This window comes from Cryptomeria japonica, chromosome 9, assembly GCF_030272615.1.
Source record: "Cryptomeria japonica chromosome 9, Sugi_1.0, whole genome shotgun sequence".
NCBI classification, from domain to species: domain Eukaryota; kingdom Viridiplantae; phylum Streptophyta; class Pinopsida; order Cupressales; family Cupressaceae; genus Cryptomeria; species Cryptomeria japonica.
In genome coordinates this window covers 372,187,929-372,476,286 of record NC_081413.1, presented here as the reverse complement: position 1 = coordinate 372,476,286, position 288,358 = coordinate 372,187,929, and the positions used below count along the sequence as shown (strand labels likewise).

General features: G+C 36.8%; 3 protein-coding genes across 4 annotated transcripts; 2 read left to right on the top strand and 1 right to left on the bottom strand.

Annotated features, from left to right (window-relative positions):
* Positions 1 to 88,186: 88,186 nt before the first annotated feature.
* On the bottom strand, positions 88,187 to 214,001 carry LOC131072520 (uncharacterized). Its single transcript, XM_058008695.2, has 8 exons — positions 213,825 to 214,001; positions 163,213 to 163,286; positions 162,953 to 163,034; positions 130,441 to 130,494; positions 129,884 to 129,984; positions 113,087 to 113,240; positions 112,736 to 112,984; positions 88,187 to 88,810 (listed from the first exon to the last, which is right to left on the bottom strand). The coding sequence occupies exons 1-8, from the start codon at positions 213,957 to 213,959 to the stop codon at positions 88,700 to 88,702; spliced, it is 960 nt and encodes a 319-aa protein (XP_057864678.2). The 5' UTR covers positions 213,960 to 214,001; the 3' UTR covers positions 88,187 to 88,699.
* Positions 165,775 to 167,731, top strand: LOC131072529 (uncharacterized). 2 transcript variants are annotated; one of them, XR_009358912.1, is made up of 3 exons: positions 165,775 to 166,627; positions 166,744 to 167,229; positions 167,336 to 167,731. XR_009358912.1 is itself a non-coding variant. In XM_058008706.2 (2 exons), the coding sequence occupies exons 1-2, from the start codon at positions 166,086 to 166,088 to the stop codon at positions 166,982 to 166,984; spliced, it is 783 nt and encodes a 260-aa protein (XP_057864689.1). In that variant the 5' UTR covers positions 165,775 to 166,085; the 3' UTR covers positions 166,985 to 167,235. The 2 variants fall into 2 exon arrangements, 1 of the variants encoding a protein (XP_057864689.1); XM_058008706.2 differs by lacking the exon at positions 167,336 to 167,731 and having other exon boundaries at positions 166,744 to 167,235.
* On the top strand, positions 167,878 to 168,937 carry LOC131072539 (uncharacterized). Its single transcript, XM_058008715.2, has 2 exons — positions 167,878 to 168,253; positions 168,367 to 168,937. Exons 1-2 carry the CDS (start codon positions 167,899 to 167,901, stop codon positions 168,753 to 168,755), a joined length of 744 nt encoding a protein of 247 aa, XP_057864698.1. The 5' UTR covers positions 167,878 to 167,898; the 3' UTR covers positions 168,756 to 168,937.
* Positions 214,002 to 288,358: the final 74,357 nt, after the last annotated feature.

Sequence of the window (288,358 nt, the reverse complement as noted above, 5' to 3'; positions counted from 1 at the left end):
AAACATGTTCATCACCTCTATACACATATATGAGCTTAGTCCACATTTCTTTTGCATCATTGCAAACTTCTAGATCATTAAACTCTTAGTCGGTCAATGCTGATGTTATTTCAATCATAGCTTGAATATGTTCCTTCTTTGCCTTTATCTCTTCCAAGGTTATAGGGTTGGTGCTTGGTGCAATGTAATCATTCTCCAAATAATATGTTGCATATTCTCCAATTCCTGATAAATGCAACTTCATCCTTTTCTGCCATGTGGAGAAACTTGACTTGTTCAGCTTCGGTGCATCCCTTTTATACATCTTCGGATCTTTGCCTCAAGTACCTATAAACTTTTCTTCTGGAGTCCAAAGCTCTGATACCAATTGATAGTTCTGATACTTAATGTAAAGTACAGATGACAATAGCTAACAAGATGAGAGGGGGGGGGTGAATCATACAAAATTAATCTTCCATAAAAACAACAAATTCAACTTCAGTAACTTATACTTCAACAATATAACCAAAACTACTAAACATGCAAACTCATAAACACATAATCATCATAACACTCATAACACCAGATTTAACGTGGAAACCCAAATAGGGAAAAACCACTGTGGGATTTCGGACCCACTAAGAAATATACTCTTCTAGAGTATGCTCGGTTAAAAGCAAATCCTGTTAAAGATTACAAACACATTGCTAGATGTGACCCGGTTAAGGGATTTCCCTCAAATCTGTTAGGATCTTCACTTTGTTAGAAGTGACCTTGTTAAAGGATTTCAAACACTCAACTAGAATGTTACCTTGCTAGAGGGTTTACAAATAAGACTGTTAAGTCCACTCGTTTAAGAGATTTTCTGTCACTTACATAATAACAGTAATAAAAATCTATGTGCAACTTCACATCTAAAATGCTAAAGCAGATTCTTATTTGCTCAAAACAATCTAGTCATAGGACTTATCTTGTCCCTCTATTGGGCTCTTTACTCTGTTATTCAAATAGGTCTTCAAGCTTCTGTGCTCGGTAATCACTATGTAGTATCCCTTGTGCATACACTTGCCCGCATACATTGTTTATCAACAATTCCTTATTTATAAACAATTGCTAACCTCTTAATCTCCTTGATCACATTTCCCATGATCAATCTTAGCCATCAGATCATCAATCTTGACTAGGTTCAATGTATCCTTTTGATCTGAAAATGTTTTACCTTACCTCAGGACTTGCATTCCTTTCTTGGAACTTGCACAAGGTTATTGTGGTTCAATATGCACTATAGATCTTCCTGCTGATTTTCCTTTGCCATAGATCCTTAACAAACTTCATGCATGACATACCAATCATTTATACATCTCCAGTTAATCATTGTCCTTCATTAGATAATGATTTTATCCATCCAATGCGCACTATCATAACTTGGTTGCAACTCGGTAATTACTAAACTTTACTCGGTAGACATTCCGCCTTCATTAACCGATATCGATAACCTTAAGGTTTACCGACTAGGTTCATTAGGGTTTACCAACTAGGTTCTTTGCTCGGTGACATAGTGTAGTATTAACCTTACAATCAACAACATATGTAGGACATCAAAACAATCTAAACATCATGATCTCATCATTCTCTAACTCTATAATAGTTGCCCATTGAATAACTTATTCCTCCTCTTATTCATCACATTCTTTCTGTGTCTTTTATCGACATCTTAATTCTCTTCTAATCAATCTTCTCAAGATATGACAACATTATACCAAATCAGATAATCAATTTCTTGACATCAATGACAAAATAATGTTATAAAGATAGTTATCATCCTTCTTTAGTTATATCAATAATCTCCAACAACCTTCTCAATATCCTTAATGAATATCAACAATCTCCTGATATTGAAAGGCCAACAATCTTTCTTACTGTAATGCCAACATTGCCAACCATCTATCCAACACTCAAAAGATTATGCTTTAGATGTTTCACATACAATACATTATCATTATTGTGCTTACCATCAAGAGAAATAGAACGTCTTCCATGGATTATACTAGCTTTGCCATCTCCAAATTTCTCAAATCCACCTTTATACTTTTCCAAGATCACAAACTTACTCTTATCACCTGTCATATGATGAGAGCATCTGTTGTCCATCACCCATTCATCTTTCCCTTCAATCTATGTAGCCAAAGATATTTCCACATTCATGCAACTAGTAGAATCAGTAGGTATTGGATCATCTTCCTTGATAGCAATAAATATCCATTCATTATCACTTGAATTACCTTTGTTTGATTCATTATCTGAAACACCTTCATCAACAACATAATAACATCTCTTCTAAAATTTAGGCTTGTAGGTTTTCTTAGGAACTCTTTCCGGACATCTCGAGGCAAAGTGTTCTATCTTAGTACATGAAAAACATTTAAGAGACAACTTTCCTTCATGCTTACCAACTCCTTTAGGTAATCTCCTCGCAATCAATACTTCAAGCTCCTCAAGCTCTCGCTCTTCCTCTTCCGTCTCCTTCATCTCTTTCTCCTATCTTGACATCCTCCTAGATAACTTTCTCCCAGATCATATCTCTACTTATCCTTTCCAGAAACAATGGCTTTCAATGTAAATTCTAATTTAGGAAGACAATCACCAAACTCACTTAATTAAAAGGTTGATAGATTACTAATTAACATGTCTCTGGTCACATCTGTGACGAGCCAAATCTCCTCAATAGTGGCAACTTTGTGTTTGTAGGATGCAACTAAGGACCTAAGCACTTTAGCAACAATCTCTAATTCTTCCAACTTTCCACTGGCACATCTGATATTGCACACCAGTTCATTCAGTTTTTGCATACCAGTTCATTCAGTTTTTGCATAAAATAAGTAATGTTCTCATCTTCGCTCATCCTCAACATCTCATACTTTCCCTTTAAGCTCTACAACTTAGCAATCTTTACATAGCTATCACCTTCATACAAAGTTTCCAACTTCTTCCAGATCCCATGAGTAGTCTACAATTCTATAACATTAGTCATTTTAGAATCTATCAAAGCACTTAACAATAATTCATTAGGCTTAATATTACATTCATCTTCCTTTATCTCATTTGGAGTGGAAGGTCCATTTGCATAAATAGTATACTTTTTCTTTGTAATAGTCCATTAAGGTTCGCCAATACATCTCAGATGATACTCCATGTGACTCTTCCAAAGAGAGTAATTAGTTCCATAAAATCTTGGATTGTCCTTCTTATAAGAGGCCATCTTGGATTACCTCAATTGGTTAAGCTTCTCTGGAGGAACCCGCTCTGATACCAATTGATGAAATATAACTGATTCCAGGCAAACAATTGAGAGGAGGGGGTGAATTAGTTGTCTCACAAACTTGAACAAATTAAACTTATTCTCATATCTAATTATTAAGCATGAAAGCATAAATTAACAACACAACATGAACACACATAACACGAAGATTTTTGACGTAGAAAACCTGGTCAAGAGAAAAACCACGGTGGGAACCTACCCACAATATGATGGTACCATGTTATAAGTATATGAAATATTAAAATGGAGAATGCATATGCATTCAAGCACACTACCTAGAACTCACTACTCAAAAACAACAAAGGGCTATAACCCAGAGAAGACTCACTATCTTACAAATAGATTTAAATCACATTAGGAAGATCATGAACTAAAGAATAAAATATCCTCATGCTTGGTTATAGTTGCAGTTAAGCACAATTTCTTCTTCAATCCTCTCTGCCTCCAAAAGATTAATACATTATTTTCTCATACATTTGGTTCTCATCCATAAACATCACCTCTCCATACCTCACTTAATTACAAAAGATATTACACATATTTATACATAACATCAACCTTGAGAAGATCAACAAGGTCGACTCAACACACACCATTGAATTACAAAATATAACCATACACGCTATAAAATAATATGCAAACCAAGAAATATTGGCTAAGACATAGCACATACCCATATCGCACGCCTCAAATACGAAACACCTCCATGAATTATGCATCAAACATCCACACCATGCTACAAGCATCTGGTCAACCAAAACAATGAAGAACACCAACACATTGGAGAAAATCATCAATTACATGCACAACAATCAATGTGAACCACCAACACAAAAGGCACACGATCTAGAAACATCCACAAGCATAATGAATTACCACTACAATATCCACAACAACTCAAATTACAAGAATCACATCATCATTATACTGAACTTTAAGAACACTAACTGCAATGATTGTTAGCCTGAAAAAATTACTTGTGAAGCACTAAACCATGAACCACTTGAATTGAAGACACACACCAATGTCCCAAATATTCCTCTAAACCTGCAAATCAATATATTACAATGTGGAGTAATGCAGATCAAATTACAGACACTGACACAACTGAACAACTAAAAAACCAGCTACAACACAAATAACCATAACTCACTCAAATATTCATATAGACCACTGAAAATTATATGGAATCATCTATACACAATTCTCTACATACCCATTAATCCGCACTCTTATCATCAACATGTTGAACAAATCAACTCACTAACCTACACTACAGCACTGTCACAAACAAAGAAATATATTGACATGAATGGCAACACATCTCTTAGATATCATTATAGCACATATTTGTAGCATACTAACAACAATCTCACCAAACATCCAACACAATTCATAGACAATGTCTACAGGCATTTTAACACAATCACATAATATGAGAACATAAATAATGCATTCAGATAAAGAGGTAAGATACCTTACATAGAGTATTTGAATTGGAAAAGGGAAAGACAAACAATTTTATTGATGTAAAGGCAAGACTAAGTTTACTGTTACAAAAAAATGAAAATCTATAAGAGAAAGTGGGAGAGGACCCCAAGAAAGGGTTAGAAAATTGCCTTTATAGATCAGCCATAACTTAGATGATAGACTTGGTTCAGAAACCCTAACCAGCCAGGGTTAGGTTACAAAAGAAGGAAGATCAAATTTGAATAGATTGATCAGATGGTTGTGTTCTTTGTAGATCTTTGTTGGATTGGGAAGGAGCATCGATCCCTAAAATTAAGGGATCACTTACCTTGGGATGACATCTGAACATCCTTTGTCATACCCACAAGTCTTCAATATGCAATAAATGAGCATGAGTAGCCGAAGGAAACATCTATAGGAGCATGGAGGAATAATGGTTTTGTCTCTTGGCCCTCTGAAAGTAGTTGGAGTAGATTAGATTGATTTGGTTCACCAATGGGGTTATAAACTGATTTTTCACCCATTAAGTCAGCAACCCCACCGAGTAGTTATTTAAATTTCAACGATCACCTTCAGTTTAAATTTTGGCCACTGGATCTCTCTCATTTGTGTGTGGATGGATGGTTGAGATCATTCCACGAAATCCGGCCCCATCACTTAAACGATCTGACTACTATATCACAACCAAAGATAAAATGTATTCTTTGGCCATTGCGATACTGTAGTAAAAAATACTCTTGATTATTAAAGTTACTGCAACTCCACAGGAAGAAGGTAATGTTATCCCCAAATTGTCATGGTGGAGTAGTAACAAAACATTTATACCCCTGGCAGACTATCGCCATATTGAAGGGGTCAAGCAGTGGTTAGGGATAACCACTACGACCTCGCAATATCATTATTTCCTCCTTCCTTGGCTAGTCCTTGCAACACCATGAGGGCAAGGAACCATTGGGACCTAACTATTGTGATAGAGTGGTGAGAATTTCCTTCGAGCCCTACATCATCATCGTCATCGCCATACTGTTGGGGGGCACTTAACTTCCTTTCAAACTACCGCAATAATGCAATGAAGCTAAGTGGTCATCACAATATTGCCAAGGGGAACCCACCATGAGCTCTGACAATTGTGATAGAGCGTTAAATAAAAGAGTCATTGTAGTATCATAGGGAGACCCAAAAGTAAGTTCGAACCATTGCAACATTGCGATAAGATATATGATCCTATCGACCACCAATTGTGGGTAAACAGGGCCAGTCTCGAGATGAAACATAGACCCTCCAACCAATAAGTTTAAGTGAAGTGACCGCCTCAATCAGTCAATGAAAGAAAATACCAAGGCCAAAAAGGATTAAGGCATGAAGCCTTGAGGGGTTTAGGGTTTAAGCCTTGTGAAAATTAGGGCTTTAACCAATAGTATATCTCAGACCGATTATTTGCATGGCTAAGGTTTACACAAAAATGGTCAATAGATACATCGCTTCATGCCATATATATGATCAGAGTGATAATGCAATCCTTTTGTGAAAGAGACTAATACATTATAGACAAGGAATGCATCCATGATATGTTTTGAAAAATTGGATTGTATGTCAAAGGTCAAGGTATGTGCAATAGTCATAAAGTGACAAAACCAGCACATACACCCAAGAAATACACGTTTGAAAACATCATGAACAACATCCCGCAAATAGAAGATAATACCAAAAGAGGTCATGAACCATCCTAGCCACTCTCATCACTTGGTGATATTTTCAAGTAGAATAGGAAAATGACTCAAGATAAATCAAGAAAAGATAAGACTCACTAGGCCAAGCTATCCAACAAGCATTCAAATCTTGTTGTCAAAGTTGATCGTTTTTTTGTTTTTGTTTGATAGGACGATCATAATGTTTGGTTTTATTAATGGAATATCTTATATAAGACAAACATGGTCTGGTTTCAAGTATACTACAGTTTGTATAAGACACATGATGGTCTAACAAAGGACAATTTGATAAGCTGTTCAATTGATGCAACAAGTTTGATATGTCTAACTTGTTGATCCGATTGATAATGTGTATGTTAATGGATGATTTGATAAGCGCAGTGTTATGAGTTTTACGTTTGTGTCGCTCAAGTATCTACCCATTTTGTGAAGGACAAGTTTATTGATGAAATAATGATAATGATGATTATTGCTTGGATTTTTGATTATTTTAACATTTTTAGGTTTTGTGGTTATTTGATTTTTTTGTTTTGGAGATTTCTTTAGGATCATTTTTTGAATGTTTTTTGGATTGAGGTTTTTAGGACATTATTTGGATGTTTTGGATTTTTTCAAGATATTTAAGCTATGTAGATGCATCATTGTCCATTTACATAGCGAGAAGGACTCCATCTATTGATCATGATAAATAAGATGCCCCTAGTGTCTAGCAAGGCGGGGACATTATGGATGAATGAATGGACTAACATAATGGAAATGGATAGAGGAAAGATAATGGGAGCTTATGATGGTATCAAATATGAGTTGGCTTCCAAGGACTATCCAACGATGGGATAACATGTTTTCGCTAAGCTAAGGGATTGGACATGGCAAGATAAGATGATAGCATGGTGCGCTAGATGGCATACGGTCCACAAGAAGGGACAATTCAAGAGGTGTTTTGAAATTTATTTTTTTGTATTTTTGTATTTGTTGTCAGCTTTGATCAAGATCAAGGGTGGAATTGGGGGATAAAAATATGATATGGATATGATAAGAAAGATAAAAAAGGGATAAGATAAGGGATATAAACCGAAGGGTGTCGTAAGGTAAGTGACATGGAAAAAGGGGATATGGAAAAGGTGGAATAAATAGGACATGTGGTGCTTAGGAAGATCCTTAGCTTCATTAATATCAAAGATGGAAAATGGAATATGGATGCAGATACGAATGAAGGACAATGAAGGATAATAAGATAGGATGTGACAAGATAACTTGAATAGAATCTACCCCCAAGTATGGAATGCAAGAAGATGAAGGATTACACATGACGCCTGTTTTCCAGGTTTTCGTCATGGTACTTGCCCAAGGTGCCTGTTTGCCAAGTTTTCACCAGTGGACAAATTATTTTTCTTTACTAATTTTTTAGGATCTCTTTTCAATTTTTTTGTACTTTTTAAATTTATTTTGGAAGACAATGGATTCATCAAGGAAGGACTCAAACATCTTGTTGTTTGGATAGTACCCCTAAAACATGTATTGCAATAGACCATGACTATGAAAGTATACTCAAAGACATTGATATGATAATGAAATGGATGATTGGATGAAATGGGATAGGGATTTATGCAAAGGATTGGATAAGAGGGATGGAAGGGTGAAAAAGAGGTGTTTGATAATGGATGGGATGTTGGAAAAATTGTGCATGAGTGGAGGAAAATGTTAGAAAGATAAACATTGGAACGCACCTTGAGAGGTGGTGGAGTGAAGGAGGAAAAATGAAATTTGGATTTGGAGATTTGAATGGAGTAATCGCTATGGATTTTGGGATATAAGGACCCAAAATTGATTTGAAAGGTGGAAGGCGAATGAGGGATAGCAATTTTGGATGCCAAATTTGATTTTCCTTTGGGATGTGCTTTGAGAATCTGCTTGGGAATCCACATAGTTTTCAACTTTATTTATTTATTTTGTGGTTCCTTGGAGTGAATTTCTTGTTCAATGGAATTAGGAATCCATATGGCTTTTGAATTTTCTTTCTTTTTTGCAATGGGGGGCCTTTATGGCCTTCTGAATATTTCTTTTTCTTTTTTCTTTTTGGATCATGTTATGCTTTATTTTTACATGTCGATTAGATGGTACATGTTGATCCTTAAATATATATGGATTGTTGGACTTATGGATATTATTCTTAGCATCCAAATTTATTTTAAAGAGAATGGAATTTATGGGCCAATAGGGATGATATTAAATATTTTGGATGGGTTGATGTAAAAGTAGATGGTGGGAAGGTTCTTAGAGATGTGTGCCTTTTCTGATCTTGATCTATGATAGGATATGCATATCATGAGCTAGTGGATGGAGGAATGTATGGACCTAAGATGGATGGAAGGGATGAAGGCTTTGATTTTGGGATATGAGGACACAAAATGGATTTGGAGGATGAGGAATGTTTATGTTTGGACATGCATGGATAGATGTGGGATTTAATAAGGCTATCAACATCTTTAGAGTGAGCTATGTAGCCAAGGCCATGACCATTGAAATTTTCTTTGATATGGAGGAGTTCTAAAATGCATTGTTCATGTAGACATGGTCCTTTGTCTTGACAATGTATGTTTTGATAAATATTTTTACCAATGGGGTACTTTTTATTTTTGAAACAAGACATGAGTCTGTTTTGAGGGGGATATGGTATGAAAGAAATGATAGGTTCATCGAGTAAATTGGATCATATAAAAGTGGAGGAACCCACTTGATATGTAAGGTTTTCATGAAAAACTTGCGCAGAGGCATTGGGATCATGAGGGACACTAGGAGGATAGATGGAATCTTATGAGGGACATGGAGCATTATGAAATAGAGATGAAGGGATGGAGGGATCTTGATAAGTTTTTGTAGGAATAATGGGATCTTGTTTAGGACATGAAGGTGAAGGGATACTTTGATCTTGACTTAGAAAGGGATCATTGGAATCCATTGTAAGGGTGATTTTCTCTTGATTTTGAATGGAATCATTAGGAAGGATGTAAGGGACATCATGATCTAGCTTAGGAAGAAGAGTGCCAATAGGACTTGGAAAGACAATGTGTTCTTGAGGAAAAAATGGGTCATCTTGGATAGGACAGGCAGGGACAATGGATTCATCAAAGGAAATAAGATCTTGGTTGAATGTTGGATGAAATGGGAAGATTTAGGATCTTGATCTTGATCTATTTCAAGACTTATTTTTTCATTTTCTAGATCATTCTCTTGACATGGGGTAGTATATTGAATATGTGTGGGAGATTTTTGAAAGTAATCAAAGTTTTGACATGAGGGTGGCAGAAGTTGCATGAGACTCTAGAATTGGAGAATATGGTGTGATTGGGTCTCATACTTTTGAAGCATGGAAAGGACTAGAATCATGAATTGGATTATTTTGGAAACCTACTATGGATAGCCCTTGGGAGGTTGTGTCATTGGATAGAGATGGTGTGGATGACTCTTGGGAAACTTTAGAGGATGAGGAAATGGTGGGAGATATGGAGGCTATTTGAGCTCAAAATTCTTAATGGGAAGATACATTGATAAAATTGGGTAGATGATCATGTTATAAAATAGTCTCCTATTTCCAACCTAGTTGTTGAAGCAAATTATCGAGAAATTTAGGTTGGCATTTTCATTGTTTTGGTGATCATGTTTGTGATATTGTTGCAACATTTAAATTTTGCAGGGTAGTTTTTGATTGACCTTGTTGTACAATAGGTGACACATTGACCATGTTAGAGTGATGTCCAAAGGGTGACGTGATGTGACTAAAGGAAAATTTTTTTGTATAATTGTGTATGACCTTGGAAGAGGTTGGCTTGTTTTCACAATTTGTGTTGTTGGGAGTTGTGTAGTTTCTTGAGGAACACTTTATTGCATTAAAAGAAAATTCAGTTCATTATTGGGTGGTGGCCCTTGTTGAAGTATACCAAACCCTAGCGATGTTGAATGGAACAAGTTTTGATTCGAGATATGGTTGAAAGAAGTTTGATAGGAGAGTTGGCCCAATGAAGTTTGATTTGGGAATTGATTGAATGAGGTTTGATTTGAAATTTGATCAAATGAGATTTGATTTGGAAATTTATTGTATGAGATTTGATTTGAAATCTGATCATATGAGACTTGATTTAGAACTTGATTGTATGAGGTTTGATTTGTAATTTGGTCAAATGAGACTTGATTTGGGTTCATCATTTGAGATTTGTTTTTCATGTTTATTTGTGAGAGGAGATATGGTATTTTTTATTTTGGAATGAGAACTTGTATGTCTACTAGCTCTAAGTTTGTATTGGGACCTCTAAATTTTAGAAATAGCTTGTCCATTTAGGATCTACTCTTTTCACTTCATTTTTTGTTCCAAGATCTCTATTTCTCGAGCTATTTTTACTTCAAGTGATGGATAAATAGGCATGATACTTGTTTTTTCCTAATAAGTTTGATTCATGTCTTGGGACATGTTTATGTTAGATTTACATGATTGATTGTTTGGTTGCAATGACATGATCCCATGAGAGTTGGAAGTATGGTACAGATAATTTTCTCTCCTAGAATCCTGAGAGCTTGTTTCAACCATTGCACTATATGGCATATTTTTGAATTTTTTAAGTTTAGGGATGAAATGCAATGCAACTAAGAAATGGAAAATACAACCCTATTTTTTTTAGATTTCAAGAATTTTAAAAATGGACAAATATAGCTAAGAATAACAAATGAAAGCTATCTTTTTGAATTTTTTGATAAATTGGATAAGGAATGACAAGATGCAATCTTAAAGAGTGACAATGCAACCTATGTTTTTGAAGATTTATGAAAAACCTTAGGAGGGCAAGTCTAAAGAGATACCTTAGGGGATTGAAATGGAATCAAGACCTTTAAAATTTAAAAGGACAATTGATTAAAGGAAAAATTGACAAATTCTCATCTATTGCTTGGATTCTAAGCTAGGTTTGATAATATATTGTTGATAAAAGGACAAGAGTTAATCAAGGTCAAGACTGCATAACAATGACTTTGGATATGATCTAAAGATTTGATTCTTCGTGTTTGACAAATTTATTTTTAGAGACTAAATGCAAATGTGAAGATTGATACTAAGGAAATAATTTTGACAAAGGTGATGATATATATGCTAAAGGAAAATGATAATGAAGCTAAGATGAGGACAACAACAATAACAATGAAAACAAGGTAAGGAAAATAACAATGATATGGAAATAAAAATGACAATGATAAATGAACTAGAGATAAGGATAATGATAAGTGAAATTAGGATAAGCACGATGGCAATGATAATGAAGCTAGGATAAGGATAATGATAAGGAGAAGTGGTGCTAAGATAAGGGTGATGATAATGATATGGATCTAGGACTAGGGACAATGACAATAATAAGGAAACATTTGATGTTTTTGAACAAGTGTTTAGATTTTGGGAAAAGATTTGTCTCTGTTTTGAAGCGATCAACAAACACAACATACAAAATGACCACTTGATTTTGACTAGGAAATGAACACATTCAAGTACAAACCTAGGTTAGGCAAAGATAATAATTTTGGAATCCCCTTGCCTAGATTACTACATTTAGTTGGATAGATAGAAGCTTGGTATCACTGGCTCCCCTACACAACACACACTTCTCAGGCATACCCAACTTTAAATTTCTAAAGACCCGAAGATATTAAGTAATTTTCTATCTCAAGTTGAAGGGTACATGAGGGGTTTCTTCAACATGCACATATCACAATGCCTGAGTCAACAAGTAGAAAGTTTTTGGCAATTTAAAATAGTTAGTTTGTAGTAGTTTTGTGATGGGTCTAGTCCAACAATGGATTCTTGAAGAAAACCACTTAAGGCTTTAATTGAGATTATTGGTGTAGAAAAGTCCTCCACATATGTCAAATTCACTCAACACTTCAGCCACCTAACCAGGGTTTTAAATATAGCGGCTCGAAAAACACCACTCGAGATCCCGCTGGGAGAGTGGTGCTGGAGCACCTAGTTGGCCAGGTGTTTCTATTTGGCCACCATGAGATATTTTTATTGGCATTATGCAGAAATTAATTATATGTTGTCATTGATGTCAACACTGGTCCGGTTGGTTACTGACTTGTTCCAGATTGACTTGGTTTTGGTTGAGCTTTTTTAGAGATTCTGATCCAGTACGATCAGATTGATTCATTTTTGGATTATTGTTTGGGATGGTTATATGCTTGTCATATTCCGTTGATTCATGATTTGGTGCTCTGAAAGCTATCATTTATGTTCTAGTTTGCCGGTTAATATTCTTGGTACCGGTTGGTGATATTTGATGAAATGGCTAAGTGACTTTGATCCAGCTTCTAGAAATGGTTCATAACATGCTGAAGGAGTTCTTGACCGTGTCCTAATTGTTAGGTGACTTCGCATTGGCTAGCATGATTATTTGGTGATCCCATTTGGATCCGATTGGTTATTCTGTGTTATTGACACTAAGGGTTTCTACCGGTTAGCATAATGTGTTGCATTTGGTCTTGGCAGAATTTTCGGTGGATATAATTGTTTAGTAATTTGAATTAGGTCCATGCTATGTAATGTAAATCATAATATTGGTCCGGTGGTATGGTGTGATTTATTTTTTATAATTATGAGCTATGGGTTTAGGGTTTAGCCGACCTTGTTATCACGGTTGATAATCTAAATAAATATAGGTGATATATTTATGTAATTTGTATGGTATGGTAATGTCTACATTATCAGAGAGTGGTTTATGTGCGAACAAGGTTATATCATTCAATGAAGGTTTGAGGAGAGTTTGGTATTGCATGACAGACATATGTGCTTAACCGGAACTATATCAAGCATTAGGAGATGCTATTTCCAAAGTTCATTTCCTTAAGATTGTAGTCCGATGTTTATGTAAGTCAATGAGACTTCCCTTTTGTGATGAGTAGTGAGCTCTAGGAAGTTGGCCTGATTGCAAGTGCAATCCCCATTGTAATATTTTGCATACTACTGCAGAAGTATTATTTGACTATGGGTAGGGTTTCCCACTGTGGTTTTTCCCTTAACTGGGTTTTCCATGTCAAAATTATTGGTGTTATGTGTTATGTGTTGTGTGATTTAATGCTTTATCTTTCTCCGTGCTATTGTTATATTTCTTTGGTAGAAAGTTTATAATTTGCAATAATTGTTTAACTTGTGGAAAACTGATTCCTCCCTCCCTCTCAGTTTTCCTCCGGTTCATTCTAACAATTGAAATAAGAACTTGTTAACAATTGGTATTAGAGCGAGGTCCTCTCTTCATAAGCTTAACCGCTTGAGAAGATCTAATGGAATCAAGTTCTTCATTTAATCCCTATCAGAAGGAGAGTCCTAGATTTGATGGTATAAATTACAAATTATGGAAGGAGCGAATGAAGATTCATCTAAGACGTCTTGGAGATGAAGTTTGGGAGATAGTAAAAATAGGATATACACCTCATGATCATAATTCTGGAACTATGGCACCTCCTGATGAACAGAAGAGAGCTGATAATGATGTCAGAGCAAAAGAAGCATTGTTAATTGCCTTATCTTATGAGAAACCGTTGAATATCATAAAGCTGGAAATGTAAAGCAGCTCTGGTTGAAGCTTGAAACTCTATATGAAGGCGACCATGTTGGCATTACATTAAGTTTGTTGGTATGATGATATTGAGAAGGTTGTTGGAGATTGATGATATAATTGATAAAGGATGATTACTGTCTTAATAATATTATTTTGTCATTGATGTCAAGCAATTGATTTTCTAATTCAGTATGATGTTGTCATATCTTAAAGAGTATGTTTTGATGAGTATAAAGATGTCGGTAAGTGACACAGAAAGAATGTGAAAATGAAGGGGAGTAATAAGTTATTCAATGGGAAACTATTACCAAGTTAGACAGTGATGAGATTATGTTATTTTTATTATTTTGATATCCTATATATGTGTATTCGAAGACTGAATAAGAAGGAGAAAAGATTTCATGTAACAGAATGAGTAAAGGTTTGATACTGTTCTATTTTACCGAGCAAGGAACCAGTTGGTAAACACCAAGGTTATCAGTGTCGGTTAAAGAAGGAAGAAGTTACCGAGTAAAGTTTTGTATTTACCGAGTATCAACCAAGCAATAACAGAATGCATTGGATGAATAAATACACTATTAAATGAAGGATGCCAATGAGCTAGAGACTTATAGAAGATTGGAATGCCATGCAAGAATTTTGTTAAGGATCAACGACAATGAAAATTCAAGAGTTGGATCTACAACATAGATTGAACGGTCATAACTGAGCACAAGTACCAAGGAAGGTATACAAGTTTCAAGGCAAGGTAAAATGTTTTTCAGTTCGAAAGATTCAATGAACCTAGTCAAGTTTGAAGATCTGATGGCTAAGATTAATCATCGGAAATGTGATTAAGGAGATTAAGCAGTTAGGAATTGCTTATAAATAAGGAATAGTTGATGAACAATGTATGCGGGCAAATAGAAAAGCAGTGATACTGCAGAGGTGATTACTGTGTACAGAAGATTGAAGATTTGATTGAAGAACAGATTGAGAAGCCCAACAAGGAGGAAGATAAGTCTTTTGACAAGATTATTTTGAGCACATAGAGTCTACTTTAACATTTCAAATGTGAAGTTGCAGATATATTTTATTAGTGTTATTTATTTTTGTAAGTGACAGGAAATCTTTTAACCGAGTGGACCTAACAGTCTTATTTGTAAATCCTCTAGCAAGGTAACATTTTGAATGAGTGTTTGAAATCCTTTGACAAGGTCACTTCTAAAAAAGTGCAAGATTCTGATAGATCTAAGGGAAATCCCTTGACTGGGTCACATCTAGCAAATGTGTTTATGTAATCTTTAACAGAATTGGCTTTTAACCAAGCATACTCTAGAAGAGTATATTTTCTTAGTGGGTCCGAAATCCCATAGTGGTTTTTCCCTATTTGGGTTTCCACGTTAAATCTGGTGTTAAATGTGTTTTGTTGTTTCAAGTTTATCAGTTTATGAGTTTGAATGATTTACAGTCATAGTTGCATATCAAGTAAGTTCTACCGAGGTTGAATCTGATGAATATTTGGTATTGTGAGTTTTTTTGATTCACCCCCCCCTCTCATCTAACTAACAATTGGTATTAGAGCTAGAACTCTGAAAGAAAATTTTAAAGGAACTTGAGGCAAGATCCGAAGATGTATAAAAGGGATGCACCAAAGTTGAACAAGTCAAGTTTCTCCACATGGCAGAAAAGGATGAAGCTGCACTTATCAGGAATTGGAGAATATGCAACATATTATCTGGAGAATGATTACACTGCACCTAGCACCTACTCGATGACAATGGAAGAGATAAAGACAAAGCAAGAACATATTCAAGCAATGATTGAAATAACATTAGCATTGACCGACTCAAAGTTTAATGATCTAGAAGGTTGTAATGATACCAAAGCTATGTGGAATAAGCTTATATCTGTGTATGGTGGTGATGAACATGTTCAAAGAGAAAAAGTAGACAGTCTAAGAGGACAACTTAAATCCATGATAATGAATGAAGGTGAGAACATAATCCAATACAACACAAGGTTAAAGGAAATTGTTAATCAAATCAAAGGAGCAAGAGGAACTATTGAAGAAAAAGATGTAACAACTAAGTTGCTCAGAACAATTCTACCTGCTTATGCCATTCGAGCCTCTACAATTAATGAATTAAGGTCTGTACCAAACATGCCAGTTTCTTTGGATGCTACTATCGGTAAGCTACATGCTTTTGAGTTGAGTAATTTTGATAATAGTGGGTCTTTGGTTAACAAAGTTGAATCTGCATTCAGTTCTTTTCATCTTGGTGAATCTAATGATTACATTGATAGAATGTATAAGTATGCTGAAGGAAATCACAGTGGAGCAAGTGAGAGATTTTGCAAAAACATGGAAGAAGTACACAAACTACATGAGGATATCAGAAAGCAAGAAGAGTTTGAAGCATTATTGGCCAGAAGGTTACCAAGAGGCAAAGGTAAGTATAAAGGAAAGTTACCTTTGAAATGTTTTAACTGTGATAAAATTGGACATATGGCTTCAAACTGTCCTGACAAAGAATCTAGTGAAAAGAGAGAATACTGAGATGACAGACAGAAAGACAACCAATACAGAGGGCACCGAGACTTCAAAAGGAGAGATAGAAAGACATGCCTAGTAGCTGATGAGGAATCCAATGATGATGAATCTGATGGGAATGAGACTGAGGAAGTTATATATGTGGCTATCAAAGATGGATCAGATGAAGAAAGGTATGAAGAAAAAGCCTTAATATCACACATAAATAATAATGATTCTTGGATCATAGATAGTGGATGCTCACATCACATGACAGGTGATAAACACAAGTTTGTTAAATTAGAAGACTATGATGGAGGTTATGTAAGATTTGGTAATGATGCACCATGTCCTGTGAAAGGTAAAGGATCTCTCACACTTCTTGACAATACTAAATGTGATGATGTATATTGGGTTGAAAGTCTGAAATACAATTTGTTGAGTGTAGCACAACTAAACAATACTGGATACCGAATAGAATTTCAGAAAGGAATTGTCAAAGTTCATGACAAACATGGAAAGTTGGCTGCTACCGGGACTCAAACAAGAGGTAATACATTTCATCTTGACTCAACTCGGAACAATTGTTTGTATGCAAAAATAGAAGATACTTGGTTATGGCATAAAAGGTTTTGTCATGTAAATTTTGATAACCTGATCAAAATAAGTAAGAAGCACCGAGTAAGAGGTCTACTAAGCTTGGAAAAACCTAAGAATGCAATATGTCGAGGATGCCAGATGGGTAAGATGACAAAATCAATCTTTACAAGTAAGTCTTACACTTCTAAAGGAATTTTAGATCTTGTACACACTGATCTTTGTGGTCCTATGAAAGTTCAAAGTTATTATGGTGATAAATACTTCATATTATTTGTGGATGATTACTCAAGGATGATGTCAATTATGTTTTTAAAAGAGAAATCAGAAGCCTTTCAAATGTTCAAATGGTATAAGGCAAGAGTTGAAAATGAAACAGGAAGACAGTTGAAATGTCTAAGATCTGATAGAGGAGGAGAGTTCATTTTAGATGAATTTAACTTATTTTGCAATGATCATGGTATAAAGAGACAAGTGTCTACACCGAGAACACCACAACAAAATGGGATAGCCGAAAGAAGAAACAGAATTGTGCCAGAACCTTGATGATAGGATAGAAAGTACCTCAAATATTTTGGAGAGAAGCAATAAGCACTGCAGTTTACACCCTGAATCGAGTACAACTGAAGAAAGGAACTATGAAGACATCGTATGAAATCTGGTATGACAAGAAACTAAATGTAAGTTATTTTAAAATATTTGGAAGTAGACGTTATGTTCACAAAGATGAGAGAAATGGAAAATTTGATCAGAAAAGCGAGGAAGGAACATTTCTTGGTTATTCCTCTAGGAGTAAAGTATTTAAATGTCTGATCAAATCATCTACCAAAATAGTGGAAAGTGCAAATGTGAAAATTGATGAATTTGCAGAAAGGAATGATGAAGGAAACTCCAAAGAACCAGAAGATTATGAAGATTTTGTATATGTACAACCGAGAAGTCTAACCGAGAAAACCGATGAAGAAAATACTCAGTTACCAAGTGATGAAGAAGATCATATAGAGCCTACCAAGCCTATATTAGCAAAATATGTCAGAAGAAATCATGAATCAAGTCAAATTGTAGGAGATAAGGATGCTCCCGTGATGACAAGGAACAAACTGAGACAGAACACATGTCTGATATCCGAGTTTGAATCGAGGATAGTAAAAGAGGAATTAATCAATGAAGATTGGGTGAATGCTATGATAGAAGAGATTGAACAAATCAAGAAAAATGAAACATGGACACTGGTCCCAAGACCAAAAGAGAAAAATGTAATTGGTACAAAGTGGATTTTCAGAAATAAGCTAAATGAAAAAGGTGAGGTCATTCGGAATAAAGCAAGGCTAGTTTGTAAAGGTTATGCTCAAGAAGAAGGAATAGACTATGGTGAGACTTTTGCACCTGTGGCAAGACTTGAAGGAGTGAGAACATTGTTGGCATATGCTTCTTACAAAAATTTCAAGGTATATCAAATGGATGTTAAATCTACATTTTTGAATGGTATGCTAGAAGAAGAAGTCTATATTGAACAACCTGAAGGATTTATTGAAGAGAAGAATAAAGATCAGGTATGTAAGTTGAACAAAGCCTTATAAAGCAAGCACCTAGAGCATGGTATGAAAGGTTGCACTCTTACTTAATCAAGATTGGATTTATGAGGACTAGTGAAAATAACAACATGTATATTTGATAGTTCTGATACTTAATGTAAAGTACAGATGCCAATAGCTAACAAGATGATAGGCGAGTGAATCATACAAACTTAATCTTCCATTGAAACAACAGATTCAACCTCGGTAACTTAAACTTCGGCAATATAACCAAAATTACTAAACATGCAAACTCATAAACACATAATCATCATAACACTCATAACACCAGATTTAATGTGGAAACCCAAATAGGGAAAAACCATTGTGGGATTTCGGACCCACTAAGAAATATACTCTTCTAGAGTATGCTTGGTTAAAAGCAAATCCTGTTAAAGATTACAAACACATTGCTAGATGTGACCTGGTTAAGGGATTTCCCTCAGATCTGTTAGGATCTTCACTTTGTTAGAAGTGACCTTGTCAAAGGATTTCAAACACTCATTTAGAATGTTACCTTGCTAGAGGGTTTACAAATAAGACTATTAAGTCCACTCGGTTAAGAGATTTTCTGTCACTTACAAAATAACAGTAATAAAAATCTATCTACAACTTCACATCTAAAAATGCTAAAGCAGATTCTTATTTGCTCAAAACAATGTAGTCATAGGACTTATCTGTCCCTCTGCTGGGCTTTCTACTCTGTTATTCAAACAGGTCTTCAAGCTTCTATGCTCGGTAATCACTATGTAGCATCCCTGTGTATACACTTGCCCACATACATTGTTTATCAACAATTCCTTATTTATAAACAATTGCTAACTGCTGAATCTCCTTGATCACATTTCCCATGATCAATCTTAGCCATTAGATATTCAAACTTGACTAGGTTCAATGTATCCTTCCGATCTGAAAACATTTTACCTTGCCTCGGGACTTGCAGTCCTTTCTTGGAACTTGCACAAGGTTATTGCGGTTAAATTTGCACTGTAGATCTTCCTGCCGATTTTCCTTTTCCATAGATCCTTAACAAACTTCATGCCCGGCATACCAATCATTTATACATTTCCAGCTAATCATTGTCCTTCATTAAATAATGCTTTTATCCATCCAATGCGCACTATCATAACTCGGTTGCAACTCAGTAAATACTAAACTTTACTCGATAGACATTTCGCCTTCATTAACCAATATCGATAACCTTAGGGTTTACCGACTAGGTTCTTTGCTCAGTTGCATAGTATAGTATTAACCTTACAATCAACAACATATGTAGGACATCAAAACAATATAAACATCATGATCTCATCATTGTCTAACTCGGTAATAGTTGCCCATTGAATAACTTATTTCTCCCCTTATTCATCACATTTTTTCTGTGTCTTTTACCGACATCTTAATTCTCTTCAAATCAATCTTCTCAAGATATGGCAACATCATACTGAATCAGATAATCAATCTCTTGACATCAATGACAAAATAATGTTATAAAGATAGTTATCATCCTTCTTCAGTTATATCAATAATCTTCAACAACCTTCTCAATATCCTTATTGAATATCAACAATCTCCTGATATTGAAATGCCAACAATCTCCCCCTTTGGCATTGATGGAAGAACCAACAATTAAATGGTAATACCAACAAGATATTCAAATTGATTCGGATTCATATTATTGTTAGACTTCTCCTGTTATCCTTGAGCTATTAAAAATCTTTTGAAGTTTTCTCTGATTTTCCAAACTTCTCCCCTTGTCATTAGTCTTCTATTATTTCCATCATTCAGAGCTTTACCATGTAGTTAACCATTTAGTCTTCTCCCTCTTTGACAACAATGCCAAAAAGTAAAAGAACTAAATCATGATTTCTTCCTCTATGAAGTGATTTGCCTTGCTGTGTAACATCTCAGTCTCAGTCAAATCAACTTGTCTCAATTCACTTTTTCTTGCACACCTTTAGGTGACCTCCTAAAGTGCATAAATCAACATCAATCCACACATAATATTGTGTAGATTCACCGAATTGATGCTTTCACCGAACTCGGTCAGTGAGTAGAAGATAGGGGTAGGACCCCTAACTTGCTTCTGAGATACTCAAAAGTTGCCCTTGGCAATGGCTTTGTGAAGATATATGCTAATTGCTCCTTTGAACTGATATATTCTAGCATAATTTTCTTCTCTTGAACTTCTTCTCTAAGATAATGATACTTTATAGATATATGCTTTGTCTTAGAGTGCATTACTAGATTCTTTCAAATGTTAATGGCACTAGTATTATCATAGAATATAGTTACTGGCTGGGTAACTTTCTCATTTATACCTTCCAATAGTTGTTTGATCCATGCTATATTGGTACAATTCAATGTTGTAGCAACATATTCAGCTTCTGTTGTAGACTGAGAAATACATTATTGTTTCTTGCTAAGCCAACTTACTAGTCTTTCTCCCAAAAAGAAAAGCTCCACCACTTGTGCTTTTCCTGTCATCTATGTTGCCTGCCCAATCAGCATCAGTATAAACTTTTAAATCAAAATCATTTCTCTTTTCATATACTAAGCCATAATCTTCAGTGCCTCTCAGGTATCTGAAAATTCTCTTGATTGTTGTCATATGTGTCTCCTTGGGATCTGCAGAGAATCTTGCTACAATACCTACTGCATGTGCTATATCCGGTCTACTATGCACAATGTATTGCAATTTTCCAATCATAGATCGGTAAAGTGGCTCATCAATAGATGTAGATTCATCATTCTTTGAAAATTTACAGTTTGTAGTCATAGGAGTACTTATTGGTTTAGAATCTTCCATTCCAAATTTCTTCAAGATTTCCTTTATGTCCTTGGATTGACTAATGAAAATCTCATCTTTCATTTGCAGTATCCGTAAACCTATAAAATACTTTATCTCATTGATTAGTGACATCTCAAATTCTTTGCACATTTCATTACCAAAATTCTTGCATAGAGAATCATTTCCACAAAATATAATGTCATCAACAAATATGGCTGAGATCAGTATTCCATTGTACTCATCTTTATTCATGTACATGTTGATGTTTTCACTTGTCCTTATAAAACCAATCTTGATTAAGTAAGAGTGCAGTCTTTCATACCATGCTCTAGGTGCTTGTTTCAGACCATATAAAGCTTTGTTCAATTTGCATACCTAATCTTTACTCTCGTCTTCAACAAATCCTTCAGGTTGTTCAATGTAAACTTCTTCTTCTAATATACCATTCAAAAATGCAGATTTAACATCCATTTGATATACCTTGAAATTTTTGAAAGCAGCATATGCCAACAATGTTCTTACTCCCTCAAGTCTAGCCACAGGTACAAAGTCTCACCATAATGTATTCCTTCTTCTTGAGCATAACCTTTTCAAACTAGTCTTGCTTTTTTGTGAATGACTTCACCTTTCTCATTCAGCTTGTTTCTGAAAATCCTCTAAGTACCGACTACATTTTTGTCCTTCAGTCTTGGGATCAATGTCCATGTGTCATTCTTCTTGATTTGATCAATCTCTTCTGTCATAGCATTTACTCAATCTTCACTGTTAAATGCCTCTTTCACTATTCTCGGTTCAAATTCAGATATCAAACATGTGTTATGTCTCAGTTTGTTCCTTGTCATCACTGGATCATCCTTATCTCTTATAATTTGACTTGATGCATGATGTCTTATGACATATTTGGCTAATATAGGCTCGGTAGGTTCTATATGATCTTCTTCATCACTCGGTAACTGGACATTATCTTCATTTTCTTTAGTAGCTTTCTCGATAGGACTTCTCGATTGAACATAAACAAATTCTTCATAATCTTCTGGTTCTTTGGAATTTCCTTCATTATTTCTTTCTACAAATTCATCAATTTTCACATTTGCACTTTCCACTATTTTGTTAGATGATTTGACCAGACATTTAAATGCATTACTTCTAGAAGAATAACCAAGAAATGTTCCTTCTTCACTTTTCTGATCAAACTTTCCATTTCTGTCATCTTTGTGAGCATAGCATCTACTTCAAAAGATTTTAAAATAACTTACATTAGGTTTCTTGTCATACCAGATCTCATATGGTGTCTTCATAGTTCCCTTCTTCAATTGAACTCGGTTCAGGGTGTAAACTGTAGTGTTGATTGCTTCTCTCCAAAATGTTTGAGGTGCCCTCTTTTCTATCATCAGGGTTCTGGCACAATCCACAATTGATCTATTTCTTCTTTTGGCTATCCCATTTTGCTGAGGTGTTCTCGGTGCAAATACTTGCCTCTTTATACCATGATCATTGCAGTATAAGTTAAATTCATCAGAAGTGAATTCTCCTCCTCTATCAGATCTAAAACATTTCAGCTGTCTTCCTGTTTCATTTTCAACTCTTACCTTGTACCATTTGAACATTTGAAAAGCTTCTGATTTTTCTTCTAAAAACATGACTGACATCATCCTTGAGTAATCATCCACAAATAATATGAAATATTTATCACCATAATAACTTTGAACTTTCATAGGACCACAAAGATCAGTATGTACTAGATCTAAAATTCCTTTAGAAGTGTAGGACTTACTTGTAAAGCTTGATCTTGTCATCTTACCCATCTGGCATCGTCGGCACATAGCATTCTCTGGTTTTTCCAGACTCGGTAGACCTCTTACTCAGTGCTTCTTACTTATTTTGATCAGATTATCAAAATTTACATGACAAAAACTTTTATGCCATAACTAGGTATCATCTATCTTTGCATAAAAACACTTGTTCCTAGTTGAGTCAAGATGAAATGTATTACCTTTTGTTTCTGTCCCGATAGCAACTAACTTTCCATGCTTGTCATGAACTTTCACAACTCCTTTCTGAAATTATATTCATTATCCTATATTGTTTAGCTGTGCTACACTCAACAAATTGTATTTCAAACCTTCAACCCAATATACATCATCACATTTAGCATTGTCAAGAAGTGTTATAGATCCTTTACCTTTCACCAGACATGGTGCATCATTACCAAATCTTACATAGCCTCCATCATAGTCTTCTAATTTAACAAACTTGTGTTTATCACCTGTCATATGATGTGAGCATCCACTATCTATGATCCAAGAATCATTATTATTTATGTGAGATATTAGAGCCTTTTCTTCATACCTCTCTTTATCAGATCCATCCTTAACAGCCACATAAACAACTTCCTCAGTATCAGTTTCATCAGATTTGTCATCGTTGGATTCCTCATCAGCTACTAGACATGCCTTCCTATCTCTCCTTCTGAAGTCTCGGTGTCCTCTGTATTGGTTGTCTTCCTACCTGTTATCTTGGTATTCTCTCTTTTCACTAGATTCTTTGTCAGGGCAGTTAGAAGCCATATGTCCTATCTTATCACAATTGAAACATTTTAAAGGTAGCTTCCCTTTATACTTACCTTTTCCTCTCAGTAACCTTCTGGCTAATAATGCTTCAAACTCTTCTTGCTTCTTGATTTCCTCATACAGTTTGTGCACTTCTTCCATGTTCTTACGAAATCTTTCACTTGCTCCACTGTGATTCCCTTCAAAGTACATACTCATTCTATCATTGTAATCATCAGATTCACTAATATGAAGAGAACTGAATGCAGATTCAACTTTATTTACCGAAGACCCACTGTTATCAAAATTACATAACTCAAATACATGTAGCTTACCAATAGTAGCATCTAAAGAAACTAGCATGTTAGGTACAAACCTCAATTCATTGATTGCAGAGACTCGAATATCATAGGCTGGTAGAAGGGTTCTTAACAAATTACTTATTACATCCTTTTCTTCAATAGTTCCACCTGCTCCTTTAATTTGATTGACAATCTCCTTTAGTCTTGTACTGTATTGGGCTATGTTCTCACCTTCATTCATTCTCATGGATTCAAGTTGTCCTCTTAGACTATCTACTTTTTCTCTTTGAACATGTTCATCACCTCCATACACAGATATGAGCTTAGTCCACATTCCTTTTGCATCATTACAGCCTTCTAGATCATTAAACTCTGAGTCGGTCACTGCTGATGTTATTTCAATCATAGCTTGAATATGTTCTTACTTTGCCTTTATCTCTTCCAAGGTCATAGGGTTGGTGCTTGGTGCAATATAATCATTCTCTAAATAATATGTTGCATATTCTACAATTCCTGATAAATGCAGCTTCATTCTTTTCTACCATGTGGAGAAACTTGACTTGTTCAGCTTCGGTGCATCCCTTTTATACATCTTCAGATCTTTGCCTCAAGTACCTTTAAACTTTTTCTTCCAGAGTCCAAAGCTCTGATACCAATTGATAGTTCTGATACTTAATGTTAAGTACAAATGCCAATAGCTAACAAGATGAGAGGGGGGGGTTGAATCATACAAACTTAATCTTCCATAAAAACAACAAATTCAACCTCGGTAACTTAAACTTCAGCAATATAACCAAAACTGCTAAACATGCAAACTCATAAACACATAATCATCATAACACTCATAACACCAGATTTAACGTGGAGACCCAAATAGGGAAAAACCACTATGGGATTTCGGACCCACTAAGAAATATACTCTTCTAGAGTATGCTCGGTTAAAAGCAAATCCTGTTAAAGATTACAAACACATTGCTAGATGTGACCCGGTTAAGGGATTTCCCTCAGATCTATTAGGATCTTCACTTTGTTAGAAGTGACATTGTCAAAGGATTTCAAACACTCATTTAGAATGTTATCCTTCTAGAGGGTTTACAAATAAGACTATTAAGTCCACTCAGGTAAGAGATTTTCTGTCACTTACAAAATAACAGTAATAAAAATCTATCTGCAACTTCACATCTAAAAATGCTAAAGCAGATTCTTATTTGCTCAAAACAATCTAGTCATAGGACTTATCTGTCGCTCTGCTGGGATTTCTACTCTCTTATTCAAACAGGTCTTCAAGCTTTTGTGCTCGGTAATCACTATGTATCATCCCTATGTATACACTTGTCTGCATACATTGTTTATCAACAATGCCTTATTTATAAACAATTGCTAACCGCTGAATCTCCTTGATCACATTTCCCATGATCAATTTTAGCCATCAGATCTTCAAACTTGACTAGGTTCAATGTATCCTTTCGATCTGAAAATGTTTTACCTTGCCTCGAGACTTGTAGTCCTTTCTTGGAACTTGCACAAGGTTATTGCAGTTCAATCTGCGCTGTAGATCTTCCTGCTGATTTTCCTTTGCCATAGATCCTTAACAAACTTCATGCTCGACATACCAATCATTTATACATTTCCAGCTAATCATTGTCCTTCATTAAATAATGATTTTATCCATCCAATGCGCACTGTCATAACTCAGTTGCAACTCGGTAATTACTAAATTTTACTTGGTAGACATTTCGCCTTCATTAACCGATATCGATAACCTTAGGGTTTACCGACTAGGTTCTTTGCTCGATTGCATAGTATAGTATTAACCTTACAATCAAAAACATATGTAGGACATCAAAACAATCTAAATATCATGATCTCATCATTGTCTAACTCGGTAATAGTTGCCCATTGAATAACTTATTTCTCCCCTTATTCATCGCATTCTTTTTGTGTCTTTTACCGACATCTTAATTCTCTTCAAATCAATCTTCTTAAGATATGGAAACATTATACTAAATCAGATAATCAATCTCTTGACATCAATGACAAAATAATGTTATAAAGATAGTTATCATCCTTCTTTAGTTATATCAATAATCTTCAACAACCTTCTCAATATCCTTATTGAATATCAACAATCTCCTGATATTGAAATGCCAACAATCTTTCTTACTGTAATGCCAACAATATGAAGAATGATGAGCATAATGGAATACTGATTTCAGCCATATTTGTTGATGATATTATTTTTTGTGGAAATGATTCTTTATGCAAGAACTTTGGAAATGAAATGTGCAAAGGATTTGAGATGTCATTAATCGGTGAAATAAAGTATTTTATAGGTTTATAGATACTACAAATGAAAATTGGGATTTTCATTACTCAATCCAAGTATATAAAGGAAATCTTGAAGAAATTTGGAATGGAGGATTCTAAACCTGTAAGTACTCCTATGGCTACTAATTGTAAACTATTAAAGAATGATGAATCTGCATCTGTTGATCAGACACTTTACCGATCTATGATTGGAAAGTTGCAATATGTAGTTCACAGCAAGCCTAATATAGCACATGCAGTAGATATAGCCTGAAGATTTTTTGCAGATCCCAAAGAAACCCATATGACAGCAATCAAGAGAATTTTCAGATACTTGAGAGGCACTGAAGATTATGGTTTACTATATAAAAAGAAGAATGATTTTGACCTAAAAGTCTATACTGATGCTGATTGGGTAGGAAATATTGATGACACGAAAAGAACAAGTGGTGAAGCTTTCTTTTTGGGAGAAAGACTAGTGAGTTGGCTTAGCAAGAAACAAGGATGCATTTCATAGTCAATAGTTGAAGCTGAATATGTCGCTGCAGCATTGAATTGTACCAATATAGCATGGATCAAACAATTGTTGGAAGGTATGAATGAGACAGTTACCGAGCCAGTAACTATATTTTGTGATAATACAAGTGTTATTAACATTTCAAAGAATCCGGTAATGAACTCTAAGACAAAGCATATCTCTATAAAGTATCATTATCTAAGAGAAGAAGTTCAAGAAAAGAAAGTTGTGTTGGAATATGTTAGCACAAAGGAACAATTAGCAAACATCTTCACAAAGCCACTGCCAAGGAACACTTTTGAGTATCTCAAAAGTAAGTTAGGGGTCCTACCCCTATCTAGTACTCACTGACAGAGTTCGGTGAAAGCATCAATTCTATGACTCTTCAGAATACTATTTGTGAGTTGAAGTTGATTTACACACTTTAGGAGGTTGCCTAAAGTTGTGCAGGGAACAATGAATGAAGACAAGATGCCCTGACCGAGACTAAGATGATACAACAAGCAAGGAAATTACTTCACAGGGGAAGTAATCATGAATTAAGTTTTACTTTTGGCATTGTTATCAAAGGGGGAGAAGACTAATGACAAGGGGAGAAGATTACAAGAGAAGTTTACAGATCAAGGATAACAGGAGACGAATTATAGCAGTCCGAATCAATTGGAATAAATCAAGTTGGTATTGCCATCAATGCCAAAGGGGGAGATTGTTGGCATTACATTAAGTTTGTTAGTATGATGACATTGAGAAGGTTGTTGGAGATTGATAATATATTTGATAAAGGATGGTTACTGTCTTAATAATATTATTTTGTCATTGATGTCAAGCAATTGATTTTCTGATTCAGTATGAAGTTGCCATATCTTAAAGAGTATGTTTTGATGAGTATAAAGATGTTGGTAAGTGACACAAAAAGAATGTGAAAATGAAGGGGAGTAATAAGTTATTCAATGGGCAACTATTATTGAGTTAGACAGTGATGAGATTATGTTATTTTGATTGTTTTGGTATCCTATATATGCATATTCGAAGACTGAATAAGAAGGAGAAAAGATTTCATGTAACAGAATGAACAGAATGAGTAAAAGTTTGATACTGTTCTATTTTACCGAGAAAGGAGCTAGTCGGTAAAAACCAAGGTTATCAGTGTCGGTTAAAGAAGGAAGAAGTTACCAAGTAAAGTTTTGTATTTACCGAGTATCAACTGAGTAGTAATAGAATGCATTGGATGAATAAATACACTATTAAATGAAGGATGTCAATGAGCTGGAGATTTATAGAAGATTGGAATGTTGTGCAAGAAGTTTGTTAAAGATCAACGGTAATGAAAATTCAAGAGTTGGATCTATATAGCACAGATTGAACAGTCATAACCGAGAACAAGTACCAAGGAAGGTATACAAGTTTCAAGGCAAGATAAAACATTTTTTCAGTTTGAAAGATTCAATGAACCTAGTCAAGTTTGAAGATCTGATGGCTAAGATTAATCATTGGAAATGTGATTAAGGAGATTAAGCGGTTAGGAATTACTTATAAATAAGGAATAGTTGATGAACAATGTATGCAGACAAATAGAAGAGCAGTGATACTGCAGAGGTGATTACCGAGTACAAAATATTGAAGATCTGATTGAAGAACAGATTGAGAAGCCCAGTAAGGAGGAAGATAAGTCTTTTGACAAGATTATTTTGAGCACATAGAGTCTGCTTTAACATTTCAGATGTGAAGTTGCAGATATATTTTATTAGTGTTATTTATTTTTGTAAGTGACAAGAAATCTCTTAACTGAGTGGACCTAACAGTCTTATTTGTAAATCCTCTAGCAAGGTAACATTCTGAATGAGTGTTTGAAATCCTTTGACAAGGTCACTTCTAACAAAGTGCAAGATTCTGATAGATCTGAGGGAAATCCCTTAACCGGGTCACATCTAGAAAATGTGTTTATGTAATCTTTAATGGGATTGGCTTTTAACCGAGCATACTCTAGAAGAGTATATTTTCTTAGTGGGTTCGAAATCCCATAGTGGTTTTTCCCTATTTGGGTTTCCAAGTTAAATCTGGTATTAAATGTGTTTTGTTGTTTCAAGTTTATCAGTTTATGAGTTTGAATGATTTACAGTCATAGTTGCATATCAAGTAAGTTCTACCAAGGTTGAATCTAATGAATATTTGGTATTGTGAGTTTATCTGATTCACCCCCCCTCTCATCTAACTAACAGACCAAGCAGTAAATATTGCAAAACTTGAAGGTTTCCGGGTGAGATATGAAAATTTGAAGATGGAAGAAGATGAGAAGATAAGTTATTTCATGGATAGAGTGAATAATATTGTCATGGGAATCAAATGTTGCGGTAATGAGGATGAGATTGTTTAAAAAATTCTAAGAGTTTTACCTCCAACTTACAAAATGAAGCTACTGCAATAAATAAACTCCGGACAATGTCAGATACCTCGGTTACCAGAGATACATTACTTGGGAAATTGACTGCTTTTGAACTTGAGGAACTTGGAGATCATAATGCTACTAACACAGAGACTGCATTTAAAGAATCTACCTCTGGTAAGCAAAAGATAGATTGTAAAGAGTTATATGATAAGGAGTTGGAAGACATTGAAAGAGAGGACAAAGAACTTGAAGAGTTGGAAGTCCTAATTGCCACAAGAATCCCTAAAGGATCAATTGGAAGTAAGTATGAAGGAAAAGTTCCCTTTAAATATTTTTCATGCAATAAGATTGGTCATTTTACTTCTATATGTCCTGAAAGAGCTACTAGGAATCATGAAATATTTATGAGGAATTATAAACCTAATCCGAAAAATCAAATCAAACCTAGATATAGAAGGAATAAGGACAGATCATGTTATTATGTTGGTGATGATGATTTTGGTATTACTGATGATTCTAATGATGATAAACTTGTAAGTGGATTTGGTAATGGAAGCTTGAGAAAAGATTGGGTTTTTATTGCTATCAAGGATGAATCTTTGGAACCTGTCATTGATACAACTCATACTGAGGAGAAATCTCTAGCTGCTAAAATTGAAGAGAAAGATGAATGGGTTATAGACAGTGGTTGCTCACATCACATTACCGGTGATTACAAGAATTTGATGGTGGACTAGTTATATTTTGGAGACAAAAAGGCATGTAGGATAAAAGGAAAATGAATACTATCCTTGGATGGTAAGACTAATACTGACAATGTTTATTATGTTGAAGGTTTGAAGCCTAATCTTTTGAGTGTAGGTCAGATGGTGGATACAGGATTTCATTTGCAATTCAAAGATATCTTTTATTTGAACTCCAGTGAGAAGGCTTGCTTGATTGCTCAAATTGATGAAAGTTGGCTTTGGCATAAGAGGATGTGTCATGTGAATATTGATTGAATAGTGAAGATCAATTCAACCCAAGTTGTTAGAGATTTGCTCATGATTATCAAACCTCATAATCTGGTATGTAGAGAATGTCAAATGGGTAAGCAAGTTAGAACTTCTTTCAAAAGCATACATGATAGATCTAATGGAATTCTTGATCTTATTCATACTGATCTATGTGGACCGACAAGGACTAAATTTTTTCAAGGTGATAGATACTTTATGTTGCTTATTGATGATTACTCTAGAATGATGGTTGCATTTTTGAAAGAAAAATCAAAAGCTCTTGAGAAATTAAAAAATTTCAAAGCTATGGTTGAGATAGAAATAGGATTGAAGATAAAATGCTTAAGATCATATCAAGGAAATGAATTTACATCCAGTGAGTTTAACAATTTTTGTGAGAAGCATGGAATCAGAAAGAAATTGTCTGCACCTAGAACTCCATAGCATATTGGAATAGTGGAAGGGAAGAACAAAACTATCTTACATGTTGCAAGGACAATGATGATGGAAGACAAATTGTCTGATATTTAAAAGAGAGAGGCTGTCAATACTGTAGTCTACACTTTCAAGAGAGTACACATAAAAGGTGATACTGGCAAGACTCCTTATGAATTATGGTTCGGTCATACTCCTATTGACAAGTATTTCAGAATTTTGGATGCAAATGTTATATTAGAAGAGATGATGCATTAGGGAAATTTGATCCTAGAAGTGATGAAGGAATATTTTTGGGTTATTCTACTAAGAGCAAGGCATATATACGTTATAACAAAAGATTGCAAATGATAATGAAAAGTATAAATGTCAAAGTGGATGAGCAAAACAATAGTCAGGTCAGATCATATGACTATGGACCAAAAGATGAAATTGTCAAATCAGAACCAGTTGTACAAGAATTAGATTCAAAAAATTGATCCAATTGCTCTAGTAACATCAAAAAATTCCACAGTGATTGCTGAAGAGCATAAAGAATCAGAAATTCAAGGTAATCCAAAGACTCCTAGGTATGTTAAGTTGAATCGTTTTGAAGATCAAATCATTGGAGATAAGAGGAAAGGTGTGATGACAAGAAGAAGGTTAGTTGTTGAAAGAGGTATGTTTAATTTCTCAAATTGAACTGGAATCATTTATTGAATCTTGTAAAGATGAGAATTGGATGAAAGTAATGGAAGAGGAATTAAATTAGATAGAAAAGAATAACACACGGGAATTGGTTCCTAGGCCTAAAGATAAAAATGTTGTTGGAACTAAATGGGTTTTCAGGAACAAATTAAATGAGGAAGGTCAGGTTGTAAGAAAAAAATATAGATTGGTTTGCAAAGGATACTCACAGCAAGAAGGAATTGATTATGATGAAACTTATGCTTTGGTTGCAAGAATTGAAGCGGTAAGACTATTTATTGCCTATGCACACAAGAACTACAAGGTATATCAGATGGATGTCAAATGTGCATTTCTAAATGAGAATCTTGAAGATGAAGTCTACATTGAGCAACCTGATGGATTTCCATTATCAGAGGACAAGGACATGGTTTGCAAATTGAAGAAATATTTATATGGATTGAAACAAGCCCTTAGAGTCTGGTATGCTAGATTGGATAAATATCTTTCAAAGCTCGATTTTAGCAAAGTTAATGCTGATAGTAACTTATATTATAAGATTGAGCATGATGATATACTGATCATAGAGGTTTTTGTCGATATCATTTTTGAAGGAGAAGAAATTCTATGCATGAGATTTGCTGATGACTTGAAGAATGAATTTTGAAATGTCTATGATTGGAGAGATGAAATTTTTCTTAGGTTTGCGGATCACTCAGACTAATAAAGGTATTTTCATTTGTCAAACTAAATATGTGAAAGAGTTTCTAAAAAAATTTGGACTTGAAAACTCAAAACCAGTTGGAACCCCTATGATAACTAGTTGCAAACTGTCAAAAGAAGATTAATCTCCTAGAGTGAACCCAAGTAGATACAAATCAATGATTGGTGGATTACTGTACTTAAGTCAAACCAAACCAGATATAATGAATGTTGTTTGTATTGCTTCTAGATTTCAGTCAGACCAAGAGAAAGTCATGTTATTATTGTTAAAAGGATATTCAAATATTTGGTGGAAACAACAAATTATGGGTTATGGTATCCAAAGGATGATGGTTTCAGATTATGTGCCTATATAGACTCTGATTGGGCAGGAGATGTTGATGAACAAAAGAGAACTACAGGTGGTGTATTATTTCTTGGGAAGAAATTGGTCTCATGGATTAGCAGGAAATAATCAGGCACTTCATTATCTACTACAGAAGTTGAATATGTAGCTACTGCAACTAATTGCACTCAGATCTTATGGATGAAGCAAATGTTGAAAGATATAAGGGTAAGTTATGATGAGCCTATTGTCATTCACTGTGATAATACAACTTCTATTGATATGTCAAAGAATCTAGTATTTCATTCCAAATCAAAACATATTTCTATAAGGTATAATTTCTTGAAGGAAAAGGTTGAAGAAAAGGAAGTCAGATTGGTTTATGTACCCACTAAGGAACATATTATAGATATTCTAACCAAACCATTTCCTAAAGATACTTTTGAATATCTCAAAGATCAATTGAGGGTCACCACCCCTCCAAAAGAGACTTAGTGATGTAGGGATGCATCAATCTGGTGATCTTACCAGAAATATCTTTTGATCCGAGTTGATGTTGTTGCTCAGGAGGAGTAGTAAGCTATTTGGTTTGGTGGTATCAACCCTTTGTCATTGATGTCAAAGGGGGAGAGGTGTTCCTATAAAAAATAAAAAATCTTAGGGGGAGAGATATTTCGGATCAGTTTTGGGAGATTATTGGCATTTCTTAGCACTTGGATGTTTTTCACATTCATTGTTTTCATCAATGCCAAAGGGGGAGATTGTTAGCATTATGCAAGAATTGATTATGTGTTGTCATTGATGTCAACACTGGTCTCGATTGGTTACTGACCTATTCCGATTTGACTTGGTTTTGGATAAGGTTTTTAGAGATTCTGATCCAGTATGATCAGACTGATTTGGTTTTGGATGGTTGTTCAGGATGATTATATGCTTGTCATATTTTGTTGATTCATGATTTGGTGCTCCAGAAGCTATCGTTTATGTTCTGGTTTTCTAGTTGTTATTCTTGGTACCAGTTGGTAATATTTGATGAAATGGTTGTGGTTTTGGTCTAGCTTCTATAAATGGTTCATAAAATGTTGAAGGTGTTCTTGATCGTGTCCTAATTGTTTGGTGGCTTCGCATTGGCTGGCATGATAATTTGGTGATCCTATTTGGATCCGGTTGGATATTTGTGTTATTAACACTGAGGGTTTCTACCGGTTGGAATAACGTGCTGCATTTGGTCTTGGTGGAATTTTCGGTGGATATAATTGTTTGGGAATTTGAATTAGGTCCATGCTATGTAATTTAAATCATAATATTGGTCTTGTGGTATCGTGTGATGTAATTTTTGTAATTATGAGTTAGGAGTTTAGGGTTTAGCCGACCTTGTTATCAAGGTTGATTATCTATATATATAGGTGATATATTCATGTAATTTGTATGGTATGGTTATGGCTACATTATTAGAGAGTGGTTTATGTGCGAACAAGGTTATTTCATTTAGTGAAGGTTTGAGGAGAGTTTGGTATTGCAAGGCAAACATCTGTGCTTAACCGAAACTGTATCAAGCATTGGGAGATGTTATTTCCATAGTTCATTTCCTCTGGATTGTAGTTCGATGTTTATGTAAGTCAATGAGACTTCCCTTTTGTTATGAGCAGTGAGCTCTAGGCAGTTGGCCTGATTGCAAGTGCAAACCCCATTCTAATATTTCACATACCGCTGCAAAAATATTATCTGACTGTGGGTAGGGTTTCCCACCATGGTTTTTCCCTTAACAGGGTTTTCCAAAGTCAAAATTATTGGTGTTATGTGTTGTTTGCTTTCATGATTTATCTTTCTCTGTGTTGTTGTTATATTGCTCAGGTAGAAAGTCTATAATTTGCAATAATTGTTTAACTTGTGGAGAACTGATTCCCACCCCCCCCCCCCCCCCGCCCTCTCAATTTTCCTCCAATTCAATCTAACAATTGGAATCAAAATTTAAAAAAAAATTAAAGTTCCATGACATATTTAGATGGAATAAGGTCTTGAAAGACCATTCTTTATGTAATAAGGTCCATGAGACCACTATGTCATGTTTAAGTTCAATTTGTTATGATGTCTCAATGTTGTCAAAATTGTCAATATTGGGTAAGCAGGTACCAAGGTGTCAAGTGAAGGGTTTCATTATGTAGGAGGGTCTATTGGACCTCCTTAATATTATATGTAGTGGTGTAGAGTCACGGGGATCTTAGTTTTGGTTCATAACTTGTTTTTATCAAAGTTGTCAATGCATTATTGTTGCAAAAAGTGTATTGAGGTTATTTTAATGGTAGATAACTTTAAAAAGTCAGTTATAGACATTGGGAGGATAGTGGAACTTATATATCTCTCTTTTTCATCGACCCACGAGTCGGTTGGACAATGTAATCAAGCACAATCAATACAATTTGAAGTTTTCCTTGCATTTTCTCAATTTTTCAGGCGTAACAGTCTGATCTTCTACACTTTTCATCATGGAATCTTATTCATTTTATTTGTAAAGGGAGATGAATCATATTTAGTTTGGTTTTTGTTTCATCAATTTTCATTGTGTTTTGGCTGAGATATCTTAGTTTTTATGAAAACTATCTTGTTTTTTTGTTTTGGCAAAAGTGGCAAGCCACAAAAATATATATATATATAAATAAGATAATTGATTCAAGAGCTCAATAGGGATAGAACCAGGAAGAAAACCCTATATCCTTTCTCAAATACAATGGAGAAAGAAAAAATAGAGCTATAAGGAACCCTTGCAAACCTCATAGAGGCCACAATTGAGACTAGTGGAACAGGATAAACTAAGAGAACTCCTAGAATCGGTCCCCACATCCGGTTATCATTGATCTTGATAAATATGTGTGAGGATGCCTCAGCACTATAGAACTGCCACCACCAGTGACCAGTGAGCATATGCATATACCGATAAAGAGCAAAAAAAGGAATGCAACCGGTTGAGTTATTCCAGAACTATAATACTGGTATGTTGTCCTTTTCACCGGTTCCAAAGAGGCTTCTTTACCGGTACAACATTATCACCACCACCAAAACTATTACCAGTTACCGAAGAGACTAGAACTTGCTACCGGTGAAGATGTGAAAACCGGAACACTGACGATACCAATTAGCAGATGTGAGTACCAGACCATAGAGGAAAAGCCAACAAAAAAAATGGTTATGTTACCGAAGCTTAAATACCAGAATGTTGATGTAACCAGTTATGTTATACCGGAGCTTAAAAACCGGCATGCAAACTAATTTATCAATTCATGAGAGTGCTCCCAAAACCGGTTATACAAAGTTGAAATACAAAATGACTCCCATACCGATACTGTAATGGCTTAATAAGCTGAACTGGTAGGCCCCAATCCTGAATAGATCGTCAAAATTACATCTCCATAAGCTGCGAACTCTAAGAACCCAACACCAACAATGCCCAGATGGTCCCTAAAACCAGAATGAGTATCGGTGAACAGTGGATTTCATTGATTTGGTCAAAGGAGAGCCGAGGAGGAGGAGAAATATTGTTCAACCACATAGAAACTTCATCACCCGCTATCACTACTAGAGAAAAAATAGATGGCTCTGATTTCCCATGGTCATGACCTTAAATTGCTAGGATGGCATGCATTTTAGAGAAAAATTTTCTTTTTAAATATGAATTTAAGCTTCTCGCAGCATTGCAGGCAACAATTTGGAAGGGTCTCACATTTTGTAGGGAAAGAGACCACTTTATACTATGAAATATTGTAGGAAATTCCTCATGTGTGAGGAGAAGCTGCTTGGAGAAAAGTCCACCAACTCTTGCTTGACCATTCCACAAATCATATCAACAGATGGCATCCAAGAGTTGATTATCAAGGGGCCTAAATCGCTATGGGTAGCTCACCTAGACCGTAGCGAAGGGCCCTTTCCCTGTTATACCTTTCCAATCGAAAGCTATTCCATGACTGGGCGATGGGTGTCCAACAAGCGCTTGGAATTGGGTCGTACCAATACCCCCTCAGCAAGGTTGGGGGAGAACAAAAGACAAGGGGTGGGGGATTATAGTGAATACAAGTCATGTTACGTATAGAATCTGTTTCAAGCTCTCCCCTCTCATGGGCTTTGGCTGGTAACATACCGATCTATCTCTCTATCTGGGCTGGGGTATTTCATTGGTAAGGTCCATAGGGGGTTAGGCCATTAATATATCATTGAATTTTATATTGAAAAGCAAAAGCATAAGAAGATTGTAAACCCCGCTAGGGCACGTGACTCACTAGTTTGTTTAGATATGTAGTGTCGTCACTTACGATAGAATTCAAGGGCATAAAGAATCCCAAACCCATCCCAACCAAGGGCACAAAAGCCTTCGCTAGTGCTTCGGCCGATCTTTCCCGATGAACCGGATGACCTTATAAGAAGCATTATAAGAAAAAACAGGGGTTGAAATCGAAGCAAAAGAGATATCTATATGGCACCGGATCCAGTTGTGGTTAGAGTATTTCTACCCCAATAATCTGCTTGATGCTTCGTATGCAATGTTGATAGGAAGTGTTGAAAACAATACCCAACTGATCTTCAATAATATGGTCCTCGAATGGCTTTTCCCAATCAGCAACTAACACAGACACTCTATAGTTTCGTGGGGAGTAGTTCATAATGCAATAAAACAGGACAAACTACAGAAGCAAGAACATGCGGTTATGAATGAAACCCGGTAAAAAATACTGCCTATCTTGAAATTCTCATACCCTACCAAAATTATTTAAAATTTTCGTCTGCTGTGAAATAATTAGCAGGAATGGGTAACATGCTTAATACTGAGATTATTAATTATTTTGCAAAATGACAGAGGATGTCGCATGTGTGAAATTAAACAAAGAAATGATTATGATCTCATGAGATTCACAGGGTAGGTCGCCACCGTACTTCCAACATGGAAGCTCAAAGAAAAAACCAATCATACCATAATTTTAATCCACTTGCTGCAAGTGTGGAAAACTTCATTAAATGCTCTCTCAACAAAGCCAGAGTAAAAACATTCAGACGAGAGGTTGATAGTAGGGTGAGTGTGTCAATTATTTCAATGTTTTTCCTTTCATCATTGATAATGCTTGCAAGATGAGGAAAATGTTCTATCTTGAAATTTGGACATGCAGAGTCCACTGCCAGCTTATCACAACCCAAATTTGCTAAAACATCTCCAACTCTATTACCTTCTCTGAATATGTGAGAAATGCATAATTCCTCAAATGAGTCTATTAATAACCATGCTTTCTTTAAAATGTAGGAAATTTTCCAGTTAAATGAACATCTAAAAATGCAAGCTTTCACTATAATAGAGGAATCTCCTTCAACATGTATCCTATGGAATCTTAATTTTTTTGTCAATGTTAGTCCATATAGTAAGGCAAGAGATTCTGCTAAATTATTTATTCCAGGAAGAATGGAAGAGGATTTAGCTGCCCAGAGAAAGCCTAAATGATCTCTAATACAAACACCAATTCCCAAATCACTAGGATCTCCCCTAGATGAACCATCAAAATTTAACTTGACAAAGCCAATTGAAGGAGGTTGTCATTTAGTTAATTTTTTGTTTATTGACTGGATTTCCCTACCAAATGTGGCACAAAAAGAAGGGATAGCAAGACCTTTCCAAATTTTTCTAATGCGGCCATCCCAAGATGAAAAATTAAAATTGCTACTTCTATTCTTGATATGAGCATTAACCTGTTCTGAAGCATATTTCTCAATTCCTTCTAAAACCAAATGAATTGGGGATTCAATCTGTCTAAAGATTCTTTTATTTCTTTCCCACCAAATTGACCAAATGACAGTTGTCAGAATACATTTCCAGATGCTAGCAAACAAAGATTTTGTGAAAATAGTAGGCCATGATTGAAAAAGTTCCCATAAAGTATAGGGCAATGGCATAGATATATTTAGTTTCCCCACAACATGGAGCCAACATTGCTGAGAAAAGGGGCACCTAAGGAGTAAATAATCCACAGTTTCAGTTTCAGCTTTGCATAGGACACAAGAAAAAGAGTTAGTAATGTGTAATCTTTTCAATTTATCACTTGTTAATATCCCTTTTCTTAAAGCTAGGCAGGCAAATCAGCCTGCTTTAGGAAGTACAACACTATTCCAAAAAAATGTATAAGCTTGACTCTTAACTTGTTGATTTTCCATATGTTGGGCAGCCACATAACCATCTCTGACTGAATATTTTCCATCATGAGCTAGAGCCCATAATAATTTGTCATCATGATTTGAGATATACACTCTTCTTGAAGACAATTTCCTGAAGACTTGACCTTTGATCATCTCTAATCAGAAGATCAAGAGAATCTTTCCAAATAGATTTCCCTGAAAAAATTTCCACCCCACTAACATAATCTATCAAAAGCAAACCCCAAGAATTTTTTATAATTGGAATGGCATCCAAAAAGAGTTCTAAAATTTTTAAAGGAAGCAAGCCATTCTAGGAATCCTCCAAAAATTGAATTCTCTCTCCATTATGGACTTCCTAGGATACATGTCTTGTAATAATCTACGTACAAGATATCATGAAGTTCCAAACAGCTAATCCTTTCAGGGGGTCAAGGGTTGAAATGATTCGAGAAGGATTTAAAGAGTCCAAGTATTTTTCTTGCATGATTCTGCACCACTTGGTGCCTGGTTTGGAGACCATTTGCCACACAAGTTTACCTCCAAAGGCGATGTTCCTTTTAGATAGGTCATGTAGACCAACACCCCCTCCCCTCTTATCATGTGCCATTTCCTGAATTGAAATACGTGGAATCTTCTTTTCTGCTGACATATTATCCCTCCATAAGAAACCTCTAATAAGTTTTTCAATCTGATGAATGAATCCAATAGGGGCTTTGAGGACATACATGAAATAATTGGGAATGGTAGACAAGACATATTTTATTAGAAGTAACCTCCTTGATAAAGACAACCCGCGGGCCTTCAATGTGGATATGGCATTCTTAATTCTATCTATAATAGCTTTCCAATAATCTGACTTATTGGCACCTACAAAAAATGGAATGCCAAGATATGTGGAAGGAAGACATTCTGGAGAAAAACCCAAAGAATCCACTATTCCTTGTGACTATATCATTTGTATTAAAAACATATATTTTAGATTTTTGAGCATTAATTATTTGACCTAAAACTGCCATGTAGAGGTCCAAAGTTTGTCTGATCTGCTTTGCCTCCTGAACATTTGATTTACCGAACAACAGTGTGTCATCAGCAAATAAAGAATGTGTAACTGACACAGATGTACCTTCAATATGTGCACCCCTCCAAAGCTCTTGATCATGTTTAGACTTAATAATTTTGCTAAAAGCTTCTGCCATAATTATAAACAGAGATGGGGATAGGGGTCACCTTGTCTCACACCTTGAGAAGCGGCAAAAAAATCAGTAGGAACTCCATTAATTAACACTGAGAAGTAAACTCCTAAGATGCAAGTCCTAGTCCACTTACACCATTTTTCAGCAAATCCAAATTTGCTCAAGACTTTAAACAAAAAAGACCAGTTAAGTTTGTCATAAGCTTTCATCATATCCAATTTGACTACAAAAGAAGATGTATTGTTGGAGTGGATGGATCGCAACACTTCATGAGCAACCAAGGCACCTTCCATGGTTTCTCTTCCTGGAACGAAGCCACCTTGTTCTGGGGATATGATTTAGATTATCAATTTCTACAACCTCAGATAAATGGCTTTGGTAATAATCTTGTATATTGTGTTACATAATGAAATGGGCCTAAAATCTGCAAAAGTTGTTGGTTCTTTTATTTTCGGAATAAGAGCAATATTTGTAGTGTTGAAGTTTCGAAGAATGGATGAGCTTTTTCTTGACTCCTCCATTACTGCCATTGCCAGAGTATCCAGTGGCATTTAAGTAATGTATTCTTGGTCATCCCATCATTAAAAACTCATGCAAATGGATGGGATGACCCTTGTAAATATAAACTTTCATTTTATTTTCCTTGCAGGGCCTTTTTATGTTCATGGCACGTGCTAGAAGTGACACAAAATCTGATTTTGTGTCTTAGTTTGTGATTGGCAGCAAGTTGATGGTGTATAGGGTTATCTAGGTGCAAGGTTAGACCTTGAAAGGATAAAGGAAGGTAGTGAGGGGTGAAGAGGATTAGTGAAAACCCTTCATAATCTATTAGGGGCCTTGGGTAGGCCAAATCAACAAGAATTTTATGACTGTATCTAGACAGTGTATGACAACTCCTAAATAACCAGTGAACCTAAAAGGCGTTGGGTTCCTAGAGCCAAGAGAGGAAGTTGCCTTGGATGGATGTTGGGAGAGGTGTGTGGGATTTTGAGAGAACTACCAAAAGGAGTTCCATCATTTTGAATTGACCATCCTAAAGGGGTTTTGACTATCACAATCATAGTCTACTAGTGATACTGTTTTTAGCCAAAGTTAGGTTTGTAATTCTAGGTGTGGACATGTAATGGAGTCATGAAATGTCTTGAGAGAAACCCTACACCAGTAGGCATGAACCTTGGTGTCTCAATGGTAGTGGTGTGGCCTTTAGCCAAAGATATTGACTACCATAACTAGGACAATGTCTCAGTCCTAAAGTTACTAGTCCTAAATGTGTTACAAGGAAAACTAACTGGATTTTGTCACCATTGTTAGTCCAAAGTGGGATTTTGGATGTTGTGCGGGGATCCTCCCAATAAGTGTTGAGTATTACCAATAGAGGGTATTTTGAGTTTGTAACTTTTGATCAATCCTAGGACAACCAAAAGTGTTGATGTCCACATTTTTTATAGTAAAAGTGAGTGGGATGTGTTGCAAACCTTGAGTTGAAATTGTTGTGATGGTCCAAGTCCTAAAGCATATTATTTCTTTGTGTTTAGTGTTGTTGATCAATACCTCCATGAAAATGCATCCCATGTGTAAGGGCTTAAGTCTTGTGGAGACAAATCAACTTGTGATATATTGTAGCATGGTGGCCTTGTGAAGGTATTTTGGAGTTTGAGAAGAGTGATGGTGGAGAAATGAGCCCATTGTGAAATATGTCGACATTGTATTGAGTTGAATACTTAACTCTGCATCAGAGAGATGATATCCCCAATGTATGTCAATTTGAAATACCCTTGTGAGGTGATCAAATCCCCAATCAAAGATATCGCATTACTACAAAAGAAAAAGTGGGTGTTGTTATCACCTTTCCCTCTCTCCCAAGACCCTAAGGGTGGGTGGAAAGGTAATTAATGCAATAGTGAGCCCACCCTATAAAATGAGCAAGCACTCAAGAGATGACAAACAAGAGTTCATTTCCTTTAAATATAGAAATCATGAGCTAGTCTAATCAGAAGGCATATCCATGTCCATTTTAAACCCAATTGAAAAGATAGAAATGGTGAGATATGCTATCACAATATCATTCACATAAGTTTGTTTGATTTTCAATCTCCGAAAAGCATTCTGCATCAAACAAATTAGTAGTTGTGTGAATTTCATTCTTCATCCCACAAATGCCACAATGCTGCAAAGAACTAATTAGTAACCCAAGAAATTGAAATGAAGCCCTAATTCAATTGATTAACAAAGTAAAAAATCTAGATGTTCCTACCAACTACCCAGGAAATGACCAACTGATCAACAAACTCAACCAACTATGCAGTGAATTGAGCCACCTACGCAGCAAATTGAACCACCTACACAACAAACTCAACCAACTGAGAAGAAAATTGAACCAACTGCATAGAAAATTGAACCACCTGCACAAAACTGGGTGCCACCTGCGCAGGGGATAAACAAAGCTTTCAATTTTATGAATTTTGCAAAATAAACCCTAATTCAAGCATAAAGATACAAAAGGAGAGTGAAAGAAGGTTTAATCTTGTTGTCAGGATGCAAGATTGATCTAATTTCGTCATTATTCAAGTATCCATTGTTGTTCTTGTTCTTGTTCTTGTTCTCATTTTTTGTGTAGGGCTTCTTCAAGATGTTGCGCTCATTCTTCTTCTCAGTCTAAGAAAAAATTTGTACACGTACTCTCTGGAGCTAGTTCTTGTGTTCCAAGCAAGGATATTTAATGCAATGATAAGGTCTTCTTGTTTTTCTTGAAAACCTAGATTGGGCTAAAGCACATGAAGATCGTCCTCACTAGGGAGAATCATTTTTATTTATTCTTGAAATTGAAACCTTCTTAATCTATGTGTGATTACAATCAAAATGAAGAGAGTAAATTTACCTCTTGATTAAGCTATGTGATTTGTAAACACGAATTGAAGGTTGATTAAACCCCTAATTAGAGATATGAAAAATTTATTGCATGAATTGAAAGGATTAATCCAAAGTCTCATGAGGTCCTAGATGAATTTTTTTTGCATGAAATTGAAAGGGTTAATCCAAGCTTAATTAAGACCCTAGATGAAAGTTGTTTGCATGAAATTGAAAGGGTTAATCCAATCTTAATTAAGATCCTAGATGAAAGTTGTTTATTCAATTTTAACCCTTAAGTCCTACAAATATGCACTTCAATCCTTTCAAAACATGCAAATTAACATCAAAGTGATCAAAACCCTAGAAATGACAAACTCATTAATCAAACCATGCATGTGAAACAAGGCAACTTAATTAAACAATGTGTCTGACCAACTATGTAGTGAATTGCACCAATTGCACATTAATCTTGACCAATTGTGTAGTAGATTGCACCAATTATGCAATATTCACAACCAACTACATAGGAAACTCAACCAGTTGTGCAAGGTTGGGTGCCACCTGCCTAGGACTAGTGTTGAGCATGAAAATCAAGATTTATCGGGTTTTTGGAACTTGTAATTGATCAAAAGATCATAAAAGATGTCAAAATTGCATGTGCTTCACGTTGGGTTCACTAGATGTAGACAAGGAAAAAGGTGGTTAGCTTTGAAAATCAAAACATGCATACAATCTACCTAAGCTAATCATAAAAAAACTTGAACTACATACTGCATTTCCTAATCCTACCAGTAGAGTAATTGAAACAAAACACAAAGTAAATGCAAACCATTCACTGTGATCCTTCAATTAGACCTTGTTGTGCTTCCTTTCAGCTCTACGGTTGATATGTCACTCTCGAAAAGTCAGGTGCATGAAACAACGAAAGTGAAGTGGATAGTGTGTGAGCCTTACTTTGAATGTGTGATTAATTGATGACTTATTGATGATTATCTTGACAAATTGACAAAATAATAATACTTAATGTAAATGACTACTTGAAATTAGGATAGAATGAAATTACTCAAAAAAGAGATTGTCAGGATAGAATGACAGAATAAGATTACTTGGAAATTAGATGATTTGATTGAAGGGGAGTCCTCAATTTATAGAAAATCAGAGATTTGATGGATGGACAAAGATCGAAAGGATTTTCGATTGCGTGGATGGATGAGCTTGAATGCATGACAAAGCTACCATGTAGGGAAGGATGAAGGAAATGAAGGAAAAAGCAATGAAAAAGTAAGAAACCAGATTTTTGTGGATGTATAGATCATTTTCGAATTAAAATTGATAAATAATGAGATATTAGGATTTTCAAAAATCAAAGATAATTCATGAGAAAAAGTTGCTATTTTCAAAAATTTGGAAGATATTATCAATTAAAAATTAAAAAAAAGTAGATATTATCTGCATTTGAGAAGAGAATTAGGAAAATTAAATAAATAAAGATATTTATTTAATACGAAGACATAATTAGATAATTGAATAATTGAATGAATTATTCAACTACAGGTTAAAATAAATGAATCTTTAATTAATCAATTAACATTGTTTAATTAAAGGGGATAAATCAAAATTAACCAAAATATGTGATATTATTTAATTAATTTTAAAAGGGGAAGAGGTTTGTATTGAATATCCAAGCAACTAAGAGGGGGGTAAATCAGTTGACAATAAATTTTTCTTTTATCCTTAATGCACAGATCCAAAATATTTAAACAAAATTAATAAAATTTGAAAATGCATACAAGAATCAGATTAGACACAAGAAAAACCATAATTTACGTGGAAAACCCAAGAAGGGAAAAACTACAGAGAATGTTAATTCTCAATATTTAAACATCGGTTCAGGTGACACCAATTAAGGTGATTTTTACAAAGGTTGGCTCCCTACCAATGTGCTTAGTATTGGTGGTCTCACTGCCAATATACTCACTACAGATGGGCTTATTGCCCTAAAAGGCTACCTGTCGAAGAAGAAAGAAAGACAAAGAGAATCCACCACAAGAAAAACACAGTCTGCACTGCCAGAATTGCTTCTAATAGTAATCAACAATACTATACTCACACAATCACTAGATTATTATAATATCACACATCTTCAAATCAAAAATCCATATATCAAGTCATCGAATCAAACTCCTATATATAATCTCTTCAAAAACGATTAATTCTCAATGTCAGCTCAGACAAAGATAAAAAATAGGTCTCCACTAAAAATTCGGTCTAAGGCCTTGAGCTCTGGACGAATCCTAGCCCAAAGATAATGCATAGAAACATTATATGAGATACCAAAACAGATATGGTGAAACCGTGAAACCTCCAACTGCACAACGTACCAAGATTAGATAATCTTGCTCACTATACTACATCCGAACTTAATCTGGAATAAAGGATTTGGCATCAATGGCCACACATAATGCAATGCTAACAATCTCCCCCTTTGTCATTGATGGAAACATCCATCAACAACAACAATATGATGAAAGATCATGTTTGTGCACAACCATCAACCATCTCTCTCTCTCTCTCTCTCTCTCTCTCTCTCTCTCTCTCTCTCCCTTTGATAGAAATGACAAAGTTGGACACAACTCCCCCTGATAAACACACTCCTACTCCCCCAGAGAGGAAGCACACCAACATTAGTCCAGAAAAGAATTTACATGTTGCTCATTGGACCAATGTAAACCTGAAATGCACATTAGTTAAAATTGGTCGAGGGTAATACCCCTAACTTTTGCTGGAGATACTTAAAAGTATCTTTGTACGATGCCTTAGTGAAAATGTCTACAATTTGTTCTTTTGTGGGAACATATTCAAGTTTGACCTCGTTGTCTAGAACTTTTTCCTTCAAAAAGTGATATCTGATAGATAAATGCTTTATTCTAGAATGTTGTACCAGATTCTTTGAAATATTTATTGCACTAGTATTATCACACATGATTGGAATGGGGTCATCAAATTTTACACCAATGTCCTTCAAAGTCTGCTTCATCCATAAAATTTGAGTACAACAGGAAGATGTTGCAATGTCCTTTGCTTCTGCTATAGATAAGGACACATATTCTTGCTTCATGCTTGAACAAGAAATTAACAGGGAGCCAAGAAAGAATGCCCCTCCACTTGTTATTTTTTCGTCACAACACTTCTAGCCCAGTCTACATATGTGTAAGCTATGAGGTTAAAAATTGAGTTCCTAGGATACTACAAACCAAAATCTTCAGTACCATTGAGATATCTGAAAAATCTTCTTTACTACAACAACATGTGATTCTTTCAGTTCTTGTTGAAACCTTGCTGCCAAACATACTGCATACATGATATTAGGTCTAGTAGTAGTTAGATATAGTGGTCCTTCAATCATTGACCTGTACTGACTTGCATTTGCCTTTGGTGATTTATCATCTTTAGTTAACTTGCATCTAGTAGTCATAGGTGTACATACCAGTTTGAAATTCTCCAACCCAAACTTCTTCAACAGTTCTTTGACATACTTAGACAAAGAAATGAAAATTGCTTTATCAATCCAATTAACTTGCAATCAAAGAAAAAAATTCAACTCATCGATCATGGATATTTCAAATCCTTTTTACATCTCAACAACAAATCTTCTACATGTATCTTCATTTCCTCCAAATATTATATCATCAACATATACTACAACGATTAAAATTTTACCTGAATATGTCTTGAAGTACAAGTTATTGCTTGTTGAACCCTTTTGAAGTCCTTAATCTGTTAGATATTTGTCTAACCTTCCATACAATCTCTAGGAGCTTGTTTTAGTCCATACAAAGCCTTATTCGATGTTTGGACCACCCTTCAACTTGAATCCTTCTAGTTGTTCAATGTAAACCTCTTCTTTCAATTATCCATTCCGAAATGATGATTTCACATCCATCTGATAAACATTGAAGTCCTTGAATGCTTCAAATGACAGGAACATCTAGATTGCCTCCATTCTTGCAATTGAGGCTTAAGTCTCATCAAAGTCAATTCCTTCAATTTGAGTGTATCCTTTGTAAACCAACCTTTCTTTATTCCATACAACCTTTCCATCTTCATCCAGCTTGTTCTGAAATATCCATTTAGTGTCAATCACATTCTTGTCTTTGGGTCTGCTAACTAGTTCCCATGTCTAGTTTTTCTAAATCTAAACTAGTTCCTCTTTCATAGCCTTCATGTAGTGTTGATCATTACAAGCTTCTTATACTCTCTTTGGCTCAGTTTTAGATAGAAAACATAGCAAGACCTGTTCTTGTGCTACTTTTCTCCTTGTGATAACACCTTTATTCTTATCTTCAATGATTTGTTCTTCTGAGTGATTCTTCTTGACATACCTTGGAGTCTTGGATGCAGATGCCAAAGAATCTCAATCATTCTTTTCTTAACTCCTAGTTTCTTCTTTCCTTTCCTTTTCTTCAGACTCATCCGAGTCATATTTTGATACTATCTTCGACTCCTTTGAAGTATTCTCATCAACTTTTACACTTGCACTTTCAACAATTTTATAAAATCTTTTGTTGAAACATCGATATTGTTGGCAAATTCACACTCCAATGAGAAATTGTAGGTGATTGTAGGTTTTGTCATTGATGGAAACCTTGCAATCATATGATACTGGGAACAACACCGATAGACAGACTCTACACTGGCACACAGAACACCGACAGTGAAAGGAAGGATATCAGCACCTTGGCCGACTTCAATTTTATTTAAAATGTATTTTGTAATTAATTAAAAAATCATTGTAAGCCGACACGGCGAGTTCTAATATGACTCATATATGTATGCGATCATTTTGTAATAGGAAGTGTGTGAAAATAGGATGCGAGATAAGCAGACCTAATATGCGAAATATTGATTAAGGATTTATGTTGTAGTAGAGCTTAAACCGGTATTGAATCTGGCATAACAAATGTTGATCTGAAGCAGTACAAGACATTGGATTAGTATAATCTATTTTTTGTAAGTCAGTGTGACTTCTTTTGTAATTGAGCAGTGAGCTCTAGGCACTTGGCCTTCCTGCATGTGCAAGCCCCTATTGTAAGAGTAATATTCCCTTATTGGCTAGTAAGCGAATATTGTGCGTCACAAATCCCACTAAGGTTTTTCCCACACCGGGTTTCCTCGTTGAAATAATGTGTTATGGTGTGTGTAATACCCTAAAAATGGTCATCTAAACCATGGGCCCCTAATCTCGACAACATCACCAAGGTCCTAACCAAAGGCAATTAAATCAATCTTGAGCACATTATTAATTCTTTAATCATCAAATATCACATGGCAAATCAATTACACAATATTAATCAAATATTCATTTAATTAATTGAATCATTTCCAAGAATATCATTTTGATCAATTATTATATTTTAATTTATCAAATATCCTTGCGTATTTAATTAATTAATGAAATTGCCATTTAATCATGCAAAAGGAATTAATTTATTACAAAAGAGGAATTAATTACAAAACAAGAGTTGAATTGAAATTAAAATAAAAGAATTGAATTGAGAGAGAAATCAAACTTGAGATATTATTTCTTTTTCTAAATTTAGAACTTGAAATCAGAAAAGCAATTAATTGAATTATTGAATTATTCTCTAAAATTGGAACTCAAAGCTTTTCAAAAAAAGAAGTTCAATTGCATTGAAAAGACTCTTTTCTTGAATAAATAAAAACATTATCTATTTTTATCACAAATGCATGGAATTAATTTATTATTATTTCCAATGCAACTTGGACTTCTAATAATGCATTTCAATTAAACTATAATTGGAATCTATCTCAAGGTTAACTAAACCCGATTTCTCAATTATTTTCAATTAATCCTAAATTGAGCTTTTCTCTTGGTAATTCTCTATAAATTCAGTCTTCAGCTCTCATTTCAATTTACCCCAGAGATTTTTGAGAACACACTTGGAGATTATTATCACGCTAATTTTGCTCTGGAGTCATTGAAGATTATTGTGCTTTTTAGATTATTTGCATCCATATTTAGTTTTACTCATCCATCATTGCTTACATCCATTATTGCTTGAATTGATTATTTGCTTGAATTATTCATCCATCTTGCATCCATATAGTTAATATCATATAGATTAAATCCTTCATCTTGGTGTAGTCTAGTCACTGGTATTGTTTATAAAAATCTGAGAGAAATCTTATACTCGCATCTTTTAGAAGGAAATTAGTCGCTTTGTTATGGTTTATTACTTATTGATTATTGATTACTAACCATGCATATAATTACTTAATTGAAGTGTTGTGCTTGCAACTACAGACCACTTTTTCACACACACAATGGGCTTCTCATGTTTTTGTTATTGTTCTTAGTTACAACATTATTTCTGGTTTACCGATACACAATTTTAATATGCTTTTCATGTTTTAAGTCAAGTAAATTAATATACCAGTTAGATACTGATTCACCCCCCCTCTTAGTATCTTTGGGAATCCTAACAATTGGTATCAAAGCTTGGTCCTCTATTTTCAGAAGCCTAACGGCTTGAGGAAGATCTTATCACTGGTAGAGATGGAAAACTTGAGAAAGCAATTGGAAACAACTCTTACAGACTATGATGCAAAAAAAGTGAAGAATATCAAACTTGAGGATGATTTGAAGGCTACTCAGGATATTATTCAAGCACTTCAAGAGAATTTTACTATTGCAAGGAACAAGAGGAGAGAACTGTGTGAAAAGATGCAGAATGAGGAAAATGAAAAGGAAACTCTTAATGATTTGGTAAACAAGCTAAGACAAGAAATCAGTACAACAAAGAATGAGATGCAAGATATGACTATGAGATTTTGTAAAGAAATTGAAGACAGAAAGAAGAATGAAGAAGACTTGGTTAGAAGACTAAATGATGCTGGAAATGAAAACACAAGACTTAGTCATGAAAATGATATGTTGAAGACAGATCTTCTGCACACACAAAATGACAGAACTGAACTCATAAGACAGAAAGGAATCTTGGAGAGTGAACTGACTGCTACAAATCAACACAAGGAGAAATTCAAGAAAAGTTCAGAAGAACTTGGTGACATGCTAAAGAATCAGAAACCTAATGGTGATACAAATGGCCTTGGCTTTGAAGTTGGTGAAAGCTCTGGGACTACAAACAATCATGATCATAGCAAACCGGTAAGACAACCCACTGCTTACAAATTTAATGGCAAGTGCTTTAACTGTAACAAGTATGGTCATAGAGAAAATTAGTGTAGATCTAGAAATTTTCAGAATACTAATACACCCACCGGTCAATGTTCTAAATGCAACAAAGTTGGTCATAATTCAAAGAATTGTAGAATGAATGTAAGATGTTATATTTGTGGAAGATTTGGACACTTATCTAATCAATGTAGAAGACATACCAGCATAGGATATGGGAAAGCTATTCAGAAGAACAATGTGACTTGTTATGCCTGTAACAAAATTGGACATATTGAAAATTTTTGTAGAAGTAAGGCATCACCAAAAAATAACAAAGGTCCTAGTTTGAAAGATAAAGAAAAGGTTGAAGAGGTAAAGTAAGAATTCTCAAAACAATGGATCAGAAAGTCAGATCTGAATGTTGATGGGAATACTACTCCACCAGTAGAACAGAGTAACACTCCACCGGCAAAAGACTCTTCATCTAACTGAAGAAAAATCCTTTGGGGGTTTAGCAACAAAATGATAAACTTGCTATTATTCCCTCGGTTGATGGTGAGAAGTTGAAATTGCTTCTATACCGGAAGATGACTTAAGTTGTGACTTAACCGGCAAGCACTAAATGTGGTAGTTGGCAAAAATAACATTATAAAGCAAGTGTTTTGGCTCCTTTTTTATTCACCAAGCATTCAAATCTTCGAGAGCGTGAAAATTCCCGAGCGAAGGCATTCTAAGCGAACAAGTGAAGCAATCCATCAAAGCATTCATCCCTAAGGCAGATTGAGGTATTTATAGCTATGGCATCTTCATCCACTTCTGAATTTATTGCAAACCCTACTATTGTTGAGGTTATTAAGTGCCCTAGACCCATTTTCAAACTGGTTTCCAAAATTGCAAAGAAAGATGATAGCATAGGTGCATTTTCTCAAATCCCTAAAGGAGTAGTATATGCTGAAGACCCTAGGATGTATATACATTGCCATATTGATGAACTAGATGATGATGAGATTAAAAATATGTATAAATCTATGATTTGTGATGAATCCGAAAATGTCAAGCCGGAACACAAAATAGTGGAAACCCTAGGTTTCACTGAAATTCTTAGTATCCCGGATTTTCCCAAGGATATCATAAGGATTGTGTTAAGTAGAGTACATAGTGAATTTTTCTAGTTAGACTCTATTCATAAAATCACAAAAGAAGCAGTAAAAGTTGTAACAGGGTTACCCTCCACCGGTAACAGACCGGACAAAACAAAGAAGGTCTCAAATGACACAGTGATAAACCTAACTGGTGCAACATTTGATAAAAGGTCTCTAAGGGTAAACGATGTGAAGGATATAAATATCAGATTTATCAGTATGATCTTAGGTTATAAGGCTACACATCCAAATAGGTTAAACTCAGTTTCTAGCCTATGTATCAAGAGCACCTATGATATGGTCAATGATAATGCAAGAATAGATATATGTGAATGGCTTAAAGATGAGCTGATAGACAATTTGGGAAAGATTAAAGGAGATAAGAAAGGAACATTCAGATTCAGAACTTACTTGTTTGTTTGATGTTGTACATAACCAAACAAGTACCTAGTATTGGTGCTAGAGAGTTTGGCTTTGACATCCCAGTAGGAAAACAACTATCAGATCTATTGAACAATATGGGAGAGAACAGGGAGAAAAACCTAAATGAGTATTTTCAAGCATTAAAGGCTCGAATGAAGACTAGAGGAAGATTGTCACAAGCTATTATGGATAAGTATCAGAAAGAAATTTGTTTTGTGATCAAGAAAGATGAAATCTGGATGGAGGTAGTTATCCCTGGAACTATTTGGGTAACTGAAATGGGCTATGAAACAGATGACAACATCATAGAAACTTATACAAAAGCCCTCCTTGAAGCTCCAAAGGAACCGGAAGAGAAAGTGTTTGGTAGAGATGAAACAATAGAAAGTACTATTCAATCTAGGAAAAGGGTTAAGAAAGTTGAAGCAACTGTAAGAAAAGGAACTTGGCAGGCAAAGGCAATCAAGGAAGATGTTTTGAGACAAACTGGTATAAGTGAAAGTGAGTTGGAAGCTCCTCAACCAGAAACTCATCTTTCACCAGTTGGAACTTCTTCTGAGAGTGATATACCGACAGTATTTAAAAGGGTGGAAAGGAAAATAAAACACTCACCGGTACCTTCTCCTACACCAAAAAGGACAAGACAGAAGCAACAAGCAGTAAGACCTCCAGCAAAGAAAATGACTCCTAAGAAGAAGAAGGTGAAATAGACTATTGCTCCTCTAGACAAACTTCTTAGAAAAATTACAGAGGATGGTAAACTGAAAAGCATAAACCTTTGTTTGTAGAAATGCAAACATAGAATGACCTACCAGAGGTCAAATCAAGTAAAGTAGTTACCACAACCAGTAGCATGGATATTGTAAAAATTGTTGGACAAACATCTGGCACAGCTATGGCAGAATTTAGACCTACTAATGTAACAAAGGTCCTATTAGATTCAATAAAGAAGATCACGGAATGCAATGCACAAGCCTATAAGGCTATTGATGATACAATACCAATTCTTAAATTGATTGCACCAAAGTGCATAGTTGATAATAAAGATTCTTTAGGACAACTAGACACATTGTCTAAATTCATCACCGGTAACTTACTAACTATTGATCAAATAAATGAGGATACATTTAAGGAAAGGATGATAAAGGAAAAAGAGAAATTCTTTGAGGATATTGTAAATAAAAACAAGGAGAAAATGGATACTCTTTTACCGGAACTTGGAGAAATAATTCTTGACTCCAAGAAACTGTACAGGGACACCTATAAAACAAACATTTTGATAGAGGATCTTGACAAGGAGATCAGCAAAGCACAAGATAAGATAAACAATATTGTTGACAATCTGATTGGTGCATCGGATTCATTTTTGGAGTTAGAGAAGAAGATTGCAGAGCAAGAAGAGAAAATCAAGAAGTTAGAAAATGACAAATAGGGAATAAAGGATAAAGCAAAGGACTTGAAATGCAGACTTAGTCCAAGACTTGAATACCTTATTTCTTTGAGAAAAGAAATATCTGAGGCTCTGGTTCCCGGTCTGAAGACACCAGAAGAGAAAATGCACATACTCACCGATACTCTTCAAAGAACTCGAGAGGCAATAAACAACAACAAAACATTCAGTAATGGTATAAATTTGATTTTGACAGATATCTTTCAGATTGTAACCCACCGGTTACAAGAATCCAGGCAGGACTCCACTGACAGCGAATGACAACCTTTGTCATTGATGTCAAAGGGGCAGTAGTGGGATGAGAAAAATGGTCAGAAGGAAGGGACTTCATCTCCTCAGGGGGAGCATACAGTTTTGAGCATACATTTTTTGAGCATATAATTTTGGAAAGACAAATTTTTGGCACTATTTTTGGATATCATTTTGGACACTTTTGATTTTTCTCATGAGTGTTTCCATCAATGCTAAAGGGGGAGATTGTTGGCAAATGCACACTCCAATGAGAAATTGTAGGTGATTGTAGGTTTTGTCATTGATGGCAACCTTGCAATCATATGATACCGGCACCAGCACTGACAGACAGACTCTACACTGGCACACAGAACACCGGCAGTGAAAGGAAGGATACCAGCACCTTGGACGACTTCAATTTTGTTTAAAATGTATTTTGTAATTAATTGTAAAATCATTGTAAGCCAACATGGTGAGTTGTAATATGACTCATATATGTATGAGATCATTTTGTAATAGAAAGTGTGTGAAAATAGGATGCGAGATAAGCAGACCTAATATGCGAAATATCGGTTAAGGATTTATGTTCTAGCAGAGCTTAAACCGGTACTGAATCTGGCATAGTAGATGTTGATCTGAAGCAGTACAAGACATTGGATTAGTATAATCCATTTTTTTTAAGTTAGTGTGATTTCTTTTGTAATTGAGCAATGAGCTCTAGGCACTTGGCCTTCCTGCATGTGCAGGTTCCTATTGTAAGAGTAATATTCCCTTATTGGCCAATAAGCGAATATTGTGGGTCACAAATCCCACCGAGGTTTTTCCCACACTGGGTTTCCTCGTTAAAATACTGTGTTATGGTGTGCTTCTCATGGTTTTGTTATTGTTCTTAGTTACAACATTATTTCTGGTTTACCGGTACACAGTTTTAATATGCTTTTTTAAGTCAAGTAAATTTATATACCAGTTAGATATTGATTCACCCCCCCCCTCTCAGTATCTTTGGGAATCCTAACAGATATTCCTTTCTCTTTATTGAATAACTCAAGAATATGCCTTCATCTTCTCTGCTATCAAACTTTCCAAGATTATTCTTCTCTCCAAATATAACAGTTGCTTCCAAAAACTTTGAAATATTTCATTGTCGGAGTTCTACCATACCACGGTTCATAAAAAGTCTTACCATACTTGCTCTGATATAGAATTTTGTTAAGTGTGTATACTGTTGTATGAATTGCTTCTTTCCAATAGACCTCTGGTAACTCTTCTCCTTTTATCATGGTTCTAACTACTTGTATAGTCTAGTTCATTCTTTCAACTACACTGTTTTATTGAGGTGTCTGGGGGGCAGATAACTATCTTTTGATGCCATGGTTTTTCACAGAAGTCATTTAACTCATCCAAGATGAATTCTCCTCCTTTTTCAGACCTTAAACACTTGATTTTCCTGCCAATTTCATTCTCATCTTTTTCCTTGAATATCTTGAACTTTTCTAATGCTTCAAAATTTTCCCTTAGAAATGCAACCCAAGTCATTCTAGAATAATCATCAATCGGTAACATAAAATATCTCTCACCTTGCAAGCTCCTTATTTGGGTGGGACCACAAAGATTTGTGTGAACCAAATCTAGTGTTCTGGTGGACGAGTACTTCTTTCCTCTAAATGTGCTTCTAGTTTTCTTTCCTATTTGACATTCCCTACAGATGTTGTTTTTTGGCTTAGTCAATCTGGGAAAATCTTTTACTGCACTCCTTGAATTGATCTGTGCCAAGTTATCAAAGTTGATGTGACACATCCTCCAGTACGATAGCCAGTTGTCATCAAGTTATGATATCAAGCAATGTTTTGTAACTCCTTCCAATTGGTACATACTTCCATTTGTCCTCCTTCTAGCTGCAATAACCATTTCAGAATCCTTCTAGATCTCACATCCATTTCCCTGAAAAATAACATTGTATCCATTTTTGCACATCTGTCCAACATTCAAGAGATTGTGATGCAAACCCTTCACATAATAAACATTGTCAGTTTATGTTTTCCATCAAAAGTAATTGAACCAATACCAACAATTTGTGCTATCTGATCATCTCCAAATCTAACTGAACCTCCATCATATCTTTCAAGTTTACTTTTATCACCGGTCATATGATTTGAACATCCACTATTAATTAAGAATTCATTCTTATCTCTTCTAGCATGAAATGAGTTAGCAACAGTCTTAGAGATATGAAACTTAGAAACATCCTTTTCTACCAAAAATAAGCAATCACCATCCTCATAGTCTGATTCATTATCTGAGATACCAACATCATCCTTAACATAATATGCTTTCTTATTGAACTTTCCCTTATTTTTCTTAATTTTTTGTCTATTTCCCTTTTCTGAACATCTAGTTGCAATATGACCAATCTTACCACATTTGAAACATTTAGAGGGTAACATACCTTTGTATTTGTCGGTGCCTTTCTTCAATTTTCTCACAAAGTTTGCATCTACCTCATCCAGGCTTTCTTCATCATTTGAATTGTCTTCAGATATCTTGAACACAATCTATGACTTGTCTTTGTCCTTTCCAAATTTCCTTACTTCAATTGCTTTCAAGATACCAAACAATTGCTCCCTGGTGAATTTCTTCTGATCATTAGTTTCTTCAATTGCTTAGATCTTGTCACTGTAGCTTATCAATAATGTCATCAAAATCTTGTCAATCACATCTTCATCACTCAGAGTACCTCTGAGTTCTCTAATCTTGTTCACCACGATATCAACCTTCTCAAAATATCTCACAATGTCTTCTCCTTTCTCCATCCTCAGATTTTTGTATCTTCTCTTAGTTGTTAGCCTCTTTCAACTTTTGTCAAACCTCATAAGTAGTATTCATAGAGATAACTTTAGTTAATTCAGTTTTTGATAATGTACTAAAAATAGCATACCTTGCCTTTTCATTTTATTCATAAGCTTGAATCTCATCCAAGGTAATGAGACCATTCTCCTGTAGAACATACTTAGTCTCCATAGCCTTCTAGATATTTTAACCCAGAGAAACCAAATAATCTCTCATCTTCACTTTCCAAACACTATAATCAGATCCTTCAAAGATAGCAATGGATAGCTTGTGTACCATCGGATCAAGATCTACCTCAAGTGGTTAATCTCTATAATAATGAACCACAACTCTGATACCAATTGTTGAATATCCAGGCAACTAAGGGTGAATCAGTTGAAACTAAATTTTTCTTTTATCCTTAATGCACAGATCTAGAATATTTAAACATAATTAATAGAATTTGAAAACACATGCAAGAATCAAATCAGACACAAGAAACACTAGAATTTATATGGAAAACCCAACAAGTGAAAAAACATAGAGAATGCTAACTGTCAATATTTAAACACCGGTTAAGGTGACACTAGTTAAGGTGATTTTTACAAAGGGTGGCTCATTGCCAATGTGCTCATTGTTGGTGGGCTCACTGCCCTAAAAGGCTCATTGCCAATATGCTCACTGTAGATGGGCTCAGTGCCCTAAAAGGCTCACTATCGAAGAAGAAAGAAAGACAAAGATAATCCACAACAAGAAAAACACAGTCTGCACTGTCAAAACTGCTTCTGGTAGTAATCCACAACACTATACTCACACAATCACTAGATTCTTTCAAACTCACATGGCTTGAACTTAAAAATTCATATATCAAATCATCAAATCAAACTCCTATATATACTGTCTTCGAAAAAATAAATTCTCAATGTTGACTGAGACTCATAAATAGGTCTCCACTAAACATTCTAGTGGTGCTAAGAAATGAGAAGTGGATCATATCACATCATTCCTCATTGAACATGTTGGTTCTAAATCAACAGATTATAAATCCCTAAGAGTGTTCTAAGCTCTATAATTAGGCTTAATAACTAATTTGGCCAATGAACAAGATTCCCTTAGAAAGAGAAATCTTTTGCTCTTTAGGTTCTACAGGACCTGGGTAGGTGCACCTTATGATTTTAGCAGACTTATGAATTTTCTTGATTCCTTGGTTCTAATTCACTTAGTACAACACAATTACTTGAAGTGAATATCTTGTGTTTTCCTACTCCTACTCCTATCTTTGTCAAAAGAAAATAAATGAACCAAAATTATAACTTCAAACAAAATAATGTGTCTGTGATCAATGCCTCATCCAGGGTTACAAAGTCATCTGATCCTGTTTCTGACTTCATTTGAATTATTTGGCATTAATAATATTTATACTTTGTATAATATGCAAGAATTTAGTATTGTATGATTCTTCTTATTTAACCATTTACTCCTTTCCAATTGTTGTAACTTAATCAAATGGATTTTTAATCTTGCCTTGTAGAACCCTAGTCAACTAAATTACACAAAATAGTAAGATCTTCTTTGATAAATAAAAAATATCCTTCATAATTGATTTAAATATGTAAGAAAGGAAAATAACTGGAGATAACCACACAATATTTTATCTTGAATAATCAAAAAATAATTGAATCAGAAATTTTATATTCTTGTATTATATCGCCACTGTAATGAGATACAAAATCTTTTGAAGTATTTTCTTCCTTTTTTGTCATATTTTTCTATGTTATTTTATATCTTTTATCGGTCTTGGTTTCTCCCTTATACAAAATGGGGAGAAGCAACAAGCTTTAGACCATTACAATATGTCTTCTCATAACTAATTTGTTTAAAGCTAATTGAAAGAAGAAAGTTTTTTTGAGCATCTTAAACAACATAAAGAAATGAAACATAATAAGGAAAGAAGAAAGGTCGGAGAGTATCAACAAGCCCACTGTCAGGATGATATGAGTGGGAACCCATGACCCATGGGTCTGGCAAGGTTCTACTTTTAACTAGGTAGTCTTCATGCTCACCAGCTTGTGTCCATATCTCTTCAATCTCCAACATCTTTTAAATATTTTGTTTCCCATTGATAAAATTCATAATCACTCAACCATTTGAAATCTTGGATAACAAGAATGTTGATGAGGTGATCCTTCCATTTTTTGTCAGTTAAGGATCTTACTTCTGTGACAAATTTTGCATATCCTCCATCCAGCGTTATGATCTGATCCAAAAAGATGTTTAAATTTTCAACACTTATCTCATTTTCTTCAATCATATGCACCATAATCGTAGGGACCATTTGACTAAAATCAATCCCACAACCTAAAAAGCTCCTTATATTTTGATGCTTATCTATGATTGGTGGGATTGTCCATTATCGGATGGTATGGAAAGCATCACTTTTAGCCCTAATCTTTTGTTCCTCTCCAACAATATATTTTAGTTCCTCAACAATGGTATGCATTTTTTGTTGGCAATATGCTAGATTTGGTTAAGTGTTGTCATTGATTTCAACACTGTATCTTGGTTGGATATGGTTCTGCTATCTCGGTTGGACCTATCCTGGTTAGACTTGGTATTTATCTTGGTTTTGGTTGTGATTCTGATCCGGTATGATCATATGCTTGGATTCAGTTTTGGATGGTTATTCAAGTTTTCTATACGCTTGTCATATTTAGTTGGTTCATGATTTGGTGCTCCGGAAGCTATCGCTTATGTTCCTGGTTGATATTTCTTGGTACTGGTTAGCTTTACTGGTTGGCGATACTTGATGATTTGGTTAAGTGATTTTGGTCCAGCTTATAGAAATGGTTTCTTATTATGCTGAAGGTGTTCTTGATCATGTCCTAATTGTTTTGTGGCCTCGCATTGGTTGGCATGCTGATTTGGTGGTCCTATTCGGATCCAGTCAATTATTCTATGTTATTGCACTAAGGGTTTCTACTGGTTGGTGAAACGTGTTGGAGATTGGTCTTAGCATGATTTTCGGAGGATGTAATTGTTTAGGAATTTAAATTAGGTCTGTGCTATGTAATGCAAATCATAATATTGGTCTGGTGGTATCGTGTGATGTATTTTTTGTAATTATGGGTTTATAGGTTTAGGGTTTAGCCGACCTTATCATTAAGGTTGATGAATTGTATTTATAGGTGACTTATTTATGTAATCTCAGGATCAATGGTTATGTCTACATTATTAGAGAACGGTTTATGTATGAATAGTGATATATCATTTAGTGGAAGGTTGTGAAGGATTTGATGTTGCAGGGCAGCCATCAGTGCTTAACCGGAACTATATCAAGCATTAGGAGATTCTACTTCCACAGATCATTCATTCTGGATTGTATTCCAAGATTTTTGTAAGTCAGTGAGACTTCCCTTTTGTGATGAGTACTACACTCTAGGCGGTTGGCCTGATTTAAAGTGAAATTCCCATTGTAATTATTTCACATACTGCTATAGAAGTATTATCTGATTGTGGGTAGGGTTTCCCACCATGGTTTTTCCCTTTACCGGGTTTTCCAATCAAAATATTGGTCTTGTGTGTACTGTGCTTTCATGCTTTATCTTTCATTGTGTTGTGCTTCAGTATAAAGTTTATAATCCACATTAACTGTTATACTTGTGTGAAAACTGATTCATCCCCCCCCTCACAATTTTCTCCCAGTATCAGAACATTCTAACACTTTTCTCTCAGTTTCCCTAACTCAACACAAGATCACCAAGGTGAGGTGTGTTGGTTGCCATCTTTTTTATAATGCTTCCAATTTGGGTTTATCCTCTGCAAACACTCTTGTCATTTCTACAAGAGCATCATAACCTTTATATACATCATCCATCTTTACCTTTACCAGTTTAACTCTGTGGGTCAATATTATCTCAAAGGTGCCACATAGCTATTTAGATACCCTCTACACAATTCCTTTATTTGTGACTTTTAAATATTAAATTTTTTTCTCATATTTTTCTTCTCCTCACAACCCTCATTGCTTCTTGCACTGTGAATTGGCTGAGAGGGTGTGCTTTTATCTAGGATGATGGCCTTACTTTGTATCTAGCCTATTTCTTCCACCTTCCTTTTCCACATATCCTTTTCAATATACAATTTATTTATTTCATCATTCATCTCCACCTGACCCTTTTCAAGTTAAATTATTCAATGTTTCATATGCTTCATAGCATCTCTTGTAAGTATGGCCAAGTGCATGGTCATAGTGGCAGCTTCCAATGGAGAAGTATCTTTCATAGTTTTTAAAATAGCTTTTCCTTTTTCTTTTTGTACCAAATCCACAAGCTTGGGCTTATTAGTTTTATTGGAACTTACCCATGCAGCCAACACTTGAATTTTGGGGTTATATCATATCCCAGTTTCCATTTTTTTGAATCAAATTCAGCTACTAGCATTGGGTCTTCCTATTGCCTCACTTGGTCTAACAAGAACATTTGTTTTACAGTTAGTCCAAGTACAATTAGTATGTTGCTTTTCAATACCATCTCCCTGGTATCATCAGGACTGACTTGCACTTCACCAATCTTCATTTCTTTAAAATTTTGAGCTACAATCTCCTCATGCTTGGATTCATCTACACCCATGAGGTTCATTTGCTTTTGCTCATCAAATTCTTTCATTTTCATTTTTTACCAAAAATATTTAAATTCTAGAGTATTGATGAATTCATCATCATATAAGTATCTCATGGATATTCTTGTCCTTTCATCAATAGTGTTCATAGCCTCATCTGTCACCTGGGTTTCATAGCCATGTCTTTCCTCACAATACTTGGAGGGATCAACTTGTGACTATTTTGTGTCATCTCGTTTCAAAGATTTTAAAGCACTAACAACTTATTTTGTATCACCCTCTCCTTTTGATGCATCATAAGACATTAAGGGGTCTGAATCATTCACCTATTGTTTCCTAGTGGAAGGGGAAGGAAGAGAAGCCTCTTCTATAGATTCATCATCTGACACTTCATGAATCATAACCCCTGAAGGTTTCTTCAATCGAACAATGGCCTTCTTTGGTGGAGATTCACCACCTACCAATTTACCATACATCTTCTCGAGATTATTTAGGCACAACTCAATTATCTTCAATTCATTAGTCTCTTCACTGTAAAGCCCGAGAAAACCTGGATCTTTCTTCATCTTTTCTTCTTCCACTCTCCTTATAATATCCCATTTTTTCCTTCTCTCCACAATCTCTCCATATGAGGTAAGATTTCTGATTAAGTCTTCTTCTATCAAGACTTCATGTGAAACTAATTTGATAATATAACCAATATGATTCTCAGGATCACACCTCCTTACCTTGTCAGATTTAAATAAGTAATTGGTTTTTATATAGTTCTGCAATTTTTCTAACGTATTAGATCCAATAGAAAATTATGCAAATGAAACAATATGAGGCAAAAATGTTCCCTTCCTTCTTTGTGCAATCAATTTCTTGTCCAACCAAAGCATTTGCCACATAGACTCCAATAAAACTAGTCTACTTGGTACAAAAATGGGTAGTAGATGGGGGTTTGAGGGAAACTGTACACCCTAATAATGGCGTTCTCTCCCATGTAGAACCAATCAGTAAAGTTATGAGTATGACCCTTTTTAGAGTCATAGGCCAATTGTGATCACCAAAGGCTGGTTGTTTATGCCCCTTTTCCTGTAAGATGGGAGCTCATCCTTTTTTAATGTTTTGTATAACCTATTATAGTTCATGACGAATTGCTTGAGGTCAACCACAGTGAGGGCCTATTTGGTCAACATAAAACAATCAACAATAGTTGATTTCAAGATGACCAACAAAGGGTTTTCGCTTGGCATCCTGACAGTTTTAGTGACAAGGTGGTAGTGATCTACCAACAGTTGAATCAATTCAACATCTACAAACACATTCAGCATGACTAACTTTCCAATGTCATAAGTCCAAGGATTTGAGATAGGAAACTTCTCAGTTTTGTTCTTGTAGAAATACTAGAATAGGTCTTTCCCTACAATAGGAATTACAATGTCCCTACAACCCTCCATTTTATCTTTAAAAACATTTTTGGCCCCCATGTCAATTGATCTAGGTAATGCATCTAGCAGTGATTTCTACATGGGTCTCTTAGTCGGGTTTACTATCCTAGGCTTTTTCTTCGTGCCCTCATCCTTCCTAGACCCTTCCCCTTCCTCAACTTCTTGTTTTCTTTTGGGCATTTTGTTTTTTACAAAAAAAACTCAAATGCTCCTGCAACTATGGGAATGTGAGTAGTAACTTGGTGCTTGCTTGTAGTTCGCAACGCTTGATTTTGGCTCATCCCTTCTCACCGCAGAGCTTAGCCCTCACAATTCTTCAGCTTGGCATGAAAATTATTTGCTAGATTTCATCCTTTAATGGTGACCTTCGGGGTCTTTTTTGCATTTAGTTCCTTCGTGCAATTTAGCAGTTCACCACCTTTTATTAAAATTATGATCATGTCACCGCCAACTTGGCTCGGCTTTAAGTTTTTCACCATTCTGCAAATCAGTGTCACCACCTTTGTTTCATTTCTGCAAAGGAGCGACAATACTTATCGCTATGTCATTATATTTTGACCTTTTACGAAACAATGAAACCATCTTATATTGTTATTGCTATATCACAATATGACTTTTCCTTTTCCGTGTTCTTTTAACGAATTAGCAATTTTTATTCAATTATCGCTAAATCACGCCCCTTCAAAAATCTTAATGTTCTTCTCTAGTGAAATAGCAATATTTTATAGACTTATCTTCCTTGTCATCATTTCATAACTTGCTAGATATGACAAATTATGGGCCCCCAAAATGGCGACGTTATAATACATTTTTCGTAGTTTCTCAGACCCCCAAGTATAATGAGAGATGTGGTTCGTGAAATAGCAAAAATCACATATGCCTTACTTCCTTCTTCACTATTTCGCAAGATACCTAACTTTGTGGGATTAAGTGTTAGCGAAATGACGATCTTTGATGTATCGTATGCCCCTTTTCACTGCTTTGCCAAATGAGTAGTGTATCATGATCTTAACCTTGTGAAATAGTGAAATTTAATTTATTTTGTTTCCTTTTCATTATTTTGCCAAATATTTGGTATAACAAAGGTGTGACTTTTTGAAATAGAGATAATATTGGTTTTGTCACTGTTTCTCGAGACACTTAACACAATAGTGAAAAAAAATTGTGAAATAGAGGAAGAGAATTTTGGCCTTGAGATGGTTCACAAAATAATAAATGGGCATTTTTAGAGCAGTGGGGTAATAAAAAGATTTTTCATAAGCCATATTGATATTTGAAGGTTGATTTATATCATGCTATGGGTTTTTTGGATAGAAAACACATTTAATTATGAATAATAGGGACTTTACTAGACAAAGTCATAGGGCTCAAGTGTGCTTGGCTTGACTGTCATTTTGGACAGTAGTGGCAAAATAATTTATAAATGTGGAAGTTTTAGGAGATCCAACAATGGCTCTAGTTGGGGATGAATGACTGTACTAGTCATTGCAAGAATCCAGGGAATCTTTGGGGTGCAAACTAAAAGTAAAAGGGGAAGGGGAAAGGAAAGGAAATCCCAAACTACTATGCATGGAAAATATCTCCTTTTTAATAAAATAAGTGTTTCAATAATTGTCCATGCATTGGTAATTCCTGATTCTCTGGAGACATATTTTGCAGATAATGAGAATCTTCCCCATACTTTTCTATGATGAAAAATGGTCCTATCCATATTGCTTCAAAATTCCCATGTTTTCCTTTATCCCGACTCTTGGAATTCCACTTGAGGACCATATCATCAACCTTAAACTTTCTCTCTTTTTCTCTTTTGTCATGTAAATATTTAGCCTGCAGCTGCATCTTAATGTTTTTCTTCTAAGCCTCTACCCTGATTTCATCCAGTTCTGTCAAATGCTCCATCCTTTCTTCCATTAGTGCATGTATATCAATATCCTCTCGCAAGATGAATTTATGGACTGGTAGTAGGTTATGTAATGACATTTTGTCTTGTGGTTCATATACCAATTCAAAGGGTAATTTACCGATTGCTTTCTTTACTGTTATCTTGTCTGCCCGAATAGCTAACCTCAACTTGGAATCCCATGCCTTCTTAATGTTTTCCAACATCCTCTTGATTATCTTTAATATGCTTTTGTTTCTTGACTCAACTTGTCCATTTCTTTGAGGATGTTAAGGTGATGAGTATGAGATAGAAATGCCATAGGACTCACAAAACTCCTCAAACTCTTCTGATCTGAAACACATCTTATTGTCCATGACAAGTTTGATAGGTACTCCAAAATGTGTAATGATATTATCCATCAGGAAATTTATAACCACTTTATTGGTAGCTTGCTTCGTGGGAATAACTTCTACCCATTTAGTGAAATAATTAGTAGCTACTATGATCCACCTATGTCCTCCCCTAGACTTGTCAGAGATTTCCCTAATGAAATCCATTCCCCGTTGATGAAAAACTACTTCTACTTGTATGGGTCTCATAGGCAATTCTCCCTAGTATTTTAGTTTACCAAAAAAATTATGACAAGATTCACATTTGCTCACATATTAGTAGGAATGTTTAAATACCGAGGGCTAGTGATACCCAACCCTTAATATTTTGTAGGCTATGGTTTTAGTTGAGAAATGTCCCCCACATACTCCCTCATGCATTTCTCTTAAAATAGCACTAGCCTTTCCTTCATCTAAGCATATTAATAAGACACCATCCTTATTCTTCCAAAATAAATCTCCTTCAACAATGACGTACTTTGAAGCTTGTAATTTCAAAGTTCTCTCCTGACTTTTAGTCATACCTTCTGGGCAGGTTATGTGTTCTAAGCAAGTATACTATATTAGTATACCATGGGATATGTTCTATACTATACATAGCACCATCCCAGGCTTCTACATTATTTACCTATACCACTTCATAATTTGATTCTGCCATCAACTTGGCTAGGCCTTGCCCCTTACCAACTTACTGATTTGGATGCCAAAACTAAACTCCTGAATTCTATTTATCCACCCACATCTTGTACTAGTCGCTTATGTCTGAGAAAACACATCCTTAACCACTACATTTGGGATGTATGCCACTACTTGTGCTCCTACTAAGTAGGACCTAATTTTTTTTACTGCCTTAACTAAAGCATAAGCTTGCTTCTCAGTAATATCATATTTTAATTCAGTTGCTTGTTATGATTTGATGAATAATAAAATGGGTTGCTCATATCCATCATTTTCTGCAACATGACAACTGCAATGGTATGAAATGAGGCAAATGAGAAGATATGGAATTATTTGCTGAAGTCTTGTGATATCAACACAGGGCTTCTTTGTAGCCTTTTTTATGGATGCAAACGCCTCTATCGCTTTAGCTGTCCAATCAAGATTTGCTCCATTTTTTAGCATTCTATATATAGGTTTGACAATTTTTGCAAAATTAGAAATGAACTTTCTAACAAAATTAATCAGCTCAAAGAAGGATTGAATAGATTTTACTATTTTAGGAATGGGAATCCTATCTATAGATTCCACTCTTTCAAGATCAATTCTAACTTCCTCCTTGGATACTATGTGTCCTAGCAACTTACCCTTTGTGACTAGAAAATGACATTTCTTAGGGTTTAGTGAAATGTCATATTTCAATGCTTTATTGAATTTTTTTTTCCAAGTGTAAGAAATGATATTCGACCTTCTTTGAGTATGCAATCAAGTCATCTTGATAAACCACCATGATTATATTAATCAAATTAGCAAAAGCTACATCCATTGCTCTTTGAAATATCGCACTAGCATTTGTGAGGCCAAAAGGCATCCTCACATAAACATATGCTCCCTAGGGAGTGGTGAATGTTATTTTGTATTTCTCAAACTCCTTAACCTTGACTTGATTATAGCTTGAGAACCTATCCATCATAGATAGTAGTTAACACCTTATCACCTTTTGTAATAGGGCCTCCATGTTTGGTAGAGGGTAATTATCCTTCAAGGACGATATGTTTAGATTCCTAAAATCTACGCACAACCTTATATCTCCATTTTTTTTCTTACATGGACTAGATTTGATACTCAAGATGAATGCCTAATAGGTTTTGTAATGCCACTATCCCTAAGTTTTTGTAGTTCTTCTTGAATGGGCCTTTTCTTTTTCTTGAACGGTTTAGCATCAAGTTTCAATGGTATTTCATGTTGAAAGAGATATTCTCTATAATATTTCAAATCATCATATGACCAGGAAAACACATGCTTATAGTTTCTCAGTAAGTCTATAATCATCTAACCTTCAAGATGATCTTTCTTCCAATATATACTTTCTTGGGGGCATTGTCTGTTCCCAAATTCACTTCTTCGAGGTCTCCATTATTAACAGGAACAACTTTTGCATTCATTTTATCATTCCCATCAAATGCTCTTTGTAAGGCTACTAGCCCCTTGGGTATATTTTTGTTTTTAATTGCACTACCTCATTCCCAAAAATAGTTTCTTTTCCATCTACTACATGAACCAGAGCATTGCAATCTATTACCTAGGACTCATATTGGTCCATGCACTGTAATATTCTTAATATATCATCATCATAATTAAACACTCACCAATTATACACATTATATGGTATCGAAGGTCTTTCCTTAATTTCTACCCCAGTAATACCAGCAAGAGTCATGTCATTTTGCCTCAGAGCAATATTAGCTAGGGAGTGCCATTATGTTCTTTGATCTATCTACCCACTCGATTGAGAATGCATCTAACATTTCTATTGAGTCCCATATTGCATGTTTATATTGTTTTAACCTCTTGTTTTTACAAGAGTACTTGGATCTAACTTGTGGTATTATAAGTTATGAATCTCCAAAAGCACTTAGCAATTTTATACCATGTTTGATGGCTAGATTTAGTCCTAACATTAGTGCTTCATACTTAGCTATGTTATTGGTACATTCAAATGATAATAAGAATGAGTATTTGAATGTCTTACCACTTGGGGCAATGAAGAATACACCTATTGTTGGCAAGAGACACTGCGTGTATGTAGTAATGTTTTCATTGATGACAACTTGTATCAATTTTGGCATCTACAGTTTATGTTTTCATCATTCCAGAAGATTCAGTGAAGATTACTTTAGTCTGGTAGGTCTAGTAAGATGAATAGGGTATCTGAAAGAGTGTATAGTTATTTTGTTGGCGGATTATTGTGGATTAGTATTTTTCTTTGTGGATCTGGGAGACGTGTTATGGATATTCAATTTATCTTATTTTCAGATTATAGCCTCCAGTAATTAGTTTTGTGCAAGTTAGAAGGTCTGGTAATTGTGTCTTTGGTTAGAACTGTGGTTATCTATGGTAACATGTGATTATTCATTTTGTGAATCTTGTGGATCGATTTTTGTCATTGATTGTGTTCAAGGTTGGTAAGAAAAATTGTGGGAAGTGTCTGGAGATTTTGTTTTGGACCACTTAGTTGATTTGAGCCGACTTGGACAACAAGTTTTATGTTCCGTGTTATATGTTTTTGGGCCGACGTGGAATTAATCTTAATTTGTATTGTGGATATAAATTAGAGATCAAAAAGTTCATTTTGGATATCAGAAAATATGCAATTTGTGTGTATGTGCGATTGTGTGAAGTTTCACGTGCGTCCTTGAAGGATTTTTGCTCCAGATTAAAGTAGTTCAATAGAACAAAGCAGTGAGCCAATTATATTTTATGCTTAAATTGAAACTATTCTAGGAATTTGTAGATGTTATTTCATAGTTCATTTTCATGTATACCTTTGTAACTCTTTTGTAAGGCAGCGAGAATTCCAAGGTTGTAGCCCCTATTGTATTTTGTGCAGTGAGCTCTAGGCAGTGAGCTTGAATGTATGTGCATTCCTATGTAATCTTTTCACATATTTTTAACAGAGTATTATCGTATTGTTGGTAGGATACCCACCGTGTTTTTTTCCTTGACCGGGTTTTCCACTTACAAATATATGTTATGGTGGTGGTTTTGTGTGTGTTTTTCTTATGCTTATCTTTCTTGTTCATTTGCATTAAGTGGATTAAGGATCAGTTAAAGAAGATAAAAAAATTTAGAACACTGATTCACACCCCCTCTCATTGTTCCTTGATTCCAACAATTGGTATTAGAGCCTAGTTCATTGGAGGAAGCCGTTAGCTTCAGAAAGTTTCAGGAAAGAAAATCCATGGATTCTAGTAGTCTAAGAAAGCAGCTGGTTGTTGTTCTTGAATATCTTGATCATGCACAAGTTGAGATCCAACAAGTAAAGGAAAATCTTGAGGATGCTGAGGAATACATTAAAACATTGAAAGATCAGTTGAACAAATCGAGGGATAAGAGAAAGGAACTTTTTGACAAGCTGAAGGAAAAAGAAAATCAAAGCATTGATGAAGATGCCGTGAAAGAGAAGACAAAATAATGTGAGAACTTGCTAGAGCCAATATAGTTCAGAAGAATGAGATGGAGGCCATTGTGATGAGATTGACAAAAGAGATTGAAGAAATAAAAAAGAATGAAGAGAAGCTTTCTCGGTCACTGAAAGACAAATCTGATGAATGTTGCAGACTTGAGAATAAGAATGGACAGTTGATAAGTGATCTACTAGATGCTAGAGATCATGGAGAAGATCTTGAAAAGCAAGTCCTTGTTCTTAAGGTTGATCTTGAAGTTGAAAATGAATGCAAATAGAAGTTTCAAATCAGCTCAGCCAAGCTTGATGATATGCTTGCCAGTCAAAAGAATCCAAATGACGCTCAAGGTCTTGGATATGAGAAAGGTGAAAGCTCCAAAATGGCACAATAGAAGAACAATTCAAGAAAGAATCTGGCAAGGCATCCTAATGCTAAAAAATTCAATGGTAACTATTTTTTTTGCAATAAATTTGGTCATATGGCTAGTCAATGCAAAAATAGGATGAACAATGTTGATCTATCTTTTACTGGCTAGTGTTTCAAATGCAATAAGTATGCTCATAAGGAAAATTTATGCATAAGTGTGATAAACAACTTTCAGAATAAGAGAAATGTTAGATGTTATGCATGTGGTATGTTTTGACATATTGCTAATCAATGCAAATCAGGGATAAATCAAAAGAATTTCAGACATAATCAGGGGAACAATGTTGTTTTCTAGGCTTGCAACAAATCCAGTCACATTAGTAGGTATTGTAGAAGAAAAAATGTTAACTGGAGAGATCCGGAAGACAAAAAACAAGGATGTGAAGCCATATGAGAAAGGAAAAGCAAAAATTGAACAGGTCAGAGAGCAAATGAAGAAGACTTGGGTAAAGAAGAAAAGTGATGATGCATGAAGTGGGTCTGCAACTAATTCTGGTGTTGGAACCTCATTCGGTAACTAAGCTAAGGCATCCGACCTTAGGGGGGGTTTTTCATGAAATTCTTACAAACCCCTTGTTGAGGATTTGTACTTGTTTTCGACAGGTTGCAGAAATGTGTGATGGCCACTAACGCATTTCTAGAAGATCTGAGTCGATCTGATGGTCTGCCAAAGAGGACTCTGTAAATGCAGGGTATCTAGAAGAGTTAGGGTTAAGAGAATTTATTATACCTAAAGGTTAGGTATGCAAGAGATAAAAGACAACTCAAATTCTCATTTATCACTTTGCAATTGAAGAGAAGAAGTATAGAGAGATCTGTGAAGAAGGCAATGAAGCGGAATTTTGGTGCTATTGATTTTCAAAGAGATTTGGCAAGTAAAACTAAGTTGGCATCAAAGGTATTTATCAGTGAAAACCCTCTTTCGATTGAAGTTTGAAAGTTGAAATCTGTAAAAATGGCAGCGTCTGGTATCGTAATCCATCTGGTTGTCAATATCACCGAGCGTGCTTGTCCCATCTTTAAGAATCATCCATTCATTTTGACAGAGGATGATCCGAAGAGTGCTTTCTTCTCCATACCCCACGAAGTGCTACACATTGTAGATATAAGGGTTTACACTCATGGTCTGATTAAAGAATTGGGAAGCTCCCAACTGCTGAATCTTTTCAACAACCAGTTATCCAATCATAGTTTCATGTTGGAACCTGAATTTCGAGAATTGGAAAGCAAGGGTTTTGTTTAATTTGTGAAGTTTCCAATGGTGTATGAGCAAGAGTGGATTCGGTTTATTCTGAGTCATGTTCACGATGAATTAATGTGGTTGGATAAGCCACACAAGATCACTAAAGGTGTTATTCAACTATTTACAAGATTGTGTGCATCCGATCTATTACCGTTTCTGAAAATAGTGAAGAATGATATTGTAACCAATGCAACTGGGTCAAAATTTGATAAGCGAGAAATGACTATTGATGACATCTTGGAGGATGACATCCAGTTTGCATCTATGATAATAGGCTATAAAATGTATAACTCTAGCTGAATCAACTCTGTATCTGGTACAACAGTATATGTTGCATATGAGATGTTGAAAGAAAACAAGAAATATGATCTTTGCAAGTTACTTTGAAGTGAGCTCATCAAGAATCTGAAGAAAATCAAAGAAAGCAAGAAGAACCTCTTTAAATATGGTGCCCTACTTCTGTGCATTTTTTCTATTTTTGAAAGGAGATTCTGAGAGTTGGTCTAATGCAATGGGCATTTGATAGGCCCGTGGGAATGCAGATCAGGGAGTATCTCTATAGCTCTGGTGACTCCAAAGCCCGAAACAAGAATCTATGGGGATATTTCAATAACTTTTAGGAGGAAATGCATGAGAGGGAGAGAATTCCTAAAGCTATTGTGGAGAAATATGATGACACCATATGTTTCATGGTTAACACCAATCAATCCCTGATGGAAGCCATAGAGCCCCGAACTTCATGGATTTTACCAATGGGCTATAAAGTTGATGAACATATTTTGGAACTGTATGCGCAACATTTGTTGATCCAATCGGTGGACTCTAATGAAGAAAGGTTCGGAACCTAGAAGGAGAAGAGTCTAAGAATTTATTAGAAATTTAAGAGGCCAATCATTCAAAAGAAGGTTTGGAAAGAGGTTGAAGCTTTTGCAGAAGTATGGGAATATCAAAAGAGGCAGTTTGAAAGCTAGAAAAGAAAATATTACCTTTGAAGAGCAATCGGTAAAAGTGAAGAAGGAACTGATAGTAGTCCCTAAGCCAAAAGCCATAACTAGAAGTACTGCTCCTAAACTCCCAAGCCCAAATCATTAGTTAATCCATCCAATGGAGTGCAGAAGAAGAAATTAGCCAGAATTGTGGTGATTGATGATGAAGAAACCGAATCAGATGAGGCAATAAGAGAAGTGAACACAAAAGCTCCGAAGGCCACCAAAGTTTCTAAGGAGAAGCCATCCAATAGAACAAGATCGAGAAAGAAGCCAAATCTGAGCTTGATGAGGCATTGAAGTTAGGAAAAATTCAAGGTAAATACCCTATTGTGCCTCCTATTACATTAGAGCATATTGTTGATTCAGTTGTCAAATATGGTAATTTGAAACCACTATCAGAGTGGTATGAAAGTTTTGATGAAAGTGGGAAAAAGTCATTAGAAGTTGTAGTTGAATACATGAATGTGTATAGTAAAGCCTTGATAGATTTATTATCAACAATTCCAAAGAGTTTGTATGACATTTTGGATGCTCAGAGATTAAAAACAACTGAAGAAGATGAGAAACTGAAGGAATATATATTAGTCATTTTGTGTTCAGTCATTTCCAAGGAAGAGATAGATAGATCACTCCGGTTAGCCAAGGATAAGTTCCAAAGTAAGCACAGAGTAAACAAGATCATGTTCGGAAATATTGATGAAGTAGCTAAGGAAACAGAGAAGATTTGGACAAAAGTTTTGCAAGAAAAGCAATATGAAGTCAATCCGGAAAAGGATCAAGATGACACTCATCTGGAGCCTGAGTAGACCAAGGTGGATATACCTTTAATTCCAGAAGAGTCTCTAGTTGGGCATGGAACGGGTGGTACTTCTATTTCGGAAGTTCAATCAGCAGATCATATAGAAGACAATATCCTGGAAGGTAGTAGAGTGGAGAATGATGCAGGTAGGAGTGAAGTAGACAAAGTTGAGATCTCACCGGTGCTTGGTAAAGAAGCAGTTGCAGAAGAGAATGTGGAGAAGACAAAGGTTAAAGTTGAAGTTGAAACTGTTACAAGAGACACTGCAAAGTCAGTGAAAGGTAAGTTGGTCATTGATAACCCATAATTTATACAAGGACCAATTAATCTTGCTTCCCTATCTCCCATTCAAAAACTTCAATTGGCTTCTTTTTCTCAAACCAAAGCCAATGAAGACTTGTTAAAATATCACACTGAAGGAAGCTTGTTGATGGACATGGCAGTCAATACTTTAGAAAAGTTAATGTCCTCTTTCCAAAAGGATTCATTTGGTACTTTATCCGGCCAATTGAAAAGTCTAATTGATTTTATTAATTCTTATTTTGAATATTTTGAGAAATCTACAAAGGTCAAGGTCAGGAAGGAATTTGATGCTAAAAGGCTCTACATATTGAAAAGAATGATATCAAATGGCAGACCCATACTGAGTAGTTGTGTGAAAAGCATGCAAGATGCAATAAATCATGCTTATCTTTGAAAAAGTTCATTGCAGATATTGAGAAGAAGTCTCAGGAGTATAACGATCAGTTGGAAAGTATATCTAAGTTAGTTGATCTGCTGTCAAATTCTTTAAGACATCATGAAACTCAAGTACTTTCATTCTTGAGAAGATTCGAAGTCTGAGTTATGATCAAGAAAGGATAATTGGCAGAGTTGGAGAACTTAGGAGTCATATTGTCCCTAAGTTGGATGTAATGCTAAATTTTGTTCGAGATGCTTAGAGTGCTCTCTAGGTAGGTGATCTAGATGATCTCCAAACTGCAAAAGCATAGTCTTATCTTCTCAGTGGGTTCACAAGAGTTTTTGAGAATTTGCAAAGGGGTTGGGATAGTCACTTGGACTCTTTGAAGAACCTGTATGCAGATATTTTCAAGTTTTTGTGAAGACTATACAACATTTTATGTTTCAATTCTTGATTTCCGGTGTCTTACCTTTGTCATTGATGTCAAAGGGGGAGGGATACAAGAGAGACAAATGTTGGTTTCTTTGAAATCTGTTGATCTGATTTTTGGTTGCAGTGTATATATTTTGGTTTTGATTCGATACTTAGTCATTTTTCACTATGTTGCCATCAATGCCAAAGAGGGAGATTGTTGGCAAGAGACATTGTGTGTACGTAGTAATGTTGTCATTGCTAAAAAATGTATCAATTTTGGTATCCACACTTTATGTTTTCATCATTCCAGAAGATTCAGTGAAGATTACTTTAGTCCGGTAGGTACGGTAAGATGAATAGTGTATCTAACAGACTGTATAGTATTTTTGTTGGCAAATCATTATGGATGAGTCTTTTTCTTTGGAAATCTGGGAAACGTGTTATGGATATTCAATTTATCTTATTTCAGGATTATAGCCTCGGTTAATTAGTTTTGTGCACGTTAGAAGGTCCGATAATCATGTCTTTGGTTAGAACTATGGTTATCTATGGTAATGTGTGATGATTCATTTTGCGGATCTCGTAGATTGATTTTTGTCGTTGATTATGTGTTCAAGGTTGGTAAGCAAAACTATGGGAAGCGTGTGGACTTTTTTTTTTTGGACTGCTTGGTTGATTTGAGCCGACTTGGACAACACGTTTCATGTTGCGTGTTATGCATTTTTGGGCCAACATGGAATTAATCTTAATTTGTGTTGCTGATATAAATTAGAGATTGGGAAGTTCATTTTGGATATCAGGAAGTATGCGAGTTGTGTGTATGTGCGATTGTGCACAGTTTCATGTGCACACTTGAAGGAGTTTTGCTCCAGATTAAAGTTGTTCAACAGAACAGAGCTGCGAGTGTCAGAGCAATGAGACAATTATATTTTGCGCTTAAACCAGAACTATTCCAGGCATTTGCAGATGCTATTTCATAGTTCATTTTCATGTATGTTACCTTTGTAACTCCTTTGTAAGGCAGTGAGCCTTCCAGGGTTGTAGCCCCTATCGTATTTTGAGTAGTGACCTCTAGGCAATGAGCCTGAATGCATGTGCATTCCTATGTAATCTTTTTACATATTTTTAATACAGTATCGTCTTACTGTGGGTGGGATTCACACCGTGATTTTTCCCTTAACCGGGTTTTCCACATACAAAATCTGTGTTATGGTGGTGGTTTTGTGTGTGTTTTTTTCTTATGCTTATCTTTCTTATTCATTTGCATTAAGTGGATCAAGGATCAGTTAAAGAAGATCAAAAATTATAGAACACTAATTCACCCCCTCTCTCAGTGTTCCTTGAATCCAACACCTGCTCAATTGACTTCTTTACTACAAACACCATCAAAATACATCAAATACACGCCTTCCTTATCCAGCTATAGTTCCTTATCAATTGGGTGAGTATTCTTAAGTTGTGGTTGTGAAGGTTCAATCCTGAAGCTTCCCTGATTAATATCACAAATAAATTCATCTGATTGGGATCAACATTTTCAATTACATGTTCAACCCTTGGTTCCCTATATAGTTTAATGTCCTTCCCATTTACTGGTATTGTTGCATAAGAAAGATCCAACTAGACATTTCCTCCAACTGATGTTTTCCTTTGCCTAGAAAGGAGATTTCCAAAATATGAGGGAGTGTCCACCATTATAATATTAGTTTTATATGAAGCCTCAAGATATGATGCTAGCCTGAGTTCTACATCCAACATCACACCAATGACTGGAACAAATCGATTGTCCATGGCATAGCATTTTCCATAAGTTGTATACACCCACAATCCTAATTCCTTCATTACTGCAAATGACATGATGTTTATTACAGCTCCTAAATCTATCATACAACTTTTTACCAATTTGTTATTTATCAACAGGGTAGCGTAAAAGGGGTCAATTTGTGCAAGGTCCCTTGTTAGAGTATCACCTAGATATACCTTTGGGGTTTTCATCAACTCTCTTTCATGTTTATTTATTTTTCTCTCCTTCTTGTTCACTATCTGCCTTATTTAGAGAAGTTTCACACTTATGGACATACTTGAAATTAGTTTAACAACATTGTTCCTATACTTATCAATCTTCATCATTTCTAGTAATGGGACTCACATTTTAATTTGGGATAGGGCTTGGGCTATATCAAATGAAGGTAGGCTTATGCGTTTAAACTTTCTTTGGCTCAATTGATTTTTATTTTATTATACTTTGCTACTTTTGTTGTTGATCTTGTGGTATTTTACTTATGTCTATTACTATGTCCTTTGGGACATATTTCTGGGGGACATTTTCATTTGGTTGCTTCCCTTCACCTTGTTTGGTATTCTGAAATTTTGATCCAGTAATGGCTTTATCCTTCATGAACATCCTAGCTGGTGTCCCTTGGTCAAAATTGATATTTATATTCTTGAGATTGTAGTTGCTCCTTCCTTGGGATACAACTGCAACTGTTAATGCCTTAATCTCCTCATATTTGGGCCTCCTCAAGTATGTTTGATCTTCTCGGTGCCTAACCATGTGCTCCTGGTTATCTTTTTTTTTTCATCTTCTTGATCAGAAAACACCCACTGATCAATATGCATGTTATGCCTTTGTTTGTCTACATCATATTCCGACCCACCATCTTTTGAAGAAGAATAGTCCATACCTATCCCATGTGGCCCAAACAATAATATGTTTACCATATGATCCCCCATGTCCTGATCATAAGTCATTTGATCTTCCACAGATTGGGCTATCACACAAAACTCAGGCTCATGAGGCAAATTGCATGGTACACATGACAGGTTGCTCTCTACCATGTTCGCTCTAGGCTTCTTTAATGGGTCGGGAGTTTCTTTGTTTATATTCCACTTTTCTTCAATAGGTTTACCATCCTTCCACTTAGTCGTGTAAGGCATATCATGCAATCTAGGCCTGTGAAAATAGGCCCATTATATGTTGCAGTCCTATCACCTTTTGCCACCTTAGTTGATAAATCCTTCACAACATTCCAAACCTTTTCCAACTTGTCCTCATCTTTTGCTTGTTTATTTTGATTATTTTTAGGGTTCTACAATATTATGATCCCTTCTCTTTTTCTTACTTTCCTCGAGTCTTTCCTAGTATTTTCTATCTTTGAGGCCCATCTACATGCTTCATTTAGGTCATTTGGAATTTTCATTCTCAATTCATACCCCATTTTGGGGTCAAATGCATTCATATAAAATTCTATGCTCATAGGATCAAGCCTCAAATGGGATGAGACCTTATTTAGAGATTTCAAAATTCTTAAGTTGAATTTTGCAACTGATTCATTTACATTTTTCTGGATGCTAGTGATTTCATGTAGAGAAAATTTTGGGTTTGAATGATCCCCATATTGTTCTTTGAAAATTATTTCAAACTCATTCCATGAACTTATGGCTGCATCAGGAAGATTATTGAACCAATCATGTGCATCTTTAACAAATGATTGCATGAATAATTTCATATATATATATATATATATATATATATATATATATATATATATATATATATCTTCACATTGCACATCAAAGTTGTCCATAATAGTTTGAAAAGCCCTAATATGATCCTCTACTAAAATGGCATGATTTCCCGAAAACTTAGGTACTACATTCCTCACTTCATTTTCAATAAGGTTGGGATACCTTGGAATTATGGAGAAATCCAACTGTCTGAACTTGTTTAGGTTGATGGGTCTTCATGCAAATAATTTTTTCTTTGATGCTAGGTTTGATAATTTTGCAGTTGAGGACCTTGTTGGCATTGGTACTACATGTTTTGCTGATGTGCAAAATTTGGAATGCTCTGCTAGTATTGATGAGCATTCGGCAAGTTTTGGTTCAGGCTAGTATTGTTGTATTGAGGAATTTGGTATCCATATGGGTTGTAACCATAGTTGAAGTAACCCAATCCTCCTTGAGTAGCATTAAATCTTGGTGGGGCAAATGTACCAATAGATACTTGCGAAGCACTTACTTGAGTAGCTCCTAACATTGAAATTGTATGGGCACTAGAAATTGGTGGGTTGGTGGTTTGGGTACTTATGCAAGATGAAGGGTGAGTTGTCATGGTGGATTGGAAACTAGGCCCTATGCTAGTCATGGGCATGCTTTTCTATATTTGGGTGGATGTGTGGGGCATAGATTGAGTGGTCATGCTGGCCATTTCTTGGGCTATTATGTCTCTTTGTTTAATTAGCATCAATCTCCTTCTCTCCTATTCGAGAATGTGAATTTCTGTTTGCAAGTCCTTCTCCAATGACCCCTATGTTTGACTGCTTGAAGAAGATGATATGTTCCTAGTATTTCCAGGTGATGAAAAATCTCGAGGGGGTACTAAAAGGTCCATGATGTATCAAAGCCCTTTGGGTGTGATTGGACATCATAGCCTCACATTGAATTTGGATATTTCTTTCTGCCTCTATATAGAAATTTTCTTCATTTGCTAGTGGGTTTATGTACTATCAGTAATATCCCCCATCTTTATCCTTTTGAGGATTCATTTCAATTTGATTAGTTTCCTTGTGATTTTGATTGTGGTTCTTTCTTTTATTATTTCTTTTTGGTCCTAACTCTATATGATTTATTTATTGATCTTTAAGCAATGAGCTTCGACCAAACATTTAGCGTAAATAAGAACCTGATATTTGACTTATATGTTCTTGATTTCAAAGTCGCCCCCTCTCTTAAGAGGAATACTTGTTTTTATTGTCAGTTCTTCCCTCAACAAAATCTTTTATAATAATATTCCTCGAACTCACCCAATGGTGTCTTTCAGAATTTTCTTAGCGGAGTCGCAATATGTTGGTTCCCAAATCAACAATTTATAAAACCCTAAGAGTGTGCTAAGCTCTATAATCATGCTTAATAACTGATTTGGCCAACAAACAAGATTCCCTTAGAAAGAGAAATCTTCTTCTCTTTAGGTTTCTGCAGGACCTAGGTGGGTGCACCTTATGATTTGAAAGACTTATGAATTTTCTCGATTCCTTGGTTTTGATTCACTTAGAACAACACAATTACTTGAAGTGAATATCTTGTGTTTTCCTACTCCTACTCCTATCTTACTTCTTCAAAAGGAAATAAATGAAAGTAAATTATAACTTCAAACAAAATTTTGTGTTCATGATCAGTGCCTCATTCAAGGTTATAGAGGCATCCAATCTTGTTTCTGACTTCATTCAAATTATTTGGCATTGATAATGTTTAACTTGTATAAATATGCAAGAATGTAGTATTGTATGATTCATTATTTAGAGGAATATTATTTTATATTGCATCTCTAGTATTTGCCAAGTGATTAACGTGGGTCCATGCCTTTTTGGCATGAGGTTTGACTTATGAGAATGGCGCTACACTTGGGTCCACGTGAGGTGAAATGAAATGCAAGTGAAGGAAGTGGAGTTTGGAGGAATTTGCATTTGAATTTTGATGGTGAGAAGTTATAAATAAGAGCCTTGGGTTCCCATTTCAGGCATCTTGAAAATTTGTAATGTTATGTTGCCGGTTTGGCGATAGAACTTGAAGCTTCGGAGTGCGTCTCCCTAGTGCTTTCCGGTTTCATACTTGAAACATAGTACCTAGTTGTGTGTTGTATTCTACTACATTTTTAGAGCTTTCCATAGTCATTTTTGTTGTTGAAGTGATTCAGGAGACTTGCTAGTTTTGTCTGTGGTTGAAGTACATTTTCGATCACATCTCTCTGCTGAAGCGACTGACGGTTATGGGTATCAGCTCCATCCTCCTTCCCAGCAATGGCGATACATTTTGTGAGTTTATAGCAATTTTAATTAACCTTTGAATTTCCTAGACCAAATCAAAAATTCTTAGGCTAGGCGTGGGTTTTATGTTTGCATTGGGATGTGTGCCAATTTAATGAGGGGTTTTTGGTAACATGGTTTTGGTTGGTTGTTGTTGCACTTGATATATTGTGGGTTTGGGACTGATTTGAAGTGATTTGGATGTATATTGAGGGAGTTATGAGCTTTTTAGCATTTTCATAGGTTGTTGATTTGTAGTTCCAGCCTACAGATTGGTTTTAGCATAAATTCATGTTCTTATTGTGATAATATGCATTACTCTCCTTCTCTTATCTCTATTTTTGTAAGGTTAAGTAGTAGTACTACTAACCAATTCTACTTTGTAATTCTCATCCCACTGAAAAAGTGGAAGAGGCTGGCTTGCCGCCTACTATCAAGCAAATTTGTAATTTCAGTCCTCCCACTGCATAAGTGGTCGAGTGATAGTTATGTGTAATGGTCCTCCCACTGCATAAGTGGTCGAGTGATAGTTATGTGTAATGGTCCTCCCACTGCATAATCGGTCGAGTTGAGGTTGTTATGTAATTGCAGTCCTCCCGCTGAAATATTGTGGTAGAGTGATTCTTATTTTGTGTATCTTACTTGGCTAGTTCACCGCCAAGTTTCCTTGTTTTCCCGTTGGATAAGCAGAACGGGTTGGCTTGCTGCCCAAGCATTGCATTGTATTTCAGTTTCTTAAGCTAATGATCCCCTCAACACCGTATGCTCTCACCTTCCCACATTGGGCACTTGGTGATCAGAAAGTGGAAGGGTTCCTTTCCCAACATGTTTCAGTTTATGATTTCTAACCTTAATGGGTTAATTTCTTGTTGATGTTTATTGTTGGCCTTAAAAATCAAAAAAAAAAAACTGGGATATTACAGTGGTATCTGAGCTGGTTTTCCTGCCAACTTGTGAGTTTCAGTGGGTTCATAAGTCTCCATGAGTGATAGAGACATCAAATTACTACAACAGAGAGCAAAAGAGACAACAATTTCAGATTCCGATAGTGTTGGAAGAGGACACTTTCTCAGAAGTACTGAGAAACAGAGGGAAGGATCTAGATACTTCAGATTCAATGGCAGATAAGACTACAGAACCGAATGAGGCACCTGATAAGAAGGCAGAGAGACAATTCAATGTCATGATGGACATGATGTCTCTACTGTTGGCCAAGCTTAACCAGAACATTGTTGGGGTCCCTAATCAACCCAACAATGGACCAGAAGCCAGCACTTCTAATGCTCTTGTAGGCAATGGAAATGGGAGTAACGATGAGGTTCAGCTCCAAGGCCTTTACAACCTGTATTTCTGCCAAGAGAAGTACAACAAGCTGAAACAGAGATACCCACAGCTGATGAAATCAGAAACAAATACATGGAGTATGCTTCTCTTCTTGGTGAGATCCGAGATATCCTAACTCTGGATCAGTTTATGAATCAGAAAATGAAGAGAGGAAGGAGGAATGACTATAAGTCTGCTACCCCAAGAGATTATCAACAAGCTCTTGGAAGAGTGACCTTAGCACACTTTGATGGAAGCACTAAGAGTACAGCTAGAGCATGGGTACAAAAGTTGGACAATTACTTGTCCTTGAGGCCTATGCCGGAGGAGGATGCCATCAAGTTTTCTACCTTGCACTTGGATGGAGTGGCCCACGAATGGTCGTACCATGGGTTGGTCACCCTTGGTCATAACTTAATCACCACCTATGTTGATTTCACCAACAAACTGATTGAGAGATTCGACACCAGGGATCCAGAGGTGAAGTATAGAGAACTTGCATAACTCAGGCAACAAGGTTCATTGGACACTTACGTGACTGAATTCTAAAACCTGTCAGTCATGGTGAGTAGCATCTCAGAGAAGCGGTTGGTTGTCCTTTCGACTGAAGGACTTGAGGAACCTTTGAGAGGTTAGGTCAAAGCTTTTGATCTGCCTACCTTGGCAGAAGCTATTAAAAAATCTCGAAGCATGGAGTTGGCTGCCCCAAGGAGTAAAATTCAGTCCAAGCCTTTCTATTTTAGAAAGAATAAAAAGAAGTTCACGAAACAAACCAAGAGCTTCCCTCCTCGTATGGATGATGAGCTCTGTCAAGAGCTCCAAAGGAAAAACCTTTGTTACTCTTGCAGAGAACCTTGGGTCCCTGGACATAAGTGTCATGGAAAGGGGAATTTGCATCGGATGGAGTGCTATTCTGCAGATGGATCAGATTTTGAAATTTCAGAACAGCAAACTGAAGTTGAGGACAACGAGTATGAAGAGGCTTCTGAAGGGCCTGAATTTGGGTCAGAAGATAGAGGAGTGGTTTCTCAACTCTTGAGCATTCACAAAAATGAGTCCTTTAGAGTTCGGGGTGTGATTGGAGAGCATCGTGTCATTGCTCTCATTGACACAGGTGCAACACACAATTTCATTGATGAAATGGTTGTTGCAAAAAGGGGACTAGTGGCAGAGGAAGTTGAGGGCTTCAAAGTCATGGTAGCAGATGGCTCCACTATATCCTATAACCGAATGATTTCCAACATGTCTCTGAAGTTGGGAAATCATGAAATCAAAGATGATTTCTTTGTGGTGAGCATTGGTGGGATTGATGATGCAGTCCTCGGGATTCAATGGTTGAGATCTCTTGGTGAGATCACACTAAACTTACAAACCATGGAACTGAAATTCATATATGAAGGGAAGAAGGTAGTATTGAGAGGAATGTCGCATGGTGGACTCAAAGTGGTATCCTTGAAAAGAATGGAAAGGTTGATCCGCCATAATCAGGTGGAGTGGGCAACAGAGTGTTTGATAATGCCTTCAAATCCATTGGTAAACAAGGGCAGCTATTCCTCAGATATTCAAGCAATGATCATGGATAGAAGTAAGATCGTGGTCATGCCCTCAGAACCACAAAAAGAGAATAGGAACTATCTTGAAGACATTCAAGCTTTGATAACCAAGAGAAGCAAGGTGTTTGAAAACCCACCTCTTGGCAGACCCCCTGAGAGAGGTGCCCAACACATTATTGAGCTTGAAGAAGGAGCTAAGCCAGTCATGACTACTCCTTACCGATATCCTAAGAAGCAGAAAGATGAGATTGAGAAAGCAATTTAGGAATTGCTTGACATGGGTTACATACGGCCTAGCAAAAGCCCCTTTGCTTCGGCTGTTGTTTTGGTAAGAAAGAAGGATGGGACCATGCGCATGTGTGTGGATTACAAAGCCCTGAATTAGAAAACCATCAAGAATCAGTATCCTATTCTGAGGATTGATAAGCTCATTGACGCGATACATGGAGCAGTGTTCTTTTCCAAGATTAACCTCAGGTTGGGGTATCATCAAATTAGAATGAGAGCATCAGATGCAGAGAAGACCGTTTTCAGATGCCACTTTGGGCATTTTGAGTTTTTAGTCATGCCCTTTGGCTTGACTAATGCACCCGCTACATTTCAATCATGCATGAACAAAATCTTCCAAGAATAGCTAAGGAAGTTTGTTTTGATATGCTTTGATGACATACTCATATTCAGCAAATCTTGGAAAGAACATTTACAACAGTTGGATGAAGTGTTAAGCATATTGGAATATGAATCCATGTTTGCCAAGGAGTCCAAATGTGAGTTTGGGATGGAAGAGTTGCTCTACCTTGGTCACATCATCAGTGTAGGAGGTGTGAAGGTGGATCCTCAAAAGATTAGAGCAATCATTGATTGGCCTACTCCTGAGAACATAACACATTTGAGCGGATTTTTGGGATTGTGTGGATTTTATAGGAGGTTTGTGAAGGGATATTCTCAGTTGGCTGCCCCCCTCACATATCTTACAAAGAAAGAAGCTTTTGAATGGTCCGAAAAGGCACAGATAGTATTTGAGCAGTTTAAAAGAATCATGAGTTCCTACCCTATTTTAGCATTGCCTGATTTCACCAAGCCGTTTGAGCTACAGTGTGATGCATCTGGAGAAGGTGTTGGTGCAATCTTCATGCAGGATAAGCATCTTATAGTCTTTGAGAGAAGGAAGTTGAGAGGGCCTGAAAGACTGTATTCAATTTATGACAAGGAAATGCTTGCCATAATGCATGCCCTTGCAAAGTTCAGGTAGTATTTGGTGGGGAGTAAATTCATTGTTAAGACTAATCACAATAGTCTTAAACACTTCATGCATCAGAAAGATTTGAATGAGAGACAACAGAAGTGGGTGAGTAAGCTGCAGGCTTACGATTTCGATATTGAGTATGTTAAGGGTAAAAACAATGTTGTGGCAGATGCCTTATCCAGAAGACCCCATTTAAGCTCATTATGCGAGCTTACTACTGTTTGGAGAGAGTTGTTGCTTGCTGATTATGCCAAAAATTAGTTTGCAACCAGCCTGATAGAAGGTACTTTTCATGATGAAAAGTACAAATTGGTTGAGGGATTGATACTATACAAGGGAAGAATCTTCATAGTGGTTGAATCTAAGTTAAAAGAGAAGATTTTGAAGACTTTCCATGACATCCCCCTCTCTAGTCACCAAGGTTATTTCAAAACATACAGGCAAATTCGGGAAAGATTCTCTTGGAAGAGACTTAAAAGTGATGTTTTGAAGTACATTAAGGAGTGTCATACATGTCAGAGGAACAAAGATGAGCACACTCTACTAGCTGGTTTGTTACAACCCTTGCCTATTCCCAGTCAAAAATGGGAAAGTATTTCCATGGATTTCATCACGGGGTTGCCTTGGGCTCAAGGGAAGGATAGTATCTATGTGGTGGTGAACAAACTTACAAAGTTTGCTCATTTCTTCGCTATCACCAGCTCTTTTATAGCAGCACAAGTTGCTGAAGTGTTCTTCCGGAAGGTGTTCAGATTACATGGGTTACCGAAGAACATTGTGAGTGATAGGGACAACAAGTTCCTAAGTGCTTTTTGGCAGGAGATTTTTAGATTGTGTGGTATTGTGCTCACTCCAAGCACCAGTTATCACCCTCAAACTAATGGGCAGACCGAGATAGTAAATAAGTGGTTGGAAGGTTATCTTAGAAACTATGTCTCGGAGCAGCAGAATACATGGGTGAGATGGCTTCACCTAGGGTAATATTGTTACAATTCCTCCTATCACATGTCCATTCGGATGTCACCATTCATGGCACTATATGGTTATGAAGCTCCTAGCTTTGCGGACTTGGTATTTGGTTAGAAGAACCCCTCGAGCAAAAGATATGATGCAGCAAAGTCAAGATATTCTGAGATTCTGAGGGACAATATCCAGCATGCACAGAATCAACAAAAGTTGTATGTTGATCAACAACGAATTGAGCGCACCTTTGAGGTGGGCGACATGGTTTATTTGAGGCTCCAACCCTTCAGACAGTCTACTCTTAAGAGGAGTGGGGTTGAGAAATTGAAGCCACGATTCTATGGGCCTTTCAAAGTCAGCAGAAGGGTTGGAGAAGTGGCGTATGAGTTGGAATTGCCAGCAAGCAGCAGGATCCATAATGTATTTCATGTGTCTCGCTTTTAAAAGGCTTTGGGACATAATGTTGTTGCTTGATGAGGAGGGAGAGTTGGTTTTCGTTCCTGAAGCTATCCTTGAATTTAGGGAATGATCTTTGAGGAGAAGAGTGATCAGGGAATACTTGATCGAATGGAAGAATCTACCAGCAGAGGATGCTACGTGGGAAAATGAGGAGATTTTACTGCATCCATCCTTACAGTTGCTTGAGGACAAGCAATTTTGGGGAGGGCCGACTGTAATGTCCCCTTCTTATTGACGACCTTCCAGTGGTCTATTAGCCTATTCCTGAGACCTGTAGGCTAGGTGGAATAAAGAATGAGGGTCCAACATTGATGAAGCGAGGACTTACTATTTTTAGTAAGTCATGGAATGGTTATTTTGGTGATACCGTCCTACTGAGCTCTCCATGCTTTGTCACTGGGCGTGAAGATCATGTTTTTCGGAGCATTAGTTCTTTACTTACTATTTTTAGTAAGTGGTAGTGTGGCATAATTCTATTTCTAGAAGTGGACAAGGTCCTGATCCTGCAGCAGTTCAGTGGTCTTCCTGACTCAGTTTCATCCTGGTTCTGACAGTAATCAGTATATGTGACACAATTAAATATTATTTCCTTATCCTAAGGTTTAATATTTAATTAATCTGATTAATTGCTATTGATTTATTGAATTTGGGATTAATGCCTATTATATTCTAAGTATTTGGCGAAATTCATGTGTAATAAGGGATGTTGAAATTATTTAGAGGAATATTATTTTATATTGCATCTCTAATATTTGCCAAGTGATTAATGTGGGTCCATGGCTTTTTGGCATGAGGTTTGACTTATGAGAATGGCGCTACACTTGGGTCCACGTGAGGTGAAATGAAATGCAAATGAAGGAAGTGGAGTTTGGAGGAATTTGCATTTGAATTTTGATGGTGAGAAGTTATAAATAAGAGCCTTGGGCTCCCATTTCAGGCATCTTGAAAATTTGTAATGTTATGCTGCTGGTTTGGCGACAGAATTTGAGGCTTCGAAGTGCGTCTCCCTAGTGCTTCTCGATTTTGTACTTGAAACATGGTACCTAGCTGCGTGTTGTATTCTACTACATTTTTCAGAGCTTGCCATAGTCATTTTTGGTGAAGTGATTCTGGAGACTTGTTGGTTTTGCCTGTGGCTGAAGTACATTTTCGATCACATCTCTCTGTCGAAGCGATTGACGATTATGGGTATCAGCTCTATCCTCCTTCCCAGCAATGACGATACATTTTGTGAGTTTATAGCAATTTTAATTAACCTTTGAATTTCCTAGACCAAATCAAAAATTCTTAGGCTAGGCGTGGGTTTATGTTTGCATTGGGATGCGTGCCAATTTAATGAGGCATTTTTGGTAACATGGTTTTGGTTGGTTGTTGTTGCACTTGATATATTGTGGGTTTGGGACTGGTTTGAAGTGATTTGGATGTATATTGAAGGAGTTATGAGCTTTTTAGCATTTTCATAGGCTGTTGATTTGTAATTCCAGCCTGCAGATTGATTTTAGCATAAATTCATGTTCTTATTGTGATAATCTACATTACTCTCCTTCTCTTATCTCTATTTTTGTAAGGTTAAGTAGTAGTAGTACTAACCAGTTCTTCTTTGTAATTCTCATCCTACTGAAAAAGTGGAAGAGGCTAGCTTGCCGCCTACTATCAAGCAAATTTGTAATTTCAGTCCTCCCACTCCATAAGTGGTCGAGTGATAGTTATGTGTAATGGTCCTCCCACTGCATAAGCGGTCGAGTTGAGGTTGTTATGTAATTGCAGTCCTCCCGCTAAAATATTGCGGTTGAGTGATTCTTATTTTGTGTATCTTACTTGGCTGGTTCATCGCCAAGTTTCCTTGTTTTCCCACTGGATAAGCGGAAAGGGCTGGCTTGTCGCCCAAGCATTGCATTGTATTCAGTTTCTTAAGCTAATGATCCCCTCAACACCGTATGCTCTCACCTTCCCACATTGGGCACTTGGTGATCAGAAAGTGGAAAGGTTCCTTTCCCAGCATGTTTCAGTTTATGATTTCTAACCTTAACGGGTTAATTTCTTGTTGATGTTTATTGTTGGTCTTAAAAATAAAAATAAAAAATAACTGGGATATTACACCTTAGGCTTAGCAACAAGAACAATGTTAGGGATCCAAAGTGAATAATCAATAGACCAAATAAATTCAACCTTTAGCAATTTTTCGATCACATAAGAGCTAAGTCATGAATACAAATCAAACTTAAATAAATACATAGAGCTAAGCCATGATATGTAAAAATAAAAAAATATAGTGTTAAGGAGAGATGGGAAAGAGGTTGTATAGCTATTTCATTATTATATGTTGACCAATACATATACAAATGATTCTTAATGATTCTTAGGCTTAGCAGAGTGAACAAAACCTTGAGCAATTTTGTTATCACATTGAGCTAAGTGATGAATACAAATCAGATTCAAATGAATAATACAGCTAAGTCATGACATGTAAAAAGAAGATATTTAGTGTGAAGGAGAGAGGGGAAGAGGTTGGGTAGCTAATTCATTATTACTTATTGACTGATACATTGTGTATGATGTTGTTTGAGTGCTGGATCAAAGTTGGAATGAAGCGCAAATAACAATCATAGAACAAATTCAATATCTCTATGACTCTAGACAAAATCACAATAGCAATTTTGACTGATTCACATAATCTTGCCATTTATAGGATAGTGTTCTTCATGCCTACAAACTTGGGGAACATGTTAACTTCACATTAATTGATTGTGGATAGTGTCGTATTGCAGATAACTTTTGGAGCTTGTTATATAAGCATTGAAGTTTTTTAAGCTTCCTTGTGCCTTAGTTATTAAGCCCCTTGTTGTTTTCAAAATGTAAAATGCGATGATGCAATATCTATCTTTAGGAATGTCAATGCAAGATTAATTATCACCTAATGTTCTTGGTGTGCTTTCTTTGTAGGCAAATTGATGCTTTAATGATTTCTTTGTCTTTTGTGATGATGTTTGCCCTAGCTAACAACCTAAGGCATGGATTTAAATATGATATGCAAGCCAACTAACAACAAACAATTTTTGTATTAGATCAATTCAAAATAGATGGAGAATGAAATTGAATCTAGGTGAACAGAATCATGATAACAATCATATCTATGAGGTGGAATCATGAAATCATGTCCAGGAGATTTATATGGATGATACATGGAAAGTATGGATGAATGAAAGCTAAAGTGGACATAAGGATGAGTGATTTCTAAGATGTGTCATCTTTTGTACATAAATGACTTGCATTGAGTGCTAAATTGACATATCTTAAGACATGACTAAAGTGAGTGTAAAACTAATAGAATACGGACTTTATCCTCTGCTATATATACACACATTTAAACACATCTATATACATGTGTACAAATACAATAATAGATACTGAGGAAGAGGTTCCATTGTCAGAAAGTCTTTGCACGTGACTCAAACTTGCGGTAGATAGGTAAATTTCCTACAATTTACAACTGGATCATACCCTCAGGCTGGGCTTATTCAATAGCAACAAAGAAATTTTTTGTTTATTTCTAGTAATAGATAAATTTATTGCTCGGCACTTGCCATTCAAGACAGAACAAAATGAGATTAACTACATTAGATAAACACTTTTATATTGATTTCATATTGAAAAATATAATCAATGGATACTTTTATGAACCACATGAGATGTAGAATTCAACCTACAATATAACTCAGAAACAGATATACTTACATGACTGGTGCTAGTATTTCTCTAATGAAATTTTTACCCGACTTTAGGAATTATCAAGCAATCACCAGCTCAAATTACAGTTGCATAGGAATGCATCCGTATAGACTGGGAATATTATCAAATTCACATGCAAGGCATAATACCCATTCAGCGACTATGCACAAGCCAAGCACTCAGAGATTCTTTCAGCTGTCATTGAAATTATGAAGGTTCATTGGTCCACGTCTTGTGCTACCAACATTTGTAAACCAGCATGCCACCGAGTTTCAAGTAAAAAAGAACTCTTGCTTTGAATCAAACTAACAGATTTTTTAACACTAAAAAGGGAACCAAAATAAAAGACCTTCGTTGCAATGATAAATGCAACATAATATCTATTTCAACTGCGGCATAAATTAGCACAACTTTGAACCTGAGTAGGAGAATACACGGACAGCATTTTCATAGCTGATCTGAGCCAGTTTTTCATCTGATATTTCAAGTAGATTGGCCACATATTTTAGGACCTGCAAAAAGATTGTATAATTTTCAGTATTTACACTGCCAATCACAATCATGACCCACCTTTTTTCTAAAATTTGTTAGCTAATCAGAGCCTTTTTAATAAGCTATATGGTATATTGAGGCTACTTGTCCAATAGAACTTCTAATGATTCAAAATATCTAATGGTATGTACAAGATGAAGGTCTCCAATAATATCATACTATCAACCTTTTAATAGAGAAAGATAGGAAGCTATATGGAATATTGAGGATTCTTGTTCGATAGAACATTCAATGATTCAAAATATGTAATGGTATGTAAGCACTATAATAAAGGTCTCTAATAACATCATATTATCAACCTCTTAATGGAGAAAAGGTAAAACGCCTCTCCTAATGGACACACAAATTTATAGAGGATATTAAGATTGACAATCTATTGGACAACACAGTAAAAGGGCTAATCAAAAGACTGTTAGATTGAGGGCTAAATGAAAGACAATAAGGTAAAAGATGGTTAAGCTAGGGGCTAAATGTAGGACAATATGATAATAAGGTAAATAACATGTAATAATGAAAACCTAATCAACTATTACTTACACTTTAAACCTATTCAATAAGTTTTGACATGGGAACCTATCATCTTGACTTTTTTTTTTATGTTTTCAAAGGAGAGACATAAATAATGATAGAACAAGACAAATTAGAAATAACAAATTTCTGCTATAGGTGGTCTTGGGTACTTTAGGCTAAAGACTATCGAAAACTTAATCATGTATATAATATATTTCGGGTGGACACCACCAAGGGTTTTCATCTGTAATGTCCCCATTTTCATGAGGATCAGTCTGCAGAGGAGTTTGGCCTATTACTTGATCCTCGTAGGCCAAAAGGTTGATAAGAGGGTCGCTTGGTCAGTTGTTTGTGGCTTCACATTCCATTTTAATATGATTTTTTGGTGAGATAATGTGTTCTCACGTATGATGTCACGTGTGTTGCACTTTATATTCATAATGATATTTTAATTATCTAGAGTGCAATTAGAAAAAAAAAAAGTCACTTAAATAATATTATTAAAGGGGGAAACTTTTCTAGAAAGTTCAATTTAATAAACAAAAGCGAACAACTATAAATTATTATAAATTATTATGCCTTAATTTAGATTATTAAGCTAGATACAATTAATTGATCATAATGCCATCAATAATTATTATATTTAGACCTCATCCTTACTTCTTTCCTAACCCTAATGGAGGATGGGGATCTACTATCATAGGGCGCTTGAGACCACCTCCACAAGTAGGCCCAAGAGTTACACGAATGCCCGTCAACACCACCACTCAGCCCAAGGGTTTCATGGACACCTGTCAATACTACCACTTGGGAGTCACCTGATTTGGGATAGAATTACTCTGCCTCTACCTACAAAAACCAACCTATCCTTCCAAAGGCTTATAAGTAAGTATATTGATGTCTATATATTAATATTTATATAATAAACATATACTTACATTCATCATTACTCCACATAATGGATAATTATATTTATTTATCATTCATCTTATTTCTATTACCTAATTATCAATTTATACTTATCAACCATAATGCATACCTCAATTATAAATGGACTGCTGCATAAAATGCCAAATGCCAATATTAATGCAGACTTCCCTTATAATGGCTAATTCCAGATTCATCCTTGATCGATCTGCCTTTGCATATACTACCATTCAAATCTGCTCATAACACGTATGGAAATCTTTCTTCACAAACTGCTTTCGAATAATTTTTCAATTATAACCTCATATATTTCCGCTGTATAAATGATGCATCTATTTTCTTCCACGCTCAACACACTATCCCCCATATCTTCTTCAAATTTAATCTGTATATAATAATATATATATTTTTCTTCCAAGAGTCACACTCCTTGGAAAGGACATTTTATTGGAGAGACGTGTCTTCCCAATTAATAGGAGCCTTTATTAATGTTTATTTATATTAAAACCTTAACAAATTAATCACTGTATTATATGATATGAATTGCTATCTAAATAATCATCTCCTTCGATTGCTATCACACCCCCTCTTATTTTGTCTTATTCGCAAACTAAATCACTTCTTTTTAGATATTGGTGATTGTTATTCATATCACTCCCTGTAAACATTAGTTATTAGTCTATTTAGTGGCTATAAAGGCAGACAGATATGACATGCATCAGATCTGGTCTGCCACTGTATATTGCTTTATAATTTATCTAATTTACCTCAGATTGCTGAGATAGCAACACAAAGTCTCATTTTCTATAGTTTTTTTTTTCGGTTAATGACAAATTGCTTGAAATCAGCTAAGGAGAATTCGTTATTTATTTAATAATAGTGAAATGAATTTATTCATTTTTTAATCAGGGACATGACAATCAATTCAATGATTGAGAAGATGAAAGTAATCATGAAAGCGAAAGAGCAAGATCCAAAAGAAACATTCTTCAATCAACTACAACAAATCACTGTGGAGAGATGGAACAAAAATGACCACTCCATTGCATCTCCTTGCCTTTGCATTGAGTTTGAAGTATTATAGTCGAGATCTCCTTACTGACACAAGAGTTGCCCCATATAGAGATCCTGAAGTTGCTCGAGGGTACATGGCAGCCCTTCGTAGAATCTTTCCCCAAGACCTACGGCGTGCAGTGAGGGCTAAATTCATGATTTTTTCAAGCACAAATGATTGTGGTTTTGAAGCTCTTAGGGACAAGAATAAGGTTCCTACTCATAGTTGGTGGTATTTCCATGGAGAAGCATACCAACACCGACAACCCATTGCCATCAAAATTTTATCGCAAGTAAGTTCTTAGTTATTAAATAAAATCTTCTATCTTTCTTATTTTTTAATTTTATTTATATCTCTTAACTCTCTGATTTCAAAATCTTGATAGGTTGCTAGTTCATCATCATTTGAGAGGAATTGAAGCACATACTCCATCTAGTCAATAAAGCGCAATAGAGTACACTCCAAAGAGGAGGAATTGGTCTTTGTACGTTCAAACTTGCAGCTTGTCACACACAAAGAAAATGCCTACAAACAAGGGGAGACAAAGTAGTGGGATATTGATTCAGAGGATACCGAGTTGGATGATTCAGTTTCTTGCCTTTTTCTGCACTTGGAGTTGATGATGACCATGAGCTAACTAGTGATCATGAGATTGAGTTTGCTCGTAACCCTACCAATGCCAATGCTAGTGCCAGTGTCACTATTTGTGGTTCTTCTAATTTACCATAGCATGAGCTACCTAGTAATCATGAGACTGAGTTTGATAGTAGCCCTGCCAATGCCAGCGCCAGTGCCACTATTTGTGGTTCTTCTAATTTACCATAGCATATGGAGGATAATGATGATATTTTTTATGACCCATATGATATTTGATCAGTGATGGCTAATCATTGACACTTGACATTACTATTTTTGAACTAAAACATTAAGGTGTCATCTATGGGGCCGATAGAATGCATCGGCCCCATAATATATAAGTGTTGGACTTACAAATACACTATGGGGATGGTGCATTCTATCAGCCTCATAGACAAAACCAAACATTAATATGGTGGTGTACTTACTATTTTTCTATGTTATTAGAACTAAAACTTTAATATACATCATGAAAATTGAGTTTTGACTATTAATATGGTAGTGTATTTTTGAACTTTACTACTACTGTAAAATTCCTTACTAGGAATTGACTACAAATAATGCATATGTTCAGATTATGCAGAGGATGACTACAAATAATGCATATGTCCAGATTACGTAGAGAAATATTATGTAATTTAGCCAGACATGCCTATGAAATTCCTTAGTATACTCCTTGCACTCCCAATTTAACCTTCGTACTTGTTATTCATTATAGTATGATTGAACAGTCATTATACAAATTCAATATCATTTGATTAAGCATTTCAGGGTGCACCTGTTAATTTGCAATGTTGTCAGTGCCAAACTTGCTTCCGTGATCCTTCGGTGACGTCAACGTTTGCTTACTAGTTGGCAGCGTGAAGACCTCTGCCATGCCCACGTTCCACAGCACCCGACTTTGACTCCGCTTAACCTTACGGAATAGTCCACCAAAGGCCGGCCTGTACCTCCGTCACGATCACTACGAAATATTTGTATTCCTCACACGACGGTCATTGTGTATTGTTTGCCACCCTCACGCGATGTCACTGTGTATCGTTTGCACTCTTCATGCGATCGTATTATCCCGATATCGGCCTCCTTGCCACTAGATACGAGTTGATCGTATTGTCTGTCTCTACGTCCGAAGTTGACACACCGATACGAGCATAATGAAATCGACTAGTCTCTGCGTCTGTTGATCACACCCGATACGATCATAAGGAATATGTAGAATACATTCTGGTCTCACGGCATTCCACAGAAATATACCAGCACGACTTCTATCACATTGCCACCCACTGTTTGTGCTATCACGATTCCACCAATAGGCCAGTCTTCACTAACGAAAGGAGGTTGAATTCTGTTTGCATTCTGCCACACAGAAAAATGAGATTCTCTTCTCCAGGTATTGTCTTTATAAAATCTGATATTCCTCCTTATTTGCCAATCCTTATTTAAAGGACAAAAGAGGGTAAAATTCCCGTAGGAAACCAACTCTCGCAGAGTAGATAATTAAATAATAGTTAGCAGAGTATTTAGGCAAACTAATATTTAACTTTAATCTTTATTGAAAAAATCAAAGAACTCTTATTATAATATATTAGTCAACATTAGCACTAATATAAAATAAGGAAAGTTCACTTTATTCATAATTAATACCAAATAGTATTAATTTGACAGGGACATCACTGTTGGCAATATAGCTTTATAACAGACAATGAAAGATTGTTGGCATTTCAATAAGGATATTGAGAAGGTTGTTGATGATTATGGATATAACTGATTAAGGATGTTTTACTGTCCTGATATTATTATTTTGTCATTGATGTCAAGAAATTGATTTTCTAATTCAATATGATGTTGCCATATCTTGAGAAGTATGATTTAAAGATTATAAAGATGTCGGTAAAAGACACAGGAAAGAATATGATGAATAAGGGGATGAATAAGGTATTCAATGGGCAACTAGTACCGAGTCAGACAATGATGAGATCATGATGTTTTAGATTGTTTTAACATCATACATATGTTGTAAATTGTAAAGTTATACTATACTATGTTACCAAGCAAAGAACCTAGTCGGTAAACCCTAAGGAACCTAGTCAGTAAACCCTAAGGTTATCGCTATCGGTTAATGAAGGCGGAATGTCTACCGAGTGAAGTTTAGTATTTACCGAGTTGTAACCAAGCTATAACAAAATGCATTAAATGTTTACATGCGGTATTTAATGAAGGAAGCTAATGAGCTAGAACTGATTAAATGATTGGTGAGTCGTGAATGAAGTTTGTTAACGAATCTAAAGCAAAGGAAAGTCAGCATGAAGATCTACAACTCAGATTGAACCGCAATACCCTGGCACAAGTTCCAAGACTAATATGCAAGTTCCAAGGCGGGGTAAAATGTTTTCAGATCAAAAGATGCATTGAACCTGGACATGATCGAAGATCTGAAGGCTATGATTGATCATGGGAAATGTGATCAAGGAGATTATGTGGTTACCGAATTGTTTATAAATAGGAAACTGTTGATAAACAATGCATGCGGGCAAGTGTATGCACAGGGATGCTACATAGTGATTACCGAGCACAGAAGCTTGAAGACCTGTTAGAATAACAAAGTATAGAAGCCCAGCAGATAGACAAGATTAGTTCATGTCTAGATTGTATTGAACAAATAGGAATCTGCTTTAGCATTTTAGATGTGAAGTTGCAGATAGATTTTATTACTGTTATTTTGTGAAAGTGACAGAAAATCTCTTAACCGAGTGGACTTAACAGTCTTATTTGTAAAACCCTCTAGCAAGGTGACATTCTGATTGAGTGTTTGAAATCCTTTAACAAGGTCACTTCTAACAAAGTGAAGATCCTAACAGATCTGAGGGAAATCCCTTAACCGAGTCACATCTAGCAATGTGTTTGTAATCTTTAACAGGATTTGCTTTTAACCGAGCATACTCTAGAAGAGTATATTTCTTAGTGGGTCCGAAATCCCACAGTGTTTTTTCCCTATTTGGGTTTCCACGTCAATTCTGGTGTTATGAGGTTTATGATGTTTATATGCTTTTGAGTTTGCATGTTTGACAGTTTTGGTTATATTACTGATATATATGTTACCGAGGTTGAATCTAATGTTTTTATGGATGTTTAAGTTTGTATGATTCACCCCCCCTCTCTCATCTTGTTGGTTATTGGATCTGTACTTATATTAAGTATCAGAACTATCAATTGGTATCAGAGCTTTGGACTCCGGAAGAAAAGTTTAAAGGCACTTGAGTTAAAGATCCAAAGATGTATAAGAGGGATGCACCGAAGCTTAACAAGTCAAGTTTCTCTACATGGCATAAAAGGATGAAGCTACATCTATCAGGAGTTGGAGAATATGTTGTATACTATCTGGAGAATGATTTTGTCACACCGAGCACCTATCCATTGACTATGGAAGAGATAAAGGCGAAGCAAGAACATATTCAAGCAATGATTGAAATAACATCTGCATTGACCGACTCAGAGTTTAATGATCTAGAAGGCTGCAATGATGCAAAGGCAATGTGGGATAAGCTCATATCAGTATATGGTGGAGATGAACATGTTCAAAGAGCAAAAGTAGATAGTCTAAGAGGACAACTTGAATCTATGAGGATGAATGTAGTACAGTACAAGACTAAAGGAGATTGTCAATCAAATCAAAGGAGCAGGTCGAACTATTGAAGAAAAGGATATAACAAGTAAGTTGTTAAGAACCCTTCTACCGGCTTATGCAATCCGAGTCTCTGCAATCAATGAATTGAGATCTGTACCTAATATGCCAGTTTCTTTAGATGCTACTATTGGTAAGCTACATGCATTTGAGTTAAGTAACTTTGATAACAGTGGATCTTCGGTAAATAAAGTTGAATCTGCATTTAGTTCTTTTCATCTTGATGAATCTAATGATTTCAATGAAAGAAAGTATAAGTACTCTGAAGGAGATCACAGTGGAGCAAGTGAGAGATTTCGTAAGAACATGGAGGCAGTACACAAACTGTATGAGAAAATCAGAAAGCAAGAAAAGTTTGAAGCACTATTAGCCAAAAGGTTACCAAGAGGCAAAGGTAAGTATAAAGGAAAACTACCTTTGAAATGTTTCAATTGTGATAAGATAGGACATATGGCTTCTAACTGTCCTGACAGAGAATCTAGTGAAAAGAGAGATTACCGAGATGACAGACAGAAAGATAATCATTACAGAGGACACCGAGACTTCAGAAGAAGAGATAGAAAGACATGTTTAATAGCTGATGAAGAATCCAATGATGATAAATCAAATGAGACTGATACAGAGGAAGTAGTTTATGTGGCTATCAAAGATGGATCAAATGAAGAAAGGTATGAAGAAAAAGCCCTAATATCTCACATAAACACTAATGATTTTTGGATTATAGATAGTGGATGCTCACATCATATGACAGGAGATAAACACAAGTTTGTTATATTAGAAGATTATGATGGAGGCTATGTTAGATTTGGTAATGATGCACCATGTCCGGTAAGAGGTAAAGGATCTATAACACTTCTTGATAATGCAAGATGCAATGATGTTTATTGGGTTGAAGGTTTGAAATACAATTTGTTGAGTGTAGCACAGCTAAACAACACAGGTTACCGAATAGAATTTCAGAAAGGAATTGTCAAAGTTTATGACATGAATGGAAAGTTAGCTGCTACCGGGACACAAACAAAAAGTAATACATTTCACCTTGACTCAAATCGGAATAAGTGTTTGTATGCAAAGATAGATGATACCTGGTTATGGCATAAAAGGTTTTGTCATGTAAATTTTGATAATCTGATCAAAATAAGTAAGAAGCACCGAGTAAGAGGTCTACCGAGTCTTGAAAAACCTGAGAATGTTATGTGTCGAGGATGCCACATGGGTAAGATGACGAGATCAAGCTTTACAAGTAAGTCTTACACTTCTAAGGGAATTTTAAATCTAGTGCACACTGATCTTTGTGGTCCTATGAAAGTTCAAAGTTATTATGGTGATAAATATTTCATATTATTTGTGGATGACTATTCAAGGATGATGTCGGTAATGTTTTTAAAAGAAAAATCAGAAGCTTTTCAAATGTTTAAATGGTACAAGGCAAGAGTTGAAAATGAAACAGGAAGACAACTGAAATGTCTTAAATCAGATAGAGGAGGAGAGTTCACATCTGATGAGTTCAATTTATTCTGCAATGATCATGGTATTAAAAGACAAGTCTCTGCACCGAGAATTCCACAGCAAAATGGAATAGCTGAGAGAAGAAACAGATCTATTGTAGATTGTGCTAGAACACTGATGATTGAAAAGAAGGTGCCACAAACATTTTGGAGAGAAGCAATAAGCACAACAGTTTACACCTTGAACCGAGTTCAATTGAAGAAAGGTACTTTGAAGACACCATATGAAATCTGGTATGATAAGAAACCTAATGTAAGTTATTTTAAAATCTTTGGAAGTATATGCTATGTTCACAAAGATGATAGAAATGGCAAGTTTGATCAGAAAAGTGAAGGAACATTTCTAGGTTATTCTTCTAGAAGCAAAGCATTTAAATGTCTAATCAAATCATCTAACAAAATAGTAGAAAGTGCAAATGTGAAAATTGATGAATTTGCAGAAAGAAATGATGAAGGAAATTCCAAGGAACCAGAAGACTATGATGAATTTCTCTATGTTCAACCGAGAAGTCTTACCGAGAAGACTGTTGAAGAAAATGAAGAGAATATCCAGTTACCGAGTGATGAAGAAGATCATACAGAGCCTACCGAGCCTATATTAGCCAAGTATGTCAGAAGACATCATGCACCAAGTCAGATTATAGGAGATAAGGATGATCCAGTGATGACAAGGAACAAACTGAGACAGAACACATGTTTGATATCTGAATTTGAACCGAGAATAGTGAAAGAGGCATTTAACAGTGAAGATTGGATAAATGCTATGACAGAAGAGATTGATCAAATCAAGAAGAATGACACATGGACACTAATCACAAGATCGAAGGACAAAAATGTAATCGGTACAAAGTGGATTTTCAGAAACAAGCTAAATGAAAAAGGAGAGGTCATTCGAAACAAAGCAAGACTAGTTTGCAAAGGTTATGCTCAAGAAGAAGGAATTGATTATGGTGAAATTTTTGCACCTGTTGCTAGACTTGGAGTAAGAACATTGTTGGCATATGCTGCTTTCAAAAATTTCAAGGTATATCAAATGGATGTCAAATCTGCATTTCTGAATGGAATATTGGAAGAAGTTGTTTTTATTGAACAACCTGAAGGATTTGTTGAAGACAAGAATAAAGATCGGGTATGTAAATTGAACAAAGCTTTATATGGTTTGAAACAAGCACCTAGAGCATGGTATGAAAGATTACACTCTTATTTGATTAAGATTGGTTTTATAAGGACAAGTGAGAACAGCAATATGTATATGAAGAATGATGAAAACGGAATACTGATCTCAGCCATATTTGTTGATGATATTATATTTTGTGGCAATGAGATGCAAGAACTTTGGAAATGAAATGAGCAAAGAATTTGAGATGTCATTAATCGGTGAGATAAAGTATTTTATAGGTTTACAGATACTGCAAATGAAAAATGAGATTTTCATTACTCAATCCAAGTACATAAAGGAAATCTTGAAGAAATTTGGAATGGAGGATTCAAAACCAGTAAGTACTCCTATGACTACCAACTGTAAATTATCAAAGAATGATGAATCTGCATCTGTTGATGAGACACTTTACTGATCCATGATTGGAAAGCTACAATATGTTGTTCACAGCAAACCAGATATAGCACATGCAGTAGGTATAGTTGCAAGATTCTCTGCAGATCCTAAGGAAACATACATGACAACAATCAAAAGAATTTTTAGATACTTGAAAGGGACAGAGGATTATGGCTTAGTATATCAGAAAGGCAATGATTTTGATTTAAAAGTTTATACTGATGCTGATTGGGCAGGCGACATTGATGACAGAAAAAACACAAGTGGAGGAGCTTTCTTTTTAGGAGAAAGACTAGTGAGTTGGCTTAGCAAGAAACAAGGATGTGTTTCACAGTCAACAGCAGAAGCTGAATACGTTGCTGCAGCATTGAATTGTACCAACATTGCATGGATCAAACAACTGTTGGAAGGTATAAATGTGAAAGTTACCGAGCCAGTAACTATATTCTGTGACAATACTAGTGCCATTAATATTTCAAAGAATCTTGTTATGCACTCTAAGACAAAGCACATCTCTATCAAATATCATTATCTTAGAGAAGAAGCTCAAGAGAAGAAAGTGGTGTTGGAGTATGTTAGCACAAAGGAACAAATAGAAGATATCTTCACCAAGCCACTACCAAGGGACACTTTTGAATATCTCAGAAGTAAGTTAGGGGTCCTACCCCTATCTTCTACTCACTGACCGAGTTCGGTGAAAGCATCAATCTGGTGACTCTATTGAATATCATTTGGGAGTTGATGTTGATTTACACCCTTTAGGATGTTTTCTAAAGGTGTACAGGAAATATTACAGGGAACAGGAATTGAAGACAAAATGCTCTGACCGAGACTCAGTTGATACACAACAGCAGGAAATAACTTCTTACAGGAAGAAATTATGTTTTAGTTCTTTACTTTTTGGCATTGTTGTCAAAGGGGGAGAAGACTAATATAGGGGAGAAGACCTATTAGGGGAGAAGACTGAGAGAAGACTGAAGATTGGAAAGAAAACTGAAGAAAACAACAGAAGTCTAATGTATGGGGGAGAAAGTCTGATGACAGCAAGAGAGCATTTCAGCATTTCAGAATCACAGCAATCCGAATCTTTTAAGGTCAAATCAATTGGTTTTGCCATCAATGCCAAAGGGGGAGATTGTTGGCAATATAGCTTTATAACAGACAATGAAAAATTGTTGGCATTTCAATAAGGATATTGAGAAGGTTGTTGATGATTATGGATATAACTGATTAAGGATGTTTTACTGTCCTGATATTATTATTTTGTCATTGATGTCAAGAAATTGATTTTCTAATTCAGTATGATGTTGCCATATCTTGAGAAGTATGATTTAAAGATTATAAAGATGTCGGTAAAAGACACAAGAAAGAATATGATGAATAGGGGGATGAATAAGGTATTCAATGGGCAACTAGTACAGAGTCAGACAATGATGAGATCATGATGTTTTAGATTGTTTTAACATCATACATATGTTGTAAATTGTAAGGTTAATACTATACTATGTTACCAAACAAAGAACCTAGTCGGTAAACCCTAAGGAACCTAGTCGGTAAACCCTAAGGTTATCGCTATCGGTTAATGAAGGCGGAATGTCTACCGAGTGAAGTTTAGTATTTACCGAGTTGTAATCGAGTTGTAACCGAGTTGTAACCGAGCTATAACAGAATGCATTAAATGTTTACATGCGGTATTTAATGAAGGAAGCTGATGAGCTGGAACTGATTAAATGATTGGTGAGCCGTGAATGAAGTTTGTTAACGAATCTAAGGCAAAAGAAAGTCGACATGAAGATCTACAGCTCAGATTGAACCGCAATACCCTGGCACAAGTTCCAAGACTAATATGCAAGTTCCAAGGCGGGGTAAAACGTTTTCAAATCGAAAGATGCATTGAACCTGGACATGATCGAAGATCTGATGGCTATGATTGATCAAGGAGATTATGCGGTTACCGAATTGTTTATAAATAGGAAACTGTTGATAAACAATGCATGCGGGCAAGTGTATGCACAGGGATGCTACATAGTGATTACCGAGCACAGAAGCTTGAAGACCTGTTAGAATAACAGAGTATAGAAGCTCAACAGATAGACAAGATTAGTTCTATGTCTAGATTGTATTGAACAAATAGGAATCTGCTTTAGCATTTTAGATGTGAAGTTGCGAATAGATTTTATTACTGTTATTTTATGAAAGTGACAGAAAATCTCTTAACCGAGTGGACTTAACAGTCTTATTTGTAAAACCCTCTAGCAAGGTGACATTCTGATTGAGTGTTTGAAATCCTTTAACAAAGTCACTTCTAACAAGGTGAAGATCCTAACAGATCTGAGGGAAATCCCTTAACCGGGTCACATCTAGCAATGTGTTTGTAATCTTTAACAGGATTTGCTTTTAATCGAGCATACTCTAGAAGAGTATATTTCTTAGTGGGTCCGAAATCCCACAGTGGTTTTTCCCTATTTGGGTTTCCACGTTAATTCTGGTGTTATGAGGTTTATGATGTTTATATGCTTTTGAGTTTGCATGTTTGACAGTTTTGGTTATATTACTGATATATATGTTACCGAGGTTGAATCTGATGTTTTTATGGATGTTTAAGTTTGTATGATTCACCCCCCCCCTCTCTCATCTTGTTAGTTATTGGATCTGTACTTATATTAAGTATCAGAACTATCAATCACAACTACTGCATATATACAAACCCAAACCCCCCCAAAAAAATGGGGCCGAAACTGGGAACCCAAACCCGAACCCTACTCTGAATCGGGACTAGCAACTTAGTATTAAATCAATAAGAAAGATATCAGTTTTAGTGAGATGATTTAAAAGAAGATAAAGACAGGACCCAAACACTCTGATATCGAGGGTTGTTGGATTCATAGTTGGACTACTCGCGAATCGGCTCGACTCGCCAAGCCCCTGAGAAAAAAATTTGGCAAAAACTCGGCAAAAAACTCGGCAACGTAAAAACACGCTTAATTTTAATAAAAAATGCATTTGTTTTACAAAATTTAATGAGAAGATGCATCCAATGAGTCAATAAATGATAACACAAAAGAAACAAGTTGATTCTAGATATATTTAAATGCAAAGTGTCTACAAAATCGCATCCTCATGAGGAATGCTGATGGCTGGAAGCAAAATAGTAAATAGTTTTTGTAAAACCAAAAGTAAATACATTATTACAAATTACAATTGCAACTTCCTCTTCCCAACTCTAGCTAAAACTAGGGGAGAGGTAAAATAGAGGGTCTAGTCCTAGAAGTTTGCAATGGGCGACTGTGCCTCATTGCTCGGTATGGCTGGCCCATCCTCCATCTTGGATGAAGCTATGTCTCCACCTTCTTGTGGCACTGGCAATGACTCCTCATCCTCATCCTCTTCCTCCTCAATGTCATCCAGCATGAAACCAAATTCACCCCCCTCCTCCTCCATAGCTTGCCTCTCCAAATCAGTGTTGTCATCCTCAGAAAACAATGGAGGTTGCTCCTGTGATGTCCAATCACTGTAAGGATCTATATCATCCAAGTCAAGTGGACCACTTACTACTTCCTCTACCTTCCTTACGCGCAATCGAAGATTATATTGCACAAAGACAAGGTCATTGAGGTGTTTTTGAGCAAGCTTGCTCCTCTTCTTCGTGTCAATGGCTTCAAACAAGCTCTAATTGTGCTCACAACTGGATGAACTACAAGGTTGACATAAGATTCTGAGGGCAAATTTTTTGAGATTTGGGGTATTTCCACCCAACTTTGCCACCAAGCGGCAAAGAAAATAAACTCTAAAAGCATATTGGACAGTGACAGAGGTAACAAGAATAAAGATCCTAACTGAAATGTTCAGTGGCTTATGAAGAGACATAAAACAAGATAGAGGTGCAAATAAAATGCAGACATTGGACCAATCTTTACATGGACTGTCTCACAATTTAAATCACAATGCATAAGAGGATTGACCCTAGAGAACAACGATTCCTGAAGAGGTACCAGAAATTAGTAGATCATAGTTTTGGTGTTTCCATTCATCACTCACCCTCTGTAGATCTGCCATTATCATGCAAGTCTGGGTGAACTGTTTCTGAATTCATTCAAACTTTGTAATCTGGCAATGTATCATCTTCAAGGTCAGGCTACTTATTATTTCCTTTGTTCCTTTCAGCCACAAAGAATTCTTTGTGATAACCAGTTTTGTAAGCTGTTTTTTATATTATAAACGGAGAAAAGGATCCTAGTCCCTCACAAAAATAACACTAAAAACAGCTCCATCAAAAGGAAAGGAGAATGTAACACCCCATGAGAAGCAATTAGATCTCTCAAATCCTTACACGTCTTCAATTTTACCCTCCCTTAGAGCAGCACCAATATCCACTTGCATATCAATATTTTTCATCTTTAAACTAGTTTTATCAGCAACCTCTTCCTACTCCTATTTGCATTTTTTGAGATTTGCATGACAAATTACAATACCAATAGCAGCAAGTCTCATCATATCATCATTAACACCCGCAATATCATTCATAGCCTCTTCAATCCTCTACATCCTATTTTGGACATTGTTTATCTTGTCATGCATGTCTAACCACTTTTCATTGCAAGGCTCTAGTTGTGAATCTTGTCACTAGTGTCTTCAAACTTTCACATTGTATTGTGAAAAGTGTTCAAGCTATCATCCATCTCATTCAATTTTTCTTTGCAACTTTTGCAGCAGCGAAATTTATCAATATTGTTGTCCTCATTAACTGCACACTCCTTAACAGGAGATCAATACACATCCTCATTTTCCTCATTACGCTAAGTAGGGTAATCAGACATTAGATCCTCAAAGTCAACATGGGGGGCATTTGAGCTCCAACTCTTCCTTTGAAGAGTCATTGTAGTATGCTGCCCTGTTTTGCTTTTTTTTTTTTCTATTTGGAATGTGTTTTGCAATGATTTTGCAATGAAAAATAAAGTGCACATAATAAAGCACCTTGCAGCAAATAAACAACTTAGAAGTATGACAATATTTAGAAATACATGAAGCTGAGAATTCTAGATTTTATTTCTGATCTTAAAGTACAGATTTTATTTCTGATCTTAAGTTACAAATTTTCTCAAATTAAGAGCAACCCAGATCATCAAATAGGATTATATATCTATTTCAAACAGAGAAAAATTGATAGAATTTGACAATTTTTTTTGTATTTGCAACCGGCTCTTGTAAGCTCCCAAATATGGATGCCACAACCAAAGATGAATTCTTTTGCTGATAAATCCAAAATACAATGCAACAATAGCCCTAGGCGCCACTCCCAAGCCAAACTAGTGATGCCAAAACCTCACTGGAGACTCAAGAAACCCAAAGCCACTCCCAGACTAATACGGCCAGCTGCAAGAAAAGTACGGCCAGCCAAGGAAGTCACAACAACAATCTCTCCAAAAAACTCTTATTGGTCTTTATTGATCAGATATGCAAAGTTCTCCTCCAAAATTGAAATGAAAACTCCACAAATATGCTCAGTTGTGATCTCTGAAACGAAATCACCAAGATATTCTCCAAATTGTGTCTCTCAACAACATGGGGAATGTCACTTCTCACAAACCTAAGAGGAACAATTTCCTCTAGAAGCAAGTAGCAAAATCAAAATATTAAACTTAGCATAAGAAAAATGAGCTCCAAATTTCTCTTTTATAGCCTCCCACAAGGGGTCAACTTCTACCAATTTGCCTTTCTTAAAATAATAAAATAAAATCAAAGACTTTATAAAGTGTGCCTAAGTCTCCAAAAGACCCCTTTATTGAATATTTGGATTGCACTTTAATCGAGGCACCCAAATAGTTTTTAACTAAAAAATACTAAATAATGATAAAGTTAACTATATAATTTAACTTTATAAAATATTAATTTATCATTATTTAAATCAAAATCACCAGACTACAACAAAAAATTCAGCGAATGATATCAGTTGCTTCCACCAACATTTCTTAAAATAGAAATGTTGATAACTAGCTTAGTTAATGCCCAGAACTAACTAAAAATAGTATGGAAGAACTCATCTAGAATCACTCCTAAAAGGGCATTACGCTCATCGTAACTATCAGAGCTCAAATAAATATCTGATACTGCCATACCGCTAGATCAATTGCCTCCAAAGTTCCCTAGCCCTAACTGATTAGCCTACGGGAACCAAACTGAATAGGCTAACGATCGAGTCGATTGAACAGGTTAGGAAGGGCATTAGAGTCATCTTAAATGCTCACAAAATTTGTACTCTTCTGGAGCACGCTCTGTAAGGAGCCATCCCTGTTAGGAGATTACAAAGACACTGTTAGGTGCCACCTGGTTAAGGGATTTTCTTTACGGCCTGTTAGTGCCTTTACCCTGTTAGAGGTTGCCTTGTTAAAGGACTTAGGATCATCAATTAAGATGTCACCCAGTTAAGGGATTTTACAAAGGGACCTGTTAAAGTCCACCCGGTTAAGGGATTTTGAGTTGCAATGGTTAGAAAGCAACAAGAAGTTGATCTGCTAGAATAGTTATTGATAGCTTGATCAAATTACAATGAAACTCATACTTTGTCTGCACCGGTTGTGTCTTCTCTGCACTACACCGGTTCTCTGCTCATACCCTCGGCTCTGCACTCTGCCGGTCCTCTGCTCATACCCTCGGCTCTGCACTCTGTCGGTCTACTTCACACACACTCTGCTCTGCCAAATCACTTAGCACTTCCTCACTCTTCACTCTGCACTTTGGATCACCTCTCACAAGATTTGCACTTTGCAAATTTGTCGATAAATCATTTTGGTTTTCACCAAAAACCTTTATACCATATTTCGCCAACACATACTCGTTGATTCCTCAATCAATTTACACCTAACACTCGGTAGGTTTGAAATTCAAACCTTTCCAAATCTTCCTGTACTCTCTCTGCGCGCTCTCCATCAATCTCGCTAGCAGCTCATCCTTGACTGCCTCTGCAATTCATAATTTCACCAACCTTTGGATCGTGTTTTGTCTTTTTAATGCGAACCGGAAAATCCGCACAAATCTCACCTTAACTGGTTGTCAACTGCTGTAGACTTCACTATCTGTTTGTTTGATGATATCTCACCATGACTGACTCACCTTTGGTCATCGCATCCAGCTTACCGGTCACTGCTCCGAGATTCCCCGTGGATATCATCCTTCAACCTGTATTACCGATTCACCGGTGTAATTCTGTTATCTTCTGCCACTGGTCACTGATCACTAAGTAGACCGATCACTTGTCTGTCCAGAGAGCTTCGATCATGCATAAGACTACTAAACTTCAATCTGAGTCAACTCCTGTGACCACATCATCATGTCAACTGCTTCTTATGATGACTACTTCTTTATCCGGTGGGAATCCTGTTGTTTCTTATCCAAACATCCTTCAGCATACCGATTGTCGGTTGACACTAACTCACATGTCCGTTGGAAACAATGCACTACCAACATATCCTATATCGGTCTACAGTCCTTGCACAAGTCAACACTAACTTGTGTATCGGTGAGTCCAAAGGTCTTTGTGCTAAAAGGCATTTCCTCACCGGTGAATATCAGAGATATCTCATTAAACATGCAACAATAACAGTACTGCACAAACATTTCTTATATCGGTAACCATCCTATACTGGTTGCAATCAATGACAATCACAATGCCAACAGGTGTTTGTCAACTTGCATCCCATTATCTCCATATCGACCATGGCCGGTTTCCTCCCAATGCCCACCATTAGTAACAACGGGTCAGTAGCTAGGCTCCCTGTTGGCTTCTCCATTGTCTTGTTGGGCTCCTAGCCGATTGCATTGTCACCGAATACATTGGTAATGGCCATCTTTATTTGCATCATGGTTTACAGAATGACAAATACCCGTACAGTTGTAGTGGCCTGCAAAATCTATCTCATGATAGTTTTCTCTGACTCTGCCCGTAGTGGAGTACTCACGGCCTCACTCGACATCCTCCTTTCCTCTTCCATCACCCATTCAACATCGGCCTTAGCCTCCCAAAGTCTTTCCTTCTCCATATGAGGGTCAAGATGTACTACCTTCTTAGTTTGGAGTTTGGTAATTGCCAGAGCTTCCTCATCTGGCTCCTTCACGTCTAGCATATTCACCCCTTTCGTAGTTTTCGGGTCCACACAATTTGCATAGCAACCCTGCTTTGTTACTTTGGCCACTCTAACAATCCCAAACGAAGTGACCCCAGTCATTGAACTCCAACATTGGATCATGAGTCTACCCTTCGCGTCATACTATATTCTCCTTTGTGGGGTGTTGTCATTGCTATTATTGTTCCCTCACCTATTATTTCAATACACTGCAAGAGATGCAATAGAGTTGGCAAGTGGTTTTGAAGGTGTGGTTGGAGGGGTTATTTGGTCCCCTTGGGCAAAGAGCACTTGTGTGCTTCTTGTTTTGAGATTGTATGGGCAATCCTTGATGGAATGTCCCAATACCTAATAGATGTCGCATAATGACTTCTTTGGGAAAGTAGCCTTTGTATGACCTTCTGCCTTCCTTGCAGTTGGTGCACCACAACTGTCGCAAAATGACTTCTTTGGGCAAGTAGCCTTTGTATGACCTTTTGCCTAGCAGTTGGTGCACAACTCTTTATCATTCATACCGCCCTCTTTCTTTGCCTTTAGCTCCTTCATCATTCACAACATATCCCTCCGTAGAGCTTGTACGGTCTTTGATTCATCGTCGCTACTTTCTTCAGTACTATCATCATCATTGGCCTTCTACTTTCTTCGGATGTCTTATTCTCGCTTTCTATGTCCATCACTCGATTGTAAGCATTAGCGTACGAGGATGGTGGCACCACCCTCATTTTTTTCTTCAAGGAAGGAATCCCTTGACAAAACACCATTTCTTGAGTCCATCTGTTGGTTTCTTTTCCATATTCTTCAATAGTTCCTTGACCCTACGATTGTATGCCCGTACGTTCTCGTTCTTGCCTTGTCTAGTGTTGTAAATTTCTACAACAATCTCATTATCATCTCTCCGTAATTTGATTTTTTCTTGAAACACTTTCCTCAGTTCATTACATCCTGCCTTGTGCCTTGTCTATAGGTCTGTATACTATCCAATGGCAATTCCCGCAAGGTAGCTAGGAATGCCTTCAGCTAATAATCCTAGTCATCCTGACCATTTGCCTCCCATATTGTTATACAGGTCTTGCAATGGCGTACTAGATCCTTTGATCCATCCCTTATGAATGTCAGGAGTTTTTGCCTCTCCTAGGTATTCAACGTTGTCTTCACTTGGAAGGTACCGTGTGTATTCGACCAGATGGAATTGTCTTGCTCTTGTCCCTGTTCCTATGCCTCTAATGCACTCTCAGCCACACGTGAGCTCTCTACGCGTCCACCTTCTACTTCTTCTACATCTTGGTCACCTTAATCACTTCTATATTCTCTCCTACCTGGAGTCTTCGGCTCAAGCCCCCCTATTCACGATTGCTCGGTGAGGAACAGATTCCCAATACGGCATAGGTTTGTTTCAAAACGTCTGACAACTTCTGTTTACAGGTTCCTTTCTTCTTCGTCATGTACTGACTATACAAACGAGCTCCTAGTTCTAGTACTAGATTTGGAGTCTTCACTTAAAGCAGAGTGTATGGTTTAGCTACTGGCCTGGTTTGGATTGGATCATTTCGATGTGTACACGTAGTTTGCATCGTAGGGATCATGAAATGTGAGAATCGCACAAAAATATAGTTTGATCATTTGTGATCTAGGAAATGAGAACATGCATTTTGCTCTTGCATTTTGTAAATCAAAAAGAGCACAAAAAGATGTAAATATGTGAGTACCCCTATCTAATGAACTGAGACAGAACCTTGAGTCCCGGTTGCGAGATATGGTCCCAAGTGCTAATAAATGCTACTAGTTCTAATGCTTTTGGTGCCAAAAATGATTTGATAAAATTATAATTATAAACATTATGAAAAATTTTAACAAATAACTAAAATGCTACTAGTTCTAATGCTTTTGGTGCCAATGAACCACTTGTTGAATTAGATACTTTCAATGAACATCGAAAAACAATGTGTTTGACAATCACTATAGGCCATTTTCCTATTTGAACAGATAATATCTGTAAATGTAATACAATCCAACCCTTATATTATTGGACAATATCTTTATATGTGGGATACTTTGTTATTGGGGTATTAAATTTTTCACTGTAGTAAGCAACTGTGTGACAAAATTGAGTGAGAAATGTTACCAACCAATGCTCAGATGCATCATTCTCAATCTCGAACGGGTGTTGAATCTCAAGTAATGCAAGAGCTAGTGCATACTAATTTTCATTTTCAATCATACCTGTTGAGGTTACTAAAATCATATTGCTATAACTCTCTCCGGTCAACGCAAAATAGAATGATTCTTGCTAAGTATCCTATCCTCTCTTGTATAAGGAAGCCCTAATGTTGTTTTTAATTCATCAAAGGGGGCAACCTCAAGGTTCCAAATGTCAATTCATGACTCCAAGATAACTCAATGATTTGATGTGTTTTGTTGGGAGCACAAGGGGCCTTACGTTTGCAATAAGTTGGTCTGTTGTGATTCTTAGACTATGAAAAATAAAAGCAAAAGAGAAGGGTTTAGGAGACCTAAAATTAACAAGACTGGTGTGCAAGTAGACAAATTCGACATAACCAATCCCTGCTTGGCCAAAATAACTCACAACCTCGCAAGAACAGTGCAATCTTCAAGGGAGACTTTGAAGATTTTCAGACTGCAGGTGCATGCCTAAACACCCAATTCTGATATAGCTCAGACAAACACCTGCAATTGAACTAAGCATGATTTTAAAGGTTCAGACTAACCATACACAGGGATACACAATCAGCATATCCCCAATGGTATGAACCCAAATCCATCAAATACTTGCATACCAGAAAGGATATATCTAAACCTACTGAAGGAAACCATACAAACAAAAAAAAACCAAGATAACAAACACCATACTTCAATGTTCATATATTGATTTTGGCTGTCATTACAACAATTTCTGCAACATTTCTACTCTATTCCTAATAATCTAACTACTAAAATCTAACCTTCTACAAAAACTCTAACCAATTACAATGAGAGGCATCTTGCCTTTTATAGATTTTACAAATTGAACCAGAGGCCAGGATTGACTGCATCCAACAATCCTGATCTGTCTTCTAGAACTTGGCAGCTTTAACCCATGCCTATTTAATCCTCAGTTATCCTCCCAACCACTTTCTCAACTACCTACCACTATTTGGCATCAATTTGGGTCAATATAGTAGTTGGAAATAACTGTCTTGTGTTCCTTTGTTTTAAAATATCTTGAACAGGGCCCACAAGCAGTTTTTTATATTAAACAATTCAGTTTTGCAACTGATTTTCTAGAATTAATTCCAGTTGTGTATTTTTGAGAATGCATATTTGTAGCATTCTGGATGTTCTTTGTCTTCGGTCTTGAGGGTGGATCTCAACTCTGCGGTCAATGGTGGCGTGTTTCCCCATACTTCATTGCCTTAGCCTTGCGCTCTATCGTTTTGATCACGTGCTCGTCGTTCCCAGCTTTGATCGCGATCAGGTCTTCAATCTACGTTTAGGTTTTCACTTTAGCTCTTCCCGACATCGTCATATGCAAACAATCAATTTCAACCCAGAATTAATTATTTTGAAAAAATTATATAAATTAATTTAACAAACATATTAAATTTCCAAATGTCCTTTTGTGAAGTTAGGGTTTTGAGATTTAAATGGCGACTCTAATTTCCCTCTTGCAGGATGCGATTTCGATTTTAGGTTGAGCACTATATCACTTAGAAATTTGGGCCCCTTTGATGTTTTGAGCGATTTTAGTTTAAAACACCCTTTCAATTTCGGCTAATCCAACATCTTTGTGTGATTTCGTCTGGCAAGCGAATGATTTGTTTAAAATTGCAACGCCCTCTTGTGAATTTTGGCCTATTTGGCTAAAATGCAAGACTTTGTTTTAACCTGTCATGATATCTCCCTATTCGCAACTTCGGCCAAGTTAAGAGTTTTGTGTGAATTTTGGTTTTTTATTCTTGACTATCTTTACTCTAACAATTTCGGCCATGCTAGATAAAAGGGGCAATTTTGATTTTTTAAGTTTTAACATCACTTTTCACCTAGGAGGAATTCGGGATTATTGGCCGAATTGTGCAAACTCTTTGGTTTTAACGTCCTCCTTTCAAATGAGGAAATTTGGCCTAAGGCTTGAAGTGTGCAATTTTTCTATGCTTAAAACAAAAAAAAGTGCCAAACTTCTTTCTAAAACGCCACTCTTCCTTAGCAACCTCAGGCTAAATAGCCAAAAGGTTCGATTTTAGTTTTGATTCAAAATGCCCCCTTTACTTAACGATTTTTCGGGTCCCTTGAAGATTCTACATGATTTGCCCTAGTTAATATGAAATTTTGGCCATTCTTCTCAAAACGCGCGATTTTGTTCTCTGCGAGATTTTGGTTTTTTTAGAATGTCTCTTTCCTTGCAAATTCGGGTCGTTTTCCTTCAATGCGCAATTTTTGTTTTATCAAATTGAAAACGCCCTCTTTTTTCAATTGCCAACTTTGGGTCCTATGGAGGGAATGTGCGATTTTCTCTTCTCTTCCAAACGACCCTCACAAATTTTCGAGCTTTCACAGATTTCACACAACTTAGGTTTTCTTCATGAAATTTGGGTATATCAGCAAAAATGCACGATTTTGAACTGAAAAGATGGACACACCCCTTTTGACTCGTCAAATGAAATTCACCCATTAAGGTCATTCTACGTGATTTTGACTATTCTAACTCCTTGAATGCCACTCTTGTCTTTGTAAAATTCACACTTAAGGAGTTTTGGGCGATATTTTGGAAAGGGTGACTTCTGTTTTTTTATGCTCAAATGCCTTATACCCAACTGAGAAACTTGGGCATTTGGATTAAAATATACGAATTGTTTTTTTTTTAAGTGTTCTCTTGGCTGCATATGAAATTCGGGATACATGGAAAATTTGTGCAATTTCCCCTTTGCTCTTTTTCAAACGCCCATTCCTTTTCGGACATTTTCTTCTTAAGTGAGCGGATTTCTTTCGTTTTGGTTCTAAAAGGCCTCTCTCTTTCTTCGCTCAGGCCGACTACACAAAAAAAGACAGGGGCCCCTATCTAGGATAGGGTGTGTTGTGCGAAGCATAACAATACCCCATTTAAAAATTATGGTTAATTTTGTTTTTTTAGCATTTTATGTTTCATCTGGATATGGCCAAGTTGGATTAGCCCAAAGTCAAAGAAAGGGAAACCTTAGCAGCCACACTAAAAACAAAACTGTCCATTTTGGATAGACTGGGGCTTGATTCTTGTGTTTTAATTTCTGATTTTATTTTTATTAGAAGAATAGTTCTCTATCTTAAGTTGAGCCTCACAGCCTACATGAAGCCAAGGATTCTTCCTAAACCAAAACACTATCTTATGAAACATAACCCTATTGCAGTCACATTCTTCTATTAATCATATGTTGATTAATTCTGACGTAGGATTCATCTCCCATGTAATAGTATGTCATCGTATCATAGTTCTTGCTAGGTCTTTCTTGGTTTCTATTTGTTGTTCCATTATATATAGCTTAGACTTTTCTCTAGATCCTATGCTACATGCACGTACCCCTGATATATACATAATACATATTGAACACCAAACCTTCCAAATATTTCATTTGAGATAAGAAGAACGATTAAAAATATTTCCAAAGATGTGCAATTAAGGTTCATGACTATATGTGATCCTGATATTGTGTTGTACTTTTGATATATCCCATTTCCATGTCCTATGTCATGAACCCTGACTTGTTGATATGGATGAAATTAAAGCAACATAAAATGGCAAACTAGTTATCAAATTTATTCCATCAATTTAGATCCAATTAAATAAAGAAATTGAATTAGTTGTTTAGTTTGGAGACATTATTAAAAAAAGAGCTATATGGAAAGAAAGAATGATTCCTCTTACAGTATATATATTAGCAGGGTGGTTAAGAGCCTTCTTTTGGACAGAGGAATCAAACCCTTTTAATCTATTATCTTGAACTGGAGTAGCATATTCATTTGATACTGTATCTGATCTTAATTGATACTGTAATTTCTCTTGAAACTCTAGTGGAACCAAAGGATCCCCAGGAACCCAAACTAGGGACCCAAGATTCAAATGTGGAAGTGCATCTGGTGCATCAGTTTCTAGCAAAATCCTGTCTGTGGGTACCTGACAGAAATATTTTCTATTAATATGCCTAGCATTTGATAAAAACACATAAAATGAAGTTTCAACTTTAGGCAAGAGTTTAATGGTATAAAAAATTCTCACCGCCCGAACAATTTTTCTAGCCTCTTGCAGTTTCTTGAACGTTATAAATCCAGAAAACGAAAAATAGGCTCCAAACTTTGCCAACCTTTGTACCATCTCTGCAGATCCCATATAAGAGTGGAGAATAATGCCAGCTGGGAATGTGCCCATCTCTCTACAAATTTAGCCAAAAAAAATTGAGCCACAATAGATTTAGTATAAATTGGAAATTTGGGAATTATACATGATTGAAATCACAAACATCTTGAAGCAAAAACTAAAAATTAAGTGAATGCTTGAGTGTGGACCAAAGAATCTAAAATAAGAGAATCTGTTGCATGATCGGCTGCTATTATTTTTGTAATAAACCACGCAAATATTTTGGATGTAAAGCAAAGAACATCATGTTTCTTTCAATTACTTGATCCTATGAAAGTACATTTCCTGATCCTGAAGCAAACATTTTCTTTCCCAATTCATGTGAAATTCTGATATATAAGCATTTAGTCTTCTGAATCCATAAATCACTAAAACAAGTAATTGACAAACACCATGTAAGAACACCCCCCAAGTTTTTTTTCTTTTTCATTTTTTGTAGTTTGTTAATAGGGTTATCACATGAACATCATGTAAGGTTTCTTATTGAAATAAATTCCGATTGTGAAAATTAGACACATGAATTGCTGATATAAATTTCACCACGGATAGACATGCACATTAAAAGGTCCAGCATTTTAAATAACATTAACAAATTGTTTATATGAAATGTACATTTGAAACATGCTACTGATGAGCATTTCAAATCAGAATACAATACAACTGACTGAAGATAAGCTACTGTTCTGTAACAATAGAATGAGAAGCCCTCTGAAATGTCCCCCACAATCTTTTTCAGATTTTTAACACCATAAATTCAATCATTAGCATTAGCATAATAAAATATAGAGAGCAATACAAATTGGCAGTTGGGCCAGCCACTTCCACTTTTCAGTGGGATAAAGAAATACTGAAATTTAATAGCTATTTGGCAGTATAACCAGCCAATTACAAATCCAAAATAACTGAAGTAAAGAGACAATCACTCAACCACTTATTCAGCGAGAGGACTGAAAATGATAATAACAATCCACTCAACCGCTTATTCAGTGGGAGGACATAAGTACAATGAAATAAGATAGGCAACAAAGCCAGCCTTTTCCACTTATTTAGTGGGTGATGTGATAAAATTCAAAAATAAGAAAGCTATTAGTACTACTAATCAGCTTTACAATTCATATCATAGATTTTCAGAACATAAGGTATCGTTGTCCAAGTTGCAAATAATGTTTAATGCACTTCACCAGTTTAAGAGACCAAATACCCCAAAAACAACCTCACACTCCAAAATTCTAAGTCCGATATACTTTTCCAACAAGTTGAATAACACAGACCAGCAACTTCTAACCACACTAAAAATGCACACAACTCCAAGACTCAATGGAAAGACTTGAGACTGATTGCAAATGAATCCTAGGAAGGAGGTGACCTAGCCAAAACTAACAAACAACTGCAAACTCGCCCAAACATGAATGCACGCTTTTCTAGACAAATCCACACATGGTACGGCCTGGGAAGAGGGTGATTTGCTATAATAATTTCATAACTCCAAATTAGACTCTGAAAACTGGCATATAGGATCGCCTAAGGCTTAGGAAAATAATGAGAGAATACCCAGAAGCCACAAAAATTTACTCATGGACTTATGATGAAAAAAACATTTGAACTCTACTACCAACATGCAACCTGGAAACTCACAAAACACCCAAAATTACATTAGGAAACATCACATGTCACTACATCAATGAACTTCATCTGTTCTTCAATGTAAAGAACAGTCTCACAATCTCAACTAGTTGCTATCTTTCAAGCAAGAAGCCAAGAACCAGCTAGGAGGTATGCATTGCTCGAAGCAATCACTCTGAATTTCGGCAGCACTTCGTTGCAAATAAAGATGGATAATCTCAAATGAAGGCCAAGGCACTTATTTATAGCCTTCTCCCCAAATCGAACTTTTCCCTCCAATATGGGATTAAACAACTAAATTCAAATTTCCTTTAATTTGCATTTCATTTCATCCCCTCACCAAATCGCCCAAGTGCCTAGACAAGTCACTCTATTAAAATGCAAATAATAGATAAAGTGAGTGTCCAACATATAATCAAGGAAATGACTACAAATATCAATATAACTTAAGCAGTACCCCTTAAATAAATCATCGAACTTTGCCTTAAGTTATAATTTAATTTAAAACACCATTTTTCATCAAATACCAAACTTGCCAAAACAAGCTCCAAGAATATGGGGAACCAAACTAAGAGAATTGCCCTGCCAGATATACCCACTGCACAACCCTACCAAAAATAGCACTACTATAAATAGCACTAACTAAACATAGCATGCTACTAAAAATAGAAAGTGTTTCCAAAGTGATTTTAACCACATTCTAAGCAATCGTCGCAACTTACTAAAAATCAGTGTTCCACGGGGACGCGTCCCCCCCCTTTTTGGGCGCGTCCCCCCGTCAGAGACGTCTCGGGGACAGGGGGACGGGGACGCGATGTCCCCTGCCGTCCTGCCACCGCCACCCAAACGCCACCGGGACGTGGGGACGTCCCCGCGTCTGGGCGTCTCCCAGGGAGACGTGGAGACGTCTGGGCGTCTCCTGTGTTCCCACGCGAAAAAAGCTAGATTTTTTATTTTTTTAAGTTTTTTTAAAGCATGTGCGTTTTGGGGGGGGTTAAGGGGTAACCCTAATTGGACGTGGGCCCCACCCTACCCCCCCAAAAAAACACAAAAACATGTTTACTTTGGATTTCACTCTCATTTTGGAAAACTGATTTTTTTTCCAGCAACTTGAAGAAGAGGAAATACTTGAAGAAGATTGATTGAAGGGGTGAGAAAAGTGACTGCAACCATGATAGGAGCTAGAAGAAGCAAGAAGAAGAGGAAGAAGAAGATTCTTCTACATTTTGGAGAGATTTTTCAAGCACAAGGTAGGGTTTTTCAACTTCTTCTTGTTTTTTTTTTGTTTTACTTTCTGATTTTCATTGTTCTATGTCAGTTTTGGTTTTTTTTTCCCTATTCATCTCAAGACTCAAAATGAGATTTGATGTTGAATCTTGAGGGCAAAATGATTCATCATTTTGCCCTCAAGATTCAACATCAAATCTCATTTTGAGATGAATAGGAAAAAAATTTAAAAATATTTTGTTAAACAAGGCTGATTTTATTTTTATTTTTATTTTGTGAAATGCAGTGTCAATTTCACAATGAGCTCCCAAGGCATGAGTGAAGATGACATGGAAATCCATTCTCATAGTGAGAATGATTCAGAATATGAACCTGAAAATGAGGGGGGTGACCATGGGGCTGATCCTGGAGCCCAATCTAGTTCTATGGCAAGCGCACCAGCTAGTACAGGTTGCCCTTCAGAGTTGTTGGCACCATATGCTAGGGGTCATTTTGATCCTAAGTCTCCTCTAAAACAGTTTGCTTCACAAATATTAGTACAAGGCACTGCATCACATTCAAGTGGGGGAACAAGGAAGTGGAAGTGCAATATTTGTGACAGAGAATGGTTCGGTAGCATTAGCAGGGTGAATGCACACTTTCTGTTTTGGAGAGGAAAAGGCGTGAAACATTGTAAGTTTTTGGAGGAAGCCAAAAATATACAGTACAAAATTGAGTTTAACAGGCTTTGGGGGTTTCCAGATGACACAAATATTCAATGCCTACTACTTTGTCTGCTAGGACATCGCTTCACGACAACCAGAATGTGTCAGTGCCACATACTTTTCATGCTTCGCAGGCGGGAGGAATGATGTTTGGATCTCCATCTACTTCCACTTCTACTGCTGCCAGGGCTGGGAAACGTAGGTTGCATACACCACAGAGCAACCCCATTGCTGATATGTTTAATGTGCAGCTGAGAGATGAGATAGATGAATCCATTGGCAATTTCTTCTTTGCCAATGGCATTCCATTTCATGTTACACGGTCTCCTTATTATAGGAAGATGATGGATATGGTGGCCAAGGGAGGACCATCTTATGTGCCACCAGGGGAGACAAAAATGAGGACCTCGATCTTGGATAAAAGCTATTCCAAGATCAATATTTTGATGGAGAAGATGAAGGCATGTTGGGCGGCATCGGGGTGCAGCATAGTTATGGATGGGTGGGCGAACATTAGCCATCGTCCACTCATCAACGTCATGGTCACATGTGCAGAGGGCCCATACTTCCTTAGAGCAGTTGATTGTACAGGGCATCGTAAAGATGCTGATTTCCAGTTTCAGGTCCTCAGGGAGGCTATTGAGGAGGTTGGGCCACAAAATGTGGTCCAAGTAGTGACAGATGCAGCCTATGTGTGTAGAGCAGCAGGGAGACTCGTTGAGGCAGCCTATAGACACATTTGGTGGACCCCATGTTGTGTGCATGCCATGAACAATGGACTCAAGGACATGGGGAAGATTGACTGGATTAGAGGAGTGGTCACCGATGCGAGAGATGTGCAGATGTTTATCTGCAACCACCACACTTCACATGCACTCTTCAGGACCTTCGCGAAGAAGGAGTTCTTGAAACCAGTTGAGACTAGATATGCATCCTATTTCATTCTCTTGGAGAGAATGATTGAGTTGCAAGAGGCATTGCAACTCATGGTTATGACTAATGAGTGGAATAGGTGGGCTGAGGCCAAGACAGAGCAGGGGAGAAGGGTGAAGGAGATAGTGAAGAGTGATGTGTTTTGGACTGATGCGAAATACATTGTTTCCATCATTTCTCCAGTATTCCAGGTAATCAGATATGGGGATGGGGATGCACCTAACCTTGGAGAGGTGTATGAGTGCATTGACTCTATGCTTGACCAAATGAGGGCTGCTGTGCGAGTGAAGGACCCCTCTCTAGCATTCTACAATGAGCAAATCCGGCCTATCATTCAGAGTAGATGGGACAAGTTGAACACTCCTTTGCATATGGCTGCCTTTGCCTTGAATCCTAAGTGGTACAAGGCTAGACCGGGTAGAATGACACCGATTGAGGATGATGAGGTGAAGGCGGGTTTCTTTAGGTGCATAGAGAAGATGTTTGATTCCAGAGATGCCGGCACAATGCGCACTGAGTGGGGAAGATTTGCCACTCTTAGAGGTTATTCAGATGCGGCAAAGATGGATATAGACACTATGGCACAGGAGGACCCACTTTTGTGGTGGACTTGTCATGGCCCGAAATCTTTGACCACCACTCTAGCCATCCGTCTGCTATCCCAGGTTTCCAGTTCTTCAGCTGCTGAGAGGAACTGGTCTACATATAGCTTCATCCACTCTCTTAAGAGGAACAAACTTACCTCTAAGAGAGCAGAGAAGCTTGTGGCTGTACACAGTGCTTTGCGTCTCATAGACCGCAAGACACTCGTGTACAAGGAGAGTCCAGCGGCACGATGGGATGTAGAGCCAGAGGAGCCTTCACAAATTGATGAGGATGATCCTACCACTTCAGATACAGGGCTAGTTGGTGTGAGCTTGAGGGACCTTGATGATTTCACAGAGTCCAGCAGTTCCAGTGAGGAGGAGTTCGCAGATGATTAGAGGCCTCCATTAGCTACATTTTGAGTTTTGTCATTTTGTCTTTGACTCTAGTCTCTTTTGTAATGCTATTGCTACACGTATTTGTATTTGGCTACTCATTGTAATGATGAATTATGTAATCATCTTTATTATTATAGACTTTGCAATGGCATCAGATATTCGTATTTTCGTTTTCCTTTTTCGATATTCATATGATAGAAATGAGAAATCTCCAATTTGACAATTTCATTTGTCAAATTTTATTTAGCATTTAGCAATTAGTATTACTAATCTAAGTAATCTACTAATCTTGGTATTTCCTATAGTTTCATTTGAAATCTAATTCTTATACTGTTATACTGTTATACATCTTTTCAAAACTAGTTTTTCAAGTACTATATGTATATATATGAGCACCACCACCCCGCCACCCCCCCGCCGCCGTCCCCCCGCCGTCCCCAAATTTAGGCCCTTGGTCCCCCCGTCCCGGAAATGCGTCCCCCCCGTCCCCCCGTCCCCCTGTCCCCAACGCCCGTGGAACACTGCTAAAAATAGTAAGTTCAGAAAAGTCTTCAAATTCATTTGCATGTTACACCATTGCGAAGCTCTCTGAAAACCCAGAAAAACCTAGAGAAATAAGCTGCTCTCACCTCCACTTACTAAAAATAGTAAGTTTACCAAACTCCACTGCTTGCTATGCATGTACCATCACTGCGAAGCTTTCTGAAAACCCAGAAGGAATCTAGAACCAAAACTGACAAACTCCAACATGCAAGCTACCAGAAATGCTGAAGCATCCTCCCAGAGGTAGGAAATCCTAATTTCTACTCCCGACTAGCCTACGGGTCTCTGGGATAGGCTAATGATCGACTGAACTGGGCATTGTTGACGCCATCCCCAAGATTGCTTGTCCTCAAGCAACCGCAAGTCTAGATGCCGCAAAATCTCCTCATTCTCCCAAGTAGCATTCTCCACGGGCAAATTCTTCCACTTCACCTAGTACTCCTTGATTTTCCTTCTCCTTAAAGAGCATTCTCTAAAATCAATGATCTCCTTTGGAATCAACAACAACTGTCCTTCCTCATCCAAGGGAGGTAAATCTGAAGAGACCACAACATTATGTCCAAGTGCCTTCTTGAAGCGAGACACGTGGAAGACATTATGAATTTTGCTACTCGCTTGTAGCTCCAACTCATAAGCCACTGCACCAACTTTCCTGATTACTATGAATGGCCCATAGAAACGTGGCTTGAGTTTCTTCGTTCCACTCTTCTTGAGAGTCGACTGTCTGAAGGGTTGAAGTCTAAGGTAGACCATGTCTCCAACCTCAAACGAGTGCTCTACACACTGCTGATCAGCGTATAACTTCTATTGATTTCGTGTAATCTAGAGGTTATCCTTCAAAGCCTTCAAAATATCCTAACATTGCTGCACCGTATCCCTTGCTTGAGGGGCTTTGCTATCACAAAACATCAAATCAGCAAAGCTAAGGGGCCTCGTAACCATAGAGTGCCATAAAAGGAGACATTCTGATGGACATGTGATAGGAGGAATTGTAGCAATACTCCCCTAAATGTAGCCATCTCACCCATGTTTTTTGCTGCTCTGAGACATAATTTCTAAGATAGCCTTCCAACCACTTGTTCACAATCTCTATTTGCCCATCAGTCTGTGGATGATAACTCGTGCTTGGAGTGAGCACTGTACCACACAATCTGAAAATCTCTTGCCAAAAGGTACTTAGGAACTTGTTGTCCCTATCGCTTACAATGTTCTTTGGCAACCCATCTCACCCACATTTTCTGCTGCTCCAAGACATAATTTCTGAGATAGCCTTCCAACCACTTATTCACGATCTATGTTTGCCCATCAGTCTGTGGGTGATAACTCGTGCTTGGAGTGAGTACTTGTAATATTCCCCTTAATTTTTTATTTTTTTTCACAATAAGATTACAATGCAAACAGAATATCCTGTTAAGGTTAGAGAAATATGCCAAACCAACTGAAAGGGAACCCTTCCACCTTTTGTTCACCGAGAGCCCAATCTGGGAGAGTGAGAGCATACGGTGTTCCGAGGATCATTAGCACCATAAACTAAACTGAAATTACAATGCACGGGCGGCAAGCCAGCCCCTTCTGCTTATCCAGCAGGATAGAAACTAAACTACTTGGCTGTGAACTAGCCAAAGAAACAACAAGGAATTTCAACTCAATCACTCTACCGCATATTTCAGCGGGAGGACAAAAGCTACCAACTGAAATTTCAAATACTAAAGCGGTCAAGCCAACCTCTTCCACTTATGCAATGGGGATTACAATGAGCACTTCCAGTTCAATAATAGAGGTTAGTACTACTAACCAATGATACAAGGATGATTACAATGAAGTATTACTAACTTGCAACAATGAACTATAGCTGATTTCAAGCCAAAAACAGAAAATAACAAGTCTGATATAAAATACCAGCAACTCCAGAACTGGACCGGCAACACTGATATGCACACAACTTCGAAACAGCACCAAAATGCACACGAACACAAGCAAACCAAAGATAAGACCAAGGTGATCAAACAAGGAACTCGAACCAACACCAAAATCAACACACAAGGATGGCACGCAAACCAAGGCAGCTCCATAAATGTACGGCCAGCTAGGAAGTACGATTTGCAATTAAGAATACAACCCAGCATCAAATCCCACACCCTTACAGATGAATGGTCGCCTCTCCAAGACGCTTCCAACGAGCCTCTGCCCAAAAGAATCAAATGCTCAAGCAGAGAGCTATGAACAGAAATCCGCTTCAGCCCAACCAAAAACCAGCAACACTGAAATCACAACAGCAAACTCGACACTCCAAAAACCACACTAAGACTAAAAATGCACACTGAAACCTTCACCACAATCCAACACTCAACTAGGTACTATGTTTCAAGTACGAAACTGGCTAAACTAGGGAGCCACAACTCCGAAGCTCACGTTCACTCACCATTATGGCAACATAACAATATGATTTCTTCAAGATAACCAAATGAGAGGCCAAGCACCTGTATTTATAGATTTTTCCCTCTGAATTTCAAATGCAAATGGCACCCAAATTCATTTGAGACTCACTTTATTTCATTTTCATGTCCCCTCAAGACATGGTGCCCACTTTACCTAGTCTTCCTAGGCAAAAGTTCGAACTTTTCCTAGGTGAATAATTTGCATCTTACAAAATAATAAACACATGAAATTTGCCTCCTTTTTCTAGTGCCACTGACTTAGGAAAAAATAATAATATTAACAGCAGACATATATATCTTTTTTTCCCTAAGTCGCCCACAATAAAATTAATCAGTAATAAAATAATTAAATATTAAACCTTAGGACAAGGAAATAGTATTTAATTAACTAACTTATAACTCCGATACCAATTATCATCAAAATCAAGGATGAAACTGAGCAATTAGAACCACTGAACTGAACTGGATCAGAGCCCTACCCAAGTCTACCAAAAATAGCAATGCTCAAACTGACACTTACTAAAAATAGTAAGTCATGAAATACTACTCCGAAAAACATGATCTTCACACCCAGAGAAAGAGCTTGAAAAGCTCGGTAAAACTCTACCATCCATTCAGCCAAACCCTAACTAAAAATAGTAAGTTCACACTTCACTGTAGAATCAAATGCATGTTATGCCACCCAGAAGTTCATGAAAAACCCAGAAGGAAACCATAAACAGAACTGAAGAATTCCCTCCTGACAATCCCTAAAAAGCTCGTGCAAAACTCCACAAAAGTAGGAAATCCTAATTTTCCTTTCCAAATAGCCTACGGATCTCCAAAATAGGCCACTGGATCACTGAATGAACATCACTGAGAAGGGGACATTACAATCTGCCCTTCCCAAAATTGCTTGCCCTCAAGCAATTGAAAGCCAGGATTCTGTAGAATCTCCTCATTCTCCCATGTAGCAACCTCAACTGGTAAGTCTTTCCACTTAACCAAATACTCTCTGATGGTCCTCCTCAAAAATTGTTCTCTAACATCAAGGATTGCTTCAGGAACTAGCACCAATTCTCCCTCTTCATCCAAAAGAGGCAAATCAGAAGAGACTATCACATTGTGCCCAAGCGCCTCAAAAAGGCATGACACATGGAAGACATTATGTACTCGGCTACTCACTGGTAGCTCCAACTCATAAGCCACAACTCCCACTCGCCTGATGACCTTGAATGGTCCATAAAAACGTGGCTTAAGCTTTTCCGCTCCACTCTTCTTAAGAGTAGACTGTTTGAAGGGTTGTAGTCTCAAGTAGACCATATCACCAACCTCAAATGAACGCTCAATACGCTGCTGATCAGCATACAACTTTTGCTGATTCTGTGCAATCTAGAGGTTGTCCTTCAATGCTTTCGGAATATCCTGACACTATTGAACCATATCCCTAGCTTGGGGTGCTCTACTATCTCCAAACACCAAGTCAGCAAAGATAGGGGCCTCGTAACCATAGAGTGCCATGAAAGGAGACATTCGGATGGACATGTGATAAGTGGAATTATAGCAATATTCACCAAGATGTAGCCATCTTACCATGCCTTTTGATGTTTTGAAACATAGTTTATCAAGTAGCCTTCCAACCACTTATTTACTATCTTCGTTTGTCCATCTATCTGTGGATGGTAACTCGTGCTTGGGGTAAGCACAGTACCACACAATCTGAAAATTGCCTACCAAAAAGAGCTTAGGAACTTCTTGTCTCTATCACTCACAATGTTTTAGGCAGCCCATGTAGCCCAAACAGCTCACGGAAGAACAAATCAGCAACCTGAGGTGCTGAAAATGAGCTGGTGATAGCGGAAAAATGAGCAAATTTTGTTAATCTATCTACCACCACAAAGACACAATCCTTCCCACTAGCTCTAGGCAACCCAGTGATGAAATCCATAGAGATACATTCCCATTTTTTACTAGGAATCAGCAATGGTTGCAACAAACCGGCGGGTGCAGTGTGCTCATCCTTGTTCTTCTGACAAGTGTGACATTCCCTGATGTACTTCAAGACATCTTTTTTCAACCCTTTCCAAGAGAATCTCTCTCAGATTTGTTTGTATGTCTTGAAAAACCCTTGATGACCAACAAGGGGTATGTCATGAAAAGTTTGTAATACCTTCTCCTTCAACTTAGATTCAGGTGGAAGAAGGATCCTCCCCTTGTACATAATCAATCCATCAACCAAACTATACTTTTCATCATGAAAAGTACCTTCAACAATGCTGGTTGCAAACTAATTTTTTGCATAATCAGCAAGCAACAAGTCCCTCCAATCAGCAATGAGCTCACATATAGAGCTCAGATGTGGTCTCCGTGAAAGTGCATCTGCCACTATGTTGTTTTTTCCTTTGACATACTCAATGTCAAAGTCGTAAGCCTGAAGCTTACTAACCCACTTCTGCTGCCTTTCATTCAAATCTTTCTGGTGCATGAAGGGTCTAAGACTTTTATGATCAGTCTTAACAACAAATTTACTCCCTACGAGATATTGCCTGAACTTCGCAAGAGCATGCATAATGGCAAGCATCTCTTTATCATAAATTGAATACAATCTTTCAAGTCCTCTTAACTATGGACTATGGACTCGTTGGAGAGCACTCAGTCAGCCCTTCGTGAGTCACAATCACAGGTTGAGGAGCTTACCGTGGAGTTGATTTTGGCACAGTCTTGACCATCTTCAGATACAGTCCAGGTTTCCTTGGCAGCAGTTGGTGGGGATCTTATATCCGCAGATTATGGTTGTGAGCAGGTTGAGGATGTGGCTATATCCATCACAGATACATGTGCAGTAGTCTCGGATGGGATGAGTATTTTGGTTGAGAGCGGTAGAGAACCACTTGTTGCACCAGGTTCTCCCTGTTGATGTGCTTTTCATGCACATGCGAACGCAAAATAAAATACCAAAAAGTATCTTATCCTCTCTTGAACAAAATCTCTCAAATGCTAAAGATTAGCTTAAGGATCACTTGAGAAGACTCCAAGGTTCATGAATGTAGGGTCACTGTGTGGATACGCTCTCTTGGTTGACGTGATTATGCTAGAATCACAAGGGGACTTACGTTTGAATGCCTAAATGCTTGGTTTGCTGGAACTTGATCATCTAATGTTGAAATATGGTGATGCTTTTTGTCCTAACTAGCTTGATTTTGAAAAAATAGCAAAAGATGAAGGGTTGAGAGAGTCTACTCTAAAACCTAGAATGTGAGAAGATAGTTGAATGATTAGATGGAATACTACCAAGCGAGGTATCACCATCAAACTGAACAATTTGACACAAGCTCAGTGCAATCTTCTAAGGACGTTTCAAAGATGTTCAAATCATTACCATCAAATATTGCTCACCATTCAAGCTAACGCATAAACAATGGACACATAGCAATTTGAATTTAAGCTCATATCACTCCAATTGACCACGCAAGGCACACATACAATCAGCAAGAGGCTAGTGGTTTGGACAAAAACAGATTCCACACAAATACATTCAACAATTTCTTCCATTCAATCTAATTAATTATCATCTAACATGAAGATCCAACAAGAAACCATGCACATTGTAAAGAAACAACACACTTCACCATAACTTCAATGAAAATGGAGTTCATTTACAACCTAGGCAACAATTTCTGCCTTCTCCTCCTACTCTACTCTAACTTCTATTCTATTCTCTTAAGACTATCTATTGACTATTCACAACTGCTATTTTCTATTCTAGCACTATTAAATATTTACTACTGCTATTAACCTTTACAAATGAAGAGTTTGAGCTTTATATAGAGAGCTCATTTACAATGAATGGCCAGAATTGATTCTCCGTCAATGGCCAAGATTTTACAATGAAAACCCTAATTAGGGTTTGTTACAACAAACTCTCCTTAGCCAATGAGAAAACTACATTCAATGAGCGTGGACCAATAGATATCAGGGGTAGGTGCATCGGAGTTTGTGCATCCATGGGTGAGCTTGGTTCATCGAATCAAGACGCACTAATGTGGACCTCTCTAATTGGTGGAGTAGCGACTAGGATGTCACCTCAGTCTTGCACTTTGTAGACTTAATTTGATTTATCACCATGAAGGGATGTTGAGAGATATCTCTTGATACTCAACATTATTCAGTTTGTTTAAAGTGATGATGATGATGAGAAGCAAACTTTGATTAACTCTTCTGAAACTCTCTTCTTCTTCAATCATGTTCAATGTAGGTCTTGTGATGACTTTGGTTGACTTTCTCTTGCTCATGATGTACTTTGAGTGGATGATGCACTTGGTTGAATGTAGCTCTTCAATGTACTGAATTTGATTATTGGATTCCCGAAGGGAATTCAAGATTGTCAAACATTCTTCCATCATGTGGTTTATCTTTTCTTCATGCTCTAGTGCCTTGAGGTAGTTGAGTGGATTCTTCCTTCAATTCCTTTTATCTCCTCATGTCATCATGATGTGGTGGGAATCTTTTGAGATCTTCCCTCCCTTGATGTTCTTGTGTTTGTTGATGAAGCACACACACATGAAGCTAAAAAAACAACTCTAATTTATTAATCAAATAGTTAATGAAAAGTTGAGACTGAGACCAATTACCTGAAATAGCACTATAAAAAGGTAACAAGGCAATATTAATCAAGCCACAACTTAATAATAATAATTGCAAATATTGGCCAGTATAATAAACAAAAATATTAAACATCAAAAATGAGATTCATTTAGCAACAAGGGTCGAGTCAAAGTATAAGACTTCCATTCCAATAAATTTCACTTATAATATAAGTTGTGCTCAACAATGAATTCGCACTCATAAAATCAGCGACACTATTGTTTTCTGAATATAATAATATTTCCAACTCCAAAATATAATTTTAATACACCATACAATATTCAAAAAATAATAAACTTATTAAAAAAATTAAAAAAATATAGATGCAAATATCTTTATTTATGAAACAAACCTAAGCCTTACAAATTTCTCCCCAATGGATACTCCACAAATTTGCCCAAATGTGAACTCCATCATGAATCCACCCTTTAGGAAGAGCTAGGTTTTCATCCAACCCTTCTCTCAATCTTCTAAAGGTTTTCGTCCTTAGAAAACTTCTTCATATAAAGCTTCATAAACCCAATCATATCAAACCCATAAACCTACATCACTTCACCTAGCCCACCTCCATATAAAGAACTCCACAAAACTTCTAGAGATTAGGAAACATCTAGAAGATTAGGTTACTTTCCATATTAGGTTACATTCCATTTTTATGATAGTTGGAAAAATTTAAATACTTTCCATAATAGGTTACATTCCATATTTGACAAATTTAAATAGACATTTTTTTTCACTTTATTTTTTATTAAATTAATTAATTCTAGTCATTTTTTAGAAATAAAAATTATTATTTGGACAACTTAATAAACTAATTTAATTAAGTCACTTTGTAAAAATTTGGGGACAATACATAACCATGTTGAAAACATAATTCAAAGTGCATCAAGACGACCAAATGAGCTTAATATCTCATTGGTGTGCAAACAATGAGAGCCCTATGGAAGAAATCAAAACTTAAACATGATGCATGATAAGGATGTTGCTACCAAAATTGCAGATGAGACTTTGTTTTTGACTAGGCAGCTAACGGGTGAGGTTAGTAAGCTCACCATTGAGCTTTATTATTTGTTTGTTTGAAAACTCTTGAAGTTTTGGAGATCAGGCTCGGTTCATCTCAGCCTTCTTGAAGATGAAAACCCTATTGGAGAATATTGACTTTGGTGGCGAAAGATCTACCCTACCTAATGTTTTGCCAGAGTCACTTAGATTTCACATTTGGATTCAAGGTTTGAGGTTTGGAAATTGTAATGCCTTCCTAGAAGACAAATTTCTGAGACTTTGTAGTTCTAAATGATATATCAATTTCTCTTGTCGAGAACAGAGGTTTAATTATTATTATCTTCTTGGATGCCCCTCTTGCTATATCTTGCTATACCTGCCTTATTTTAAGCTTCATTGTGTTAAGCGATTAAGATAAAGATAGTAACATTTGAAAACCTTTGAGATGCCTTTCTACAGATTCTTTATGGGTGATTTGATACATAAGTGCTGGTATGATATTTGGTGTGAGACCTCTTGGAGTTTTCTCAGCATAAACACAAGCTGATTTTGGTTATCTATATGCTCATTTACCTCTACGTGAGACCTCTTGGAGGTATTTGGTAGGTGTTGAAGAAGAACATTGTTTGCATATGGGGCATGGGGGTTTCTTGGAAGTATGACTTGTCCTTGGACGCCAAGAAAGATTACAATGGACTGAACTGGGACATGAAGAAATTTGGGAGTCTTACCTGCTGCCAATTAATTGTTATACCAGGCAACTCAGTTCTATATTGAAGGTGTGATTCTTCTATATTTTTTTTTGGCATCATTCCCCCTACTATGGTGTGTATGGGAGAGAAGATCCGTGGAGGCTTCTAAGTTAAAATGTTCCTATGCCTAGCTACTGTGTTTGTTTGGTATGCTGCAACTACATTTTCAGATCAATATATGTAATACTGAGCACTTGGTATTTAAAAATAAGATCAGTTCTTGTATTTCTGTTTATGCTGCCATTAATATTGAAGAATAATCATTTCAGATTTTGTGTATTGGCAAACCTTGCCCGTAGGGTTTCCATCCTAGAATTTCCAGCTCCAAGAAGCTCTCCAAATTCCCAAAGGAAGAAAAATAATCCAAGCATGTGAAAATGAGCTTCAAAATGCACTTTTATAATACTCTGGAACTAGACAAACTTTTCAAAAATTCCCACTCTTTTAATAATTCATTTAAATCCAGGAAATAAAGTGACTTTATTAATCACTTTTAATACTCCGCTTAAGTCACTTGATAAAAATTTGTTAAAATAATTAAATAATATTGCCCCATAAATTTACTTTGTTGGAAAATATTAAATAACTAAATTGAATTATTCCCTTTTTCTTGAGTTTAGCCTACTACGCGGAAAGGAACAGTATACCATACAGTGACAATCAATTTTGAGGATATAGGAAAGGGTTAATATGAACAATGAGTTTCGTAACAAGACAACAAATACAAAAGCTCAGGTCAGACTAGGAGATCATCCAACCAACAAATTCCACACTAGCAAATGCCTCTTTGCACTCCACCTCTTGCATTTTGTCATTTATATTGGTTACATCATCAGTTTCCATCTTATTGCCTTAGTTATTGCCATACATATTATTATATTTATTGTCATTCATATTATTGTACTTAGTGGATATACATAATATTGTACGAATTTAGTATTTAATTTATTGCATTGATTGTCTATACAAATATTATCTTTAATTCCTTTGAGTGTGCACTAAGTGTGGCCCTCTACGTTTCTCAATATAGAAGTCAATTTGTTAGAGTTCGTATCTTAGTGCTTTCCATAGCAACCAGAAACAGTCTCAGGAATAAAACAGAATACCAAAAGACTAAGAAAAAATCCAAATAAATAATGAATTTATTGGGGAAATATCAGAAAAAACTGGTTAGGACTGGGGTTTCCAAAAAAATTGCAAAACCAGCAAAAATGCTTAAATATAAGGGTCAGGGTTTCCAAAACAGAAAAAATCAGCTGACCAAGAAAAAGTTTCTTTTTTTCTTTTCACAATTTAGTTTATGGATTTCCCAATTTTTTGAATATTAAATAGGCAGTGGAATTTTTCCAATTTTCCATGAAAATCACCATTTTTTAGTGCAAAAACTTGTGCCTGAGCACAAGTCACGATTTATCACATTTTTTTCACAGCTTCCACTTTTTTGATGCATACACTTTAGTCACAGTGTCACACTGACCTGTTTTGGTTATTTGTAAACAAATATATTTCTCGTTCGTACAACAAATAGCAGAAAACCATATTAGGTTATAATCTAAAACGTTAAATATGCAAATACAAGTGACTAAATTATAATCTCAACTGATAAATGATACAAATAACAGTGAAAAAGATTACAGACATAACTTAGTTGCTGGTGCAACAACACTTAACAAATATTTAGTTTTCTATATTTTAGACCTGTGAGAACTCAGCATTGAATGGGATGAAATATACTTCTATCTAAAAATTTAAAACTATAGATTTCTTTCAATCCATCCCTACTTAAATTTGGAAATAGCGAGTTCTACACCAAGAGCAATGAAGATCATACTCTATGATTGCATGTAGTTCGCCAAAGGCAGATACACAGTGAACAGAAATAGGCCTCTGCAGTTGCATTCCCAGTTCTAGCTGTTGCCTGAAAACTTCTTTCTGCAATTAGAGTACAACTGGAAAATCAATTAATTGGAATAAAGGAAATGAATCAACGGAACACCTTGCAGGTCAGACATTAACATTTATAGTTTTACTGTAGTCTGAACAATTTGGTTTGGCAACTTAACGTTAGAAACAAAAAGTGACCAAGAAAAGACAAAACTATAGCAGGAACAATTTTGAAAAAAAGAAAAGCAACAAAATAATTAGAATAACAATATAAAAGAATTGCCACAAAGTGTGGCCTGAAACAACAATTAGAATAATATTACATGCAACTTATCCCTGAAATTTGATTTCTCAAAACATAAAAGGATTATAACAAAAAGATTTCAAACAATTTGCATTATTCTCACTAAGAACCCCTGAAATTTTTTAACTCGGACATATTATCTGAGTCCTAAAGTCAAGAAAAAGCATGAATCTGTTAAAGAATGTGCCTAATAGAAATACCTGTAATGCAAAATCAACGGCCTTTCCCTGTGGACATCCCTTATCTAGCCCAATCTGCCAATGGAGATAGATATTTCAAAAGAATGCTATCAGAAAAATGTCTGAGCTAACTATCATGTTTTCTAAATGTGAATCTAAAATAACACATACCCATTAAAGGAAACATTTCAGAGCAGTTACTAACAGAATCAAAGCTTGGAAAGTGAGGACATAAAGAAAATAATCTTACACTTAATTTAGTTAAACAAAAACGGAAATTGGAATGAGAGCATTAAACACATTGAAAAGTGGCAAAAATTATCAATGAATAAGTTAATAGAATACATTCGGCCAGCATTGTATATCATTTAAACATTTAAAGAGATGCAAAGCACTTAATAAAGATTGAGAAACTCTTTCTTTAAGAAAAGACATTATTTCTCTCAAATTTCACATATAATTTAAATTTATTTGAGCTGTGGTTTTCCCAAAAAAGAAGAGCTCCCTTACTCAACCAGATTTAGTACTCCGGATAAGTCAAATGTTGTAGAAAAAGACTGTTGGAAATTTGAGTTGTTGTGCCTTGTCATTGATGTCAACCTGTCTTGTATTGACATTGAAGTAAGAATAGTAAACCAAATGTTTCAATATGTAAAATAGAGTATTTATGTTTGGTGTTCTAATATGCAAGAAAGAATATTCATGTGTTCCGGTATTACCACGTATGGTGTTAATGTAAGGATGGTGTAGTAGATGCTTCAATATGTAGGGAAAAATATTTATGTATCGTTGTTAAGTGTTCTGGTATTTGTGTGTGGTCTACTGAAGATGTTGTGTTGTTTCTATAAGATTGGTATAATGGAAGTTTCAATATGTAGGAAATAGTATTTATGCAAGAAAGAGTTTTTAATGTCTCAGTGGAAGAATATCTTGCATTCCTCTAGTATGTGAGGATTATGAGTTTTTAATGTCTCAGTGGAAGAATGCCTTGCATGCCTCTAGTATGTGAAGATTATGTGCTATGGTTTTGAATACAATGTCTATGTTCTATGTATATTGCACTATCAGGTTTGTAGATTCTCTTTGGCTTTGTTGGCAAAGCTGATTGTTGATGTTTCTAATAGCAAGGCTGCCTATCAAAATAGGTCCGAAAAAGGTTTTATGGTTTCCGGATAGGTGGATTCAAGTGTTGTGATTTGGAGGGCATGTTCATTTGGTTTGTGCAGTGTTCCACTTCAGTTTTCAAATGATTGCCTGACTGGCAAGTGAAGTTATGTTGCTTTGTGTTCTATGTTGTCAACTAGTCTAGTTTTTGACCAACTGTGATATTGTATCCTACTTGGATCATATTCTTTTAGTCTAGGTTTGCTTCAGAGCATGAGTATGGTTAATGTTTTAGGTCTCACCTTGGTGTGTGTAGATCCACATTGTCCAATTTGCATTGGGGATTTGTTTTTGGCCGACTAGCTTATGTGCTTTAATAGTTATCTATACGCTTCACTTGATGTCAACCTTGGAGAATGTTTCAACGTGTGCGGTTCATTGTAATTGTTTGGAAAGGATATGTTGTGATGTATTTGGGTCTCCTCTAACTCTTGGAGTGGACCGCAATGGTTGTATTTTGGTCTAGGTGGCCAAATTTAAGTAATTGTGTCTATTCTATTTGAGGCTGACCTTGCTAAGATTTGATAGTTACCTTGTATATATAAAGGAGTGCAGATGTATGAGTGAAGGTGTGGAATGTGTGTGAATTGATGTGAAGTGTATGTAGATGATTTGCAAGCAGATTTGGTGTTGGAGATGTGCAAAAGATTGTTGTGAAGTGTTTCAATGATGATATCTTCTATATGACAGTGTTTAGATATTGTGTTTAAAGACAAATGAGTATGCCATGATATTGATTGCTTGACACATAGGTTCAAGGAAAATTTCATCATCAAGAGATCTTGTTCAACTCTATTCAGCTATTCCTCTCTCTCTTGGAAGATAGTGAGTCTCTTGCTAGCTTTTGGGATCTTGCACTGAAACAATATTTTTCAGCTTTGCAACTCTTTTATATCTTGCCCTAGGGTTGTTCACCTTAGTTCTGCAAGTCCTCTCAAGAGCAATGGGTTCTGGATGCAACATTGTAATAGATTATGTTTATATTGTGAGTCTAATTTCCACCATGGTTTTTCCCTGCTTGGGCTTTCTACGTAAATCTGGTGTTCATGTGTTTGTAACTTTGTTGTGCCTTATGCTTTTATAATTTATCTCTATTGTGATTATTAAATTGTGGTTTAAAGTTTATAGATAGGAAATTAAGTACTTGTGAGGTCCGAACTGATTCACCCCCTCTCCCAATCCTTTGGTATAGAGCAAGGTTCCTCTTAAGAATCTTAACCGCTTGCAGAAGGTCCAGCATTGTATATCACTGAAACATTCAAACAGATGCAAAGCACTCAATAAAGATTGAGAAAATCTTTCTTTAACAAATGACATTCTTTCTCTCAAATTTCAGACATAATTTAAATTTATTTGTGTTGTGGTTTTCCCAAGGAAGAAGAACTCCCTTACTCAACCAAATTTAGTACTCAAGACAAGTCAAACATGTACAAAAACACTGTTGGAAACTTGAGTTGTTGTGACTTGTTGCCATTGATGTCTTGTGTTGTCATTGATGTCAACCTGTCTTGTATTGACATTGAAGTAAGAATAGTGTAGCAGATGTTTCAATATGCAAGAAAAAGTATTTATGTTGGGTGTTTTGATATGCAGGAAAGAATATTCATGTGTTCTAGTATTACCACTTATGGTGTTAATGTAAGGATGGTGTAGTAGATTTTTCAATGTGTAGGGAAGAATATTTATGTATTGTTGTTAAGTGTGCTGGTATTGGTGTGTGGTCTGGTGAAGATGTTGTGATGTTTTCGGAAGATTGGTATGATGGAAATTTCAATATGCAGGAAATAGTTTTTAATGTCTCGGTGGAAGAATGTCTTGCATTCCTCTAGTATGTGAAGATTATGTGCTATGGTTCTAAATACCAAAGATGAAAAAATCGTTGAAAAATCATTTAGATCACGATTTATCAGGAGTCAAATGTCTCGCCGATTTAATCGGTAAATAAACCGTGAACGATTTTTGTTGGAAAACCGCAAGTTTAGGGGAGAAAAATCACGATAAAATTGCAATTAAAATTTAAAACATTGTGGTTTAAAAATGCACCAACTTTTGACAAAACCCTAAAAGTATAAAAGTAAAAAGGTATAATTACTATAACCCACGCAAAAAAAAAAGATTTTGGCTTCATCCACGCAACTAAACTCCACAGCCAGTGCACGATGCCATTCTGAAGTTTAACAGGTTTTTTTTGTCTTCCACATTTTTTTGTATTTTCTTGCTCATTACTTTTGTATTTGCTTCGGGTTTATAGTAGAGTCGTTTTTCTTTGGGTTTATATTAGAGACATAGATCATACTCTTTCAGAAAAACGTGAATTTCAAAGTTCAAGCATATAAATGGTCATGAACATTTTTAAAATTAATATTTTAAATTAAAAGTGCATCCACGGTGGACTGAGACGAGCAAAGACTTTTGTTTGGCTGTATATTTTCCTCTAGCTATTTAACTCCTATTTTCCCACTTTGATTGTAAAATAGTTGTGAATTATATATACAATTTATATATAAACACACTAAAGAAATCACGTGTAACCGTAATGAAAATGTAGACAATAATACACAAAGGTCTCTGTCATGGCTCCTTAGAAACTCAATAACAATAGAAAACCCCAAATTTTCCAAAAACAATATGTTTTATATTTGTATTAGAACGGATTACAACAATATACACCTGTATCTGTCCTAAATGGATTATTTCCTAGAAGGCTAAAACAATCAAATGTTTCTATTTTTTGACTCCTTTTTGTTTTCCTTAAGTTGATTCTTCATTGCATTGTAAAAAGTTCAGATCAAAAAAAGAGTAATAATGGCTATAAATTGATCTCCAACGAACCAATATTCTCCCACGTCCAACTCTATGACCATTTTGTATTGTCCAATTTTACTTTGTGTTCAAATACTATATTGTCCAATTTTAGTTTGTGTTCATCTTCAATTTTAGTTGGTCTCTTTTGCTAGGTTTCTTTCGAAATTTATAAAAGACAATGGCTTCTACAACTAGAGGTGGTGGTAGAAAGAGGGATCCTTTATGGAAACATGGCACACCAGGTGCAATGGCTGGAGAAGTTATTTGTAACCATTGCATGAAAACTATGACCGGTGGCATACACCGCCTCAAATATCATCTTGCAAAAATCACTAGACAGAATATTACGATATGTGACAGTTGTCCCGAGGAGGTTGAGAGGGAGGCAAAAGCAAGGCTTTCAGAATATGAGCAAAAGAAGGCAGAAAAAAAGAGGACAGCAGAGGCAATGACAGCCCCAATGGTAGGTCTCAATTCTACAAGATCGGGAAGTATGGCGGTGGACAGCAATAGGTCTAGTTTTTTTATTCCTCGTAATACTACTGGTGTGCAACTTGGATTGCAAGGTACTTCATGGAATAAGGAAGTGCATCAGCAGGCAAAGGTGGCATGTGCTAGATTTTGGTATTACAACAGTCTTTCATTTAGTATTCCTAATAGTCCATCCATATTGGGAGCAATTGGTCAATGCATTGACCATCTTAGTAAGGGGTTAAAAGCCCCAAGTCGTTATGAGTTGAGTGGGCCATTATTGCAGAATGAGGTCCAAAGTATACTACAGCTAGTGGAACAACAAAAGAGGATTTGGGAAAGGAATGGCTACACCATTTTATCTGATGGGTGGACGGAGGGAAGGAATACGACACTCATCAACTTTCTAGTTGCTTTAAGGGGATAGGTGGTATTTTTTAAATCGGTTAATGCCTCAAATGAAGTGAAAAATGCAGAAGCCTTGTGCAACATGTTGGATGAGGTGGTGACAAAAGTGGGAGTGCAAAATGTTGTTCAAATTGTGATTGATAATGCAGCTACATATGTGGCAGTCGGCAAACTTCTATAGGCTAGGCATCCAACATTTTTTTGGAGCCCTTGTACTACTCATTGCCTTGATTTTCTCCTTGAGGACATAGGGAAACTAAGTTGGGTGAAGAATGTGGTTGAAGATGGAAGGGAAATCAAAAAGTACATCTACAACCACACATAGGTCCTGGAGCTTATGAGACAACACACCGATGGTAAGGATCTTATGCGTTCTGGAGTCACACATTTTGCCACTAATTCCCTCAACATATAGAGCATATTACGTGCATTGCCCAACCTGAAGCGGATGTTTGTGAGTGAAAGATTAATCTACTTAGGTAGAGGTTTTCACATAAATGTCTCTATCCCCAATTGCCCTCGGAAATGATAAACCTGTGACCTCCCCTCTCAACACCCTTCCTACTGTGTTTGCCTATCTAGTTACCTCCAGGAGGACGAATTTGTCTATAGGGTACTTTGGGAGTCTATACAGAGAGCCCTCAAATCCAGAAATTCTCAAGTAGGATAACCTAGAGAACTATATGAACCAAGCTCTATACCGCTTCACCAATGCTATTGCCTACTTGGACAACCTTTGCTACAATCCTTCCTGCATTATTCGGACAATTCGCATGGTAAGGCATCATCTACTCTCTCGTACTGGCCTATTGCATAGGTTGCGTTATTCCTTGCCCGAAGCTGGGGGTAGCACTCATGGACCTTCATTTGCCTTTCCGCATTCCCAATGTTGCCAAAATAGATCAGCCCAATATGTCTGGAATAACAAGCCAACATGTATACCACATAGGAGGACATGGTGAATTTCTTCCTCTTTGCTAAGTTTACTAGCTGCTCGTGGATGGAATCGCTTATGATTTGGGCCCAATCTATCATGAGTTGGCCTCCAAAGACTTCTACATAATAAAACATCCACTTGTCGAACATGTTCGAGTGTGGTAATCCCATGACCCAACTAAGGAGGGTGGCCATGTCCCCAAATTCCTCATTAAACTCACTTTTGTAGATCCTTTTGGGTATCTTGGTGTGGTGAGGCCTCCTTTGCCTGTACCAATTATCATTCATTTTGTTCTTGCACTTGGTTGGGTTTTGATCGAATAGTTCTTGGGCTTCCTCCATATGCACAACTATCATGTCCTAATGGGCAGGGATGCCAAAGGCCTCTATGATAGCCTGGAGTGTGAAATCTGCTATGTCTGTATCACTGACGAAGACCACCCTTTCCAATGGCTTGTAATGCTTGGCCCAGTCCACATTTAATTCACAATTTTGAATGGACTATGGGAAACCAGCAACTTGTGCTATGCCACTCTAGACCATCATTTGTGCCCTTCGGGTTAGGTTTGGGCCATACATCCTCTGCTCAAATTGTTGGATGTTAATATATCTAAAATTTGTATCTCCTACGTTTTCCAACTTGCTCTAAATTTTGTACTCCCGTAGAACAACCTAATTTTCATATTTCATCTTGTCTAGTTTGTAGTGATTCTCTACTTTAGATGTTCGGTATGTACATGGTGCCTTAGGTGCCTTGGAAGAGCTAGCTGCCTTAGGAGGCATTTACCCTATGCACATGGATGTGAATTATGATGGATTCTTCTAGGATTAATGAAATGTCCCCCTTAGTTTTTTTAATTTTTTAACACAAGATTCACCCGTTAAGGTTAGGATAATCAAAAACTTGCACTAAAAGGAAATTTTGAAAGTAAAGCAATCACTCAACCACTTGTTCAGTGGGGGAGCTGAATTAAGAAAATGACAATCACTCAACCACTTTTCAGCAGGAGGACTAGGAATAACAAAACTATCACTCAACCACTTATTCAGCGGGAGGACAAGAGTACAATATAAAATAGAGATAGGCGGCGTAGCCAACCTCTATAACCAAACTATCACTCAACCACTTATACAGTGGTATTACAAAGCACCAAAATTAAACAACAGACTTGACAGTATAACCAGCCACTTCCACTTGCACAGCGAGGAAAGTTAGCTTCCAGAAATGAGAACCAAATATTGTTTAGTACTACTAAGCAAATTATTACATAAGCTAACTATGCAAGGAAGAGAAAACTAAAATCAGAAATGCAATGACAAGTTACCAGCCCTGAAGAAAGTAGAAGGAACTCAGATTGATTCAAGATCAATGGCCAAGATCTAAAGATAGAAACCCTAATTAGGGTTTGTTACAACCAACATTACATTGGCCAATGAGAAATGAGGGTAAGTAAAATAATATTTCATGTAGTGCCATGTGTCACTTATTCCCTCCTTGAATGAATGCTGACTTGGTACCCCTTTGATTGGACGAATGATGACTGGGATGCCACCTCAGCCCGTCTTGTAGATTTGATTAACTTGTCCTTGAACATTCCTCATGACATTTGTAATTCCTTTTGATACTTTGCATTTCATCCTCATGTTAAGGAATTCTCCATGAAATATTTCTTCCTTAACATTCTACGAATTGGAAATTTCTTGATGTTGTTCTTGATTTCTTGATGTGTAATCCTTTGTGCTCATATCTTGAACTTGCTTTCCTTCCTTGTAGAAAACCTGCAAAACAAACAAACATTGAATTAAACACCTATGGGATAAACTTGATTTCAACCTTGGTGGGAAATACATCCACATACGAATGGATCAATTCTCAAAACATCTGCATTATCACTCTCCACTTTGCTATTGATCTTTATTCGAATTGATTCGTCCCTTCCTTTGTAATTCCTCCCTCAAGTGGAAATCCGACCCCCATCTAGACTCATTGTCCTTGAGATTTTGTTTGATTCGAACACCATTTGATGGAGTGGAAATTTGAACCTCATAGGGACTTTGTTCCCAATATTTGTCCCAAATTGTGATAGATAATCGAAACAATATATTTAACTTAGGTTCCGATTAGAAAATTGTAGCACCAATTCTGGAAAATGTGAAGGTCTGGATTGAAATCTGGAAAATTCTCCTCAAGAAAACCTGAATTTCAGGCTTAAAATAAGTCTGATTGCAATAAATAAGTCTGAAGATACCCTTGTAAACTCAAAAAATCAAGTATTTGGAGCCCAAAACTGTATTCCCAGGTCTATAAATATCACTTGGAGGTCTAAAAACACTCGAAAAGTAAATGGTTTTATATATCAAAGTTGTAATAAAAGTCTGATTTTCTGAGGATTGAGTCTGAATATGCCCTCCAATGTCTGAAAATACTCAAAAAATGGTGTATTGAAGTCTGATTTTCTGATGTTAAAGTCTGAAGACACCCAAAAAATGATCAATATTAATGGCTGGAAGTGGCCATAGTCATGTCACAAGCTTGCACTTAAGTTGTTTCACCTTTCTAAGCTCAAAATGGCCACACCTGGGCATAAGTACATGGCTGGAAATGAAGTTTCAGTCTGAAGACAACCTGGTATAGTTAGTAAAATGTCAAAAATGGGGCCCAGAAGTATACCACAAGTCTGGAAATACTTGGAAAGAAGAGTAGATAAGACTAATTTTCAAATTTCAAAGTCTAAATACACCTTCCAAGTCAACAATGGTTGCCCAAAAGTCTGAAGACAACCTACAACTAACATGAATCAGCATTTTGAAGTAGTTGCAGCCATATAAAATGTTTGCTTTTGATGTATTTTACGGTTACCTCTCCAAGGTCAAAATGGCCAAATGTGAGTGCAAGTAGAGGGCTAGTAATAAAAATTTAAGTCTGAAGACAAGTCTGAAAATGGAGTTATATTAACAATGGAAGCTTCACCAAATGTCTCCAAAACTTGCCAAAATGAGTGCACAAGTGAAATCGCCCAGGTGTGGAAGACCTGGAAATGGAAGTTAGTCCAAGGACAGCCTGCAACAATGGAGTTTCAGACTTATAGCAGCAATGGTGAACCTCAAAAAATGCTCCAAAATGACCCTTCAATCAAATCACCTAAGTGTGGAATGGTTCGTAAGTTGAAAATGAAGTCTGAAAATGGAGTTTCCTGCCAACCATGAGGTCAAAGTAACTTCCAGCAATGGCGCCCAATTCTGATCTGAATAAAATGACAGCCCCTTAGCATTAATGTTCAGCAATATCATCTAAAATCGCCTCAAAGTCTGAAATTTGCACCATCTATCAAAATCGTGGTCTCTCCAATGGTGGCGCCACTTCTCAAAATTGACAAATATGGCTCAATCAACATCAAAAGCTTACTGTAGCCTCCTCCAATGGCAGCGTCTAAGTGAAATTATCCTCCAATCTGCAACTCCAGCTAAGAATGGTGTCCAATGGACACTTAACCAAAATCGCCTAGTTGGGAAACCACTAACTTGCCTTCAATCTGCCACTTAACTATCGCAATCAGCACTTATAATATTAGTTTAATGTGTTGGCAATTGACACTCATCCAGTAAGTTTCATGGCATTATGGGTTGTCATTGATGGCAACTCATCATCTCAAGGTAAATGGTTTCATTGTTTGGTTAACCGGCATACATTGCACTTAACCGATATTGGTATTCACATTGCTTTACACCGGCACCGACACTCACTTCATCCCGGCTAAGTCCTGATCCCGATAACATGTCCAGATCCTGGTAACGTGTATATGGAACCCGATAATGGATAGGACCCAGCTAAGGAAATCTTTTGGTCTCGATTATGTCTTCATGGATTTTGGTGGTAACATGTGATGGCCAACACGGTCATTGGATTTATGTTTGATTTTCATTATGTTCCGGCAGCCGACTAGTTTATATTTCTTGTTGAAGCCGACATGGTTAAGTTAGATAGATATTTAAGAAGATCACTTCAGCGATAGATCTAATAGATGTGAGATGGTATGCGAGCTTTTGATTGAGAATATTTCAGTGAGTTTTGGTATGCAATTGGAAGCGACTGTGTGCAGTTTCACCTGCACGACTTAACCGGTAGCAGAAAAGAGTATCAAAGAACCGATATACAGAGAAGGATATCAGAGCATTCACCGGAACTTATCCAGCATGGTCAAATGCTATTTATAAGTTCATTTTCAGTTGTAAACACTTGTAAGTGTTCTGTAAGTCAGTGAGACTTCCTATATTTTGTGTTTGAGCAGTGAGCTCTAGGCGGTTGGCCTTTTTGTATGTGTCGACCCTCTTATGTAATATTTGTATACCTTGATCAAGTATATAGATATTGTGGGTATCAACCCCACCATGGTTTTCCCTTTGCAGGGTTTTCCACATATAAATCTTGGTGTTATGGTGTTGCCTTCATTGTGTTATTTTGTGTATGCATTCTAATTTTATTTACTATTAACTGGTTAATAAGGAATAAGTTCAAAACTAACATTACTGGTAGAACACTGATTCACCCCCCCTCCCCCTCTCAGTGTTCTTGGATTCCAACATAATGTTGGGCAGGCTCTTTTAAACTAGTTTTCTCCTTCTAAACTCACCACACAAGCAATGTGGGATAAAACTTTGCCCTTTTAAACTTGCCTGCGGAAGGTCAATTTGCATTAAGAAAATATTTAATCCAAGCTTGAAAAACTCAGCGATTCAATCAGAAAATCGCGAGTACTCGCACGTCATATCCGAGCGCGAGTGACTCGCTGATAAAATCGGCGACGAGTTTCGCAAAAAATCGCGGCAAGTTTTCCCTTAAAAATTCGCTAAAACCCGTCGAAAATCGCTTAGAAAATTGGCAGGAAAAACAAAAAAAATGTCTTAAGTGCTAGGAAACCCTAAAAAGTTTGCGGTTTCATTTTTTTTCTGACAAGAGCCATATTCACGCGACGCACGACGATAGCCATATTCGCGCGACACGACCAGGGTACATTTGTAGACAAATCGGAGGACAACAAATTTCAGGTTCCAAATCCGTGTTAGACTAAAAATCTTTACACTATATTAATTTTTTTACATCATTCATCCTTCAATTCTTCTGCAATCTGTGATTTTGCACCATTTATATTTAGCTGTGGATTATTTTTTGTCTGGAATTTGCTTGATCAAACTTCAAAGAATGACCATCATTTGCGATTAATTTGACTACATAGAATTTCCATCAGTTTATATTTATATTTAATTTATGATTGTTATATTTACGATTAATTTGATTAATTTACGATTAGTTATATCTACTTTATCAGAGTTTCCATCAATTTTAACTGTTGATGACTTCACGGTCATTCTTGGGCACAGTAGTTTCAATTTTTTACATGCTAGTTAGATTTTAAAATACAGTCACTTAAATTTTAAAATTTTAAAATGCAGTCACTGCTTTTAGTATTTGAAAAGACAATGGCTTCTACTTCTACAGTTAAAGTTGGTGGCAAAAAGACAAACCCATGGGACACCAGGTCCAAAACGAGATGTCCTTTGTAACCATTGCACTAAGATTATAAAAGGTGGCATTAACAGGTTCAAATATCACCTTGCACAAATTGAATGTCGAGATACCAAAAAATGTAAGAAATGTCCTAAAGAGTCTACGAGGGATACAATAGCAACGCTTGAAGCATATGATCAAAAAAAGGCAACAAAAAAGATAGCAGCAGAGGCAATGGCAGCCCCAAGGGCAGATTTGAGTTCTATAGGGTCACCTACAGATGTGGGGGCATCTAGTTCTTCCCTTGGGCCACAGATACGAGGAATGGGAAGTGTGGGCAGCCATATGGAAAACTAATTTGTTCCACGTAACACTCCTGGTGCACAACCTGGATTGCTAGGCATTGCATGGAATAAAGAGGCTCACCAACAATCAAAGGTGGCGTGTGCTAGAATTTGGATCTACAACGATATTCCGTTCAATGTTGTTTCTAGTCCATCTTGGGACCAATTGGTCACCGCATTGACTGTGGCAAGTAAGGGGTTCAAGTCCCCAAGCCGTTATGAGATAAGTGGACTGTTATTGCAGGATGAGATCCAAAACACGCACGCATTAGTGGAAGAGCAAAGGACTATTTGGGAAAAGAATGTCTGCACCATTCTTTCTGATGGGTAGACGGATGGTAGGAATAGGACACTCATCAACTTTCTAGCTGCTTCAGGGGGACAGTTAGTATTTTTAAAATCAATTGATGCCTCCAATGAAGTAAAGAACGCAGAGACCTTGTGTAACATGTTGGATGAGGTGGTGATGGACGGAGTGTAGAATGTTATCCATGTTGTGACTAATAATGCTGCTGCATATGTGGCAGCCGGCAAACTTCTAATGGCTAGACATCCAACATTATTTTGGAGCCCTTGTGCTGCCCGTTGTCTTGACTTGCTCCTTGAGGACATAGGGAAACTAAGATGGGTAAAGAAAGTGGTTGAAGATGGAAGGAATATCACCAAATACATCTACAATCACACATGGGTTCTGAATCTTACGAGAGAGCACACTAATGGTAAGGATCTTGTGCGATTGGGGGTCACACGCTTTGCTACAAATTTCCTCACCTTGCAAAGCATACTTGCTAAATTGTCCAATCTGAAGCGGATGTTCATGAGTGAAAGATGGTTGGGGAGTCCTTATGCTACAAAGCCTGACACAGAGAAGGTTGTGGTTGCCATTTTTTATTCTAATTTTGCCAAGATGGTGGAGGAGATCATCAATGTAAGTTTTGAAACTTTTATTGATGATTTATTATTTAATTTTCTAATATTTCAATCTGCTGATTTTGTTAATTTTTTTATATCTAGGTGTCGGAACCGATGGTGAGGGTGCTACGAATGGTGGATGGGGATCATAACTCCATGGGGTATCTATATGAGGCCATGGATAAGACCAAAGAGGTGATTCAACACTTGTATGGGTCAAACAAGACCAAGTATGAACCCATATGGCGCATAATTGATCGGAGGTGGAACCATCAACTCCACCAACATATTCATGATGCTGCCTACTTCTTGAATCCCAAGTTTTTTTACTCCCCGAGTTTCAGAGAAGATGCAAAGGTTAGAATTGGCCTTGACACATGCATTCGGAGATTAGTTGATGATGAGAACCTTCGAGACCTGATACTCGATGAGTTGCAGAGCTATACGAAGGCCATAGGGGCATTGTTTTCTTCACCTGATTGCAAACGTAGGAGAGACACCTTACGACCAAGTAAAATAAAACATATGTTTAATTTTATTTTACCATTTATTTCTCTTTAAGATTATTAAAATCTTTACAAGTTATAAATGACATTTTTTATCCTTGTAGATTTGTGGTGGGAAGATTATGGTGCCACAGCGCCTAATCTTCAAAAGCTTGCCATCCAAATATTATCGCAGCCTTGTAGTGCTTCTGGTTGTGAGCGCAACTGGAGTGTTTTTTAGAACATCCACACAAAAAAGCGCAATAGGTTGACTCAACAACGCTTGAATGATCTTGTCTATGTGCAGTACTACATTCGATTGCATGAGAAGAAGGTGCTAGGGCAAGATTCACATGAAGCACTTGACTTGGATGACATTGATCCATATGCAGCAGAATGGGTTGTTGCTCTTGATGATGTTGATTATGATTTGGATCCATTCTTTACTGATGAGCAGCTAAGTGAGTTGGAGAGGGCAGGAGAGGAATGGGATGCAAAAGTGGAAGCACGTGAGGAGGAGAAGCACGAGGTTGATCATGCAGCAGAGGCACCTATCGAGGCACCCGTTGAGGATGTTACCACTACTTCAGCACCACCCCCCCAACAGCAACAATCTGTTTTGAGCTTTAATTGTAGGAGCACTTTATGATTTCTCATTTTCATTGATACCAAAACTTGAACTTGATATGTAATCAGAATTTCAGAGGTTGTTGTTTTGTGGTCTATGACTCTATGACTCTATGTCACTATGATACATTGATATGTATTGAGCTCTTATTCATATGTTGCACTTGTTTTTTGGTTTATGCCATGTATTTAACTCAAACTTTGATTTATATATAATGGAAATCAGTATATGTTATACAAATTTGGTGTAAATGTGTGTTTTTGAATAATATTTTAAAAAAAAATGTATTTTCAAATGTTTGAGAAAGTTGACGAGAATTGTCGAGTTTTGGCAAGTCCCGAGTTTTAAAAAAAATTTGGGCTTGCCAAGTCATTGCCAAATCCAAGTTTTTCAAGCTTGATTTAATCATTAATAACTGTTGCAAATCATTAAATAATTGTTTTTTATTATTAAATTATCGTTTGTCAAAACAAAAACAATTAAATTTGGGCCCACTTGATCAAATTTAATTCACTTTCACCAAAATTGAGCCAATTGGGGAAAATCGCCCCATATCTGGATAAAAATCTAGATGAAAATCATCAAAAATCACTTGGGGAAATTCACCACTCATCGGGACAATCATCTGCATAGAAATCCATCAAACTTGATCATAAACTGACTTGGAGGAAAATCGACCTTCATCAAGATAAGGAATTTCATCCGCATCAAAATCATCTGCATTCCAGGGAAAAAACGTGGGTCATCAGGATAATTTCCCACACTTAGTCAAAATTTTAGCCTCCTAGTGGAAAATCGCTCTTCACCAGAAACTTGAATGGGGAAAAACAAGGTCCATCGGAAATTTCGGGGAAATTCATCTCCCATCCGGATTTTGAGTGGGGGAAAATCATAGGTCACCGGAAATGTGACAGGAAAAGCACCTCCCATCAAGATCTTGACCTTTAGACCATTAAAACATAGATTTTCGTAAGGAATTTAATGATTCTTCCACTCAAAATCACCTGGACACTTTAAATTTCATCATTTTTCATCGGAATTCAATTGGATTTATGAAAATTTGGGTGAAAAAATAGGGATTTCATTGGGAAAAAGTACAAATTTGAATTGAATTACCTTCTAGGAGAAGAAAAATAACCCCTAAAGAACCTCTTGATGCTTAGGCACAAAAATTTCACCGACTTACCACACTTAGACGCATTTATGCTCAAATTAAAACTCAACACTTTGCAAGAATAAATCAAAACCCTTAGGCAACCTAACACTTAGAACCATTTTGACAATTTTAACATCCTCTCAACATTTTGACTGACATCCTCTCATAAGAAAAGGCTAACACTAGGAAACTAGGAAAAACATCTATCCTAAAAAGCGAAAAGTGGGGGGTCCTCATTTGCAATGGGGCGATGTGTGAAAACGTCACAACAGGTATTAGAGCTAAATCTTGCCAGCCTGAGAATACAGTTGATGCAAACCTACCAAAGGAGAGGTAGTAAAGCCAAAATGAATGAAAAAATTGCAAATGAAGTAAGACACCCCATGGAGCAAACCCATCAAACCTTTATTAGCCAAATGGAGAAATCAAACCAAGCACTTCTCCAAGCACTGCAAAACATGGGGAAATCAAACCAAGCACTTCTCCAAGCACTGCAAAACATGGGGAACTCCATTAATGACCTTAAGAATAATCCTCCAAATGGAAGAGACATAAGTTCCAATCATTTAGAGAATAATGGATCTTCATCATCTAGAGTACCCAAACCACCCTTCCTACATAGGGAAGATATACCCATGGAGGAAGAAGGGATTGATTAACCTGTGAATAATTCCGTAGACAATGCTAGAGCCTATGCAAGTCTTGAATCAGAAATTAGAGAACTTATAACCTTTAGGGAGTTTTGTGAGGCCCAAAGGCATGAGACAGCTAAGAAAGAAAGAATGCATCCAAATAAGAACTTGCAACATAAAGTGAATAAGGTAATGCTCCCAAACTTTGATGGATCAGGGAAAATTATAGCCCATGCTTGGTTGCAAAAGCTGAACACTTACTTCACCCTCAGCCCAATGACTGAAGAGGATGCACTCCAATTTTCTATCCTTCATCTAGAAGGATTAGCACATGAATGGTGGTATAATGGAATCCACACTCAAGGTCATCCAAATATTACTTCTTATGAAGAATTTTCCCAAAAACTAATTAAGAGGTTTGATAGGAAACACCCCCAAGAAAACTTTAAAAAATTGATGCAAAGGAAACAGCAAGGGTCTGTAGAATATTACATAGCAGAATTTCAAAAAATCTCAGTCCAAGTGACTCACTTCTCTTGCCCGCCTATGAAGAGGATTGGTGCGGTTCGGGGGCCATAGATTGTTTAAGAGCCGCCATACATAGCCGCCTATTCATTTTCCAGTCCAAGTGACAGGAATTGACGATGACGGGCTTACTTATCTATTCATTGAGGGATTAAAAGACTCGCTAAGGGGCTTAGTAAGTGCTCTCAAACCTGCAATTCTTGAAGATGCTTTTGAAACAGCCTTAAGATTAGAAGTATCATCACCCAGAAATAGACCCGTGATTAACCATACCAAACCATTTCACGAGAAAAATAATTTGACAAGAGTTTCCCTCCCAAATCAGAACGGGATGAGCTAAGGAAAAAGAACTTGTGTTTCACTTCCAAGGGACCATGGGAACTAGGCCATGATTGTAACAAAAAAGAACATAGAGCAAAAACCCCATGTTATAGATGCAAAGATGAACAGACACCAGGGCAAAAACATAGAGTTTCCCTCCCAAATCAGAACGGGATGAGCTAAGGAAAAAGAACTTGTGTTTCACTTGCAAGGGACCATGGGAACTAGGCCATGATTGTAACAAAAAAGAACATAGAGCAAAAACCCCATGTTATAGATGCAAAGATGAACAGACACCAGGGCAAAAACATAGAGTTTCCCTCCCAAATCAGAACGGGATGAGCTAAGGAAAAAGAACTTGTGTTTCACTTGCAAGGGACCATGGGAACTAGGCCATGATTGTAACAAAAAAGAACATAGAGCAAAAACCCCATGTTATAGATGCAAAGATGAACAGACACCAAGGCATAAATGTGGAAAGAAAGAAAGAACGAGTCCACGAAATAGAAGAAGAAGCCGAATGGGAAAATGAAGAAAATCCAAACAAGAAAGCCAAACAGGACGAAAGAGATCTAAAGAGCCTGCAATCAAAAGAAGGGACGACAAAATGGAGCTTCATGGAGGAAAAAATACCATAATCTCATTAAAAAAAACAGAAAAAAATAAAATAAAATAAAAATGAAACAATGAATCATTCTAGTTAATAAGGAAGCATCTAACAATACATATATTGTGTGTACACTTCATGTCTGCTCCGTGTCTTTATATATTCATGTGTATGCTCCATGTTTGACTCTATGTTTTTAAGTTAATCTAGAATGTGCGAATAACGAGAAGAAATCAAAGAGGATATGAATTTACCTAGAGAACATTGCATTTGAAGTCATAGAAGTGTACAATGTTCCTAATCCTCATTCATAAGTTCTTTGCCTTAACATAAGAGATATCTATGATGAGAGAAAACTTGTCTTAAGTTAAATATCGCCAAGTTTATATTATCAAATCATAATTCACATTCCAAATAAGAGAGCTTAGATACTTGTCCATTCTAATTTGAAAATGCTTGAGGACAAGCAGTCTTGAGTGGGGAGGGATTGTGATGTCCCTTATGTTATGTTCATCTATAATATTCTTTGTTCTAATTATTCCCATACACTATCATTGTTAAGGGATTATGTTCCATCTAAATCTTAATTTGCTTGAGGACAAGCAAATTTGGGACGGGCAAACTGTCATGAACCATGCCTTATCTATGTATAATGAAAACCAAATATAATAGAATCATAAATAGTAAATACAATGGCTCAAATTCTAATCCACAATCCTTTTTGTGTACATTCATGTTTGGTCATTCATAATTTATCATTACTAATTACTATTTACTATTTACTAATTACTAATTACTGATTGTATGTTAATTACTAATTCATGATTAAATTTACTGATTACTAATCAAAAGTTGATTACATCATACACTAAATTAAAAATAATAAATAAACATTTATATAAGTCTCCTATGATAAAAAAATATTAACCAAAACAAAATGAATGCTAATCAAAAGTCAATATGAAGTCACGATAACAAGAAAAGGATAGCCAGTGATTAAGGGGGGAGGACGTGACTTTCATCACAGCCACGTCTCTTCCCAAGGGACCCTCCTATTATATTTAAGAGAAAGGCACGGAAGTGGATATACGGAAGGATAAGGTGGGGGAAAAAGAGAACAATAAGAAGAAGGTACGGCAGATAAGAAGCAAGAGAGGATTTGATGTGGAGACTGCCAGCAAGGAAAAAAAAGAAATATAAAGGGAGAAGGAGACAGTCAGGTCAAGGGGAGTAGAAAATATCATCGGTGGCAGTCCAGACTGCTCCAGAGGGCATTAAAAGGAATTCCCAACAGCAGCCAAATGTAAGTATAGTATGAATGATTTTAATTTAATAATTCTGAGTTATGCTGAAAGATCCCTGATGGATCCCCTTGCTGATCTGCTGTAATTTTTAAAATAATAAACTATATTTTTCTTGTGATTTTGCTGATGGTCTTAAAGATTAGAGAGAAGTTGCAGAATGTTTGGTTTCTTTTTGTATTTTTTTGAATATATAAGCAAGTAATGAATAAAGAACAGCAAATAAGGAAGGAAGCTGAAACAAGTAAGAACATTCAATTAAATCAGAATTGATACAAATCGTACCAGGCAGATTTTTGATTTATAATATCCAAATTATTCCCTGTGCACTAGGGATGTGCTTACATCCAATAATGGCGCCAAATAAAGGGTAGATGATGAACACAAACCAATAACACCAGCTATGGCTGAATGAAAGTCTTCACCACTTCCATCGTAAAGCATACCTGTTGTAATGGTGGTATCAAGCTGAAACAATCACGCCCCAGCTGGGAAATTCAACCACCCTGCTGAAACCCTCACCAAGCAATCTGAATCTCCACAAGGAATAGTGCATACACTCTGACCAATAATGTCAATGCCAAAAGAATCCACTGCCAATCAATAGCTGAGGGCTACGTCCCAACCAGTACCAATCATGGGGTTTGCGTCCTAGATTGAAGAATTACTCTACCAGAGCAATATCGCACCAAACAAGTTTTCAATATGTAAAAGATAATGAGAAATTAGGTTTCCTTCTCCTTATATCTCTTTCCTTCCAAATCGAACCCTAAAGACATATGAAAAGTGCGCTTTAATATAAAGTCATGTTTCCCAATATTGGGCGCCCAAGTATAGAAAAAACAACACTTTTTCAATATAAAATAACTCCAAGTGCCAAAAGGACCCTGGCAAGTGAAAATCATTTAGAAAAGTTCAAGACCTTTCCAACGAGCTATAACACATGGGCATATGAATCCAGATGAAGCCAAAAACCCCTTATTACTTCGAAATGGCTATAGACATAGCCTTATTTAAAATATTAAAACGCTAACTTAGGAAATATTTAAATATATTAAAAATATAACCCAAATAGCTACAAAAAGCTCGAAACACACCAAAAGTCTGAAATTGAACCTGTCACCTATCTGTGACTGATGTCGGAAATCATGGATCAACTGGCAGTCTCATCCCTAAAATCTAGGGATGCTCTTAGAAACTAGGAAACACACCCAAATCTCCTGAAACTGAAACCATCTGAAAGGTCATGAATAACCTCACGACTGGCAACTGTCACGACCTCCTAAAATTTAGGGATATCCCCTAAAATCTAGGAACTGCTCCAAACTGGCTCCAAACTGCCTATAAAGCCAAAATCCAGTCACTATATGCACTGAATGAGTCCCAATCAACCTCTGCTAGCCTACGAGACTCCAATGATAGGCCAACTCCTCCGTCTCTGATGTCCACTCTAGAAAGGGGACATGACAATCCTCCCCTCTCGGAGTTGCTTGCCCACAAGCAACTAAAACACCAATCCTCCACCATCCCAAATAAGACGTAAACAAATCATTGCATGTAACTGCTGCTCATCTCTGATATAAACAACATGCAATACCCCGGTCTGGAATGGCTCCTCAAAACGCTGAAGCACCTGTGTTGTCAAATCAACACTACATGGGTCCCAGAGCGAAGAATAGCTCCCGCTGAATACCTCAAGTGAGCAATGGAAAACTATATCATCTCCATAGATCAAATATCCATAAATGCCAAGATCACTAGCGTGTCTGTGATCACCAACATGCATAAATCCGTCATAATATCCAATGAATGCCAATCCATGGAAGACCCTCTGTGATCTGACCCCATCTGACACAAGTGACACACAACTACCACACACTGTTGTTGATGTGCCGGAAGATCTAATGCCAACTCACTAGACAATATATAATACTAACTAAAATCATCACTGTCCAGGCTGGCATCTAAAAATATGTAATCACCAACTAGCAATGAAACAATCACCCTGTCTAGAGAATCAGGTGAAACTGCCACATCAACTGGCTCAAAGTACTCACTAGGAGTAACATCACATAACTCATCCACGTTAGCTATCTAATGACAATCAACCTATGGATCAACTGTCGTCCCCCTCTGCTAGATAAACTGAGATGGATAGTGGGTAAACTCCAGCTCCATCCTCGTGAAATTCCGTACATACCGTCCAAGTGTCAACAACCACTGTACACCCACGACTACATCTATACATCTGAAGTGAAGCAACCCATGTAGGATCCACGAAAGAAAGGTACTACACATGTCTATACCATGATCCCACACAAACCACCTGTAGGACATAAACTGCTCCTGCTGCTCTCCTCTGATATAAGTGCCATATAATCTTAATATCTAGAGCAACATACTATAATCCCTATAAGATGCTGTATCAAATGAATCAACACCTGGATCCCAAATAAAACTAAATCCACATCCATCTGTCATGAAGAGACAATGATAGTAAGAGGCGTCCTCGATACCGTGTCTCTCTACAGCCACTGTGAAACTCTCACACCTGTGATAACCATCCACAACAACACACCTGCTAATCCATGCATCATGCTTCCCCCATGATCCTTGATGAAGTCTCTGTGTCAAGGAGATGAAAAACTCTGATGGTCGCCGCTCATCATAATGGTTGATTGTTTGCTGATCCCGCAAACAATCCATCCCAAACTGCTGGATCAGGTGCCTGCAATCAATAACTCTATCCTCTGAAGATGGGAGAGCACTATCGCAACACGGATAGTATAAGTCCCGAACCCACTCACATCTATGAGCCATCCAATCATCTACAATCGGACTAAAAGAGAAATGAAGTGCACTCCTTGCAAGGTAATCTAAATGGACTCTCGTAGGCTCACTCAATGGCTCTGTGTCATAATCTTGTCCATCAAACTCATCATCACTCCCACTGCTCTCAAACCATGAATCCGAAGACAACTCATATGTCTGAGATCCAAAATCCAAAATACACCTCAACTGAGCACTGTGGCTTTGCGGTGAAACATACTGGTTTCCCTCGTCAGTTGTAAGAGGTGTAAAAGAAGATTTTCTTTCCAGAGAAGGAAACAAGTCAACAGGAATATCATACTCCCAACCAGCTGACAAACTGCTAGTCGCCTGTGAAAACAATGATGGAGTAATATCGTGAGTCAAATCACAACTCTCTGGTGAATCTCGCAGTGTCACAGTAGAACATTGTACTGTATCTGTCGCTGATGATGTCTGTGCCACTCTCAATCTATCAAAAAGCTCCTCCAATCTGGAGTTTGCTTCCTAAAGGGACAACTGGGTATCCTCCCATGCAACAACAGTCGCCTCAAGCTCCTGAGAGAGGATATCAACTTCCTCCTCTTCCCTCAACAAAGCACCATAACTAATAAAATCCCTCTAAAGGAGATAATCTCGATCAGCCACTAACTGTAAATACTCATGCTTCAGTATCCCAATGGCTCCATAAAGAGCATGAAACTCTGGTAAGAAAAAATCACTGCTGCCCTGCTCATCAATCATGAGGGTGCTCCAACTATGTGTAGCCAACAACTGGTGAGTGACATCGAAATGCTCAATAACTGTGTCTATACTCCTGTCATCAACCTTGAGTTGTCCAATCAGGTGATGAGGAGTTCGAGAATGTTGGCTCTCCTATAACTGTACAAACTCAAAATCTACATTGTGGAAAGAAGTTGTATCTGTATCCTGTACCTCTCTGTAGTCAACATCGTGTATGCACTCGGCCATGAATAAAACCTCATCCAAAGTACTGCTACTCTGTGCTTCTGAGAACACCACATCTGTCAATGATGATACTGCTGAAAATGCACTGTCATCACTCTCTTCTGCATCCCATGTGTCCGCACAACCCACTGGCTCACGATCCTAGGGTCCAGTGCTACTAAGAGAACATACTGGGCTGGATTCTCAGGTCTGATCTATAAACTCAGAATCATCATGATATGAGTTCTCAACATTCAAAGCATCATTGGTACCCGAATTTTGAATACCTTCATGTGACAGCCCATTGGCACCATCTTGTACAAGTGTAGACATTGATACCTCAAGCTGATGCAAAGGTACCTCACTGCTGTCGTGAAAATCAGAATTGCTAACCTCTAAATCAATTGCCTCTTGGGAAATCCCCTGCACGGAAGGTGAGGACAATTCATTATCCAAAGCTGTCCTAATGTCTCCTTGAGTTGAATCCACATGTCTAACAAAGCCATCACATAAATTCTTGTCCCACTCATCGGAACTTGAGGGCACCAAAACATTATTATGTAGAGGTATATTACCCCTAAATGAAAGTTCTCTGTCCATTCCTGATTCCTACACCCTTGATTCTTCTTTCCTTCTTTGCCACTGATCTGAACTTGTAGCTACCAAGTTATCTTTGTCTGCTCTGGGTACACCCATAAACTGTGTGAAGGAAAGGAGCTCACATATCATCTTAGGAAGAGAACAATACTGATGATCGCTGCTCATAACTGTATCATTAAATATCTTGGCAGGAGGCATCCTACTTTTACGTGTTGGAGAAGATGAAACTTTTGAGTGCCCAATTTTAGTTCTAGCCATGGTATTTACCTGTAACTAAACTGATATCCCAACGGATCCCGGAGGTCGAAATAAAGTTTGTTCTCAACAATTTTGGGACTTTGACCAACGTATTGTCTTACCAGCTGTCAACTGTAAGCATAAATGTGTAGGCTGACAACTACCCAGTTGCTGATATGAATTATCAAAACCTTTTATCAAATACCCAGATGCTGAAATGAATTATCAAAAAAATTTATCAACTACCCAGATGCCGAAATGAATCATCAAAACCTTTTATCCAGTACCCAGATGCTGAAATGAATTATCAAAACTTTTTATCCAGTACCCAGATGTGACAATTTCTCATAAACCCTACAGGCTGGCAGGATCTAGTCTTTGATACCACTGAAAGATCCCTGATGGATCCCCTTGCTGATCTGCTGTAATTTTTAAAATAATAAACTATATTTTTCCTGTGATTTTGTTGATGGTCTTAAAGAATAGAGAGAAGTTGCAGAATGTTTGGTTTCTTTTTGTATTTTTTTTGAATATATAAGCAAGTAATGAATAAAGAACAGCAAATAAGGAAGGAAGTTGAAACAAGTAAGAACATTCAATTAAATCAGAATTGATACAAATCGTACCAAGCAAATTTCTGATTTATAATATCCAGATTATTCCCTACGCACTAGGGATGTGCTTACATCCAATAATGGCGCCAACTGAAGGGTAGATGATGAACACAAACCAAGAACACCAGCTATGGCTGAATGAAAGTCTTCACCACTTCCAACGTAAAGTGTACCTACTGTAATGGTGGTATCAAGCTGAAACAATCACACCCCAACTGGGAAATTCAACCACCTTGCTGAAACCCTCACCAAGCAATCTGAATCTCCACAAGGAATAGCGCATACACTCTGACAAATAATGCCAATGCCAAAAGAATCCACTGCCAATCAATAGCTGAGGGCTACGTCCCAGCCAGTACCAATCATGGGGTTTGCGTCCCAGATTGAAGTATTACCCTACCAGAGCAATATCGCACCAAACAAGTTTTCAATATGTAAAAGATAATGAGAAATTAGGTTTCCTTCTCCTTATATCTCTTTCCTTCCAAATCGATCCCTAAAGATATATGAAAAGTGCGCTTTAATATAAAGTCATATTTCCCAATATTGGGCACCCAAGTATAGAAAAAACACCACTTTTTTCAATATAAAATAACTCTGAGTGCCAAAAGGACCCTGGCAAGTGAAAATCATTTAGAAAAGTTCAAGACCTTTCCAACGAGCTATAACACATGGGCATATGAATCCAGATGAAGCCAAAAACCCCTTATTACTCCGAAATGGCTATAGACATAGCCTTATTTAAAATATTAAAACGCTAACTTAGGAAATATTTAAATATATTAAAAATATAACCCAAATAGCTACAGAAAGCTCGAAACACACCAAAAGCCTGAAACTAAACCTGTCACCTGTCTGTGACTGATGTCGGAAATCATGGATCAACTGGCAGTCTCATCCCTAAAATCTAGGGATGCTCCTAGAAACTAGAAAACACACCCAAATCTCCTGAAACTGAAACCATCTGAAAGGTCATGAATAACCTCACGACTGGCAACTGTCACGACCTCCTAAAATTTAGGGATATCCCCTAAAATCTAGGAACTGCTCCAAACTGGCTCCAAACTGCCTGTAAAGCCAAAATCCAGTCACAATATGCACTGAATGAGTCCCAATCAACCTCTGCTAGCCTACGAGACTCCAATGATAGGCCAACGCCTCCGTCTCTGATGTCCACTCTAGAAAGGGGACATGACATATGCGTGGCACATGATGAATCCATATAGTGGGTAGGATCTTGTTTAGACATGTTGTAATTTAAGTAAGAATGATTTAAATAATTCAGTCAATAACTATAATATGTAGACCAGCAGTGTGGTCTGCTGTTCATTTCAATTTAACATTGATAATACAAACAAGATTTTGGTTACAACTTAATATCATTAATACAATTCAATGCAATTGAAACTAATAGTTTAAATTAATATGGTTATTACAACTAATACAGATGACAGTTCAATAAATAAATACAAAACATTCATACAAGGAAATTTTATCAATAATATTAATAATGGTAATAATTAGGCAATGCGCTTCCTATTTGTCAAATTTACCACATGTAATGATAACAGCAATATGTGGATAAATCACTAGGTAAATAATTGACAATGTAATTTGAATAATGCCATATTGAATTTAATTCTTAACCTATAAATTGCAGTAAGCTTATTCTTCGTCTTTCTCTAATACTTGCAAAGATAGGGAGTGTGTGGGAGAAAGGCAGAGTAAATCGATCACATGGCGAAAATGTCCCAAGATGGGTAGTAAACCTTGAGGGAGCTGCATGTAAACTGTGTCATGCACCCTTGGCACAGTAAATGTTCCATCTTGTAAGGTTTAGCAGAATAAGGAAGAGGGGTCTCATGCAATCTATGGGACATGAATCATACAACACAAATTAACAATCTATTTGTCTTAATTGAAAATATTTTAACATTACATTATTGGCATAAATAAATGATTGATAGGTATGCATAGTATTAGCTATGGTTGGATAATATGAGAAAAAGTCAATTTGTATAAAGGATTGGCTCCTATTCCTAAATCCTAAAATTATTGCTAATTTATGTTTTTAGGGTGAACTTAGGAAGGGGTCGTCACATGCCATGCCAAGAAGTCATCGCCCCAGTATATGAATATCCTTATGCCAATATCAAAGAATCAGATCAAGATAATATAAGCTACTCACTAAGAAATTGCACCAAAGAAAGAAATAATAATGCTCATGCCACAATTCGACGGTTCACTTCCCAGCTCTGATATTAGAAAGCCCATGACCAAGCATCCAACAAAATCTCATGCCAATATCATACAATAACTCTTGTGATGTGCTCAAATGATTGGGTACAATTTGACCAGTAGATACAACTCGATCCCCTTGTAAGGCTTTGCTAAGAAAATATTACCATGCCAAAACAATGTATGGAGTAGCCAAAAATCATAAACCACCACACCAAGAGTCTTCACATTATTCCCTCGACTTGCTAAGACCCACAAATTTTCAATGAAACCTCCACTTGAGATGCAACTCGTGCTAGAATTAGATATCACATGCCAAAAAAAAACCACATTAATTATGAAGGGAGCTCTTACGCCAAGAAATACTCACATCATGAGTATGAGGACTACGCCAAGTAAGGAAAATCATACCCAATAGAGTCTTTGAATTGGAAATGACTTATAAACTTCCACACCCACAGAACTTCTAAATCTTTAATGCAAGGTTTGAGAAAAACCAAGAATATCCCTCACAAAGGAAATCAAGACTTGAATGGATAAATAAGCTTCATGGCCAGAAATATTAATGCCTCTCATTCATGTCACCGGCTATATTCAAATTAATGCCAAAAAATGCCCATACAAGATAAATCAAATAGAATTTTATTTCAAATGAACTCTTCACAACAACTCTATTCCAGTTTATAACATTATTTTCTAAGGCACCAATATAATATTATAAACATGAATATTGAGGTATCAATAAAGATCCTTAATTTTGCAATTTTTTCATTGAAAGAGACTTCAAAAATTTTAAAATTTTGTATGTTGAATCCAGCTGCGAAATCTAAGTGACTCTGCCAACACTAGCTAGGAAGGAATCTTTCACCCCCAAAACTGATCTTCCCAAGAGGGTTTGCATCCTCAAGTGAAAGATCCCTAAGTGGGATTTAAACGTCTGATCTGAAAGGTTTCTGAATCCTTTGACTTTGACAGTGAAATGGTGAGGATTTGATGGTTTTGAGTTTTTTCTCAAAAATTCTGAGTTAACTATTTTTCCCTGTTTTGATGATTTCATGCCCCTTTTTCTTTCTCTTGCAATATGGTAATAAATAATGCATTCAAAATAGAATTTACTACTCAAAACTTCCAAATCTAAATTGTTAGCACACCACTATTAAAGAATTCAAGCTACCAATTTAAGTGAATTTCCAACACATCAAAACTGAAATTTTTACTGAATTCTGGGAAATACAATCCACTAACCATACCAGGGAATTTGTACGGCTGCAATACTCTTTCACCCAGCTGGAGAATGTCTGGTACAGCCTGCTAATATTTAGAAATATGCCCAGCAAGCCTGGAAACACCAACCCTTGAGGATAAAACCCCAGATCTGAAGTTATTGATGACATATTGAATTTCAGGGGTCTGATCTGCAACTGTCTAGCACCCATCACCTGGGTCAACCACTGTACGGCTGCTGTAAAACAATATGCAGGTACGGCTGGCTGAGTAATGATGCCCAATGAAGAAATATGGTGCTGCAATTGACTGCCCTCAAATTTATATAAGAAAAGTGATGAAATTGAACTCCGAAATGTCGGATCTGCATATATTATGACCAAACCCTTAACCAATGTTAACACCCAGTGGCTGTAGATGTACAGCTAACATAATCATCACCAAAAACAGCTAGAAAGAATGCTGTCTCACACCCAGAACTGTTGTAGAAGGTGCATACACTATTGTTACCCTGCCTTTGGCCACACAAAATGAAAATTCTGTCCAAATCATCCCTCAAATGCAGAAAGGAGACTGAAATATAATTGCCACAGGTCTAGGGGTGATGTCCCAGCCTGGTACAATTGGGGTTTGCGTCCCAATTGGCCGCCTCGATGCTGGTGCGTGCTCCAAGGACTCTTCTTCTGCTGCTCCAGAAGTTTTCTTCAAAAACATAAGATTCAATAATAATCCAAATCTGTTCACTTTTTTCCTTTATATCCTTCAAACACTTTCAAATCATTTTCCCTCTCAATCAGCTCGATAAAAGTCTCTTTTCCCTCCTTTTGTTCATTTAATTTTTTCTTTATTAAATTATAACATGCTCTCCCATTTGGTACGATGAGCTTAGAGGGTCCATTAGTCATAAAAAAGGGTCATTTTATGATTAAAGTCTTCACCACCAAGGTTGCCACGCTAGGAAGCATAAAGTGGCTTTATTTTAATAATTTATATTATGTATGATTAAATATAATCATACTTTTTATTTTATTATAAGTCATGATATGTATGATTAAATATTATCATACTTTATTATTATTATTTAATCATGGCTTAGGAAATATTAAAATATTCCTTTTATTCCCCCAAACACTCAATTGAACCTCAAATTGTATTTTGTTGATGACCACCTAAAAGTGGATATAGCCTGAATCCTCAATGCCAACTGGGCGTTCATCCCTAAAATCTAGGGATGCTCATAAAGTGTAGACGAAAATCCTGATGAACCTGAAACTGAGTCCTGATGACTCATCACCGCTATGAGCACCTCTTCATAACTGCTGCTGATCTGGAAGTTCTTACTAAAAATTAAGAACCAGACAAAAGTCTCCGAGCACCTCCCAGACAATTCCTAATCATCCCCTAAAATCTAGGAATATCTCCTAAATTTTAGGAATATGCCTAAAACTGCTCAAAATGGCATATAAAGCTCAGGACTACCTCTGTCAATCCACTGAAAGGAATCCCTTTGCATCCTGTTGACGTGGATGAAATCGCATTGCTGCAAACTCCATACGGCCAACGCAGAATAGAATAGCCGACTGATTATCCTACTCTCTCTTGAGATAAGGAAGTCTCTAATGTTGTTTTCTAAGTTTGATCAAAGGAGACTACCTCAAGGTTTCTTTTGTCAGGTCTTGACTGCGGGATCTCTCAGTGGCTTGATGTGTTTTTGCTGGAAACACAAGGGGACTTACGATTTGCAACAAGCTAGTCTGCTGTGATTCTCAAATTACGCAATAAAGAACAAAAGGAAAGGGTTAGGAGATCTAAAACTAACAACACGGGTATGCGGGTAGACGGATTCCACATAACCAATTCCTGCTTGGCCAGAATAGCTCACAACCTTGTAGGAACGGTGCGATCTTCAAAGGAACTTGGAAGATTTTCATATTGGAGACACATGGCTAAGCACCCAATTCTGGTGCAGCTCAGACGGACATCTGCAATTGAACTAAGCACAATCGAAGGCCCAGGTTAACCACACAAAAGGATACACAATCAACATATCCTCAGTGGTATGAGCCCGAATCTATCAAATACCTGCACACCCAAAATAGAAAGATCTATCTGAAATACTAAAAGAAACCATGCAAACAGGATGAAAACAAGACAATATACACCAAATCAATGTTTATATATTGATCTCATCTGCCTATTACAACAATTTCTGCAGCATCTCTATGCTACTGCTAAGATCTAACCTACTCTAACTCTAAAATCTAGCTATCTAACAAGCTCTGATTATCTCACTATCTAACTACCTAACTATCTAACAATCTCTAACCTTTTACAAAAGAAAGGCCTCTGCCTTTTATAGATATTACAATTTTGAATCAGAGGCCAGGATGGACTGCATCCAAGGGTCCGGATCTGTCTTCCAGAAGTTGACAGCTTTAACCCATGCCCAATAAATTCTCAGTTATCCAGCCAACCAATATCTCAACTACCAACCACTTTTGGCTTTAATTCAGGTTTATCCAATCTTCTTGGTGGTTGGGAATAGTTATCCACAAAAATATCTTGCACGGGACCCATAGGCAGTTTACAATAAAGCAATTTCAGCTTTTTAGGAATTGAATTCCTTGAATTAAATCCATCTGTGTCTCTTTTCTCGAGAATGCATAGACTGAGTGTTCTTTTGCTTTTTGCCTTCAATTTCGCCGGTGGACTTCATCTTTGTTCAACGGCACGGTTCCCAATGCTCGGTTGTTCTCGCGCTCTTGCATCTTTTCTTTTCCAATCTTTAGCACCTGGCTTTGGATTGCGATCCTTCCTTGATTTGCGTTTGAGGTTTTTTTTTTTTCTCCTGGTTCTTCGATGACGTCCTGCGATCAATCAACCAATTTATTTCATTGAATCAATTTGAAAAATTAAATAATTTAATTTAACAAACATTAAATTTAATTACGACGTCTGGCTTGAGAAGCTCTTTGTGAGATGTATCTTGAAAATGCTTCTCCTTTCTCTTCGAATGTGAAATCTGATCCTTGGTCTTTTACTTCTGCGTGATTTTACCTTTGGAGTCTTGGACGTTTTAAATGGGTTTATGGCGCGATTCTGGAGGTTTGAAGAACTTCTGCAAATTTTAAAACTCTAACTCTCATGCTTTTCTGGTAAATTTCGGAGAACTTAGACGCCATTCTGCAATTCCATCATATTCTCCAATTTAGCCCCCCAGGGTCCGAAATTGATGGACTTAAGGTGAATTTCGGGCCATCTGGGGAATTTTGCAACTCTTCCAAATATTAAATTTTGGCCCCATGGTCCGAAATTGATGTTTTGGGCGAAATTCGGAGCTGGAGGAGTTTTTTACAAACTTTTTAAGCATTTTCAGACCTTCTGGCATTTTTGGAATTTAAAAGAAAACTTCGGGCCATTTGGCGCTTTGTAAAACTTCGGATCTATAAACGCGTTTGCAAATTTCGGGGGTTTTAAGGCATTTTTACAAATTTCTGAGTTTTCGCGATTTTAACCTTCTATCTGAAGTTTCGGACCTTGAAACACTTTTGCCAATTTAAGAAGACTTCGGACCATTTGGACCTTTTTTTGCGAAATCGATGCACTTCCAAATTTCGGAGCAGGGGTCCGAATTTGGGGTTATAAAGCGAACTTCGGAGCTGGAGGAGTTTTTCGAAACATTTCGCACTATTTCACATTTTCTAATTTTGTCCTAGGGTCCGAAAATGGACACTTAAAGTGATTTTCGGGGCTTGAAGCGCTTTTGGCGAATTTCGGATCTGAAACACGTTTTTTCTTTTTTCTAAACTCGACGCACTTTCCATTTACCTCCGAGGGTCCAAAAATGAGGACGCTTAAGTGGTTTTCGAACCTTGTAACATATTTTGCAAAATTGCATTTTTTAAACATTTCGCCCCAGGGTCCGAAAATGGACATTTAAAGTGATTTTCGGGGCGTGAGGGTCTTTTGGCAACTTAAGGTAAATTTCGGGCGTGAAGGGCCTTTTGGCAAGTTTTCACTTTTTCAACTTTTTGGGCTTCTGGGTCCGAAATTGAGCATATGGAATATAACATTTAAGTATAAGTGCTTTAAGTTATATTCCATATATACTTTCAGGATGTTTGAGAGTGGTTTCAGACCTCCAGGAGTTATATTGCAAATTCTAGTTTTTGGAGGTTTCCTCAGTTTTTCAGAGTTAGCCAAATTTCAGGATCAGGAAATTCCAGACTTAGCCAAATTTCAGGGCAGGACAAAAAGGCACAAACTGGGGGGTCCCTGTCCAAGACGGGGATGGGTGTGCGATTCGCACAACACATCCTGATGGCCTACGGAATCCAAATAATAGACCATCCCACTACTCTTCTCCTGTCACCTAGAAAGGGGACATTACATCAAGAGGCTGAGATGGAATGAATTCCAACTCCAGAACCACAAGGGTTTCAAGCGAAGGAAAGAATAAACTCTGCATGCTTCAAATGAGCCTCTCACCACTCTTTCATAACCCACTGGAGAAACTCTTCAAAGTCTCCTTTTTACATTCCCCTCTCGTTTTTATATTTTCGTTTCTTTTTAATTTTAAACTTTAACTTGGGAAATAATAATATGGCCCTCTTATAATTTCCCATTGACATAAACGAGGTCACCTAAAACTTAGGAATTATTTATTTTATGAGCTTATTAAATAATTAAAATTAATTATCATTAAGTTTACTTATTTTCAACAACATAATTTTAATCATTTAATTATATTCCAAGGTCCAAATTTAGGGGACATTACATTTTCCCAGATTGAAAAACAATTACTTTTAAACAGCTTGACAGTTAGAAGCAGTACCATAGCTGTTTCAGCATAGTGGGTTATTCAATATAAGTTGAACAAGTGACCAGAAATAAAATTAACATAATATAGTCAATGGTTACTCTGTAAGATGAGGATTTCTTTTGAAACTCAAGCAACTAAACTACCAATGAATACAAACGTCAATGTAGTGCTTCCTCAAGAGATGCAATTGTTAATGATATAAAACTACAACAGAGCTGACAAAAAAAGAAAATATAGCTTTATCTTATTATTTTTGAATGAGAATAGCTTGCAAAGTGCACAAAGATGGATTTTAAAATTTCAGACAAAGGATTGCTTTGCTTTTGAAAAAAGGGAAATAAATAACATAGAAATATGTGCTGATAAAATGTGTAAGTGATACCAAACACGTGAATTGTTATTACAGGCATGATGGGTAAGACAAACAGTTTCAAGCAAGTTGACTGTCAACAGCATTAAGCAAGCATTATGCCAGTTTTTAGAGCACATTAGTTTCAAACAAGTTGACTATAACAGCACTATCTCAGTTGTCAGAACATAGTGAATGTTTGTTATATGTTGAACAATTGACCAGAAATAAATTTACTTTGAATATAGTGAATGCTTCCTCTATAATATGACGATTCCTTGTGAACTCAAACAGAAAATTATCAATAAATAAAAACATCAGTTTGAGTAGATGACTTTATGTATTAGTGAAACTCAAGAAAAAAGAATCGTTTTACAATTGAAAAATCCAGCAAACAAATTACATAGAGATGTTAAAAAAAAAGTGTTTATATTGTTGTGTTAATAGAAACAAAAATCTCCAGTACAAAATGGAAGTATACGAAATATATACTTCGCCTACTGCTGCTGAAGGTACTGCCTCAAAAAAGCCCTTCAATATAGGTAACCAGTTGGAAGTGCACTTTCCAGCAAACCTATTAGATATACAGCAATGCACATGTCATTTTCATTGGCTAATAGTCACCACCTTAAGAAATCTGATATTATAACAATCCTTTTACCTGTCCATAAAAAATGTTAAGAAAATACTGCCATATATCAAGCATAGCTCGGAGAATAAAAATTAGTAAGTGTATCAACATTGCAAAATACCATGGGTGGAGACCAAAGTTTGGAATAACTGATGAATGTGTTTCACTCATTTCCTTCACCAATTCCCAATCTTCCTGCTCAAAAGATACACATATAACAAAGACAAGCTTAAGTGTTGAAATGTAGATGCTATGCAAGGAACAGTTGGATCAGAAACAAACTAATCAAATATCATAATAATCCAAATACCTAAAGAGAAGATATTAAAAACTATGAAGCATGTGAAAAATACTCGCATTGGCTAGCAAAATAACTGATCAACCATATGATGCATAGAAAGAGAAAAAGGTGAGATAGACAGAAACCAGGTCGTTTTTGATCCTTTTATTTAGAGCTGTTCCTCCAAACTAGGATGCTTAAGTTTGCAAGCAATTGATTGTTTGGTTTTCATTGGCTAGAACCCTACCATTTCCAAGTAACACTATTTATATGGCACAACCATTAGTGTTTGTGTGATATGTGACAGATTCTGTTGGTCTTGGTAATGTTCATCTTGAAGCTTTCACCGTGCATTATCTGAAGAGAAAAAAGAGTTTGTTTATTCATACATCCTGTAAAATCTTTTTGTTTTCCTGAATAATTCCTAGAAGTAAACCTATCTTGGACAATCCAAGTAGACATACCTAAAAAGCTCCTAATCTCAATCTCATTTATATTGGTTGGCACTTTAAAATTTTAAACCATTTTGAAGTTTAGGGTCAGTACTTATACATCTGAAATAAATTTCCTAAATTTTGAATTTTGACAAATTGGTGAATGGTTCATTTGTAAATTCAGTGTCTATTTCAAGATACTCTTTCTGTCCCTTTCACGGAAATTCAGTGTCATCTGTAAATACAACAATAAAGATGCTTATGTTAGATAAATTATAGATGTATCAGTCATTAGTTGATTAAATAAAGAATTTGGTATAGGGTACATGTCACTTGGCCTACTTTTCATATAAGTGGTTTAAAGTTTTAAAATAACACCCAAATTAGGAGAGTTGTTCATTACTTTGTTGCGATTCCATTTTTGTTTACTTGGGTAGGTTATTCCCTGGATAACCAATTTCGCTTCCCTTTATAAGACTATTTAATAAGCATAAATAGAATGAGAATGCATTGCTTGTTTGAGGCTTTGCAAAGCTGAAGTCTTTCTCTTCTATTTATATAATAGTAAATAGCCTATGAGGACAAAATATATTGTTCATCATTCTCATTAAAGTATTTGTGGTATTACGAAGTCTAAAAGGAACCACTGAAAATACGAAACTTCCATCTTCATTGTGAAGGTAGTCCTACGTACATTTGCATCCTTGATCCTAAACTGAAAACATTCACATTCAAAGTATATTTTACACAAGATTATACCTCCCTTAAGGTCCTATACAACATTATCTCTATTATACGTATAGGACATTCATCTTTAATTAGTTAGGACACTATAACCCATACACATTCTCGCCACACCTCAGCTTTGTTTAAATAACAAAACCAATGCAAAATTGTAATATCCCTTATCTAATCTGACCCTGTTTTGCTTATTTGAACTCCAAGGAATATTGTCAAACACTTGTCTAGCAAAGTCTGTACATGCTGTTCTTTTTCAGTTTGTTTGGCTTTGTTTGGAATGATGTCACATGTTATTTAAATGATTTCAAAAGATTACTAAGATGTCTAGGAAAAGAACTAAAATGTAAGTGCAATTCTTTTGTCTTTTTGAATGTATATAGATGATCCACGCTATGTAAATATGCACCTACAGCAACTGGACATTAACTCAACAGTTGGCATGCAAACTATTATGCTGTCTATGAAGATTATAACCATAGGCACTAAATAACAACTTTTGAGTCCAAAATTCAAAACTGAGAAAAACATTTATTTGACTGATATAAATGTTCTCAGACTGAAATATAAATCAAAACAGCTTCATACATTAATTAGGTGAGTATACACATCAAATTTTACATACCCGGATATTATTACTTGAAGTATGACCATAAAATGTAGAGTTTGGATCTGAATCAGAGAAACGGGACTCGCCTAGACTCGGCGAGTCCGAGTACGAGTCAGGCCTGGCGAGTCCCAGGGGCTCGGACTCGGACCCGTCCGAGTCTGGAGAGTAAAATCGCCAGACTCGCCAAACTCAGCGAGTCCCGAGCCCCAGACTCGGCCGGCGTGGGCCAACTAAAAACACAAAAAAAAAAAATATTGCAAAGTTTTTTGAAGTTCGTTTTTTTATGTTAATTATCTTCTATCCCTAAAAGTGACTTTCATTTCATTCACTTGCAAAAAAAAGGAGTAAAGTGAGTTGGGAAGAAAAAAAGGGTGCATAGAAGAAAAACCAGCAAGGAGGAAGCTCAAGTTTTCTTCAATTTGTCACATTGGAGCTGCATTGTGTTTCGATTTGGTGCATCAAGAGTTGGATAGGAAGACTTTGCAGCTCGTTTCAAGCTTGTTGTAAGAGGTACAGTTGTTTTTTTGAAGATTAGTTTGTTTCTTGTATGCAAAAATTCCATTTTGTATCCATTTATTTTGAAAGTTTTACATCTTCTTTCAAAATCTTTTGTATGTGTGTATGTAGCATGTAGTATGTAGTTGTAGTGTTGTACTATGTAGGGTTTGTAAATTTCTTTTTTTTTTAAAGTAGGGTTTGACAAACCCTACTTTAGTTTTTTTGAATGTATGTAATATGTATTAATTTTATTTTGTATTTGTAATGTTTTATTGCAGCAAACTTCACTTTATTATTTCAATTTGCCTCAACTTCAAGTTTCACAAAACTATCCTAAAATGTCTACTTCAGCTTCTAGACCCCCCATTAGAAAGGACCCTGCTTGGAAATATCATGAGGATTTTTCAAGGCAAGGAAAGGGGCAAACAAAATGAATGTTTTGCAAAACAATATTCCATGGAGGTATATATAGGCTGAAATACCATATTGCTGGTGTGCGTGGACATGATGCCGAACCATGCCTAAAAGCAGTCCTTGAGGCCGTACGTGATTGTTATGTAATGGTTGAGGAGATTGAAAGGAAAAAGAAACAAAAGGAGGATCGAGCGGCCATTGGGAGAGAGACAGTTTTAGGAAGAGGGGCACAGTTAGGTTGTGTTGGAGGCCCTTCTTCCTTACCTCCATATCGTCCCACTCAGTTTGCTACTATCGGTGCTTCCGTTTCTGATTCTGCTTCTATAAGTGGCAGTGCCACCGCCACTTCTCATGCTCCTACCACTAGTAGTTGTAGTGGGAATGTTACCATTGGACCTAGGATTCGTAAATCTAGGTTGGATTCCTTCTTTGTGCCTCGCACTACTCCTGGGTCCCAACCGTCGCTTGAGGGCATGGGTTGGAACAAAGAGGTCCATGATGCTGCTAAAATGGCAGTTGGCAGGTTTTGGAGCTACAGCTGTATTCCATTCTTTGTAGCCAGGTGAATGTTTTACTAACTTTTATGTTTGATAACTTTGATTGTTTTAATTTTTATACTTAACTTTATCTCATTGAATTTTTATACTTAACTTATCTCATTGAGTTTCTTTGCGACAGGTCTCCTTATTGGCAACAAATGGTTGATGCCATTACCATATGCGGGGCGGGGTTCAAAGCCCCTAGTGAGAGTGATTTGAGGGGACCCATTTTGTCTCAAATGGTGGATGATGTGAAAAAGGATTTAGATGAACAACGCCAGATATGGAGCACTAAAGGTTGCACCATCATGACTGATGGTTGGACGGATAGGAGAAATAGAACTCTCCTTAATTTTCTTGTTTCTTCCGCATGTGATTAATTAATTTTAGTTTCATATAGTCTTTAATTTTTTATTTTTTATCTAATGGTTTATTGAATGATCATCGACCTAGCTTTATTTTTTTATTTCAGGGGGCACCGTTTTCATCAAGTCCATTGATGCCTCCGCCCATTGCAAGAATGCCACCTACCTATGTGAGCAGATAGAGGAGGTGATTGAAGATGTGGGTGAGGAGAACGTGGTACAGGTGGTGACCGACAATGCAGCAAATTATGTTGCTGCGGGTAAACTTTTGATTACAAACTATTTTTGTTTGCAAATTAATTACTATCTTGTAGTTTGTACCTCCATTAATTACAATTTACAATGCAACAAATTATGTTGCTGCAGGTAGACTATTGATGGAGAGGCACCCATCTATAGTTTGGACTCCATGTGCTGCTCATTGCATTGACCTCATGTTGGAGGATATTGGAAAAATCCCATGGGTCAAGAGATGTGTAGAAAGGGCAAGAAATGTCTGCAAATTTGTATATAATCATTCATGGGTGTTGGCTCTTATGAGACAATACACAGAGCAGAAGGAGTTAGCTCGTCCAGGAATCACAAGATTTGCCACAAACTTCCTCACATTGCAATCCATGCTTAGGTCTAAGTCTGCCTTGAGACGTATGATTGTTGGTGAGGAGTGGTCTTCCTCATCCTATGCTACCACCCCTGCAGGGATAGATATGGCAGACTGCATTTTTGATGAGCAAGGCTTTTGGGTCCCTTGTGATGAGATAGTGAAGGTAATTTTTTTATAAATTCTACAATTTAACTTCATGTTTTATAACTTATTATATGTATTCTCTTATTTGCTCATTTTTCTAAATTACACAATATTTTCAATTTTGCAGTTTGTTAAGGCCTTGGTGGTTTTGTTGTGAGTTGCGGATGGAGATAAGCCTGCAATGGGTTATATATATGAGGGCATGGATAGGGCGAAGGAGGCCATCAGATTCATCTATGGAGCAGATGAGAGCAAGTATGGTCCCATTTGGGAGATCATTGATAGGAGATGGCATCATCAGCTTCATAGGCCCATCCATGCGGCAGCCTATTATCTGAATCCGGCATTCCATTTTATCCCTTCTTTCAAGGCTAATGTGGAGGTCCTTAATGGGCTATATGCAATCATGGAGAAGATGGGACCTGCTGGTACTTCTCAAATAGACCTTTTTCGAGAGCTACAGGTGTTCTCAGATGCACAAGGGGAGACCTTCTCTCGTCCTGTCGCCAAAGACGGTAGGACAACTATGATGCCAGGTAAAAATAAATTGTAAGGCTTAATTTTAGTTTTATTCAATACTATATTGTAACTTGTTAAATGAGTTCATGAGTGAGACTGATATTATTTATTTTTCTCATTTCAAACTCAGATCATTGGTGGAACTTTTTTGGCCCAGAGACACCAAATATTCAGAAGTTGGCCATTCGCATCTTGAGCCAACCATGCAGCGCATCAGGTTGTGAGCGCAATTGGAGTATGTTTGAGCACATACACTCCAAGAGGCACAATAGATTATCTGTGGAGAAGATGAATGATCTCGTCTTTGTTCACTACAACCTCTGCCTGAGAATGAGAAAGAATGCAATAGTTGACATGTCTCCTATCATTCTAGATGAGGTTGATCTTGAAGTAGAGTGGGCCAATGAGAATCAGACAGCTCCTGGGACTCCTACAGCTGTATTTAGTGATGATGACATTGATTGGATCGACCAGGTAGATATAGAGGCTGAGGCTGTAGCCATGGCAGAGGAGGAGTAGAGAGCACGAGCAGAGACAGGAAATACTGAGACTCAGAGTGACACAGCTGTTCCTGATGTTGGTGAGCATGACACAGTTGTTCCTGATGTTGGTGAGCATGGCATGGTGTCACGGGGAGCGACTATGGCTGCTAAATCATCCAGGACCTACTTTAAACGCCTTCGCAGGGGGCCAGGGCGAGAGGGTGCAAGGCCCTCTGAGCCATAGGCTTGTACACTTGTAGTTGTATTTAGTATTTACTATTTACCTTTGGTATTTGTATGAAACATTTGATGATGATCATATGATGACATGGATTTTTTATTCCATGAATTTTGTAATATTGTATACATTTGACAATATTTATATATCTATGTTTGTTATTTTCTTCAGCTACAATTTGCGTTTATGCTTATGTGATTGATGTATACTTGTGTATGTAATCAAATGAGCCGAGTTTCATGATGTTTTTGTGTCTTTAAGGTGTATACAATAAAGAGTGTCTGAAACAAGTTTTAAATCTTTTAAAATCTCTAAATTTCTTGAGTTTTTCACTTTCCCAAGTCCAACCGAGTCTGGAGCTGAGTCCCGAGTCCGAGGCCGAGTCAGCCTTGCCGAGTCCGAGCCAAGTCCGAGTCCCGTTTCTTTGATCTGAATACAATCTGATATAAATTCTAAGAATTCCTGGGACTGATAACAGCCAATTAGAACCCCAGGGAATGTGCCAAACACCTCCAAATGAATTCGTCCAAGCTGATGATGAGAAATATAAACCCTACGCTAGATATGGATGTGAAATGAGGCCTTATTGATGGCCAAAACCCTCCCAGAATTTTCTGAGCAAGTCTGATCACAAAATGCAACTTATATCTTCAAACCCTCATCACCCAAATATAGCAAATTCGTATAAAATCATACGCTGCTTCGAAAATCATGAAACCACCATCAAAAGGCTTCAACTACACTCTGGAACCAAAACACCCTAGCTGGAAAAGTTAAATAAATCACTATGTCCTCCAATTCTACCTGAGACTTCAACGAGTTCTTAAAAATTTAGCACAAATAGAGCCTCTGAATGAAGCTCTCTCGTAAGCCAAATTCAATGGATATTTCACCACCTCAAATGGCTGCAACACTGAAGAATTATCGTTCTCCAATGACTAGCTGAAGACAAAAACCCTCGGCTCCTTGCAGAGAAAACTCATGAAATAGATGCACAAAAGAATGAATGAAATCCCTCTTCAAAAGCTTTTATATAATATTTAATTTGCATTTGGCTTCATCTCATTTAATTTCACTTTAATTTCATTTACTTTTCCCTCCATTTGGTGCACAACATAAAGTATACTTTATTAAACACTTATATCTCCCTTAAATTACTTTATCACTTATAATAACTTATAATTACTTTATTAAATAACCCTCTCATAATAAAGGTCAATTAGATATTTAAATGATGTGCACTTTTAAATTAATTAATTAATTATTATTATTAAAGTACAACTTTAATAATAATAAAAATACCATAACTTCCACAATAATGCATATAATTCAATTCCGTGTTCTCTAGGAGGTAACCCATTGCATCCACTGCGTATCCAACTCCCTTACTAAAAATAGTAAGGGTCCCTCTCTAACATCCACTAACTTACTATAAATAGTAAGTATAGCAAACGGAGCCCTGGAAACACCGAACAAAAGCCAAAACTGAAAACCACTGAACTCTGGACACGATACAAGCCTCAGGAGACCATCTATCCATACTCATTAGCCTACAAGGGTTAGAATGATAGGCTAATCATCCAAAATCCATGTCTGCTAAAATGGGGACATTACAAAAATCTAAGTAGAAAAGTTGGATGTGCTCCTTTTGTAGGAGTTACTGACCTGGTTTTCTACCTCTTGCTTACCTATGTGGCTAAATCTATATGATATATAACGATGTAAAGGTTGGTCGACTAATTGTTTTCTATTTAATTTGTGATCCACATTTTCTTAGAATCGAAAATTAGGAGGTAGACCATTGTGAATTGTCGTACTACTTCGATGAAGATTTAAATTTTGTCTCAATTAAAACATTGAATCTTATTTTAAGCTTCCATTGATAAAAAGACTACACAGCAATGACTTGTTTTTTTAATATTTTTTTAATGATCATTAAACTAAAGGTCAATAGAAAGAAACAAAATATATTAATGTCCACATTTGACCAAAAATAGGTCAATGGAATTTGGATGTACAACAGCTACAATAGAAAAGGGTCAGGGAAAAAAAGGCCCTTGATATAAAGCATACACACAAGGGGCTAACGGGCCTAAGTATAAAGCATACACATACAAGGGCTAACCTTACAAAACGCAAACACTCAAGGAAGTACAATAATAAAAAGAAAAAAGTGGGGAGGGCCTTGTGTAATGTCCCACTTTCAAGTTCTCTTGCAATGTACTTTGTACCATTTTTCAAGGTTTGTGTCAACCAATTCAAAGGAGGTATTCGATGTCACCAATGAGCCCGAACAATTTATTGGAGTTGTCTTACACTTTTTGGAGGGATTTCAGACAATATTGTCCATACTTATTATTATAGTAAGTGTTAGTGTCGATCATCGACTTGACAATTGGCAAAGTTGTTATGTATGGTTAGTCAGTGATTTCTCAATTTAATAATTTCTTGGCAACGGAAGGTGTTAAAGATGTTATTTTAAATAATGTTTGAATATTAAAGTTAAATTAAATATCTAACTTTACGTAATTTAATCTAATTAAATGACTTTATAAAGTTGTTTTATAAAGTAACTTAATATTGGTTCTCAAGGAAACATATGTTTTATTTAAAGTTAAATTGAAAGTTGTCAATGGGCCCTTGGTCTACTGGTGAAGTTGAATGGCTCCAAATGAGCCCACCAAGGATCAAGTCTTGCTGAGTGCAAGGCTTCGACATCATAAGGGATGAGGTCAGGATCGTGCCTCGGGCGAATTTGGCAGAATGGATATCCCTCAGTCCTTGGCTCTTAGCCGAAGCGGTTCAGCCTATTGGCTCCTGCCCCCATATCGGGTGGCAAAAAGTACTTTGTGAAGGCCCTCGCTGGGCTGGTAGCTCGCGGGCTTCATGCCCTTGCTGGGCTGTCATGCTCGCAGGTCTAGATCTCCATACAAAAAAAAAAAAACTTGAAAAGTTGCACAGCTCTTATTTGGGCATTGAGCCTGAGTTTATAAAAAGGCTTTTGGAGATCATTTGGAGATATGTTGAAGATTATGTTATTTGTCTCTAGTGAAACCCTTGGGGTTTGGGATTCGAACTTTGTTCAATTCTGAGAGTTGCAACCTAAGCGTAATGGATTGCAGGTTTGATTGAAATGAATTGAGAGGGTTTCCAATTTTGTGAAGTCTCGTTCAGAGACAAAATTGCAGAGTAAGGGATTTATTGGTATTATTAATTTTTCTTGCAATATTGATCACTTTGGTTATGAAGTATTTGGGTTTTTCAGTTTTAATGCCATAGCTAATCAAACATTATATTATAAGTGATTGGTTATTCTTATGAGTATGATGTCTCACATGAGATTTTCCTTGCCTGAAATTGCTAGTCCAAGTGAAACACTTGCAGACAAAGATTTATTTGGTGATAGGTCAAATTATTATTTTTTACATAAAGAAAGCTTGAGTGTCTTAGTTGATACTTGATAGTTTGGAGGATGATACAGATATGCATCATCAGGTGACGAGTTCTTGAGTATTAGATGCCACTTTGTGGTTGGAAGAAAGAAAAGAGGATGTGGTCCGACTTCTCATGTGGGGCAATCAATATACTTGCTACTACCTGTTGGTGTACGTTTTATGATATACCGAACATTAGAATAAGATACCCAAAGGTATTCTATCATCTCCTGAAAAATCACCGCTTATCATATGGCAATTCCAAGGTCTATATGTGCAAACAAGCGACTTTAGTGGGATAGCTACTTGGGTAGTGTATGCTGAAAATCTCAAGGGGGACTTACGTTTACAAATGTCTTTCAAGCTTCTAGACTTAGATAAATTTGTCAGTTTCAGATAAATTTGTCAGTTTCAGGCTCTTTTTTTTTTTTTGGATTTTCCGAGATTTAGGCTTTCAAAAGGGGGAAAAGGGGATAGGGTTAAGAAAGTTGATCTAAACCTATGAATTTTGGAGACGGTATTAACTAGGTGTTCTCGGGAAACCACACTTTGTTTCGCAACACTAAGGACAACTACACAAAGCAGGTGCAATCTTCAATGGGTTGTGCTTATGATCGAAATTTTGGCATACACAAGGATAGGCTCAAACTAACTTTGTACAGTGAAATGGAAATCATCCATTCACCAAAAGTATGAGCGGAGATACACCGTTAATTAATACTTATCAAATCCTTCATTCAACTCTGACAACTTTGAAAGCAAATCTAAATTAACTTCTAACTAATGTGTTGAGGAAATTGAAACCATGCTAATCACTCAAATAACAAAGATTACAAAGCATTAAGAGAAATCGCACATGCAATGTATTATTTGAAAAATGACCTTCACACAACAATATATCAAAAACCTCACACTCTCCAAATGAGAGGAGGTAACCTTATATAGTTTTCCAGAAAACAATGAACGGTCGAGATCAAACAGTGATCAAGGGCCCAGATTGCAAGCTACAAAAACCTAATTAGGGTTTCCCCAAACTCTAACAGTTAGAGCCAGAGATTAGAAAATCGTCATAGACTCACCAAACTCGGCGAGTCCGAGCCCGAGACATGCTCGCCGAGTCTCTGGAGCTCGGACTCGGGCTCGCCCGAGTCTAGAGAGCAAACCCGCCAGACTCGCCGAGTTTGGCGAGTTTGGCATAAACTCGCCAAACTCCGAGACATGCTCGCCGAGTCTCTGGAGCTCGGACTCGGGCTCGCCCGAGTCTAGAGAGCAAACCCGCCAGACTCGCCGAGTTTGGCGAGTTTGGCATAAACTCGGCAAGTCCTAAGCCTCAAACTCGGTCGGCGGCAAGGTCCAAAAAAACAAAAAATAAACATTTTAAAAAAGCTTTTTCAACTTCTTTTTTTTTTTGTTATTTATCTCTAACCCCTAAAAGTGAACATCATTTCATTCACTTGCAAAAATAGGAGGAGTAAAGTGAGTTGAGAAGAAAAACAAGGGTGCACAGAAGAAAAACCAGCAAAGAGGGAGCTCAAGTTTTCTTCAATTTTTCACATTGGAGCTGCATTGTGTTTGGATTTGGTGCATCAAGAGTTGGATAGGAAGAGTTTGCAGCTCATTTCAAGCTTGTTGTAAGAGGTAAGATTGTTTTTTTGGAGATTTTTTTGTTTCTTGCATGCAAAAATTCCATTTTCTATTCATTTGTTTTAAAAGTTTTAAATTTTCTTCCAAAATCTTTTGTATGTTTGTATGTAGTATGTAATATGTACTATGTAGGATTTGTTAAAAAAAAAATTTAAAAAGTGGGGTTTGACAAACCCCACAATTTTATTTTATTTTTAATTTACAAACCCTACCCTCAGTTTTTTTGAATGTATGTATTAATTTCATTTTGTATTTGTAATGTTTTATTGCAGCAAACTTCACTTTCTTATTTGCCTCAGCTTCAAGTTTCACAAAACTATCCTACAATGTCTACTTCAGCTTCTAGACCCCGCATTAGAAAGGACCCTACTTGGAAATATCACGAGGATTTTCCAGGGCAAGGAAAGGGGCAAACAAAATGTACATTTTGCAAAACAATATTCCATGGAGGTATATATATAGACTGAAATAGCATATTGCTGGTGTGCGTGGACATGATGTCGAACCATGCCTAAAAGAACTCCCTGAGGCCGTACGTGATTGTTATGTAATGGTTGAGGAAATTGAAAGGAAAAAGAAGCAAAAGGAGGATCAAAGCAGCCATTGGGAGAGAGGCAACTTTAGGAAGAGGGACACAGGTTGTGTTGCTAAGCCCTTCTTCCTTACCTCCATTTCGTCCCACTCAGTTTGCTACTGCCGGTGTTGGTGTTTCCGATTCTGCTTCTGTAAGTGTCAGTGCCACTACCACTTCCCATGTTCCTAGCACTGGTAGTTGTAGTGGGAGTGTTAGCATTGGACCTAGGATTCGTAAATCTAGGTTGGATACCTTCTTTGTGCCCCACACTACTCCTAGGTCCCAACAATTGCTTGAGAGCATGGGTTGGAACAAGGAGGTCCATGATGCCGCTAAAATGGCAGTTGGCAGGTTTTGGGTCTACGGCAATGTTCCATTCTTTACAGCCACGTGAATGTTTTATTTTTTCTCGTACATACTTAGCTTATCTCATTTAATTTATTTGTGACAGGTCTCCTTATTGGCAAGAAATGGTTGATGCCCTTACCATATGCGGGGCGAGGTTCAAAGCCCCTTCTGAGTCTGATTTGAGGGGACCCATTTTGATTCAATTGGTGAATGATGTGAAGAAGGAATTAGGTGAACTACACCAGATATGGAGCACTAAAGGTTGCATCATCATGCCTGATGGTTGGACGGATAGGAGAAATAGAACTCTCCTTAATTTTCTTGTTTCTTCCGCAAGTGATTGATTAATTTTTGTTTCATTTAGTCATTAATTTTTTATATTTAATGATTTATTGAATGATCATTGATCTTGCTTTTTTTTTTAATCTCAGGGGGCACCGTTTTCATCAAGTCCATTGATGCCTCCGCCTATGGCAAGAATGCCACCTACCTATGTGAGCAAGAGGAGGTGATTGATGAGGTAGGTGAGGAGAACGTGGTACAGGTGGTGACCAACAATGCAGCAAATTATGTTGTTGCAGGTAAACTTTTGATTACAAACTAATTTTGTTTGCAAATTAATTACTATTTTGTAACTTCAATAATTAAAATGCAACAAATTATGTTGTTGCAGGTAAACTATTGATGGGGAGGCACCCATCTATAGTTTGGACTCCATGTGCCGACCATTGCATTGACCTCATGTTGGAGGATATTGGAAAACTCCCATGGGTCAAGAGATGTGTAGAAAGGGTGAAAAAGTGTGCAAATTTGTATATAATCATTCATGGGGGTTGGCTCTTATGAGACAATATACAGAGCAGAAGGAGTTAGCTCGTCCAGGAATCACAAGATTTGCCACAAACTTCATCACATTGCAGTCCATGTTTCGCTGTAAGTCAGCCTTGAGACGTATGATTGTTGGTGAGGAGTGGTCTTCCTCATCCTATGTTGCCACCCCTGCAGGGAAAGATATGGCAAACCGCATTTTTTATGAGTGAGACTTTTGGATCCCTTGTGATGAGATAGTGAAGGTAAATTTTTTATAAATTCTACAATTTAACTTTTTGTTTTATAACTTATTCATCATATTCTCTTATTTGCTCATTTTTCTAAATTTCACAATATTTTCAATTTTGCAGTTTGATAAGCCCTTGGTGGTTTTGTTGCAAGTTGCGGATGGAGAAAAGCCCGCAATGGGCTACATATATGCGGGCATGGATAGGGCGAAGGAGGGCATCAAATCCGTCTATGAAGGAGATGAGAGCAAGTATGGTCCTATTTGGGAGATCATTGATAGGAGATGGCATCATCAGCTTCATAGGCCCATCCATGTAGCAGCCTATTATTTGAATCTGGCATTCCATTTTATCCCTACTTTCAAGGCTGATGTGGAGGTCCTGAATGGGCTATACTCAATCATGGAGAATATGGCACCTGCTGGTACTACTCAGACAGAGCTTATTCGAGTGCTACAGTTGTTCTCAAATGCACAAGGGGGGACCTTCTCTCGTCCTATTGCCAAAGAAAGTAGTACAACTATGATGCCAGGTAAAAATAAATTGTAAGGCTTAATTTCAGTTTTATTGTATATTGTTAAATGAGTTTATGAGAGAGACTAATTTTATTTATTTTTCTAATTTCAAACTCAAATAATTGGTGGAGCTTTTTTGGCCCAATGACACCAAATATTCAAAAGTTGGTCATTCGCATCTTAAGCCAAACATGCAGCGCATCTGATTGTGAGCGCAATTGGAGTATGTTTGAGCACATACACTCCAAGAGGCGCAATAGATTATCCGTGGAGAAGATGAATGATCTCGTCTTTGTTCACTACAACCTCTGCTTGAGAATGAGAAAGAATGCATTAGCTGACATCTCTCCTATCATTCTAGATGAGGTTGATCCTGATGCAGAGTGGGCCACTGAGATAGATCCTGCGGCTGTCTTTAGTGATGATGACACTGATTGGATCGACCATGTAGATATAGAGGCTGAGGCTGTAGCCATGGTAGAGAAGTGGAGAGCACGAGTAGAGGCAGATACTGATAGTGACACAGATGTTCTTGATGTTGGTGAGCATGGCATGGTATCACGGGGAGCGTCTATGGCTGCCGAATCATCTAGGACCTACCTTAGACGCCTTCACAGGGGGTCAGGGCCAGAGGGTTCACGCTCCTCTGAGCCATAGGCTTGTAGTTGTAATTACCTTTGGTATTTGTATGGAACATTTGATGATGATCATATGATGAGATGGATTTTTTATTACATGAGTTTTGTAATATTGTATAAATTTGCCAATATTTATATATCTATATTTGTTATTTCCTTCAGCTACAATTTTCGTTTATGCTTATGTGATAGATGTATACTTGTGTATGTAATCAAATGAGCCAAGTTTGATGATGTTAATGTGTCTTTAAGGTGATTTCAATAGAGGGTGCATGAAACAAGTTTTAAATCTTTAAAAATCTCTAAATTTCTTGAGTTTTTCACTTTCCTGAGTCTAGCCGAGTCTGACTCCGAGTCCCGAGTCCGAGTTTGAGTCGACCTTGCTGAGTCCAAGTCCCGTTTCTTTGGTTAGAACAAGCAAAAGAGTGACACATGGCACAGTTGCTATTATCACTGAGGTGAGTGTCCAATTTCCTTTTTTGCGGATTCAATGTATCTGGACACAATGAGCCGAACCTCCTCTATGGTGACACTTGGCAAGTTGCTAATTTGGAAGTCTGCCATATCCAAGTCATCAGAACATGTGACAAGAGTGTCTTCCCAGTCAATTTTATGCGTCAGGACTTCATCTATGTGCATGAAGCTCGAAACTCTGGAGAGATCTTCCCTGAGAATTGGCCCTGAAACTTTGAAGAAGTTTCCTTGAACTTTGGCCCTTCAATTCTCTGCACGCAAATGCTTCTCTCGCACCTCATCCTATTGCAATATCTCAGCTGCCACAAAGAAGACATTGTCTTGAATATCTTTGATGGTCTTTTCAATTTCTGAACACTTGGTCTTGGATTTTCTCAAAGATTCGACCCTTGTAACCAAGGCAAAGTACCAAGAACTGAAATCGTATAGGTCACTGGGCTGGATGACTTTTCTATTTACAAGATCCTGTTGAGAAAGTCCTTTGATTACCTTTAGATGTGGAATAATCCTCCTTCGAATATCCTCAATATCTTCCCAAGCTTCAGCCATGTCTTGAATTCTGCTAAATAAGGAAGATGTAGAGTCATGTGCTGCTATCAGGTTCTCAACGAGTATGTCAGCACGTTCTAAGGCATCTGCAATCCATTCTTTTACTTCTTTGAAGGTTGTCTTCATGTCTTCATAATCTTTTAATGACTTGCAGAAGAGGTATGGGCGGGGTAACAGGTACCTCCTCCCGATCTATAGGTCTTGTCAAATGTTGAACATATCTCTTCCATTGCTCATTTTCATCTTCAACCTTCTTTCTTTTTTCTTCTTCCTTGGCTAGTCTTGTTTTGAGAGCGTTGCAAGAATCATCAAAATCTTGGATCTCTTGGGCCTGAGTAGGCTTACCCAAATTCATAGTGGTGATTTTATAACCCTCAGGAGTGATGTTATCTCGAGTTTTTCCTTCTTTGGGTACAGCTACTTGCACTGATCTAAGTCCTGCGCTATCTCTTTGAATTAAAGAGAATCTTTTGGCTAGTTTGGGCTGTCTAATTTCAACCAGTTTACTCACCATAGCCAGGAATGTTGTTGTGTTTTCCTCTGAAAAAGCTTCCTTAGAAGTCTTAGCCTTCATTCTTTCCCTCAGCCAATCTAGAATGGTTGATTGCTCCATAGTATCTTTATCAAATCCACCATCTATTTCTCCAAGTCCAATAACTATACCATCAAGAAAAACCTCTGGAGGCTCAGATTCTTCAACCTCTGTAGCTCTAGTAAAAACTGATTCTTTGGCTAGATTTTGAACAGCCTCTCTCATTATCTCTTCAACCGAAGGAGAAGGCACTCTTACTTCATTATCCCCTATATCTATGTCCATCTCCTGTTCTTCAATTGTATTCTGGTCAGGCACAGTAGATGTGGCACTCAAGGTCGAATGACCTTCATTTGATTCACGTCTCCTACTTGTATCCCCCACCAATTTTCTTTCCCTTGGCCTTTCTAGAACTTCCAGCAGGTTCTTTTCTCTTCCGAGACCCAACACTTTCTGGATTCCGAGCATTGCCCGAAGAAATACCATGGTTGGGACACATAGAGTCATCTGCTCCCATAAGATGATAAGTAAGAGCAACACCTCTTGACTTCAGCTCCTTTATTCTCTCAGATGTCCACCATCTAGAGTATTCAACTACTGATCTCATGAGGTCAGCCAAATCTAACCTTTCCCCGTCTGCCCAATCAATCAAGGCAAGTGGATCATTTCTTATCTTTTCGAAACCCAGCTGTTCAAGTTCAAGACTGTCTTCTATTTGATCAGCGACCCTGAATACTTTCGTTGGTCTCGCCGTACTTAGGGGAATTCTCGACCAAAATCTCCTTCTGATTTAGAAACTATCGGCTGCATTAGCCCAATAATCCTCCAAATCAGTTCTATGTTAAAATACAATTCCTTCTACCTTCTTCATCTTACGGGATGGATCAAAGTTCCTTCTTGCCTTTTATCGGTAGAAGGGGTACCATGCCAGCTCTTTTTCAACAGTGGTAGCAGCTTGTGATAATGGACATGTCTCTAATCCATTTCCAATAGTGAGAGAAGATGTTCCTGCCTTCTTTTGCTTCTCTCTCTGAACCGTCATGAAGTTCTCCAGTTGCCTCACAACTTCCAGCAGTACAACTCGGTTGGTGGGATAAATTGGGAGTTTGTAAGCAGATCCTGAAAAATCTCTGAATTCTGATATAGGTGTATCTTGGGTATTGGATATACCAATACCCGAATCTGCTTATGAGGTCCTTAGACTCTTGAGAGAGTCTCTGATGTAATCCACCTTCCAATGTTCGTGTGATATGCATAAAAAATGCATCATTCACCCTCTTGAAATGTAATTTTCTTCCATATGTAGTTGGGGGTAACAATCGTAAACAGGAAATTGATTCTCCTTGTTTCCCACCTCTCCTCTGCAGGTGAGGCCTCTGTATCTATAAGTTCTAGCAAGGGAATAGAACAAATATGAACTCATGTAGAAGATTCTATCCCCCTCCAAATTTTTCGCTAGTTGTCTAAGTTGTTGCTTATCATCTGAGCCCAGTCAATCATCTTGACTCCATTCATTATCTTAATTATGAAGTAATACATCCAAGGCTCAAATGGAGCACCTTGGGGATTACCCATTATTTGGTTCAGTAGGACAATCATGTCTCCAATATCCTCTTTGAAATATGCCCTCACCAAGTTCTTCTTTGACAACTTAGAGGCACCCTTTCTCGGTTTGTCCAGCCATGAATGATTGATGATGGCCTTGTACTCCTCCATGTGATCTTGACACATTTGAGTGGCCTCATCCTTGGTAACATACACAGCATTGTGGTATTCCGGAATTCTAAATGCTTCCCTTATGGCTACATCACTGATATTGGCCAACACTCTTCCACTTGGTGCTATAACATCTCTACTCACACCATTGATAGGCCTACACGGCCCACTTTCTTGAGGAATGAACCAAAAGAAGAAAGTGTTGGGGAGGAGGAAGATGTCTCATTTGCCGATAATGTCGTGACAGTGCATGATAAATGGAATTTACTTACAACTTTGACCAATTCATGAGTCAAAGGAGGGAGCACACCAGAGCAAGGCAAGACAGAAGGTCGCAGAATCAAAACGAGGACCTAGAATATGCTACCAGTAAACTCACCTTACCAATGTTTGATGGCAGCAGGAATGTAATGTCCCCTACTTGATCTATTTCAACATATTAAAATTCATTGATATTCTTCAATTAGTTATTAACAAGTGCTTATCTATTTTCCTCATTAGATGATTAACATCATTATTAATATAGATATCAGACCCTGTTACTACTTCAGTTTTAAGGGAGAAGGATTTACGTATGTTACCAAAGCGCTTAGAGACCAACTACAATAGGTTCCCTCAAAGTTTACAGATCCAAGCCCTTACCTATCTTGGGTCTATACCCTCAAGGCTTATGGGTCGCTGATCCCCACCCAATCTTGGGACTCAACCTATTGCTTGGATTTAGACTGCCCCTCTTTGGAACATCTCATGCCCATCTTCTTAAATACTGACAGTAATAACATGATTTAGACTATAAGTACACTAACTTCTCATGTATTATAAATATATATGAAATTGAGTATGACTTTCATACATATTGCAGTTTATAACAATATTATTACTAGATTCTGCATAACAGCTTTATCAGGCTTCATATACTAAGCATACATATTAAGAACATCCCCATGCATACCACCAAGAACACAAATGTTACTGCATGTAACTTGATAACAATTCTGCTCTGATCTTATGAAAGATTCCAAATGGATCCTTTTGTTGTTGCTGCTGTAAATTCTTAATTAAACATACTATATTTTGTAATTTTCCGGTGATCTTATAGAATAGACAGAAGTTGCAGAAAGGGATTGTTTCTTTTTGGGTTTTGAAGTTATAAGTAAAGTAATTGATAAATAGCAACAACTATGAAATAAAACAGTAAACAATGTTCATATGTAAGAACACTTAAGCAATCTGAAAATACTGCAAATCATACCAGGCAAATAACCTAGTTTTGTATTCAGCAAGAATCCATACATTTATTTGGAGTTGTTCTCAATCTGGATTGATGCCAGATGGAGGAATATTACTGGCAACGAACAAGGAAGACCAAATAAGCTGAATACAACCCTTCAAGCCAACATACAAACAAGGCGTGGTTGCAAAGGAGGCGTGGAAGCTGCTGCAAATCACGTGCCAACTGAAATAGACTAGCCGTCCTGTTGAAACCCCCAATATGCATGCTGAATCTTTAGGACAAGATGTGTCTTCTACCTCTGACAATCTCTGTGCAATCCTAGATAAATCCACTGTCAACTCCTGCTAAGGGCTACGTCCCAGCAAGCTCAGACCTGGGGTTTGCATCCCAGACCAAAATCACTCTTCCAGAGCAATTCCCAAATTTGCAAGTTTCAAAATGATCAAAGATGCTATCAATTAGGTTTTCATCTCCTTATAACTCCTTTCCCTTTGCAAGTCGAACCCTAAAGAATAATAAAGCTTGCGCTTTATAATTAAAGTGACAATTTCCCAATTATGGCGTCAAACTATAGAAAATATCACTTTATTGCGAATAAATAGTTTCAAGCATCCAAAAAGACTCCAGGAGGTGAGAATCATCTAGCAAAGTTCAAGACCTTTCCAACGAGCTATAACACAGGCATATCAAAACAGATGAAGCCAAAAACCCCTTATTACTCTGAAATGGCTATATACATAGCCTTATTTTAATTTATTTAATCGCTAACTTAGGAAATATTTAAATATATTAAAATATTTCTTTAGATCCAATAATAGCCCATAACCAACCAAACATGAATCTGACTTCGTCACCTATCTTTGACTGATGCCGGACAAGATGGGCCAACTGGCAGTCCCATCCCTAAAATCTAGGGATACTCCTAGAAACTAGGAAACACACCCAATCTTCCTGAAACTGAAACCATGGTATAGTCCCGTGGAACCTCAAATATGGAAACTGCCACAACATCCTAAAAAGTAGGGAATCGCCCTAAAAAGTAGGAACCTCTCTCCAAACACCTGTAACTGCTCAAAAGGATCTTGCTCTACTCCTTGGTCCCCCAGGTGGTCATTCAATCAACTGCCAGTTCTCCCTAAAAAATAGGAACTGTCGTCTGAAGGACCAAAATGGCTCACAGAGCCCCTGCAAAGCTCCATAACCCTCAAAATGAGTCCCCTAACCATATCATTGACCTACGGGAACTCGAATGGTAGGTCAACCCTTGCTCATCTCATGTCACCTAGAAAAGGGGACATTACATCTTATCAATGGTGATGTCACTAGATTCTTTTGATTCCTTCCCTTTATATCTCTCAATTTGAGGGAGAGGTCACACCTCTTCATCATGTATGCCCTTTGGCAAGAGACATACCCTTTCACCATTAGCACCCTTTGAAAGAGTGCAATTCTTCATTATTTCTACCCTTTGAAAGGGACACAACCTTTCATAATCAGATCTGCACTTATTATTTAAATCAAATTTGCAGTTCTCATTTCCAAATTATCCCCCCCTCTCAAATGAGGTTTTCTTCTCCCTTTTATATCTCATTGTTGAGGGAGTCACAACTTTTCCTTTCATGTCTTTTGACTTTTCATTAACTTAATTAATTTTTTAATTAATCATATTTAATTATATTATTTTATATTTTATATTTTATATTTTAATTTTATTATTATCATTTATTATTAAATTCTATTTCAAAGTGGGGACATTACAAGGAAGGTCACAGCACGATTGTGGATTCATAAGCTGAACACTTACTTTAATCTTTGTCGTCTAACAGAAGGAGATGCAATCAAGTTTGCAACATTGCACTTAGATGGAGTGGCACATGACTGGTGGCACAATGGGATGGTGACCGTACAGCATAACTTCATTACCTCATATCAGGAGTTCATTGATAGGTTGATTGAACGCTTCAATAAGAAGGATCCGGAGACATATTTCATAGATCTAGCTCAGCTTAAGCAGATTGGGAGTCTGGAGAGTTACATTGGTGATTTCCAGAGGTTGTCAGTTATGGTTCCAAACATTTCAGAGCGGAGATTAGTTGTGTTGTTTATTGAGGGCCTATTGGAACGAGAGGGTGGATAAAAGCTTTTGACCCACTGACACTGTAGGAGGCAATGAAGAAAGCTAGAAGTATGGAACTTGCAGCCCCACAAAGCAAGTTCTCATCTAAGGGATCTTCTTCATACAGGGACAGCAAGTCTTTTCCTAAGAAACTAGGAAAATCAAATTTTATGGGGGATTCAAAAGGAAAATCCACAGCACCATTTGACGGGGAAACACTCAATGATATATGTAAGAAAAAGTTGTGTTTCTACTGTAAGGGCCCCTATGATGCAAACCATGATTGTCCATTGAGGCCTAAGGGCAAGGCTAACCATGTAATGTGGGCATTCTATGAGGATTCTGAATCTAAAAAGTCAGACCAGCAAACTGACCAAGAGGAATCTGAGCCAAAAAAGTTTGAACGTGAGCCTAAAAGCGGAAGTAAAGCTATAGGAGGCATGCCTCACTATCATATAGCAGGAGGGGCTCATTCAAGATGCATGGGGTTTTAGCTGGTCAAAAGGTTATCACCTTGCTTGATACAAGCCACGCATAACTTTATTGATGCTAGACTAGTTGAGAGGCGTGGGATTCAAACTGAGGAATTGGAAGGTATAAGGGTGAGGGTTGCAAATGGTTACACTTTGAAGTGTGACAAGATGTTTCAGGTCTTCCTTTGCGTTTGAATAATTATGAGTTCAAGGCAGATTTTTTTGTAGTAACTATGGGAGACACTGATGTGGTTTTGGGAATGAGGTGGCTTCATGGCATAGGAGAGTTTACCCTTAACCTTTGTGAGATGGAGATGAGATTTAAGGTGGATGGGAAGACTCATGTGTTGAAAGCCATCAGAGATAGTAGTTTCAGGATGATATCTTTCAGGAGGATGGAGAGACTCATGCGCCATGGCATGGCTTAGTGGGCAGCAAAATGTATGTTAATGCCATCACAGGAAAGACAAGAAAAACCAATTTATCATCCAGATATACAGGAGTTGAGAATTAAGCACACTAAGGTGTTCAGTGACATTCCACTCGGTAGACCTCCAGATAGAGGGATTGAGCACATAATAGAAATGGAGGAGAGTGCCAAACCAGTAATGATCACTCCTTACAAACACCCGAAGCGGCTGAAAGATGAAATTGAAAAGACAATTAAGGAGCTACAGGCAATGGGGCACATCACGCCTAGCAAATCCCCTTTTGCTTCATCAGCAGTTTTGGTGAAGAAAAACGATGGTACCCTTCGGATGTGCATCGATTAGAGGGTCCTAAATAAGAGAACAATTAAGAACAGGTACCCCATCCCTCAATTGACGAGTTGATTGATGAGTTTCACGGTGCTTGCTACTTTTCGAAAACAGATTTGAGATCAAGGTATCACCAGATCAGAGTTCGAGAGGACATTGAAAAGACAACATTCGGATGCCATTGTGGCCATTTCAAGTTTGTGGTTATGCCATTTGGGCTAACCAATGCCCCTGCTACATCCCAAGCTACTATGAACAGGATCTTTCAGCCACAATTGAGAAAGTTTGTACTTGTCTTTTTTCAATGACATTTTGGTGTACAGCAAAACGTGGGAGGAGCACCTTGCCCATTTGGATACAGTGTTGGATATTCTTGATAGGGAGTCCTTGTATGCCAAGGAATCCAAAAGTGATTTGGGCATGACGGAGTTGTTGCATTTGGGCCATGTTATTAGTAGAAAGGGTGTGCGGATGGATCCTGACAAGGTCTGAGCTATCACTGAGTGGCCTACTCTAGAGAACCTCACTCAGCTTCGCGGATTTTTGGGTTTGTGTGGTTTTTACCATAGATTCCTCAGTGGTTATTCACAGCATGCAACACCACTTACAGATTTGATGAAAAAAGGGCATCTGTTTGGACTCCTGTGCCTCAGGATTCCAAACGAATGCCCTTTTTTCATCAAATCTGTAAGTGGTGTTGCATTGCTTCGTCGGTAGTTTTGGTGAAGAAAAAGGATGGTACCCTTCGGATGTGCATCGATTAGAGGGTCCTAAATAAGAGAACAATTAAGAACAGGTACCCCATCCCTCGGATTGAGGAGTTGATTGATGAGCTTCACGGTGCTTGCTACTTTTCGAAAACAGATTTGAGATCAGGGTATCACCAGATCAGAGTTCGAGAGCAGGGCATTGAAAAGACAACATTCAGATGCTATTGTGGCCATTTCGAGTTTGTGGTTATGCCATTTGGGCTAACCAATGCCCCTGCTACATTCCAAGCTACTATAAACAGGGTCTTTCAGCCACAATTGAGAAAGTTTGTACTTGTCTTTTTCAATGACATTTTGGTGTACAGCAAAACATGCACCTTGCCCATTTGGATACAGTGTTGGATATTCTTGATAGGGAGTCCTTGTATGCCAAGGAATCCAAATGTGATTTGGGCATGATGGAGTTGTTGTATTTGGGCCATGTTATCAGTGCAGAGGGTGTGCGGATGGATCCTAACAAGGTTTGAGCTATCACTGAGTGGCCTACTCCAGAGAACCTCACTCAGCTCTGCGGATTTTTCGGTTTGTGTGGTTTTTACCGCAGATTCGTCAGTGGTTATTCACGGCATGCAACACCACTTACAGATTTGATGAAAAAAGGGCATCCGTTTGGAAACCTGGGGCACAGGAGTGTTTTGAGAAATTCAAACATATGATGACTACATGTCCTGTCCTCGCATTACCTGATTTCTCTAAGCCCTTTGAGCTACAGTGTGATGCCTCAGGTGAGGGTGTTGGCGCAGTGCTTATGCAAGATAAGCACCCTATCGCATTTGAAAGAAGGAAGCTTAGAGGACCTAAGAGGATGTAATGTCCCCTTCTCCGCAGTGATTAGTTCAGTGGTCCATTGGCCTATTCCGAAGACCCATAGGCTATTTGGAAAGGAGAATTAGGGTTTCCAACTTTTGTGGAGTTCTGCTCGACCTTTTTAGGGTTTACTAGGAGGGAATTCTTCAATTTTGTTTATGGTTTCCTTCTAGGTTTTTCATGAGCTCCAGGGTGTCATAGCATGCATTTGATTCTTTGGTGAATTGAGAACTTACTATTTTTAGTAAGTTAGGGTTTGGCTGTTTGGATGATGTTGTCTTACTGAGCTTTCCAAGCTCTTTCTCCGGGTGCGAAGATCATGTTTTTCGGAGTAGTCCATGACTTACTATTTTTAGTAAGTGGCAGTATTGAGCAATTCTATTTTTAGCAGTTTGGACAGGGTCCTGTTCCTGTAGCAGTTCAGTGGTCTTTATTGCTCAGCTTCATCCTGAATTTTGTTGATAATCAGTATTGGAGTCATAAGTGATTTATATAATATTATTTCCTTATCCTAAGGTTTAATAATTAATTATTTTATTACTGATTAATGATATATTGGGCGACTTAGGAAAAGACATATTTATATCTAATATCAGTGTTATATTTTCCTAAGTTAGGCATTGAAATTTGAAGAATGCATTAAGTTATTGTTGAAGACTTAGGCAAGTTCGAACTTGCTTAATTATTGATTAAAATGCAACTTGGGCACCCACCTTGGGAAATGAAATGAAATATCATTTGGACGCCATGTGATAGTGAAATGAAATGCAAATTGGAGAGGTGAATTTGGGAGCATTTACATTTGAATTTTAGAGGGAAAAAACTATAAATACAGGTGCTTGGCCTCCCATTTCAATATCTTGAAAATTGCATTGTTATGCTGTCGGTTTGGCAATAGAAGCCCGAGCTTCGAAGTGAGCCTTCCTAGCTAAGTGCAGTTTCGTACTTGCAAGACAGTACCTAGCTATTTTCCATGTTCTCTTAGTGATCTTTGTTAGTTTGTTGAAGTGTGGGATTGCTGGTTCTATTGTAATTTGAGTTTCAATGTGTTTCCAGGTTGTTGGGAAAGTCATGGCTGAAGCATACTTTCATTCATAAGTCTCCGTGTGATCGTTTGCTACTTTTGGGTATTGGCTCTTTGTTTTTCTATGTCCCAAGAGATGGTATTTGTAAGTTTTCAGCACTAATCTCTGAGTATTCATTTTTATATTGCAAATCGAAATTTCCAGCTTTGGCATTTTTCTCTGTGTGGGCATTTGGAAGCAAGTTGAGTTGAATGGGATGTTTGGTGGTCAGTTTGTTGGTTGTTCTTGGTCATTATTGATATATTAGCAGTTTGGGTTTGGTTTGGAGTGGTTTGGGCGAGTTGTGAGAGAGTTTTATGCATTTTATTGTGTCTTGGTGTTGCTGGTTGTGCATTTCCAGCTTGCTATCAAAAATTACAGATTTCCAGAAGTTAGTGCTTGGGTGTGCATTTAGGAGTGTGAGTAGATCAATTGATTTGGGAGTGATTTGGAGAGATTTGGGTGAGTTTGGAGAGATATGAGTATGTCATAGCTTCTTGAAGTTGCTGGTTTGCGTGTCATTGCTCCTAGAATTTCATGTTGAAGGGCTTTTGGGGAGTTAGCACTTGCTTGGGAATATTTATCAGCTTGGACAGCATTACTTCTCTATTCAAGCTCTCTATTTTCTATATTGTAAGGTTAAGTAGTAGTACTACTAACCATTTTTGATGTGTTGCTTGCCCACTGCATAAGTGGAAGAGGCTGGCTTAGCCGCCTTCTTGCTTTGTAATTCAGTTTATGTACTCAGTCCTCCCACTGAATAAGTGGTCGAGTGATAAGTTTTATGCATTGTCCTCACGCTGAAATATGCGGTAGAGGGATAGCTTAATGTAATGTCGTACTGCTGAAATACGCGGTAGAGTGATTGAGTTTTAGTTTCTTGTTATTTCCCTTGGTTGGTTTACCACCAAGAGTTCAGTTTCTATCATGTTGGATAAGCATAAGGGGGTTGGCTTGCTGCCCGCGCATTGTAATTTCAGTTGGGTTTATGGTGCTAACGATCCCCTCAGCACTGTATGCTCTCTCACCCTCCTAGGTTGGGCTCTCGCTGATCAGAAAGTGGAGGGTTGCTTTCAGTTGTATAGAAGATTATTTCTCTAACCTTAACGGGTTATGGTGTTTGCTTTGTAATTCTTATTGCTAAAAACCAAAAAAAAATTAAGGGGAATATTACAATAGTATCAGAGCTGGTTTTCCTGCCAGCCTGTGTTCCGATTAATCAGAGTTCTCCTTGACTGACAGAGAAACAATGGTGATTCAATGGCAAAGAGAATATTTGGTCAAATGCAAATGTGGTTGTGGAAAGAGTTGAACAGAAGTTTGACACCATGATGAACATGATGTCCCAGTTGCTAGCTACTATGACTCAGAATCCTAGTGGAGGTCATAATCAAAATCAAAACACCAATGGTCATAATGCTAGCACCTCTAACAATCCAGGAGGTAATGGGAATGCCAACAACCATAGCAGTAACAATGGTGGAATGTCGATTGGTTCAATGTCAAGACCCTTGCAGCCTGTTTTCCTTCCAAGGGAAGCACCGCCACCTGAAGTTGAAGTCCTTGTGGCTGATGAGATACGGGCTTGTTACACAGAGTATGCATCACTCCCTGCGGAGATAAAAAATATTTTGTCTCTTGACCAGTTTATGAATCATAAGAAGAGGAGAGAAGAAAGGGTATACACAATGAGTGCTGCAAAATCCAAGCGCTTGGATGGGAAGGTTGTCATGACATATGAAGAATGTGTGACAAAGCCTCAAGATACTCCCTCAAACTTGCATGAAATTAGAAATAATGATGATTGGTTTTGTGGAAAGAACAAAACAACAATTCTGAAGCCTAATTCAGATTCAATCAACGTTGGTCTTGAGACCAATGAGTTCAAGAATGAAGAGCATGATACACATATGTAGGTTAGAACCGACGAAGCTGATTTAATTCCTGAGAGGAAATCAGACTTATCTTCACATGAGGCTGATTTTGGGAATGAAGTTAGTCATCTTAGTGAATTGGATCCACAAAACACCATTGAAAGTGATGATGAGGATGCACAAGAGGGTTGGGACAACTATGGGATCAGTGTTGACAAGTATTATGATTTTGACTTGGATCTTGACCATAGTGGCAGTGCACTTTCTACCCTAGACCAGAATTGGATAACATCCAATAACCCATTGTATGAGATAGAAGATGGAACATCACTCCGTTCTAGCATTGATCTTGGTGAGAATAGCAATGTGTGGAAGTGGAAACTAAGAGAAGATTCAAGATCTAAGTTGGAGGATACTTGGAGCTATGGTGAGCACTTTTTAACTAAACAAAGTAATCAGCCTTTTAGCATTTGGGATCCAAGTGTAAAAGAAACTAAGTTTGAAGAGGATCCAATATGGGATGAATTTACATTTGATCCTAATATTGTATTGGTTTTAAAGAACAATGTTTATATGGAAGATGGCATTGATGGTGTTGGTGACATGACTGATTTATCAATGCATGTTGCTGATCTTGAGCATAGACATAGTGACCTCGTTGATCTAGAGTCACAGTTCATTGTTGAGGGTGATAAAGAAGAGGCACAGGTGATTTGTGACAACTTAGAAGACTTTGATGCCCAGTCTGATAGTTGTGATTATGATATTCATTATAACGGCAATACCTTTGCCTTGCATGATTATGATTGGAAGAATGAATTGTTGGTGTCTACTGAAAATGAAATACACACTTTATCTAGATTGGATGACATTAGAAGCCTAGTTGAAAAATTCATCTTCATGACACCTAGAGAACAATGTGAACAAAATGTTCCCCTTGCTAATTTGCACATGATCAAGAGCACAATGGAAGGAATAAAATTGGTTTTCTTACACATAATGCATGATAGAGATGTCAATTCAGATGACACCATTCATGCCGTTGTATGGATATGAGGTGCCTAGTTTTCTTGATTTATTGCTAAGTGACAGTAGAGTGCCTAGCGCTGGGGATCTTTTACAGGAGAACCAGGACATTATGAGGGCTCTTAAGGAGAATATTCAGAAGGCACAGAATCAGCAAAAGCAATATGCAGATCAGAAGAGAGTTGAGTGATCCTTTGAGGTAGGAGATATGGTGAATCTAATGCTGCAGCCTTATCGTCAGTCCACTCTCAAGAAGAGTGGTGCAGAGAAACTCAAGCCACATTACTATGGTCCTTTCAAAATTGTTAGACGAGTTGGTGAGGTGGCTTATGAGTTAGAGTTACCAGAAGACAGCAAAGTTCATAATGTTTTTCATGTGTCATGCCTTAAGAAAGTGTTAGGACATCATGTTGTTCCTTCTGCAGTTTTACCACCCTTGAATGATGAAGGAAAATTGATTTTAGTACCTAGGACCATCTTGGATGTCAGAGAGAGGTAGTTGCGGAGACGGGTCATCAGGGAATATTTGATTAAGTGGAAGGATTTGCCGGTAGAGGATGCTACCTGGGAGAATGAAGATATTCTGCAGCATCCAGAGTTGAGATTGCTTGGGGACAAGCAATTTCAGGGAGGGCGGACTATAATATCCCCTCCTAGTTAGACTTCAGTTGTCAATGGGATTAGACTATCAGTTGACCCTCATAGGCTAATGGGATTGGATAGAGGGTCCTTTGTGGCAGAGACCTAGTCAGTGAATGGATTATTGCTTCTCCAGAGTTCAGTAGATGCAAGCTTGCCCTTTGCCGAGATTTCAGGGTTCAGTTTCTCATACTTGCTATTTATAGTAAGTCCTTGGGGTCATAGGAGTCCAGAGTTACTATTTATAGCAGGGCACCTGAATGTATTATGGTTGGCATCGTCGATCCCAGTATTCAATTGGTTTGATAAAATAAGGAGTTTGGCCTAAGTTATAACGTTTAATTATTATTGAAGGTAAATTTAATAATAATAATTAATACTTTAATGTTATATTATAAAACATTATATTTGCACTTTATGACTTGAGGGTCAATTCATCATTAAAAGGGGGCCAGTTTATTATTAATGTCATGGGCGTCAACTCCTAGGCATTATTTTTAATGTTTACAAAGTGCAAATAAATATGAATTCAAGCGATTGCCGATTTTATTTTAAATGGCTTTTCGGAGAGGGTCGACTTCATGAAAGAATTATATAAGGCTGCCAAATGGAAATCGAACTCATTATTATTGAGCACTTTTACTTTATCTTTTACGAGAGCATTGGGATTTGTGAGAGACCAATGGTTTCTGCAGATTTTCAATCATTTCCAGACTTTGGAGAACATTCATTCTTCATTGATCAGCATACTGAGGTTGTGGAATATCAACTGAAGATTGCCAATCTGATTGGCTTCATCCAGAGGTCAACATAGTGCCAAACTTGTGAGAATTCATAAGGGTTTCAAGCAAATTGAAGGTTCTAGCATAAGGAGGATTTTAAGTCTGCATTTGGGTGATTATTTGCACATATTTCAAGGCTATACGGCCTACTTTTTGCAACCATTAATTGCAGCAAGGGAGGCGCTAAAGATTGGAGGGCGATTTTGATCAATGAGGGCACAATAAATCCCAAGAAAATTCTAGAGAAGGCACTGGACCTTAGGGAAGACATTGGCATCAGTTTCGAAGGAATTCATTCCTGATTTTGGGAGTATTGAACCATCTAGAGGCTGCTTTTTACCAGCAAAAGTACAGAAATAATCTGTTCATCCATTATTGGGTATGCATGTTTGTGTAAAGGTTTCAAAAATTAATGAATAATGAATATATATGGTTACTGCAAGTTTTTACCTTCTGTATCTATTTAGTTTTCAGTTTTGAGTATTCCTATGTTTTTATTTGCATTGCTTTTATATCACAAAAAAACACAAGAACAGTACAAAATTCAGAAAACCAAAACAAAACTTCAGTAGTTTTCATCAAAGATTTAGAGTATCACCGTTTGGGAGGACTTGCGGTCTTCACAAACCCTTCCCCACGAGTATGCATCTTTATGATATAAACACACTTAGTTATCTTTTTAGATACACAGCATATAATTATAATAAATGGTGTATGTTTCAATATATAAGTCATATTTATTCATAATTACTATCCTAGATGATCCATTCATAATTTGACTACATATTGCATGCTAATCCAATGATAAAGGCTGAGTTCATAATGATACATTTAAAGTATTGTTGCTGAGAATAATATAGCAGTCATACATTGAATCGAACGATACTACAATTAGGAAATCAGGTGGCTTTGAAATGATACTGTGATATAAGTATTACCAGCAATACGTCTATGAAGATGATTTCCTAATTATTGCCCCCAAGAAGGTGTCCAATTTCTGACCTATGTGGCCCGATCCAATGGGGTGATCTGCTTTGATAGTTCACTGACTCTGTGTGTGTGTTTCGCTGGGTCTGATTGTCCATTTTCCTGAATTTATCATCAACTCTTCTGTCCTCCCTTGCAATGAGAACCAATCTATATTTGTATATGTTCAAGGGTGGCAACTTCTCCATGAAGGACATGTGATCTCAAATAGAGGTGTCCCTTCAATCGATGTCCCATAATTACCTTGTAATTGCCTTCGTTAAAGTGCTGTGATATACCCTTAATACGCTTGTCTTAAATGTCTGTTTATAGTAATTATGAATAGGTAAATCAAGATCGATCAGGTGTCTTATATTAAACAATTTGATATGTTATAACAATAAATTCAGCATACATTGCTATGGAATTAATATTATTATACATGTGATATACATCGAGCAAAGAGAATATGATACTTAGGAATGAGGCATGATAGTCTGCCCTTCCTGAATCTGCTTGTCCTCAAGCAACTTAAGACTTGGATGGTTGAAAAATTCTTCTCCTTCCCATTTAGCATCCTCCTCAAATAAACCTTTCCATTTAATCAAAAACTCAGAAATTATTTTGTTCCTCAACCTTCTTTTTTGCTTATTTAGGGTACTTTCAAGTTCCAAGATTAGTTTGCCTTCGTTGTCAAGTGGCGTTAATTTCGTACATGGGGTAACTTGTTGCCCAAGAACCTTTTTAAGTCTGGATACATGGAAGACATCTGCAGATCCTACTACTCATAGGTAGCTCCAATTCATAGGCCACTTCACCTATCCTTCTCAAGACCTTATATGGCCCATAAAATCATGGCTTTAGCTTTTCTGCTCTTCTTCCTTCAATTGAAGACTGCTTGTATGGTTGTAACCTTAAGAAAACCAAATCTCCAACTTCAAATGTTCTTTCTATGCGGTTTCGATAAGCATAGATCTTATGTTGGTTTTGAGCATGGTGAAGATTGTCCTTGAGAGTGTTCATGATATATACTTTGTTGTACAAAGTCCTTGGCCCTTGGTACTCTGCTATCTTGGACAACCAAGCTTCCAAAGGAGGTGGCCTCATATCCGTATAAGGCCTTAAATGGACTCGTCCATATTGACATATGGTGGGTGGTATTGTAGCAATATTCCCCTAGACGCAACCATTTAATCCATGCATGCTGCTGGCCAGTGACATAATTCCATAAGTACCCTTCTATCCACTTGTTGACAATTTTGGTTTGTCCATCTATCTGAGGGTAGTAACTTGTACTAGGAGTAAGATCAATCCCTGCTAAATCTTAAGAGCTCCTACTAGAATTAGCTAAGTAAACGACTGTCTCTATCACTGATTATGTTCCTTGGTAAACCATGTCATCTAAAGATTTCCTTGAAAAATACATTTTCTATTTATGGCCCCCTATACTCGGTGAATATTGCAAAGAAGTGGGCATACTTGGTCAATCAGCCCACTATCACATAAATTCAATCCCTCCCTTGTACCTTAGGTAACCTAGTTATGAAATCCATTGAGATGCTTTCCCATTTTTTATTAGGGATGGGTAGTGGCTATAGAAGACCCACTGGGTGGTTCTTCTCTTTTTTGTTTCTCTAGTAGGTCATGCATGCTTGTACATATTTTTGGACATCTTTTTGAGGCCCTTCCAAGTATATTTTTTTTTATCTACTTGTAAGTTTTATAGTATCCATGGTGACCTAATAAAGGGTTGTCATGGTACTTGTGACCTTTTCACACATCGCCCCCCTGCAAATGGGGAACCCCCACTTTCTGCTCTTAAATTTGTTGTTTTAGCCTAGTCATCTAGCTTGGCAATAATTTCTTTAGTTATTAACCTCTTGCTTGTGAGGGGATGCAATGCCTTGTCGTCAAGATGTGATCAAGTCAAGGTAGTCTTTCGGTGATGCTTCACGATGCCATGTCTAGGTCAAGTCAGAGATTAGTCTTAAGTGTGATGAGCAGTCAAGCAAGTATCTTTAGGTTAGAATGTAGAGGCAAGGAACAATCAAGAGGTGATAATCAATCAATGGATTATAGTATTACTTACAATAAAATTATCCACAATTCATTATTAATATCCTTGTTTATTAATGTATATTATTATTAATATCCTTAATTATCAATGTTTATTATTAATAACCTTGTTTATGTTTATATTTAATATTCTTGTTTAATATAAATATGCACAAGCACCGATTTGTATTGGGGTATAATATGTTTGAAATAGGGAGAGACATGACCCAAGGAACGGCTGTCCAAGGAGTCGTGTCTCCTTGAAAGAAGTCACACCCACCATCGACTCTTCCTTCCTCCAGCAGATTATACACACACCACATGGGAATAGGAAGAAAGGAAGGAGAGTTTGATTGTTATTATCAGTCATCACACAGCACAGGTAAGTGTATATCTGTGGTAATACGTAAGAAAGAAGAAATAAAGAAAAAGGTCAGCAGTCCCACTGTCTGTGCTGGTAAGAATATGGTCAACTAAGATTATAGTAGGATGTTATTCATATAATAAGATGATGTTAATAAAATAAAATATTGTTAACACAACATGATGCTGTTAAAATAATATAATAATGTGAATACAGTATTGTTGACGTGTTTTTTATGACAGCGTCGAACACAAAATAAAGTTGCCTAACAGTCACTTCACTCTCTCTTGATCAAATTGCGATTGCATGCTAAGATTGCAAGAAGTTCAAACAATCGACTCCAAGGTTCCTTCAATGCGTGGACGTGACTCAGTTGGCTGATGTGATTGCTGGTAATCCAAGGGGCCTTACATTTGCATCATTCTTTCACTTCTATGTTGTGGCTGGAACTCCATCATCAGATATGGCAATTCTGCGATGCTTCTACTTCGAACGGACTAAAATGAACTGAAAGTAAAAGGGAAAGGGTTCTAAATCTACTCCTAAGAGCAGTGATAATAATGAATAGTGCTCTGGTGGACAAATTCCAAATAAACCAAGCTCTGCTTCGCCAAGATCAACTACAACTCCGCAAGAACCGGTGCAATCTTCTGGGGATGCTAGAGGATTTTCAAATCAAGAAAGTACATTTGAATACCCAAAAAACGGCGCAATCCAAACGACCATCTACAATCGAACTTAAGACAAATTTAGGGGGTTCAAGCTAACTACACTGCAACTTACAATCAGCAAGATGCAAAATGTATGAACCATGGAAATTCATCAGACACTATTACATTCTCCATTGAAATCAAAGCACTTCACTATTTCTACTCTAAGTGAGGAAGGTAAAACCAAAGTTCCCAAACTCGCCGCGAGTCAAGCGAGTTCGCCGAATTGGCGAGTTGAGCCAAGCTCGGCAAGTTTTGCTGACTCGGGACTCGGATTCGACGAGTTTTGACCATAACTCGCCTGACTCGCGAGTCAGGCGAGTTATGGCAAAACTCGCCGAGACCAAGCTCCAAGACTCGGCCACGACAGGTCAATGTTTTGACTTGTTTGACAAGTTAGTCTCTCCACCAAGATTCATATATGGAATATAACATTTAAGTATAAGTGGCATTTCCTTATGTCTTTTCTCTTTCTTATACTTAAATGTTATATTCCATATATATTGTCAGGATGTTTGAGAGTGGTTTCAAACCTCCATGAGTTATAATGCAAAATCTAGTTTTTGGAGGATCCTTCAAATTTCCAGACTTAGTCAAATTTCAGGCCATTTCAGGATCAGGATGACATTCCAGACTTTTAAGGCAAGTTCACTCTGACCTTGATGTAAGGGACGAGACCTAGGAGGACACTATGCATTCAACCAAGGTTTGATTTAGCAACTTGAAGCATGACCAAATAGTACACAAAAACCCTAGGAATGATCTAAATAACCCCTAATCACTCAACTGACCTAACCTCCTTCACTCCACCTTGAGGAGATCCACCTGATTTGATGACCTTTGAGAAACTCAATCCCTTCAATGCAAAGGCTAAGACACTAAAACGACCAACAACAAAACTAAAAGAGCTAACCCTAGAAAGCAAAAAGTGGGGGTCTTCATTTGCAATGGGGCGATGTGTGAGTACCTCACAACAGGGATGTTTCTTAAAATTTTGAAAAAAGGGGGTGAGTTGGGGACATTTCCTACCTGTCCCCACATCCCAAAAAATCCCCCCATGGGGCACAAGGTTATTTTTGGCAAGGAACATGTCTCTAAGGAGCATATTTTCAAACCCTTCTGGCCTCACAATTCTCCCTTCCATCCAACATATATATAGCCTAAAAACTAAGAGGTCCAAGAAAGACCAAGGTCAACTATAGTCCCAAGGTAAAACCTAAGTTCAACAAGCACACTATTTAATGCTACCATACACAAGCACTCCTTACAGGTTCCAAGTGAAGATGTTCATGATGTCTCACGTTGGTGCTCCCAAAATTTCAATTTGGCCAAAGAAAATACTAAACAGAAGCCCCAAACAAGTAGATACTCTACCAGCATGCCTTTCATGGCATAACAAGCTAGCACACATTATAATTGGGCTATATTCAATAATGGGTGCATGAAACAAGTTTTAAATTGTTAAAAATCTCTTGATTTCAAGAGTTTTTTTATTTTGCCGAGTCATTGCCAAGTCGTAGCCGAGTCATAGCCGAGTCACGAGTCGAGTCAGCCTTGCCGAGTCCAAGTCAAGTCCGAGTCTGGGAACTTTGGGTGAAACCATGCAAGCTTTAAAAAAATAACTTAAGTGGACACCATCAAAGAACAATGTTTCACTGTTATTATCTCAAAGCTTATCGCAAAAATTTCATACAAAGCTCCCTCCTTTTACAAATGAGGGGGTCACCCCTTTATATAGGCCTCAAGCCATGATTACATGCAAACCCTAATTAGGGTTTTCCCTAAAAGATTCTCCACTCAAGATGCAACAAGGTGGAAATCTCCAATTAATAACCCATCATGCCCATATACAATTAATTCAAAGTACCCAAAATAGCATCCATTGCGCATTAAATGCACCACCTACTTCAAATTCGCCCAACATGCGCTGAATATTCATCCATGCAAATATCACCCCATTATGTCATAAATGCTCCATCATTTCCACATTCGGCGGCTGCATACAAAAGGAATCTGCCATAAATTCAACATGCAATGACCGGGTCGCCATTTGGTCAAATATTTTGGTAATGAATGCGCCACTCTACTGCCACGTGTTCAATAGATCCTCGCCATGCAAGTGGACCCCGCCGTCGTATATCCACTCCTACACATCTGGAATTGTTGGAGAGGGAAAATTTGATTTAGGAAGAATTTTCTTGAAGTCCCTTCAACTTTCCTTGCTCAAAAGAAGTTTATTCATCAATTCTACACATTTCCTATTTTTTAGGAATTTTCCACAAATTAGGGTTTCAAGACCAGGAAGGAGAGAATTCTCCTACGAATCCAAATCTACCATCATTTTCAAATTCGGATGATTCTTGATGCTCGAGAATGGATTTTTCAAATTTTTCCTTGCGGGGAAATTTCTTGTTCAATTCATCCTTGATTTCTTCCTTGCCTTAGAAATTGTTTTTTCCACCTTCAATTCATCCCGACGTGGAATTCATGTTGTGAAGGAATTCTCCTTTGGAAAGAAATTTGTTCCTTACCCTTGAGGAAGGAAATTCTTCATGCCTTAACCAATTTTCATGACTTCCAAGAACTATGTCCTGAAGGAAGAAATTTCAAACACTTAGTCAATTTTCACCTTTCTTGGAATATCTTCTTCTTGGGCGCAATTTTGCACTGGTGGAGGATTCACCAATTTTCATGACTTCCAAGAACTATGTCCTGAAGGAAGAAATTTCAAACACTTAGTCAATTTTCACCTTTCATTGAATCCTCCATGCCTTCTCGATTTTGGCGCCTGTCCTTCATCTTGGGTGGAATTTTGCACTGGCGGAGGATTCAATGAATTTTGTGAATCCTCCATGCCTCCTTCATTCTGGCGCCTGTCCTTCATCTTGGGCGGAATTTTGACTTGATGGAGGAAATTCATCCTTCCCATGTCCTTCCTTGATACCTGGATTCTCACGTGCCTCAAACAAATTTTAAGTTTTCCAACTTAGGTGTGGATTCACTCTTCATGGTGGAATTCATCATTTCATCCTCGATTTTTTTTTGCCTGACTTAGCTTAGCCATTTCAACATCCTTTCCTTGGCCAAGGCGTTGATTTTCATTCTTTCCAATTTTGGAGGGAATTTGAAGGATTCTCTCGGGATTTGCTTGATTTCATTCTAACTTGTCTCCTTCTTTTGAAGGAATTTCCATGTCTCTTTTCAACATCCCTATTTTTTAGGGATCCTCCTAAAATTTAGGAGTCAAGTTCATTGGGTGGAGAATTCTGCCACAATTCTGAATCTATAAAAAAATTCCTCATTCTGGCAGGATTCGGTGTCTAAAGATAGCAAATTCAAAAATTTGCTCGAGGGGAATTTTATTTTCTATTCCTCCTTGACCCCTTGGATTCCATGCCTTAGGCAAAATTTCAACTTTTTAGCTTGGGCGTTGAATTCACTGTGCCTTGGAATTTTCACTTTTTTACACCTTCCATACAATGTCCAGTTTGGCGCCCAAGTCCACATTTGGGCGGATTTTTCATCTGGCCAAGGATTTATGGAATTTGCCTTCTATCTATGGGAATCCCATTTTGGCGCCCTCTTCAGTGCTTGGGCGGCATTTTTCTCTGGCCAAGGATTCATGGAATTTGTCTTCTCTCCATGGGAATCCCATTTTGGCGCCCAACTACATACTTGGGCGGAATTTTCACTATGCCATGGATTCATGGAATTTTCCATTTGTCCTTACCTTCCTCAGTTTGGCGCCCAACTACATCCTTGGGCGCAATTTTCACTATGCCATGGATTCATGGAATTTTCCATTTGTCCTTGCCTCCCTCAGTTTGGCGCCCAACTGCATCCTTGGGCGCAATTTTCACTATGCCATGGATTCATGGAATTTTCCATTTGTCCTTGCCTCCCTCAGTTTGGCGCCCAATCATTTCCTTGGGCGGAATTCTTCATGCATGGAGGATTTTGATGCTTTTCACAAGTTCCAGGCTCTTCGTCAAGATATATATATGAAATATAACATTTAAGTATAAGAAAGGACATATTGAAGATTGCCACTTATACTTTAAGTTATATTTCATATATATTGTCAGGATGTTTGAGAGTGGTTTCAGGTCCATAGGAATCATAATGCAAATTCTGGATTTTGGAAGATCTTTCAAGTTTTCAGACTTAGTCAAATTTCAGGCCTTTTTCGGATCAGGATGACATTGGTGGATTGATGTGAATTTTTGGACTTGGATGATTTTGCATGCTTTCCTCTTCTGGAATAGGAGTTCCAAACTTAACCATTTTTTGATCCAACTTGTCTGCCTTCTGACTCTTCCGAATTTAGAAATGGTCTTTAGGAACATTCAATCTTCAGCGTCTCCAGAGATATTCAGCTTTAAGTGTTTTCCTGTGAAGAACATACCAAAAATAGATTTTCCCAAATAGTAAGTGTTTCAAAATGTCAAGGTTTGGGCAAAATAGGTCAGAAAAGCACTTACTAAAAATAGAAACTTACTAAAAATAGAACTTACTAAAAATAGTAAGTTTGATTTTTGGCAAAATTAGACCAAACCAGGACTCAGTAAAATCCCTAAAAATAGGAGTTTTGGCTCAAATTTTACTAGGAGGTTCCTTGAAGAGTCCTAATTCCAATCGTATGTTCAGTTTCTTCAAAACCCTAATAGAAACCCCTAAAATCTAGGACAAAATGCATAAAGCCCAAAAAAGACAAAACAGGCCCTAGACTTCACCAAACTCGCTCAAACGAAAAGCAAATTTAATCAATATGACCCCCAAACACTTGCAAAGCAGAGAGACTGACGAGACTGTTGCGAAAAGACCCCAAAAACGCAAGCCAAAAGACTGGGAGGGCCTAAAAAGTAGGGGGTCCCCATTTGGAATGGGGCGATGTGTGAAAACGTCACAAGTATAATGTTGTGAATACAGTATAATACTATCAATATAATTTAATACTTCCCATACAATCTAATATTGCTAATATAATTCAATATTAATACTACTAATACATTTAATATTGTTGATACAATTAACATTAGTACAATTTAATATTATTAACCCAGCACGGAGGGTTCAAGTGCTGCAATTTGCTATGGATGAATTAAAATAATATAACGATGTATATATATATATATATATTTGGTTCAGTCATAGACACTATGTTGCAAACAAATTCATAAAATTTGTGTTGTTATTCAATTATTTTTACCCTCCAAAGTCAATTTTTGTATATATTCATAATGAGAATAATGCTCGACGATCGTGATGTATAATTTGTATGTTTTATCATTGTTTGCAATTGTGATAGAAGGTAGGGACACAATAGGGGGAATGGTGAGAGATTCCTCACTAGGCATAGCACCTCGTAAAGACAGTCAAGGTCCATGTCATGTCCCCTCTTTAGCTCTGTCTAGCAGAGACATGTGAGTCAGCTTATTTTGGGGTCTTGTAAGCTGACAGTGGTGGATAGAGACTCAGAAAGGATATTCAGTGTTTGGGATTTGGTATTCTAGCAGTAGTGGACCAGTTTGGAGCAATTCCTTAATTTTAGGAGGCATTTCCTTCTTTTGTGGAGGCTATTCCTACTATTTAGGAGGATTTGACAGTACCCAAGGTTGGGTTACCATGAGACTATTCCTTGGGTTCAGTTTCAGGAGATTTGGGTATGTTTCCTAGCTTCTAGGAGCATCCCTAGATTTTAGGGACAAGATTGCTCGAGGATCCATGATTTCCGACAACAGTCACAGATAGGTGGCAGGCTCCATTTCAAACTTGTGGAGTCAGATGAGCATTATACGGCTATTTGGGATATATTTTTAATATTTCCTAAGTTAGCGTCTTATTAAGTAAATAAAGCTATTTATATAGCTAATTGGAGTAATAAGGGGATTTTGGCTTCTTCTGATCAGGCAGGCATATGTGTTATAGCTCGTTGGAAAGGTCTTGAATTATTATAACTTATTTTCATCATCCGGAGACCTTCTGGCACCTTGAGTTTTGTTATTTGATGAAAGGGGTGTTTTTCCTATACATAAAGGCCTTTTAATTAAGAATATGCCATTATTTAATAAAGGTAAAAGCATATTCTCCCTTTAGGGTTCGAGTAGCTTTGAGAGGGAGATAAAAGGAGATGTCGGCTCATTATTTTATTATCTTTTTACATCTTCAAACTTGGCATTTGTGAATTTGCTCTGAGGAGCGATTTCTGGAGAACTGGGACGCAAACCCCAGGGCTTGGTTATTGGGACGCAAAACCCAATAGAAGGTTTCAGCAGCTTCATTTGGTTTCAGACTTTGATTGGAGTGCAAGTTCAGCATTGGAAGAGCTTTGGCTTTGGACGTTGGGTATATTGCTTGGCACGTGGGAGTTCCTTGGCTGCCTGGACGTGACTGCAGCAGCCGTACGGCCTCCTTCCAGCTGGCACTTGGGTTGCTGATTGGTATTCATCAGCCATCTCTTTTCATTGTGCGTGGATGGTCTTTCTTGCAGCCGGCAACATTGTTTTGGTTGGTAGATACTTTGTTGGCATATCTTATGTATTTTGCCTGGTACAATTTGTAGCTATTCTGGATTGGCTGAATATTATATTATTGCACATTATTTTCCAGCCTATTTCATATTTGCTGCTGTTGTTATTCATTGTTTACCTATATCTAGAAAAATACAAATAAAACAAAAGACACAACCTTTCTACAACTTTTGTCTCTCTCTGAAAGATAATTTAATAAACAGGAAGAATTTATTTTAAAACAAATAATTAAAAATTACAGCCTATCAGCTTAAAAGATCCATCAGGGATCTTTCAGTCCATTGGTTAAGGACCACGGGGCCACCTCATGATGATGGTTAAGGACCACATGAGGCCAAGGAGGATAAGGTCCAAACCTTGGGCCTAGGGTTGAGGGTCAAAGGCACCCTATTGTATTTTCCCTACTATCTCCACATGGATCAATTGTTGAAGTGAATCAATCATAAGAGATGAGAGATTGATATGATGGAGGGGAATGGTGTAAAGCCCTCACTAGGTACACCACCTCATGATGATGGTTAAGGACCATCAATTAAGGACCACATGGGGCCACATAGGATAAGGTCTTGCTATTGGGCTTATCTCATCTTATTCTTGAATGAAGATTATATCCTTAAATATATTTGCCCTTGCTTCATTCTGGATTTGTGATTTTAGGGCAAAAACTAGGGCATTTACAAAAAGGGACATTATAGACAGGGGGAAGGGGATGGAGGTTCATTTTGTTATAACTTGTGAAAACAAGGAGCCGATTTTTTGCTCCCAAATAGTTGATGGAAATTTGGTTTAGTCATAGACACTATGTTGCAAACAAATTCATAAAATTTGTGTTGTTATTCAATTAGTTTTACCCTCCAAAGTCAATTTTTGTATGCGAATTTTGACAGGGCATAACTTTCACATTAGGCAACCTAGTTGCCTTTAGTATTTGAAATGGAAGCCAAGTCTTGATAAATGGAGATTTTGCCATTGCAACAGTCCATAAGAACATAAAAAAGAAAATAGTTTTTTGGTCATGTAAGATTGCTTGTGAGCCTAGATGCTACTAGATCATTTTGCAAATACATGTAAAATTAAGATTTGTATAATCTGTTTTATCAAAAATTAAAAAAATCACTATGCATTATAAACAGTCGATTTGGCATCCAATCTTAACACAACTTGTAATTTTTCTTGCACATCTTCCTAGAAATGCTTATGTTTCATCACCAATGGGGTTCTAAATATTGAATAAAGGGGAGTGTCTTGTGTTATGTCTTTGGTGCACTTCCACATTTCCTCCCACACTTTATTTTTGTTTTTGATTTTGTTGTTCAAGTGATCATGTCTCTCACACCAAATCCCTTCCATTGGAATATTATTCATAATCCTCTTATAAATGAAAAATAAGTGCAAATATCATTGGAAGGAAAAGAATACACCAGAATATTGCTTTAGTCTTCAAATTGATTAAATGACTCAACTTCTTCTCGATCATGTACAAGCTAATCTGATCATCTAGTTCCAACACATGCAAAAACATTATATGATCTCGCTTAGATATCTTGTGAGACATCACCATCATTTGGGAATGAACAATGTAGCCCCATGGCTTGCATTGAAATCTCATCTCCCACATCATTTGTTGCTAAATCTAAATCCAGAGTTGAAATCTCCATGGCTTCCAGCAAATATATGCACCAAGACATTGACATCATTTTTTCAAGTCCACCACACTGGGACACATTTCTATCACACATATCATCTTTGTTTATAGAGACCCACATTGAAATTTGGAAGACTCAATTTAGAACATTTGTCTTCTATTTGATGACAATCATATCAAACTATTGTCACTCCATCTTAGGATCTTGCTCTTGCTTGCCTACATCAACTTCTATAGTGAAAATTTCTGCAAATATACATGAGTTCACATATCAGACTCAATCATCATCCACTTTGACATCGTCTGCAGCAATATCAAACATGGTTGGTAGACTCAAACTTAGCAAACCCAATATTTGTGACTCGACAAAAAACTCAACAACTTAAAAAATTGCTTAAATTTAATTAAAATAATGTTTTTTTAACAAAGTTCAATGGCAAAATATACCCAATAAGTCCATAAATGAGTAAAAAGTGTTTCCTATTAAAAATGATTCATTTGATTACAAATTGAGTACAAAATTGCATCATCATGTGAAATTTTGATACAACAATTAGCTGGCAACTATTGTGAATTTATGATGATTGCCTTCGAAAATCATCATCATAATTCATGAACTGGATATTACAACATTTTACATCTTCCTCTTCCCTAATCTACTGAAAACTTGGGGACAGGTTCTAATCCTTGCACTCCGTTGCAGCTCTTCACTCAACATTGAAGGCTATATTTCTGGTTCTGACATGACCAATCAATGACCTCCACTAATTTATTTACCTTTCTTGTGCAAAGTTGAATGTCTTGTATTTTATAACAATAATGGCATTTGAATCTTTGAGGTGATAGTATGATGCTTCGTCATTAATCAATGATAGTATGATAGTGATAAAGATAATTGTTTAAGTTGTCTAATCTAGTCTCCACTCCCAAATCCTCTCATTGTAATCAAATTTCTTATATGAGATGAAATCACCATAACTATTGAGGGTCTAGGAGTGGAGGCCTCAATGAGGTTGAAGGGTAGTGTCTCTAATGGGGATCAAGGGGAAACACCCCCAGCGGAGTAAAGGGGCAATGCCCCTAGCGCATTCTCTGCTGCGATACAATGCAAGGTCGAGGGGAAACGCCCCCGCCACCAAGTCCAAATAAGGTATTTGTCTTTGAAACCATATAAAACTTCATGTTGCACACAATTTTATCAATTAAGGGAGAAACTAGGTATTTGGCACATTTTTCTTTATGAAATGTTTCCCAAAAAATGATTTTTTTGCTTGGGCAGAGACTCGTCGAGTTAATGCTTGAGACACTTACCCAAAAACTCAACAAAGATCCCTACAAGAGTTTTGGCAAGTTACTCACCAAACAAAAAATTTGGCGAGTATTCACAGAGCCTACCAACTATACTATCAAATTCACATTGGTCCAATCGTCACCACACATCCATGATTCTTGTACTTAACTTTTTTATGGGATCTGGTTCATCCTATCACCATTTGTCATAGTCTAGCATTGGTTTGGAGATCTTTGAGCATCATTCAAAGACATCGACATGGGCATCATCTAGGTCTTTGAATCATGTGTAGAACAGAGACATTCATCTTACTTCCTACATATTCCTATCATAAATGGGAAGTAATCTTGTACAAATTTGTGGTGTTGTTTCTTCCCAAGGGGATAAATGTTGTTCAGCAATTGTGGATCGCCTTCAACATCCAATGTCAAGCATCTACCAACACTACAAGGATCATTTTGAGGGCAGGCCGCATGGTTTCTCTTCTCATCTCAATATTGGGACGAGGCATTTCCTTGCATGGAGTTCTTTCCTTCTCAAATTTTGGGAGAGTCACTAGATCTTCTCTCATTTCTATGGGAGGCAATATTCATTGTGCATTGTGTTAGAAGTAGTCCTTAGGGGTCATCAAGAGTCATCCTTATATCTTTTATCTACTTCACTTGTACATTTTCATTGTAACATTTCTCTTTTGGGGAGGGGCTTTTTTATCCTGCGAGTTTTTCTCTTTTACTCTGCTTATGAGAAATTTGTACATAGGTGCCTAACATAGCCTAGTAGACGGGACCTATTATCATATTTGCACACATTACTCTCTGAGTTGCACTTAAGGGGATTTTTAGGTTGACTTATTCAAAATGGTTAAGTCTCCACTTAGAGACTTTTTGTTTTGTGTCTCACTTCATAAAGTTGAGACACATAATTCATGCGCACTTCACACATGCCCACACATTTGCCATGTGAGCATACATGTGTTGCACCTTTTGAGGGATAGCCAATCATTCAATACTACCTTCCTACCTTCTCTACTATAATGCCCCCATTTTTGCACCATCCTGTTTTGCAAGTGTTGGGTAATTTTCAGGGTATTTTTAGGTTTCCAGTTTTGCTGGGAATCTTCCAATGTTCTTGGTGAGCTCAATTCTCAATTTCAATGGATTTCAACATCAACTGCTATTTATAGTAAATAGTTCGATGGCACCAACCTTTCTAAGTTTTTCTGGGTTTGTAAGCTTTGGTCCTTAGAGAACACTGCTAGTAATAGTATGAGATCGTGTCGGCATCAGTTATCATCTATCAGCTTTAGTTGGTTCTCGCATCAAGTTTTTGTAAAGTGATAGAAATTATTTTAATATTTTCCCTTTAAGTGTTTCAAAAGTGACTTTTAATACAGTGCGAAACACGCAATGGATTTCAAAGAATCGATTGAATTAATCAGAATGAGCAAAACGCTCATAAATAATACAAGCTATTTACAAGAATAGCAAGTTTCTAAAAAGAAACTGCTGAGAAGATCGAAGACGATCTTTCTATAATAGAATATACACTGAATGAGCATTAATACTAAAATTAACATATTTTAATATTCTATTACCCTCCCTTAATGCTCAATCTATTAACTACACCTATAGACCCCCTGAATTTTACAAATTTATCAGGACCAAGGGGCTTGGTGAAGATGTCTGCTGGTTGCTCCGAGGTAGGAACATACAGCAACTGGATGGATCCGTCTTCAACCAGCTGTCGAATATAGTGACAATGCGTTTCCACATGCTTGGTTCTTTCATGGAAGACTGGATTCTTGGCGAGTTTGAGCACTCCCTGATTATCACAGAGCAAGGGAGTAGGACCTGCCTGGGAGACATGCATATCCGCAAGCATTCGCCGAAGCCAAACCGCCTCACAAGATGCCTTAACTGCTCCCCGATACTCTGCTTCTGTCGAGGAGAGAGCCACTGCCTGCTGCTTCTTACTAGTCCATGTGACAGCACCAGATCCCAAACTAAACACATACCCTGCTGTAGACTTACGGTCATCAACCGAACCTGCCTAGTCAAAATCTGTGTAACCACTGAGTATAGGATCAGAACTCCGAGTGTACAGAAGTCCATAATCAGAAGTGCCACTCACATAACGCAGCACACACTTCGCTGCTAACCAATGATCAGCCTTGGGAGCTGTCATGAAGCGTGAAATGTAGCTCACTGCAAAACTGATGTCAGGTCTAGTAGCAGTAAGATAGATGAGGCTGCCCACTAGTTGCCTGAACAGAGATTCATCCACAACTGGTGAGGATGACTGAGCTGAAAGTTTGAGCCCGGGTTCCATAGGAGTAGAGGCAGGTTTGCAATCCTGCATTCTGAACCTGTCCACAAGACCTCTGGCATACTTGGACTGAGAGAGAAAGATACTGGTCTCAGTCTGCCAGACTTCAACTCCTAAGCAGTAATGTAGAAGTCCCAAATCTGTCATATCAAAAGTGCGGCACAAATCCTGTTTGATCCCAGTGATCAACTGTGTTGAACTGCCAGTAATGATTAAGTCATCCACATAGACAACCACAAACAGAATATCATTACTAGTATGCTTGATATACAGGTTTGCATCAGATGGACTCCGCTGAAAGCCATGATCTGTCAGGTACTTATCAATTTTCATGTACCAAGCCCGAGGAGCTTGTTTCAGACCATAGAGTGCTTTGACTAGTCTACAGACCTTCTGTTCTTGACCAGCAACCTTGAATCCTGGGGGTTGCGTCATGTAGACTTCTTCCTGTAAGTCACCATTCAAAAAAGGCACTCTTGACGTCCATCTGATGGACTTTCCAACTGAACTGGGCTGCCAAAGCAAGAACGAGCCGTATGGTACTCATTTTGGCTGTAGGAGCAAAAGTCTCCTCATAGTCAATGCCTTCTTTCTGTGAGAACCCACGAGCAACAAGACGAGCCTTATACTTGTCTAGGGTTCCATCAGCTTTGTATTTTACTTTGTACACCCATTTGCAGCTAATGGGCTTCTTCCCTGCAGGAAGATCAGAAAGGGCCCAAGTGTGATTCTTCTGAAGACTCTGGAACTCAGCTTCCATAGCCTGTTCCCACTCAGGTATCCCTTTAGCCTCTGAATATGTCTGAGGTTCAAAAACACTATGTATGTTAGCCATGAGAGCAAAATTGACTGTATGCTGCTGTTTGCTCTTATTACGGGAGGTTCTACCCTCAATGAGCTCAGTATCCCTGAGATCACCAATGGTCTTGGCCCACCATTTAGGCCGGAGAGTAGAAGTGCTAACATCTGGAGGAGCTGGAAGAGGCTCAGGATCAGGAACAGGAGCAGCAAGAGGAGGATTATTCTCCGGAGGGAACTCAGGTAGTGCATCATCGAAAATAGATTCTGCATCATCCCTCCCATCAGGCGAACCTAATGGAATAAGAACACTGTGAGGCTGATCCTCAGAATTCTGCTCAGAAGAAGGGGATTGAAAGAATCCTCTGTCTTCATCAAATACAACATCACGACTGAAGATAAGACGTTCAGTGTCTATATCTATCAGTCTGTAGGCCTTATGGTGATCACTGTATCCTGTCATCATAAGTTTCTGACTTTTGGAATCCAACTTGGAGCGCTTAGCATCTGGAATCCAAACATAGGCAACAGAGCCAAAAACCTTCAGGTGGCTGATCTGAGGCTTCCGACCAGACCAAACCTCTTCTGGAGTCTTCCCCTTAACAGCCTGAGTAGGAGAGCGGTTAAGAAGGTAGACAGCAGTAAATACTGCTTCAGCCTAATACTTATTCGGAACACTCCTGTGTTGTAACATAGAACGAGCCATCTCAACAACCGTACGATTGCGACGCTCGACAACACTATTTTGCTGAGGAGTGTAGGGTGTAGTCAACTGGCGTTTGATGCCATGGGTATCACAGAAGTTGGAGAATGCAGAAGAACAAAATTCCCCCCCGTTATCTGTCCTAAGAGTAATGATACTATGTCCAGACTCTTTTTCAACAAAGGACTTAAACTTCTGAAAGATACTAAATACATCTGATTTATGTTTAAGAAAGTATACCCACATCTTTCTACTAAAATCATCTACAATAAGCAAAAAATATTTGCAACCAGTAACAGAAGATGTATTCATAGGACCACAAATGTCAGCATGAAGTAATTGAAGTACCTTAGATGCGCGCCAAGACTTTCCATGTGGGAATGAAGTCCGATGCTGTTTGCCAGCTTGACAGGCGCCACATACTCCAAGATGCTGAGTCTGAATATCAAGTAACCCTGAAACAAGTCCCTCCCGAGACAGCTGAGAGAGATACTGAATGTTGAGATGTCCATATCTCTGATGCCACAAAGTGCTAAGAGGAGAAACACGAGCTGCCAGAGCCACTTCAGGAGAATCACCAGTGTCAAGAAGCCTATATAGGCCATGATCCTCTAGACCAACAGCAACAGTAAGACGAGTCTCCCGATCAATGATGGAGCACTTGTGAGCACTGAACACCACATCTAGTTGAGGAGAATTCCTCATAATCTGGCTGACAGAGAGCAGATTAAGTTCCATTCCAGGAACATAATACACATTCAGAAAAAGGAGAGTCCTGCCTCCAGACTGTATCTGAACAGTGCCTCTGCCAACAACTGTATACTCCTCACCTCCGCCAAATACAACGGAATCACTGAAAGGTGAGAAGTCTGTAAACCAGTCACGCCGATGAGAAAAGTGACGTGATGCACCAGAGTCGATGTACCAAGCAGAAGACCTGGCATGATCTGAAGACCTCTTAGCCATAAAAGCATAAAAGGCGGACTCCTTCTGCTCGGAATGTTCCGCAACATGCGCCTTCTGGTGTGACCCTCCCTGCTTCTTTTGTTCAGAAGCGAGCCTCTGACGGCAATCTTTCTTCATATGGCCGTACTTGTGACAGTAATTGCACTACACATTTTTCTTCTTAGCTCCATCCTGTGTCTGAGAAGAGCCTTTCTGCTGAGAAGACTGAGAGGACTGAAATTTGCCTTTATCCTTCTGAAAGGATTGAGCTGTGAAGGCATTTTCCGAGGAGGCTGATGTAGTACCACTACCAAATTGCTATTTCCAGCGATCCTGCTGGAGAAGTTTGGTGCATAGTTCTGAAAACTTCAGATCAACATTAGTGGAAGTAATATTGAGGGTTTCAATGAAGTGTTCATACGATTTCGGAAGACTTTTTAAAGTGATTACAACCATGTCTTCTTCCTCCATACTCCGACCAATAGCTTCGAGTTGATCTCGAATGTCCTTAATCCTCGTGAGGTGCTCCTGTAAGGACATACGTTCGTCCATCATAATGGAGAACAACTGATTCTTCAGAAAGAATGCTCGGCTCTTGTCGGATGTCTCATGCAATTCCTTCAGATGCTTCCAAATGTCAGAAGCTGTCTTGCCGGAAGGAATCTGTGGTAACTGATCATCAGTTACTGAGAGTTTGAGAAGCATGACTGCCTCCCGATTGCGTTCATCAAACTTATCTTGATCTGCACCAGGTGTACCGGGACTGAGTTCTTTGCCCAAAACAAGCTGGTCAAGACGCCTATATTCAAAAATGGTCAACATACGCTGTTTCCAGATGTTGTAGTTGTGACCATTAAAGCGTTGACTGCCTTCTAACATCAGATTGGTGAGAGAAGCCATTTGCACGTTTCCCAAGAAAAATTCTTGGCTGACCCAGACAAATCCAACAACAACCCAGCAAAGTGTGCAAAAAACCCAGAAGGATTCTCCTGTCAAAATCTGGATTCGCGGGCTCGAAAATCGAGGCACGAAAATCGAGGCACCCAGAAAAAATGAACAACAACCCAGATTAGGGTTCGAAAAACCCACCACGAATCTGCAAAAAAAACTGAACTTCGATAAAAAACTGGAGGTAAGAACTTCAATCGAAGTTTGTAGAGGTCGGCGCCATGGTTTGCAGACAAAAAATGACAAGTTGCAGACAGAAAATGACGAGAGGCAAGGTTCGTTTCCACGCGATAGTGCAGAAAAAAGACGAGTTGCAGGTGGCGCCGCTGGAGGTGACGACGCCGAACCCTGCACTCGTGCACAGAGCCGAACAGAACGTGACGCGAACAGGGCGCAGATCGCGCGGCACAGGAACACGTCTGTTGCAGGTCGCGGGAAGAGGTTGCGGGTGGATGACGCCGGGAACAGGTCGCAGCGCCGGGAACCACGAACCACGAACCACAAACTGAGGACGAACACAGGTCGCGAAAAAAAACACGACACCAAAAAAAACGACGATTCCGCCCAGAAGCCAGAAAAAAAACTTTGAAAATTTTTTTTCAAAAGAATAATTTCGAAAATTTCCACTAATTTGAAATTAGGATTAAAAAATTTTCGAAAAAAATTCCTGTAGCTCTGATACCATAATACAGTGCAAAACACGCAATGGATTTCAAAGAATCGATTGAATTAATCAGAATGAGCAAAACGCTCATAAATAATACAAGTTATTTACAAGAATAGCAAGTTTCTAAAAAGAAACTGCTGAGAAGATCGAAGACAATCTTTCTATAATAGAATATACACTGAATGAGCATTAATACTAAAATTAACATATTTTAATATTCTATTAACTTTTAAGTGCCAGAAATGTTTTATAAGTAAAACAAATCACTTTTTTGAGTCATAAGGCTTATTAAATTAATAAATTGATTTTATAATCGAATTTCTTTTGGGCATGGCTTTTCCTTAGCAAGCGATGGGTTTCTCTTTGTTGGTCGTGGAAGTTATGTAGTTGCTGGATGCATTGGTTTATTATGTCCTAGAAGTGGTTGATTTGATGAACAATATCAAATGGTTTGTGATATTCTTGGCCTGAGGTTAATACTTAAGTTTGGTTGAGCGGCTTGATTCTTCAAGAAAGAATATGAATGGTATTTCTTGCTAGCATGGACTTAACGTTGAACATTGTGGCATGAAGGGTTAGAAGGCGATTAAAAATCAGTTGATCACATAAAGGGAAATTTTGTAGTGCGTGAGATTTCAGTTTAGGTTGTGGATGTATGAAGGAGAAAAAAACGTGATCTATATTCTCTTCCTTACTGTCTGTTAGTTCGTCCTGAGCTGCATAGAGATTTAAGACTTGAACGTGGTCCCTTGACTCTCCTTGGAAGATTGATCCTCTTTGTGTCTTTGGCGTGGGGTTTGAATATTTTTCAGATTCAGCTCGTGTTATATGATTGCAGGTTTTACTGTGTATTTACTACCTATTGCTGTAAGCTATCATATGGTTTTGTCATTTGGAATTGGTGAATCTTCTGTGTCCTTCCTTTATGTATCTAGAAGTCAATTTTGTGCAATATAAAGGTCAGTTTGAAAGCTTATTCCTTCCGGCTGATCAAGTTCAAAAAAAAATCGTTATCTCAGTTTTTCAATTAAAATATATATTGCGTTTGTTTATTATCATGCAATACAAACTCAAGAACCAAACAATCTGAAATTTAAAACTCTGCAAACAAGTATTCTCTTTTTTTCTAGTATGCAAACTATTTGACAAAAACATCTTAGGGAATAAGTGAAATTTTTTGCAAATTCATAGGGGGATCTTACATCTACCTTGCCTATATATACAAGGCTCTCATTGTATATTCACACACTCTCATTATATATGATAGGCATGTTTTTGTATTCATTGTTTTAGTAGTGATAGATATCAAACAATTGTGCTTTCATAACTTGACTTCTCCAACAATTGGCACAAGCTTAATCAAATGTTGGATGGACCTCCAACAAGAAAGTCATTTGGGCTCCTCAGAAACATCAGAATACACATCAAGGGCCTTGATGCCTGAAGATAGGAGCTTCTGGATATTATCTTCCTTAACTTCATAGCTGATGCAAAGAGTCAAAAGTTTATGCAGATTGACTTGTTTAACTACCAAAAGAAGTGGAATTGTATACTTTACTATCCTTTTGCAATTGATAGGTCTTGCAAAATCCATTAGTCACACTGAAATGAAGTTCCAAGTATCATGGCTTGATGGCAATGGCAAATATCGTAAAACGCTAGCCAATTAGAAATGTGGATTCTTCCCCTTCTTAAACCCATCTCAATTGATATGGACATAGAAACCTTGTAGTTGGAAAAATGAAAATCATCAACCAAATTTTGTGAGCTCAAATTCTTTGGGAGGCTATCATCGAGGATTAACCACACCAGTTTGTTCTTACTTTGCAAAGGAGGATGGTATACATACAAAACAACTGTGAATGTGAATCGAGAAAAGAAAAATGCAATCCATACCTCGCTGGTGCCGTTGACAGCAAAGGCACAAACCCCAGCATTAGCAGCAGCTCCAATCAATGAGCCCACGTCTGCTACTGCTAATCTCTTGTCTGCCAGATGGCAGTGCGCATCCACCAACCTCACCATCTGCATCCTCGCCTTCCCCTGCGTTTTGTTTGAAGATACCAGTTATCCCATTTACATTATAATACTTAATAATAATTAAAATTATAATTACAATTTAATTATCATATAAAATTATAATTATAATTAATTATTTTGATTATAATAGTCTTAATTAATAATTATTTACATAAAACTTTCAAATAATTATAAATTAAAAATAATAATTAAAATAAATTAATAATTCCTTTTTCTCTACAAAGTATAGAATTTATTTTTTTTCCTCAAGTACTTGCAATTTTGTTTAAAGTTACCAATTATCCCATTTACACTACACTTTAATAAAATCATTGTTTCCTTCTCTTCTAAGGTGTATCATTTCCTTTGGTTTTTAAGTATTTGCAAATGTGAATTTTTGTAAAAAAAATATTTGAAAAACCTTTCATATTTATGGTTTATATTTTTGTATTTGCTCTCTATTTTAAAAATTAATATATTTTTTTATAGTACAAAAAATTATATATTTATGTTTTTTATAATCTGATTAGATTGTTTTTATGTAATAACAAGTATCATTAACTAGTATTTGTCTTTTTAGTATTGTAATTTAAATATTGAATATTTATAACCATAATTGTTATCTAATCTTAAATCTAGCTTTAATCATAATTATAATAATTAATAATAACTAAAATTATAATTATAATTTAATTATTATATAAATTAAGATTAAAATTAATTATTTTAATTATAATAATCTTAATTAATAGTTATTTGGTTAAATTTTTCAAATAATTATAAATTAAAAAATAATTAATTAAAACTAGATTTATAGTATAATTGATTAAAATACTTATAATGATAAATTATAAAAATTAAAATTAAAAAGCTAAAATTATATCTCATATAAAATATAATTTTGATTTATTAATTATTAATCTAACAATTTCGTTCAAAAAAAAAGAATTTTGAAATAGCTATCCCACTCTTTATCGAAACCCTTATATGTTTTGGCATTGTCTCCATTGTTGGTTCACCATCTACTTCTAGATCACTATTTGTTGTCGGCTTCCCATTTACTTATGGTTCGTCGCCCGTTGTTGGTTTGTTGTTGTTGAACGCTACTAGTTAGCTACCTATTGTTGTCTCGCAATTATTGTTCATTGTTAATTCATAGCCTACAAATGGTGGTGTCCTTGATGTTGCAGATTGTCCTCCTTTAAGCTCTAGTTCGATGCATGTGGATGCCCCTTCCTCTAACCTAGCATCTCTTTCCTATGCTAAGGTGGCTAGGTTTTATGGTGGTAAACCCTCTTTTGCTCTTACTCATCCCTTTCATAGTTATTAAACTCTTGTATTGTTCTTCCCTCCCCTTTTGTAATTTGTGGACATGAGTTGTTGGAAAAAAAGAGTACTCTTATGTTGCTCTTATTTACAAGATCAATGGTTTATGGCCTTCCCTTCCAAATTTGAGAAAATGGGTTTTAGATTTTTAGAGGCTCATTATTAATGATATGATTGAACTTTATCCTTTAACTAGGGGTTCTTTTGTGGCAGCTTTTTCAATCTCAAGGTGATAGGGTTGGGGTTTGGTTGTAGCCCGTAAGTATTCACTTTCTCTCAAGCCTTGGTTCCTTTCGTTCAACCCTCTCTATGAATATATTAGTGTTTTTTCCTACTTGGGTTGGACTTCCTAATCTGCCTTCTAGTATTGGGATAAGTTTTTCTTTGAATCTATTGGAAATTCAATTGGTAGGTTCATTATGACTAATGTTTCTTCTCTAATCTATGATCACCCTACTTTTGCCCGCATTCTTGTAGATAATGATACCTCCAAAGATTTGCATGGAGAGTTCATCTTGATTGTTGGGGATAGGCAATGGTCTCAGATTCTTGACTATGAGGGTATCCATTTCTATTGTAGGAGATGTTCGCTACTAGTATCTTGTTGTAATGATGCGACATGGTGGAAAATGCTCTTCATGATTATCTTACTATGGAAGAAATCTTAAATCTTAAGGGTGATTCTAGGGATGAGAAATTGGTTTCAAAGGCTACAATTACTTCAAAGATTCTCGATGGTCTAAAATTGGTTTTGAAGGTTGTGGCTACTTTAGAGATTCTTGATGGTCCTATTAAACAACGTGTGAATTGAATTTACCTCCAAAACCTATTGTGGGTTACCTACATGATGATCTAACTATGGGTTTTTCTCCTGTCTCTCTTCCTTTAGAGCCTTTGGTGGTTAGTCCTCTTGCTTCCCTTTTCTTTATACATTCAGAGAATGATCTTTTTTGAGTGGTTGTGCAGAGAAGGAAGAGATCTCTTCTCAAGCATAACCATGCCTATTTATCCCTAGTTAAGGGTGCTTATGGTGGTTGAAATTTTCAAAGGTGGCTTGTAAAGGGTTTCAGAAGTCCTTCAAACACATGTTTGTACTTGGTTGGTTGTTGGTTTACAAAAATTGACTTTTTGTTATCTAGTTGATGGTTGTTTGACATAACATATCTTGTACATATGTTATTCATTTTCGTTTAGGGTCTCAGGTCCCTTCAAACTTGCTTTATCTTTTAATCAAAAACTTATTAATTATTATTTGTAAATTTAAAATTTGTATATTTATAGTTATGTAACCCAATTTTATATGATTTTATATGAAATTTACTTTTTCCTACCTTTTTTTGTATTAGTATTACTAGCATACCTATCATAGAATCACAAAGCTCTTTTTTTGCTCATTGAGCATCCACGTTACAAACTTATTACAAGCAAACTTATTACAAATGCTATCTCCTTTCAAGCAACTCAATGCTTTAACCAACTAAGCTCAACCCCTTGGACATCTTTAGAGGATTATAAGTAAAGTACACCAAAATATATCATATTTGTTAATTATTTCACTTAGAAAATTATTATTAATTACTATGTTATAATTAATATTAAATGATTATTATAAATTATAATTAATATTAAATAATTATTATAAATTATGATATTGAAATTAAAATTAAATTATTATTGATATGATTATCAGGTACTCCACCTGGATTAAAAAAATAAATAAAAATGGCTCTGCCAATTCGCACAACTTTGCAGAATCTAGGGCAGCGAGTGAATGTGAGTGCAAATCAAAGATACCCCAACCGCGAAGTTGGGTCACAAAAGGAAAATGAACAAAAGTAAATCCCCATGCTCTGATCCACGACCAAGCCATAAGGAAATCATTGCCATAGATGTCACCAGCGAATCAAAAATCGATATCGAATTCCTTAGAGAGTTGGCGATAATATACCGATTTATTGGCCCTAGAATGGAGCGGCCAAAAATTAAAAGTTAAGACTGATAAAACATGGAAGACACAGGAAATTACGAAATTCATGCCGAAGGGCTTTTTTAATTGTCATATTTGCTTCAACATAAGAGAGGGAGAAAGTCCTCAAGGGGGACTATGGACAATGGATGAGCACCCACTATATATTAAAAAATGGCATCGCAATTATAATCCATTTATAACGGAACCCTATGATAAACCCACTTGGATAAGATTGAATAACTTACCGCTAGAATACTAGACGGAAGAGACATTGGAGAAGATTGGGAGGGGTCTAGGAACCTTGATGGATATAGATATCGATATCGATATCACCAATGGAGATTCATATCTTTATGCACGTCTAAAGATTGCGATAGTGAGGAAGATCCCTGTGCAGTTTAAACTGATTGTGAATGAAGTGGAGTGGTTACAGGAGGTGGTCATCGATGAAGAAAAATATTACTCTTAGATGTGGTGGAAGAAATCATATGAAGGTTACTTGTGCGGTATCCCAACGTAAAAAGAGTATTTGGATTCCCAAAAGGAAATCGGTGAATCAGGATGTGGGCGGGAGAAATTCAAAAAATCTGCTAGAAGAAAATGAAGTAAATACAAATGTCAGCAAAAATCAGCAGACTGAGGATCAAAGGAATGACAGAGATAAATCTGACCCTAAAAAGAGCAAGGACCATGACCCATTCATTGCAGCATCAAACGCAGATGGTGAGGACAAACTATTGTAGTTGGTGGGCTCATAGGATGATGAAGACGAGGAAATTGACCTCTGAAGGAGAAGATAACATAAATGAAGAACTGGGAGAGGATGAACTGGACATAGTGGACCGAAGACATATTAGCCAATCTATGGCTAAATTACTAGGGAAAACAAAGAAAAAAGGAGGGAGGAAGACCAATAAGCAGAAGAGGGAAGATGAGCTCATGTAGAGAGGTCTTATGAGTGTTGTTGACTTCTTGAAAAGACCAAGGGAGCAAAGTTCTCCCTTGGAAAGAAATTAATAACCACACGTGGAACCTCAGGGGTTGGCAAAAGACAAGTGGTGAAAAACCACTTGGGGAAGATTGTTGGAAACATTATATTGCTACAAGAAACAAAAATTAGCAGAGAGGAAGGAGAGAAGATTGTCCAATATTTGCAAAGGTTGTAACAATTTCTTTGAGGATGCAATTAGATAGGCTGGTGGTTTGGGGATTCTCTAGGATCCGCGTGATACTAAGGTATGTAAAACAAAATCAAGAATTAATTGGATAGTATGCAAGGTAATCTATAGTCACAAATTTGGAATTTCAGTTATCCAATATATATGAACCAATTAAAATAGAGGATAAGTACTTGTTGTGGCAAGTGTTGAAGACAAAAATAGAAGAACTAAATCATGAATTGTTCATAATGGGAGGGAACTTTAACGCTATACTGGATTTGTCAGAAAAGTGTGGGGGGCTCAATAAAACAAATAGAGTGATAATAGATTTTAGAAGTTTCGTAGATTAGATTGAAGCTATTGATGTAGTTCTAAAGAATGTTATTTATACCAAGACAAATAGAAGGATAGGATTTACAAATATTGCAGAAAGATTGGACCACTTCTTGCTAAGTCCTCAATGGTTGATGCATGATTTTGTATTTACTTCCAATATTGTTCCAATTTCGGTCTCGAATCACTACCCAATGATGTTAGAATTGGGTAATAGCTAAAATAATGGGAAAGGATTTTTCAAGTTTGAAAGTATTTGGTGGTGAGACAAGACCTTGGTTGAGAAGTTAGCAATCTAATGGAATGAGGCAAATGTATATGAAGATACACTGAGCTACCATTTCATTAAAAAAATGCAATTTTTGAAATGTAGATTATGCAAGTGGAACAAGGAAGAATTCAAAAACATTTTTTCAGAGAAAGATAAAATAGAGGAAGAACTAGAAAGGCTAAACGAAAAAGTAATTAGAGAAAGGATGTACAGGGAAGACTATATTAAAGAAAAGGAATAGAAGGAAGCACACACATAAATTCTTGAAAGAGGGGAAATATATTGGAGAGGTAAGGCCAAAGAGATTTGGACAAAGGATAGAGATGCAAACGCAAAATTATTTCATGCTTCGGTTAAGGCTAGAAGAGCAACAAATCAAATTGATGAAATATTATTCTTGACCATGTCACATCTCTTGACTGTGAACTTTGTGACTGCTTGTTGTCTCAAATGATTAACCTTGCTATATCTTGAAGTCCTTGTTCATGGTGAATGTGTTATTGTCTTTATTTCATTGACAGTTCACTATTGCTAATGATAATATTTTTGCAGTAATCTTTGCACCTTTACTCTTTAATGGTCATATGACTATTACTACAAGCTTTTATCATTACCCTTTGGTTCCTTTGGATTGTGAATGTGCTCTGGTCTCATGATATTCTACATGCTTTTTGAGCTCTAATTCAACCCTCCTTCCTTGATGGTGTATACCTACAATGTTGTTGCAGCGATTGCTTTACCCCTTACATTGTCTTTGCAACATGCTTACTGTTATCACAAATACTGCATATCTTCCATTACCTTTCACTGTCATGGATTCAAAGAGTTTTAAATTTTCTTTGTGATTCTATTTCTATGTCTTTTACCCTCTATGCCTTTATGATTGTGCCAGATCTTCTAAGATCATGGTACAAGCACACACCCTTTCATCATATATGTCTAGGGTTGTGATCTTCTATTAGCTTCAAAGGGATTCATCCATTAATCACTATTATATTCTTTCTCAGACCTTGTCAAGGTATAATGATGATTGTCCTATATCTTAGCTTGTCTCAGACCTCTATCTTGTAGCATAACCATCCCAAAAGATTTTCCTTGATTGTGAACTGCTAGTTGTCTTTGTTATAAACTTTTGTGATTGTAACCTTGAAGACAAACTTTTTACATGGAACTGCACTATTCTTCTTGAGCAATAGACCTCTTATTTATTGTTCTCACATTTAGTTGCATTGTCTTGTGGATACCATCCAATACCATTTTATGATGAAAATAATGAAGCTTTACTTCTCTTCACCTTATTGAATGTGCTCATGAATGTCAAGATTTTTTTTCAATCCCCTTGAATCATGTGTCTTTGTAATGCCCGCCAAAATACCCTAGAGAAAAACAAATAACTAACATGCAATTAGAGATAATTTTTTAAAAAACATTTACTAATGCAACATAGCAATTAACTACTCAAGTGCATTAACATTCATTAACAAGATAAACACATAATCAATCATCAACATAATCATGAGAGCACATAACGCAAGCGAAAATAAACACAATTATATACATCAATAACATTCCCTAGGGTATCTTAACGCCATTACCTAATTCAAACATATAACATAAACTACCTAATAACATCCCTTCATAGACATGATAACACAATTACCACCATGATCTAATGCATATTAAATTTTAACATTATTTATCTTTTCCATGCATAGATGATCATTTACTATCCTTGATATGAATATTTATGTTTATTATGCATACATTAACCATCCCATTAGGTTCATTTTAAAACACCATTACTTAATGTTCCTAATCCCATACATGAAACCAATTACACAACAATATATCCAAAACATTATTTTCATTAATGAATCAATATCCAAAGTACATATGATACATCAATATGTCCACTACTATACAATCTACTACACAATATCTGATTACAACAAGAGCATAGCTCTCAATTGCAAATACAATTACATCATGTCTAATACATACATATGCCATGTAAGCCATAGACATCAATATGCTACTAGTATCCATCTATAGCTGAGAAGACAAGAGATCCACAACCACACATAAGCATCCGATGAAGAACATCCCAATGGAAGAAGGCATCAAACCAGTCGACCATGTGGAACCAAAGGAACCACCCCCCATGCAAAGAAATGACACAAGATCCCATTCACACTCTAGATCTAGGTTGATACCTAACTACCAATGAGATGAAACTACTCCAAGACCACAAGACATGACATAATCCACCATAAAGGACATCCATTGGCACCACAATACAAGGTATAAGGAACTAGGACCAACATGTAGGGAAGAGTGTCATCACATGCTATCACCAATAAGGATATCCTAGAACACAACCCGACATCTGTGATACACATGAGGAATCGTCTCGACCGTTGAGAAAATCAAGGGAGTTCGGTTTATTCGGTTACCAAATCTACCACCTCACTCTGATCTTTCAAGCCATGAGATGAGACACCACGACACAATTCTTATCTTACTTAGATGAGTTACTACTAATCAACTCACTTAAGATTAATTAATATGTTATCACGTGGTTATTACAATAAACCTCCAATGAGCTATCCAAATGTTCTAGACTCCGGCTCCAACCCACAAGGATTCCTAGCCGTCTATTCCTCGTGACCTCGATAGACTCATAGAAGTCCACTCTCCCTAACCATGCGCCTAGGCCTTATCAACACATGCAATCAAGTAAAAACAAGGAGGCTCAACAACATCCAAAAGGATCCATAAACACAAATAAGCCATCAATGCCATAAACAAGAACCTCAAATCAATGATAACGAATCAATAGCCAACAATAAGGCACTCAAATCTGCCATAAGCATAAATCCAACCTCTATAGCAAGGCTCACCAACTTGTTGCAGCAGAAGCAATAGCATGAACTCAACAACATGGCATATCAACAAGTTGGAGCTAATGTACAACCTCTACGACAAGGCATATCACTTGTTGAAGCTAAAAATGCCAATAAACAACCAAAACTGAAAATGTTCAATGCCGGAAATCATTAGAGAACCTCAAACATGCCTCTGGTACCAAAACAAATTCAAAAAGGTCAACTGAGAAGACAAACTAGCAAAAGCCAACAAAAGTCCAGAAAATTCAAACGAGAAAGCCAAATTATGATTTTGAATATAAAACCACATAGACAACATTAAGGCTCAAAAATACACTCAATGGAAGTTCGCCCAACGTAGGGGAAATGAATGAAATAAACAAATTAGCAAATCATAAGTTGTGATGAAAGAATACTCAAAACAACCATTCATGGCTTCTGGGAAAACAAGACCTAGATAGAGTCACAGGAGTCGATACAATCCCAAATAAACTCTCAGAATGAATTCAATAATCCTAAAAGACCATGGGATGCAAAATCTCCAATTCTAATAGTCATACACTCGCACAAAACCAAACACAGAAAAGGGAGACTTCCGACAATGCCCGACTATGAGAAATCACAGAAATAAAAATATTGCAACTCCCAACAATCACAATCATCGCAATACTTGTCAAAGCTGAATATAAATTTCCAAATACCACAAACTTCATTCAGAACACCTACAACACACAACCCAGAAAATCACAGAGCTGTCCATTCACGGGAATAACAAAATCACAAAAATAATAATTTTTCCCCTAGACTATTAAATAAACTATATAATATAAATTTTATGAAAATAAATTAAACTCCAAATTTTATACTATATAAAATATATTTTCCCCGAGCTCCCGAAGACAATCTTTTATGCATACACGGAGCATACAATTTTTAAAAGTAAAATGCACAGAGAAGAATCCTCTGACCTAGATAAAAGAAGTAAAGGATTGAAAACTTGTTGAAGCCCAATCCAACCAACAGGCCTCAAAATCTAAATCTTCAATCTCCCAATCCACAATCCCAAGCCAAAATCAAATAAACTTGTAGAAGAATTCCCAGATGGTAACCCGACAAAATGCACAGGGTGCCAATTGAATAGAAATTCATTCCAAACCCAACCTCAAAGTCGGCCAATCAAAATATCCAAAAATAATATAAAACTAACCTACCATACCTTTCAATATAATTTATTTCTCCAAAGCATATTCATCACTAGTAAATAAGGGTAGGTAATAAACCACTTGGCAAAAGACAAGTGGTGAAAAACCACTTGGGGAAGATTGTTGGAAACATTATATTGCTACAAGAAACAAAAATTAGCAGAGAGGAAGGAGAGAAGATTGTCCAATATTTGCAAAGGTTGTAACAATTTCTTTGAGGATGCAATTAGATAGGCTGGTGGTTTGGGGATTCTCTAGGATCCGCGTGATACTAAGGTATGTAAAACAAAATCAAGAATTAATTGGATAGTATGCAAGGTAATCTATAGTCACAAATTTGGAATTTCAGTTATCCAATATATATGAACCAATTAAAATAGAGGATAAGTACTTGTTGTGGCAAGTGTTGAAGACAAAAATAGAAGAACTAAATCATGAATTGTTCATAATGGGAGGGAACTTTAACGCTATACTGGATTTGTCAGAAAAGTGTGGGGGGCTCAATAAAACAAATAGAGTGATAATAGATTTTAGAAGTTTCGTAGATTAGATTGAAGCTATTGATGTAGTTCTAAAGAATGTTATTTATACCAAGACAAATAGAAGGATAGGATTTACAAATATTGCAGAAAGATTGGACCACTTCTTGCTAAGTCCTCAATGGTTGATGCATGATTTTGTATTTACTTCCAATATTGTTCCAATTTTGGTCTCAAATCACTACCCAATGATGTTAGAATTGGGTAATAGCTAAAATAATGGGAAAGGATTTTTCAAGTTTGAAAGTATTTGGTGGTGAGACAAGACCTTGGTTGAGAAGTTAGCAATCTAATGGAATGAGGCAAATGTATATGAAGATACACTGAGCTACCATTTCATTAAAAAAATGCAATTTTTGAAATGTAGATTATGCAAGTGGAACAAGGAAGAATTCAAAAACATTTTTTCAGAGAAAGATAAAATAGAGGAAGAACTAGAAAGGCTAAACGAAAAAGTAATTAGAGAAAGGATGTACAGGGAAGACTATATTAAAGAAAAGGAATAGAAGGAAGCACACACATAAATTCTTGAAAGAGGGGAAATATATTGGAGAGGTAAGGCCAAAGAGATTTGGATAAAGGATAGAGATGCAAACGCAAAATTATTTCATGCTTCGGTTAAGGCTAAAAGAGCAACAAATCAAATTGATGAAATATTATTCTTGACCATGTCACATCTCTTGACTGTGAACTTTGTGACTGCTTGTTGTCTCAAATGATTAACCTTGCTATATCTTGAAGTCCTTGTTCATGGTGAATGTGTTATTGTCTTTATTTCATTGACAGTTCACTATTGCTAATGATAATATTTTTGCAGTAATCTTTGCACCTTTACTCTTTAATGGTCATATGACTATTACTACAAGCTTTTATCATTACCCTTTGGTTCCTTTGGATTGTGAATGTTCTCTGGTCTCATGATATTCTACATGCTTTTTGAGCTCTAATTCAACCCTCCTTCCTTGATGGTGTATACCTACAATGTTGTTGCAGCGATTGCTTTACCCCTTACATTGTCTTTGCAACATGCTTACTGTTATCACAAATACTGTATATCTTCCATTACCTTTCACTGTCATGGATTCAAAGAGTTTTAAATTTTCTTTGTGATTCTATCTCTATGTCTTTTACCCTCTATGCCTTTATGATTGTGCCAGATCTTCTAAGATCATGGTACAAGCACACACCCTTTCATCATATATGTCTAGGGTTGTGATCTTCTATTAGCTTCAAAGGGATTCATCCATTAATCACTATTATATTCTTTCTTAGACCTTGTCAAGGTATAATGATGATTGTCCTATATCTTAGCTTGTCTCAGACCTCTATCTTGTAGCATAACCATCCCAAAAGATTTTCCTTGATTGTGAACTGCTAGTTGTCTTTGTTATAAACTTTTGTGATTGTAACCTTGAAGACAAACTTTTTACATGGAACTGCACTATTCTTCTTGAGCAATAGACCTCTTATTTATTGTTCTCACATTTAGTTGCATTGTCTTGTGGATACCATCCAATACCATTTTATGATGAAAATAATGAAGCTTTACTTCTCTTCACCTTATTGAATGTGCTCATGAATGTCAAGATTTTTTTTCAATCCCCTTGAATCTGTGTCTTTGTAATGCCCGCCAAAATACCCTAGAGAAAAACAAATAACTAACATGCAATTAGAGATAATTTTTTAAAAAACATTTACTAATGCAACATAGCAATTAACTACTCAAGTGCATTAACATTCATTAACAAGATAAACACATAATCAATCATCAACATAATCATGAGAGCACATAACGCAAGCGAAAATAAACACAATTATATACATCAATAACATTCCCTAGGGTATCTTAACACCATTACCTAATTCAAACATATAACATAAACTACCTAATAACATCTCTTCATAGACATGATAACACAATTACCACCATGGTCTAATGCATATTAAATTTTAACATTATTTATCCTTTCCATGCATATATGATCATTTACTATCCTTGATATGAATATTTATGTTTATTATGCATACATTAACCATCCCATTAGGTTCATTTTAAAACACCATTACTTAATGTTCCTAATCCCATACATGAAACCAATTACACAACAATATATCCAAAACATTATTTTCATTAATGAATCAATATCCAAAGTACATATGATACATCAATATGTCCACTACTATACAATCTACTACACAATATCTGATTACAACAAGAGCATAGCTCTCAATTGCAAATACAATTACATCATGTCTAATACATACATATGCCATGTAAGCCATATACATCAATATGCTACTAGTATCCATCTATAGCTGAGAAGACAAGAGATCCACAACCACAGATAATCATCCGATGAAGAACATCCCAATGGAAGAAGGCATCAAACCAGTCGACCATGTGGAACCAAAGGAACCACCCCCCATGCAAAGAAATGACACAAGATCCCATTCACACTCTAGATCTAGGTTGATACCTAACTACCAATGAGATGAAACTACTCCAAGACCACAAGACATGACATAATCCACCATAAAGGACATCCATTGGCACCACAATACAAGGTATAAGGAACTAGGACCAACATGTAGGGAAGAGTGTCATCACATGCTATCACCAATAAGGATATCCTAGAACACAACCCGACATCTGTGATACACATGAGGAATCGTCTCGACCGTTGAGAAAATCAAGGGAGTTCGGTTTATCCGGTTACCAAATCTACCACCTCACTCTGATCTTTCAAGCCATGAGATGAGACACCACGACACAATTCTTATCTTACTTAGATGAGTTACTACTAATCAACTCACTTAAGATTAATTAATATGTTATCACGTGGTTATTACAATAAACCTCCAATGAGCTATCCAAATGGTCTAGACTCCGACTCCAACCCACAAGGATTCCTAGCCGTCTATTCCTCGTGACCTCGATAGACTCATAGAAGTCCACTCTCCCTAACCATGCGCCTAGGCCTTATCAACACATGCAATCAAGCAAAAACAAGGAGGCTCAACAACATCCAAAAGGATCCATAAACACAAATAAGCCATCAATGCCATAAACAAGAACCTCAAATCAATGATAACGAATCAATAGCCAACAACAAGGCACTCAAATCTGCCATAAGCATAAATCCAACCTCTACAGCAAGGCTCACCAACTTGTTGGAGCAGAAGCAATAGCATGAACTCAACAACATGGCATATCAACAAGTTGGAGCTAATGTACAACCTCTACGACAAGGCATATCACTTGTTGAAGCTAAAAATGCCAATAAACAACCAAAACTGAAAATGTTCAATGCCGGAAATCATTAGAGAACCTCAAACATGCCTCTGGTACCAAAACAAATTCAAAAAGGTCAACTGAGAAGACAAACTAGCAAAAGCCAACAAAAGTCCAGAAAATTCAAACGAGAAAGCCAAATTATGATTTTGAATATAAAACCACATAGACAACATTAAGGCTCAAAAATACACTCAATGGAAGTTTGCCCAACGTAGGGGAAATGAATGAAATAAACAAATTAGCAAATCATAAGTTGTGATGAAAGAATACTCAAAACAACCATTCATGGCTTCTGGGAAAACAAGACCTAGATAGAGTCACAGGAGTCGATACAATCCCAAATAAACTCTCAGAATGAATTCAATAATCCTAAAAGACCATGGGATGCAAAATCTCCAATTCTAATAGTCATACACTCGCACAAAACCAAACACAGAAAAGGGAGACTTCCGACAATGTCCGACTATGAGAAATCACAGAGATAAAAATATTGCAACTCCCAACAATCACAATCATCGCAATACTTGTCAAAGCTGAATATAAATTTCCAAATACCACAAACTTCATTCAGAACACCTACAACACACAACCCAAAAAATCACAGAGCTGTCCATTCACGGGAATAACAAAATCACAAAAATAATAATTTTTCCCCTAGACTATTAAATAAACTATATAATATAAATTTTATGAAAATAAATTAAACTCCAACTTTTATACTATATAAAATATATTTTCCTCGAGCTCCCGAAGACAATCTTTTATGCATACACGGAGCATACAATTTTTAAAAGTAAAATGCACAGAGAAGAATCCTCTGACCTAGATAAAAGAAGTAAAGGATTGAAAACTTGTTGAAACCCAATCCAACCAACAGGCCTCAAAATCTAAATCTTCAATCTCCCAATCCACAATCCCAAGCCAAAATCAAATAAACTTGTAGAAGAATTCCCAGATGGTAACCCGACAAAATGCACAGGGTGCCAATTGAACAGAAATTCATTCCAAACCCAACCTCAAAGTCGGCCAATCAAAATATCCAAAAATAATATAAAACTAACCTACCATACCTTTCAATATAATTTATTTCTCCAAAGCATATTCATCACTAGTAAATAAGGGTGGGTAATAAATATAATAAATCGCATTTACTATGTAACAAGAGAATATAATATAAATAACATAATAATAATAATATAAACCCCAAATGAATAAATAATAAAGCATGCCCAATAAAAAAACCAAGGGCTATTAAATAAATTAAAGCCATAATAAAATATTAATTACAATTAAATAAAAAGCTCCACAAATAAACAATAATTAAATAGTAAACATTAAACCGGAGTCCAATAAATAATAAATATCAAATAAATAATCAAACAATAAATAATTAATAAATAACAATAAACAATAAACCAAAAAATAATAAATAATAAATAAACCATAATCAATTAAATCATAAACAAATCAAATTAAACTATATTAATAATCTGCAAATTAATTTAACCATTGATAAAATATATAATCAAACATTAATTAATTAAATAAATAATCAAATACTCACAAGCCACCAAAAAGACCACAACTCAACTTACTAATATCGCGAATCACACCAAGACAACTGACAACCAAGGTAGACAACTTAAGCGTAGAGTGTAGAATGGGTTTTCATGTCATCTCTGATTAACTTGCCATTGTGATAAGACATGCTCAAACCTGTGAAGCCAGGTGGAGTCAATGTCTGGTACCTGCAAACCTGTCATCACCAACACATATACAACAACATATACAATAATATATCATGAAATAAACGGACATTTTGTTCTGGTGAGTTCAATTCATTCTACGAGAAGAATGGAATTAGAAGACAATTATCTGCTCCTATAACCCCTTAGCGGAATGGAGTTGTTGAGAGGAAGAACAAAATTGTCTTGGATGCTGCAAGGACTATGTTGATTGAAGGGAATGTTTTGAAGATCTACTGGAGAGGAGCTATTAGCACTTCTGTTTACACATTCAACAAAGTTCATATTGAAGGTGATACTGGTAAGACCCCTTATGAGCTATGGTTTGGTCATGTTCCTACTGTGAGATACTTCAGAGTATTTGGTAGAAAATGTTATATCAAGAGAGATGAGGATGCTAGAAGTGATGAAGGAATTTTCTTGAGATATTCTACAAAGAGCAAAGCCTACCAATGCTACAATAAGAGACTGAGAAAGATAGTGGAAAGTGCAAATGTGAAGGTGGATGAGAACCTTGGGAAGGAGATCAGAGCATGTGGATACGATGATGGTCAGCATATTGTTTTAGCCCCTATTCAGACTGAAGAACCAAAGTAGACTAATCCGATAGAGAATTAAACCAGATGTTGTTGTTGTCGGTGAACAAGTACAAGAACTTGAGAATTAGAACAATCAGAAGACTCTGAGGTATGTAAGATTGAATCATTCTAAAAATAAGATTATTGGTGATAAGAATAAATGTGTGATGACTAGAAGAAGGTTAGCTACTGAAGAAGTATGTTTGATTTCTAAAGTTGAACCTAAAGATGTTGCTGAAACTTGTAAATATGAAAATTGGATGAGAGCTATGGAAGAAGAATTAAATCAGATTGAAAAGAATATAATACATGGGAACTTGTGCCTAGATCTAAGAATGAGAATGTTATTGGTACTAAATGGGTATTCAGAAATAAATTGAATGAAGTTGGTGAAGTTGTTAGAAATAAAGTTAGACTGGTTTGCAAAGGAAATTCTTAGAAAGAAGGAATTGATTATGAGGAGACTTTTTCTCTGGTGGCCAAACTTGAAGTTGTTACACTGTTGCTTGCATATGTTTCTTATAAAGATTTCAAGGTATATCAGATGGATGTCAAATCTACCTTTTTGAATGGTGATCTTGAGGAAGAAGTCTACATTGAGAAACCTGATAGATTTTCATTGTTAGATGATGGAGACATGGTATGTAAACTAAAGAAATCTCTTTATGGATTGAAGCAAGCCCCTAGAGCTTGGTATGCTAGACTAGATAAGTATTTATTGAAGTTGGGATTTAATAAAGGTGCTACTAACAATCATATGTACTTCAAGATTGAGAATGATAACATCCTGGTTGTTGAAGTCTTTGTTGATTATATTATCTTTGGAGTTGATGATGACTTGAGTATGAAGTTTTTCAGTGCTATGCAGAAATAATTTGAGATGTCTATGATTGGTGAGATGAAATTATTCTTAGGTTTGCATATTTTATAGACTGGAAAAGATATATTTATATCTCAAACTAAGTATGTGAAGGAATTGCTAAATAAGTTTGGGTTAGATGACTCCAAACCGGTTGGAAATCCTATGGTGGTTGGTTGTAAATTGTCTAAGAATGATGAATCTCCAAAAGCTAATCAGAGTTTGTACAGATCTATGGTTGGTGGACTTCTATATCTTACTCATACTAGACTAGACATTATGCATGCATGTTGTGTGCATGGCTTCTAGATATCAAGTTGATCTGAAACAGAGTCATGTCACTGTTGTAAAGAGGATATTCAAATACCTGAAGCGGACTATGGACTATGGTTTATGGTATCCTAGAAATGATGATTTTATGCTATGCACTTACACTGATGTTGATTGAGCTAGTGATGTTGATGAATGTAAGAACACTACCAATGGAGAATTCTTTTTGGGTAAGAAGTTGGTTTCACAGGTTAGTAAGAAACAAGATTCAGTGTCCTTATCTACTGTTGAAGTTGAGTACATTGTTGTTGCTAGAAATTGCACTCATATAGTTTGGATGAAACAAATGTTGAAGGATATCAGAATTGTCTATGATGAGCCTACTATCATATACTGTGATAATTCTAGTACTATTAACATGTCAAAGAATCTAGTGCAACATTTAAAGACTAAGCATGCGTCAATCAAATATCATTACTTGAGAGAGCAAGTCAGTGAAGAGAAGGTGAAGCTGGAGTATGTATCTACAAAGGAACAAATAGTTGATATTTTCATTAAGCCTTTGCTTGTAGATACATTTGTCTATTTGAGAGACAAATTGGGGGTATCTACCCCTCCTGATGAGAACTATATGCATTGATTTGCCTCAATTTGGTCAACTTCAGAGCCTTATCTCTTTATCTAGATTGATGAATTGGTGTTGCTCCTCTGGTGGAGTAGTCTGTGTTTAAGGGGGAGAGATTCCTGAGATTCATGTTTCATATTTTAAGGGGGAGAGAGCGTTTGGTTTTCTGCTTTGAGATCTTTGGCATTGTTGTCAAAGGGGTAGAGAGATCATATGAAAAATTTCTTTATATGTCTTGATCTTAGGGGGAGTTTGTTGGAGATATCTTCTTTCTTTGCATTGATTGTTTTTGCATTCATATGTTGCCATTATTGCCTAGGGGGGAAATTGTTGGATATTTTTGGTCATTGTTGTTGCTAGGATATGTTGTTTTCATTGATGTCAACATATTCCTGTGATTTGCTTCAGTGTGTTTGGGAAGATCTTATGATCTGGTTTTGCAATTTTGTTTTGCTAATCACTGTTTTGCCGAGTTCGGTATTTCCTCCAATATATTTCGATGTGATCAGATCTTGTGCTAAGATTATGGAATATTGTTTGGGATGGTCTTGTGTATCTTCCTTTTAGATGGATCGTGATTTGGCGCTCCACGAGTTATCTTTCTTTGTGACAGTTCTTGAGCAAGTTATCAGACGTTGACAGATGAAGATTTGATAAGTGGTGTTGGTGCAGTTGTTTCTAATGATTCTAACGTGCTTGCTGGTGTTTCCTAGTCATGTGCTATTTGTTTTGATGATCCACACTAATCGTTGTGCAAATTTTTTTATGGTTTCTATGAATCGGTGATGATTTTCATGTTATGTGGTATCTTTGGTGGTGCAGCGTGTTGCGGTTGATCTTGGCATGATTTCTAGTGGAGTTGAGCATTTGGAAATTTGATTTAGGTCCATGTTATGTCATGTAAATCATTATATTGGTCTGGTGGTCAATCTTCGTATCGTGTGATGTAATTTTGTAATTGTGAGTTGAGGGTTTAGCCGACCTTGTTGTCAAGGTTGATGACTTATATATATAGGTGATATTGTCATGTAATTTAGGTATCAAGGGTTGTGTCTGCATTATCAGAGAAAGGTGTATGTGCGATCAAGTGATTCATCTTTCAGTGTTGTAATTGAGGAGAGATTGGTGTTGCTAAGCAGATAACTATGCTTAACCGGAACTATCATCAGGCATTTGTAGATGCTATCATTACAGTTCATTTCTTCCAGATTGTAGTCTGAATCTTATTGTAAGTCAATGAGACTTCCCTAAGGGTTGTAGCCTTTCGGGTCATTATCTTTTGAGCAATTAGCTCTAGGCAGTGTACTTGAATAGAGGGGCCCTTCCCTTCAGCCCTCAGGGCAGGCCGACTAGGCCAAGGGCCGATGGACAAGTTGTTTGTCTTGGCTGGCTGGGACGAGGGACAAGTTCTTTGTCTTGGCTGGAAGGGACAAGCTCCTTCCCTTCATCTTAAGGTCAGGGCCCCTCTTGGGAGGGTCCCTTCCCTTAGCCATCAGGTCAGGCCCTCCATCGACGGACGAGGGACACCTACCCCCCACTTTCCTTCGTCATTCCAAGTCTCTCGCAGGAGAGAAGGACAAAGACCGGGCAATCGAGCGCTCAATACCGATAGGGGCGGGGGAGTGCCAAGTCTATATAGCCGCCCTCAACCTAGAGTATCGTCTTACTATGGGTAGGTTCCCACTGTGGTTTTTCCCTTAATCAAGTTATCCACGTCAATATCTTGGTGTTGTGTGTTGTGTTGATAATTTGCTTATTTTTATTATTGCTACAGTTTATCAAATATGTTTTGTAGTTGAGTTTGTTAATCCGGTGAAGACTGATTCACCCCCCCTCTTAGTCTTCCCTCATTGTTTCTCCCAACAATCGCAACGTCATATCATGCTCAAGAATTAGTGATATGACATCGTCCCTTATCATGAATGCAGTAGAAGACACTCACAATCAACAAGCATTAACATCGTCATCCTCATCATAGATAGGATTAGTACACAATAAAATACCATCAAATCATCATTAAGTAGACTATGCTATAACAAATAGATCTATTGTTATTCAAAAGAGTTAGATGGCTTAGGGAGAGGCACTACAGTCTTGATATTGACTTTTCAAAGACTTACAAGTACTATCTTTCATGAAAAAGTTCACTGTCTTGGCTCTATGTTTTGAAGTTTCTACCCTAAAGGCTTGTCCTTATTGTGTCCTTTGACTATCTTTATTTTTTGTATTTGTGTTTTGTCTCCTTAGATTTTAATAGTGACCTCATTCGACGACCCGATCTCTATCATAGGGTCTACAAGCATTGTTTTTGCTTTAAATCATATGGGTATCTTATAACTATCCATAAGTGTCTTTGATTGTCATTGTTTATGTAGATCTAAATTTTTCTTTTCTTGGATTTTGATCATTACTTCCTAAGATTTTTTTCATGATAGTGGCACGTTCTTAATGGCTACTCTCTAGTATTCATTCCAATTTCTAGTTGTCTGTCTTTACAATGCAAATCCAAGTCTTTGCTTATAAGTGTAAAGTGGAAAATTGGATCCTAGTGACTCCCCACCTAGGAGAGAGAAAGGAAGCCACTAGGATGATTTTCACTTGGAGGAACTCTACATTCAAAAGAGAGGCTTTAATCCACTAGATCCAAATCCGAGGGAAACAAGGATGTGAATTCCAAATAGATTGCAAGGGTTGAAGTGTGATTTACCCTCTTTTGTAAATGAGAAAGTTGACTTGTCGACTATGCGAAAAAGAGAGGAAATGAGTGAAATGAGGAGATACCAATTCAGGATCGCATTGTAACTTCATATCTGAGCTAATTAGGCTGTTACGGATCTGCCCTGCAAATTTGGAGAAAATTCGTTGGGACCATGGCGGGAATGTACATGGTCCTCGACAAAATCCGCGAAAACAAAAAGGGTTCTTCCATCTCTGCAAATGAAGCCCAAACCTGCATTTACATCTACATACATGCAACCTACACACATAAAATAGAGGGAGAATGGTTGTGGATAGGGTTTTGGCTCATTTAAACCCCAGTTAAGGAATCAACCTTGAAGGAAAGTAGTTGAAAATGCTTGAATGTAAACAATGAAAATGTATACCTTGTAGATTTGCAATTTGTTGATGATGATTGCTTTGCTTCTTGAATGTAACCACAAATGTTGTATGAAATGGCATGTAACATGAAAAAACCCTAACACACACATGCTTGCAAATGAATGTTGCAATGTTGCTCCAATGGATGAATGAAGAAGACTTGAATCTTGAATGCTTGATGATGACCTTGAAATCCCATATCTTATCCTTATGCCTCTCATTCTCCTAAATGAGGGAATTGAATCCCCTTTTATACATGCCTCAAGGATTAATTTTCAACCACCGAAAGGTCAACAAAGAGGAATTACAAACCCCGAAGGCAAATTATGCATAGGAGACCGGGAAGACCTTACTTAGGGTTACCCTAAGGGGTGGGGACAGGGGCACCATGCCCCTATCCTGCCCTGTTTTGGGCCCCAGACAGGGTCTAGATTAGTCACAGGTCTTGAAGGAGGAAGGGTGAAGGGGTGAGAATGAAGAAATAGGTCTTGGTTGGGGAAGAAGATGCCATCGCCGAGGTGAGGACCTAAAATGTGGTAAAAATTGCAGGAGTCATAATTTTATGACACTACATTTAGCCTCCACTTTAGCGGGAGTATGGCCTACGCCAATTCTGTCAGTAAAGTAGAAGAAAAGGAAAGATGAAGATGAGGGACATGGAGAAATACCACAAGGAGTATAAGACACCTCTAATATTGAGGAGAAAAAATCCCCCAATCTTAGGGTCTCAACTCACGCCAACATACGCAAGAGAACACAAATCAAAAAGGCACAAGGCACACAAAAACAAAGACAAAGCACAAAAATACACACAACAAGAACAAAACACAAGATGACAAACTAATCAAGACACACAGACCAATGCCATCACATAAACAAGAGCGATCACATAAAAGAGCAAAGTTGACATCATCCATGAACCATCACTAGTAGAACTATGAGTTCATGAGAGGAAGAAGAGATATAACATGAATACACACCTTGGTGATCCATGAGAAGAAAGACAAAGAAGAAAGAAACCATGGACGTCTCGCCCCTAAAACTAGGTGATCCATGGAGAGAAGGACATGGAAAATATCGCCCCTAGAGCCTATCTAGTTGATCCATGTAAAGAGAGAGAGTGTGAACACCTTTAGTTCCACTCAACCTCATACGCGTGTGTGCAAGTGAGGTTCGAAGTGCCTCATAGGAGTCTATGCATGAGTACACTACAACCTGTATAGAATGTATAGTACAAGTTTCAAGAAAGGTGTGACATCCCGCTCTAAGAGTCTGTGCTCTGGTTTCGAGAATAATCACCCCGCATAAAAGAAAAGTGGTGTCATCTCACTCTAAGAGTCTGTGTTCTGGTTTCGAGAATGACCCACTGTACAAGAGAAAAAATGATGACATCTTGCTCTAAGAGGTTTCCCTCTAGTTCCAAGAATATGTCACTGTACAAGAAAAGAAGGAGTGAAGACATCTCGCTCTAAGAGTCTGTGCTCTGGTTCTGAGAATGACCCACTGTACAAGAGAAAGGTGACAACATCTTTCTCTAAGAGGCCCCCCTCTGGTTCCAAGAATGTCTCACTCTACAAGAAAAGTGATGACACCTTGCTCTCAGAAGCCGCCCTTTGGTTCCAAGAATGTCCCACTGTACAAGAAAAGTGATGACACCTTTCTCTAAGAGGCCGCCCTTTGGTTCCAAGAATGTCTCACTGTACAATGCATGAGAGAAGTATAGTACAAAGGAGCAGTGTGGGTGCCCCCCTTAAGATGTCAACATAGGGTAATGTTGATATCTTAAGGAAATAAGAACAAGGATACCTACCTTGATCACAAAGAAGATATTTGTTATGCAACAATGTCATAAATCCCAAGCAAGAGAGGGAATAATCTTCAAGCAAGGATAAGATAGTTTAAAAGATATATCTTATTGTAAGTGTAAAGGTGATCCTTGGAGGAGAAGAGATCTTTGTTCAAAAGACATCTACCCCCAAGAGGAGTTGTCTTAGACAAATATAACATCTTCTAGAACAAATCAAAGGAGAGAACAAGAATGCAATCCTTCCTCCTATTCCTAGGTGAAAGGGATTCTTGATGAGGGATGACTCAATTTTAGCCTCTAGAGGGATGGGTGAATTTATCAGAGATGTACATTACCAAGTGTAAAAGAGGTCGTAGTCAAGGACTAACACCTCTTGTATAAGAGAGAATCCTTGAGTGAACAACAATAATTCCACACAAGGAATGACATCAAGTAATAGAACTCATACCATCCACTTAAAAGGGCAAAGTGGATCCCTAAAGAAAGAGAGAGAGAAGGATCATTGCCCCCCAAGCTAAGGGACAATGAGAAGAGCTTACACAATCTACTAGAGAGAGATTAAACATAAGAAAATATGCAATGAACTTACATGAACCCATGCAAGAAAAGACATTAGTAAATGTAAATATACATGTCTCAAGAAGTGGTAATCTTCAAAAGGAAAAAAAGCATCATATATTCCCCAAGGGGGATTAATTGTAAAAGCATACCATTATAAGATATGATAATCACATATGAAAAATGCAGCCCCTAAAAGAAATAATGATAAGAAAGAAAAGGGAAAGGAGTGAAAATCCTTGCCCCCCAAGTGAGGAGAACAAGGAGAAACATTACACATTTTCTGATGGTGATTATTTTTAAGTGATATGTCGTCCTAGTGGAACAAATCCTTTCAAGGAAGGGATACATACTTCTCAAGAGATCATTCCCTACTAAGGGGCATATCATACTTGCGAACAATCGAAACCATAGAAGAGGTAATATTTCCAAGAGAATGAAGAAAAGAGAAGAAGTGCAGTACTCCTTAAAGATGCCCCTCTCCAAGCAAAGAGGGAAACCAAAGAATAATTATATGCTCACATAAGAATAACCCTATGCAAGAAAAGAGATCTAATAATGAATAATGCACAAAGATAGAGATAAATGTATAGAAAGAAGAAGAAAAATGAACTTCATCTTGCTGCCCCAAAGTATGTTAAAGTGAAACAATACCACCACTAATGATAAAGAGCTCCCGTTAAATGGGCTAATTATGCCATAGGGTGAAGAGCAACATGAAGGGAAAAGAAGTGCTAAGGCACTATATTTTTACCAAAAAATATAGCTAGATCTTCTGTGAGACAAATGTGTGCAAGATCATATTGTAGTTGAAAAATGTCTTAAATGCATAATATTTTCCAAGAGAATGTGAATATGAATCATGAAAAATGCAATATTCAATACCTTTCACTTGTTTAAGATTTTTGTTTTTATGTTGAGGAGGAAAAGAAATGTTATTGTCATATTTCAATCTTTGATAGATTCTTGCAACTAATATGTCAGGATGTTAAATATTGTCTTTCCATGAAGGAGAGTGTTTGTTGGGAGAAGAAGTTTCATTATCCACAATTCTTATTTTGCCACTATCTATGCCATCTTGAATATATTTTTTAAAATCAGGGCAATCATCAACATTATGGTCACGAGTTTGATGAAATGAACAAAAAGGACGCTTTGAAGAAGAAGAATTCTTGCAGGCTCTCTTGATTTGTTGTTTTTGAAGGTAATCTTTAAATTTTTGAAGCCTAAGGAATTCGTCCATAGAAAGAGGGGTACCACTTCCTAGGCCTCTTGTAGTAGTTTGTGTAGGAGGATTTACAGGTACACGAATTCCATGCTCAAATTTCCCAATTCCTTGTCCTTTAAAACCTTGTTTTGTAATTATATGAAAGCCACAACTATAAGAATGTTGCAATTGACTAGATGGAGGAACAAGATCACAAATTTCTTTGAAATTTGATGTGTAAGGAGGCATAAAAGGATTTGTAGATGAAGGAGGAGTATCATGTGAAATGACAATCTCTTTTCCTTTATCAAGCTTATCCTTTTTGGAAGATTGGGGAAGAACATCTTCATCATCTAAAAGCTCATTTTTAGTGATTTCTATGCGAGGGGAAAGGTCATGAATAAAATGCATGGCATCATCTTCCCTACATAGACTTTGATGTTGAAGATAGGTCTTATGAGAATAAGGAGAATCTAAAGATGTAAGAATGTTGATGTTTTCATATTGCCCCCCTTGCTCAAGGGTATGTATATGAGGAGAAGATGGGTCCATATTACTTTCCAATGCTTGCTCTCTTGTAGAAAGATCATTGGGTAAAGCATTAGATCTCATTTCATCCACACAAGATACCCTAGGAGAGGTACAAAGGTTAGGATCTCTAGGTTTAGTATCTACAAAAGCTTTAAGATGATTAACATAGGAAATGCATTTTTTTAACAACATCATCATAATGCAACATAAATGATACATGAAAGCTTTGAGATCAAATTGAAAAAAAAAAAAATTGGAAATCCTAACAACACAATATGACTAAGTGCTATGAATAAAGAGAAGCAACAAGAAATGAAAGAAACTCTTATCTGACACATCATTGTAGTAAATATATGCAAAAGGCAATGCAATCACATGCGAAAGAGCAAGTAAATCCAATTGATTAATTGTCATTAAAAGTCTCTTAAGTGAACTCTAAATTTGCTGGAAAAGTAGATCTAAAATTAGGACCTTTCTATAAAAATTAATTTTAAGATTTGAATTTGATGAATTGTGAATTTGTGTTTGACCTTAGAGAGTGTTAAAATTGATATAGTATGCTGATTTTTTGGATTTGAGCAAAAAAATACAGTCAATTCCGTCTCTCGAAATTTTAGGAAAAAAATTGAGGACTGTGGCAGGAACGCACACAGTCCAACCAACTTTTTTCCAAATTTTCAAGGATGATAGAAATTATTATTTTAATGCGAAATCCAAAAAAACAACCAATTTGGAGATGTCTAGATTGGTCAAACTTGCAGTCAAAGGCTGAAAATAGAAGAATATTTAAAAATTAGGGTTTTATGATTTAACCACTGAATTTTCAAAATAAAGAGACAGATTTGAATTGCAATTTTGAAATAGAAATCAAATCTGAAACAAGCAATTCAAATTTTACACCTCACAAGCTTAATTTTTTCAAAATGAAAAATTAGGGTTTTATGCAATTAACCTCTAAAATTTGCAAATAGATAAAACTTGAAAATGAAAATTTGAAATTCAAATTGCAATTGATCAGATCTAATAATGAGAAATCTGAATTAATGTGTAAGACGTCAGGTTCACCAAAATGTAAAGTGGAAAATTGGATCCTAGTGACTCCCCACCTAGAAGAGAGAAAGGAAGCCACTAGGATGATTTTCACTTGGAGGAACTCTACATTCAAAAGAGGGGCTTGAATCCACTAGATCCAAATCTGAGGGAGACAAGGATGTGAATTCCAAATGGATTGAAAGGGTTGAAGTGTGATTTACCCTCTTTTATAAATGAGAAAGTTGACTAGTTGACTATGCAGAAAAGAGAGATGAAATGAGTGAAATGAGGAGCTACCAGTTCGAGATCGTGTTGTAACTTTGAATATGAGCTAATTAGACTAATACAGATCAGCCCTACAAATTTGGAGAAAATTCGTTGAGACCGTGGCGGGAATGTACATGGTCCTCCACAAAATTTGTGTAATGAAAAGGGTTCTTACATCTCTACAAATGAAGTCCAAACCTACAATTATAGCTGCACACTTGCAACCTACACACAAAAAAGAGAGGGATAATGGTTTTGGATAGGGGTTTTCCTTAGTCAAACCTCGGTTGAGGAATCAACCTTGAAAGAAAGTAATTGCAAATGCTTGAATGTAAACAATGGAAATGTATACCTTGTAGATCTGCATGTTGTTGATGATGATTGCTTTGCTTCTTGAATGTAACCACAAATGTTGTATGAAATGGCATGTAACATGACAAAACCCTAACACACACACATGCTTGCAAATGAATGTTGTAATGTTGCTCCAATGGATGTATGAAGAAGACTTGAACACTTGAATGCTTGATGATGACCTTGAAATCTCGTATCTTATCCTTATGCCTCTCATCCTCCTAATTGAGGGAATTGAATCCCCTTTTACATGCCTCAAGGATTAATTTTCAACCACCAAAGGTCGACAAAGAGGAATTGCAAACTTCGAAGGCAAATTATGCATAGGAGATCGGGCAGACCTAACTTACGGCCACCCTAAGGGGTGGGGACAGGGGCACCGCACCCCTATCCTAGGGAGGAAAGTGGCACCATGCCCCTATCCTACCCTATTTTGGGGCCCGAACAGGGTCTAGAGTAGCCACAGGTCTTGAAGGAGGAAGGGTGAAGGGGTGAGAATGCAGAAACAGGTCTTGGTTAGGGAAGAAGATGTCGTTATTGAGGTGAGGACCTAAAATATGGTTAAAATTGTAGGGGTCACAATTTTTTGATACTACAATAAGATCTTGAAAAGGGTTTGTCATATATTCTATGCATTATACTTATTTCTTCAAGGCACTGTCACTTCAATTATTTCTAATCTCTTTTTGTGCCTCAACTGTCTTATTGGACTGAAAATGACAATATATACTATTCTGGTGCACTTTGAGCTATCATTTGAACCCTTATCAATGGATTGATCATTTACCTTTTCTCATTTATGAAGCTTCATAAGGTGACTCTCTTTTCTTTCATTTGATTCTATAACTTATCTATGAAGCTTTCCTCTAGCTCTGTCTTGATTGTTCTATGCTTTGATAGGGCTATCCCTTAGTAGTGAAGGGAGAAGTATGGATTCCTTTTTCTCATTGGGACTACTCTATTACAGTTAAGACCATTGTAGACCTTGTATGACTACAACTTTGTAGCATTTGATGAGGATTGTCTTAGATTCTTGGCTTTATTGTGACAATGGGCTTAGGACTGCAAATATGTATAGAGGCTTATGACTGCAAATTCTGAGTCATTCACCTCTATATCTAGTGAACAAACCTTCATCTTGATCTAAGACTTTGCATTCTCATATCATGACTCCTAAATTGTGCCTTGATCTCTATGTTTTATTGACCTTTTTTGGCAGTGTTCTCACTTAAACACAAATTCACTATTTTTTCTTTGTTCTTTAATCCTTTTGACAAAGATTGTAACTATCTTATTGGTTATTCTTGGATTTCTCTTAGGGCTATCTCTTGACCATTCTAGTGTTATATTTACTATTTTTGATATTTATCTCTTTCCTTAGACTATTATGCTTTCATGACTGCATTAATGGTTGCTTGCTATGACTATGACTTCATGATATGACACTGTGGTATCTTTGAACTGTGCATGATCATACCATTACCACATAATACTTATGAACAAAACTATGCTTTCCAAGTACAACAGTAACAAGGGTTTTATGCGAAAATTAGCATATGATTGTGATCTTTGGTGTTTAGACCTTTGGTATTCATAAGTTCCTTGTAATGACTGCTATATGCTTAGGCTTTGGATGGCTATGAAATACCTTTAATCTATCCATGAACAACTGATACCGTGGCTATTAAGTCTATGACTTACTTTCTCTTTGATTCCAACTATTTTGACATCCATTGTGCCTTGATCATCAAGATCATGGAACTAATCTTATTTCTTTGTTCTTTTCAAGTTTCCTTGTGACTATGACTATATCAATAAATTCTCTATCATTATTTATGTATGGATAGGGATCTTTGGTCTTTGTTGATCACTGCTTTAATGCATAAATTCTTATTGATACCCACCTATCACAAACTTGTCTCAGGGATATATCTTGATTACTATGGAGAATTACCTTGGTGATGAATGCTTCTCTAAACAAACCCGTTTTCCATGGTGGCCCTTCCTCCATTCTTTGTTTTAATTGCATTCATGCAATACATTGTTCAATGTTTTTGTGCTTTTGAAACGTTCGCAAATCTTTCCATGATTGTCAAAATCTTATTGCATCGCTGCTTTGAGTTATTACTCGTCCAAAATCATCGCTTATTGTGATTTTTGTTCCCATTCTACCATGACATCTTCTCTATCTTGTCTGAGACAAGATTGTCTTCTGAGAAATTTGCATTGACTATTTTTTTGCTCTGAGTTGTGCAAGGCCATGGACATGGCACTATATTTTGTTCCTCATGACCTTAGATGCCATGAAGTTTTTTGCTATGGTCATTGCTCATGAACATTTGTCCTTGAAACATTATCGTAGAGGCTGCAATAAATCCTTTTGACTATGATTATACTTTGATCACCATTATAGTGTTGCTACTCAAATTTGCACTTAAGATATATATCCTTGAGTCCTTGATAACACCTAGGGCTATCTTGGCAGCTCCATATAAGGTTCTTTGAGTATTCAGATGGTTGTCATATTATGAAATCTTTGTTTTGACAGTCTTATGGCATTAAACCCTTAGGGGAACCAACCCAATAGGGGTTTTGGAGAGAAGACTTGTAAAGCATGATAACAATATAAATTCACTCTTTTCTACCATGATTGTTTTAAAGGCTTGAATACCTTGTTTTATTACAAGCTTCTCTATTATATTGTGATTTAGACTTTGAAATATTAGTCTTTTATTTCCATAGTCTAACTTAAAAAACACTCAATCACTTCATTTCTATGTATTCTTTTGCATCATTGCAAGATTTATGATCTTTTCTTGTGGGATTTGCATATGCTTTAGGTATACAATGAATATTGTAAGCATGCAACACGGAGATAGAGTAATGACTTACTATTATAACAATCTAATATTGCATGAAGTTTTTGCAACATTTCTCGATAGCTTTTGTGTAAATTATTTAACATCTTTCTATAGCACTCATGGAGTTGTTGCAATGTCTTGTTTCAACTACAGAATCATTGCAATTATTTTTGAAATTTTCCTTTTGAAATTATTTTAACACATACATGCAAGTACTATTTAAGTAAGTAATGGTTGTTTTATTATGCAAACAAGGGTAATCATTACCTATGTAATATAATGTGTTATTTTTTTCTTTTGTAGAAATGTATTGATAAAATCAAAGAAGGGGATGAAGGTAGGTTGTTGGATATGTTTGATGGTGTTGTTGTGGGCATTGGTTAGATTCACTCCCTATCTATTATACATGGATTCAACTTGAAAGGAATATGAGATGCAAATGTAAACATTTTAAAGGTCACAAGTAACATACCCCTTACTTATGAAGATAAAATACATGGAGTTGTTTGTCTGAAAGAGAAAGAGGGAACCTTGACAAGGTGGCCACTAAAATATTTTTTTTAAATGACATAGTTGATCATGAAAATCATGTACTAGTTGTTAGACATCTTGGCTCATTGCTTTATGCAGTATTTTGAATGTGTTGTTCAGGGTCTTAATTATCACGATGTATTTGAAAGAGTTGGAAACTCTTACAAAATTTTGACATTTTTTATTATATTTACATATATACTTTTAGACAACACATCTTATAACTTGATATATATTTGCATTATATTTTTTATTGTAGATTACTTTTATTTATCATGACGTTGAATCAATATTTTAATTCTACCATATTGTAGCTTGTTCGCATATGTAATATTTTTATTTGCTTTTATGTTCTAGTTCAAGTTTAATATTATGTTATTTTTGTATTATAAAATTTATGGTATTTAATAAATTATTCATATCATAAATCGGTGAATAAAAATGACTAAATATACTACCAATAGACATAAATCGGTGAATAAAAATGACTAAATATACTACCAATTGATGGCAATTAATGATTACAATGACTAAATAAATGACCGCTTAATAATAATCAATGACTAAATTAATGACTAAATAAATAACTAAATAAATGACTACTATGACTAAAAAAATGACTAGTTAACAACAATCAATGACTAAATATATGACTAAATTAATGATTAAATATATGACTAAATAAATCACTACCATGACTAAATTAATGACTAAATCAATGACTAAATTAATGACTAAATCAATGACTAAATCAATGACCAAATCAATGACCAAATCAATGACCAAATTGATCAGTCAAAACAACCAATAAATAACTAAAATAATTTAGTCATAAATTTGGTCGCGTTATAAATGAATGGCAATAAACTACTAATGGTCACGTGTCCAAAATTAGTCATTTATATGCAAATTTTAGTAGTTTTTAATCATATATTGTTGTTTTTTGTACTAGTGATAATATTGACTTTTGAAACTGTTCACCCAATCATCACATAAAGAACTCGGGGAATGCTTATTAAAATGGATATAAGTAAGGCCGATATGGTGTGTTGGGAGTACCTATACAAAATAATGGAAAGGTTTGGCTTTGGTTATCACTGGACAAGTGTCATCAAGGCTTGTATCAAATCCCCTCGATACTCCATATTAATAAATGGTTCCATGTATGGTTTTCTTCAAGGCAAAAATGGAATTAGGCAAGGAGATCCAATCTCTCCCTTTTTGTTCGTAATAATGGAAGAATCCTTGAGTTGATACAAGAAAAGGTTGAGATCTCAAAATGTTTGGAAGGGTATTTGCATCATAGAGAATCTCGAACCCATTTCACACTTGCAATTCACAGATAACACAATACTATTTGGTGAAGCATCAGTTAATGAGGCAGAGGTAATTTAGATGATATTGGACAAGTATGTAGAAGTTGTGGACCAAATAATTAACATTAATGAGTTAGAGGTGATTTTCTTCAGCACCAAAAAATGATGCAGACAAAAATTGCAAAAACCATTGGGTACCCAATTGCCACATTTCCAATGAAATATTTGGGAGTGTTGTTATTTGCTAGGATAGCTCAAACTCCATTATGGGAAGAGCTAATATCAAAGTGTTGGAAGAAAACTAAGGCCTAGAAACATAAATGGCTCTCATTGGCGGGACGAATTCAAATGATCAGAGTCATCCTTAGTGTGGTGCCTATATACACGATGTCTTGTTTCAGACTGTCAACGAAAGCAATTAAAGAAATCAAAAGTTTCATGAAAAATTTCTTCTGGGAGGGTGATAAGGAGGAAAAGTGTATCCTCTTATACATTGGGAGACAATATGTTTGGTTAAAAATGAGGGAGAGACTAGAATTAGGAAATTGGATGGTCAAAATTTGGCAATGGGAGATAAACTAACATGACAAATGTATAAACACCCAGAGAAGTTATGGTGCAAAATCATGTTAGAGAAATATTTAGATACTAATGAAGCCAATAGAATACTCATTGTGGCTAATATCGGGGGGGGGGGGGGGGGGGGGGTTTCGATGGTCTGGAGGTTCATTACCGAGAGTAGGTACATAATTACTGACCATTTGACATGGAAACTTGGCAACGGAAATGTGATGGATAAAAATGGAATCAAGTAAACTAAGTCCTAATCCAACTCTCATTCATACATTGGAATATGAAAGAGCCTAAGGAAGTGATTCACTTTGACTTTCTCTTATGAAAGTAAGTCAAGGAATAGTTTTAGGGTATCATGTTAACCACATTGAATTGTAAAGAGAATTGATGATAAATGCTCACAACAAAGATCAATACAAGTTAAGGAATATTTGGTACGAAAGAGAACTAAAGCACAATTCTAATGCAACCAATAGTGCGATAATCAAAGTTCTCTAGCTCAAGATGTGAGGGATTAAGCAGAAATCACAAAATTATGGTTTAGGAGAGAGAATACCATAAATAGTGAAAATGACACTATTCATTTGTCTTACTTTTTGTCTCATATTGTAGAAGAGGATCCCACATAGCACAATATTCTATGTCGATGACCTAAAATACCCACTCAGATGGATATCTTGAGGCAATATGTGATTGAGGATGCTCTATTAGACAAGGTAAGCCTGCCCAACTATCACTAGTACAAAACTAACAATATATGACTAAAAAAACTACTAAAAATTGCATATAAATGACTAATATTGGTCATGTGACCATTAGTAGTTTATTTCCGATCATTTATAACGCGACCAAATTTATGAATAAACTATTTTAGTCATTTATTGATTGTTTTGATTGATCAATTTGGTCATTGATTTAGTCATTGATTTGGTCATTGATTTAGTCATTGATTTAGTCGTTAATTTAGTCATTGATTTAGTCATTAATTTAGTCATTGATTGTTGTTAACTGGTCATTTGTTTAGTTATGGTAGTGATTTATTTAGTCATATATTTAATAATTAATTAAGTCATTAATTTAGTCATTAATTGTTGTTAACTGGTCATTTATTTAGTCATGGTAGTCATTTATTTATTCATATATTTAGTCATTGATTGTTGTTAAGCGGTCATTTATTTAGTCATTGTAATCATTAATTACTGTCAATTGGTAGTATATTTAGTCATATTTATTCATTGATCTTTGTCCATTGGTAGTATTTTTAGTCATTTTTATTTACCGGTTTCCATTAATTAGTAGTAAATATAGTCATGATATGAATAATTTATTAAATACCATAAATTTAATAATGCAAAAGTAACATAATATTAAACTTGAACTAGAACATAAAAGAAAATAAAAATATTATATATGCGAACAAGATACAACATGATAGAAATAAAAGATTGATTCGACATCATGATAAATAAAGGTAATCTGCAATAATATATATATATATATGAGTTTCCAACTCTTTCAAATACACCATGATAATTAATTAAGACCCCTGAATAACAAAATCAAAATACTGCATAAAGCAGTGAGCCAAGATGTCTAACAACTAGTACATGATAAACATGATCAACTATGTCATTTTAAAAAAATATTTTAGTGGTCACCGTGTGAAGGTTCCATTTTTCTCTTTCAGACGCACAACTCCATCTATTTTGTCTTCATTAGCAAGGGGTATGTTACTTCTATATGTTATTTGAATCACCAAGGGCACATCAATTACATCACGAAAAGCTGGCATTATAAATTATCAAGAATATAAACACATAACTTAGAATTTAATAATAAAAAAGTATAGATAATTAAAGAATCTATCAAGATTTAGATTCTGGGAGAATATTAAGTTCTTGAAATAGATTATAGAAATTGATGGTATGATGAAATAATAAGTATCTGGTAGAATACTGAGAGGGGGGGGGGGGGTGAATTAGTATATTGAAAAACTGATACAAAGTTCCCAAACTCAAACTCAGTCAAACAAAGTAAACATATCTCAGTCAAGATCAATATTCATAGGATTACTTGTCATTAACCAATTTAACTGTTATGACAACTTTAACAGTAAACACCTTCAATCTTGTAAACATCAACAATGCTTAATCATAACTCAACATATTCATCTCTCAATGCTTATACTTAACATGCCTTATCAGAAGTTAATCAAATCAATAAATAAGATCATAGCCACAAAAGAATTCACCACTTGACACAAAATGTTTATATGTGGAAAACCCAAATAGGTAAAAACCATAGTGAGATGGGACTCATAAGGATAGCTATCTGAACTCTTTCAAAGTTCACCCTGTTAGGAGCCAAAGCCTATTAAAGCTTTACAATAAGTCTTGTTAAGAACTAATTCCGATTAGGAATCATCCAATTAAGGGATTTACAAATATGCCTTGTTAGAAGCATAATACCCTGTTAGGAGTAACCTCACTGGAGGATTCTAATGGACCACCTTGTTAGAGGATTTAATGAGTAACCAAGCTTGTTAGAGCTTACCTGGTTAAGGGAGTTTGCTTCTGTTGTAATTGTTAGAAAATAATAGGTTTTCTTGATCTGTCTGAGTAGCAATATCTTTGCTTGATCAGATCCTTCTAAGATTCAATCTGCCTTCACTCAAAATGCAGATCCATTCACTGGTTGGGCAACCACACACTCAACATGTTTTCTATCAACCTTGCCAACAACCTTTACAAACAAATTCATCGACCTTAAATACAAATCAATTAGGTTGGTAACACAACACAAACCTAATTCTCTTCATTGAGATTACAAACAAGTCGGTTCAATCTTGACCGTTAGAAATCATAACAATCTCTTCAATTCTTCAAGACAATTGCAACTGCTACATGATCACCACTCCATTGGATTTTGTAACTCATCACATGTTGTGCATTAAATGCAATCCACTTTGCTCCTTCCCTAGACAATAAGCAAACGTGGCAAACCAATTTGAATTTCTCCTCATACAGTGATCACGTGTGTCTCCATCATTATGGCACATTAGATAATAAACCAACAAACTTGATCAGTTAAGGTTTAACAATTGATAGGGTTTACTGGTTACATTACATAGAAAGGTTTAACCCTTCACACCGGTTACAACATCTTGTACAACTCTCTTCTTACCGATTACAAGCCAATATAAAAAACAACAATATCAGCAATAACAAAAATACCTTATACCGGTTCAATTGACATCAATGACAACATATCATTAATGCAATCTCTTATGCAAAATGCCAACAAACTCAAAATGCCAACAATCTCCCCCTTTGGCATTGATGGAAATAGAAATATCAACACCTCCGATTGCTGCTGAGATTGGTGAATAGGAATCCTGGTTTACATTACCAAGTATTCACCTTGCTCTGTGTGTTTTCATCCTGCCGCTAGTGAATAGGAATCCTAGTTTACATTACCAAGTATTCACCTTGTCAGACACATAATTCTTCTCCCCAGTCACATAATTCTTCTCCCCCTTTGACAACAATGCCAAAGTGAAAGTAAAATATGTAATTATGCTCTCACTCTATATCAACATCATTCTACAACTTGATGCTCCCCTTGTGGAATACATCCACTCCTTCATCAATCCATATAAGATTCTACAAGTGATTCAGGGACTGATGCAATCAACATCATGTTCAACTGACTTCATAAAGAGGGACAACCCCCAATTGACTTCTAAGATACTTAAAAGTGGTCTTAGGCAGAGGTTTGGTAAAGATATTTGAAAGCTACTCCTCGGTAGAAACATGCTCCAAGATAACATCTTTACTTTGAGTCTTTTCCCTTAAGAAGTGATATTTCAATTCAATGTGCTTAGTCCTTGTGTGCAAAACAAGACTTTTAGAAATGTTTATTGCACTTGTATTATCATACAACATCTTTATAGGTTCTCAGATTTTCATCTTGAAACCTTCCAAAATGTGCCTCATCCACATAGCTTGTGTGCAATTCATATAAGTTGCTACATATTTAGCTTCACCAGTAGATTGTGAAGTGCAACTTTGCTTTTTACTACTCCAAGATACTAGCCTTCCTCCTAGAAAGAATGCTCCACCGGTAGTACTCTTCCGGTCATCAATATTTCTTGCCCAATCAGCATCTATGTATGCATCTCCACAATATGGATACCATAATCCATAATCAATAGTACCTTTCAGATATCTAAAGATTCTCTTAGTTGCCATCAGATGTGCCTCCTTTGGATTCTTCTAAAATCTAGCCACAATACCAACTGCATGGGCAATATTTGGTCGACTGTGAACAACATAGTGTAGTTTTCCAATCATTGACCTGAATTCCTTTTCATCTACAAACTTAGATGCATCTTCCTTGGACAATTTACAACCTGTAACCATTGGGGTTCCAACTGGTTTATAGTCACTCCTATCGAAAGTCTTCAAAACCTCCTTCACATACTTGGATTGAGTATAACATTCTTCATCTGCTGTATCTGTAAGCCTATGAAATTTTTTATTTCCCCTACTAGTGACATCTCAAATTCATTCTTCATTTCATCTGCAAAACAATTACTCATGTCACCATTTCCTCCAAATATAATTTCATCTACAAATACTTCACTAACCAGTATATCATCTCCTTCAGACTTGAGATAGATGTTGCTATCATCACTGGTTCTAGCAAAGTATATCTTCATTAGATGAGTATGAAGTCATTCATACCATGCTACGAGTGTCTGCTTTAGTCCATACAAAGCTTTATGCAGTTTGCATACCATGTCTTCCTTATTTGTCAATGCATAACCATCAGGCTGCTCTATATAAACCTCTTCTTCTAGTGTCCCATTCAAGAATGCACACTTGACATCCATTTGGTATACCTTGAACTTATTATGATCTACAAATGCAAGTAGTGTTCTGACACCTTCCAGTCTTGCTACTGGTGCAAAATTTTCTCTATAGTCTTCTCCTTCTTCTTGCGCATAACCTTTGCATACTAATCTTGCCTTATTGCGAACTACAACACCATCTTCATTTAACTTGTTTCTGAATACCCATTTAGTACCTATAACATTCTTGTTTACCGGTCAGGGTACCAGGGTCCAGGTGTTGTTCTTCTCAATTTGTTCCAACTCCTCCTCCATAGGTTTCACCTAATGATCATCACCAAATGCCTCTTTAGCATTTCTAGGTTCAAAGGTGAATATCATGCAAGAGTTCTCTCTTATTCTCCTTCTAGTTAGTACTCCAACATCCTTATCCCCAATTATTTGTTCAGGACTATGATTCAGTCTCACATACTTAGGAATAACATGATCATTCTCTTCAGGTTCAGCTTCTTCATTATCATCTTCTTCTGAATTTATTTGTTCTGGTTGAACAAGTACATTAGGATTTGCTTTATCAATTTCTGATTTAACAGTTTCAGGTTCTAAAAGAAAAATGCAGGGATCTTCATCCTTCTTCTTAGAACTAGTTCCTTCTAATACTTCAGGTAATTCATCTACACGAACATCATCACTCAATAATTTTCTTTGTCTGGTTGTTGAAGCATTTATAGGCCTCACTCTTGGTGGAATAGCCAAGAAATATGCCTTCATCACTCTTAGCTTCAAACTTTCTTATGTAGTCACCTCTTTTAATAAAACATTTGCTACCAAATATTTTAAAATAGCTAACATCAGGTGATCTCTCATACCAGTACTCATATGGGGTTTTGTCCTTACCTCTTTTCACCAGAACTTGGTTCATTGTGTAGACAGCTGTACTTACAACTTCTTTCCAAAAGGTTTTTGATACACCTCCTTATATCAACATAGTTCTAGCAGCTTCAACCACTGACCCGTTGTTTCTCTCTGCTATACCATTCTACTGTGGTGTCCTTGGTGTAGAAAGTTGCCGCTTGATACCATTATCATCACAATATTTAGTGAACTCTGCAGAAGTGAATTCATCGCCTTGATCTATTCTTAGACATTTTATCTTTTTGCCACTCTCTTTCTCAGCTAAGGCTCTGAATGCCTTGAATTTTCCAAAAGCTTCATTCTTATCCTCCAGGAATGTGACCCATATCATCCTTGAACAATCATCAGTGAAGATCATAAAGTATCTATCACCTTGAATGCTTCTTGTTCTTATTGGTCCACATAGGCCTGTATGAACCAAATCTAACAAGTTCTTTGTTGAGAAGGACTTTCTCTTGAAAGTTGAAGAAGTCATCTTTCCTAGTTGACATTCTTTACAAAGAGAATTAACTGCTTTGTCTAGCTGAGGCATACCTCTTACTGTCTTAGACTTGCTTGCTTTAATAATATTGTCAAAATTTATATGACAAAATCTCCTATGCCAAAGTTAGCTATCATCTATTTTTGCAATCAAACAGTTGCTAACTTTAGGATTGATATGAAATAGATTACCTCTGGTCTGTTTGCTAGTTGTAATCAATTCACCTTTGTTGTCAAAGATTTTGCATATACCATTTCTAAACTCTAGTGGGTAACCTCTATCATTAAGTTGTGCCACACTTAACAGATTGTGATTTAGGCCTTCAACCCAATAGACATCATCAACACTTCTCTTCCCATTAAGAGAAATAACTCCCTTACCTTTTACCATACAAGGCGAGTCATTGCCAAATCTGACAACACAACCATCAAATTCCTTCAGGGAAAGAAATTTGCTCTGATCACCAGTCATGTGACGTGAACAACCACTATCAATGATCCAATCATTAGAGTTATCCATTCCTGGATACTAGTTCCTTCTGATCTGATACTTCTTCCTTAATTGCTACAAACATAATATCTTCACTACCATCATCATCAGATTAATCATCAGTAATACCACTGTCAATAGCTACAAGACAATCCCTCTTGCCTTTACCCTTGTACTTCTTAAATTTGTCTCTCTTGTAATCATTTTCACTATTAGGGCAATTTGCTGCTATATGTCCAATCTTGTTGCATGAAAAACATTTTAAAGTTAGCTTACGTCTCTATATTTACCAGTGCCTCTAGGCAGACATTTTGCCAACAATGCTTCAAGTTCCACTAAGTTGTCTTCATCATCAACATCTCTGCTGGATCTAGATTCATAGCTATGGCCAGTATCTCTACTTCTTCTCACAGATGGATTAGAGATAAAAGTTCTAAATGCAGATTATGATTTATATACACTACCATCATAGCCATTTAGTTCAAAAGTATTAAGTTTGCCAATAATAGAGTCAAGAGTTACCTTTGTCTTGTTAATGGATTTCAGCTCCTGAATAGCTGCAACTCGGATAAAATAGACCAGTAGCAGGGTTGTCAGTACCTCACTGATTACTATGGCATCTTCCACTTTCCCTCCTGCACTCTTTATCTCTCTAACTATCTCTTTGATCCTTTGACCATGCTGCTAGATGTTCTCACCTTCAGACATTCTCATGTCGTCAAACTTGCCTCTTAAACTCTCTTCTTTAGCAATCTTGACATGCTCATCACTGCTATAGATATCTTCAAGTTTCTTCCATACTTCGTATGCACTTTCAAGACCATGAACATCTACATATTCAGCATTAGATAGGGAATTGATAATAGCTTCTAATGCCTGGTGATTTTCTTGTTGTTCTTTCTTCTGATCATCAGTCAAGGGTCCAGTAGGTGTAGTATACTTATGTTCTATATGATCCCAATACTGACTACCAAGACTCTTAATGTAAATCTTCATTCTGTCACTCCATATTCTATAGTTATCTTTGTTAAACTTCAGACCTTCTTTCTTTATCATGATCTACAAGATCTTTTCCTCAAGCTCTTAAGCTTTTAGATTAAGAGGACCTGAGATACTCTAATACCAATTGATGGTATGATGAAATAATAAGTATCTGGTAGAATACTAAGAGGCGGGGGGGGGGGGGGGGGGGGTTGAATCAATATATTGAAAAACTGATACAAAGTTTCCAAACTCAAACTCAGTCAAACAAAGTAAACATATCTCAATCAAGATTAATATTCATAGGAATACTTGACATTAACTAATTTAACTGTTATGACAACTTTAATAGTAAACACCTTCAATCCTATAAACATCAACAATGCTTAATCATAACTCAACATATTTATCTCTCAATGCTTATACTTAACATGCCTTATCAGAACTTAATCAAATCAACAAATAAGATCACAACCACAAAAGCATTCACCACTTGACACAAATGTTTATACGTGGAAAACCCAAATAGGTAAAAACCATGGTGAGATGGGACTCACAAGGATAGCTATCCGAACTCTTTCGAAGTTCACCCTGTTAGGAGCCAAAGCCTATTAGAGCTTTACAATAAGTCCTGTTAAGAACTAATTCTGGTTAGGAATCACCCGGTCAAGGTATTTACAAATATGCCTTGTTAGAAGCACAATACCCTGTTAGGAGTAACCTCGCTGGAGGATTTAAGAATCCAAGCTAATGGACCACCTTGTTAGAGGATTTAATGAGTAACCAATCTTGTTAGAGCTCACCCGGTTAAGGGATCTTACTTTTGTTGTAATTGTTAGAAAACAACATGTTTTCTTGATCTGTCTGAGTAGCACTATCTTTGTTTGATCAAATCCTTCTAAACTTCAATCTGCCTTCACTCAGATCCATTCACTGGTTGGGCAACCACACACTCAGCAGGTTTTCTATCAACCTTGCCAACAACCTTTACAAACAACTTCGTCGACCTTAAATACAAATCAATTAGGTCAGTAACACAACAAAAACCTAATTCTCTTCATTGAGATTACAAACAAGTTGGTTCAATATTGACCATTAGAAATCATAACAATCTCTTCACATTCTTGAAGACAATTCCAACCGCTACATGATCACCGCTCCATTGGATTTTGTAACTCATCACACATTGTGCATTAAATGCAATCCACTTTTCTCCTTCCCTAGACAATAAGCAAATGCGCCAAACTAATTTGAATTTCTCTTCATACAGTGATCACACGTGTCTCCATCATTACCACTCATCAAATAATAAACCAACAAACTTGATCGGTTAGGGTTTAACAGCTGATAGGGTTTACCAGTTACATTACATAGAAAGGTTTAACCCTTCACACCAGTTCACCAGTTCAACTCACAAACTTTACATACACCATTTACAACATCTTGTACAACTCTCTTCTTACCAGTTACAAGCCAATATCAAAAACAACAATATCAACAATAACATGAATACCTTATACTGGTTCAATTGACATCAATGACAACATATCATTAATGCAATCTCTTATGCAAAATGCCAACAAAAATAAGGTGTAGAGATTTTAATAGATTGCATAATCACATTCATAGTGAACTCTCATCTAATATTTAAATATTTCATCCTCATCAACTTAGCTGGGTAATATCGAGGTAGTCTAAGCAAGAAAACACAATGAGAGTAGTCTTCTGCTATCTACACAAAGCATATGAATCCATTAACTTCTTAATAAGACATAACTGTCAATTACACACTTAAAAAAAATCACAATCTCATTTGTGTTTATAAAAAATTGTTGTTTGGTAACTTTATCAATTTATAGATTAACATTACTATGACAATGTTGCATTACAATCTAATCAATTTCATTTAGTGGATGTAATTATCAATTAAAGTGAGGAGCAATTTTTAATGGTTGATGCACTAGTGACATTAAATTTTAAACATATGAACTTGTGAGCACTCTTCTATGCCAACCAAAATTGATGATGCTTACATAACACATGCACACAGGGCATAGTTTGTACATAGAAATACCCATGGGAAAACCTAGGCCAATCTAGGGGAAACTTCTAATATCAATCCAACAAGAAAAGCATAATTGAATATTTGTAGGACTTCCAAGTGATTCTTTACAATAAGGATTGTCTATCTTAGAGGCCTCCATTTGCTTGTTATCAATATGAACTAACAACAATTTGTTGAAGATGCTAGTACAAAGAACAACAAACCAAATGCCAAATGATAATCCATTCAAAGAAGAGAGAGTACAAGCACAAGGTGCATATCTACAATTTCATCAAATTAATCTACAAGGATTTTGAGAAATTTCAAAAAAAATTGGAGTGGAAATTTTTGAAAAAACTTAAAGATTTTCCAAAGAACTATTATAAAATCATCAAAGGTTAGGTATTTGTTGTCCTCATTTTTGTTTTAAAAAATGAAGGACCATTACATAAAATTTTTGTGAAAAAATGAAAATTTTACTCTATGACATGCTTCTCGAGGCAAAATTTTGACTAATACTTGGACAGGATTAATCCTTAGTCCATCCTCGAGTCACGTTTCGAATTTTGTCACATTTTGGATTCATTTGCTATGTCTTTCCTTCAATTTAGGGTTTTTTCTCCTTGACTGCAGGTGGGAAATTTCTATTGCAAGTTTTAATGATTTTCGTTGTTTTGGTCTTTGTAGGGAAATTTTTGACTAATTACAAGTGCACTTTATTGAAAAATAAGAACTTGTAATTTGTTTTTTATCCCCCCCTTGATTCTTTTTGGCTTTTAAAGTTAAAATAGGGATTTTTTGGATAAGTTACAAGTAAACTTGTAATTCTTTTTTAAAACCCCTACTTTAATGTCTTTTGCTTGTATTATCCGACTCCAAACACTAATGGGGGCACGATATGGCAAGTGTCTTAGGAGAGTTACTATCTCTCTTTCACAAAGATTATCACCCTTTCAGAGGTGAATTGGGTAGCTTCTATTTTAACTAGAACTAGTAAGGGATCCGTTCGGCGCGTCAGGGTATAAACTCAATTAAGAGGTCTCCCAACCTTGAAAACCAAGGTTTGATATACCCAAAGGTACGAAGGAGAGCTATTCCCGAGCACTGCTGTTGCTTTAATTTTCATCAAAAACACATTTATTTTATAGTGGGTTGGATTACTTGGCATAAGCCGTTCCCACTTAGGTCATTCCCCTCTCACCGACCTTAATGGCTAAGAGTTATTACTCCTTGGGAGGGCAGGCCTGCTAAAGAAATGCACTAAGGGTGAATTCGCAAAGCTGGTTCCCACTTTTGCCAACGAAGGAATTTGGCGAAAGTGGGAACTTTGATTTTCTAGGTGTTCTTGTGAAATAGTGGTATTCGCTCGAACTACCCCTGGGAGTTCGAGCGAACCACGTTGCAGACCTGGGTTCACTTGAACCGCGGGTGACTTTGTACGGGCTGAAATCAAGCCTATTGGTTCGAGTGAATGGGGGTTCACTCAAACCATAATTGATTCGAGCGAACCCCATTTGCTCGAAGTACTGTTCATTCGAACCCTCTAATTTGAGGTTTCTCCCAAAAATTTTCAGAATTTTGAAGAATTAATGACTTTGGAGCTCTGTCTCAAAGCATGAATGAAACAATCTTGATAACCCAAAAATATTAGATTGTAGTACTCGGAGAAAGCTTTCCAACGAGTATAATTTTGTTATATTTTGAATTTATTATGTTCTTGTTTTTTTAATTTTATGGAAAATTGGTTTTTCATTGAACATGAACTTCTCTGTTCAACGCATTGGGAAAAATACGAAACTAATTCAAAAAAATTCTGAAAAATATCTATGCCCCTGGTATTGATGTCTTCTTTCTAACAAAAAAAATAAAATTGAATTTCGATTTATATAGAACAAGTTATGTGTTCAAACGTAAACCTATGTCTAAATTATGACTAGTCGGACTTCAAAACTTTATAAAATGAAAAATATTGAACATGTCACTATAAAACCAAATGCAAGCCCTGGATATTGATGTTACAAACCAAAATTTGAAAGAATTGAGTTTTTATCATTTATAGAAAAAAAGTTATATGTTTCGGGAGGCACCTCACTCTTAAAAAATGTAGTTTGTTGTAAAAAACTACTTTTTGAGGGAGATGGAAATTTTTAAAAAAAATCCTTCAAAAAAATTTGAAAAAAATGTATATAGAATCTACAAACAAAATGCTAGAAATCACTAATTTTCATCATCTTCAAATTTTTAATAGTTTAAAAGTTATAGTTCTCGGAAGTTGAAGATTATTTTAAAAATGTACATCTTAGTGTCAAAAGTGGCAAAAAAGTGGGAACCATTATTGTGAGTTCACCCCTAAGGAAAACAAAAAGACGAGTCTAGCTTTCTAATCACCTAAGAAAGGTGAGAGAATACTCGCCTATCATCAAAGACATGAAAGACATAGTTGTTCATTTCTTTAAGCCCAAATTGAAATGTGCCTAGAAAACTTTAATGAATACACAAAGTTTAGTCGGATTCATATGCAACCTACAAAATAGATCCATTAGTAATCATGATTGTGTTTTGAATTTGTCTTTGACAAGCATATCTTTGACAAGCGTCCCACATAAATTAGTTATGCTGCAAAAATCTTATAAACAGATTAGAGTTAGTGTTAGAAAATTTCAGATTAGAATCAAAAAACCCTAAAATGTAGTCTATTAAAAAAAATCACAAAGCCAGAGACTTGTACGACACAAATTTAGATCTTTGACACAAGCCAAAACCAGCTCGTACGACACATAATTATGGTTAGTACGAGTAAAGAATTTGCAAGAAATAGATTCGTATGACACAACTTTAGACCTAGTACGAATAAAGAATTTGCAACATAAACCTCCTACGCCATTGAATTATACCTAGTATGAGTCAGGATGAGGTGTCGTCCTAGGCTGAAAGGAAGTTCATACGAGCTAAAAAGGCAACTTGTACGAATATCTGAACTAGAGCCGGATAGAGATGAAATTTTCTGAGGATTAAGAGGCCAAATGTGATGATTTTGGCCCCACGGTGGGCGCCAAAATGTCGTGCTCTGTGAAGTGTACCTGTACCTGCAACCACAATGCACTCAATAAATCATTACAAGCAATGGTTAGTAAATTGAAACAATGAAAGACAAAACCATAGCTAATCGACTTATTGCCTCCTAGTAAATGCGAGTATGAAAAATGCTCTCAGATCTGATTATGCATATTCCAGTGACTTGACTACACTTAGATGGAGGATTTGAATGATGAAAATGCATGATCTAGCAAGAATAGCATGATTAAGCTATATGAGTTCATGATTGCTCTATAAAATGAACTAAGATTAAGATGCAATTAAGCTAAAATTGAGCATGATAACATTGCTAAGAATGATAAACTAGAAGCTAGATGCCTATAGTAACAATGCTTGAATGGAAATGATATGAATCAAATGATATGCAAAAATGATATGAAATTGGGACCCTTTGTGCTCCAAAATGAGGTCTATTTATAGGATTTCCCAAAGCTAGGGATGACATGGCATGAATCAACGGTCGACATTTGATCTGAAGATATCAATGGTTAAATTGGAGGTGGGTTGGCAAAGGGGGTTGGATGAAAGGGAACATCTGTCATCTCTATGGTGACAAGTGTCAAGAGGCTTCTAGAAGAGGTTAGATGAAAGGGAACACTTAGTGACAAGTGTCACAAAGGTTCTAGAAGATGTTGGATGAAAGGGGACATGGTGGTAGGTAGAATGGGTTAGGTTTAGGAGTGGTAGAAGTTAGGAGAATTTGAATTAGAAATTCAAATAATATGGAAAATGCTAATTAATTTCAACAACTCATGAATTTGAATTGTTTTAATTAATTAAGGAATTTAGAAGAAATGACTTTGGATGGGGGGAATTAATTAATTAAAGGGGATTATTGAAATGAACCTATTAAATAAATCCTTAGATTTAGTAATAAGTAGATGAAAGGGAAAATTTAATCAAATTGCTTAGTGAATTCAATTAAATTGGGGAGGGAGATTAATTAAATAATTGCTTATTTAATTAATTATCTTCAGACCATTTTTAGGTGTATACAATCATATTTTGGAGAGGCATTTTCAGATTGAATCAAGGTATGATTTCTTTTCTTTTCTTGATTCTTTTTCTCATTTTCTTATTTTCCGTTCTAGTTGTAAATATGTTGTTCTTGCCCCTAAAATCGGTTTTGTGAGAGAGTTTTTCCCTTTGATAAGCAATTTTTGAATTGCATTGTTCTTTCCCATTCTCCCTCTTTACTTGTATTCGGGATTTTAAATATCGATTACAAGTTGGATGAAAATCATTTTTCTTCCCTTACGGTTAAATTTTTTAACCATCTTCTTGTTGAAATTCCAAGTTGCACAGATGAAAAATGCCCATCCTCCCAAAATCGGGTTTTTAGAACCGGATTGCATGTCCAAATTTCTTCCCATTTTCATGAAAATGTCATTCCCAAAATATCATGTTTCTTCCTTGTTTATCTAGTCAAAGACATCTTGGAGTCACTCAGAAATCATGATAGCGAAAAGCAATTATAGAAAAGTTGAACAATCATGTGACAATCATTATCCAAAAAGATATTATCCACTGGAAAGTGTGTGATGTGCTTAGATTGATTTTGTGATAGCTTGATAGTTGATAGTTTGATCTTGTGTTCAATGTTGAATGTGTCTCAGCTTTCGCTTGATAAGAGTTGTCTAACTGTTTGGTTTACTTGTTTGATTAAGCTCAAAATGATCAAGAGTTTGCCCCTAGCTTGTTAGAGTAAAGTAATTAATTAACTTTACTCTCCTCTTAAGATTTCCCTTTATGCATATGTTAGTCATTTAATAATTAATATTTAATTATTAAATGCTCTCACCTTAGGGTTAGGTTTTCCTTTCGGTGTTGATCTCTTTTATAAGGATTGATCTCTTGTATTTTTCATTCTTCTTGATTCATTTTTCTCTGATAATAAATCTTTTCACTTTGTCAGAACCAAAACCCTTGTATTTGTTCTCTCTCTTTCTCTGTGACAGGTTTCTTGCATGTAGGTTTCTTTGGGTTCTGTGGATTTGTATTTCTCAAATCCTACATGGTATCAGAGTCATATCTTCTGCAGCTTGTTCAAACTTTTGAAAGATTTTGAGATCTAGGTTTTGGTTGCATCAGATCTGTGTTTGTCTTCTGTTTTTTATTTTGGAATAGGGGGTATTTTTTTTTCAGTGCACTTTGAGCCCAAACGAACCTCACCGTTGAGCTCGCAGTGCCTAAAAACCCCTATTTTCATATAAAATTCATCCGATTTGGACACAGTTGTTCCAGAAGGCAAAAAATTTTTTTGCCCCAAGCCCGTACGACCCCAGGGCACGCAATTCGAGACGAAAATATAAAAAAATTAAAAAAAATTAAAAACACTGCAGTGTTTTTGGAAAACACGGGCGCAACCAGTTTAAAATGCCATGCCACCGGTGAGCCACCCAGCGGCCTCTGCCCGGCCACCACCGCCGGCGGTAACCACCGGCCGCGGCCAGGCAGCCATCGTCGCGCCGCCGGCGAAGCCCGCAGCCCGCGCGCCGCCCGCGCGCCTCCCGCCCTCCGCCAGAACAAGCGGCGCCGCCTCCATGCCACCTCCGAGCCACCACTCCCTACGCAAGCTCCTGGTCGCCCAACGGACCAGGGGCTTCTTTTTTTTAAGCCCTTGAGGGCTATAAGGGCCTATCTGGGCCTTTTTGGAGTTGTTTTACAAAATCGGGCATAAATCGGGCGTCCGATCTTTGTTTTTCGAAAACGAATAGGCGTTGGAAAGCTGACTCCGAGCCCATTCTAATGATGTAAATTTTTTTTCATATTTCTCTAGTTTGATTGCATTTTTTTGCAGTCAAAGTCTGATGAGCCTTTTTGCACTCCGAGGGGCATAACTTGCTCGTTTTTGCTCCATTTTTTGAAAGCGAATAGGCGTCGGAAAGGTGGTTCTGTGCTCTTTCTAGATCTACAGTCTATTTCATCAGCAAATTCTTTAGGTGCTCAAAATTTTGTCTCAACCAGTTACTGCTTTCTATCATTTTCAGGCTTTCAGTTTGTACTGGGGATTAGTTTTTTGCATTGTTGGGAGGTGTTTTTCTTGCTTTCTGTTATTTACATCAGAAAACCAGAATCTACAAACACCAAAACAAAATAATCAAACCCCTTCTGCATCTTCTGTCTAGTTCTAAAAGACCACTTAATAATAATTAAAAAAAAATACAGAGCAGTTGAGGCACAGTTCACAGGATGGCCGACAGACCTATTGACTCTCTCACACTGCATAATTACCACACTTGGAAGGGTCGCATGACGAATCTTCTCCAGTCTCGAGGGTTATGGTCCTGTTTGGATGAGGTTCAGCCTCAGTTGACATGTCCCTTTGAGGTTATGCAGCACAGGAACAATATGGATTAGGCTATGGGATTGATGGCTTTACACAATTTTGACAGTCTCTAGTTTCATCTTGAGGGTTGTCTCACTCCTCGAGCCATTTGGACCAAGTTTGATGGACTTTTTGGTACTGTCAACAAGTTCAGAGCTTTGCAGCTTGAGGCAGAGTTAACCTCTTTGGTACCTAATTCATTTCCCTCTATTGAGGACTTTCTAATGAAGTTCAAACAACAAAGATCTATCTTGCAGGGTTGTGGTAAGACTAAGACTGATACAGAGTGCATTTTCCTGATCCTCTCCAAGCTTCAGGGTCCATTTCAGATCTTCTCTTTGACCTTCTATTCCACCATGGATGCCTTGGGTGCTCGACATGTCATGCCTTCTTTTGAGGTCTTTTGTGATCGTCTGACTCGTGAGCAAGCTAAGCTTAAGCAGTTGGATTCCCTTTCAGGTTCACAGAACCAAGCACTGATAGCCCAGTCCTCCAAAGGCAAACAAAAGCAGAAACCGAAGCCTAAGAAAGATTCAGAGGCTAGTGAGAATCCCTCCAAGCCACCACCTAAGTCTGATTCCAAACCACAATCCAATTCTAAAAAGGGCAAATCTTCAAAGTCTGGTGAGTCTTCCTCTAAGACTAAGAAGAACTTTGGTGATCCTTGCAGTTTTTGTGGCAAGGACGGACATCCCATTTCCAGGTGTTGGAAATGTTTAGAGGCTTTGGAGGAAGCCATGCAACAACATAATATCAGTGCACCTCAGCCTCCTTCACAGCCCACAGAGAAAGGTCATGCTCTTTCTGCATGAGCATTGTCCTCTGCACTCACATGGATTCTAGATTCTGGTGCCTCTCACCATATGACACACACAGAGGATTTGGTCACCGCTCTTGCCCCTACAGGCACTAGACATATTGCAGTTGGTGACTCAACACAACTTTCTGTTTAGGGTTCCAGAACTGTTTCATTGGATGGTGGTTGTCTACAGGATGTGCTTTTGGTTCCTGAGATTTCGACAAACCTTCTATCCATTTATCAGATTTGCCACTCTGGCTCTAGTAAGACAGTTGAGTTCTCACCTCATGATGTGGTTATTTGAGATCTTCATGATCCTGACCTTGTTGTGGCTACTGGAAGTGTGGATTCTGTATCTCACTTATATAGATTTGATGGCTTTGAGAGTTCAGACACTGTTGGTTCCTCTCTTATAGCCCATGCAGATTCAGTGAGCAGGCTTTGGCATGAGCGTTTTGGTCATGTCAATTATAGATATCTACAGCAGATGAGAACACAAGCACTTTTGATTGGGCTTCCACAGATTTCTTGTACTGATGGTGTATGTCGTGGTTGTGTCCTTGACAAACATCATCGTGATCCTTTTCCTACGGGTCGAGCCTCTCGTGCTAGGGCAGCCCTAGAGTTGGTACACAATGATCTTATGTCCTTTTCGACTCCTTTTTCAGGGGCCCATTATGTGCTCACTTTTATTGATGACTTCTCCAGACGTACATGGGTGTACTTTCTTAAGTACAAGTCTGATGTCTTTGACTCATTCAGGATTTTTAAGACATTTGTGGAGAAGCAATCTGAACTTTCTATCAGGAGGATACGCACAGACAATGGGGGAGTATGTTAATCATACTTTCAGAGATTTTTGCACTGAGCATGGTTTACAGCATCAGTTTACAATTCCTTACACCCCTCAGCAGAATGGTGTTGCTGAGAGAAAGAACAGAACCTTACGAGAGATGGCAAATTGTATGATACAGTCTCAAGCTATGAGTTCTTCATTTTGGGCTGAGGCAGTCAATTGTGCCAATTATATTCAGAATCGGATGCCTCATAAGGCATTGCAACATATGACTCCTGAGGAGGCTTGGACCTATGTCAAGCTTGATGTTTCTTCATTTCGAGTTTTTGGTAGTGAGGCTTGGGCATTTATTCCTAATGCTCAGTGGAAAGCCATGGAGAGGAAGAGCCGACCACTCATATTTGTTGGCTACTGTGAGGATGTTAAGGCATACAGGTTGTTTGATCCTGATTCCAGAGAGGTCTTGTTTCGACGGGATGTCCAGTTTGATGAGTGCTATCCTCAGATGGATTCTCCATCACCAACTTCTCCCTCATTGCCTACTCCTTCCTCTTCATCTCTTGAGGATGATGTAGATGATGATCCACCATCTCCACCACCACCAGTTGCTCCATCTTTGCCGAGGTGGGCCCGTGACACTGTTGATGCAGCTGGTTCTTTGACAGGTGATCCTTCAGATACTCGTCGCACTCATGCTCAGACATCTGGTTCTAGTCTTTTGAGTCATGCCATTTCAGCTGATCCTCAAAAGTTTTCAGAGGTGATAGGACACCTTGAGTGGGATAGGGCCATGGATGAGGAGTATTCTTCTTTGATGAAGAATCATACTTGGGATCTTTGTCCTCTTCCTAAAGGAAGAAAGTTGGTTCGGTGCAAGTGGGTGTATTGTACCAAGTATGCTGCAGATGGTTCTATTGATAAGTATAAGGCACGTCTTGTTGCGAAGGGGTTTTCTCAGGTAGAGGGTACTGACTACTCTGAGACCTTTGCTCTTGTTGCCAAGATGAATTCTATACGCCTGGTACTTTCACTTGCAGCTTCACAGGGATGGATAGTGTTTCAGATGGATGTGAAGAGTGCCTTCTTGCATGGAGACCTACATGAGGAGATCTATATGGAGTAGCCTTAGGGATTTGTGTAGGACACTTCTTTGGTTTGCAGACTTTGACATTCATTGTATGGTCTCAAACAAGCCCCCAGGGCTTGGTATGAGAAGATGGACTCTTTCTTGCTTTCCTCTCACTTCACACGCTGTCATTCCGATCACACAATGTATATTCAGCTTCAGGAGGGTGATCTTTTGATTCTTGTGCTATATGTAGATGATCTCATCCTTACAGGTAGCTCATCCTTCATGATTCAGAATGTTCAGAGAGCTTTGATGGAGCAGTTTCCGATGACAGATCTTGGTCTCTTGCACTTCTTTCTGGGTCTACAGGTTATTCAGTCTTCGGATGGGATTTCCATATTTCAGGAAAAGTATGCTCTTGATATGCTTCAGCGATTTGGCATGCTTGATTGCAAGTCTACCCCCACTCCATTTCAGTCAGGTGTTGTTTTTTCTTCCACTTGCTCTACTCCTTCAGTAGACCCCACTTTATACAGGCAGTTGGTTGGCAGTTTGTTGTACCTGACACATTCTCGTCTTGATCTTTCCTTTGCGGTTGGCCTTGTCTCTCGGTTCTCCCATGATCCTCATGAGAGCCAAACATATTTTGAGGTACATTCGGGGCACCACTCATTATGGCATTCACTACACTTCAGGATCCCCTCACATCATTGGCTTCACTGACTCTGATTGGGCTGGTGATGTCAATGATCGGAAGTCTACTTCTGGCTTTGATTTTTGCCTTGGTTCTGGTCCTATCACATGGTCTTGCAAGAAGCAATCTGCTATTGCATTATCATCTACAGAGGCTGAGTACCGTGCAACAGTGTTAGCCAGTCAGGAGGTTTTATGGCTTTGACAGTTGATGACAGAGTTTGGGTTTCCTCCAGATTGTCCCACTCTTCTATGGTGTGACAATCAGAGTGTCATTCACATTTCTCGCAACCCAGTGGAGCATCAGCGGACAAAGCACATTGAAATCCACATGCACTTCATCAGACAGTTGATTCAGGATGGTTCTCTCATCTTAAAGTACATTCCTACAGAGGAGCAGGTTGCAGAGATCTTCACTAAACCTTTGGCATCTCCGCGCTATCTTCAGTTGCGCTCCATGCTTGGGGTGAAGGAAGTTGTCCTTGGGGGGTCTCAGTGAGGCCTTCCTTCCTTCATGTTTTCTTTTCAGCATGATTCTTTATCTCTTTTTGGAGAGGAGTTTTTTTCCACTGGGTTTTCTCCTTTACTCCGCTTTATAGAGATTTTCTTGTATTCGGGTACCTGATCAAGCCTTGTTGTTGGGACCCTCTTTTGCATTGTAGTTCCTTTGCTTTCTTCTGCATTGTTTGTAGCTGCATTGTAGCTCATCTTAAGGGGGGGTGTTAGAGTAAAGTAATTAATTAACTTTACTCTCCTCTTAAGATTTCCCTTTATGCATATGTTAGTCATTTAATAATTAATATTTAATTATTAAATGCTCTCACCTTAGGGTTAGGTTTTCCTTTCGGTGTTGATCTCCTTTATAAGGATTGATCTCTTGTATTTTTCATTCTTCTTGATTCATTTTTCTTTGATAATAAATCTTTTCACTTTGTTAGAACCAAAACCCTTGTATTCATTCTCTCTCTTTCTCTGTGACAGGTTTCTTGCATGCAGGTTTCTTTGGGTTCTGTGGATTTGTATTTCTCAAATCCTACACAGCTAAGTGTAGAATTTTTCTCCAAGCCTAGAAACATAGTTGTTATGATATATCCAATGATCCAAACCATGGCAAGAAGCCACCTGGGAAGTCTGTGTATGTACAAAGGCTTATGATGCATATGGATACCACTAATGGAAGATGAATGCAAGTGGAAAGAATGCATGAATTAATAGATGGAAGAGATAGTTGACAGATATCGCCTATTTGCCAGGTTTTCACCATCTGTTTTTATTGCACTTTTTTTGATATTTGATTTTTTTCTTTCTTTTTCTTTTTCACTTTTTTTTGATTTTTCATTGTTTTTGATTTTTCTGATTTTTCACTGTTTTTGATTTTTCTGATTTTTTAGACAGAATTTCTTTAGGTGCATGCTATTGATAGGTTCCTCGAGCTGATCTCCATCCTGTGTTGATAGCTGATATACTCCTGACCCAAATAATGTTGTGACCACAAATGGACCTAACCAGTTTGGTTCAAATTTTCCTTTCTTTTCCCGATCTCCCTGGTTGCGTGGATTTTCTGTTAGCACTAGTTCTCCCACTTGAAAGACTCATGGTTTGACCTTATGATTATAGCTCTAGCACATTATTTACTGATATACCTTTAGATGATCAAAGGCATTTTGTCTGTGTTGATGGATCAGTTTTGACTCTTGTAGTCTAGATACTCGTTGTTCTTCATCTGGGATGAGTCCTTTTAGTGATACGCGTAGCTATGGTATCTCTACTTCGATTGGCAATATGGCTTCTGATCCATATACAAGAGAGAAAGGTGTGGCACCTGTCGGTGTGCGGATACTGGTGCGGTATGCCCATAGAGAAAGGTTTAGTTGAATATGCCAATCTTTCCCAACATCGTTCACTGTCTTTTTGAGGATTTTCAGAATAGCTTTATTAGATGCTTCTGCCTGCCCATTTCCCTGTGGATAATATGGTGTGGAGAATCTATGCTAGATTTTGAACTTCTCACATAGCTCTTGTACATCTTGATTCTTGAATGGTCGCCCATTATCCGTGATAATGGTCATTGGTATTCCATAGCGACAGATGATGTAATTCAAGATAAATGCAACAATTTGTTTTCCTATGATATTTATGAGAGGTACCACCTCAATCCATTTTGTAAAATATTCTGTAGCGACAAGGATGAATTTGTGACCATTAGATGAAGAAGGATTTATCTTTCCTACTAGATCAAGACCCCATTGGTAGAAAGGCTAAGATGTTGCTAAAGCATGAAGTTCTTGTGCTGGTGCATGAATCAAATTCCCATGGATTTGACATTGTTTGCATGTTCGAGCTATCTGAAAAGAATCTTGTTCCATGGTTAGCCAATAATAGCCCAAGTGTATGAGTTGTTTCAAAAGGGTAAGACCACTTGAATGAGTGCCACAAATGTCGTTATGGAATTCATGTAAGGCCTTCTCAGATTCTTCTTATTCGAGACATCGTAAGAGAGTACCATCTAGACCTCATTTAAATAGGGTATCCGCGAAAAGAGTAAAATGGGAGGATTGGCGAATAAAGTTTCTCTTTTGGTCTTTCAATAAGTCAAGAGATAAGATGTTATCTTTCAGGTATGTATAAGTTTGACCATAGCGGGAGGAATCGTGTCCAATAAGTTGATAGATGGTTTGGGAATCAGGACAATTAAAGGTGGGATGAAACAACTCTTCTACCAGGAATTCATAACGTTGTTGATTTTCATGTGTTTGTAATAGAGAAGCAAGTGTAGCCATGGCATTTGCTGCTTTGTTGTCATTTCTTGGAATTTGTTCAAAAATTATTTCTTGAAATCATCCACCATCTTTTTGTAAGGCATGAGTTTTTCATCTTTTATTTGATAGTCATCATTGATTTGATTGATGATGAGTTGAGAGTCTCCAAAGGCCTAAAGTTGTTTAATATTTCCATTCTACAACCATTTTGATACCTGTTACTAATGCTTCATACTTTGCTATATTGTTTGTGCATGGAAAGCTTAGTTTGTATGCTTTTGGGATTGTATGCCCTTGTGATGTGATAAATAGAATTCTTGCTCCTGATCCGTGTTATGTATATGAACGATCAAAGTATAGTTGCCATGCTTTTGTTGTGACTATTGGGATATCAACATCAGGAAACTCAATCTGTAGAGGATGATCATCTTGAAGTGGTGTTTCTGCTAGTTGATCTGTAATGACTTGTCCCTTGATAGATATTCTGTCAACATATTTGATATCAAACTCTCTTAGAATCATGATCCATTTTGCTAGTTGTCCTGTCAATGTGGCTTTGCTCAGTAAATATTTCAGAGGATCGATTTTAGCTATCAACTTGATGGAGTGATATAGTAGATAGTGTCATAGTTTTTGAGAAGCAAAAACTACTGCCAAGCATTCTTTTTCTATTGGATCTCATATCCCACTAGTGTTCTGCTGATGTAGTAGATGGCTCGTTCTTTTCCTTCCTTATCCTCTTGTGCGATCAAAACTCCCAATGATGTTTCGGTAGTTGATACATAGAGTAATAATGGCTTTCCTGGAATTGGTGACATTATAACAGGTGGTTGCATGAGATATGCCTTGATATTGTTGAATGCTTCTTCACATTGATGGTCCCATTTGAAATTAACATGTTTGTGAAATAGGTGAGTAAATGGTTAACATCTATCTACTAATTGAGCCACAAATATTCTGATTGACTGGAGTCTTCCTTGTAGTGATCTTAGTTGACTGATATTCTTGGGAGATGTCATTTCCATGATTTCTTTAACCTTAGTTGGATCCACTTTGATTCCTCTAGTTGAAACAATGTATCCCAATAGCTTTCCTGAAGTAACACCAAAAGCACATTTCTTAGGGTTTAGCCTTAGCTAGTATTGTTCTAACCTATCAAAGATCTTTTCCAGTATCTCTATATGTTCTTCTCTGTTGTAGGATTTATCTAATATGTCATCCCCATAGTCTTCCATGAATTTATGCATCATGTCATGAAATATAGTTGTCATAGCTCTTTGATATGTAGCACCTATGTTCTTTAATCCAAAAGGCATGATGTTCCAGCAGAAAGTACCCCATGGGCATGTGAAAGCTATCTTTTCTTGATCTTCGGGTGCTATTTTGATCTGATTGTATCTGAAGAAACCATCCATTAAAGAAAACATGGAGTGACCAACAGTTAAATGTATAATGATGTTGATTTTAGGTAAAGGAAAGTCATCCTTTGGACATGTGTTATTAAGATCTCTGAAGCCTATACATATTTTGATGCTTTTATATGGTTTTGAAACATGAACGATGTTGGATACCCATTGAGGATATGCTACAGGTTTGATGAATCCAACGTCCAGTAATTTCTTTAGTTCTACTTTGACTAGGAGAGCGATATGCGGATGCATTTTCCTTAACTTCTATTTGACTGGTTTGGCTCCTGGACTAACATTCAAGTGATGCATAATAAGCTCTAGATCTAACCCTCGCATGTCTGCATAGGACCAGGCAAAATTGATTTGCCTTTGTTTGAATAATTCCACATATTGTTGCATTTCTACCTCTGCTAAAGATGTTGCTGGATGAAGAATCTTTGGTTGCTTTGTTGTGCCAATGTTAACTGCCTCTGTTGGTTTGATCAAAATGGATGACCTTTCTTGATAGTGCTCAGGTAAAGTGTCAAATCTCCCATCTTCTGGTGCCTCAAGGAGGTTTTCACTGTTAGATGCATCCTTTGTTTTTACTTTTTCTTGGTCTAATGTTGCCAAGAAATGGTTTTCAACATTAGACCTGATATTGTTTTCTTTATTTTCACTTTTGCGACTAGGAGATTTGGCACCCACTTGACTAGAAGATGCGTTGCTGAAATTCCTGGTTAAAGTTGTTACAAGTTTGATTGCGTTAAGATATAAAGATATGGCATGATCATTTGGAAAGGTATCAATAGCAGTATGTCCTTCATTTTCCCAATCGATAAGCTTAGGGTGAATTAGAGGTAGAGGGTCTTTAGGTTGGTATGTTTCAAGGGTTCCAAGGGTCATGATGGATGTATCAAAGTTTTGAGTATGTATGTCGATGTCTAGAATGGTACCCTCATTAGAATGATCTCGCGTAAGAAGTTCCTGATCGTCCTTGATTAAGTCCAAGTTAGCCGAATGTGATTCTAATTCAAGTGAACTAGTTCCTGACGTTTGTCCTGCATATGTGTGAACTATATCAACTTCTATATCTCCTTCAAAGCATTTTTCTTCACCTGATTCTTCAGAGTGATATGAATCCCATTCCCATTCATTAGAATCTATATCACTTGCATCTTGTAGTCTACAGATTTGGTCATATAGCATTTCTTCTACTTTTCTGGCTATACTTTTCCTTCTTTCATATTCCACTTCTTCAAAACTGACTGAGATTGAGTTTTGTCAACTTTTCTATGAGTTCTCCTGAACTTATATTAGCTTATTTCTTGTTTTGATTGAGATTTAATGCTGCTTGAGAGATTTTTTTAGTTTCTTTCTCTTGTTGATTTGAAGCTTTCTTCTTTTGCCATTTTGTGTTTGCTTGTGTTTGTTGCTTAACTGATTTTTCTTCCCTTTCAATTTCTAGTTGTTCTTGTCTGTTTTCATATTCCTCTTATTGTTGATTAAAAGATGTGTCTTCCGATAGAGTGACTTGTCCATATCCTACACCTGTTTTGTCTATAGTTTGCTGAGTATCAGGCTGAATAGGTTCTGAGATACCTTCTTTTCTTTTTCCTATAGGGGCTGTCCCAGTGTATCCCTTCCTTCGAAGAATGTTGAATCCTTTTCCATATTTTTCTATAGGTATTCTGACATTGTTGACCTTTTGTTGAACTTCTTCATCTTTGTATAGCCACTGTAGCACATCTTTGTCTTCTGTCTCCTCTAATAAGGTTCCAACACTAATAAATGCTCCATCAAATATCATAAGATGTTTCACAGTTGGTTGTTGTTTAGAGCTTGATGATTTTCCCAAGGATTTAGGAGAAAGTTGTAATTGTGATATTGAATATTCTCCATTCCCTCAATCTCTTAGCTACATTTGTTTTTCCATACTTGATAGAATAGAGGGGAATGATTTTTCCTTGGATTGTGTGTTCGAAGATGTCGCTTCCCTATTATGAGGAACAATTACTTCTTGAGCCTTTAGATTGCTACAATATTGAAATGGATTTGCATCTACAAATATTGTGATTTCTTGTCCCTCGTAGGGAAATTTGACACATTGATGATAGGTTGATGGAACAACTTGCAAGTCATGTATCCATGGTCTCCCTAGGATCACATTATATGATAGGTCCAAGTCAAGAACTTGGCATGCTGTGTCTTTTTGTAGAGGTCCCACTCTGATTGGTAATATCACAATTCCCTTGGAGGAACGTTCTTCTTCATCAGAGGCTTTTATGGTGATCCTTTTCTAGACATCAACTGCATCTTCTGAATATCCTAAGGCTCGAACAAGACTCAATGAGAAAATATTTAGGCCAGCTCCACCATCTATTAGAACACGTTTTACTCGGGTTTTGTGAATAAGGACTTCAATATGCAAAGGAGAATTGTGAGGATGTTGCAAGGGCATGTCATCTTCTTCAGTGAATGATAAGCAATGAGGGGTTGTGAGGTGTCCCACCATGGTTTGGAATTGATCAATATCAAGGTCTTTGGATACTATGGTATCTACTAACGCTTGTTCAAGAATCTCCTTGTGTGTAGCTTAAAGTTTTAAAAGCTCCAAGATTGATATTTGGGCAAGTGTTTTCTACAAATTTTCCACTAGATTGTATTGTTTTGCTATAGTGGATGATGTGTTTGTTATAGGACCCAACAAAAAAACTTTAGCTTTGCTTCTTGTGATATCCCGATCATGTTCTTGATTTTATTTTTCTTTAACTACAATCACATTCACCACATTGTCATATGTATGAGCATAGTGTATATGGTGAAAATGAATTAACAATATTGAAAGACTAAATGAATTCAACCACAAAACCCTAGCCTAACAACAACAAAGATCCACCATAACATATGAAGATTACCTAAGACAATGCAAATCAAATGAAATCACAAAGATTATACCATCACATGTCCAATAGGGTTTGGATCTCCATTCTTCCTATCTCCATTGATCTTGCTTGATATATTTGCTCTCAGATTTTATGTGTGCACAAGAGCTCAACAAAGAATGGAAATGTGGTTGCAAGTAGGATCGCATATGAAAGTTCAAAAGCATAGTGTAGTCGAGTAATCGTCGGGGGTTGAATGCATAGTGAGGGTTTGATAATGAAGGAAGCATCTCCTTATATAGAAGACACTATATGAAATAGATGGATAAGATTGAGAGGTGTAAAAGAGGTCAGCTATGATTAGAGGGTAGGTAGAGAAAATAATAAAATAATGAAAGGGTAGGTAGTGTATGAATTAAGAGATGAATGACATGTGTCATAGGTAGAAAAGGTTAATGAATTTATTAAATAAATAAAGATTCATTTAATTAATAGAAGGAGTGGGATCAATTAAATAAATAAGATATTTATTTAATTAAGGAAAAGGATAATTCAAATAAATAAATGTATTTATTTAAATGAGAAATAAGGCTAGAAGAGGATAAATAAATTAATTAAATAAATAAGGATTTATTCAATTAATAGAAGAATTAGGCTAAAATAATTAAATAAATAAAGATATTTATTTAATTAGACATGACAATTTTAGGTGTCTACACATAGTTTACCTTTGCTTTACTCACCATTGTTTGTTGTTGATGACTCACCTTTCTCATAGTTTGGAAGCGGAGTTTTAAAGGCGGTATGAGATTCATTTTTTGTATGTCCATCCACAGTTATTACGCCATTATCAATCATATCTTGTATGACATGTTTCAACTTTTGACAATTATCTGTGAGATGTCCCTTGTTTCAATGGAAATCACAATACTGATTATCGTTCCACCAAGGTGGTTTGATTTGAGGTTCGTAATTCCTTTCTTCTGGTAAAGTGATCAATTTGTTTGCAAGAAGTGTCTTTAGTGCTGATCCAAGGGGTTCACCAATGTTTGTAAATTGTCTTCGAAAGAAAGTTTTGATAGTTGCTCTTTGTTGATTGTTGTTTTGTTGTGTTGTTGCTGAGTGAGTAGATAAATTGAAAACCGATTGTTTTGGTTTCACATTGTTGTTATCCACTATTCCATCGTTGACGACATTTTGATTTCTATTCCAAAAATTTGGCTTGTCATTGTGATTGTTGCTATTGTTGTTGTTAGGAGAATGGGCTCCTTCTTTGTATTTTTTCAACTCACCCTTCTTTATCATGGCTTCTTCCATTCTGATTCCATTATCAACCATTTTTCCAAAGCTTTGATTTCGTTGCATTTTTAAGTAATAACTCATTTGACCATTTAAGTTGTCAATGAATATGTCCATTTTTTCGTACTCTGGCAATGTACGAGGATACCATGGTGCTAGGCATCTCCATCATTGTAAGAATGTCATGAAGGGTTCTCCAATATTTTGTTTAGTGTTACATAGATCTAGCATTGTTACTTCATGTTGTATGTTGTAGGAGTATTGTGAAACAAAATTATCCACCAACTCTAAAAATGATCTAATTCCAAGTGTAAGTTTGGAGAACCATTCCATAGCTAGTCTAGTTAAGCTTTTCGGAAATAGTCTCATTAAGTAGGTATCCTCGTGTGCAAACTCCATACTCATTGTGCAAAATTCTCATATATGATCTTGAGGGTCGGTGCTTCCATCATATTTTTCATATCTCAGAGTTTCAAAACCTATTGGAAATGGTATCATGTTTAGATTTCTGTTGAAAGGATAAGGACGAATTTCTTGAAGTGAGTATCATCTAACATTTCCTCTTTGCATCTCTTGGATTTGTGTTTGCATTGCTTGCAATTGTTGTGTGAGAGTCATGATAGGATTATCACATGATTTGTTCTTGCATGAGCATGATTTTGCATTCTAGGAGGATTGGGAGCTCTTCTTGTTTCATCTCTAGCTCTTCTTGTATCCTCATTGAATTGAATATTATTCAGGATTTCTACTTCATCTCTTCTAGGTATGCCGGTTTCTTCATTGGTTTTTGTGTTATTGGGAATTGATGTGTCATTCATGCAGAGAAAAAAGATGTCCTCATATTGTTCGTTATTAGGAGGAGGATCACTTTTCTTTTGTGTCAATTTATTCACATCAAAATCTTGGGGAAGTGTAGCACCAAATTTGGCTAGCATTAGAAAGTATTTTTCTTTTTCTTCCTCAAACAATTTCTGCATAAATTTGTCAAATTGGGGATCTTTCTTGATGTCTCTAATGTTTTGTTCTATTATTTATTCTTCAACTTGTATTTCATCTTCATGTTCCATGATTAATGTTCTTCGAATGTTTTCAATATTTTAATTTCTATTTCTCCGATCCTTCATTTCAGTTAGAATGGGCATACACGTGTGTTATTTTGCTAGTATTTGATTGTCCAAAAGGTTGTTTTGAGTAAGTGACCAATAATCAATTTCAAGGCAATAGAGTGATATGACACTAAAAGAGAATTCAAGTGTTTAAAAGTTTGCAAGTTTTTTGATCTTCGGTTTAGGAGTGCAATGGTGATGATTTGATAAGAACCAAGTCCAGTAGGAACGATATATCCTACGATGTGGGACAAGGTTATCCTGACCAAACAGTTCAGTTTCGTGATAAAGGATGATTGATCCTGATGAGAAACTATGTTTGAGTAAAATTTATCAAAGAGGGTGATAATGCACTTTGAGATGTTTAGATTTTGAACTTGTTGAGGGTGAGCACTTGAAAATATTGAGGTGTATACCTTCTAGAGTCTGATTTTGATGGGTGATAAATTGACCAAGCAAACCAAGCAGACAATCTAAGTATAGACTGACAGATAACAAGTGTTTATATTTACTACAAATTGATCAGGCAGAAATGACAAATCTGAGACAGGCATGCAGGACACAACTCTGGACTGACAAAGGCAGAGTTTCGTACGATAGGATATGTAGCTTAGAATGACACAAGATATGAGTCTATATGACAAAGCAGAAGTTTTCATGTAAAAAGCAGAGGCTCGTACGACACACTTTTTTGAACCATATGACAAAACAACTGATTCATACGACACAAAATGCTGTGTAGAATGAAACAAGATTTTATGCAAATAGGTTCGTATGACAGAGATCCTAACTCGTACGACAGATAACCAGACAAAGATAAAAATGTTTGTTTGGTTGAATTTTTGATAACTGAAGTTTAATGTTTTGCTTAAGTCTTCCAGTTTTTGGATGTCTGATTTGTTGATTTAGGGATGAATACACATCAAACACATGATATGATAAGTGACTCTCAATCAAGCTAAACCCTAAGGAAGTTGGCTGAGAATGAAAACCTTTGCTTGCTGACTTAGGTACACACCCAATAGCTAATCAAAATACGGCCGTTGAGTCTCACGCAATGGATTCTCAATGCTGTATTATCCGACTCCAAACACTAATGGGGGCACGATATGGCAAGTGTCTTGGGAGAGTTACTATCTCTCTTTCACAAAGATTATCACCCTTTCAGAGGTGAATCAGGTAGCTTCTATTTTAACCGGAACTAGTAAGGGATCCATTCGACGCGTCAGGGTATAAACTCAATTAAGAGGTCTCCCAACCTTGAAAACCAAGGTTTGATATACCTAAAGGTACGGAGGAGAGCTATTCCTGAGCACTATCGTTGTTTTGATTTTCATCAAAAACACATTTATTTTATAGTGGGTTGGATTACTTGGCATAAGCCATTCCCACTTAGGTCATTCCCCTCTCACCGACCTTAATGACTAAGAGTTATTACTCCTCGGGAGGGCAGGCCTACTAAAGAAATGCACTAATGAAAGCAAAAAGATGAGTCTAGCTTTCTGATCACCTAAGAAAGGTGAGAGAATACTTTCCTATCATCAAAGACACAAAAGACATAGTTGTTCATTTCTTTAAACCCAAATTCAAATGTGCCTAGAAAAATTTAATGAATACACAAAATTTAGTTGGATTCATAGGCAACCTACAAAATAGATCCATTAGTAATCATCATTGTGTTTTGAATTTGTCTTTGACAAGCATATCTTTGACAAGCGTCCCACATAAAAGAGTTAGGCTGCAAAAATCTTATAAACAGATTAGAGTTAGTGTTAGAAAATTTCAGATTAGAATAAAAAAACCCTAAAATGCAGTCTGTTAAAAAAAATCACAGAGCCAGAGACTCGTACGACACAAATTTAGATCTCTGACACAAGCCAAAACCAGCTCGTACGACACAAAATTATGGTTAGTACAGTTAGGTCCCAGAGACAACTGAGAGGCGGGGGGGGGGGGGGGGGGGTGAATCAGTTGTCAACAAATTTCAAACCAAAAACAACTTAACCAACTTAATGCTTAATACCAATAAACCAGTTAAGTATGCCGGTAGACAGTGTTAACATTTAATTGCTATACCGGTAAAGATTAATGCATGAAACATAAACACAAAGTCATCCACAACACATAACACCAATATTTGTAGGTGGAAACCCTGTAAGGGGAAAAACCACGGTGGGAAACCATACCCACAATTAGATGATACTACTGCAGATAGTAAGTGTACATAAATGGGGTCTGCACATGCAGAAAGGCCAACAGCCTAGAGCTCACTGCTCAATCACAAAAGGGAGTCACACTGAATACAGTTGGATGGTTAAATCCAATAAGAATGTACTGCACAAAATAGCATCTTCATATGCTAGATTCAGTACCGGTGTAATGCTGATATGCTTCCACAAAAAACTAGCTTCACCTTCAAATGATATCTTCATTTATAGCTCTGCTTAATTTTGCATATACCTTCTCACAATTCTTTTTTTGCATTCCACATTCGATCTTACAAATAAGATCTTACATTTATACCATAACCTAAGACCAATTTTAGTAGGTCGGCTCTACAAGATATTACAATAAAAAAAATTTACAAACAATATAATATCCGATGCAATAACCAATTAAACATGTTGGCTTAATGCATTTACAACAATAATTAATCATCTCCATAGCATGCCATGCTGATATGGAAAATATAAACCTGTCGGTGTAACCCTAGGTAACCCTGGACCTATTTGCCGGTAAAAGAAAATATGCAAATATGAATATACCAATGATTAATTCTTCAAAACAAAGTGTCCACATGATGTCTTCGACATTACCAAGTATCTTCCATATCATTCCAAGTCCCGGTGATCATTATATCTTGCGGGTGAACTATATACCTATAATTGTGCAATAGTTACTTGCTTGCTGGTGAACGCTGTTGGATCTCCAGAGTGCTAGGGTTTTAGTAGGTGTTGACATTAATGACAAAACCATACCAAAATACCAACAATCTCCCCCTTTGGCATTGATGGCAACACAAGATGGAAAAACCATCAAAGTGCCAAAATAGAAATGCCAAATACCAAAAACCAACAATCTCTCCTAAACAACAATCTCTCCCCCTAGGAGCAACATGTGTTGTCCAAAGTTTTTCAATACCAATATCTCATTAAAAGATAATGTGTTTTTCCATAGATATCTCTCCCCCTTTGACATCAAATGCCAAAGTTATAATAATACAAAGTTCATATACAAAATACCAATCAATTCAATATACCAACTACTCCCCCTGAGAAGTAGCTTCCTCATCAAAGACCGGAGTAAAAGATTTGTCTTTTAATTCTGCCGGTTGATGACAATCATCAACTATCTAAGTCTCTACCAGTGGTGGTATGACTCCAAGCTGATCTCTGAGATATTCAAAAGTCTCCTTAGGCAAAGGTTTTGTGAAAATATCTGCAAGTTGTTCTTTAGTATTCACATAAACCAGTTTTATCTCTTTTTCTTCAACTTTTTCCCTTAGAAAATTCAGTTTGATAGAAACATGTTTTTTTTTAGAATGTAATACCGGATTCTTAGATATATCAATTGCTACAGTGTTATCAAAATATATTGTAATAGGTTCCTTGCATTTTACTTTTATGTCTTTCAACATTTGGTTAAGCCATAGTACCTGTGTACAGTTAGTTGCTGTTGCAACATATTCTGATTCTGCTGTTGATAAAGATGTACAACTCTGTTTCTTACTCAAGAAAGAAACTAATATTTTTCCAAGAAAGAATGCTCCGTTGGTGGTGCTTTTTCTATCATCGACATCTCCTACCCAATTTGCATCTGTGTATGCACATAGATCAAAATTTTCATCTCTAGGATACCATAATCCAAGATTTGCAGTGCCTTGTAAGTATCGGAAAATCCTTTTTACTGCTGATTCATGATTTTCTCTAGGATTACTTTGAAATCTAGAAACAATACATACTGTATTCATAATATTAGGTCTGGTTTGTGTCAAATACAGTAAACCTTCTATCATAGATTTGTATCTAGTTGGATTAACAGGTGTAGATTTAGCCCTTTGAGATAATTTGTCATTTGTAGTCATAGGTGTGCTTACCGGTTTAGAGTTCTCCATCCCAAATTTCTTTAGTAACTCTTTCAAGTATTTGGATTGACTCAAGAATATACCTTTGTCGGTTTGTGAGATCTGCAATCCTAAAAAGAATTTTATTTCTCCAATCATAGACATTTCAAATTCCTGCTGCATTTTAATAGAAAATTCTTTACATAATCCATCTTCTCCTCCAAAGATTATATCATCAATGAATACTTCTATAATCAAGATGTCATCATTAGTTATTTTGTAATATAAACTGTTGTCTGCATTTCCTTTAGTAAAACCAATCTTTAAAAGATTCTTATCCAATCTTGCATACCAAGCTCTTGGGGCTTGTTTCAATCCATACAGAGCTTTTCTTAACCTGCAAACCATATCATTGTCATCTGTCAAAGAAAATCCATCAGGTTGTTCAATATAGACTCCCTCTTCAAGATATCCATTGAAAAATGCACATTTAATATCCATTTGATAAACTTTGTAGTTCTTGTGAGCTGCAAAAGCCAAGAATAATCTGACTGCCTCAATTCTAGCTACCGGTGCAAACGTTTCATTGTAATCAACTCCTTCTTTCTGAGAATATCCCTTACACACTAGTCTTGCTTTATTTCTGACAACCTTACCATCTTCATTAAGTTTGTTTCTAAATACCCATTTGGTTCCAATTACATTTTTATCTTTAGGTTGGGGAACTAATATCCAAGTATTATTTTTCTCAATTTGTTCTAATTCTTCTTCCATAGCTTTAATCCAAAATTTATCTTCACATGCCTCATTAATAGATGATTGTTCAATTTTAGAAATAAGACATACCTCTTCATTTTCCAATCTTCCTCTTGTCATAACTCCTTTAAATTTGTTTCCAATTATCTGATCTTCAAAATGATTCAATCTTACATACCGGTGTGTCTTAGTTTGCTGTTGTTCTTCAATAACTGTGGAATCCTCTGATGGTACTGGGGTAACTGGATCTTCATTCTGTATTGGTCGATTTAGTGTAGGTTCATTTGTCATGATTTCTGTTACCGGTTCAGAGTCTATATACCTTGAAGTTCCTCTGAATCATTCATCAATCTTTACATTTGTACTCTCAACAATTTTCTGCAATCTCTTGTTAAAACATCTATATACCTTGCTCTTAGATGAATAACCAAGAAATATTCCTTCATCACTTCTAGGATCAAATTTGCCAATATACTCATCTCTTCTAATATAACATTTACTTCCAAAAATTCTGAAATACTTAAGAGTAGGAGTATTACCAAACCATAGTTCATGAGGGATCTTATCGGTTTCACCTTTGATGTGAAATTTGTTGAATGTATAGACCGTTGTGCTAACTGCTTCTCTCCAATATACATGTGGTAAATTTGCTTCAGATAACATACTTCTTGCTGCATCCAAGATAGTTCTTTTTTTCCTTTCAACAACTCCATTCTGCTGTGGTGTCCGAGGTGCTGATAGCTGTCTTCTGATTCCATTCACTTCACAGAATGTATTAAAGTCCTTAGATGTGAATTCACCTCCTTGATCTGATCTTAAACATTTGATTTTCTTACCAGTTTCATTTTCAACCATTGCTTTGAACAATTTGAACTTTCCAAGTGCTTCTGATTTTTCTCTGAGAAAAGTAACCCAACACATTTTAAAATAATCATCAATACTGAGCATGAAATATCTATCACCTTGTAAGCTTTTAGTTTTAGCTGGACCACATAAATCAATGTGAATCAAATCAAGAGCATTATTGGATTTTTCTAGAATACTTTTGAAACTAGCTCTAACTTGTTTTCCAAATTGACATTCCTTACATATTATATTCTGAGGTTTCACAATTTTAGGTAGATCTCTAACTGCCTTAGAAGTACTGATCTTTACCATGCAATCAAAGTTTACATGACAGAGTCTCTTATGCCATAACCAACTTTCATCTATATGTGCAATTAAGCATGTCTTTTCACTGTTATTCAAATGAAAGATATTGCCTCTAGTCTGATTACTGGTTGCAATTTCTAAACCAGTTCTATTCATGATTTTGCATTTTCCATTCTTAAATTGTAACTGAAATCCTTTCTCAACCAATTGACCAACACTCAAAAGATTATGCTTTAATCCCTCAACATAGTAGACATTGTCTGTGTTATGCTTACCATCAAGAGATATTGTATCCCTGCCTTTGATTGAACAGGCTTTGTCATCTCCAAATCTTACTAAACCTCCATTGTATTCTTGAAAGTTCAAGAATTTATCTTTGTCTCCTGTCATATGATGTGAGCATCCTGAGTCAATGATCCATTCATCCTTTACTTCAACTTTAGCTGCTAGGGCTTGTTCTACCAGTTGAGCAGTAGGTGTCAGTTGATCTTCTATTATAGCAACAAAAACCCATCCATTGTTTTCCGGATCCCCATCAGAGTCACCAGTCACACCTTCATCAGCAATGTAACAAGATTTGTCTCTATTCTTCTTAAATCTGTATCTCTGATATTCAGGATTAGGCTTGTATGTTCTTCTAGCTTCTTCTCTTAGTCTAGCATGTCTATCAAGGCATCTCGAAGCCATATGACCAATCTTATTGTAGTTAAAACATTTAAAGGGTGCTTTACCTTCATACTTACTTCTAATTGGACCTTTAGGCATTTTCCTTGCAAATAGTGCTTCAAGTTCTTCATTCTCCTTCCTAGTTTCTTCAAGTTCTCTTGCATAAAAGGCTTTCCAATCTGATTTGTCAAATCATGGAGCAGATGATGTTGATGCTTTAAAGGCCAAATTTGTCTTTATAGTAGCAACAGGACCAAATTCCTCAATTTCAAAAGCTGAAAGTTTTCCAATCAATGTATCCCTAGTTACTGACGTATTAGGCATTGTTCTCAACTCATTTATAGCAGTAACCTTCATTTTATATGCCGGTGGCAATCCTCTTAATATTTTTGAAACAATTTCATCCTCACTCAAGGTTCCTCCACAACATTTAATACCCAAAACAATTTCATTTACTCTTTCCATAAAAGCAGAAATCCTTTCATCTTCTTCCATTTTCAAATGCTCATACTTGACTCAGAAGCTTTCAAGTTTTGCAATTTTGACTGTGGAAACTCCTTCATTCAGTGTTTCCAAATGATCCCAAATAGCTTTAGCAGTAGACCTATCTGATAGTCCCATGATTTGTTGATCTGATAAAGTGCTCAAAAGTTCTTCTCTTGCTTTGCAATCATTTTCCTCATCTTTTGTCAAGTTAGCAGGACTAGGCTGACCAGGTACAACAATAGTATAACCATTCTTTGTAACATCCCAGATGTCCTTACCAATGCAATTCAGATGTGTCTCCATTCTGATCTTCCATATGCCATAGTTGGTTCCATCAAGTTTAGGACTATCCTTCTTGAAATAATTAGTAGACATTAGATCTCCTCAAGTTGTTAAACTTCTGCAAAAAGAGGACTAAGCTTTGATACCAATTGTTAGGTCCTGGAGACAACTGAGAGGGGGGGGTGAATCAGTTGTCAACAAATTTCAAACCAAAAACAACTTAACCAACTTAATGCTTAATACCAGTAAACCAGTTAAGTATGCCAATAGATAATGTTAACAATTAATTGCTATACCGGTAAAGATAAATGCATGAAACATAAACACAAAGTCATCCACAATACATAATGCAAATATTTGTACATGGAAACCCTATAAGGGGAAAAACCACGGTGGGAAACCATACCCACAATCAGATGATACTACTACAGATAGTAAGTGTACATAAATGGGGTCTGCACATGCAGAAAGGCCAACAACTTAGAGCTCACTGCTCAATCACAAAAGGGAGTCACACTGACTATAGTTGGATGGTGAAATCCAATAAGAATGTACTGCACAAAATAGCATCTTCATATGCTAGATTCAGTACCGATGTAATGCTGATATGCTTCCACAAAAACCTAGCTTCACCTTCAAATGATGTCTTCGTGTATAGCTCTGCTTAATCTTGCATATACCTTCACACAATTCTTTTTTCGCATTCCACATTCGATCTTACAAATAAGATCTTACATTTATACCATAACCTAAGACCAATTTTAGTAGGTCGGCTCTACAAGATATTACAATAAAAACATTTTACAAAAAATATAATATTCGATGCAATAACCAATTAAACATGTCGGCTTAATGCATTTACAACAATAATTAATCATCTCCATAGTGTGCAATGCTGATCTGGAAAAGATAAACATGCCGGTGTAACCCTAGGTAACCCTGGACCTATTTGCCAGTAAAAGAAAATATGCAAATATGAATATACCAATGATTAATTCTTCAAAACAAAGTGTCCACACGATGTCTTTGACATTACCAAGTGTCTTCCATATCATTCCAAGTGTTGGTGATCATTATATTCTGCCGGTGAGCTATATACCAGTAACTGTGCAATAGTTACTTGCTTGCCGATGAATGCTGTTGGATCTCCAGAGTGCTAGTGTTTTAGTAGGTGTTGACATCAATGACAAAACCATACCAAAATACCAACAAGTACGAGTAAAGAATTTGCAAGAAATAGATTCGTACGACACAACTTTAGACCTAGTACGAATAAAGAATTTGCAACATAAACCTCATATGACACAGAATTATACCTAGTATGAGTCAGGATGAGGTGTCATCCTAGGATAAAAGGAAGTTCGTACGAGCTAAAAAGGCAACTCATACAAATATTTGAACTAGAGTCGGATAGAGATGAAGTTTGCTAAAGATTAAGAGGCCAAAAGTGATGATTTCGACCCCTCGGTGGGCGCCAAAATGTCGTGCTCTGTGAAGTGTACCTGTACCTGCAACCACAATGCACTCAATAAATCATTACAAGCAATGGTTAGTAAATTGAAACAATGAAAGACAAAACCATAGCTAATCGACTTATTGCATCCTAGTAAATGCGAGTATGAAAAATGCTCTCAGATCTGATTATGCATATTCCAGTGACTTGACTACACTTAGATGGAGGATTTGAATGATGAAAATGCATGATCTAGCAAGAATAGCATGATTAAGCTATATGAGTTCATGATTGATCTAGAAAATGAACTAAGATTAAGATGCAATTAAGCTAAAATTGAGCATGATAACATTGCTAAGAATGATAAACTAGAAGATAGATGCCTATAGTAACAATGCTTGAATGCAAATGATATGAATCAAATGATATGCAAAAATGATATGAAATTGGGACCCTTTGTGCTCCAAAATGAGGTCTATTTATAGGATTTCCCAAGGCCAGGGATGATGTGGCATGAATCAATGGTCGAGATTTGATCCGAAGATATCAATGGTTAAATTGGAGGTGGGTTGGCAAAGGGGGTTGGATGAAAGGGAACATCTGTCATCTCTATGGTGACAAGTGTCTGGAGGCTTCTAGAAGAGGTTAGATGAAAGGGAACACTTAGTGACAAGTGTCACAAAGGTTCTAGAAGATGTTGGATGAAAGGGGACATGGTGGTAGGTAGAATGGGTTAGGTTTAGGAGTGGTAGAAGTTAGGAGAATTTGAATTAGAAATTCAAATAATATGGAATAGGCTAGTTAATTTCAACAACTCATGAATTTGATTTATTTTAATTAATTAAAGAATTTAGAAGAAATGATTTTGGATGGGGGGAGTTAATTAATTAAAGGGGATTATTGAAATGAACCTATTAAATAAATCCTTAGATTTATTAATAAGTAGATGAAAGGGGAAATTTAATCAAATTGCTTAGTGAATTCAATTAAATTGGGGAGGGAGATTAATTAAATAATTGCTTATTTAATTAATTATCTTCAGACCATTTTTAGGTGTATACAATCATATTTTGGAGAGGCATTTTTAGATTGAATCAAGGTATGATTTCTTTTCTTTTCTTGATTCTTTTTCTTGTTTTCTCATTTTCTTATTTTCCGTTCTAGTTGTAAATTTGTAAATATGTTGTTCTTGCCCCTAAAATCGGTTTTGTGAGAGAGTTTTTCCCTTTGATAAGAAATTTTTGAATTGCATTGTTCTTTCCCATTTTCTCTCTTTACTTGTATTCCGGATTTTAAATCACGATTACAAGTTGGATGAAAATCATTTTTCTTCCCTTACAGTTAAATTTTTTAACCATCTTCTTGTTGAAATTCCAAGTTGCAAAGATGAAAAATGCGCATCCTCCCAAAATCGGGTTTTTAGAACCGGATTGCATGTTCAAATTTCTTCCCATTTTCATGAAAATGTCATTCCCAAAATCTTTCAATTTTTATCCATCCATAATGCCTATATCCGTACTTTTCGTTCACGTCATTTTCCGCAAGTCTAATTCCCATTTTTCACCCATTTCTCCATTTACCATTTTACAAGTATACTTGCATTTGGGTTTTAATAATCCGATTGCATGTGCATTCTTCCCAAACTTGTATACTTGTAAAATTTTCCCCAAAATCCAAAATTGGTCAAAGTCAAGATTCCTGACATTTCCCATTTGTTTCCCCTCTTTCTCTCACAAAATTGTGAAGTGCAAGTGTTAGAGTTATTCCCATTTGGAGAAGGAAAAATGTTAGTTCCAGTTGATTATGATGTCGTCTTAACACTTTTAAGTCTTCATCGCAGTATACCAGGTTGTCCATCAATGTCAGATTTGCTGTCATCTCCAATTCCAAAGAAGATGAAGTATAAATATGACAAGTACCAAAACGAAGTTGCAACTTCCCAAATTTCCTCTCCTTTGGATCGCATAAGAGATATGGAGACATGGCATGTGGACATGTCAGAATTTGTCAAGAGGGTTGAGGATCTGCAAGAAAGCAATATGCTGCGGCTATTGGACAACCATATCCATCACACATCTTCTTTTCCAGTGGCTACCCTAGAACCTAAATTTGTTCTTGCTTGCGCCCATCAATTTGACAAGGAGACAAGAACCATTAAAAATGATGACGGCAAAGCAATAGTCCGCCTTGATGCAGACACAATTGAGAAAGTCTTCAGAATACCTCCTGCACCTGTTTATATGGAGATCTCCAAAGATAGTGCAACTGAGTACTATGTGAAAAGGGAGGACTACAAACGTCATATTAATAGGTGGATTCAAGAGCCACGAGCCGCCTTCTCAAGGTGGGCTAAGTTGTACCATTGTGACTTCAAATGGGAGATTGGAGACATCATAACCCTCCTCAGCAGGATAATGGGCCTTAAACATTCTAAATTTTTTGAGCCCTGGATGTACCAGTTCATCATGTTCATAAGGTAGTCCCATCATATATCATGGGGAGAAGTCATCAGCAGTGCCTTGTGCGAACTACTTGCAACAATCCCTTCCACAATGGCTTTTATATGAATTCATACTTAGTGTATTTGACAGCGTCACTCAGACATTTCCCTGGTCTTTCTACCAAGGGTGACTGCTCGCTTATACAGGTATGGGAATACTATGATCAGCTACCTTTGAGACCCAACATATTGCATTTCAGAAGAGTCCAAGATGCATTCTTTGGTTACTTCATGTGTCAGTTTGACAAAAACCTGAAGAACAAAAGGGTATCAGATGAGGCATGGGAAAGGGTGAGTGAGTATGGATGCTTGTTTCTTCAATTCCTGAATTTTACCTATATGATAATCATATGCTATAGTGGGAAACCATACATGCTCCCTAGATACCCAACTGATAAGATCATTCTTATGGAGTTGGGAAGAGAGATCATGTCTATCCACGCTCATCAGTCCGTCAGACATAAGGTTGGAATGGGGATCTCTACAATAAACCCATTAAAAATTGGCTGGTATTCTCTTGTCACATCCGTCAAAGCCAAGGCTATGGAGACTGAGATGCAGGAAATTAAGCTCAAAAGGCTTAAGTACAGAGCTGATTTCAATTACTGGGGTATGAAGGAAAAGATCAAAAAATATTTCGTGCACGTGCATTGTATTGAGGATATTTGGGTAGATCTTCGTACAGAAGTGGAAGTTCTGAAGATGGATTACTGCAGGCTCACTGTTGAGCAAGTTGTTGATTTGAACTTGGTGGATATTCCATAAGGGATGATTGACGATGGGCATGTACTTGATCCTGAATATATTTCATGAAGGGTTGAGGAAGCTCCACTTCCTTTAATCCAATGGTCACACAAGGAGTGCATATCCATTCTTGAGAGATTTCAGCCTATCTTGGCTGAAAAGTAATGTTGTTAGACTCATCAAAATCAAAATTGGAAAAGAAGATGATTCTACGGGGCCTCTTGAATGTAAGTCTAAGATTCAGGTGGACAATAGGGAAGGTGCATCATCTTCTGGCACCAGGATCAAATTGCGAGTTAGTCGGGCAGTAGTGCTTCCTCCTGAGGAGGCAATAGTTTGTGGGAAGGAAAAGTCACATTTTCATGTTCAGGTAATTGATCTTGATAATCCAGAAGAAGGGCAGAAATATGATGATGCTCCTAAGTCTCTAGCTTTAGACTCGCCTCATGAGATCCCTTCCTTAGTTTCCATTGAGACACCCTTTCTCCTCCTGACTTAATGGTGGAAGAGTCTCCTCAAAATACCATTCCTATTCTAGCATATGAGCCGCCTCCTGATCATCAAGAAGAGAGTGTGCTAGAAGTTTCTGAAGATACTCCTGCATGTATCCAACTATCAGAGATTGATACCTCCACTTCTAGCTTTGAAGAATTTATGAGGTAATCTTCATTCCCATTACTTTCTGTGCAAACCATAGTCGCCATCCAAATAGATACTCCTCCTAGGATGACCACGATTGTTCAAACAAAAATTGCTTCTCCTTTGCTTATAGCTGCCACTGAAGGAGAGTTGATGGCTTTACCTCCATGGCTTAGTTATTTTACTCCAAAAAGGAAGAAGCAATAAATCTCACCTGATGCCTTTGATTATCAACAACTTAAATAGTCTAGACCCAAGGTTGCTAAAAAGGCCAAGACTATCTCTAGAGTAACTGTTGACAACAATAAGATGAAGGTAGCTGAAATCGTTGAACCCATTGTAGATAAGCCACTTGAAGAGATGTCAATTGCTGATTACAAAGTTACAATGATAGAATTGGGTAAGAAAATGCATGAGGTGATTAAACATGATGCTTAGTTTTCTGTAGCTTCATTGGTACAACGGCATGATGAACGTTTAGCTAAGAAAGACAAGCTAGAAGAGGACAACTGTCAACTTGTTGCAGCTGTTCATAAAATCACAAAACCAATGGTGAGGTGAGTAATCCTTCAATTTCTACCAAGGCATGAGAATCAATTCATAGTTTTGAAAGGGCTACTCAGAAAGTACAAGCATTGGATTCCTGGGTTGATCAACTTCATGATTTATGTGCACAAGTGATGAAAGATTTTTCAAATGATGTCTAAGTTGGAGACCATTGAAGTTAAATTAAGTCATACCTCCAACGCTTTTAAGAAGAATCTGGAAAGTGTTGAAGGTAGTTTGACAATCCGATGCACCATGCCCCAACAAAAATTGAGTGTTCTACAGGAGCATGCCGTTATCCCTTCCAGGGTCATGTATTTGGAATTTGAAGAGCTTCTGGAAAATAACGCCCTTGTTCTTAAATCCCTCATTTAGGAGATTGGTGATGCAATGAGGTTATGGGGTGAAGTCTTCTAAGATATTGTTTCTCATTGTGAAAAGGCCTCTTGCAACATAATAAGTCAGGATGGAGAGCTGATACCAAAAGAAGAAGTTCTTGCTGATTTACAGATGAGGATTCATAATTAATGGAGGAGTGAACAATTCTTAGCTGCTTCAATTCAAATTTTGATGAAACACCAAATCTTTTTGCATGAAATTCAATCCATCTTGGAGAAGGACAACTCTATGCTCCTCCGATGTCATGATACCATTGTGAAGACCATGGTTGTTGCCAAGAACATCCATGAACCAGATCCTGATGAACTACAAATGATCATCCAGAAGTTTGAAGGATTCATTTCTTCATGTGCTGTAGCTTAAGTGTTTTTCAACACTTAGTTGTATTTCTCCAGATTTGTAATCTTTTAGCTGTAGTTTTTCTTTTGACAAGTTACATGTAAAAGCCTTTTTGTAAAATGTAAGTTAAGCCATTACTTGCACTTTTGTAATTACATGTAAGGCAACTAAAAGTTGTGTTCAATTAGGACAGTAGTTGGAATAAGTCTTAGT

Coding starts and splice junctions, on each gene's coding strand:
- LOC131072539 (XM_058008715.2), top strand. CDS start 167,899: ATGGGTTATATATATGAGGGCATGGATAGGGCGAAGGAGGCCATCAGA. Junction 168,254..168,366: donor TAGGACAACTATGATGCCAG/GTAAAAATAAAT, acceptor TTTCAAACTCAG/ATCATTGGTGGAACTTTTTT.
- LOC131072520 (XM_058008695.2), bottom strand. CDS start 213,959: ATGCAGATGGTGAGGTTGGTGGATGCGCACTGCCATCTGGCAGACAAG. Junction 163,287..213,824: donor CTGTCAACGGCACCAGCGAG/GTATGGATTGCA, acceptor TCTTTTGAGCAG/GAAGATTGGGAATTGGTGAA. Junction 163,035..163,212: donor AACTTTGGTCTCCACCCATG/GTATTTTGCAAT, acceptor TATATCTAATAG/GTTTGCTGGAAAGTGCACTT.
- LOC131072529 (XM_058008706.2), top strand. CDS start 166,086: ATGTTTTGCAAAACAATATTCCATGGAGGTATATATAGGCTGAAATAC. Junction 166,628..166,743: donor ATTCCATTCTTTGTAGCCAG/GTGAATGTTTTA, acceptor TCTTTGCGACAG/GTCTCCTTATTGGCAACAAA.